At 43.2% G+C, this 280,021-nt stretch overlaps 8 protein-coding genes and 1 long non-coding RNA gene across 47 annotated transcripts; 2 read left to right on the top strand and 7 right to left on the bottom strand.

Moving 5' to 3' along the window:
• Window positions 1–5,116: 5,116 nt before the first annotated feature.
• On the bottom strand, window positions 5,117–33,776 carry pipox (pipecolic acid oxidase). Of its 4 annotated transcripts, XR_013467078.1 has the most exons (9): window positions 27,086–29,664; window positions 23,235–23,383; window positions 19,993–20,206; window positions 19,405–19,587; window positions 18,791–18,940; window positions 17,863–17,966; window positions 15,600–15,749; window positions 12,437–12,512; window positions 5,117–6,185 (listed from the first exon to the last, which is right to left on the bottom strand). XR_013467078.1 is itself a non-coding variant. In XM_078098821.1 (8 exons), exons 2-8 carry the CDS (start codon window positions 23,297–23,299, stop codon window positions 6,055–6,057), a joined length of 969 nt encoding a protein of 322 aa, XP_077954947.1. In that variant the 5' UTR covers window positions 23,300–23,383; window positions 33,479–33,776; the 3' UTR covers window positions 5,117–6,054. The 4 variants fall into 4 exon arrangements, 3 of the variants coding, with proteins under 3 accessions (XP_077954947.1, XP_040050311.1, XP_040050296.2); XM_078098821.1 differs by lacking the exons at window positions 17,863–17,966; window positions 27,086–29,664 and adding an exon at window positions 33,479–33,776; XM_040194377.2 differs by lacking the exons at window positions 17,863–17,966; window positions 27,086–29,664 and adding an exon at window positions 30,692–30,958.
• Window positions 33,777–48,832: 15,056 nt separating this feature from the next.
• Window positions 48,833–153,789, bottom strand: myo18ab (myosin XVIIIA b). Of its 24 annotated transcripts, none has more exons than XM_078098697.1 (50): window positions 134,490–134,621; window positions 133,404–133,481; window positions 131,881–131,987; window positions 131,453–131,487; window positions 129,801–131,009; window positions 127,868–127,930; window positions 125,824–125,895; window positions 124,684–124,749; window positions 124,032–124,119; window positions 123,133–123,239; window positions 121,690–121,866; window positions 119,499–119,709; window positions 110,802–110,944; window positions 110,599–110,699; window positions 110,262–110,325; window positions 109,629–109,773; window positions 107,734–107,745; window positions 106,286–106,456; window positions 105,825–105,915; window positions 103,960–104,152; window positions 103,134–103,220; window positions 101,557–101,698; window positions 101,309–101,468; window positions 100,211–100,397; window positions 98,935–99,142; window positions 98,013–98,122; window positions 95,822–95,887; window positions 92,665–92,793; window positions 88,948–89,091; window positions 87,935–88,024; window positions 87,546–87,665; window positions 85,432–85,543; window positions 83,250–83,377; window positions 82,358–82,512; window positions 81,805–81,928; window positions 79,218–79,325; window positions 78,932–79,024; window positions 77,175–77,285; window positions 74,976–75,080; window positions 73,896–74,042; window positions 73,481–73,594; window positions 68,922–69,038; window positions 67,449–67,532; window positions 64,519–64,656; window positions 62,108–62,293; window positions 61,831–61,970; window positions 60,386–60,430; window positions 55,136–55,258; window positions 52,480–53,970; window positions 48,833–51,272 (listed from the first exon to the last, which is right to left on the bottom strand). In XM_078098697.1, exons 3-49 carry the CDS (start codon window positions 131,915–131,917, stop codon window positions 52,488–52,490), a joined length of 7,941 nt encoding a protein of 2,646 aa, XP_077954823.1. In that variant the 5' UTR covers window positions 131,918–131,987; window positions 133,404–133,481; window positions 134,490–134,621; the 3' UTR covers window positions 48,833–51,272; window positions 52,480–52,487. The 24 variants fall into 24 exon arrangements, with proteins under 24 accessions (XP_077954823.1, XP_077954825.1, XP_077954801.1 ...); XM_078098699.1 differs by having other exon boundaries at window positions 131,881–131,940; XM_078098675.1 differs by lacking the exon at window positions 133,404–133,481 and having other exon boundaries at window positions 131,881–131,940; window positions 134,490–134,646.
• LOC144405468 (uncharacterized) lies at window positions 111,929–117,740 on the top strand. Of its 2 annotated transcripts, none has more exons than XR_013467073.1 (2): window positions 111,929–113,261; window positions 114,633–117,740. XR_013467073.1 is itself a non-coding variant. In XM_078098800.1 (2 exons), the coding sequence occupies exons 1-2, from the start codon at window positions 112,149–112,151 to the stop codon at window positions 114,653–114,655; spliced, it is 993 nt and encodes a 330-aa protein (XP_077954926.1). In that variant the 5' UTR covers window positions 112,004–112,148; the 3' UTR covers window positions 114,656–117,740. The 2 variants fall into 2 exon arrangements, 1 of the variants encoding a protein (XP_077954926.1); XM_078098800.1 differs by having other exon boundaries at window positions 112,004–113,118.
• Window positions 153,790–154,553: 764 nt separating the features above from the next.
• LOC120829868 (galectin-9) lies at window positions 154,554–162,384 on the bottom strand. Its single transcript, XM_040194436.2, has 8 exons — window positions 162,090–162,384; window positions 159,278–159,366; window positions 158,538–158,745; window positions 158,044–158,163; window positions 157,614–157,889; window positions 157,002–157,090; window positions 155,763–155,919; window positions 154,554–155,032 (listed from the first exon to the last, which is right to left on the bottom strand). The coding sequence occupies exons 1-8, from the start codon at window positions 162,123–162,125 to the stop codon at window positions 154,886–154,888; spliced, it is 1,122 nt and encodes a 373-aa protein (XP_040050370.2). The 5' UTR covers window positions 162,126–162,384; the 3' UTR covers window positions 154,554–154,885.
• Window positions 162,385–165,627: 3,243 nt separating this feature from the next.
• LOC120829765 (kinase suppressor of Ras 1) lies at window positions 165,628–194,225 on the bottom strand. Of its 9 annotated transcripts, XM_040194206.2 has the most exons (20): window positions 185,746–185,840; window positions 185,440–185,538; window positions 185,290–185,348; window positions 182,916–183,063; window positions 182,409–182,727; window positions 181,619–181,782; window positions 181,450–181,510; window positions 177,929–178,012; window positions 177,773–177,834; window positions 177,071–177,183; window positions 176,057–176,225; window positions 170,659–170,716; window positions 170,300–170,351; window positions 169,879–170,118; window positions 169,590–169,786; window positions 169,395–169,491; window positions 168,731–168,864; window positions 168,505–168,636; window positions 168,059–168,194; window positions 165,628–167,883 (listed from the first exon to the last, which is right to left on the bottom strand). In XM_040194206.2, exons 4-20 carry the CDS (start codon window positions 182,995–182,997, stop codon window positions 167,746–167,748), a joined length of 2,238 nt encoding a protein of 745 aa, XP_040050140.2. In that variant the 5' UTR covers window positions 182,998–183,063; window positions 185,290–185,348; window positions 185,440–185,538; window positions 185,746–185,840; the 3' UTR covers window positions 165,628–167,745. The 9 variants fall into 9 exon arrangements, 8 of the variants coding, with proteins under 8 accessions (XP_040050140.2, XP_040050132.2, XP_040050096.2 ...); XM_040194198.2 differs by lacking the exon at window positions 185,440–185,538 and having other exon boundaries at window positions 185,746–185,844; XR_013467048.1 differs by lacking the exons at window positions 185,290–185,348; window positions 185,440–185,538; window positions 185,746–185,840 and adding an exon at window positions 193,762–194,225 and having other exon boundaries at window positions 168,724–168,864.
• Window positions 185,890–189,323, top strand: LOC120829962 (uncharacterized). 2 transcript variants are annotated; one of them, XR_013467056.1, is made up of 2 exons: window positions 185,890–186,058; window positions 186,620–187,207. It is a non-coding gene; the product is annotated as an uncharacterized LOC120829962 (long non-coding RNA). The 2 variants fall into 2 exon arrangements; XR_005713742.2 differs by lacking the exon at window positions 186,620–187,207 and adding an exon at window positions 189,049–189,323 and having other exon boundaries at window positions 185,929–186,058.
• Window positions 194,226–198,782: 4,557 nt separating the features above from the next.
• On the bottom strand, window positions 198,783–211,389 carry wsb1 (WD repeat and SOCS box containing 1). The gene is made up of 9 exons (XM_040194349.2): window positions 210,904–211,389; window positions 209,675–209,843; window positions 207,516–207,799; window positions 206,758–206,889; window positions 205,810–205,910; window positions 203,279–203,451; window positions 202,881–202,994; window positions 201,370–201,477; window positions 198,783–201,208 (listed from the first exon to the last, which is right to left on the bottom strand). Exons 1-9 carry the CDS (start codon window positions 210,941–210,943, stop codon window positions 201,046–201,048), a joined length of 1,284 nt encoding a protein of 427 aa, XP_040050283.1. The 5' UTR covers window positions 210,944–211,389; the 3' UTR covers window positions 198,783–201,045.
• Window positions 211,390–215,297: 3,908 nt separating this feature from the next.
• On the bottom strand, window positions 215,298–235,700 carry cuedc1b (CUE domain containing 1b). Of its 2 annotated transcripts, none has more exons than XM_040194421.2 (11): window positions 235,528–235,700; window positions 231,112–231,792; window positions 230,291–230,418; window positions 228,339–228,465; window positions 225,581–225,830; window positions 223,445–223,510; window positions 223,174–223,254; window positions 222,980–223,073; window positions 222,521–222,579; window positions 219,868–219,934; window positions 215,298–219,345 (listed from the first exon to the last, which is right to left on the bottom strand). In XM_040194421.2, coding segments are annotated over exons 2-11 (1,200 nt in total). In that variant the 5' UTR covers window positions 231,439–231,792; window positions 235,528–235,700; the 3' UTR covers window positions 215,298–219,344. The 2 variants fall into 2 exon arrangements, with proteins under 2 accessions (XP_040050355.1, XP_077954751.1); XM_078098625.1 differs by having other exon boundaries at window positions 223,174–223,275; window positions 235,528–235,675.
• A 1,191-nt stretch (window positions 235,701–236,891) lies between these two features.
• On the bottom strand, window positions 236,892–256,417 carry akap1b (A kinase (PRKA) anchor protein 1b). Of its 2 annotated transcripts, XM_040194130.2 has the most exons (12): window positions 256,257–256,417; window positions 256,041–256,160; window positions 248,453–250,044; window positions 245,959–246,083; window positions 245,220–245,346; window positions 245,002–245,129; window positions 244,238–244,415; window positions 243,551–243,701; window positions 241,204–241,271; window positions 240,981–241,054; window positions 240,833–240,898; window positions 236,892–240,566 (listed from the first exon to the last, which is right to left on the bottom strand). In XM_040194130.2, the coding sequence occupies exons 3-12, from the start codon at window positions 250,017–250,019 to the stop codon at window positions 240,504–240,506; spliced, it is 2,547 nt and encodes an 848-aa protein (XP_040050064.2). In that variant the 5' UTR covers window positions 250,020–250,044; window positions 256,041–256,160; window positions 256,257–256,417; the 3' UTR covers window positions 236,892–240,503. The 2 variants fall into 2 exon arrangements, with proteins under 2 accessions (XP_040050064.2, XP_040050074.2); XM_040194140.2 differs by lacking the exon at window positions 256,257–256,417 and having other exon boundaries at window positions 256,041–256,174.
• Between the last annotated feature and the right edge of the window lie 23,604 nt (window positions 256,418–280,021).

The following is a 280,021-nucleotide window of genomic DNA, read 5'->3' as shown; positions in this document are numbered from 1 at the left end:
ACTGGTTAACTCTTAAATTCAACATATTTTTTCAGGCAGTGATAGGACAGGCAGTGATGCAGAGAGCACAGGGAGAGGAGAAACACCAGGTCCAATAGAGAGAGAAGCACAGAGGAGCCATGAACCTTGAGCCATGGCTCCTCTGTGCAAGGCAGGACCTGACGTGAAGGACAAGGAGGCCCTCTGGGCACTACTGTAAAAAGGAGACTCCATATGTAGATAGTTCTTAATCTGCAATTGTGTTGTTGTGTTGTGTTGACATACTTTTTACTGTTTTCTTAAATTTAATAAACTACAAACTACTAACACATGTATTCATTGTCATTGATTGTATATTACTTTTACTGATAACATAATGCAATATAGCCAGGACAGCGACGCTTTGTGTTGCGTTGCTTCGCATCGCGTCGAGGTCTGTGTGATCACAAAATTCACAGTTTACCCACCTCTAATTTTACCACTACAGCACTGGCGAGAACAGTACAAAGAGGAAGCCAGCAACATTGCAGAGTGCTGTTCATCAGCAAGTCAAAGCATCAAGTGCTGTTGTTAAATCCTGGCCAGCTCTCTGCAGATTGGTCAGGCCAGCGTGTATGAGCCAGAACTTAACCCTAGTTGTATGAGACCACTAAGGTGTTCTGAAAGCAGAAATAGAAGATGCCAAAATTGTTTTTTAAACAAAAAATGATGTATGAGTTTGTCTCTCATTTGCGTCTCTCTTCCCGCTTTGACTCACAAAGAATGAGTTTAATTTGACAGCGTTACTTAAGCCACACTCGATGAGTGCATACTAAAAATCATCTAGTTTTGCGTCATAATCCTGCTGAGCCTGACGACCAACCTTTGGGCAGCTGATTTGGAAGCCTTTGCAGCCGAGGTGACTGACAGCCCTCCGGAATGTCTCCGGCCTTGCAGCGGCTGATCACCTTGCTGAAAGATGACTCAATACGTCAATGTGGGACTCTGACACAGATACAGAGTCATATCTAATCAACACAGTTGCTGTGGTTTACACACCTGCCTCATGGCAGATAAGCTATTCATAGATTAAACAAACAAGGCAAGTCATGCACGGCCATTACTCATTACATTAAAAGCCCAGGTTTGCAGTCATTTTGACAATGAGATCTCTTCACCTTAAGTGAGTAGATAAAATGTAATGTATCACAATATGTACGTATACGTTCACATTGACTGTCACGGGAGCAGGGCGTGGAAGGCAGGACTCAAACGCAGACTTCGAGAAAACAAAAATACTTTCAATAGTCAAAAGCAAAAAAGGCCAAGGGGCAAAAAACGCACACAGGAACCGGGGACACACAGACATGGACCTCCGACTGTTAACAATGACGCGACAAGGGACACACATGACTTAAATACACTGGGAAGGTGCAGGTGATTGGACACAGGTGGAAACAATCAGACAATCACTGGGGATGACAGGACAAGGCAGGAAGTGAAGTTACCAAGGGAGACGAGTGGCAGAAAACTACAAAATGAAACAGGACGTGAACCCAGACCGTGACATTGACTCTCGGTCCTTACCCTGCTTTGACAAGACAATTGATCAAATCCGGCCACAATATAGAAAATCATTTTTTTTATTATAGGCTTGGTTATTGTGGAGGTTTTTTGATGGTTTTACTTTTCTCCGCTGTCCTTGGCTATGTCCTCCTGAGTGTAGTGGCTTAGGAGCAGTAGTTTTGCCCATGTGGTAGAGCAGGCCTGCCAGTTGCATCACAAATCTCAGGGGACTGGGATCGGCCGGTTTGTTGTCCTCCCACATCCTAGGGGTATGATTTCTTTGGCTTTGCACCGAGAGAGTTCCAGGGAGGACTCGAAGATTGATTAACTACCACATAGCCCCCCTGCTTCTTGCTTCTCAAAAAATGTTTTTTTAATAATGAAATAAAACACACTTCACATAATCTTTAAAGAGAACTTAATACAGCATTTGAGGAAGTGCCCAATTCATAGCAATTGAAAATTGTATGATGCAAAAATTGTTTGCCTTTCAGTTATAAAATGAAACAGGTCCGCCAGTGACACACATGGGGTCCATACAGTTAGGTGCACAGGTGTTTCCTGTAACCCCCCCTCCCTACCTGTGTTGAGGTTATGATAAGTCAATTTGCCTAAAAAAGAAAACAGACCCTTTCCCAATCAAGGGATCATTGACTTCAAAGCACATCACTGTTTCAGAAGCTTGATGCAGAACCCACCTGAAGTCCAGTTCAAATTCTTATTTTTCTCTGGACTCGCCTATTTCTGTTTTCATCTGGTGTCTGTCAGTTCATAAAACACATCCATAAACATACACATTAGGCGTATTTCCTTGCCGACTTCTTTCTATTGACTTGTGTGAAATCCTATCCTATCTTAATCCATCCTATCTTAAGGATAGGACTTATTAATGAGTGTTGATAAGGCTCAACTACTCATTGTAAAGAAAACCAGAATGTTTTTGATCAGCAGACTATATCATAATTATTACCTATGTAAATATGATCAAATTTAACAGATATGTGTTGCAGAATTATGAAAAATCCTGCTATGAGTTTAAATTTGTCTGGTGAATAAAGTGCTTCTACAGCTATTCTCAAGCTATCGTCCTTTTATTATGTTGTTCATTCTCTGCAATAAATTTAACACTAAGGGATATCAGTTCTTTGAGTTTTTAATTATTCTGCAATATATTCCATGATGTATGGAGGACAAAAATGGCTTGAGTATGAATAAATAAATTCGTTCATGAATAAATACAGGAATGAGTAAATAAATGCTTAAATACAGCAAAATTAAATGCTGAAATACTTAATAAAAGAGTGAATAAACAAATGAAATGAATAAATACATGTTGAAATAAATAAATACAAGTTGATAATCAAACAGGTGATAAACAAATACATATGACGTTTGATGGCTCCTGGTCTACTACTTATGGCTTGCACATGTGGTAGAAGTTGGCTCCTTGGCAGAAGTTGTTAGCATTTGGCAACATCGCATTGTTTTTACAAACCATTTCAAATCACTTGCGATCATTAGCAAACGATTTAGAGAACCGCGTGAAGAAGGCCACTCCAGTTTTGGCTGGATAAAGTGACAGAGCACTTCGCTCAGCTAAATATCGACATGAATGTGGAAGTTGAATTTTGAAAGGAGCTGCTCACCAACTTTACATCTTTCCGAAACCAGAGGAGTGACCCATAGATGACAATTGTATATTTTACCTCCAAATATTATTGAAGCACATCTCCTTTGGGGGCACACCGCTGGGGACATGGCACAGGTGTTCGATCCTAGATACACGCTCTACAACATCAGGAGAATACGTCCTCTTCTCACTCAGAAGGCTGCCCAGGTACTGATTCAGGCTCTTGTCATCTCCCGCCTGGACTACTGCAACTCCCTTCTGGCAGGTCTCCCTGCTACCGCCATTCGACCTCTGCAGCTCATCCAGAATGCAGCAGCTCGACTGGTCTTTAACCTTCCGAAATTCTCCCACACTACTCCACTCCTCCGCTCTCTTCACTGGCTACCGGTGGCTGCCCGCAATCCAGTTCAAAACATTGGTGCTCACGCACCATGCTGTGAATGGATCGGGTCCAGCTTACATCCAGGACATGGTCAAACCGTACATACCGACCCACAGTCTCCACGCTCCATCTGCAAAACTGCTTGTCCCTCCCTCACTGAGAGCAAAACACTCAACTAGACCACGACTCTTTGCTGTCCATGCTCCGAAATGGTGGAACAAGCTCTCTGATGACACCAGGACCGCAGAGAGCCTTCGCATCTTCCGCCGCAAACTAAAGACACACCTCTTCAGACTCTACCTTGACTAATGTTCTAATAATTGTTCTTCATATTTTAAATCCTTGATTCAAGTGTTACACAGACTTTAAATCTACTTTTTCTTTCTACAATTCTATTAGACTTTTTAAATTTACTTCAGTTCTTAGTAACTTATCGCTGACCTCTTGTAGTTAAATCAAAATTTTAGCTTGGGGAGTTTAGAAACTCTTTCACATATCAGTCACTCATGCTTTATTATAACAACTTTTGTTCACTCTGAATAAACAGGTTGACTAAGCAATTCTCTGATATCTCCAATTGTTCTCTTGCTTGTAAACCTGTTGTTGAATCTATGATAACCGCACAGACAGCTTTTCTGTGTGCGTGTCTTACCCTTATAGTGTTTGATAATTGTTTCATAAAGCCCATTTGTTAACATATGAATTTATTTCGATTTGTCAAAATAACTGATTTGTGTGAACCCCAAACCACGCAAAATCTTTCAAATCTATTTATATTTGATGTATTATTTATTTATATATTTCTCTTTTGCTACGTTCACTCTGTTAATTAATTTCTTGTTCTGGACTTTTCTAACTGTCCGTGTTTAACACTGTTGGGGATCAATAATAACTTTATAAGAATTTAGTTTTTCTTGCCACAAAATCTCCCTTTAGCTGCTAGCAGGCATGTGCATGTTCTTGGTCCTTGTCTCCTCATAATAAGCTGGCTCTGCAGCTGCAGGCTTGTTGGTTGAGAATCTGTCTCTCCTCCAGACTTTCCTCTTTCCTGCAACTGTGTGTGCGAAGCACATTTCCTTTGTACATCCCGATCAACGTAGAATTGAGCGCACATGTCGGAGTATCCGACTCCTCCCTGTCCACGCCCCTACTTAAATATGCAAATAATATTTAAATGAGCCCTGCACCTGCGATTCCCCTCTCTGCGAGATGGAAGTGCTACTTTCCGAAGTGGAGGCATGCTAAAATGTGCTCCAAACTGCCAGTCCACGATATATATACGTGGGACTCCAGTTACCAGAGGTATCAACGTACCACACGGATTTCTACGGACTAAGAGTCGACCTCCAGTTGGTTGTCTGCTTACCTATTTCTGCAGCGCACGCCTTTGTTGTCACTGCTGAACCACGCCGCCGGTCCTTCCGCCTGGTCCGGAAAAATGGACGTCACCCTCTTTCTTTGTCCAGGTCAACCAATCACGTTGGGGTCACCAAATTGAAAGAACACACGAAGCGAACGAACATGATCAAAAATCGGAAGCCCGGTTGGGGACATCTGGAAGGATTTAGCCAAACAACTTCTCTCGTTGTGGTAGATTTATTTGTCAGATCACAAGTCGAGCGTAAGCGCTGCGTTTGCAAGGGCAGGAGCAGTTCTGTCTTATATAGTAAAATGTATTTATTTTACTTTACACTTAAAAGCTTACAAAACAATGCAGATTTCAAATGTTTGAATAAATGTTTACTCCACTAAACACCACTGATTTTGATGTATTCACTGCCAGTCGTATTATGACTCACAAGATCAGTGATGAATCTCAACATATGAAGAAAAAAAAAATCAGTCATTGTATTGCCTATTGCCATAATGTATCTGTATTAAACGATGAATATCAATTGTATGTATTTGCCTTCAGGTGAAGGAGCAACAGGCACAACCCTGAATCTACACTACAGCCTAATTTATCTTTTAAATCTTATTTGTATTTATTTGGCAGGGACAGCGCAGAATGTATAAACAAGGCGCACATAAAGCCAGATAGCGAATTCATTTGTTGTTGGAGTTACTAAAAATGTAAATGTTCTGAGACCATTATATAGCCTGTAGTACATTTATCAGATATAAATGTACAGTAGAATACATACAGCATAGTGTACCTATAATGTATATCAAATGATTACATAGAATGAATGTGGTTCAAAGTGCCCCTAGGTGGTAGATGGGGGGGGTGCACATCTTAGTATCGTCTAGGGCAGCTAATGGGCTAGAGCCGGCCCTGCCTGTATGTGTAAAAACTGACTTTTAGGACCCACTGCAGCTAGACAGCCGATTACACCATGTGAAACTGACAATACACATTGATAGATCAAATAAAAGGGAGGACAAATGATAGGACTACGTGATGGTGTGATTGTGTTTAACAACAGGAATGAATTGACATGACAATATCAAATCATACATCCGCCACAATGAGATAAGACTTCTGGTTCTGTCGATGCCCTTGGTATCCAGCCCAGCTCTATAATGCTGATTTGGTCTTATCCTGGAAACGTCTGATTCGAAAAGGTGAAAGGTCATAGGAGGGCACTTCTCCCAGGACGAGCTCACAGAGGAGCTTTCCAATTATTGGTCCAAACTTGAAGCCATGGCCTAGAGAAGAGAACTCATTACAGTGAGGAAACATGCAGATCATCAAACCATGCCAGATGAATCAACACCTTAATGTAAGCAAATCCATGCCCTGCACTTTCGAGTTACCCTAAGAATAACCAGCATCTCTGTGCCTTTGTCTGAGTCAGGCGATGGGTTCGAGCCCCACATGAGTGCATACATAAAAGAAGAATAAAGCTGTTGCCTGTCACTGAGAATTTATTCACTTTAGTGAACCAGGACCAAGTGCTAAATTAAGGGCAATTTCTTTTTTCTTTGTGTCATGGCTTCATACGTAATGGCTTCAAGCCCAGGAGTGAGATGAGAGAGTGTGTATTTTCAAAATGCAGCAGTCTGATAGTCCTTGTTGCTAAGGTCTAGGAGGAAAATTGTGAATGTTAACAGGATTTGAGGAATGCAGTACGTTGCCATGTGACAAAGATCTCAGAGCTCCCGTGGATTCCGCCTGGCTTTGAAGTCCAAAGCTTGGCTTCGACAGTTTGGCCATGTGAATTTTCATCTCGCCAGAGAAAGAGAAACCTCAATAGATGGCTACTAAAGCCCATGGGGGGATTTAGTAGCTATGGCAACCCCCCAGTACTTGCGATCTTTGAAGACAAATGCATGTCGTGAAGAAGGAAGGAAGGCAATGTTTTTAGGATTTGGCAGAACCTCTCCACTATTCTTCACTAGGCTCTCAGCATTTTAACTGGAGGATGAGCAGTACATGAAGAGTACAGACCATAATTAACAGTGACTCATAAATAAATAACGCCTCCAGGGACATTACGATCAGAATATAATACATGTAGTTCTTCAGTAATTTATTAATTTGACCACTTTCTATTGTGGGTCTTTAGACAATAGTTTCTTTATCCAATGGAGCCAAATGCAAGTCAAAAGTTTTGGTCATTTGAAAAACAAATGTGAACTTGAAAGTTTTTGGTCTTGAACATTGAAAAATACATTTATTCAAAATAAAAATAAGTGGACGAAAAGTATTTTCAGGTTGCAAATAGTTTTGAAATTATTTTTCATTCTACACTTATATATATTTTTTGATATTCGCTGTACTATATTTGCAGGTTTTATATTTTCAAGTTTCAAATCTTTTTTTCTCTTTCAAGGCCTTGTGTACTAACACTTCAGGCGTATTTGTTTCTCAACGTGCATGCCATTGGTATGTACGAACATGCCCCACGGAGGTGCCCGTCTTGTAATATGAGTGACATGTCTCACTATGGGATGCACGCCCCACTGCAGACCTCAGAAGCATTAATCTAATTACGCCAATCCTGATTGACTGGTGAAACGTGTCCGTCCGCCTCAGGTAGTACCACCCACCTTAAATATCTCATAGGGACGACACCACGTCATTCAAGATAAGCACCTCTTCTCACTCGCCCAAGCAAGAAGGGTTGTCTGGTGAGACATCTCACTCATATTACTCAGAGAACGGGGGTTATGTAAATAACCTAAAGTTCTCTTTCATAATACTTCTGGTATTATCGATGTCTCACTATGGGATGTGGTTGCTCCCGTATTGCCAGACAAGCTTATCTAGCGTCCACCAACCCTCAGGGAAAAATACTCCGTTCCAATCAGGACAGCAAAACCGCGCGTGCCACGCACGGAGCGTGAGTGGTGAGGACCAACTCGCCGCAGCACAGATGTCCTGAACAGAAACTCCCCTGAATAAGGCCCAGGATGCGGCCAGGCCCCGAGTCGAGTGCGCTCGCAAGCCCACAGGTGGCTGCATGCCCCGACTCATATAAGCCAAAGCAATCGCCTCCACCACCCAGTGGGACAGGCGCTGCTTTGCAACAGGTTTCCCCGTGTGCAGATTAGCCAAGGAGACTAACAGCTGAAACCCCTCGTCCTATCCATGTAAGTGCGCACCGCACGGACTGGACATAACTCATGCGAACGCTGCTCACCCGGTGGGGCCACAAGGTCAATAGGAGAACATGAGCCCACCACCGGAGGCACAAAGGCCGGGTTGGGCTTCAAAATCACATCCCCACGGAAAGAGTTGAGCGCATGACGGGTGCACCGAAAGCGCGTGGATGTCATTAACCCGTTTAGCCGAAGCCAGCGCCAGCAACAACACTGTCTTGAGAGACACGTATTTCAAGTCTGCCCCCTCCAGTGGCTCAAAGGGGGGGCCCTTAAGCCTCTACAGAACCACAGCCAGATCCCACGGTGGTACCAGTGGGATTACCAGTAAACCTTAACCGCGGAGAAGGCTTTCAGTTTGTCAATCAGGTCCTGCAAGAATGACAATATCACTTCTACTGCACACTGAAAGGGAATGTGGCCATTTCTGTGACACCATCCCTCTAACACTCTCCAGTGGAGGAGGCTCGAGCACTTTGTATAGTGGAAATCCCCCGCTGTGAAAGGCTCACAGCTGAGAGATTTAGCCACTCAGGGGCCAAGCCCACAGCGCCAGACGCTCTGGGTGCGGGTGGAAGACCGTTCCTTCCCCCTGCGACAGCAGGTCCCTTCGCCAGGTCCGCGCCCGTGTTCAGGGCTCCCGGGACATGCGTCGCTCTCAGGGAGAGAAGACTACCGCAGCTCCACAGGATCAGTTTGTTTTCCAGCAACTGACGGGAACGTAAACCCCCCTGACGGTTGATGGACGCCACCGTCGTCATATTGTCCCGTCATGATGGAGACATGATGGCCCAAGACAGACAGAATGAAATGTTTCAGGGAGAGAAACACCGCTGAAAGTTCCAGAACATTTATGTGAATTTACGCTGGAGGTCTGCACCCCTCACAGATCGGCCCTCGTAAATTCCGCCCCAACCTGTCAGGCTGGCGTCCGTCGTGACCACTTTCCTGGACAGGACGGAACCCATGGCCACCCCTTGGGTCAGAAAGGCCGGGACTCGCCAGTGACGGAGCACCCTGGCGCATCCCGGCGTGACCACCGCTCTCCGTGTGCCGTGACGCACGGGATCCAGCGGCTGAAAGGCACGCTGAGAAAGCCACAGAGTCCAGGGATAATCCCATAATGCCCTGTGTCGGGGACAACACGCTCTTTTCCGCGTTTATCACGAAACCCAGGTCGGATAGGTGACGCACGAGAATACGTGTGTGCGTTATGGCCTTCTGTTCCGATTGTGCCAACAGCAACCAATCGTCCAGATATGTGGCCAGGCGCATGCCCTGCCGTCTCAGCGTGCACCGCACAAACACCCTCGGGCTTAAAGACATACTGAAAGGGAGCACGTGGTACTCGTAACCGATCCCCTGGAAAGCAAATCTTAGATACTTTCTGTGGGGAGGGTAAATTGGGATGCGGAAATATGAGTCTTTTAGATCGACAGAAGTGGACCAATCACGTCGTACGAGGCGCAGCAGAGATGCGTGTGTCAGCATCCGGAACTGAAATATTTTTCCTGAGATATTTGTTCAGAGCACGTAGATCCAGAATAGGGCGAATACCGCTCACCCCCCGTTTGGGGACCAGAAAATACCTGCAGTAAAAACCGCTCTGACACTGTGCGGGAGGTACGACACAAATTGCTCCTTTGTTCAACAGTGAGAGAATTTCCTCCTGCAAAACACGAGCCGACTCTCCCTGGGAGTGTATTATACCGGCGAACCACGGGGGAACAGCTGCGAACTGTAGTCTCCATCCCCTCGATCGTCCTTAACACCCAGGGTGAGGCTGGAAGCGCACCCCATCTCTCCCATCTGTGGGAGAGAGTGGACACACACTGCAGCCCCTCCACCATGAGAGGCGCCCGCCGCGGTGCGGAGGTGACCTCCCCCGGTGGAAGAGTGACCTGGTCCCCGGATGCCGCTGAGCATCTCCTCCCGGGAAGACAGCGCAGCGGCGGGGCCCACACAGCCCCCTCTCGGGGGGGGGGGGGGGTGACAGCGGGTGTCGCCACCGCGCTGTTTATTTTGACATATTTGGCTGTTTTCATTAACTGCACCCTCGGCACTCGGCCTGGATGCGGCAGCGGGACACACTATATTTTCTTTTCGGGAACATGTGTGAATGTGCGTGCTTGTGGACATGAGGGAGGGGCAACCGCAGAACCCTCCACCGTCAAATGTCCGTCTCTCCCTGCTTGCTCCGTGGCAACCAGGAGGTGGGGGCGTGGTGGCCCCCCGAGTGAACGCTCGAAAGCCAAACAGGTGGAGCTGGCGAATGGAGAACTTCCAGCTGCAACACTGGTGAAGAGAGGGGTGGTCAGGCCGCTCTCTTCTTTTTCCTGGCCTGGTTGTAGACAGTCTGCACGGGCTGTGCCGGCGGAGCTGCAACCGGGGCCAGGGATTTTTTGGGCCAGCCGGCCCGACCTGGCAGGGGGGCCGGTGCGGGCTGGGGTTTCGACTGTTTCGGAATTTTAAACAGCGAAGCCTGTGGGGCAGCCTGCGCGAAGGTTTTGTGGAAAACCTCCTTCTTTTTGGCGCTGTTGCATCAAGTCTAGCGCGGGGTGAAAAATCCCCTCCGGGACAATGGGCATGTCCAGGACGTCGTCCCTCTCTCTGTCTGACAGGCTGGCGAGGTTGAGCCAGCGGTTTTCCCATGGCCTGGACCGCACAGCGTTGGACATGGAGACACAGGTCGGTGATTCCCGGAATCTCCTCCCACGTAGCTGGGTCCTGAGTCTGCGCAAAATCCTCACACAACTCAGCTTGATACGCCGTGAGCAGGGAGAGGACAGCCCCAGAGCGCCTTCGAAGCCAGCTGTCACGTGATACAGTTTTTATGGATGGAATTGCTCTGGTACCCAGCAGCACCGTCAGGAATCTGGGAGTTCTCTTCGACCAGGATATGACCTTCAACCCGCATATAAAGAAGACTTCAAGGACTGCCTATTTTCATTTACGTAACAAACAAAAATCAGGAACTTCCTGTCTCAAAGTAATGCAGAAAAATTAGTTCATGCGTTTGTCACTTCCAGACTGGACTACTGTAATTCTTTATCAGGCTGCTCTTGTAAATCTCTTAAGCCTCTCCAGTTGATTCAGAATGCTGCAGCACGTGTATTAACAAGAACTAAGAAAAGGGATCATATCACTCCTGTATTAACATCTCTGCACTGGCTCCCTGTTAAATCAAGAATAGATTTTAAGGTACTTCTCCTCACCTACAAGGCACTTGCTGGTGAGGCACCGTTGTATCTTAAAGAGCTTGTAACACCTTATTGCCCTACAAGGCAGCTGCGCTCCATAGATGCTGGGTTACTTGTTGTTCCTATGGTTTTAAAAAGTAGGCTGGGGGCCAGAGCCTTCAGTTATCAAGCTCCTCTTTTGTGGAACCAGGTTCCACTTTCAGTCCGGGGGGCAGATTCGGTCAGTGTTTTTTGTGCTTTCTCCCTTAGCAGGTCTACGTAGATCGTGGTTCCTTCGGGACCCTGGTCCTGACACCTACCGTGGCCCTGCTGATGCCTGCTGCTGCCATCATCATCATCATTATTATTTTAGATATTAATCATATTACTGTACTCGTAAACCAACATTACCCTCTCCTTAAGTCTCTGTGCTCTCCCTCCCCACAGCCGGTGTGCAGGCAGGGAGTCGAGGCAGTTAGCTGGTGTGCTAACCGAAAGTTCGAGAGATTAGCTGGTGTGCTAACCCTCGGTACTCGAACAGCCGTGGTGAGGCGTCGAGGACAGTGCCAACCAAGTCATGGAGGGCGAGGAAAGCACAAAATTCGATCAGGTGTGACCGACGAAGCAGAAAAAAAAAAAAAACATCCAGGGCTAGCTAGCGCCCAGCTACAGAAGCTAAATAAGATCTGTCTGTGGACAGTTCAGCCAACTAGCCCAAGACGCGAGATATACTTCGAGTGAGAAGAGGTGTTTGAATGACGTGGTGTCGTCTGCATGACATATTTAAGGTGGGTGGTACAACCTGAGGCGGACGGACACGTTTCACCAGCCAATCAGGATTGGCGTAATGAGATTAATGCTTCTGAGGTCTGCAGCGGGGCGTGCATCCCATAGTGAGACATCGAACAAAGTATTATGAAAGAGAACTACTTAGGAAAATTGTGCTTTTCCATGTTATGCATATGCATTCACGGGAGGAAAGGTTGTATTTTCACCTCAGGAGATGGGAGGGGATGCGGAAAGTGCCCTAATTATGTGTTTTGGTTTGTACATAAACTGCCCATGTAAGCGCACCTCCGTTTAGCAGTGAAAATTCTCTGCCTCCTAAAAGCAGGTTTAAACAAGAATGCGCAAGAGTCTTTGGCTCACAATATTTTGTGTTGTATTGTGACGTACCTGAGAATCCAGCTCCGAATACAATGTTGCTGTGCGACGGGTGACAGTCCAGCACAAAATGATGGTCGGGTGTGAGCTGTTAAAAGGAAAAAAACATGAAGAGTCAGATACAAATAAAATAGGTGGGTTGCAGGAGATTAAACCCTCCAAATAAATCTGATTTCTTCTATAATCTTTAGTGACTAACCTATTTTTTGGCTTCTGTCCCAAAAATGGAAAACATGATAAAAAGTGTAATAACTCTGTAACTACTTTTTCTATTTGAACATTTAAAGGGGAACGCCTGTGATGTGTAAAAATTACTAGTGAAGAAATTAGGTTTTTTTTTTAATTTAAATTGTGTAAATCGCCTAAAAATATCACAAACAGCCCCATAAATCCTTTAAATCAGACGCTCGAGAGTGCTGACCCTCCTTTACCCGTAAAACCAGCGTGGAAAACGATGGATTTCGATTTCACTCGAATAATAATATAATAATTAATTTTATAATTTTGTTAAAAAAACATCAAAGGGGCATTTATGATTCATATGGTGGATGGATTTGTGGTTCGGTATTGGCAAGGTTTGTCCGAGAGAAATTATTATATTAGTGTTTTCAGCATCCTTTCGGCTAGCTACTTGCGTCCTTTTAGGTGTTAGCTACTTAAGAATATGTACTGCCGTGTGCAAATGTTTTTGACTAATTTTCAAACGGATTGGGGATATTGTAGCAAAGACTAACGTTTGAAGTGAGTTGAAGCATTATTATAAGTACACAATAGTTCTGTTGAAAGTTCTGCCTCGGTAGTGCTCCATATGGGTGGACGCTCGTCACCAAGATTAACATTTCCATCTGTAAACATTTGAGCAACAAGAGGGCACTTGAATATTTGTATTTGTCTGATAATTGTAGTCTATTTATACCAGTGGATCTAATATGAAAGGCTAACTACCTTTTGCAATTCAAACTGAGCTAGAATGTGAATCCATAGATGCTCGCCGATTGCTTAAAATGATTGAGATCAATGATTTCCCTAATCCTAAAATGTTTGCATTCATGCTAATGCTAATGATTGACAAATTGCAGTCAAATTGCATGTTTGTCCATATGTATTTGAAAATTGAATATGAAAAATGTTCAAGAATGAGAAACTCCAACTCAGTGCCTTTATTTAGCATCTGTTCAATAACAAATGCATAAAATTCAGTTGTGAACAATGAAACGTACATCTCTTCTGATTGTTTTAACTATTCAAGATAATATAAAGAAATTGCAGGAAAAATGGTAAGGATCATCACAAGAGTTTTATCTTCTCACGATTTATAGCTATGGTCTATCATGAATTTGATCATGATGGTTTATTATTTTAAGAAGTCTGTCTCTGGATATAGAGACAGACTTGAAACATAAAACCCCTTCCCTTGACATTAATTTAAACATAATCCTAAAACTAATTTTGCACCAGGGATTTCAAGGTCGGTCCCAATGTGACCTACGAAAATTGTCCTCATTTTAAAGGTCTAGCCCGGGAGTCCCCCTTAGGGGGAGTTAAACTGCCGAATATGAAAGCCCATAAAAGGACTTGTGAAAATTATATTGTACATTTACACATGTGTGTTGAGAAACAATTAAAATGCAGTAAATTACGCAATGATTTGAATAATAGGGGTCGATGGTGGCGTCGGGAACCGCCAGGTTGGCGGTTCAAACCTTGGCTGCTCCATGCCCTATGTCTAAGTGTCCCTGAGCAAGACACCTGTGGTGGCGGGCGTGGTTTGGCTCGGCTGCAGAGGGGACGGAGAAGGGAGTGGTTCAGGGAACGGTGCCAGGTGGAGGCAATTGGCCTCAGCTGGCCCGATTGCACTAACTGTTTGTATTGTGGTTTTAAAATGCAGTAGCGGAGTCGACGGGAAGAGAGGTCGACGGCGAGAGAGCGAGACGCCGGGAGAGGTCGATTCTGCATAAAGAAACCGAAATAAACATATTGCTTCTATACCTGCTGTGTCGTGCCGACTCTGTACGCCCCCCCAAGGATCCGCACCGTGACAACACCTAACCCCTAATTGCTCCTCGGGCAAAATGTAAAAACCATGGGTTAAAAAATGCAATGCAAGTCGCTTTGGATAAAAGCATCTTGTTTAATGTTTCACAGTATTCTTATATAATTACATACTAAAGCTGTTACTAATTTATCACTGGGAATGTATTACAATCTAGAACACTTGACAAAAAAGTTCTAAAATGTTAAGATCTAGTTAATATTAGTTTTGTTTGATTGTTTGCTAAATCTAAAACTATAGAAAGGCTTATGGTTATCATAGAATGTATTTGAAGAATAACGTCACACTAAAACATGTTTTAAAACTATTGAAACTATAGAATAAAACACGTGATGCTACTTTGATAGACCAGTGTTATTATTGACAACTTAATACCAGATATATAAAATTTCAAAAATTCTAAATCTATGAAGTAAAAAACCTACCCTGGTTCCTGTTGCAAAATACCAGCATAAGGTGTTGTAATCAACTGGAAGGGCTTGTAATACCAAATCTGGCTCGAAGAAACCCAATTAAGTTTTTCCATTTGTTCCACTGGAACACAATCGACTCGGGTGTCATTCCCAGCTCCTCATTCCTATTTCCCAGTTAAATGCAAATGGGGTAAAGTTAGTTGTTTTAATTAACAAAATAGAAGCTGTCACTGTGTGGGTTTCTTTTTTGTTTTATTTTGTAGTTTCCTGCTTCTCGTGTCCCTGGGTTAGTTTCCTGCCATGTCGTGTCACCCCTGTGATTGTCTGCAGTGTCCCTGATGTTTCCACCTGTGTCCAATCACCTGCACCTTCCCAGTGTATTTAAGCAATGTGTGTCTCTTGTAGAGTCATTAAGTTGAATGTGTTTTGTTTGCTCCTCTCCTGATCCGCGTTTTGCCCCCAGGCCTTTTGGTATTTAAAGTATTTTTCTGTGCGAAGTCTGTATTTGAGTCCTGGTTCCGATACCCCGTTGTGACAGAAGCATTTGAACTATTACCTCATGACTTTTGATGATTGTATGAATGAATAAATTGTTGGCAGTTTGAATCATCTGATGTTATCTGTTGCCTCTGGGTCATCAAAGCGCTGTACTGTCTAAGTCTAAATTCTCAGTATTAGGTGTACTGTGATGTGGAGTGTGTATACTGACAGTGTACAAGCAGCTCTCCACCACAGCAGGTTCCGGGACCAGGCCCGGAAAACAGCAGGCAACGCAGCGTTGGAGGATGTCAATATCCGACCTGTTTGTCGTCTTGTCTCTCTGGTCTGGGTTCGTCTCACTCCCCCCATGGTAGCATATCTGCACACAGAATGACGTCATCAGTATAATTTCTATATGAAAGGCTAAAAGCTTGGTAGCCCTTAGTTCTTTAGATGCACAGCAACAGCAATAGGCCAATATTGTTCACGATACGGCATAATCCAACGCCGACTGTGTTCTGTATGATATATTCCTTTTATAGCTGGTAATGTTTTATGTAAAGTTAACAATAGAGAATATATTTAGGCACTTATTCTCAGCTTGGAAGGTGAAATGACTGTCGTACACACAGACAACTACCAGAGCTGCTTTTATATCAGGTCTGACATTCATGCTCTCACCAGACCAGAGGCACAGCTAGTACGCTTTCTGACAGCTTGATGCAGTAAAAACACAACAAAAACTGAATATTATAGATACAATTTTTATCAAATTTTGGACATACAGCAGCTCTGGTGAAGTCAGGCTTCAAGGCAGGCCATTCCACAGAGACTGCTCTCCTTGATGTCTCAGAGCAACTCCACACTGCTAGAGCTGCCTCTCTCTCCTCTGTCCTCATCCTTCTGGATCTTTTTGCTGCATTTGACACAGTTAACCACCATATCCTTATTTCCTCCCTTCAGGAACTTGGTGTCACAGGCCCTGCTCTCTCCCATCTCTCGCCCTACCTTGACGGCCGCTCTGTGTCGGAACCTTGTCCTCTTACTACTGGAGTTCCTCAGGGTTCCGTCCTCCTCTCGCTCTACACTAACTCTCTTGGGGCTGTCATTCGCTCGCATGGCTTCTCCTACCACAGCTATGCCGATGACACCCAACTAATTCTCAGTTGCCAGTCTGACTGACTGACATCTCTCAGTGGATGTCCACTCACCATCTGAAAATCAACCCCGACAAGACTGAACTACTTCTCTTTCCGGGAAAAGATTCTCCTACCCAGGTCTTGACGGTTAACTTTGGCAACTCAGTGTTAACGCCCACTTTGACTGCTAGGAACCCCGGCGTGACACTCGACAGTCAACTCTCCCTGACTCCCAACATCACTGCAACAACACGATCCTGTAACATCAGGAAAATACGTCCCCTTCTCACTCAGAAGGCGGGGCAGGTACTGATTCAGGTTGTTGTATTCTCCCGCCTGGCAGGTCTCCCTGCCACCGCCATTTATCGTGCAAGGCAGCTCATCCAGAATGCAGCAGCTCGACTAGTCTTTAACCTTCCGAAATTCTCCTACACTACTCCACTGCTCCGCTCTCTTCACTCGCTAGCAGTGGTCCCGCATCCAGTTCAAAACATTGGTGTTCACGTACCATGCTGTGAATGGATTTGGGTCAAGTCTACATCCAGGACATAGTCAAACTCTACATCCCAACCCGCGCACTCCGCTCTGCATCTGCTAAAATTGTCCCTCACTTTCTTGAGTTTGTATCCATATGGTTGAATGCACTTATTGTAAGTCGCTTTGGATAAAAGCGTCAGCTAAATGATATGTAATGTAATGGTTGTCAAGAACAACATTCCTGCCAAAAGAGGCAAAAATGCTTCTCTGTAGTTCCCAATAGGGTTAAATAATATCACTCTTAGACATGTTTTTATGCTTAGATGTTTTAAGTGAAATGTTCGGTGATTGGTCTGGACAGATGTTTAAATCACACATACTGCTTATTCATGTGTTCTGAGCTCATTAACCGTATGTGCATCCATTGTTACACACGGAGTTTCATTCCCGTCTACAGAATTGGATGACCCCCACCAGCAGCCACAGACCAAGCTATAGGGTGTAGTTTCATTTACTGAGTGTAGGTTTGGTGTCAGCACAACATCTGAAACACACACACATATACAGGGAACATTCATTTTGATTTCATATCACATTAAGTTTAATGAGAAACTCTTTTATCCCAGTCACCAGCAAAATAAGGTAGAGCGGTATCAGACCTTGTTATTGATACTATTGTTTCATTTATTTTCTTAGCTATGTTATGTTATACAAACATTTGTCGTTAAGTGGTTTGTTAAAATGGTTATCTCAGTCAATAACGTCTGAGAGTATGTCCTTATCAAACACCATATTTGTCCCCGCCATGTATCAGCGAGGGAGGTCGGTGTTTGATACTCAGTTCTCTATTGTTAATTTCTCTGTTTAGTTCACAACCTCTATCCAGGGGATGGGCTGGCCGTAGGGGATACCCTATTCTCGGCTCCTGCCTTGTCCTGGCTTCCCCTGTGATTGTCTGCCGTGTCTCTGATTGTTTCCACCTGCATGCACACATGATATGTTCATTGTTACAAAATAGTTCATACTAATTCCACCTCCTTCTTAATGCCTGTTCTTTCTACATTCATTCCTCAAGGCTCCCTCTCTCCTTTTACAATAATCCACGTTTTATTAACATTAGTTATTTTTGTTTATTCTGTAAACATGACATCTATTGTAGTCTGTCCATCCCGGGAGAGGGATCCCTCCTCTGATGTTCTCCTTAAGGTCTCGTCCCTTTTTTCACCATGGGAGGGTTTTCATTTGGAGGGGAGTTTTTCCTGTGCCGATGTGAGGGTTTCGGGACAGAGGATGTTGCATGAGTACAGACTGTAAATCCCTCTGAGGCAAGTTTGTAATTTGCGATTTTGGGCTATACAAAATTTAAATTAAAAAAAAAGGCTCTGTATGTATAACCATCTGATACTAGCCCCAGTCCGCCCCTGACTCTGTTAACTGAATTGCTAACCTCTTTTTTCACAGCATTATTCAGCTTAAGAAGCTAGCTTAAGCTAAAGCTATACTCTGATCTAACTGCTCATATCCTACACGGAAGTCTGAAGCAAACAACCATGTTAATGAAGTGTAATGATCATGGGTACACAGTGTGTACCTCTATCTTAATTAGATCAAGAGCTGTGTTTAATTGAATGCACACACATCACTAGTTTAAATTGTAATATTGAATAATAAAGTCAAAATATTGACTGAAAAAGCAAACCCAAGAATGACATTGAAATATAAACAATGCAACTTTTAATATGATTACCAGGACTCTGTACAGAATGAAGAGTATTATTCTTGAAGGTTCAGTACTGTTACATACCTTCATTAAGCCCGGGTATTCGTTAGACGGGAGGCCGTAGATGTCTTTGGTCTCCTCGAACTCAGTCAGCAAGAAGCAGGGAAAGCGCTGCTTCACATTGTATGATCCAGGAACCTTCTCTTTCCAGTAGCACACGTTGATTTTCACCACCTAAAATAGTGAAACCGGGAAAACCATCAGTGCCAGCCAAGTCCCAGAAATCCGTTCATACTGTACACACACTGGGCTATTGCATAAATGTATTTTTAACCTGAAAGCCTTGTATAAAACCATTAGTGGTTTTATTTCAGGGGATTCACAAATGTCTGTAGTTTATTCTGTGTTATATTGATTTTATATCTTAAGCAATAAGTTAAACTAATTTTTACGCATCAGAATACTCACAGGGGTTCCCACTTTATCTTGACAAAAGTATTGTCCAAAAAGGTTAAGTAGTTACAGAGTCATTACACTTCTTATCATGGTATGCCATTTCTGTAGCATAGGCCAAAAAAACAGTGACAGAGTGCATCAAGTAGCTGCCTATGACACCAAACTGTTGGTATTGTAAACATCCATGTTAAATTACATTAACGCATCTCCACAAACACATGGGACACTATGGAACTGATTACCGTGAGTGGCAACTGTAAGCCAGTGTGGGCCAGCAGTCTGTTAGCCCAAGGTCCAGCGGTGACCACCACACTCTTGGCTCGATACACACCGGCAGAGGTGGTCACTGTCACAACCGGGCCAGGCTTGACGTCGGTTACCTGTTCATTGTCTCTAATGACTCCACCCAACTTCTCGAACTGCCTCTGTGAAGAGAGAACACCACAACATGTGTTACGGAAAATCCTTCACTGTTCATGGTTGGTTTTGATGAAAGATAATAAAGATAAAAATCAAGATAATCAAGATGATTATGTGTACAGACTGCAAAGCCCTTTGAGGCAAATTTGTAATTTGTCATTTTGAGCTATAAAAAATAAAATGAATTGAATAGATAATATTGGTTGCTGTGAAATTATTTTTACCAAAGCCATAGTACACTTGAGAAATATGGTGTACTTCAGAGAAAGTTTCATAGATATAACAAAATAGACTGTGGATCTGTGAACTGCGGTTGGCATTTGGAATAAACAGTTTGTGTAATAGTTAAACCAATTTAAATTACAGATGATAACATAGCTACAGCTTTATCAGCAGTATATGTGTGGTACCTGTACAGTCTTGAGTGCACGGTCAGCATACAGAACTCCAGCGGTTATGTCCACCATTGCGCCATCTCCTAGAGCCAGGTTGACATTGGGGATGTGCTGTGAGAAGTTGTCACGGTTCAGGATTTCTATAGGAACCTTGTTTTTTTGCAGGGTGTTCTTAATCATCTGATAACCCTGACTTTCCTCTGGTCCCATCACCAGGAGCCCTGTTTGTCTGAGAGGGGAGACATACAGATATCAGCCATCTCAAAATTACCTGGTAAATGGTAAATGAACTGAACTTGTATTTCTCTTTTATATTAAACAAGGCTTACACAAATCACCAATTTCCGACAAATTTCAAAGGTCATTTACATTCCGGGAACAAACGGACCCTAACCCTTAGAATAATCAAACCAACTACAAAATGCATTTCCTGCTGAAAATGCGTTGGAATGCATAAAGCTGAAATGAATTTTTAAAAATAGCTGAAATTACAGAAAGTTGAAGGGAATTTGAATACATTTGCTGAAATTACAGATATTAGAAAAGCTGAAATTAATTTTAAATTGCTGAAAATACAGAAATGGGAGAAGCTGAAAGGAATTTCAATAGATTTGCTGAAAAAGCAGAAATGGAAACAGCTGAAATGAATGTGAAATGTTGCAAAAAAATACAGAAATGAATATTAAAACATTGCTGTTAATACAGCCATAAGAAAAGCTGAAATTATTTTAAAGAACTGCTGAAAATACAGGAAGTGGGGAAGCTGAATTTCAATAGATTTTCTAAAAAAAATACAGAAGTTGCTTAAATGAATTTTAAAAAGTACAGAAATAACAAAAGCTGAGATGACTAAAAAGAGGTTTAAAATTGTTTGTAGTAATATTAGTAGTAGTATTAGTTATAATTGTAATTGTGGTATTAGTAGTACTAGCAGTAGAAGCAGTAATGGTAGGTTTAGTATCAATAGCAGTAGAAACAGCTGTAATACTAATACTATTAGCCATAGTAGTATTTGTAATAACATTAGTAGTAGTTGTAGTATTAATAGCAGTAGAACTACTAGTAGTAAGGTAGTAGAAGTATCAGTTGTAGTTCTACCTCTTATGCTTGAATTTATATAAATCAGTAATCATGAATATTTTAACATGGTTTTCCAATGGAGATCGTTTTCAAATCCTCTTAAACTTCAACTTTCAGATTTTTCAGCTTCGCCAATCTTTCAGCTACAGACACCATTTCAACGTTCAAATGTTGACACAAGTCTCAACTATTTTATTAAAAAAAACACTGCTTGTTTATATCTATTCTACTTTTTTCATAATCACTGATTATGTTTTACTAGTTCTTCGCTCCGTTTCTGAGTTTTACATGAGTGTGTATTGCGTTTCTTAGAGGGAGACCTCGAGTGCTAGAGTGTGGGGCAGCGTCAGAATCTGGTTTAAAAATTATGGAACTTTGTTCCTTCCAGCCAAAGTACACACCTTTGAGGCTTCATTTCTTTGGATTAATGATGGCATGGTTGTGCTGATTGGATTATGTGTTCATGGAATCCCAGAGTTCTTAAATGTTGGCTTCAGGCGTGTTACAGTGACACAACCTCTGCCAAAAGCCCCATAGGCTCCAATACAAATCTGCCGACATATTTCTCAAAAAATCCAGAAGGTACACATTTTGTAAACTGCGACAGGAGCCGTATTTATTACCGGATAGACATAAAGTTCGGTAGAGTCTTGGGTCTCGTACAAACTTCTTATTTTTTAGATAGCGGTTATAGTTTTGCGCTAGAGGACACTTGTTTCAGGTGTGGTTTCTATCCGTAAAATCCGTTTACTCTGTGCGGTCTGTGATCAGCGCGAAAACAGCAGCTGTGCCGTCTCCATGACGACCACACAGCCTCGTTGACAGCACTCACTCTCCCTCCTCTACGTAGTCTGACAGACACACAGACCTACGTGGGGAGAACAGGCGCTAGCTAACACGGTGCTAGCTAATACGGTGCTAGCTAGCATAGCGCTAACATGATGCTATGCTAGCTAACATGGCGCTAGCTAGCGTTTCACCAGCAATAACTGATCCAAACGTCTGACAAGTGGCTAAAACAGCGTGCCAGCACTCACTCTCCCTCCCCTACATAGTCTGACAGACACACAGACCTACGTGGGAGGGAACATGGCGCTAGCTAGCATAGCGCTAACATGGCACTAGCTAGCATTGCACAATCAATAACAGTACCAAACTGATGACAAGTGGCCAGAGAAAATCTCTCATGTCTTTAGAAAGCTAGCGAGGCTGTCTTTGATTGCCTTTGTGGCACTGACTGTGGCAGCTTCTCTCTTTTTTGTATTTCCAGTTCTTTAAAATAATTTCAGCTCTTTTGCCTGTATTAACAGCAATGTTTAAATATTAATTTCTGTATTTTTTTGCAACTTTTCAAATTAATTTCAGCTGTTTTCATTTCTGCTTTTTCAGCAATTTCAAATTAATTTCAGCTTTTCTAATATCTGTAATTTAAGTAAATGTATTAAAATTCCCTTCAACTTTCTGTAATTTCAGCAATTTTCTGAAGTTCATCTCAGCTTTCAGCTTTTTGCATTCCAACGCATTTTCAGCAGGAAATGCATTTTCTAGTTAATCATGTTCACTCTCTGTAAACACGATTATGTCCTGGGTTCGACTCCACCCCGTGGCCTTTCTGTGTGGAGTCTGCATGTTCTCCCTGTGTCTGGGGTTTAGGTTAATTGGTGATTCCAAATTGCCTGTAAGTGTGTGAATGTGAGTGTAAATCGTTGTGTGTCTCTGTGTCAGCCCTGCAATTGACTGGCAACCAATCCAGGGTGTACGTCGTCTCTCGCCCAATGTTGGCTGGGATTGACAACCCCCCGGCAACCCTGTATGAAGGATAAGTGGCTTTGGAGATGGATAGATGTTCACACCCTCAGCCTGATTCTTCTCACATCTACTTTGGGGACAACAGCTGTCCTCTGAGGAGGGGCAGACTTACATATAGCCAGAACTGTCTCCACAGCATTGAGCCAGTCAGCCCCTGTTCTAGATTCAAAGGTACTGTAGGGGAGCTGTCAAGAGGTGATTCAGTGATGCCAGAGGTAATGAGAAAGTCCTGCATTTATGGCTCCTGCATTGAGTTGCTGCTTGCGTACATAGCACCTGGAATGTAACAAATCCTTGTGATCTGGCACAGCTTTTGTTATGTTCTGTGTAATGTATTTTCTCTCTGTGTGTTTCTGCTGACTGCTTACCTGTACAGCTTTACACCCGCCTCTCTCTCCAGCTGGGCCCACAGCTCATAGCATTCTTCCATCATGTGGGTGTAGAAATCCTGCTGGTAGGCCTTGCGGATGATGCGGGTCTGGCCATGGGAGCTTCCTCGGGTGTGGGGCAGGACAAACTGAAAGGATGAACATATTATCACGGGTCAAAAGTCAAACTAAAAGACTATGATTTGGGAATAGAATCCACCAAATGGAGAAATTAATTGAGTATCCAAACAAAAGAGCATCTAAACATTTGACCTATATGAGAGTTCAACGTATGGTAATAAAACTGTTACATTACAGGTAATTTAGCTGATGCTTTTATCTTATTTCTCAAACTTCAAAATGAAGCTTAGGCGAAAATTCAGTCAGGAAGACTGGACAGGCTGTGCCTTCCCTGGTGGCCTCCTCTCTCCCTGGGGGCGCACGGCCAGCTGATTAGGGGCGGGGTCAGTAGTATCAGACGTGGGTGTCGTTACCGTAAACCAATCGCATTGGGGCAGGCAACGTTAAAAAACTGTTCTCCTCTCTTTTGCTGTCAGTTGTCATTTCAGCACGCTCCAAAGGTGACCCGCCACCACCCCTGACACCTCCAATCTACAGCAGAACCTGGCATAGCTGGAGAGTTATGCAACTTGGGCTCTACCACCACCACCACCAGTGTCTGGACTCCCAAGGGGGGGATATGCCTCGTCTCGGCTCGAGATCCCGGCCCCAGGTCTGTCCTGCGGCAGGATGGAGTCCAAGCCCCAAACAACTTGCAATATCATATTATACCTGTTCGCATTGCTCTATACCTAAAGCATTGCTCAAATTTCAACAAGTCTCTCCGGATTGAAATGTCAAGACAAATATGCACACCACATAACTGGTAGTGAAGGCTGGCGCATGCCTCTGCGTCGTTGAGTCGACGCACTCGTTTCAATTCATGGTTCTAAAGTCTTGCGTATGTTGCAGACCAATTCGCCTCCAGAACAACAGGTGGAGTAACGTGTTTTTGTTGAAGACGACCTAGAGAGTCACGTCTTTGTGTGTGGAAGTCGTTGGTTTGTTTATTTATTTATCATAGACTTTATTGCCCCGTGCATCGCCACTGTTGCTTTTCATCTCGGACACATTTGTCCCGTATTTTCCTCCACAACTTTGTGCACCTCTCGACCGGTAAACCGGCGTTTGCGGCGATCTCCCTCCATTAATCCAACCCGCTTCTACAACCCGCCAATGACGGCTTGTATAAGCGGTCATATTTACGCATTTCTTCCGACAAAAGTTCTTCTATCTGATCCGTTCTCTCTTAAACATTCTTCGTTTTAATAATGGTGGTATTGTGCTATGAAAACGGAAATATGAGACTCCATAAAGGATGTAGTTAGCAGACCAATCGCGGCCTTGTGCGCTGCGGGAGGCTTGCGTCACTTGCGTCGAAAGCGATGCAAGTCTAGAAAAATGGGTTGACGCACGCAAGGAGGTGTGAAAAGGGACACGCAAGGGGGTCTTGCGTCTGCGTCGCTCTGAAAACGCAGAAGCATAAACTAGGCTTAAGTGTCATTTTTCCACACCGAACAATACCGTCTACTCCAAGGGTCAAAGGCTGTATTTCTGGCGCTCCAGACCAAAACATCCTTTTTTGTGTGCTGCTCATTCATTGGTCAGTTGAACAATTTGAGATGTGCGACTGGAGTTTGAATTCAGAGATGTCTTGTACAACTAAGTTGTTTGACGAGTAGCTTGTTTTCAAGTTAATTTTAAACCAATAAAAAAAATGAAACATTGTCAGATGGTATTGATCTTGACCCGTTGTCTACAGATTCTACGTGAATCTAGTAATGATGTGTAGAGATTAGTCAGGACACAGTGTTTCTCTTTCTACAGCTTAGTTATCTGCCATCATTACTGTTGTTGCTAAATTATTCCTTGTTAAGCTTGATCAACAATACATTTCTCAATTATGGAAAGTGACTTTGTGTGACTCCTGTGGCTGTGGATTCATTGCACTCAAGGCAGACAGCCAAAGTAGTGGTTAAAAAAGTAGTTTTTTTTCTCTCTCGTCTTTTTTTCTCCTGTATATTGACTGGAAAGGCGCTATAAAAATGCAGTTCAAAACCAGTAAATTGCAAGATATGTCCAGAAACAACTCAGCAAACAAGTGATTTTGAATCTAATCATGACCTCAAGAAACAGAAATTGCATTGTGAAATACTGAAAGATTCACAGCCATAGCCTGCTCATCGGGTAATAATTAACATGCTCATTCACACACCAATGGCACAGAAGCATTTTGAGGTTCAGTATCTTTCCTAAGGACACTTCTACATGTAGACTGAAGACCTTTAAATTAATATCCTCTAATTAGTGGCGTTACGTTATTGATAACACACTCAAATTTATTTTAATGACAGGTGGTTGAAGCAGTGTTGCCAACTTAGCAACTATATTGCTAGATTTAGAACTTTTCCTCCTTTGATAACGCTTATAGTTAGGGCTGGCTCAGGTTAGCCTGGACAATCTCTTAGATAAGCAGCTATATGGGCCTAAACCTAGGCTCCTCCCTCTCCCTCTCTCTTCTTCTTTTATAATTCACACATCATTAAATCACATCTTCCACAGGGAATTTGTGCTTTCTCGCCTCACCCCGGATAGCCAAAATGACTTGGCCCAGATCCGGCTTGAGCCATAATCTTAAAAAAACTGGGCCTGCATCGGCCCGACCCCGGCACTACAAAAGAAAGGCGTTGGCCCGCATCTGGTTGCCAACTCGGCTGAGACTCGTAACGAATGACGCCCCAGAATCGGACCGAATACACTGTCCCAATTCCGGTATATAACCAGGGCCAGCATGCGCCACAAACGAAAAACGACTTGTTTCGGGTCCGGTTGCCATCTCGGCGGGGTCCGATTGGCGACTAGGCTGAGACTCTGTATGAATGGCGCTCCAGAATTAGGTTAAACATATTCTTCAAAACATACTTCTTTTACTTACAAAAATTCCAATTTCCCTGAAAATGGCCCTCCGCTCATCCTCCTGGGTGACTTCAACATCCAGACAGTCCTAACCAAATTCTTACCCTAGTAACCTCTGCCCGTCCGACCACTTGCCCTCTTGACCCCATTCCATCACATGTTCTACAGTGCATCGCTCCTGACCTTCTTCCTTTTCTCACCTGTCTCATCAACAATACTCAGTTATCTGGCTGTTTTCCCAATTCTCTGAAGGAGGCAAGAGTTAACCCACTCCTGAAGAAACCTACCCTCAACCCTTCTGAAGAAAACAACTACAGACCGGCTCTCTTCTTCCCTTTTTGTCCAAAACTCTTGAACGTGCGATCTTTAACCAACTCTCCACTGTAACAACCTCCTTGACCCCCACCAATCAGGTCTTCAAGGCAGGCCATTCCACAGGGACTGCTCTTCTTGCGGTCTCAGAACAACTCCACACTGCTAGAGTCGCCTCTCTTTCCTCTGTCCTCATCCGTCAAATCATATTTTTTGCAGAGTGTGGTATATTGGATCGAGCACTCTGTGCTCAATTGTGTTTGACTGTCACTACGACGGAGTTCTGTGATTGTTCATGCCTGACAGGGGCGTGATTCGAGCGCCAGTAAATTACAGTAAATGTACTGCATCCTCGTCTCCGTGCATTTGTATCGATTACGATAACCCACGTATGGTACATGACTATAACAGTGATTATACATGTAGCATAAAGCCACAACATGGTGTCAGAAGACGGAGTCACGGAATAATTCGAGGACGGTATTTTAAAAGTTAGCTAAAAAAAAAGTGCTAGCACGTGCGAACATGGAGCAGTTCAAGCCGCCACCACCGTTGATACTTACCGGGAATATAGCTGAAAACTGGAGAAGATGGGAACAACGTTTCCAGCTGTATATGACCGCTTCAGGTGCGTTGGATAAGGAAGAGACGGTTAAAATAGCCATTCTGTTCCATACTGTCGGCGAGGAGGCGCTAGAAGTGTATAACACGATCACCATCATCCCAGAAGGAGATGAAGAAACAATGGAGGATGTTCTCCAAGCCTTCACGGACTACTGCAGCCCTCGAAAGAACGTGGTTTTCGAACGCCATCAATTCTGGTCACACGTGATGTCAGCAGGAATATCGGTGGACAGATTCGTCACAGAGCTACGCCTGAAGAGCAAAGACTGAGTTTGGCAGAAATGAAGATGACATGATTAGGGATAAATTAGCGTTTAGCATAAACGATATTCGCCTGATGGAGAGGCTGTTGCGTGATAATGCGCTCACTTTGCGCGGAGCCATGGAAACGTGCAGATCAGCAGAGCTCGCTAAGTCCCAAATACAAGCAATGCAGACGTCACAGGTTGTCCAAGACACCTCAGTAGATGCTTTAAGGAAAGCAAAAGGGAAAACGTGCACGGGCAGCTGGAACAAGAGCAAAACCAGCAGCAAGAGGCACGTAACGACTGTCTTCCATAAATGTGGAAACAAGCATTAGCCCCATCAGTGCCCAGCTTATGGTGCAGTGGGCCATAAATGTGGTAAGAACCACCATTTTTCTAAGGTATGTTGAGCTAGCACTGAGAAAAGCAGCAGCTACTAGACAAAGACAAATACTTTGGAGAGTGAAGTTGACTCCTTATACATAGGCATGGTTGGAAAGTGCGAAAGGAAAACAGCTCACCAAGCTAACGGCACTGTATGGCATGAAACAGCCACAGTCAGAGGCGTAGCAATTAACTTCAAGCTGGACACAGGCGCCGATGCAAATGTGCTTACCATGCACATGTTCTGGAAGTTACCAGGTCCCATTCAGCTACGGCCCACAGAGACTGTACTAATTGCATTTGGTGGAGCCCGCCTGCCCACAGATGGTGTTGAATCTCTAGAATGCAGGACGACCAAACATAAAGCTATGCTGGACTTTCATGTGTCAAGCCGAGCCGACAAGCCGATTCTGGGTGGAGATGCATGTGAGGAGCTGCAGCTGGTGAGAAGAGTTGAGGCACTCACAGCAAGATCCCCGCAACCAGGAAAAGCTCCAGCTACCAAAGAGGAGATGCTACAGAGGTATGCAGAGGTCTTCACAGGATTGGGCGAGTCCCCGGTGTTCATCACATACACATTGACCCCAGCGTCACGCCTGTGATTCATGCATGCCGAAATGTGCCCCTCTCCATCATGGATTCACTGAGAGAGACACTCAAAGACTTACAGAACAGAAAAGTGATGTCACAAAGAAAAAGAACGGTGCGCTAAGAATGTGTTTGGATCCTTGCAACCTGAATTAGGCAGTTAAGCGTCAGCACTATTCCATTCCTACACCGCAAGACTGCTGGGAATGACAAAATTCCTCGCACAGTACATACCGAATTAAGCCTCACTCACAGCACCCCTCAGACAGCTGCTTAAGAAAGATGTAGCTTGGCAGTGGTGCCCACACCACGACTCAGCACTACAGACACTGAAGTCCACCCTCACATAAGCCCCAGGGCTGAGGTACTACGATCACAAACAGCCGCTGAATCCTCAAAAGACGGACTGGGAGCCTGTCTGCTGCAGGATGGCCGCCCAGTGTGCTATGCCTCACGAGCACTCACCGACACAGAAAAGAGGTACGCGCAGATAGAGAAAGAGTTGCTGGCCATAGTGTTTGCCGCTAAGAGATTCCACCAGTATGTCTATGGAAGACCAGTAACTGTGCAGTCCGATCACAAGCCTCTGGAGGTCATCATGCGCAAGCCGCCGAGCAAAGCACCTGCACGGCTGCAAGGAATGCTTCTACAACTGCAGAGGTATGATCTGCACATAACATACACACCAGGCAAGCACATGCACATCGCCGACACACTCTCACGTGCCACTGCAAGCAGAGAAGGTGAAAACATCAAAGAGAACCCCTGTGACGAGAGAGTTGTGTATGCCTTGGAGGCCACTGATTCCTTGAGCGAGGAAACACTCAACCAACTGAAAAAGGCAACGGCAGCAGATAGCGTGTTACAAGCTGTGTGTGAGAAACACAAGAATGCTGGCCCACGAAAAAGAAGAGTGTGGACAGGAAGCTACACGGCTACTGATCTGTCAAGGACAATATAAGCATTGAGAATGACATCGTCATGGTCGGAGACAAAATCATCATACCCCAGAGCTTCAGGAGTATGATTCTGGAGAAGCGGCATTTTGCTCACCAAGGAGTGCAGCGCACAAAAGCCAAAGCAAGAAAATCCCTCTACTGGCCTGGCATGGCACGAGACATCGAGGCAATGGTGGAGAAGTACATGGAGTGCCAGCAGCTACAGCCCAAACATCAGGCTGAGCCACTCATACCACATCAGATTCTAGAACTGCCATGGATGAAAGTCGGAGCCGACATCTTCGAGCTACATGGTCAGTCATATCTGTTGTTAGTCGATTACCTGACCAAATATCCTGAAGTGACCTGCCACCACAGAACCCTCCTCCTGTGACTACGAGCGGTACACCCACATGCTACACGAGGAGTGGCAGAGTGGTCAGACGCCCTGCCAGATTCAATGACTGATCTCTCATTCAAATGTGTTTAAAAAAACAAAACAAAAGGGAAGAGAATGAGGAGTGTTTAAGCTGAAATGTTTCAAGAGTGTTGGTTAATGAGGGCGACATCTGATTGGCTATAGACAGGTCCATGTTGAAAAATTTGTGGATCTGCGACGTCAGCCGGGTCTCAAAAAACCCACACACAAATGTGAAGCGATCCGCAAGTAAATGCAGTGTGATCCGAAAATATGATTCGTAATCCGCAAATAAATGCAGTGTGATCCGCAAATATAAATCGTAATTTATTAATTTGTGCATTGAAATGTATTTGCAAATCGTTTTGTGTGCATTTGTAAATTTAATACATTTGTGAATTGTTCCGTGTGCATTTGAGAGTCGCCTGTAAGCATTTGCAATTATTGAGACTGATCTGATCTGACATAAAAAAAGCTCCTATATCATTGGGTCCAAGAACCCTGTTATTCTCTAAAAAAGAAGTGACTGGTATGCAGGTTTAGATTCTGCACATGGTTTATTGTTTCAGACAGAATTGAGATAAATCACAACTTGTAATAAATTAACAAAATAAATCCAGGCAGTTTCAAAATAAATTCAATTACGATAACAAAAGAACGTTGTTTGGTGAAGGTGTAGATAGTGCCATGCAAGCAGACTGCAGCTCTGTGAACAACAGCTAAAATTATAAGTCACACATGTTCTGAATTTAGAATTCAGCAAAGAAAAAGCACTTCTGAGTAGGAAGGTTTCTACCCCCGAATGAATAGTTACATCACTCATGTGTAAACACAATTGTTCAAACACCTGTGTCTGAGTTTTAGGACGTAAAGCACCCCCTGAACTGAACTGAAAACTTCTCTCCCACAGCCTTTTGCAGCTGAGATTTTTTTAAACAATTGTTATGGAGCTATGTTCCCTGTGTGACACACCTGTTCCAGTAGCAGAGTCCTCTGGTTCTTTTTTGCCAGTTGATAGGCAGTGAAGGAGCCCTGGACTCCGGCCCCGATCACTATGCAGTCATAGTCCACGTTGGTCGACATCTTCCCTACATTTAGCTCTGAGTCACAGCATGCACATTCATAAGCTCACTCTCAATATGCGGGAACGCCCATTTCGTGTGAAGGGGAGTTGCAGAAACTCAGGGTTTGTGCACTGGGTAATTCCTGCTTGGTGCTAAGAATACATGCTACAGAAGGAGCTTGATCATTGTAAAGCCGCGAGATTATACGAGGTTTGGGACACTGCTAAGGTCAAGGTCTGTGCTAGTGTGAGAGGAAATGGAACTGGTAAAGGAGCATGACAAGAAAATAGTCCCTGACAATCTTTCAATAGGGAAAATAACACAGATGCAATTATCTGAAGTCCAACTCTAAAGAAAAAAAAAAAGAAGGGTCAGAAATCATTCCATGTGGGCTTTGGGCCTGTTCCTCTATGTTTTTACTTGTTTGACTTACGGAGTAAAGTTACTCAAATATTACCCCATGTAGAGTACACAAAGGGTTGGTAGGCAAGGAAATTCAATATATATATGTAGGGAGTGAGACCGATGAGTAGCTCTTACATTTTGCAAATACACAGTCATACTGTATGCAGGCCTGTAGGTCCGGTGCTGACACAGCAAATTGGGAGCCGGTTCATCCAGTTACAACTAGCCACTTCCAGCATTGCTGCAATTCTGTTTTTCAACAGATAAAAGTGCCCCTGTTACACTTATGTAACCATGAATAGTCAAGTCAGTCCAGAGGTCGCCTTTCTGCAACCTCAGTAACACACCTGCACAGGACAGGTACACGATCCTGTCCAACTGCTTTTGTAAATAATAAACATGCAATTACAACAATAGTATGCAAGCCACATGTGTGATCTTTCTTAACTTTCCATATCCTCCAACGGTACAGAAGAGAGGGCAAAGTCACTTTTGTTTTACAACATAGTTAATAATAAGCTTATGATGAGCTAAATGACTGAATCAGAGATCTCTACCCAGTACCAGTTCATGCTTCTGTCCCTCTTGGTTGAATACACTTGTTGTAAGTTGATTTAGATAAAAGCGTCAGCTTGTTCTAATGTTATGGTTTGTGAATTGCTCTTTTGTGTTGATTTCAGGAAAACGTTCAGGGGTGTGAGTTGGGTGAGGGTTCATACAAACCACTGTGTCCAATAGGATTATTTCAGTGTAAAACACTGTTCTTCTGACAGAACACACTGCTGAACAGGGTCGCTACAATATATGAATATAATTTAATATAATGCATTAAGGGTCTCAGGCATGTGTTGGTTTCAAATGGATTTATTTATCTTTAGTCAGCACCAGTGGAGGCTAGTGGATTTTTTTTTGGTAGGGCCAGCCAATCCGTTTCAGAAAACATCCCAGTAGGATTTAATGCAAAAAAAGGGTACCAAATACGGGTACCATTTCTTTGCAGTTAAATATTTAACATACATTTATTTAACATGTATACCAATAGTTTAACATTATAAGAACATCTTATTCAAACAATTCAGCATCTATGAATATATATATATATATATATATATATAATTCGAGCGCATTTTGTATTAAGCGCCTTTTTTCATGTTGTTGTTGAACTGCCTGAAATAGGTCCATGCACGTTAAACTGCAGGACAGAATACTCTTGTTGCAAATAAACTTTGTCATATTGCTTTGATTTAAGTCTCCAGTATAGTCCTTGTTTTGCTCACACGACACTACCCAGAACCTATTTTATCTCCCAATAAGTTGATTTATCTAGGATTCTGAAATACCGAAGATAATTTAGACTACGCTAAAAGCGGACCTCTATGTCAGACGTCCCTGTCCCGCCCTGTTTGTTTTGAGGTGTGGAGTGAGTGCGTGCCGTGTCCGAACTTTTACAGTTCGGTAAAGTTGGCAAGATATTAACAGATTCTGACTTCCCGGTTCGTTCAATAGCTCATCAGCGAGACGTTGTTAAAACACCAACCCCACCTCTCTGTGACCATAGTGACGTCAACAACCAGTTGCAAGGAGCCCGCGCATGCGCATGTCTTAATTCATAATTTCGACATTCTAACCCTTTTTTTCAGTAGCGGAAATGGGCTTCCATAGGAAAACACATATTTCTCTTACCTTATCGAAGGACGTTTTGTAGTCCTGCAGAAGGTGTTCAGCTTCACAAAGCAGCTTAGTAAATACAACGGGCAAAATAAAGGATGATTTGGTGACGTCATTTAGTCACGTGACATGAAAACCTCTGGTTTAAAATAAAAAATACCCTTTAAGTAGGGGTGTAACGATTCATTTGAACAACGATTCGATTCGAATCACGATTCATGGTTGCCGATTCGATTCATGGACGATCTGGGTTGATTTAGAACGATTCGATTCAGTGACTTGAAATCGATTCTGTAACTTTACTGGACAGTGCAGGCAAAGTTTCTGAGATCACTGTTGTTTCTTGTAAGGAAATCAGGTTTAAATTAATTATGGATATTATAAACAAGCAAACAACAATTTATGGCAAATGTATTAACCTTTTATTTGAATCAAGTGCCATTTTCAATGCAAACATTACACAATAATTACACAATGTTTGGCTCAATTCACAGAACCCCGGATTTTCAACCACATTGTAGGGTCGCATGTCTTTACAGATAAACTTTTGTTTTGGCAATTGTTACTGTGATGTTGAGTTTTGTGCTGGCGAGGCCTGAGGTGTCTGCAGAGCTGGAGTTACCTGCTGCTGCTGCTGCAGCGGTAACGCTGCTAGAGGTCCTGACTGTCGGCGTTGTTTAATCCCACGGCGCCTTAATAGATGGCCGGAAAGATTCGTCGTGTTTCCATGGTTTTTTATTTGGCTTCTACATATTCTACAAACAGCGAGCGACTTATTTAGAACACCTCCGTGTTTGCAAAAGCCAAAATGTTTCCACAAGCTGGATCGATAAGTTGGTTTGTAAATGTCTTGCTCGCAGTCGTCTCCTCCACGCTGTGTTTTGTTGTTGTTCTAGTGTAGTTTCGCGCGGCTGCCGCTGCGTACTGATGACGTCACAGACAGGCAGACTGAATCGATGCCTGCATGGACGCATCCATGCCGTTTTTGTACTAAAATCCAATCGATTATGTACCATTTCAATCGATTTGTAATCTGTATATGTCGTCCGGAATGCCGATTTGCGGAGCACAGATCGATTTAGTTGGATTGCAGGAATATGAATCGATTAATCGATTCAGTGAATGAATCGTTACACCCCTACCTTTAAGTAAAAGTATTTCTGTTCATTTACTCTGAGGGGCGTATGTTTTAGTTTCAGGCATACTGAAAAACCCTAGTGTAAACCAAAAATTACAATTGTCACTTGGACTTAAGTACAAATTCACTTAAAGTCAATGATACAAAGCTTTACTTTTTTCAGTGCAGATATAGTAGATGATCTGAGAAGATCAATTTCAAAGTATTTCATTCAGATTCATTTTCCAAACAGAGTTTTGAGTTGTGCAAAAATGATTGAGAAACAAGGCATTTACAACCCAAACCTAATGCTTTATGAGTTGCTCATAATGAATAGCATTTCTCATAGTTCAGCAAAAATGAATTTACTGATATGTAAATGGAAGTGATTATCACTTAAATTCTGTAATAGATTCTGTATATAGAGTCTTGACATGTTAATGCATTCTGGCCAGATTTCTCTACGATTATTTGGTCGGAAAATTCAAACCAGTGACATTAGCAAAACAGACAGCACTCAGAACTACCTGACATTTACTGCTGGCTATGTATTCTCAGTCATTGTCAAGTTGCCGGAGTCTTCCTACTTTGTTGCACTTTTCCTCAACTTGAAAGAGGGATTGAATGTTCTACTTGGAGATTTAAGTTACTGGATTCCACTCAAATTGCTGACCGATTGAATGCCAGAGTCCCAGGCAGTAGCTACGTTTCACTTCTTTTCTTTTTATTTCAGGTTAGCAGGATTTGGTCACTTCATGATTATCTCAGGTAATTAATTAGGCAATCAGCCAGGCAATCAGGTAAAAAACCTTTAAAACACAAACAGAAACATAGAACACACTCACTGTAAACTCAATAGAGAATCCTTCCCAAGACTCTGGAGTGGCTTCATCACGATGCGCACAGCAGCTTCTGCAGCACCATTTCTGTGTGGGGAATCAGCAGTATGGATCTTCCAAGCCCACACGGTTCCATTCCTTGCAGCAGTCTCCTCCAAGGCAGCTTTGTTCTGGCTGTCCACGAACCTGTACAGTTCTTCTAGGACTGGCTTTGCGCCTATGAAGTTGGTACCTGGGTCTGACCCAACTTTTCTAGGATGCCCTAGGATTGGTGTAAACCTTTGGTAGGCCATCAGGAACACTTCTGTGGAAGAGCTTGCCAGTTCGGTGTGGATGGCTCGACTTCACTTCCTGGCGCCAAGGACGGTCTGGCTGTCAACAAAATGGAACCACTTCTCAACTTTGATTTGGCTGTGCCTCTCGAAGTACCTCTTCAGCCGGGACGCAAACACTGCTCCACATACCTCAGCTTTCACAGCATCACCCTTCTGGTCCAAAGGAGTCAGTTTGGCTTTGGACTCCACCAGCCTGATGATCGGGCTTTGGTTAGAGCTCCACCTCAGGTACATCACCGCTCCATAGGCATGCTCGCTCCCATCTCAGATTGTAATTGCCCATGGCTCGCCGGTGTAGCATGAAGGAGTTAGAGCCCTGGTGAATTTGACGTTGCCGAGCTGGATATATTGTTCAAAAAGCTCAATTGCATCTTCCCTGAGCCCCTCGTGTCTTTAACTGGGCAACGCTTTTGGCTTCTTGGAAAGCTCGGCACACCAGGATGGCTCCTTTCTCCTTTGCAGGCGTCACCAGGCCGCTGGGATCATACAACCCAGCCACCTGACTGAGCAACTCCCTTCTTGTCAGGGGATTGGGAGTCTGAGGCCTAACCTGTTCCTGCAGGAGGTTCTGACCAAGTCGCATCTTCTTCTTTCTCTATGAGAAATTTATGGAAGTCATGACATGAAGCCTGTCTTCCTCAACAATGTAGCCAAGGCCAATTGCCTTGTTTTCCTCATCACCCATTTGATTTGGGAGGACCAAGGTTCCCTCTTTGACTCTTGCTCTGTCACCTGGCTCGTCATGAGACTCCTACCTCCCACTTTGCCCAGAGAACAGCCACGGCTTGAGCTGAAATCCTCCAGCCTTCAGGATGTCCTCCACATTTGCAGTGATGGCTCTCAGGCGGCCAAGGTCATTTTGCGATGTCAGAACATCATCGACATAGCTGTCCTGCTGGAGTACCCGGCGCTCCTCCTCAAGGTGCATGAACTGAGGGAGGTTGGAGGTCTCTCGCATTGCAAGTTGTGCGATGCATCCTGCTGGCTTGTCTCCGATGTTCACGCTGGTGATAGCATATTCTCCCAGTTCTTCATCCTCAGAGTCTCGCCACAGGAATCTGTGGAGGTGCACTCCATGGTCCTCAAGCTAGACAGAGTTATACATCTTTTTGATGTCACCCAAAGCAGCGTACACCCCACCTCGAAACTTCAGGAGGACTGCGCGAATCGGGTTGAGGACGTCTGGACCCTTCATCAGCATGTCATTTAGGCTCACACCTCTGAATTTCTGGCTGCTGTTCCAGACAAGCCTCACTGGTGTCGTGATTGAGTGTGGATTCGGAGCGATGAGGTGACTGACGTACTTAATTAATCACACCTTCGGAGAGCTTGATTGCATCCCCTCTAGTAACCATATCATGGACCTGGGCGGCATAGGCAGCTTTCCATTTAGGCTCCTTGGCAAGATGTTTTTCTGTTCTGAAGAATGTGGCCTCAACAGCTCCCCTGTTTTTCGGAAGTGAAGCTGGATCTTCCATCCAGGGGTACTTGGCATGCCTTGCTGTGGCAGTCACCTGTGAGTCCGTCTCTCACTACCTCGAGTTCCCGTTCCTCAGCAAGGCTCATCTCTTTGCCACCTGGCTGGCAGTTTCCACATCGACAGCCCCCACACCTAGGATCGCAGGCAGCGTCAATACTGTCCCATCTCCATCAGGAAGTGTCGGCCGGTTGTGTAGGTGATTGATTCCTGGATGTTGTGGCAGATACGACTGTCTGCTGGCTGCTGCTTTGGGATCCTGGAGAGGATTTCCTCATACTTAATGGCGCCGGTCCTCATTGACTTGGCAAAGTGAATGTTGGATGTGTGGGCTGACAAGGCCATGTTCTCAAACAGGTCCGGTTGAGTGCCTCCAACGGTCTTCCCCAGCGGTCCGCCCCACAGTACGAGGTCTCCAACAACTCAAATTCGCTGAGGTCATGTTTAAATATCCAGTAGCTCTTGTAAATATTTATGACGACTGCCAACAGTACAAAGGTATGCTGGGAAACCTCCAATGAATAACGGCCTCATTGATAATGAACAGCTCTTCTCTCACTGCCTCAGTTTCAGGAGTTTTTGCAAGAAGTGGGTTAATGCACAGTTCCAGTGGCTTGGGCATCTGAAGAATGGTCTCTCCACTGCCTCTGCTCTGGTAATGTCTCCTGTCCACGAATTGCTTGAGGATTAGCGGCTACATTCTTCCACTGTGGCACCCATTGGTGCCAACTTTAATTGCTGCTCTTTACTCGTCAGAGGAATTTGGGTTCACTGAGGGTCAGTAACTTTTTAATGGTCTCTGCCTTGTTGGAGAATGAACATCATGCAACCCGCATTGAAGCCAAGGACCGTTCAGAGGACACGTTAGTCCTCACAACAGAATTAACTCCTTACGGAAAGGGTAGGGCCTTATAGCATAGGATAATAATAATACATTTAATTTGTAATGCACTTTATATTTAAGCAAATCCCAAAGTGCTACATGATAAAACAGGTAAGTGCTAACTATAAAAACACACACTTTTGAAAAAAAAGAAAAAAAGAAAAAGGACACGAGTTCACTCAAAAGCTCTCCTAAAAAGGTGGATTTTTAGGCCACGTTTAAAAGATTCCACAGTCTGTTGTGCCCTCAGGTGGTCAGGGAGAGCATTCCACAGACTGGGAGCAGCTGAGCAGAAAGCCCGATCTCCCATTGTACGGAGCTTTGTCCTGGGAGGTTTCAAAAGATATGCTGAGGCAGATCGGAGGGTACGTGTTGAGGTCTGTGGGGTGAGGAGTTCCTTGAGGTAGGGGGGGGCTTCACCATGGATGCACTGGTGGGTAAGGAGGGAGACCTCGTACTCAACCCTGAGTGAGACAGGAAGCCAGTGAGTGATTTGAGGATCGGGGGGATGTGGTCATGTTTGCGCACCCTCAACAGGATCCTAGCAGCGCTTTTCTGGATATACTGCAATTTCTGAAGGCTTTTCTCAGGGATCCCGGTGAGGAGCGCATTGCAATAGTCCAGCCTGGAGGAGACAAAAGCGTGGACAAGCTTTTCCGCATCTGCAGGAGTGAGTATGGGACGGAGTTTGGCGATGTTCCTGAGGTGGAAGAAGGAGGTCTTGCAGAGATGTTTGATGTGAGCCTCAAAAGGTCAGATGGGAGTCCATTTTAAATGGTAAATGGCCTGTACTTGTATAGCGCTTTTCTAGTCTTCTGACCACTCAAAGCGCTTTAACACTACATGACATCATTCACCCATTCACACCCATTCATACACTGATGACAGGAGAACCATACACAGTGACACCTGCCATCAGTAACTACCATTCACACACTGTAGTCGCAGCTACAGGAGCAATGTTGGGTTAAGTGTCTTGCCCAAGGATACAACGATATGCAGGTTAGCCGGACCTGGGATCGAACCGACAATCCTCTGATTGGAGGACGTCCGTGCTCCCCACTCACCCACAGTCGCCCACACCTAGGTTGGTGGCTGATGTTGAAAGTGGAATATTTTGGCCGGCTGATGACATGGCCAAGGGGGAGCATGTAGATAATAAACAGGGTGGGGCCGAGCACTGAGCCTTGAGGGACACCACAGGTGACATTGTGTGTCAGGGATTTAGTCTCTCCCAAGGCGGCATGCTCAGTTCTCCCGGTGAGGTAGGATGAGAACCACTCATGGACGAAGTCAGAAAGACCGATAGTGGAATGTATACGGTGGTGGAGGATGTTGTGGTCCACAGTATTGAATGCTGCAGTCAAGTCCAGGAGGATGAGAAGAGATGGGGAGCCAGCGTCTGCAGTCATCAGTAGGTCATTTGTGACCCTGACCAGGGCTGTTTCAGTGCTGTGGCCAGGGCGGAAACCAGATTGAAATTTATCGAACAAGTTGTTTTGTTTTTAGATGGTCCTGAAGCTGTGCAGCAACTACTTTTTCCAGCACCTTGGAAAGGAATGGAAGGTTGGAGATGGGCCTGTAGTTGGCAAAGACTTCTGGGTCTTGGGTGGGTTTTTGGAGAAATGGCCTGATGACAGCGGTTTTCAGTGTTGATGGAACATGGCCAGCCCGGAGGGAGTGGTTAATGACCTTTGTGATGAGGGGACTTATGGCATGGAGGTTGGATTTTACCAGGGCTGTGGGGAAGGGGTCCAGGGCATAGGTGGATGGTTTCATCTTTTTGATGATGTCCTCAACTTCTCGCTGTGAGATGGCAAAAAATAGCTGAAAGGTCTCTTCTGTGGCTTCTGAATGAGAGTGAGTTTGCGGTTTAAGGATGTAATTTATGGTAGAGAAAAGTTGCTTGGAGTTGCCAGGGCTGTTATTGATAATGTTGGAATAGAACTGTGAACGTGAATCTCTCAAGGAGCTTGAATAGGACTTCTGATGTTCTCGGTAGGCCTGCCTATGAACAGTGAGTCCTGAGGCCTTGAGGCGCCGCTCAAGGACACGCCCAGCTGTTTTCATTTGCCGGAGTTCATAGGTGTTCCAGGGGGCTGAGCGTAAGAAACTGACAGTTCTAGTTTTGACAGGGGCGTGGAGATCTAGGAGACTGCTCAGTGACTGTTTGTGGAAGGCAACCGACTCAGTGCATGAGGAGAAATTAGCAGAAGAGAGATGTTGGAGGTCTATGGTCAAGGTGTCCAGGATCGACCCTTCTGATTGGACAGACTGACTGTCTGTCTTTTAACAGGAAATAATACAGGGGGGACTACAATACGCGGTAGTCCCCCCGTACCGTCCACGGCGTCCACCAGCCGTAGCGTCCGTGGTAGCCCCCCCTCCCCCACACCTTTTATTTACAACACCTAGATATAATTAAACAACAAAACACCGGTAAAACAATGGTGAAATACTAGTAGGACACTTCTAAGACACTCGTAAAACATCGGCATCTCTCCGTGACTTTCTGCTGCGGCTCTCCTGCTGCGCTCACTTCCACCCCTCATCACAGGCTCTCCCGCCACTGATTTATTGATTGCCATAATATCTAAAAAGCGGCATGTCGCAGCTTTCAGAATCCGATTGTGCAAATAGTTAAGGAGTCACTTGTTGCTTTCCGTCGCCGACGAAAGGCTTCGGATTAAGAGGGTTAAAAGACAGACAGTCCGTCTGTCCAATCAGAAGGGTCCGTCCTCTGCTATCTGCCATAAGGCCCTACCCTTTCCGTAAGAAGTTAATGTCATTTTGTTTTCCTATTTGCTGTTGTGTTTTGCACTTCAGGGCCACTGTAGCAACTGCTACTCACCCCAGAAACAAGATGGACTGTCTGCCAAGGAGGGAACCGGCTGCCATGTTTGGAAGGGAAATAAGCTATGTTGTAAGGCAGCCAGGAAAAAACATTAAAGGCATTGCATGTTTTTACAGCATCTTTTTGTCACTGTCGGTCTCCAGCCTGCCTTCCCACCATTGCTTTCCGCTTCCATCTTCTCCGTCTCACCCCTCTCCCTGAACAAGGATGTGCAATTGTGACTGAAAGTTTCCATCATCCAGCTCATGAATACTGACCGGCCTTGAGTAGTTTTGATTACTATCTGCAACCTTTGTAACTTTTTAATCTGCAATCTTTCACCAGTCAGATAGGGATTTCTAGGAAAACAGGACCATGGAAGAAAAGGAGGAAGATGGATTACAATAATTCATGTTTTATTCGTCATAATTCAAACAAAGATAGGTATTAAGCCCAGAGAGAACTGCCTGAAATTGCATTCTGTCGTAGAAGTGCTAAGGCTGAACCACTGAGTGTGTGAGAGGTGAAGCTGAGCAGCCGCCTGCCTGCTGTGGGAGGATAATTCCTTAAAGCAGCCACAGTGCGAGAGAATTCACTATCACTTACCAGCTCCACAGATGATCTGAGCTTGCCTCTGGTTGCTTCCTGCTGGATTTTTCCTTGTCAGTGGGACTGCAAAAGGCAGGGAGCTGCAGATGAAGAGCAAAACATATTTGACCCATGAAGAGAAAACTACATGAGCCCAACCTCCCAACCCCTATGCACTTTAACTATGTTAGAGAATATAATTTGCTATTGGCTGACAATAATGTTTAATTAATTTCAAAGTACACAAGTGGATTATTCCTCTATTAATCATTTAATATTTATTGGAATTTATGAGCCAGATGCTAGTACATTTAGATGAACTTGTCTCTATGGATGTCATGTTTTTTTCCTCATTAATTATGAACTTTCTTTATTCATTCTTACCACCTCTACGGCTACATTGCAACAATCCTAATTACTAGATGGTGTGTATAAACTGCTTGAAATTGGTCCAGCATAAATGCGATGTTTTGTAAATGTGACATCAAATATATAAACGTGTTAGAATTCCACAAACTGCCTTAATCAATCGGGAAGCTCCTATTCTCTGTATTGTTGGATATTTTTAAGGTGTAGAATTAATTAACACAAAATGACTAGCATGAGGTAAGTTTAAGCTTTGGACCTCAAGATTTCAAATATCCCCCCTAGAGCCAACTAAAGCTGACTAACTTACAGCTTTTAGAACTCTAGAATCCGCTTCTAATGTTTGTCGCTAGCTCTATTAGTTTAGCCATCAGAAAGGCGTAAGGTTCAACACATCTGTGACTGTTGCTTTGCTAATCTATAATGTTCTATGTTATAAATGTGAATGGCCAGTAGCATATCAGCAGTAGAAAAAATAAAACTTAGTCGGCATAGTTTGATCAACCGGGTTTCTTCCTGTTGGACAAAAATGGATTTTCAAACTAGCAGAAGGTGCTACCAAAAAGAGTTACTGTTAAGTCTCAGATGAGAATTTTGTTGAGGAATAATGCAGGCTTGAACTTCAACTGTTTTTTAACATGTTAAAATGGATTTGGAAATAAGTGAAATAGAAATTAATTAAAAATGAGGAGTTACAGCTTTCACAGATCCATTGTAACTACGGTCCTGGTGTGCAGACGTACATCGGGACGTACAATAGTCATTTTCAATATAGTAGACCTACAAACTCAATATGGGTTTTCATGAGGTGGCCAATTTTGAGATTGGTATATTCATCATCCCTAACCCAAAACATACAATACTAAAATAAATGGCTGATGTTAGTAACCAATTGGGGAAGTTCTACACTGATATCTATTGGTTCATGTTTTTCACCTGATTCACATGTAGTGACCACCCTAAACACGATTGATGCAGCTGCAGTGTAAAAATATCTTTCTCATGTTAATACAGTGCATCTGTAAAGTAGTCACAGCGCTACATTTTGTTGTGTTACAGCCCTATTCCAAAATGAATCACATTAATTTTTCCCTCAAAATTCTACGCACAAGTTAAAAAGTTTTTGGGGAAATTGTTGCAGATCTATTAAGAATAAAGAACTAGAATATAGCGTACATAATTATACATAGCTTTTGCCATGACACTCACAATTGAACTCAGGTGCATCCTGTTTACACTGATCATCCTTGATGTTTCCACAACTTGATTAGAGTCCACCCTTCTACATTCAGTTGATTGAACAGGATTTAGAAAGGCACACACCTGTCTATATCAGGTATATCATGAAGTTCAAGGAATTTTCTGTAGACCTCAGAGAAATTGTATAGAGGCACAGATCTGGCGATGGGTACAGAAATATTTCTGCAGCATTGAATGTCTCAATGGGCACAATGGCCTCCACCATCCGGAAATGGCAGAGGTTTGGAACTACCAGGACTCTTCCTAGAGTTGGCCACCCAGCCAAACTGAGTCATGGGAAGAGAAGGGCTTTAGTTAGGGAGGTGACCAAGAAACCGATGGTCATTCTGACAGAGCTCCAGCGTTGCTCTATGAAAAGAGGAGAACCTTCCAGAAGGACAACCATCAGACGTACATCGGGACGTACAATAGTCAAGCAGCACTCAACAAATCAGGCCTCTATGGTCGAGTGGCCAGACAGGAAAGACACTCCTTGGTAAAAAGCACATGACTGCTCGCCTGGAGTTTGGCAAAAGGTACATGAAGGACTGTCAGACCATCTGCAAACCGCTTATGCACACAGGGTCGCAGGGGGGCTGGAGTCAATCCGAGCTAACTTCGGGCGATAGACTGGGTACAGCCTGGATTGGTCGCCAGCCAATCACAGAGACATACAACCATTCACACTCACATTCACACAACTACAGGCGATTTAGAGTCCCCAATTAACCTGGACTGTGGGAGGAAGCCAGAGAAACCGGAATGAACTCACGCAGACCATGCAGACTCCACACAGAAAGGCCACTGGGCGGAGTCGAACGCAGGACCTTCTTGCTGTGAGGCGACAGTGTGCGCCACCGTGCTGCCTACTCTCAGACCATCCATCCATCGTCAAACCGCTTATCCTGCACACAGGGTCGCGGGGGGGCTGGAGTCCATCCCAGCCAACTTCGGGCGATAGACAGGGTACACCCTGGATTGGTCGCCAGCCAATCGCAGGGCAACACAGAGACATACAACCATTCATACTCACATTCACACATCTACGGGCAATTTAGAGTCACCAATTAACCTGATCCCCAGAGCATGTCTTTGGACTGTGGGAGGAAGCCGGAGAACCCGGAGAGAACCCACGCAGACACGGGGAGAACATGCAGACTCCACACAGAAAGGCCACTGGGTGGAATCGAACCCAGGACCTTCTTGCTGTGAGGCAACAGTGCTAACCACCACGCCACCGTGCTGCCTACTCTCAGACCATGAGAAACAAAATTCCTTGGTCTGATGAAAGAAAGATTCAACTCTTTGGCCTGATTAGCAAGCGTCATGTCTGGACGGAACCAGGCGCTTTACATCACCTGGTGGCAGCATCATGCTGTGGGGATGTTCAGAGGGAGGGACTGGGAGACTAGTCAGGATTGAGGGAAAGATGAATGCAGGGAAGTTACAGACACATCACCCCTCAATGAGAACCTGCTCCTGGACCTTAGACTGGGGCGACGGTTCATCTTTTAACAACCCGAAGCGAAGACCACAAAGAAGTGGCTTGAACCTGATTGTACATCTCTGGAGAGATCTGAAGAAGGTTCTCCACCAACCAACCTGATGGAATTTGACAGGTTCTGCAAAAAAGAATGGGAGAAAATGCCCAGAAATAGGTGTTTCAAGCGTTTAGCATCATACTCAGGAGGCTGTAATTGCTGCCAAAGGTGCTTCAACAAAGGATTGACCAAAAGCTGTGAATACAGGAAATTTGTGTAGAAGTGATGGAAAACTGAATTTAATCCATTTTGGTATAAGGCTGTAACATAACAATGTGGGAAAAGTGAAGCGCTGTAAATAATTCCCAGATGCACTATCTGAAGGACCTTCTCGCCTCTCTAAAGTCAAAATACAGAAAACATTCCTCCCGCAACTCAAAATATTAGATTGAATATTGATCAGAAAAGACAGATTACATCTTTGGTCTCACTCTGCTGTCCATCAAGGACACTTTGAGCTCCTAATGAAAGTCTACACACGCATGCAGGTTCACCAGCAGACACATACCCACCGTGCTTAGGTTATGAATGTACTGCTCTACACTGGATGTTTAAGGATTCATATTGAACAGATGACATTCATAGGCTCTCTGACATTTTGTTTGTTTGTAACACCCTCACAAGAAGATAGTTTTAAGGTTGACAGCGTGTCCAGTCATATGTATGTATTTTTATGGCTGGCAAACAAATACCATTTTTAATTGCATTGAATCTTGTGCAAACACTTTAAACATCATACTCCTTGGCCTTTCCAATTGTCTGGAAAATTGGCCTTTTCCAACTGTTACAAACTAGTATTCAAATAGACTTAAATATACATTTTTCCTATTTGATCAACACACATGCAGGTGCAAAAAATATACTCTGGGTCAATACTTGGCTGTCTTTTGGTATGGTTGGTATTTCTACCTGCTTTGCAGATCTAGAGATGGGAATGTTTGTCCATTCTTCTTGGCAAAAAGCTGAAGCTCAATCAGATTTGATTGAGTCTTGCTCTAGATTCTCAATTGGATTGGGATCTGGGCTTTGAGTGGGCCATTTGAAAACACAAACATCCTTTGATCTAAGGCATTCCACGGTAGATCCAGACGAATGTTTAGGATCATTGTCCATTGAAGAGGAGTTGCAGACTGCATCGGGTTTTCTTGAAGGATTGCCTTGTAGTTGGCTTCATCCATCTTTCCCTCAATCCTGCCTAGTTTCCTTGAACTTGCTGAAGAGAAGCATCCCCACAGTACAATGCTATCACCACCATATACCATTACTGTTGGACGGTGTACTCAGGGTTATGGGCAGTGCTGGGTTTCCATTCCCCATAGCGTTTCATTTTGGTATCGTACCAAGATAGCGCTGCAGATGGTCTCTCGGTGTGTCAGTGCTCTTTGTTTTATATTGTTGTCGTTTTTAATTCTGTTTTCTGTTTTCAGGGACTTTTCTTATTTCTTCTGTCGAATTACTGGACATTCTCGTCAAACCTTTTATAAAGTCTGAATCTGTGAATATCTTGCCAACTTTACCGAACTATGAAGGAGCTTGCTTAGATTATAATTTTGATTTTCAAAAAAATGATCCGTAATGGGCCATCTGATTCCTGCATACAGGCAGACTTGAGCTTTGCAAACCTATGGTGATGGAATTCAAGAAGTGAAGCAGTGAGGCGGTAGAGGATCTTTGGGCGTGCTTGGACTGCACAGACTCAGATGTTTTCAGGACACCTCAAAACTGGGTTTCTTATGGTTTACTTTCAACAGCTGCAAGAATGCCACGGCTCCATAAAGGCCAGATTTATGGAGTACACTGTCAGGGTTGTGTGGGGAGGCAGGACTCAAACGCAGACTTTAAACAAAAGCGACTTTAATAGTCAAAACTCCAACAAAGTAAGAGGCCAACGGGCAAAAACACACACACACACACAAACCGGGGGGAAAAAGGCAGGCAGGAACAAGGAACATCCAGGACAAAAGACAGGGACAAAGAACATCCAGGACGACAATCAACGACCAGTGACAGGAGACACACACAGCTTAAATACACTAGGAAGGTGCAGGTGATTGGACACAGGTGGAAACAATCAGACAATCACAGACGATGACAGGACAAGGCAGGAAGTGAAGTTACCCAGGGAGACAAGAAGCAGAAAACTATAAAATAAGACAGGAAATAAAACCACACATACACGGCTAATAGTAGATTCTCCCACCTCAGCTGTGGATCTCTGCAGCTCCTCCAGAGTTACCATGTGCCTCTTGGAGGCCTCTCCGATTCATGTTCTCCCTGTCCGGCTTGTCAGTTTGGCTGGATGGCCTTTTCTAGGTAGGTTTGTGGATGTTTCATACTCTTTCTATTTTTTGATGATGGATTTATGGTGCTCAGTAAAATTAGATTTTTTTATAACCTAACCCATACTTCGCTACAAAATCCCTGCGTTCCTTGGTCTTCATGATGCTCTTTGTTCAGTAATGTTCTCTAACAAATGAGGACTTCACAGAACAGGTGCATTTAGAGATTAAATTGCAGACACATGGACCCTATTTACTAATTATGTGAAGTTGACTGGTTGCACCAGCTCTTTGTTAGGGGTTTTACAGTAAAGGGGGTGAATACACACTGAACACATTATTTTGTTGATCATCTTAAAATCCACGTAAACTTACTATTTTGTGACAGTCAACACATAATATTGCAATAAAATAAATTTGAATGTGTGGTTGTACCATAACAAAATGTAGAAAAGTCCAAGGGAGGTGGATACTTATTAATTACTAAATAACATTTCAACTAGATCTTTTAGTACAAGTTAACCTTGATGATCTGGCATTATAATTTTTTTTTGTTTCTTAATCAGAATAGGTAACGACATGAACGTGTCTATTTATTAGGGTGCAGCATGAACATCTATCTATCAATACTCTATGTTCAGTAGCAAGTGTCCCTGTTAGTGCTAAAAAGGACCTGGACCACTTCACTCTAAGTACACAGCTGGGATTTACAGGGACTTTTTAGTGTGAGAAGTGTATCCTCAGGATTTCTGCTAGATAATCTTGTGTCTAAAAAAGATGAAAAACTTTCAGTATTGCAGGTCATTAATAAATGATTCTGTCAATTGCACTGTCCTGAAGAGATTTTAAATGACAACGTACTCGTGAGTTTGATCCCGATTCAAGTACGACCCTGCTAAAATGAAGCTTCAACAGTCTGTTGTCAAATCTGATGAAGTCCACACCTTAAGCAACAGGGTGTTACTGTGTTATTCCGGCTGTCTTATAGTGTCCTTGGCAAGACACTTTATGCCAAATGGTTCTCGTAGTTGTGTGTGAATGATGTGAATGTGGTGACTGAAGGACAGGTGGCCTGTGTATGGTACCTGCTGTCATCAGTTTATGAATGGTTGATGACATGTAGTGAAAAGAGATTATAGGTGTCGGAATACTTCAAATTGCCGTACAAGTATAGTCCATTTACTGTAAATCCTGGTGAAGTTTCCTGCCTCCATTCATGGAGGTTTTACGTACAGTTACAGGCCTGCTGTAGAGTTACTGCTGTTGGCTCACTGGAGTAAACAAGGGGTTACACTCAAGACAAGTTTCTCATTTCCCTCTACCTGTGTAAACAGTGGTTTCAGTGTCTCACTCTCCAACAAAAGTTTGTGCTGTTATTTTGCAGCACAGTGTGATGCCACTGCACTTTCGCCATCAGACATTCTTATTGACAATGCTACATTCGAAAGAGAGACATATCTGCAGCTTTAAATGCAAAAGCATGCTGCTGGTGTCAAAATGTCATTTTGAACTCAGTTACTCTGCCTGTAATGCTGCATGTTCGAGTTGCATACACAAACTATGCAGAGGAGCACTGAGCTCTCTTCCCTTTTTTCCCTCTTGGAAGGGTTTTTTCATTTTTTTGGGAGTTTTTCCTGTGCCGATGGTGGGTTTCAGGACAGAGGATGTTGTATGTCTACAGACTGTAAAGCCCTCTGAGGCTAATTTGCGATTTTGGGCTATACAAAATAAAATGAATTGAATTGAGCAGACTCTGTTCTTTCACTCCTTAGAGGTTGGTGTGACACATGCTGGCAACTCACATATATCTGTCTTAGTGGTATTACAGCCATGTTCATGTACCTTTTATTTTTTTCAAAAGACACATCATGAATACCAGGGTTCTGATATCAAAGTAGCTTACTAGCCAAAGGATTACAACCATATTTGATGATTTTGCAACGTGTGATTACGTCCGATGCCAATGTTTAATGGAGCGGGAAGTAGTGTGTCCAAATGTAGAGACAGAGACTTTGTGGAGGATGTTCATGCAGGATGGACGTTTTATCACAGACCTTCAAATAATAATACTTGAACAATTTTTTCAAACTATCTTTATATCTATAGAATTCATAGTATGATTTCATGGGCTGTTATCTCAGTCACCACCAACAATTTAATAAATGGATGTAACACCACAAAGGCCATACTAATCGTTAAATTTAAGTAAGCTTTTTGTGTATCATTTATCAGCATTTATTACTTAGACTGAATTATTTTCTAATTTTGTAAATTGGATCCCTCCAACAAATATCCTATTGCCTTCAGCTAAATGTGTTGGTTTCAGCAATTAGTTCTTATAGCCCAGCTTTGAGAGAATAATATTCACTGTTCCCCTGAATTGAAATCATAAATAAATGAAATGGACTTTGTTGCTTTAAGGCATTCACCGGGCCTGTCACAGCAGATGAAAATACCATTGAATCAGGAAACAACACGGTTTAACTTTTGGTTTTATCTGCATAACGTGTGGAAATCTCAGAAAAAAGCACATGTAAAGTTCATATGTAGGTGTAAATGGAGAGACATGACCTCAAGACACACAGCAGCCAAATATGTAAATTCAGACAAATGCAGTCTTCAATGCATTCTAAGACAATCGGCACCATTTATTTACAATATATTAAACTGTGATGCAAAACGTATAACAAGTGGTCAATTTGTTCAATAAAGAAAATAAACATGAACTATTTTCAAAGCTAGCATCAATCACAACCATATTTATATATAAATACGTTGTGCAGTCAGCATTATTATGCCCGCACTTTTGTTTTTATTCTGTTGAAGCAAGACACTTTTATCAAGGTCAATAAAGTCAAAAAAAACATTTCCACACTTGTGCTGACTGCAAAGAATAAAAACGAAGACACGAGTATACAAAAAGCATGTATAGTAGAATAACACCCAACTACTCCGACAATGACAGAAGAAATGTCTACAATTAGTTTTCAGCCCTAAAGGCCATGTATTTTAAATGGCTTTCAATAACACCGTAATGCTGCTCAGTACACCGACGGAGACCAGACGGTGTAACACTTAAGCAACCGTGAGAATGCAAGTTCTTATTTTCTTGCGGTTTCGAGGCATCATTGGGTTAAATAAAAATACACTTGACGAATAAACATGCCTGAAAGACACTGCACATGATTTCACAGTATTGGTTGAATAGGCTGTAGTGTGTCCAGTTAGCAAAGTTACGGTCAAAGACAATGAGGCTGGAGATGCTGGTGATATTCTACACTTTTCTTACAATATCATTACCACCCACGAAAAGAGATGAATCCAAGCATAGATCAGATCAAACAGTCACTGCACTCAGTGGATCTACCTGCATGTTTCACAATCAGCAAATGCTCTTGATAGTGCTATTGGCTGATAGATATGTCACTTTTATTGAAAATATGTGGGATAGATAAATTGTCAGTGTACTCTGGCCTTCTGCATGTCCTGCTCTGTTAGCGAGGCTAAAGTTGTAGCACTAATAATCCACACAAAGCCTCCAGAGAAGTTAAGTGTCAACGCTTTGGATTTGATACTGTGGATGGAAACAAGTGATATATTTCTAAACCATGTTTAAAGACTTAATAGTCTTCAGTAGAAACTGATTAGCTATAGAGCAATGACAACTCCATTCAATGAAGACCGAGATAATAAAGGTCCGGAAAGTGGACCTTTGAGTGATAATTTTGTTGCCAAAGGTAAAAAAAACACTACTGGTTGTGGTCCCTTTGTGTGGTTTGTTGACAAAAAGAGAAATATAGAACAGCACCAGTTATTCCTTTTTGCTGATGCAGAATACCGTATATATGAGTGATACCCAAATCAAATTCAATTGCTCTGGGAAAGGGAAAGCACATCAGACATCAAACAAACACAGGCAACATGTGAAAAACAAGCCCAAGGACAAAGCCAAAGTGTTTTCCTTACTAAAAGTAAAGAATGTAGTTAAACCAAGGGAAATTCAAAAATTGAACAAAGGCTTCTGCGTAGGTAATCTAAATGCAAAATCTTCAAATAGAGAACAATGCTTGGTTGTTAGGGATAAAAGCAGCAGAACATCTTTTCAGGTGTTCAAGTGAAGAGACAATAAGCCTCAGTGTAAGACGTGCAGCTCATGAAATGCCACAGCTGTAAAGGGGTTAACACTTGACACTCAAACGTCACTTGTCTCTAAATGGTCGAAGTGGCAGAAAAAAGGAGAAAAAAAAGGATGGGACTTTTGTCAGGACTCAGCATTAATTGGCAATACGTAAAGCAGTGTGCACACACACGCACTTTGACAAAGGCTTTTTGGCAATGGCAAAACATCTTTTTGTGGTGTACTACATGTAAAGAAGCGAGGAACAGACAGACAAATAAAGAGAGAAATAATCTATTATCACTGCAACCATAAGTTCTTTGGCTCAGTTACAGCTGTACAAAGGGGTTGCTCAAGCCAAGCACCTGCTGCGTGCATGCAACCCGCTGCAGTTGTTAATAACAGAGCTTCTATGTGTGTGTGTTTGTGTGTGTGACGTGACTGGTGAGTGACAGAACGCTGATGAAGTTTGACAAATTCTGTGTGGATCTGCATTAGGAAGCTCTGATGAAGTGCTGGAAGCATGTTTCCCTGCAGGGTTATGAGTCATTAATTGTGGGGTTGTGTCCAACTCTCTACAATTGTGGTCAACTTTGCATGCAAGAAAAACTGTCACGGTGTAATGAGGTGAGCGGGTGCTGCCAGCGAGAACTCCGATGTGGTCTCATAAGACCTGTCCCTGCTGTCGTCACACTTGTTTCAAGAGTACTGAGGGTCCAGGGTCGCACCGCCTTCTTCTCTTACTTCTTCTTCCTCCTCCTCATCTGATCTATCGAAGCGGTACGGTCTCTGGCCGGGGGGGCTGGACCAGAAGAGAACAAGTAAAAGCTGATTTTGTTATCAAGAACATGAGCAGAGAACAGTACAATGTTTAACAGAGCCCAATACACAATTGACATGTCAAAACACAAGCAAATGTAAAATTCCTCATCATCACAACACAAACGCTACATTTAAAAAGGGTAAGTACTCAGAATATAAACTTTTCCTAGGAAGGCCATCTTCTTAATGGCCCACAGTGGCAGGTGGAGAAGGAACGTAACAAAAGAAACTATGAATGAGACCAACGTGTGACTGCGTAGCATTGATACTTTGAAAGTGTTGAATTTCTTTCTTGCTCCGAGTAAGTCTATAGGTTTCTTTTGTGACATTGTTTCTATCCCACAGAGAAGATCGTTAAGAAGATTGCCTGCCATCCTTTGTTTTTCAACTTTCCTCACAGCCTTCTGAGCAGGAACCCTGGGAGATAGCCGCTTGAGAAGGTGACACGTAGTGGTCCTGAATCAGGGCCTCACAAAAATTGAACTACATAACAAAACAAGCCTCCAGGGGCCACGAGAAAAGCCCAAACACCCAATATGTTTGATTCCACCACTTGTCAGCTAAACTGAGAGCTCAGGAGAGTGCAATTGTGTTGTCATTGGCAATAGAAGCACACCTGGCATTCGCCCTTTACCATGTTGTGTGTTTTTAGGGAGTTTTGGATTGCGATGTACTTCACATCCATCTACTATCACTTGCACTGTGTCTGTTAATCTAATCGTGAAAGTTTCTCATTTTCTCATATATTTAAAGGGTAATTTGCTTTTGGTTTGTCCTTCTGTTTTGTGTTCTTGTGTTGCAGCTCCCTTAAGCTGGCTGTGCACATTGTGAGGTTAGCACTAGCACTCATATCTAGTGGGTAGAAACACGCTTGCAATGTGACACGACACTAACATCCAAAAAGGTTTTGTGTTATTATTGTTACTACAGGACTGAATCAATCCCAAAAAATACAAAATGCAAAGCACTGTGATAGATGTGATTTCATCCTCTCACATTGTTACTGTTAGCATGCCAAAGACACTTAGAATTAGAATACCAAAGTGTTAATGTCTGATAACAGTCAGACAGCATGGAGAACATTGAATGTGCTGAATGCCAAGAGTTAAAAAAATATTTTTTTGGTTAGGTCACATCATGCTTGAAAAACAATCTTCTGGGTAAGTCCAGTTCAGGCAACCACCTACTGCCTGCCTCAGTCACTGTCCGGCCGGTACAGGTACTTCATCATCAGGTTGTCCACCCTCTTCTTCCTCTTTTTGTCATCCTTTTTGTTAACGGGTTGGCTCTCACTTGGTGTCCTAGCTTTTCCTTCGCTTTCGGGGGTGGACACCTTTCGCTCCGGAGCCCTCTTCACACTACTGGAGCTTCGGTAGGAAATGGTTGACGCTCCGGAGCTTGACTTAGAGTCCGGCTCAGAGTCTGAAGAAGAAGAAGAGGAGGAAGACGAGGAGGAAGATGACGATTGGTCCCTCTTCTTGGACTTCTTCTTGGACTTCTTGAACCTCCTCTTGGAGCTGCTACTGTGTCGATGGTCGTTTCCTGAAGAGTCAGTCTCTGAGCTATGGCTTCTCTTCTTTTTCTTGCTCTTGCTCTTGCTGCTGCGGGACGATCTCATGCAATCCAATGCAGATACACTGCGTCTGATACTGCTGACAGGGCAAATAGCATCTCCATTTCGGATACTTTTGATGTCGTCTTTGTCATTTTTAGATGTTTCTCCGTTATCGGAGTCTTCAGAGCCCCTCCGCTTAAATTTGATGGGTTTGAAACTAAGCACCTCATTAATGGCTTTCTCCAGGTCAGGGTCAAGGTAGTTGCGATGACTGACTGGTTTGATATCAAATTGGGTATTCCCATCGGGGTCATTATCAGCAGTTGATGATCTGGCTTGTGGCGGTGGCATGGAGATGCTGCGGCCAGTGGAGTGAGGACTGTACGCTGACCTCTCGGTGAAGGCCACACTACGACTATCATCCATATCAACATCAAACTCGCTAAGGCGGCAACTGCGTGCCACCGACATATGGGAATCAGCTCGGCTAACACTTCCTGGACTGCGCCCCCCAGACCGTCTGCTAAAGCAAGGGCTACTGGGACTGCTGCCATACAGTGACCGCCCGCCTCTGCCCTCATCTAAGCGCGAGGAGCTTCTGTAGCGTCCCAGTGGGCTTGACAGACCTAAGCTGATGGTTGACTTGGTATCCTTCTCCGGGCTTAACCCAAGACGTGTAGAGGCCTGGATAGGTGCAGTGTATGAAATGACGGATTCTTTGTCAAAGTCGGCCCAGCGGCTGTCCATACCTTTCCTGGCCCGGCTGTTGGCCTCTGAGAAGGCCTGTGAGATGACAGATTCTCTGTCATTCATGTCAGTCCCTGCCTGGGACTTCCTCCTGGAGCTGATTGAGTAGGTTTCATGCTGAGGATCTGGGTTTTTGGGTTTAGCTTTATGGAGACACAGAGCCTCTTCTGCCTCTGCATTCTGCTTGAGGGTACTAAAGAGGGCATTTCCTTTGCCTCCCATGGAATCCAGGTTGGAGCGTTTTCTGTAGCTGAGAGAGCTCATCACTGAGATTGGTCTGCTCGGGTCTACCTCTTTGCAGTCTTTCTTTACCTCTTTCCATTCCTTACCCTCCTTCCACTCTTTCCCTTCCTTTGCGTCTAGATTTACAGCAAATCTAGAAAGAAGCAACAGTGTAGGACAAAGGAATAAAGACAGTGGGAAGTGAGATGAGAAAAGGAAGAGGATAAGAAACAAAAGAATGGCAAGTCGAAACAGAAATGTCATGATATTTAGCAGAATAATGTACATTAAAGCAATAGAAAGAATGACATGGGTTTTTTCCTACATTGAAATGTTAAGACATTTCATACCCTACCAAACCCAGATGAAGGCCACCGTAATGAAATAAACAAAAGAAATAATGAGTTAAATTCCTTACAAACCCACTTTAAATGCATCTGAATATTTTGGCTAATGTGGATAGTGGCTTAGCTCGGTGTGGGAAGTTAAATCTTCTGGTAAGGAGACAAATCTGGGGCAATTGAAGCTGTCAGCGGACAGACACATTCAATTATCAATCGGCTCCCCATTGGGCATGTAAATTTACCATAGAGGTGCTTTGTTTTAAGGAAAAAAAACCTCTCCAAAGACCAGGCAACAATAATGTCAGCGGCCTGAGAATACATTTAAGTAAAAGCAGCCCCCTCAAGACCCCCTTGCGTGTCCCTTGCGTGCCTTTTCACACCTCCCTGCATCCTTGCGTGCGTCGACCCATTTTTCGCGCCCGCAGCACACAAGGCTGTGATTGGTCTGCTAACTACATCCTTTACGGAGTCTTACATTTCCGTTTTCATAGCCCGATACCGCCATTATTAAAACGAAGAATGTTTACGAGAGAACGGATCAGATTGAAGAACTTTTTGTCGGAAGAAATGCGTAAATATGACCGCTTCTACAACCCGTCATTGGCGGACTATAAGGACGCGCGGATGGCCTCTGATTGAAGGAGGGAGATCTCCGCAAACGTTGGTTTGCCGGTCGAGGGGAACAAAGTTGTGGAGCAAAACACGGGACAAATGTGTCCGCGATGAAAAGCAGCAGTGGTGATGCACGGGGCAATAAAGTCTATGATAAATAAATAAACAAATAAATAAATAAATAGACGTGACTCTCTAGGTTGTATTCGACAAACACACGTTACTCCACCTGTTGTTCTGGAGGTGAATTGCTCTGCAACACACGCAAGACTTTAGAACCATGAATTGAAACGAGTGTGTCGACGCAACGACGCAGACGCAGAAGCATGCGCCAGCCTTTATGGTTGCTGCCTTTGTACTGACCTGGAGCTCTTGAGGCTGCCGTCGTCTGACAGGTTCTTGGTGGAACCTTTGCTTTTAGACAACCAGGACTTCACCCCATCCACACGATCCTCCACCTCAGAGTCTGTGTCTGAATCCCCCTGACTGGTAAGAATCAGAGACAGGAAAAACAGTCAGAGGAAGCAGAGGAGCGACAAGATGGCAAAGATGGGTTCGGATACAAAAATAAGAGAAAAGGTAAGATGGGGCCATTCACAGAGGAGAAAAGGGTAAAAGAAATGTTGGTGTGAAAGGAAAGTGGAGACTGGTACAAATGTTCCTGCAGTTCTCTGTAGCAGAGAATGCAGAACAAGCTGTTAGCGTGAGAGCAATAAAAGATTGTGACATTTCTACTGGATAAAAGACAGCACATGCTCTAAAGGCCTCAGTAAGAACACAAACATGCCCACGAGAGGTTGTAAGACGTGAACACCACACTGCAGGCTGTTACTATTGGTCCTGCGTCTCTAGCACTCAGGCATTCGACAAACATCCTACCTTTACTCTCCCAAAAGCCCTCAGAGCCGTAGTAGCACCATGACAGAGACCACAGCCCGCAGTAGAGCTTGCATTGTAGGAACAGGTTATAGATTTGCCCAACACTGCTGTGGTACAATAAAAGTACACCACTGAGATCTCCACTAGAGACACTTTTACATTACAAAACAATCAACATCCTGTGCTAGTTCAAAAGTCCAATTCACTAACCTACTGACTTTTGAAAAAACAATATGTGTAAGCCATTATTTAGCCGTGTTGAGGTTTTGTGCCTACATCGTTGCATTCAGAAATCTGTTGAGGATATTACTTTGGTGGTGATGTTTGATGCCTTTTATCGAACATGAGTTGGCAGGACTCAAATGAAAAACTGGTTGACACAGTATTGATATTTTTGTTATTGGGGAATGATTATCTCAGTCCCTATGTGAAGCTTTAGCAGAGCAACACATTCATTCAGAGGTCGAATTGGACACATCTAAAAGCAGTGCAGATCTCTGTGTGTCGAAAGGCAGCAGCACTTGAATGATACAAATCTTGCTTGGCTTATTGCTGGTTAACTTCTACACGCACATATACACTCATAACTTCCCTTCTTGACAGAATGATTTGGTACACAGCTGGGTACTGCATGGTTTCTCCTCTCAATTATCATTATACATTCACAAACCACTGTGAACCACTCAGTGTGTTTACATGATGGTATAATTGGAATCATTGCTTAGTCGGACTATGCTATCTTTCGGGGGAAGTGCTATTATCCCAATATACATGGCAGTGAATAAATCGAATCATTGGCCGAAAGCATGTCATATCTGATACGATAGGTGGCGCTGTTTTCATTACAACTAGTTGTGATTCAGCCATTTCCGCTTGACCGCTTCACCACTACCAACAACAACAACATCAACATTACGAGAAAGATGGCGAACGGAGAGCAAGGTGAAGCTACATCCCTCTACTATTTGTGCATGATGTTAATAGGAGTACAGCGAATGCGAATGGTGCTATTGGCTGATTTGATAACGGAGAGAAGACGCCGTTGGGATCTTAAGCATGCGCAAAGACGCAAAGTCCAGTTCCTCATCCGATTCACCGTTACATGCAGCAATAGTCGAACTATCAACTGGATCGGATCGAGTTATCCAGGGGTGTTAGTCGGATTGTAGTCGGACCGCACATAGTCGGACAAAGGTGTTTACATGAAACGGATAATTCGATTTCAGTCCGACTAAGCCAGTTATTGGAATCCATGTAACCACGCTGAATGAGTGAAATAGAGGGCGTGTCAAAAGATTTGACACAGATGAAAAGAGCCCAAGACTCATTAAGTGCCGTCAAAGCCCAGTGCTTGTGTGGTGCTGTGAAATTAAGTTGTTCCAGCTTATTAGCCCTACAAAGACTTCAGAGGGGTGGGTCCGCAGCGCTTGCAGAAAGCCTCCCATCTAGTTGAGGAAGAGGAGGAAAACATTCTTTTCCACAGCTCACTGAGCTCTGAAAGGCCGAGTGCCACATACAACTAAAGTCATTAGCAGCCAGAGACAATTGCTTCCTGGATTCCAAAAAGGAGATTTCAAATAATGGCTTGCGCAGTAAACTCAAAACGCATAGTCTGCTGGCTTTAATGGAATACAATACTCACGGATGGAAATACTGGGACAGAGAGATGGGAGGAAGGACGGACAACAGACTCTTAAGCTGTAGCTTTGCAAAACATGCCTCTACTATTAGACAATCTGGGGATTTGCTGCTGCCTACTGTTATGAAGACAGATCAGCCCAGTATATTTGTCTTTGGCACTATGGACTTCTCAGAAAGACCTCAGTCAATGAGGGGTGAAGAAACTTGTCTCATTATACAACCCTCTTTAATTAGGGGGTTGGAGCGTTGGAGGGGTGTGCGTGTAAGTCAGAGTTTGGTGAGTCAGCACTTCTTCAAAGAGTCTTTTAACCTTTGTCTTCACTGTTAACACTCATTTTAAAATAAGAACACCTACCTTGAGTAAATGGGAAAACGAAAATGGGGGAGTAAGTGCAGTAGTTTTTTCTTTCACTTTGTAATCGCAGTGATTCAAAACTTTCTCCCTGAAATGGTTGTGACTAGTATGTTTTGGAAGAATCCCAATTGCTGCCAGGATTGATTTTATGTTGTGGACTGGGATCGTCTTTTTTCCGTCCACAATATGGTCATGGAGGACGAAGGGCAAACGGAGCGCAGGACATTCTGTATGCATAGAGGAAGGATGCTGACACACGGGGTCTAAAAACAGTCGTCAAGCTTCAATTGTTACAAGGACGTTGTACAATACATTCTATCGATGATATCTTCAGTATAAACATTTTGAAATTTGCAGATAAGTTAATTAAAAACTGTTTAGGATTATGTGTCGTTATTGCTTTTATCTCAGTTAGCGAGTAACAACACACAGAGAGAGACCTCTCCAGTCTGCAGACACAACCACGATTGTAGGCAAAAGGTAATTGCGCACTTCACACATGGTGTCAACTACGATTTATGTCCTAGCTCACCATACCATTAGTTAAGCTCCGCTGAAAGCCTGGGGGAAGCAAACAAACAGTGTGAGTGCTGAGGAGACATTAATTGTCTGTGACATTCTGCTGCCATTGGTTGTACATCTCTGTTACACACTATTACATTCATCATTAGCTTCTATGGATCCCCTGCTCTGCTCCTTTGTGTCCCTGAGTCTTATGGACACCACAGTTTATGCCTCAAATATATGAAAGTATTGGCCCTGTGAAGTCCCTGTGGCTTTGGAGCACAGACGGGCATATACATGGTCTCCAAGGGCACCAGGGAAACCTAAGTTATGAGAACTCTCTACACAGTCCCACACAAAGCGGTAACACAGACATTTTTGTCATATGAACTGCAAATATTCAAATAGTCATTTTTTAGCTGTACTAAAAGCCAACTGAAGCCACAAAAGCCATCCATTGTGTAGTCGACTATCTGTGCTAACTGTATTTAGATTTTAAATTATTCCAACACCAGAAAGAAAGGTCTTTAGAGAGTAATGTCAGTAATGTCAGTAATGTCCTTCTATACACAAAGGAAACTAATTGACCCTGTTTTTACCAGACCAGGACGGTCTTTTAAGGATGAGTTTTGAAGGATGAGGATTACAACATTTAGCAACTAAACCGACCCACATTGACGTTGAAAGGCCACATTAAGGTATTGAGCTCCAGGCCCTTCTTTTCCATACGGATGCCGTAAAGTCACCATATTCAAATATTCATGAGAAGGGCGTTGGCTGTGGGGGTGGGATCCAATTCATCACAGTGTCACGGACGATATCAGTAAGAAAGTCAAAACTTAATCATGAACATGAAGAAACATTTATGACCTAACTATGTGACATTAGGAAAATGGAACACAGTAACTGTGTTGTATTTAACAGTGTGACAATTATTATACCAATTATATTATACATTATATGCTGGCCCAGCATTGGACACAGCAAAAAATAAATCCAGTCCCACAGCAGTTGGCCGTTTGTAGGACGCACCACAAAATGCTTTACAAAGATCAAATTGAATTGGGCTGTAAATACAATACAGTCACACATTTGTGAAAGCAGATACGGTGAACCTGGAAGTTTGATCATTCAGTCAGAGCCAGTAAAGTAGTATGACGATATCAAGCCACCGTTATTAAAAGTTACTTGGCATAATAACCTTTCCGGCACAATAACCTTTTCTAGGCTTGTTACATAATTCTAAGGAGAGCTGTTATGTATTTACGATAGGCATGGTGTTACTTTTTACGCTAACCTTGACCAACAGATTTTTTTAAGCAAAAGTTCCCACTGCTCCTCGCCTGGTTAGCAAGACAGCTTTTTGTAAGACATTTGAGGGTTCTGCATTATTAAACAAGGGTGAGTCAAAGATTGATGAGGAACACAGACATTCTTTCTCCTGTCAGGAGGGCGGTCTGACCGAGCTACAGTCACATCCTGCCCTGGAATGGGCTGATGAAATATTAAGATGGCCCAGGGGCCAAGAGGCGGACTTGACACCAGCTGCTGATTGAACACAACACAACAGTGTCTGACATGACACCCTGAGACCGGGGCGGTAGACCCCCACCCCTACCATGTAAAAGGAGAACTGTGAGTATGATCTGGACCTCCACAGGGATGAACCAGAGGGATCAGGACATTTGTGCCTTTCAATTCAAAGATTTGCAAAGTGGTTAACCACACAGAGAATCTGAGGAGGCAGGCTTGTTTCATGCTGGGTCTTAAGCAACACACTGTCAGTGGTAGCCATGCAACTCGGCATGTGAGGCCGTGCAATCAAGAGGTGGCGTAAACTGGGGGTCAGGGGAATCTCTGAGCACTGTTGATGATGCATTATCCCTCAGCCTTTACACATCAAAGGAAAATCTCTCCCTGGATGCCCTGTATCCTTGCGTAAGACTTCTGTTTGAATTGTTGGCTGTGTGCATCTGCAATCGGTCTTTGATTCTGATGGCCTGACACAGAAAACTGAAACCTGGAACCAGGGAAAATCAACATTACGTCACTTTTAAATTGCAATTCCAGGTGCGTTCCAAATGTCTATTTTCTATCAGGGGCAGATTTTCCCTTCAAATATATCATCTTCTCTACAGCGTGACAACAAAAAGTGATGGCTTGACTAAATGTTCAAAGACTGTAGAATACTGCATCATTTCCAGTGGTGCATAAAAACAGTTCAAGATCCTCACGCTCTGTTCTGTCTTTTCTGATACTTTGTCACCATGTCTTGCAAACTGGTCGTGATGATGAAGAGTGGAGGGACAAAAAAGAAAAGACCAGACAGAAAGAAAGAAAAAAAAAGACAATAAATAAGAAAATCAGAAATAATAATCAAGTCAAAATAAATACATGAAATGTGAATGATGCTTCTACATATCTCTGCAAATGTGTGTGTAATGGCAGATGCTCTGATGACTACCTATCTGTACGGTACACAGGTTTTTAGGGACATCAACCACCTACTCTTGATGTTGTTCCTTGCCCTCAGAGGAGAAGATGTCCTTCCAGAGCATGTTCTAATGAGTCACAGAGCTGTCTACGGCTGCTGTACCAAACAGTGGTACTTGCTACCTCAATGGAGTTGGACTACAGGTCAGCTGCAGGACTGCTGTATATATATAAGGCCAGTGTTGCTCTGAGGAGGGGAGGCCATTCAAGGTGCCAAAAGAGTAGTAAATTACCACAACATTCAGTATCTGGAGGGATTTGATTGGAAGGTAGAATTTGTCTTTGGTCCCATGGCAGTATGACACATGACGGGTGAAAACAAATCAACTCTAATGAAGTGAGCAGTTCAACATAACAGGCTTATCTACAGGGTGTGATCTGCCACTGTGGAACTATTTTTATCCTTTCCTCCTCAGCGACCAATGCTACTCTACCAGAAGGGATATAAAACAGCTCAAATAGAAATACATGTTTGAAATGAATCGAAGTAAAGTTAAAAATTGTGGGCACATTCTAAAGTGCAAACAATAATTAAACAAGGACTTGTGAGACATTTGAGCTGACAAAGCTGCCAAGTCTACTCTCCCTCAACAGAAGGTAAATGGACTGTGACTTTCTTTCTCTTTTCTAATCTTCTGACCACTCAAAGCGCTTCTTGTAATAATTCACCCCCATTCACACACTGATGACAGGAGCTAACATACACAGTGCCACCTGCCAATCAGTGCTTAACATTCACACAGCTAAGAGACCATAAATTAAGGAGTGGTTACGTGGGATGTTCCTTAGAGAGTAGAGCAGAGGCAGCTATACCTTGTAATCTTTGGATCAGTCAGATGCTGCAAAATTCTGAGAGCAAAGCCTTTCCAAAATGGGTGCTAAAATGGGTGGCATTGCAGAAAATATGGAAATTGCAGGAATGACATGAAAATGTAGTAAACTGTCCAACCAATTTTGGATTGTATCAGAGATTATGATGAATGAAAAGGAATAATCATTTTCTGGTAAATTGTCATTAACCTGCTGATGAAGCTGTTGAGAATGGCTGAAAACTCGACAAAATGGTAGTTAGGAAACTTGAATTTGTAGAACTGTGATATTTTTGTTTTCCAAATATGTTCAGTGACATCCAGCTGACCTTCACTCAGCTGACAGCAGAACCATCCTGATGTATCCACGTTTGTACCTGTTGATCAGGTCTTCATTGTCGTCACTCTCCATCTCGTCCTCGATGGCCGCCTGCAGGTCACCGATCCTTTTGAAGGCCAGCTTAAGGTCTGCCTGCAGGCTCTGATTAGCAGCCTCCAAGCTCTCAATGTCCATTTCCTGTTAATGAGACGAGAGTCAGTGCAGCAGGGACCAAGGAACATTTGTTGTCAATTGATCCTACCCATGCTCCCCTCATCGAGGTGTGCTGCCTGCTCTTTTATAATTGTTGGCAGGTTGTCGCATTGTTAACTCACCAGCTCGTGTTTTTTGCGACTGGCCTCGGCTTCCTTTTTGGCCAGTTCACCTGTCTCTTCTTTGATGTCGCGGATCTGTCTCTGCAGACGTTTGTTCTGTTCCTTCTCTCGATTCTCGCTGCTACTGCGTTGGTCTCGTTCCTCTGTCAGCTTCTCCAAGTTCTCTTTAAGACGAGCTACGAGGCTCTGAGGAGCAGTACGGAGAGATGGTTCAACAACAAGGTACTCTATGTGTAGATATGCGTCTGAAAAGGTTTCATTTGAATGAGTCACGGCGCCAACACTGGGGGGGCAGGCAAAAGAAGTTAATGGCGGCTAAACATTTGCTGGCCCACAGCATGACATCATCTTGCTAGGTGCTAGCACACATGCTAGCATATGGTTCTGGTACATTAGCTCAGCCTTGCTCTCTCCAAAAAAGTCAGCTAAAAATATCTGAGTTGTGAACGGTCAACTCCCTTTCACTGAGCGTGTTGCATAGCACTTTATAGGTACCGGCAGAGGGATCGGGTTCCTTTTGAGCGGCGGGCTGCTCTGACTGCTGAAGCCAAAGGTCCAAAGTGCAGCAGCACGTCTGGGCCTCAACAAGCCAAAGACGACTTGTGTCCCTCAACAAGCCAAAGACGACTTGTGTCCCTCTACTTATCCTACCTGTCCCCTGGCTCCCTAATGCTCCTCATATTAAAGCACACTCACAACTTCTTACCTACAGAGTTGCCTAAAGCACCCACCTGCCTTGATCCATTCATTCAGCTTTATTCAATTAAAATGACTAGCCTTATTGTCCCTGCAAGGCAACATATCTCAATCTCAACCAATCTACTGTGGCCTGGACTGTTATTGCACAGCCTGCGTGAAACCAGACTAATAATTCTTCTCATCACCCATAACCATTGATCTAATAATCAAACTAACATTCGTGGACCAGATGGCATGTCTCAATGGTACCTGAAAAAAAAAAATTGCATGGCTGACGGTGCTTAATTAGAAGTCAAGGGATCATCTAAGCTATTATAATTAGTCCTGAATGGACCATGAATGTTTGCAGCAAATGCCATGGGGACCTGACTAAAATCGTGGTCATAATGTCTTCTTATTTTTATTTTAACGTACTCTGTTTTCACCAAGCCAAATTCATTTTGTGTGCAATAAACTGGATGTGATTCTAGAAAACTGATGCTATGATGGCTAAATACTATTATATTTAATGACCAATGGCCAGTTCACACTTCAGTACTGCAGCATAACATCTTTTGCTGTTCTGATACCAAAGCTGCTGCAGGTGAGCATTAAAAGACAACAAATCCTCAAGACATTTTCCCATTTTGTACTGTGATTATGTCATTTTGTTCAGCCTTCTCTTGGCTGGATGTGCCATATTCTTTCCATTTTTTGATGGATTTTATGGTGCTCTGTGAAAAGTTCATAGCTTGTGATATTTTTTTATAACCTAACCCTGCTTCATACTTAGCTACAACTTTATCCCTGAGCTGTTTGGTCAGCTCCTTGGTCTTCATGATGCAGTTTGTGGAGTAATGCTCTCTAACAATCTCTGAGGCCTTCACAGAACAGGTGTATTCATACTGAGATTAAATTGCAGAAAGATGGACCCTGTTTACTAATTATCTGACTTGCAAATGTGACTTGTGAAGGCGACTGGTCACACCAGATCTTTCTTAGGGGTTAAACAGTAAAGGGGTGAATACATACACTTTTTAAATGTGTATGTGTAAATCATTTTGAAACCCATGTAAACTTTCCCCCAACTTACAGATGTACAATGACAAAATGTAGATGAGGAGATAGCTACTACTAGCCACCACCCCTTCGATAGTTCACATACTGAGTGTGTGTAGCACTTTCTTCACACCTCTGGATTGATTGAGTTCAGCTACCTCCAGCATTGATGAGTAATACTACTCAGGCAACCTGAAATATTCACCTACTGCAACCTTTAAGGCTGGTGAGAAGCCATGAAAGGCATCATCTCTGCATGTGTTTTTCCAACTCTGGACACTTCCCCACAGAAAAAAAAGAGGGAGCAGAGGGAGTGTGCCTAGAGGAGAGGACCTGCACAGCTAGTAATTATAAAACTGAACCAGCACAATTGAGCGGTGTGTTGTTTTATCAGTGGGCGAGAGAGGATTACAATTTCTCCCTGGCAGCGTGCAGATGGTAACCTTTAGCGTTCACTTGTGCTTTTTGTCTCAGAAAACCATTCGAACATGACACAACAACAAATGCTAAAGGACAAAGTCTGAAATATTGTGAAGATGCATTTCGCATTCCATTTATGTGCATGTTATGACCTTTCTCCGTCTTTGACCCCAGCAGCACATCTCACCCTCCCACCTCTTCACATGGTTGCCAGTACTAACACCAGCACTCGTCCGCCTGTCTCAAGCAATCACCTCCAAGCGTTTGACCTGAGTCTTTTCAAACTCCAGTTTGGTCTCCAGCTCACGGATCTTGGCCTCCTGACGGCTGACGAGAGATTTCTCCACCATGGACTGCTCCTGGAACTCCAGCTGGCTCTGCAGGGCTTGTATCTAAGGCACAGACATACACATATTTTAGTCACTATACTTGTGTGTGCCACCAATTGGCCAGAATAAAAACAAAACTCTCATTTCTTTCTCTATTTTTCTTTTACAAAACTTTTCATCACAAAGATTAGTCACTACTTGGGGAGGATCTTTCCTGTATGCACTACCCTTCAGTCTGTATATGTTACCTCTGCCATCATTTGGAGCACCTGACCACTTTCACAGTCATGCAGAACTCCAAATAGATAGTGATACAATTGACTTGAGCTTATGACCAACTGATCTTGGATGCAACATTAAGAGGCTCAGAGGTTGTCTTGGTTTGAAGCATTTTAAGTATTATGAATTTGAATCAGGAATCAGGAAACATTTATTGCAAAAATATGTCATACATACAAGGAATTTGACTTGGCGGTTGGTGCGTGACAGTAGACCGTGTAACTATAGATAACAAGACAGCAGTGTACAAGTAATGTAATGTAATAAAATAAAATGAAATGCTAATGCTATGGGCTAGTAGAATCAGGCTATGGGTTAGTATAAAATAAGAGAATAAAGTTAAAAATATTTAAAAGGTAAAAAAATATTAAAAAATAAAGTGCACTAGCGAACAAGGGACAAAGTGACGAGTGATGACAAAGTGACGACAAAGTGACGAGTGAAAAATGACAGTAAAGTGACATGTGCAGTATGAAAGAAAGTGACCGGTGGAATGTCAGAGTCAGTCAGTGGGGGACCGGGCTCTGTTGATGAGCCCGACTGCCGACAGGAAGAAACTGTTGAAGTGGCGGGAGGTCTTAGTCCTGATGGACCTCAGCCTCCTGCCAGATGGAAGGGGCACAAACAGGTTTTGTCTGGGGCAGATTGCAGCCGATCACCCTCTCTGCAGAGCGGATGACACGCTGCAGCCTGCCCTTGTCCTTGGCTGTGGCTGCAGCGTACCAGACGGTGATGGAGGAGCAGAGGATGGACTCGATGATGGCCGTGTAGAAGTGGACCACCATTGTCTTTGGCAGGTTGAATTTCTTCAGCTGCCTCAGGAAGAACAACCTCTGCTGAGCCGTCTTGGTGATGGAGCTGATGTTCAGCTCCCACTTGAGGTCCTGGGTGATGATGGAGCCCAGGAAACGGAAGGAATCCACAATAGTAACGGGGGAGTCACACAGGGTAATGGGGGAAAGTGGGGCTCTGTTCCTCCGGAAATCCACAACCATATTTGAAACTTTGTTTGTATTTGGCATATTATTGGTGATCAGTCCATAAGCCTCAAATAACTGCTATGGGGAAAAGCTGACAAAGAAGACAATGGGGGCGGGTCTAATCAAATCTTTGACTTGTCAGGGACAGCTGCGGTCGGATGGACAAAAAGATTCCTGCAGCTGTAGCTGTCCATTACGAGGATGACAGCAGTAGCACGATCAGCATTATTATACTGTGTGTGTACTGTTGGCCATTTGTGTATCAGTTCCTATCTGGCATGAATGACACATCAATTACATCAATGTGTCATTCATGCCAGAGACAAGTGCAATTGCAAAGGCAGGAGGCTCATGCAGCACTGCACATTCATGCTTTGAAGTTTGAACATGCAGTTCTTCTCTGGACACCATAGCAGAGAAAGCTACTCTGCATCAGGGGGGACCTCCACTATTAAACTCAAAGTAGCATAACTTAAGACCAGATATTTTGGAAAAATAAATAATACGTATCGGTCAATAGCTAGTCTATTATCATTGCAGAAAGGTAGCAGATCTGTACCTTTATGGATTAGGAATCAGCCAAAATGTGGCTTTCCAAGGTAATACAAGCTCAAACATGTCACGTAAAACAAAGCAGTCCTCTCCTCGAACCTCTTCAAATCTCTCTTGTGATCCTGGTTCAGCGAGGCAAGTCTTTGATTAAAAGTATCCAAAATTCTGGTAAATTAGTCAGGGACTGTGATCATCTGATCATGCAAGGAGGAGTTGACTGATAAATGACTGTACTGGATGATCCAGTCCTTGAACCATAGATATCATCATTCAGCTATTCCCACCGTGATGAGAGCTACCCTGGAAGCTGACACCTGCCATGCAGCACAGTTTGGAGCCATTTAAGACAGTGTCTTGCCCAAGGACCCATCGGCATGGAGTAGTGGAGCCGGGGATCGAACCACTTTTCGCTTGATTAAAGGACAACCCCGTTTGACCACTGAGCCAAAGTCGCCCCCGTTTTTCTGTATGAGATAGATCTCAGTGAGGTGTGGGAGGCTTGTGGAAACGATCTGGATCGGTCTCCATCACCTTCCTCCCACACAGGAGTTCCTCTTCTCAGGAGACCAAAGGGAACTACGGCCAGCTGACTTAGTCTTGATAAGTAACTGATTTGACGGCTTTCTGGCAGTCCTCATTACCGTTTCCACCCCATCACTAAAGAGCACAAATACCATAATTCCAAATTTCAAACAACACTTTCAGTCGAATATCCCCCCTTTTACAGCCGGTTGTTTTGGTGGTCCGTTTAGTTTGATAAGCGGCCGAGCTATACACCATATAGCTCGGTCGCATTTTAATAGAATAAAGTTATAAAAGGCTATTTGGTTACTGTGCCCAACATGTCTGTGTGAAATGACTTCAGGGCAGGATTACAGTTCACTCGGCTTGCTGGTCATCTACCCTGGTCTGGTTACTTTTTAAAGCTGACTGTGTTCTAACCATCACATCTCTCTCTGCCTTTGATTTGGTTTTGGGAGGAATATACATGCTAACTGGATGTCCTGGTCAGTGGCATGCTGAGAGCAGTGAACCAGCATCTACCTTTTCCTGAACCTCCTGCCTCTCCTTGAGGGTCTCCTCCAGCTGGGCTTGTAGGTCACTGATCTGAGCCAGGTTCTGTGCCGACTGGAACCACAAAAACACATGAGAGGAGCAGAGTCAGTGAGCAACATAATACATTAGGTGGTAATTAAACATGTCTATTATTCCTCAGAAGCATATTAATTATACAGTATGTTGACTATAGAGTGGGGAAAACAAGTATTTGATACACCGCCAATTTTGCAGGTTTTCACACTTAGCATGTGGGAGTCTGTAATCTAAAACAAATCCAGGAAATCACATTGTATGATTTAAAAATATATATTTTGAACCTTCTTCTAGTCTGGTGAAAGCCGATCAATGAATCTCCTTTCAAGGTGATCTGAGTGAAATATTTGAGGACTTCTCCACATTAGATGAAGCATTCTGCTACAGCCACTCCCACAGGGAATTCATCTGCTTCAGTTTAGACAGGAAGGATGAATTCATTTGGAGCCAGTGGGAGCAGATCACTCGTCATTCCATCAGCAATGAAAAGGAAGCACTTTTTACTACACTTGCTACATTAACACTAATGCAAACTAGCCGAACACCACCGCTTTTCAAAAATGTCTCAATTAGCGGAGATAAACGCCACTAATCCATTTGATGCAAGCTAGATACAGGGATTTGAGCTTTTTAAAAATAACGTGGGACGTTTTTGACATGCTTTGTGGAACCTGTGTGTGTTAGGGAAGTGTTAGGGAAATGGGCAAATCTTTGCTTTCAAAAACATTTAGACAACGTGCATGGAGCCCATTGACTGGCATCGATATGGTTTCTTTGTTACATGATGGATGATTCGACTTTATTGCTGACACAGTATCAGCTGTGTAACTGGTAAATACGGTACTGGTTGGTTTTGCGAATCACTTGAAAGTTCTGTTCAGTGACATATTGTATGGATGTGCCGAGATATATATTCTGCACATGTTTGAGGGAGCAAATGCATGAACACGTATGAGACATTGATAAGTGATTACTTCACTTGAATTGAAGGAACAATTTGACTCTAATCCAAAATGCTTGTTTTGAGTAAGTAAATGATTCACCAATTTAGTTTTTTCATACTACACCCGGTTTGACTCTGGCTCAGTTGTAGAGCAGGGTCCTTTTTCATTTAGGATGGGCGGATTGAACCCCAGCTGCGCAATTCCTCTTTGATGTGCCATTGGGCAAGGCACTTACACCTTAATTTCATGATGCTTTATAGCTTGTGCGTCTGGATCTTAATTAGCTAATCACGGTCTGTGGTTTGAGCCTTTTCCAAAAGGAGTTTTGTAATCAAAATTCCTTTTCATAATTTCCCTTTAAAATGTGGTTAATCAATTATTCAAAGATTAATGCTGCCTAAAGAAATGGATAAATTAATTGGCTAATTGGCTCCAAATTCCAGGTGACAATGTTGTACAATGTACAAGGAGAACAGCCCACCTGAGACACAGCAGCCTTATGCTTCTTCATCAGCTCGTTCAGGTCTTCCTGGTCCTCCTCCATCCTGGACTGGAGGTCATTCTTCTCTCTTTGCAGACGACTCAGCTGCTCCTCCAGCTGAACGCCATCGAGAAAATCAAATAGATCCATAAATACATCAACCCATCTGTGTGGGACAAAATTAGACCCTAAGAGGCCATAAACAAAGGGATAGGCATCTCACCGGTGAAGCTCTGTAATAAACTAATATAAGTTAAATCCCACAGACGATTGTGAAAAGGATCACAACGCCTGTTAAAAAAAGCTTTTAGTAGAGAACAATACCCTTTACCACAGCCTTCCAGCAAACAAGAGCGGCTCGTCAATAAATAAGTGAGTATTAGCAAACATCAAGGACAAAGAACACACACATTGCAGTGAGAAGGCCAAAAGCTCTCACAACATTTACTCAATGTAGTCACAGTCATCACTATGAACGAATCCCATTTCTCAGTTGAATAGCAGCAGAAAAGCAGCGTCCTATAATATCCACCAGGGGGCGACTTCTCTGGTCCTAAAGAAGTCTATGAAAATGACTCTTACGATTTATTACTTCAATAAACGTTGTAAACATTTCCATCATGGAAACATGTAAAACTCAAGGCATTGTGACTATGTCGGAACTAAGACATTTTTTTTTTTTTGTTAACAGTTTGGGCCATTCCTTTTAGATGGCATTACATTTAGTTATTTTCTATGTTTATATATAAATTATAAAGCATATAATGCATATACATTACATACATTACCCAAATTACAGCTTCTTGACACAGTTATATTTTATATGTTGATTGTAGGTCATCTATAAACGTGTAGGGATAATTTTTCAGGAACAATGGTGTATTCCTTTGATTATCTTTGTAAGTAGTTATAAATCATAGTTCTAGCCTGGAGTTGTGCTTTGACTTGCTATGTGGGCCAGTCTATGCACAGCAGAGCTTTTTCTGTGAGGACAGCTCCATTAGCTCCTAAAACACCCCTTTTATTACAAGGCCCCACAGGGCTTATCTTAAGCACGGGTCATAACCAAGATATCCAATTAGAGGCTAAAAGCTTATAGCAACTGCTTTGTACCCTCAGCTGAGGGGAGGGACTGTGCTGAAGTAATCCCACTTCTGTAGTGACTGAGATGATCTGCATCTCAGATAGCGAGTAGTCAAGGACAGGTTGAACTCACACAGCATCGATCTAATTAAGAAAAATTTACTCAATTTACAGAATCGAAAGGCTGATTCTAAATAAGTATTTGGATAATTAGGTATAGACAGATATAGACATTCCTCGTGTATTTTTATTCAAACTCCCACTGCTGAGACGTGGTGGACTTTGGTAACTAAAAATATCCACGGAATCTGGGGCAAGTTTATTTACATATGACACTTTCTCTTTTAAATTCCCAGTTGGAGTACTAATACAAACTTTGAAAGCAGCTCAGACTCTGCACTGTGTGGAACATTTTGGGACGGACACTACGGAAAAAATCTACAGTCAAAAGCAACCCTTACATACATTTAAAACATTTATCAATAGGCAGCGCAATCTCAACCCAATTACATTGCTCTACTCTTGGTAAAAACAGCAAACCATCTGAAAGAAATATTTGCATAATTTTGATCTTGGTTGAATAGCAATGCATGTGGCTGAGGCTGTACAAAAAATAATTACCTAATAATCATTTCTGTCATTCTAGCAGCCTTTTACTTCCCCAGAGGGCTGGATGTTTGCGGCAGAGGTCGTCCTCAAAGACACCATTTAAAAAAAAAAACGTGGGTTTTACGTTTATATTATCCATTTCACCTTCAACTACATGGGCCATGCATTTGGGAGGAAAACTTTTCTACAGAATTATATAAAACCAGAATGATGGCCAAGATGAAGCCATGCCAGGCTTAACCTATAAACAGCCTCAAACAAAGAACAAACGGCATCATTAACTGTTCAGGTCCTTATCTGCTTATGTGTTTTTTTCCCCCGTCTGTGCTTTTGTTTTGTTGTTTTTTGTCACCTAGAGTTTCCACACCTGTGTTCCGCCTTCGGTCCCGCCCCTCTCTCAATAGCTCAGCTGTGGCTCATTCCGGGGATCACCGTGACGGGCATAAAGGCTCCTGAGTTGCCAGGCTTGTCGTCAGTCCGTCCCAGTACCCAGGCTGGTCTCAGGTGCCGTTGAATGTCGTAGCTCACCAGTTTGCATGTTTTCGTTTTTTGTCCTGCAGTGTCAGACCCGCGGAGTACCACGGAGTGCACGTGACTCGTTTTAACCGGACTCTAGTTATGGTGTTGGGCCTCAAGTTTCCAAACCAGAACCCTGCCTTATCCTCCCCGGTTTTATTGGGATGGAAATGGGAAACTAGTGAGAAGCACAGCACAGGCCTTTTCTCCACGTCCTGTGGACTTCGGTTAGGTTAATTCCTCATTGCAACATGATTGAGACCAGAGTGTGTAGATGGAGCATTAAGTTGTTAATTTCACTCACTAAACGGCTGGCTTAACTAACTTACTAGCTAGCTAACTTGATAATTTCATTATGCTTTTATGATAGTTAGGTCTACGATAGTTCAACATTTAGCAACATCATTCTTTTTAAATGTTCCTTTCATGATTGCCGTTACCCTTTAACTTGCCTTTCCTCATTGCTAGCATGTTGACCTTTCTCATGACTATGATTGGTAAGAGTGCTGTAAAAGGACTAAACCATGAGCAATTCAAAGGTAATGCTCCTCTGTACCATCAGTCACAAATAGCAAACTGTATTACAATGTACAATGTTTCAATGCAGTCACAATACACACTAATGGAACAATTATTAGAATATAAATACTTTGAGTGGTCTGGCCACAGGAAAGGTTGTTGTTGCATTAAAATGTCAACAACAATGCTAAGTGGTTTTCAGCTTAAATCGGTTAAGGCAGCGGTTCCCAAACTCAAGAATGCCGCGGCCCACTTTGAAATCTGAAAATCTTTTGCGGCCCACCCAAACCTTTAATCACAACTCCGATCAAAACCTAAACTAGGGATGATTAAATGACCTTAAGAATTTAACCGATTAAAAATGTATTAACCGACAATGAATGTTTTGTATACCATTTTCTCCGGAGCTCATGTGCCGTGTTTTCCGCACAATAAAGGCGCATAAGATACTGCAGTCTATCAGCGCAAATCACTGTCAAAATTCGAGAGCGCAAATCAGGTTGATGCGCGCGTAAATCAAACATCCGCCAGCAAAAGTCCGTCTCGCGCGAGTTATTTGCTCGCTTGCGAAACGTGAACTTCTTTGCTCGCGAGGAGAATCTCTGCTCGCGCTGGAGACGGTGCTTTCAGGGTCCGATCGATGCTGTGAGGTGCGTCCGCTCCCTCCGCCCCCCTCGCCATCCACGCCTTAAATCTTTGGCTGCTTTTAGAATAACTTATTTCCCCGTTAGGATGGTTCAGCTACTGTAGAGAAAAGGGCACCGTCTCTCGCTCTTTAATCTCATGAAGTGCTCCGCGAGAACGACAGCTTTGTTTCTCCGACGCGCCCTGAAACAGGCTCCATATCTCACGCGCTTGAGCGCCGCTCAGCATCTCGCCGTCGTAGACCGAGCTTTGTCATGTTTGGCAGAGCGCCTTGAGCGCCGTGTACAACCAGTATGGATCAACCGATTAACCAATCTGTTCGTTTAAATTGTTTGTGCTTCATCAATTAATGTTTCACATAACTAATGTGCCGCATCATACATATATTTTATACACATTTTATATTAATTTCAAACTTTTCAAAATTGAAAATTAAAAACTTTTTATTTATTTATTTATTGTAAATGACCTCTCGCGGCCCACCTGCAGTACCTTCGCGGCCCACACTTTGGGAATCGCTGGGTTAAGGTATTGTTTTTCATATATTAAATACATGATCTGACTTTTTGGTTGTAGGTAAAAACTAAAAATGGTCTATAATTATCTTGTGGAAAATCCAGTCCAATTCCTCCCCAGTTGATTTGAAAACTCGAAGAGCTGACAGTAACATTTTCAGTATGCGCACCTACACATCCTATTGTGCTACATCTTTCCGTTAGCGGGTACAAGAAATAAATTACAAACAAATGAAACTGAGGGAACAGTCTCCTCCCTCCATTCCTGCTGACCTGCAGCTGTGTCAACTCAATTATTTTTACCCTTCACATCACTGTGGAAATGATATTCACCTTCCTAAAGCCAAACTTTTCAGTCACATTCAGTAAGTGCTGCTCGAGAGAGATTAAATACAGTAAGGCTGAGGCTAAATTAACGGTGGGACAAACGCAAGAAGAAGTAGGAAAGAAGGCCGTTTGACCAACACCTGAAACAAGAATGCTATGGGAACAAGACCTAAAGCGAGCAAAGTCATGGCAGACTGCAACATAACAAAAAAAATGAAGGTCAAAAAGAGGCTGAGATACAAAGAAGAAAACAATCTTAAGAGGTAATAACTGAAAAACTGAATTGTATGTTAATATAAAGGCAGAAAATTAAGTTGAGTTAAGAACTCAGAGATCTGTACTGACCGCCTGTTTTGTTTTGGAGATGTCCTCCATTTGAACGTGTAGATCCTCAATCTCCACCTCCATGGATTTACGAGCTTTAACTGCAGCAGCGCAGGTGAACTCAGACTCCTCCAGCTTAAACGGACATAAGTGAATGGAAATGTATTAGTTTAGTAACCAAACTCCAGAGAAACAGTCTCTTAAACACACTATGCATTGATTCTGGTCCATAGTGTTGCAGGAGGGATTGTAATACAACATAACTGTGTATATGCAGGTTGGCAAATCTACTCTGATGTACTCACCTTTGTAGCGTGTGTGAAAGCACATTTGACAAAAAATAACTTTTTGAAAAAAGTATTGACTTGCAAACGGCACAAAAGAAAAGGCCCCAGGTGCTACGGCCATTCTGCCTGTGTGTTTAATGTGACGGCACCTGGTTTTTGAGCTGAGCGATCTCCCTCTTGCTGGGCGCGTTGTTCTTTATGTGGTCCAACATGATCTGGGCATCAGCCAGCAGGGCCTTGGTTCTCTTTAAGTCCTTCCTCAAACGCTTTTCAGTCTCCATGTCACCACTTCTCACCTGGTAAACCGGTAAAGTTAGGTTTGGTGACTCAACTGATCATGGATTGGCCATGGATTCACTCCATGTGAACATTTCGACAAAAATCATTTAAAAGGGCCCAATGTGAATATTTTAAATGGCCCAATCCCTAATTTTTTATGCTAAGATTAGAGCTAAATTAACACAAAAGTATGGCTTATAGATGGAAAACCATATACTTTGCAATTATATCATCCATCATTATTAAAAATAGAGATCTTATTGCTGTTAAAATTACAGATATTTACGTTTAAGTAACATTCCCTCGGTTAAAGATCGTCTGGATAAGAGTAAGACTAAGAATTTATTTGGAAATGTTTGTTAATAGACATATTGAAATGATTGACATCATAGTTTGACAAAACATCTTAATACAAGGTAAAACGATGAATTTCAAGGACAGTTTGACAATTAAATATAAATTCTCTGTCTATTGACTAATTACTGAATTCTTGCCACTCAAGAAAAGTCAGGTGCCGAAAAAAACAACAACAACAACAACAACAATATTACCTGTTATAATCTTATGATAAACTTGTTTCTAGAAAAAAATTGCATTGCCCTGGCATTGGCATTTAGCTTTTTTTATATTTGATTACATTCCTTTTTACTATAATTTTTTCATTTTATTAAATTTGAGTTGAGATTTACAAGAAATATCGTAACTGCTACTGTGTAAAGGAAATACTGCTTTAAAAAAATACCATATTTGTTTAAAGGGTTTGAACAAATAAAATACCATACTTTTAAATTCATTATTTAATTTTGCGTATCACAATGCGGTTAATAGCAGATATTCATGCGATTAAAATTTGTATTTGTTACCCAGCACTATTTTTTTTACATGTTCCATCCAAGGTGCTGTCCAAGCTCCAACGGGACGCGATCTACTACATGCTACGGTGTAGTTACCTTGTCTTGTTCTGATAGAAGCTTGGACTCCAGCTCTCTCTTTTCCTTCAGCACCTTCTGCTTCTCGTCATACTCTTCCTCAAGCTGGACTTCCATTTGCTTCATCTGGACACACGCAAAAACACTCAGTGCATCCTACACTACAGCACTACAGTGCATCCGGAAAGTATTCACAGCGCTTCACTTTTTCCACATTTTGTTATGTTACAGCCTTATTCCAAAATGGATTAAATTAATTATTTTCCTCAACATTCTACATACAACAACCCATAATGACAAAGTGAAAACTGTTCTTTGCAAATGTTAAAAAAAAAAACATGTACATAAGTATTCACAGTCTTAGATCAGCGTTGATCAAAAAATGGATAATGGAAATCAATGGTGATACTTCAGTAGTTTTGCTGGACAGATAGTAGGGAGATAACTATAGTACATACCTATCCCACGTTCTTACACCAGCCAGTTTACATAGCATGTGTCTTTATAGACTTTTGCTGCATAATGAGCAAGGTTCTTTGATGAATAATATAATGTCCACTTTTTACAAAGACACTACTATAGGTCTGCTTCCTTAACGCGATTAATCAGTAAAAACCATGATCAAGCATTACATCACTATGGGAATATGTCACTGGAAGACGCAGCGGGAGCACAGTGCGGAAAAAGCTCATTCTGCGTGTGATAATTAGGACTTGGCTGGTGAAGGGCGGTCACAATGGAAAATCGAAGCAAATGCAAAACAGCATTAACAGCAGAAAAAGCAACAATGCTGAAGATACCCAGGTTTCAACTACAAACCTTCCACCCACTCACTCAGCCATCCTCATGTACACCAACACACTGCACCCCCCAGACTGATATCATATGGCACTGGAGGCACCAATGGATTGTCGATGTAACCCGTGAGCAAGAATTTGTTTTATAAACATGGTCACTAATGAAAGCTAAAGGTATTCTATGTAGTGCATTTTACTCAGGAATGCAAAAACAGTGCAAACAATAAGTGATACAAACCACTCTGCTGCTCACAGTTCTACAGTTTTACATTTGAAATTTGAATTCAATGACTGTTTCGATTCCTTCTTACTACTGAGCCTGCGGTCGGTTAAACTTTAAACGATGGTTCAAATCAAAAGCCCGGGTGAAAGAAGGAATTATCCCAGTGCTGCTGGAAGGCTTTAAATGTGACATATCTGTTCAGGAAGTGTTGTGTTTCATTGGCAGCAGCTTTATAGCAATCAAGTGAGGACAACGCTGGAAATGTACCTGAATAGAAATTGTATTTCTGTAAGAAATGAGAATGTGAAAGCAGCAGAAGGGTGAGGATGACGTCAGTCCTATATTATATTCACAGTAATGGTGTTGTGAAAATTGACATTTGGCTTATTCATTTACCAATCAACAGATCAACATAGAGGGGAGTTTGTGTTATCAGCAAACAGAATGAGCAGCAAATACTAATTCAAATCCAAACCCCTCAATAGTTAATTTGGCCCCAGTGAGTATGTTAACCATCGGGGTCCGAAAGTTGATACAAACTACACATGTCAACAAAGACATCAAGACTGGATAAAAGAGAAAATGGTTGGTCATTGCCCCACATGGCTAGGTGCAGCCAGGCGAGGGCCACCAAAAGGCATTGGCTGTGTCTCAAAGTCGCTAGGCTGCATCCTTATGGAAGCATTCGTCGACCGCATATGTCACTTCCGCTGCGACTTGCCAGTCCCAATCCGTCGGCTGCTCCGAACGCGGTCGAGGGATGCAGCCCTCCAGCACCCAATGTGGAGGACACATCTGATCTATCCTTTGCGGCCCAGCATATTCCAGCATGCAGTGCGGTCCGACGAGGATTTAATTTGTTCAGGACGGAGGCGGTTGATCCAACGGAAGAGTTCACTTTTAAATGTAACGTTAAGTAATAGAATTCACTCAAATATCGACGGATCGAAATGTTATCAGCAGAAGGCTGGAGGCTACAAGGATGCAGCCTAGCGGCTTTGAGACACAACTATGGTATTGGATGGGCGGTACTACCCTAGAGGATTCGCATCGGGACGCCCACGGCCATCCTCAGTTACAGTTTTTGTCCCCTCTCTTTATAACAAATAAACTTCTCTGTTACATTCACCGCAACTCTGGGTTTTGATTGCTCTTTTTCCAGTTTGGACACCCACTGTTTACCCTCGGACACGTCGTTACCTTCTTGCTGCACGACTGTCTGATCTCCTCCACCTCATCGTCTTTGCTCTCAATGTCCTTGGAATGAGTGTGACGCAGACGCTCCATCTCCATTTCCAGACGTAGCTTGGCCTGAAAGAGAAACACTGACGTTGTACACTTTGCTCTCCTCTGTCTTAAAGTAAGCCGTAGCTAGTTTCCCACCTTATTTCTATGTTTAATTCATAGATGTGTATATGCCAATAATGCGGTAAAGCAAGTGCAATACCGACCCCGCTGCTCTGATTCTCCGGCCAAACTCACGCTCCATCCTCGTGAACAAGACCCCGAGTTACTACGGACGCATTCCCTACCTGGAGTAGGCAATCCATCGGTTTCCTACTGAGAACCATGGCCTCAGATTTAGAAGTGCTAATCCTCATCCCGACCGCTTCACACTCGACTGCGAAACGCTCCAGTGAGAGTTGGAGGTCACAGACAGAAGATGCCATCAGGACCACATCATCTTCAAAAAGCAGCGATGAAATCCGCAGACCCCCGAACTGTAGATCCTCCTCCCCCGACTACGCCTCGATATCCTGTCCATGAAGACCACAAACCCTGGCAAAGGCCAACCCCCACCAGAAACGCCTCAGACTTCCACTGCTGAGCAGCCAAACACAGCTCTCGCTTTGGGTGTATAGGGATTGGACGGCTACACCCACAGCCGTTGCCAGGTCTACTTTGTGTTTGTGTTTTCTCAATTTAGATAAATAGTATATTAAAAAAGTGTAGTATGGATAATGTCTTTGTTCAGTGATAGGGTCAGGATGTGACACACACGCATGCACTCACACACATGGCTATGCGGCATGGGGCCACAGGGTTTTGTGGAGAGTGGATGTATCTTTTCATTCCTTACAACGTAACTGTAAATGAATGTTAGATTTTGGTGAATCAGCTCTTCATTCTTGCTTTTCTCTGTATTTGATGATATTTTTGATTGCAAAGCAATAGCACTAGCCGATAATATTACATAATATTTCTTAATGGAAGATAACAAAGCATTATGTTTTATTGGAAACATGATCAGATCCTATTTGTTTTACCAACAGGATCTTTTCCCTCTCTCATTTAGTTCTCTAAAAAGTAAATGAAAGTGAAATATTCATAACCTGCTCACACCACACCCAGCACCAGTAACAGGACATTGTGTAAGTGTTTGTGTGTTACTTAGAGAAAACCGTGTCACTGTGGGTGTCAGCTTGCTATCAAATAGAGGCCAAGTGGATCCTCGCGTTGCCATTTTGGGGTAAAATCTTCCTTCACAGCAGCAGTACTGGTAGTTTGCTTATAATACCGTTGCATGAAATTTATGCTGTTTAAAGTCGTTGGTGTTTGCGGACAAATCCATAGAGACTTATCACCAACATTGCAGGTATTGTCAGTTCTATGGAGCCTTACAGCCTCTTCTGGCTTTCACAGCACCATCCCACACAGCTCAGCCGCACTGCACTACTTTTGAACAAACCCCTTGTGTTAAAACCACTGTCCTCTACCTGCTAGACAACAGGCTACAGTCTAGCTGCTAAGCATTCTGAGCATTGAGCAGCTATGGAGACAGACATTTGCCTCAGGGGCTGGTGGAGAACCAGTGGGGTGAAAAGGACATTCATCGGATGGACACCAGCATCACTACATTAGAATGCTTGTGTATGTTACTTGTTAGTCTGCCTGAGGTTTCGTCAGGTTTTTTTTTTGCAATCCAAGCTGAACCTTTTCCTGCGCTTTGTCTGTACCTGCTCCAACATCTGGATGGTACCGGCCTGCTCGTCCAGTTCCTCCTCCTGGTCCTTCAGCTTGGCCTCAATGTCCCGAAGTTGCTTTCTCACCTGAATAATATAATACAGTACAATGGAAAAAGTATGAAAAAGGATAGTACCAATCAAAAGATTGGACACATTTTATCCTTGAATTCAATGAGAAACTGCTGTAGCAGTGAAAGTACAAAGAGCTTACTAGCACACACGCAGCAGTAAATACAATAACACAACAGGGGAATAATACTAAAGAGAGAAAGAAGACCTTCGTCTGCGATGCTTCATCCTTGGATTCTTGGGAGTTGAGGTCCTGCAGCTCAGCCTCCAGCTGGTCCAGCTTCAGGTTGACTGCACAGACCTCCAGGTCCTTGTCCTGAAGGACAGACAGTTACAGCCAGAACAGAAAGAGTGATAGTTGAGACAGGGACAAGGGACATGACGAGGGAACAATTACTAACTCAGCTCAGCAGTGAGCTTCAATATGCACACGAAACATATTTCCAGAACTTAAACATTACAAACTCGTGCTATGGGGCCGCCCCCAAACCTTGTTTCATGGAAGTAACCAAGATACATACGTGTCCAAAGGCCATTCACTTACAAGACAGTGTGTACAATTTTCCACAAGGTATGCAGGTGATCATAATTCAGCTCTCTGAAAAGTTCATTTAATATGACTTATGAAGCACTTGTGATGAAAGTTAACCATTATTGCAGTTTAGACCTACAACCAAACAGATCATGCCATGCTCCAGCTCTTATATGTTTTGGACAGATTATGTATTTCACATCATCTGTTTTTAAGCTCCATGTATAATATATAATTGTATAATACAATTTGCTCCCTCTGATAGATGGATGGATTACTCTTTAGTTCAACATCAAGAGGCTCATCTTTAGCACAGAAGAAGTGACTGATCTGTGAGAGCTCACTAACAGGAAGACTACTGTGAGCAATGCCATCTAAATATGGACCTTGTACCAAGGTAGTTCATATTTCAAAACTGAGAAGCTACCACAGTTACTTTACGTGTGGTATTTTCAGTGTTATTGGGTAGACCGGTGAAAGGTGGCCCATACACAGGCCCGTCGCGACAGGACAGGCAAACCAAGCAATTGCTTGGGGCCCCGAGCTGGCCAGGGGCCTCAAGACAACGACTGGTTAAGAGTCAAATCCAACGACAAACTGTGTGAGCGCCCCTTTGACCACACTGGTGGGATGCGTCACAACCACCGGGAGTTTTTTGCGCGTCATTGACTTAGGAGGCTGTGATTGGAAAACGGAACTGGAGCTGTCACGGTCGGGACAAATCAAAAATGCCCATAATTCGGGATGTCCCGCTTAATACGGGACAGTTAGCAACCCTAGCCCACTTACTTCAATTGAGCGCGATGTTCGCCAGTCTTTGGACATGGAGGACATTGTGATTGCCTTTGCACAAAACAAGGCTCGCAAACAGCAGTTTTAGATAATTTGCACATGTTTGTGAGAACTGAAAAATGTGAGTATAAATGTGTGTGTGTGTGTGTGTGTTTTTAAGTATGTTGGATTTAGTTATTGTGCCCTTTTTAATGTATATTTGATTTTATGGTAGTGTGCAAATGTTAAATTGTTAAATGTTCAAATTTCATGCACATTATGTTTATGCACTGTAAACCCTTTTTTATATATACAAAGTGTGGGTGAACTTAAACTTTATGGCTGTGCTGTGGTTCCTGTAGGTTTTGCGTGCGCGCGGCGGGGGCTTGGGGGGGCCTCCATGTCCATTTTGCTTGGGGCCCCCAAATTCCTTCAAACGGCCCTGCCCATACACACTGCTCGTCTGATTTAACTAGAATCCGATAAGCATTAAAAATAACTACACAGGAAGAAATCTTCCCACTGAACGTCGTGTCTACTGATGTAGGTCAGTGGGCATTGGGAATAACCTGAACAAGGTAAAAGTTCCTCACAGTAACTTTAACGTAAAGATAACAATTATTTCAAAACTTTTACCAGTTTTTAATCTGAATTAAGTTCTGAAATGTTGTTAATACATAGCAATATTAAGTTCACTTTATAATAAGAAATTATATTAGGATTGCTAAGATCAGTATGCAATTTGCTGCTTCATTGATCATTGATTTACTTTTTTACAAAAATCTTTTCCTTGTTATGCATTTTCTTTTGGTGCTAGCTTGTTGTAATCGATTCAGTCTTTATCAGCGGATGAAGTGTGTGTTGCTGTCATGGTGATGAATCTGTTGACAAAGGGGCTAATTGGAAAAAAAAGCTACTGAGCTTACATGTCAATACATCCACATTAAAGAAGTGAGCAGGACCTTTACGTTTACTGTCCTACAGCAAATAGAGTAGTGTCCATGTATACTGCTCAATGTTGGAAATCCCATAACGCAATGGGTCACAGTGACACTAAAGCTGTCAGTGAAGACGCAAATCGGGACTAGTAAGCGTCTAAATGTCCATTGAGTGGTGATGTAGTGAAAACTTGTTTGCATAGGGACTAACGAAGGGTAACAAAAAGCTTTTTAAAGGTGATGGTCTGTTTGAAAGGTCCAGGAAAAGGAAGGAGTATACCTTGGATTGGGACTATTTTCTTTAATGATAACAATTTCCTTTCTGTCCCTTGAGAACAGAACGACTGGAAAGTCAATTAATCTTTACCGCTTTTCGCCCTAGGCTGTTATATAATGCTTACATAAGGATTAGAATAATATCGGATTATCATTTTTTAATTTTTGCTTTCATGAGGTGAAATGGTGGCACTTTATTATCATTTGGCATGAAAATAATTAGGATAAAATGGAATTCAAAGACAATCCCATTATCCACACAAAGGTGGGACACCAACCTCCAGTTGCTGACGGAGGCTGAAAGCGTCTCCGGCCAACACGTCTTTCTCTCGGGCCAGTTTCTCCCTCAGGCTCCTCTCCCTCTGCACCTCCTCCTGGGCTCCACTCAGCTCACTGTCAAACCTGAATGCCAGAACACACTCCTGTGATCAACATCTGCTACTCCGGGCACATAAACTCACAGTGGAAAAGTTTGTGGACAAGGGAATCCCTTTTAATGTGCTGAGATGGTCACAAAGACGATCCTACATGTTTTAACTACATCATGCATATTCCTCAACAAAGACACCGCTAAAGGGCATGCCCCTTGAGGGTAGCCACACGCACACACAGACGAGCTAGCAGATGTATAAATGAGCTGGAGACTTGCGTGTTCTCTGTGCACAGCACAGTGCTATAAACAATCTGGAACACACTTCATTTTTTCAATACAGTTATTTTTGTCACGACAGCATCAAAGTGTGTGGTAAGACGGCAGGAGGAGCTAATGCAGCTGCAAGTCATGTGAACCTACACACATATATGTGACAGTATGTGTGTGTGTGCACTGACTTCCTCTGCTTCTTTTCCAGGTCATGGTTGCGGCTCTGCTGGCCCTCCAGGTGAAGTTTGGTGTCCTGCAGTTCAGCTGTTGCGCGCTGGGCTTTCTTCTTCAGCTGCTGGATGTTTCTCTGGTACTCCTCGTTATCGGCCTGCAGGTCGCTGATCTGCACAAACGCACATTTGCAACTGATCAGGCGTGTTGCAAGGCCTGTTGCTGAGAATTGCCAAGGCCATGAAATAAACAAGGCCATGCAATGTGTAACAACTTGAGCGCAAGAAACATAATTAGATTTTAACAGCTTGATAAGTTTAATTGTATTAATATTTCAATTTACAGGATCACATGTTTACCTGTGTGTGGACTGATCAAGGAAACATCCTCCCACCAGTCCACATTCAGATATCAGTAGGTCTATTGGCTGAGAGATACAACTTTCATACATTATGCCTAACTTTAAAGAAGAGCATGTAAGATCTTTTTATCACTAGAACCGTATTTTACCCTCCTTAATTGGCCCTCAACATTCTCCACGCAGTTTCCCTGTCTGCAGCAGCAAAGCAAGATTTAAATATTTACATTGAGTTTTTCTTCTTTGTCAATTGTAGAGTTGTGTGTCTTAAGAAATGACTGCGTGGTGCATTTATTATCACTTCATAATACACTTGATCTCAAAATTTGTATTAGCAGCCTTACCAGATGGTTTCTTGAACTGTCCTTCATAGACTGTGAAACTGATATGGGCGTTCGTTTGAACTTTTGAAAATCGGTTGGCGGGACATATAAAATTTGTGTTGCAATAAAACAGATTTTTTGGTACAGATGTATATGGTACCATAGACAACACTCCCATCATGTAATTGTACAGTACATGATGGGACCAAAGGCGGGAAGTGCACTCACCCTCCTTTCCAGTTGCCGTTTGTTCTGCTGCTCCACCTCCAGCTTGTCATCAGACTCCTGCTGCAGTCTCTTCTTGGTGAATTCAATCTCCCTGATGGCTCGTTCGTACTTCAGCCTCCACTCTCCTCCTGTCACATTAGAATGTTCAGTCCGCTTCACCTTATTGGATCTCAATATGCTTACAGATCTCCCATACCACATGTAACAAAAACAGTATTTGTTACAAATAGTTTGGGATTTAAGTAAAAAATAAATACATGTTGTAAACCAAACCCTGTTGTTGGTGTCAAACTATTTTTGCAAAGGATGATAATTGCATACTAAATATAGAAAATGTACTTGTAGTTTTGATGAAAAATCCATTTACAGGGACCCATATATAGACTTTTTAAACGGCCAAAGATTAAAAAGCTGTATTGTGGAAGCACCCACAAATTTGGATTTCACTGTTCGAGAATCAAGTGGGTAGTTTAGGAAGAATTAAAATGAATTGATTGAAATGAAAAAAGTAGCTTCCCCTCTTGTGTATGTTGTATAATGATATAATTGGATATAGATTATATTTTAAAAGAAGCCTCGTTGTTATCCGGTTGTGTTATTTATATATATATATATATATATATATATATATATATATTCAACCCTATAACATTGCTATCACACAAGATTACGAATGGGTATCGTTTGTTTTTTTCAATGCATTTTCTTCAAAATGAACAATATATTCTATTTTAAGTACACCAACTGCAAAACCCTTGACTTTGAACTACACCTTTAAACTGTTTTCAACTTTAAACTATGAACAATACATTAACAGTCAACAAGAGTTTACAGTACTGACAGTATTGCCCTAAATAGAAGGCTGATGGCTAGCTAGCTACTGTAGCAATACAAACGGTAGGCTATTGTTTGGCTCCGGTTTGCAGAAGCCAACCCTACACAACATGCACTCACAAATTCACACCTGTGTTGAGATCAAAAGGAGGCTGAGTGAGACCCCCACCAAGTAGAAAGTGGTTAGGGGCCAATAATGAGGATTTCAATATTCAGCATCGTGGTTCAGATGTTTCGCCTTTAAGTGATCAACTAACCATTTCAAATTAGTTTTGTATGATGTACGAGTACATCCACTGGTGAATTACTCTGCTGCCTCCATCCAAGTCTATAAAATACTAAAATAAAGCAGAACACCCTCACATATTGAAAGTCAACACCATTACAATTGTATCACAGTGCCATTTCACAGGAGACGCAACTCTACTCCGCCACAATGCAACGTGGACACACTTAATCAATCCAATCCTGTCTTTTTAAACTGTGCCTGACACAAAAACAGCTGGCAGCCTGGCTGCAGGGCGTCTGGAACTGGACCCACTTGTAGCTGATCGATTAATAATGTACTCCTTCACATCCCCTGCTTCTTGGCTTTTGTCAAAGCATCGATTGAACACCACCCCCTAAAGTTCCTGCAGCGCCATTGAACACTGCAGTACGACAAGGAATTACTTCTTCTGTAACGTGTGTGTATTTACTCTCAGTGGTGTGCGTTGTGGATGACGTCCTGTTGTCTCATTGTTTGCTAAATAAACATACTGTTTACAGGTGGGGGCGTGGGTGCTGATAGACGGATGGTCACCGCCATTTTCCCCCAACAATTTTGAGTGTCATGGCAAAGGCTGTGAATACTTATGTACATGTTATGTTTTCGTTCTTTATTTTTTAACTTTATTTTCGTACTTTTATTTTCGTTTCGTTCTTTATTTTTAACTGCAAAAAACTGTTTTCACTTTGTCATTATGGGTTGTTGTGTGTAGAATGTGAGGAAAATAATGAATTTAACATGTAATGTAACATAACAAAATGTGGAAAAAGTGAAGCGCTGTGAATACTTTCCGGATGCACTGTATATTTAGTTTGTTTAATAAGGGAACAAGGTAAGGTAACTTTAAATGACTTTTGTTGTGTGAGTGTGATCACTTTATCTTTCAGTCGTTTAATGCATTTGTTTACTGACAGAAAAATAATTAATCAGCATTAGTAGTAAAGTAGCCTGCTTACAGTTCTGCTTTTGTCTGTTTAATATAACTATGGTGACTATTTGTATTATTATGAGTAAGTAACTTTTATGAGTAAGAGACATTAATATCAGAATCACTGTTATGTAGATGACATGGTGTCTGACCTGTATTGTCATCTTCCATCTCTCCGTTGAGTTCAGACGCTCGGATGAGTCGAGCCTCCATCACCTCCATCTCCATGGACTCCATCTGTTTATTCATGCTGTCAAACTTGGCCTGATGGATGAGAGGGAGGAAACGGTTTCCATGACCACACAAACACACGTATGCCTCCAGAGATTAACTGCAAGTCCTGCAGGGTTTTGCAAGTCTGTTTCCTTGAATAGAGGGGCATTAAACAGCCTGAAGAGTCAGGGGCCAACAGATGGGGGAAATGTCTCCTGCTTACAATGGTACTATTCCATTCCGGTGCAACATCATTCCCAACATACATGAACCACTCACTCACTCTCACACACACACAAACAGGAGGGGAATAACACCCATCCCACATGTATGTATGAGCTGCCCCATCCACATGGCTATGTGAACAATCACTGGAAAAATAATCAAATCCCCCTCCCCATAAAAACCCACAATGTCAAACAGTGACAAAATGAATGGAGAGAGCTGGGAGAGAGCAGTTTTGGAGAAATGGCCTGAAAATATAATTTCACAATTACAGTCATCACTCATCACTGTGACTGTGTGTGTGTGAGTGTGTGTGAGAGAGACAGGCAGAGGGGGCAGGAGAAGAGAGAGCTGGTGGAGCAGTTTGTAGAAACGAACGCATGGGGAGCTTCATTGTTGCGGTTGTCAAGGAAACGCTGGCTGCCCTGCTGTTTGGGTAGAAAATGTATTTAGTGAATTTAAGAGCTAGGTCGTTTTAAGTCGTCTTAATACTGCCTGCCATGTATGCAGTCTGTCCAAAGGGTTGATGGCTGCTATAATCATTCCCTACACACATAATAGCTGTAAAGCGATCTCTTTAGCACGACTGCACTTTAAATTAGGGGGATCAAATCTACAGTACTCTGCAAGAACAGATTGTACCATTGAGCGGAAGCAATTTCGCACCTAGAGGTAGTCTGGAAATTTTGAAGCAAAGGGGCGATAATAGGCTTTGAACCACATACGGCGTTGTGCGCTTGAATGCCCCGACATTAAACTAACTAATTAAAGGGCATATATTTACAAAACAGGATGATGTTGTTTGAAGGTGACAGATGAATATGGACAGTAAGGTTTAACAGCACAGCCAGCTGTGTTTTCCTGCAGGCTCACTGCTGAGCAACACAAACCTGTAGGGGATCATTTGAACTTGCACATATAAAGAATACTAGGGTTTTTTTGTCAGGGGGGGGCTCCTGTGTCCCACCAGCTTGGAAAACCTGGACTGAAATCTTCAATTTGACCAAAGTGGAACACTGTATTCCTCTGAGACCTTGCTACAGTTCAGTGAACTATGTGTTAGGATCTCTAAGGTCTTTAATTATTACTGGGGTCGACGTGGCGCAGGGGTAGAGAGGGTGCGCTGGGAACTGCAAGGTTGGCGGTTCGAGCCGCGGCTGCTCCATGTCCCATGTCAAAGTGCCCCTGAGCGAAATATCTAACCCCTAATTGCTCCCCCAAGCATAAATATAAAAGCCATGGGTTAAAAATGTAAGTTGCTTTGGATAAAAGCATCAGCTAAAATTAAGTGTCTTTACAAAACGCAATGATGAAATCTTCCAACGTTAATACTCAAATAAACGATACATACTCTCAAAAGGACAGCAGGGTTGGCTAATAGTTCGGCTCTTGAATAATCCAAGTTGATGTGCTGACGTTAAGTTTATAGATACATGAGCAGATATTAAAACTACTTTTTCCAATGTGCATCAAAAGGAAACATCAGCATGAAGTGGCAGAATGTAGAAAACACTTTTAGTTTACGGCTAAAAGCTAATTGTAAGTATTATCCGTATCTATTTGCCATCACAATAAGGCAGTTCCATTTTCATTTGCCTTAATGGAACTGTGCTTGGGAGAAAGCGCTGAGTCAGATCGTTAATGGACACGGTGAGGCATTACTCCCATGGCGTGTGACAGATTTAATCCAAGCTCAGTTTAACAGTTTAACGGGGCAGCATGTGAACCAAACCCGACTCGATTGTAGTCACATGTGACTTGTGTGACGGCCGCTTGTGTGACTTCACAAGCGGCCGTCTTCTGTGGGTGTGTGTATGTGTATGTCTACCTGCAGGTCCTTCATGTCCTTCTCCAGGCGGAGTCTCTCTGAAGTTTCCGACTCCAGCAGCTGGGAGGCTGACTCCCCGGTGTTGCGCTCATCAGCCAGCTCTGATGACAGCTCTGAGATCTGATGCAGCGCGTCAACACAAACACACACACAGCACATATCAGGCACCTTTATGCTTTATGTTACATATGCATGTGTAGCTTGGAGGCTATATTATCTAGTAGAATAAAATGTACTGTTGTTCTAACTCTAGCAGACTGCTCTTCGTCAGAATCATATTTCTTGATGAAAGATTCATAAGTCTTTACATTTTGTTCTCAGCATTCTAAGGTGCTTCTTGACAATGAACCCTGCTAAGTTCATGCGTCCATCTGTTACTGTGCGTTTACCCGGCTCTCAAGGCGGTCGCTGTTGAGTCTCATCTCGTTCCTCTCTTTCTCCACCTTCTCCAGCTTCTGCTTCAGCAGCTGGATCTCTTCCTGAGAGGGAAGTTAATGACATAGAGACATGTTTGTGAGGATATAGCAGCTGGAGTGAATTAATCAACACATAAATTCATTATACTCATCAGCGTTATCTCATTTTTGCCTAATTGTAGGGGTGTGCTTATGAGTATTTTCCTCGTGCACATCCTCTGACATTTATTTTATGGATCCGACAGAGTTTAATGGATTAAATGTCATTATCAAACCACATTAATTGTAAATATTGCAATAAAATTAGTGATTATATTTGTCTGTAGTTGTTGAGGTGCCTGTATAGTCGTATTTAATCTGAATCTGGTCAATAAGAAAATCCAATCTGTTTGGAAGAAAAAGAGTGTTCTATTTCAATGTGAATTAGCGAATGGATAAAATACATCTTTCCTATTAATATGCACAATGCAAAATAGCCCCTCTAATGCAAGAGTACGTTGCCAGTTAAACACATTCTCACTCACAACTCATGATAGCAGCGCCTGGTCAGTGACCTAGACTTCAAAGTATGGCACTCTAGGTCGCTTTATTCGTTACATATAGTCCATCTTCAAAATAAACTTCTGTATACACAGGAAGATAGGTTTAGTCAACAGAACGCAGTTTGGCCCGTCCACCATCCCTCCCACCACAAATGTAGCCCTATTAGCTTAGCATAACATATTGTTGTCTGAGAGGGATCCCTCCTCTGACGTTTTCCCTGCGGTTTATTCCCTTTTTTCCACATCGAAGGGTTTTCATTTTTTGAGTTTTTCCTGTGCTGATGTGAGGGTTTCGGGACAGAGGATGTCACATCCGTGCAGACTGTACAGACTTAAATTTTAATTGAACTAAATTGTAGTATGGGAGAGAATTCTCGTTCACACATCCACTGTGCTAAACGCTCTTCTGCGCGTGCGTGCGTGTGTGTGTGTGTGTGTACTTACGTCTTTGCCTCGGATTTGTTCCTCAGTGAGCTGCACCTCTATCAGAGGTCTGACGTTGGTGAAGAGCTTCCACCATGGCCAGCCTTTGACGCCCCGATTCTTCTTTATGTTCTTCTGGATGCAGCGGATGGCCAGATCCTGGATCTGTCAACACATGCCACAACACAAGGACTAATCAGAACTGTAGAGAGGATTTGTAGTCTGCATTTACTACTCATTCGCCAATGTGTGTTTAGAAAAACAGGGAGGTAGTGTCCTCAGTGTGATATCATACACTTCTTTACTACTTGCCAGAATCACATGAAGCCACATAGCCCTGTTTTGAATGAAAGAAATCGATTCATTTGGAAAAGTCAATTCTGAAATGGATGCAGGACTTCATGAATCCCAAAGCGGTACATCCATCTTTCTATGTTCTGGACTTTATCTGGGTAACAGTCCCCTCCCCAGTTGAACAGAACCTCCACAGCAAAAAGCTTTTTGTTTTGAAGGAGCATTGGTTCTTCAGCAACCTCACTACCACTACGCGAAGCTCACGACTCCAGGGGCGTCGGAACGTCTATGTCCTGTGAAAGGGCTCCCACTGTTCTTTACAGGGCTGTTGGTGGTGCTGTAGCTGGTGTGACAAACAGGGATCTTGTCAAATCAAATATGAATATGAATACCCTACTCTGTGTGGAAGTCGGGTTTAAAAGACATGCCGTCTTCGGCTATAACACTGGCCCAAACATGCTAACCAGTTTAGCATTATTCTAGTTTAAAACTAGTCATTATGTAATGTCCTCCTCCCTGCATGTGCCACAATGTGATGTAACATGAAGTGCGCTCACAGAGTTTCCACGTCATAACTGAGAGTAGGCTGCTCAGAGTACTCTGCCCCACAGGCTACTCTTTGAGTGTTAGTATGATTTATCAGGACATTATCCATGTGATTTCCATGACTCAAAATTGGTCAACAGTTCCCAGGATGTGTGGGAACCTGAGGACATTGAAAACTTCTCTGTTCAGAACACAAAATAGTGAGACACTGAGCCAGTAAAGTAGTAAAGCCACAACAGTTTGCCTTGCAACAGAAAAAGGATAATCAAATGAAGAAGGTATCCCATTGGTAGGCCAGACGCCTACCAATGGGATACCTTCTTCATCTGAGAGTAACATCGGGACGTGTAAAAGCTATAGGGGCCAAACAGATTTTGAGAAGATTTGGTTTAAACTTATCTTTAAATTAAATATCGCCTCCTGGACTAAATTGTGAATAGAGCTTTTAGTTGATATATTGGAACATGGAGAGTGCTTACTGTATGTTAGAATGTTCACTCATAGATATGTGGGAGGTGAATCCGATTTGAATGTTTGAGCTAACCAAATCTAGCACTGTCTAATGTCTACCACAAATGAAAATCCTGATGGTTTTTTGAAGTAGACTCTACAAAACAGCCAGTCTTTTTCTTCAACAGAGGAGACAGAGGAAACAGTTAGCCGGCACTCCGCAGCCCTCTATGAACACATGTTTAAAAAGCATCAGCAGTTTTCTCCTTTAGCTAATGGCTCCATCTCAGACAGACTGAAAACGGTTCCTGCTCAAATAAAACCATCAATGTTCCACTGGCAGCTTGTTAAAGCGAACAGCAGCTAAGCTGGCGTGACTGGAGGTCCTGATCACACAAACGTTACTTTTTTAACATGATGACCCTGAGCATTATTTGAGAAATGTTCAAAGAACTGGAGAATTCCGTTTCCATTTTCAGATTAGGAAATGGGAATAACTTGCAGGAAGAAGCAGAAGGAAAAGCAGCCTGACGAATGCTGATCACCCCGCAAACCTCTAAAGTAATTGGTAAAGAAGGTGACTGACATGACAACAGAATAAAAAAAAGTCTTATCAATACGACTACGACTCCAAAGTAAATCCAGAACAAACATAGACTAAAAAGTCACAAAATCCGAGCCGTGTACTCAGTGCTGGACCACATCACTCTAACAGGGACACTTGCTACTTAACATAGATTATTGATAGCTGTATACATTATGGATTCATGACTATAATGTTAATAATGTTAACGTAATGGTGATCCCTGATACAATAAAAATGCAATAATACATGTTTCTAGATGTTAACTTGCATGTTATGATGTTAAGGTCATGATGGGTAACTTGATTTTATATAACAATTCAAATCAAATGTTCAACCAAACCGCTTTGGTTTCTAGTTAATTTGATTACATTCATAAAAAAAAAATATATTTTTTATATATATAAAAAAATATGAGGTGGGGGAAGGTGCTGGGGGGGGTCTGTGTTTAGGCAGCTATTTAATTAGGCTCATTGTTGATTGGCTGGAAGAGAAATCCCCCATGCTCCTTTAATCTCAACTGTTCCCCATGAATGTCAAGGAGATAGAGTAGAGGCAGGCTGCAGGCAGAGGATCTCTTCTATTTGTCTATCCCCCCCTCACTCACTCCCTGGAGTGCTTTAAACGCTGCTGTTGGAAGGAAACAGCGTTCCCCCGAGCAGGAATAATAGGAACTAGATGGAGGAACACACAAATCGATTTTGGGTTGTGGCAATATGAAGAGCAGGAGCTCATTGAAGTCTCCCTTTGTGAGTACATAGACGTTTGAGTGAGGACAAAACCAACGAAAGCTTTAATCCAAACCAGAGATTGAACGGGATAGAATGGGAGTGGAGAGATACCACTGATTTGGTACCCAGTGGGTTTGAGATCTGCTATGACTATCTGGGAAGAGTTCCTTATAAATGAGGCTTAAAAGTTCTAATTTGATTTGATATAGATTTAGCAGCCAGGATTCAGCAATGTTTTCAACTCGTCAGCCTCAACGCACACACACAAAAAGTTAATTTTGCTGCATAGTCAATGTCCCTCTTTGGGTTGAAACATGTTTCAACTCACTAAGAAATGTCTGAAGATGCCACGGTGCATACAGAGAACACCTGAACACAGCATAAAGCCCTCACCCACCTCCACAGTGGCCACAGCGGCAGTCATTGTAGGTGGGAAGCCAGCAGACACGTTGCCGCATTAGGGACCTGATGGGCTCTGCTTTAGGGCTTTGAACAACAGATTATATCATGTGACCCATGCCCTGTTCCAGGTCGGGTTGCCATAGGGAGGATATTGTCCCACCAGTTAATGAACATTTGACAAGAGCGGGTGTTATCAATTCCAGTTGGTACTGAAATCTTGAATGTGCAATGAGTGTCGGAAGGCCATGCAGAGCACCTGCACCAAACCAAAGGTTTGCCTCCTTAATGTAGTCAGATTACCTTTCTTGAGTGTGTTAAAGCAGCAGGCAGCAGATTGTACTGTTAATGAATGCCAGTGTTCATATAGCGCATTAGCAACACTGTATCTGAATACAGCTGTGCCAATACAGCAGGAATGATAAGTGGACCAATTACATGTAAAATACAAAACATTCTGTCACTTGACAGAAGATGACCTTCCACACCAGCCATCAGGACTGAAGTGGTTGGAGGAGCCTCTAGGACTGTTGTAGAAGTGTGTGATGGAGCATCAGTCCAATGAAAGCACATGAAGACAAGTGTATCCGTCCTCCTGACTATGAGTGTCCATACGCCCCTGAGTGCCCCTACGCCCCTGTCCCTGACTTGTGGTTAGATATAACGAAGCGCCCGTAAGGTGTGACCATAGGAGCCCCTCTGAGCCCACTGATCTTCCGTGATGAAGGCCCTTACCTTCCTCTTCTTGAAGGCCAGTCTGGACAGGTATCCCCTGCAGGCAGCCTGGAACAGGGAGATGTTCCTCCTGGTCTGAACGTCTCGCTGCTCCTCCAGACGGGACAGAGTTCCCGCTCTGAAGAACACCTGCAGGAGCAAAGGGAGAGTTCAGGCAAGGTAAGGACACAAGTTTTGAGTATTTTAGTATTCTAGTATTTTTCTTTATTAGGCCAAAATAGTTACTATACAAAATACTTGTAACTGAACTGAAGTGTCTCACATTGATAAGATGTCCTGGCTGAAGAGACACAACAAGTTGGTTCACATGTGTCACATAAGTTTTCTGTTGATGCCATCTGTAACTGAACTGAAGTATAAGAACGGCCTTGCCCTGTTGTGGGGGCGGAAAGATATTCTCGGCAGTCTACTGTGCACGTATCTGTTGTGACCTTTTTTTCCTTGCAAGAAAATAAACGGGGAAAGACATATTTGACCCAGAGCCATTCTTATTTTACAATTGTCAGTGCAAAATCTTCACAAAATATCACAATATATATATATATATATATATATTATATATATATAATATATATATATATATTATTTATATATTTGAAATCTTAGATTTTTCAGTTGGAGATTTGATATTTGTGCAAAGGATGATTGACACAACTATTTACTATTATTAATGGCAAGTGTGAAGTGTTTAATGCCGAAGCCACGGTTGGCTGTTGTTATAGAGGTGAAGTGACTCTAGTAGGAGACATGAGTAGATATGCAGTTCCATCTGTACATTTTAGGCTATTTCTAGTTAAGTCATATCATATTTGGCACTGTCGTCCACAATAAAAGATTTACCCTCGTAGTAGAAAGAAAAAGAATAATACTCCCGGAAATTATTATTTATCACATTGAAATGAACATGGTCAATTGTGGTATGGATGTTTTCTCAGAAAAGCTGCATATCCTTTCAAGCGCTGCCAAACAGCCTCAAGGACGCGATCCAGATGTTTTGGGTCCAAGTTTGGGGAGCTGTTATGGCACTGCAGGCCCGCCCTGGAGCAGCCTTTGAAATGCACTGTATTCAGATGAGATGGAGAGGAGGCAACACATCTGGCTGACATGAACGCTGTGCTCCTCAGAGACCGTTTTTTCTGATATTAGGCACAGACGGCCACAAACTCATTGGCACTGAGAGGCATCATCTAGCAGCCCAGGGGAGACACGGCCACACTTCGTGTGTCATCGTGGGTGACAATAATCAGTCCCAAAACAAAGCTAAACTATTTCAATCTGTCCTTTTTTCTGGCTGAATAAAAGGTTATGTGTGGGAGCGGGCACAAGTTGTTGACTAGTCTAAATACCAACATACAAGTTGAATGGATACAAACATTTATTTTAATAAATCGCCGTTCAATCTATTTGTCTCTGTCTTCTTATGGATGGTCATTTCAAATAATCATTTCTTAAAGCAAAATTGGCAGTTTGGTCATTTTCATTTTTCCAAAAGCAATTAAGATCAATGTATTTCATTTTAAATTTATTTTGTGGGGCTTGATGAGGGCTGACATAGAGGGGGATACAGGAGGGATTTCTCTGTGAGGATGGACAGCAGTGTGACAAAATTAACACTGTCACTAAATGTAAAATCAGTTCAAATAAGACCATGATTCATAGTAAGCAGGATAGTGATGGAAAAATGATGACTGCTACTAAAATCAGCAGCAGTTTCAAATAATAGTCAGTCAAATAATAATGATGATAAAAGCAGTAGACAGCACGTTTACTGAAGGCAAAAGTTCCAATTTGAAACTCTTTTCTGAACTTGGAAAAAGTATAGTATAGACTGACACACAGCAACACCAAGGCAAGGTTAAACTGCAGTATCTGCCAAGAAACTTCACTAATTGACAGCTCAAGGCACTCACTGTTCTTTATTCCAAAGACATTCACATATCTAATTAACAAAACCACCATCCTGTCTTTTTCCTTGTGATTAGCTTTATCTCAAAGAGCTGAAGTCTGGCAGTGTCTGACTGCTGCTTGGCAACTTTCATGAATACAGAGAGCCAGGACCATCACAGATCTTTGAGACTTTCTAGGGTTGAAGGTTGTGATTATAACATTAGTCAGTTAAAAGTGAAGGTAAAGTTGAAGCCAGGTAAGTGAAAAGAGTTCAAGGTCAAAGTCAAAATGCTCCATAAAAAGCGTAGCGTTCAGCAAAGACAAAATGGGCTGCTTTCTAATAAAGAGCATTGAGGAGCAGTTGTATAGCTACCATGTAACTACTCTGGTACTTCCTTTCCTTTGTAGTTTCTTTTGTTAAACAGAAATACTTTGCACCATTCAGAATCCTTTTGTATTCACTACTTGATTTCTGTTCACTCAACACGTTGTGCACATATTGAAAGCAGAGCATGAAGGTCAGGTGTTATCTCCTTTGAGTGACATAAAGACGTCAATGTGATGACCCCTGTTACAATTCATGGGTCATTTGCTGTATTTCTGTTTCTGTTATTTTGATTACTTCAAAAGGACTTCATGTTAAGCTCAATGAAACGGAACACTTCCTGCTTGTCTTGGACTGTGCATACTACCGTTAAGCACAACACCGGTTGGCCATGATAATGCTCATCATCAATCCATAATAAAATAATCATATTCAAATATGCAATACCTGTTTGAACTGTAAGCTACATTCAGCAAATGTGTTTCCATTTTTCTCTTTGTTTCTCTGTGTGTCCCTAAAAAGTAACAAAGTGCTGGCATACGTCTGGTTTTGTGTTTTTGTGGTTATATGGATGTAATTAATGGTGCTGTGTGGTTATGCCGGAATTCCTACCACCTATAGCAGTCAACCCTCAACTATAAGGGCTAGATAGAAACGTGACAGATTGTGTGAGTGAGCAGCCAATACCAATGGAGTAATCTGATGTTTTGATGTCCACATGTCCTATTAAAGATATTGATTTATAGACGTACCAAACACTAGATACAATTGCCAAAGAAAAACACAAATAGTGAGATGTCTTTTGACAATGTGATAAATATACGTTATGTAACGGTGCAATATCTGTATTGAAGGCCTTTATCTGCAGTGAATGAAGGCTTGGGCCTGGATTAGAAATATGACAGCATCATGCATGAAGTGTGCATGCTTTGGGATGCCACTCACCCTGCTCAGCCCCATCTGGTAGCTGCTCTTCTCCAGCTCCAAGGACTCCAACAGCTCCTCCACAGCCTGCAAAAAGCAGAACAGGTAGTGAGCAGACAGAGCAACTAAATCAGCCACGGCTGTCCCAGCCTTACCTCTGAGCCGGCGACTTCAAAACGCTGCTGTGTGTGGAAGGTGATCCATTACCGTGTTCTTAACGGACCCAGGAGCTCATTCAGTGAGCGCCCAAGTATGTGCCGGAGTTTTTAATACTCAGTTTTAAAGGATGTAGGCTTGTGACTGCCGATAAGCATGTCTCAAATGGATTTCTATGGGGCTATTCACTCGTTGTATACTGGGAATTCCAAATCAATTCCTCTCTTCTCAAAGTTGGCCATTTTGAGGTTGGATCTTTGAGGTAGCTATCATGTAGCATTGTCATACCACATACCATACAACCGATCAAAGTCGGGACATCTCCCCTCTGCTGCTCTGGGTTTTTGGCCTAGTATATTGTACTGTCACTGGTTGACGTATCTCACTGTGTTCAAGGTTTGGATACATGTCAGGTTCCGCAGAGGTTTGAGCTTGACATGAATGCGCTCATCTCCTCTCTGCTGTGTGCCAGGTTGGTCTGAAAAGCTCTTTGCGGGTACACCATCTGGCGGTGGAGGAACTGACAGAACTGGGCCGTTCTCTCAGACGGGCTCGGATCACCAAAAGGTTTTTTTCAATGAAAGCCCATTTGTTCGTATTATTCCTCCAATTATATGTCCTCCTCTGTCTCGCGCCACCTCCTTTCATCCATCCCCCCCTGCTGTCTCTCTCCTCCACTGTTTGTTCTCTGGCTACCATTAGTTCTCCCTGACTGAGCTCTCAAAGCGCATCTTTGTTCTTGTTTGCCACTTTATTTCAAGCGTGTTGAGAGGAGCGCTTGATTTCACTGATCTGTTTAATGAATCCGGTTAACATCATCTCCGTTCTCTGCAATTCATTTCAATGTACTTTGTTTACTCTATGTGAACTGGCACACACACAGACAAACAGGTAGAAATTGAAGGCACCTTCTGATAAGATATGTTTTGTAAAATAGGTGCAGAAGGAGGTTTTTCCTCTGCTCATAAAGACTAATCGCACCCTTGTGCAGAGCTGCTATACACTGCCTGAGCAGAATCTAGAGAAGGCATTAATCACGGACTCAGGGATGTTCCTAAACTGTTCTGCCTCCTATACAAAGGAATGGAAAGATAATGAGACAAGAAAAGAATTTGGAAAGAGACAAGGGAATGGAAAGCACTGCCGGTAATTAATCAGTACAATAGCCGTATGCTGCCAGCCTGTGCAATCATAATTAATTACACACAAGAGCGCTCTTGGAGCAGGAAGAGGACAGTGGAAAGAGGAGAGGAGGAATAAAGGGAGTCTGTTCACACACCACGATTAGAATGTAGAGGGCAAGCTGAGGAACAATCTGACACAATCGGGTTATGTTTTTTTATTGTAGAGCACAGCCACGTCTGACATGACAAGTTAGCTGACCTATTTGAATCGGACTGTTTTAATTTTCCAACCACTTAACCACAAACTTGTTTTGAAGAAAACTCAGGCAAAAAACGACTTTCAAAGTGACAGATTTTCTTTTTTCACTGCTGTTTCACTGGATTGGGTTCAGGAAGATTTATAAAAGTAACTGATAAATATTAGGTACAGTGCCTGATACGTATTTAAAGAAACATTAAAGCAACAGACTTGAGGTGTTTATTTTATTTTTTTTGTCAGGTTTAGTGGGATTCACCATAAACTAACATAAACAACAAAGCACTAAAAAGCTTATATATGGTAAAACTGCCTGATATACATTGCCTTCCCACATACCCGCCTGAGCACCAAATATCGATTAATCTACTGCTCTAAATAGTCCTAAATAAATACACAATTGCCTCCTGTTTGGGTAGCTGTGATATAAACTAGTGAACAGTTGTTTTAGGAAGGTATTTTCTCCATAAAGGTCAGGCTCAGAGCCACTGACGAGGTAAAGGGATTGACCAGCACATTATTGGTTTTAGTCTTTTCATTGGCTTTCATTTAAAAATAATCCATAAGAAAATCTTCTGTAGAATCCAAGACAACATTGATACAAATCATACCTTAGTGTAACGCCATCAAACATCTTAGTTTCCATCAAACAAAGTCCCTATCCAGCCACACTCACCCTCTTCTCATCTGTAACAATGTAGTGGCGGCCATGCTTCTTGGTCAGATGTGGTGCCAGGACATCAAAGCGCCTGCGGAACTCAGAGAACACCATGTGGTCTGGGTATCCTGGAGGCACACAAACATCACACCAAGGTCAGAGGAGTTGGAGATCCAACAATGTGCCAAAGGTCAACTTTGATTTTCAGGAGAAACACAAAACACGTGGTGGAGTACAAAGTAAGCTCAAGCTTTTATAGAGGGTGAGAAAAAATGTATATACACTTTGAAATGAAGACCTCATCTGTCCTCTCAACAGTAACAGCAATGGGTCGGGATATCAAAATCCTTTTATACACCCTCCAAAAGTTAAATTCTTCACTGGATTAAAATGATTAGATTGCCAGAACTGGAACCAAAGATGAATGATCTCTGTGATGATACAACAGGTGCGTATGTCACATCACTAATCCTGTGATGTTCCCCCCAGTGGTCTAGCATTGTACTTCTATAAAGGTGGGAGATGCATAATAGATGGGAGTGAAAACCAAACTAGCACAGTTAGTAATAGTCAGACTTCTATCATAGTCAGTAAGCTTTAGTTTTATATCACCTTTCATCACCAACACATAATGATTCACACTTCTATCTATCTACACATACAAGTACCTCTATTACAGCAAAGTGTAGGCAATAATAGACTGAATGAAGCCGGGCCAAATATGGAGCCTTGCGCTCCCCCATGATTCATAATAAGAGTCCGGAATAAATAAAGTAGCACGCACCCATTTCAGACAGCACACAGCCTTAGTGTTGGCTAAGCTATATGAGTCATCAGATCCTACATGTCACAACATGCAACATAGGATAGGAGAACGTATTTTCAGTCAACTCACAATGTTCATGTCCAACTAGTAAGGTTTTCATGAGTCCTGTCTTACCTTGCCTGTAGATGCGCAGTGCGTCCAGCAGTTTGGATCCTCGGAGCTGAGCCCTCAGGAGGCTCACGTCCAAAGTCATGAGGCCCGAGTCTAGGCTCTCTCCATGCGTCACGCGGGGCTCACCTCCTCCACCCACTGCCTCTGCTTTGGGCAGCAGGCAGTGGACAAAGTGAACCCTGGAACGACGCACCATATCAATCAGAGCATCCTGGGGACAGAAGGCCGGTTACTTAGATATCAGATGATTAAACATCTGTTCCCTCCTCTAGTTTCACAGCATTCTCTTTGCGCTGTGGCAGCTTGAAAAAAGAGGATGTATGCGATGAATGAAGACTTGCTCACACAAACCCACAGACAGGTATTATCTTAGCCCTGGCTGATTTAAGCTCCAATCAGGTTTAAGTTAGCTAGAGCTATGGTGGGAATTAAATGACGCTGCATTGGTGCCCCACAGCTGTTTGCCCCGGCAACCTGTCCAAAGTCCCATCTCTTCATTATTCGATACTATTAGACATCTGTGTGACATTGCCATAATTAGCATCAGCAATTAATTATGGTCCAGAAAAATCTAATCAGCTCATCCTTGACTCCAGGTGGGGCGATGAAGGAAAACCCCAAAAACGAGCCAAGGAAAGGGTCCTAACAGGTATTATATTCAACATCATACTTAATCGTTGCTTTTGTGAAGCATGACATATGAACTGTATGTTTAGAGATTCCTCCTGATAAAAGTAAGGGATGCAGCAGTAGAAGATTTTCTCTCCTGAAATTGATTGTGACATAAAAGCAGATGTCAGCTGATTTGAGTATGAATCCAAATTGCTGGTTAACATTTAATGAACCGCTTCCAGCGCCCACAACTAAAAACAAACACCTCAGGTATTTCAACAAAAGTGTGCACTGGATAGATTTTGGAGTTCAACAGTTAGCTAACCAATGTGTGGACAGGTGGAGCAGGATGATTTATTACAATAAGGGCCACTACTTTAAATCTTCGAAGGACAGGTGCACGGAGGAACCTAGGTCACTTTACAGGCTTTTTGAGGAAAATTAACCTGCTTAAATGCTGCTTGTGTTACCTACACTAATTATTCTTCCTTAAAAAATGAGTCAACGTGATTTAGAGAAAAGGTGTTGTGCCTAAAACCTCATAGTGTTAATATTAAGAACATCATCACATTACAGCGCTGTCCCCGTCCCTCCTTTTTATCACTTGACCACCAGGGCTTTTTTCATGCATGAGGTACACTTTTCAATCACCGCCTGCTTCACTCACCACTTGGAGTTTGACCTGGATACACAGGCTCTTCTTCTTGACGGCAGCCACGCCCGTGGTGAAGGTCTTCCTCATGCTGGTGGCTCGCCGCAGGGCGAGCTGGGAGCTGCCCTCCAGACCAGCGATGGAGCCGGACAGCACTGTGGCCCCGCTGGCCCGGCCCATGAACAGCCCACTGATGTTCTTCCTGTGGATGAAGAGCATCTGTAAGGTTTCATTCCTTACTATATAATATATGGTACAAGGTAATATAATATACAGAGAACTGAAAAAAATGATGAAAATGCTTGAGAGTTAAAATAGAGGAGTACATTAAGGGATAAGTAACCTTAAAAAAACAGCTGCTGGGGTGGTGAATTGGTTCTACGAGGACATGGATATTTACAGCATTATAACTTTTAATAAACGTGTGAAACAGATAATAATAATAAATCTCCATCTTACTTTTAGGCTACGTAAGTGCACGTGAATGTTCCTTTTAATCCATATTAGTGGACATAAAGGTTCCTTTTAATCCATATTAGTGGACATAAAGGTTACTTTTAATCCATATTAGTGGACATAAAGGTTCCTTTTAATCCATATTAGTGGACATAAAGGTTCCTTTTAATCCATATTAGTGCACATGAACGTTCCTTTTAATCCACGTCAGCACACTTAAAAGTTCCTTTTAATCCAAATTAGTGCATGTGAACATTACTTTTAGACCATGTTAGTGCACGTCAACGTTAACGTTCCTTTTAGTACATAGAAGTGCCATAGAAGTTCTCTGCTGGACAGCTCACGCCGCTTTTCTCTCAAATGGCGGATTGGCTGATTTAGATTTAGTTGTTTTAATGATACATACTGAACAACTAATTCTATGCAGGCTGAAAGCATAAATCTAGGGAGCAGATGTCTCAAAAACTTCCACAACCATCTGCATAGGTAGATAGCCCTAGTAGAAGAAAATAATGGTTAGCTCTTTGATGAACTCATTCTTAAATGACTTGTTGCTGTTTTAAATAACCAGTTTGTCAAAGGAGGACAACTACGACGGTGGCTTCACAGATCACCTCTCCCACACACTGAAAAGGGGGGCACTGTATGTGATCCTACTTTTGGGAGTCCTGCAGCAGAGTGGCAGCGTTCTGGGTGGCGGGGTTGTGCTTGGCATGGGTTAGCCAGCCCTGAGCGTTGTACTCCACCCAATCGGTCCCGTGGCTGTGGCCCAGCAGGAAGAGATGAGGCTTCTCTCCTCGCAGCAGCAGACCGGCTCCTGCAACACACAGAACACATTTCCCCCAGTATGTGAGCAGTGGGATCGGGCCGGTCGGTTTCTATGGGATCCCATCGCGAGGGCTCACCTTTGTTTTCTCCCTGTGCAGAGCCGTAGTAGCTGAAGAGTCTCTCGAGCATGGTTTCCTCTGATCCTCCGGGCTGCACAGCCTCCTCCTCCATCAGCCACAGGAGGCCTCGAGCCTCATCCGTCCTGGCCAGAGTCCGAACCTGTGATGGAGACTGACACTCAAAGATGTGGCCTGTTTTCTTCCTCACAAAAACACTTTCCTTTGGCATCGGTGAAAGACAATCTGAGGTCAAGGCCAGATGTGTTCACAAATACTCACATTTATTAAAAGAAATAGGTACACATGTGGTTCAACATGGAAGAATTCAATAGGCTATGTACGTAGCATGTATTCACGTGATAACGTTCGGTTAATTAAATATTCATGCTATTAACTAATGTAGGCATTTATTAATTATAATTGAATTACCAATAATAGTTACATTGATTTATATGTATTCATTATTATTTATTAAATCTGTTACCAGCAACAACCCAAGATTATTACAGTCATACCTCCCTTTATGGTACTCATATGTTTGGTTCAACAAATGATATTTACCACGGTCATATGACTTCCCTAAAGGCGGACTTTAGTTGTGAGGAGGACGTTTAGTTGTCACTATAGTTACATCATAATGGATTGGATTATTATTGATGCAGAATGCAATAAAAATGAATAACACGTTGATGGCATTAATTTTTCCTAAAGTTGGATCATTTATTGTATAACACTGGATTGTGTTTCATACATTGAATTAAGAGTACAATATCTAAGAAAGCAGCATCACAATTGTACCCAAGTACAGTACTTGACTGTCCAGGTAGCGCCCAATCCAACACAAAATAAAGCCCATTGATGCACAACTAAGCACATAACTGTAATTTGTATGTCAACTGATTAGTTCCTTGTACCTTTAACGAGATAAGACATTTTTCTTACAGCTGACTGTAACATAATCCAACTTTGGATTAGCCTCTTTACATAAGGACATGGAAACTGTGCAAATAGATGAAAGCAGAATGATAACTGACTCTCACAGCAATTCACAATCAAAGAAGAGCTGCTGCACCCTAATCAAGTTCAATGTGAAATTCCTCTGAGAGATACAGGGTTTGTTGCTGGTATGGTTTATTTTGAAGTGAGTAATAGTCTTTGGTTCCTCCGGATGATGCTTTTGTCTTACATCTTTTACAACAAGCCCCCCAAACTAAAGCTACATTGTTTCCTTCCTGTTGCCTTTGAAAAGGAGTTGTTAAAGCATTTTCTATACATAGCACTGATCAATAATTCCCACTTTTCACAAAGCACTGCTGAGGCTAATTGAACTACGTGCAATGTGAAGTTTGAAGCGGGACGGAACCTCTCAAGCCAAGAGGGAAACAAATCACTCACTTCTTTCCAATTAATTTTCAGATGTGGGACGAATTCCAAAAGGAAATGAAGCACGTTAGAAAAACACGAGCCACAATCACAAAGGGCCAAACTAATTGGAGGTAGCCGACAGTCCTGGTAAAGCATACAAATGATCACAGGCGTTTTTTTCACGATCTAAGGGTGAGCATTTCATTTGAACAGTGTGGAGATGGGCTTACCAGAGCTTGGGTGGAGGCTTGGTCAATAGCTGCTACAGACAGAGAGGTACTGGACTCTATGTCATCTAAAGCAAGCTCTATATTTTCCTAGAGGCAGGAGGGATAAAGGATTAGGTTAGTGAGCTACAGGAGAGGAGATCATCAATAAATCAACAGGTGGATTATGAAATGAGCCATGACCCAACTGGATTGGGTGTGAGTGTACATTTTTTTGAAAATGTTTATTGGATATTGAGCAGTGGTATAAGGAAGTGAATGTGCCTATGAATGTGTTTTCATCTATCAATGCAGAGTTTTATGATATCTGTTTCATCTAGGACAGAAAAACACCTAATAAAAAATAAAGATAGAATAAATATCCATATTGCACCGTTAAATAGGATAGCATAGGGGTGCACTGTTCGCTATGCTAAAGGAAGTATTGAATCACCTTTTCTAAGTATTGAGAGGATCAGACCAGCTGTGAGCGAGATCACCACTTAATCCTTCCAAAATCGTTTAATTCCGTTAGGGAACCTTCCTAAGCAGTTAGACTGATTGGCTGTTCGGTGGATTATCCACAGCTACTGAAACTCATTTTAAACACACACCAATCAATTTCCATTGGCCTTCACTGTATCAGGTCTATTAGCACCCCAAAAATAGACACTATCTGCACGCGTAGATGACACTAGAGGGATCAGAGTAGATAAACAAAACGTATATAGTTTTGTTTGATTTTGAACAAATGAACCATCTCTATAAATTGACTTTATGTATCATCTAATATTTTTCTTCAGATAGAAAAGATCTAATGAGCTAATATGTGTATATATATAAGCAGCACCTCCTTGTATCTGTCCAGCTCCTGGACGAAGGTGCGTTCATGGAACAGGGTCTGCAGCCTCTCCTGGGTATAGTTGTGGCAGAGCTCCTCGAACGTGGCTCCCCGCTGCTGCTGGGCCAGCCGAGGGTTCTGGAAACCCGGCGTGTCCACAATCAGCAGTGAGCACAGGGAGTGCTGACTGGACTTCAGAGCTCTGAGGGACACACGTACATCATGAAGCTTTGATCAACCCACTATGATTTATCATGGAGATAAAACGGTTCGGCTTTGGCCAAAGGCTGTGTCTAAGTGGGCGGATTCTTCATGACGTCACCCATCGATTGACTGACCACTTTAAAGCTTTGAGTTTGAGTTTACATCAGGAGAGAAGTGAAATGATTTTCACACTTCTATAGAAGCCCCCTGGTGGACATTAGAGAGAGCGCAGCTTTGAGGTTTCTGCCCGGCTAATTATATTCATAAACAACATAGATGGACATGAGGAAAGAAATCTATAGGGTTTGTTCACATGGTACGGGCTTATGATTTGACTGGCCTCTAAATACATAGCCCTAGCATCAAGAGTTACATTTATGTAACAACTCTGATGAAAATTCCTAAAATAAGAAGGCAACCTATTATATTCTTGCCTTTTTATTAGGGAGATTACGAGAGTGAAAAGCTCAGAGTAGAGTCCCGACGCCATGGCTTCCAAACACTCCAGTGCTGCATAAAAACACAATACATGTATTTTGTGTTGGGTAGTTTCATTATTAGGGAGTGGTCTACTTGTGGTCCGGTACTGAATGCTGTGACAGTATCAATGAACCAAGATCTCTGCTATATTCACATATGAACTGGAAAGATTAATATGAATAGTTAGTTATACTTAACCTGACATTACATTTCTGATCATATCAAAGAATAAAGTCTACGGTGAAATGTTGCACTCTGACTCTTTGCAGAGACGTGTCGGTTCGAGTCCGGTCCCTTTTGAAGATGGGAATGTTGCACATTAAGAAAAGTCCACAGTAAGAGCTGCCGTCTGTGAGTAACGCTGTGTGCAAGCTTTACAAAAGAACTCCAGCAGAGGATTCGGAGACAAAGGCACATGACAGATCTATACGGTATGAAAGGAAGGGCCGACAAAGAAAAAACGGATTGTAGTGTAGCACTCGCCGACTAATGGTTTACTGCAAAGAGGAGTATTCAGAGAATAGTGCAGAGCTGCACACTGAGTGTACACCATACACAGTAAAGGCAGTACATGCTGAACTTATTAAAGCTTTAACAAAGACTAAGATCCTACTCGTTCTTTGGGATTCTACCGAAAGCTGAGATTTTATAACGAACCTTGTTTATGCACATCATGAATTACATTTTCTTTTTTCCATTTCTTTTGTGAAATGAGAGATGTGCAGCCAATTGTTGTTGCTTTGGATTAGAAGAAAAGGGAGAAAGAAAATCACTATCTAAAAAGTATTTAAAGAAGTTGAAAATAGCAATAACAATTGAAATAGCATTTAAAGCTTTCAACAGAGGTGGGAGCTCTGAAAGTGAAGTGTGGAGTGTGACATTGTCCAGATGGGGTGTGTGCAGCAGATATTCCAAGCCTATCAAAAGGACTGCTGAGGTAACGGCAGAGCCACTCGGCTACACTGGGGACAAAGCTTTCCAACACAAAGGCATTTGTCCTCGAAACAATCAGGCTGCAGAAGATCTTCTGCTGCATTGCACCGTCTAGAAACACTGATTCAGAACCCAAACACCCATCAGTGTGTTTACCGCTTCTATTGTACCGTACAGAAAGAGGCGGTTTTCAACGAACATCATGAATGCTTTCTAAAAAGCAAGATAAGAAGGCAACATATTTGGAATATTCTTACCTGTTTATTAGGGAGATTACGAGAGTGAAAAGCTCAGAGTAGAGTCCCGACGCCATGGCTTCCAAACACTCCAGTGCTGTGACCTTAGAACCTGAAATACAGATCAGAGTCACAGCTTACAAGAACACATTCAGAGCGGACATCCTCTGCTCAGGGTCAACAACCATCGATCACTACCAAAACTAAATTAGTATTTGGAGTTACAGACCTTACAAACTTTGTGTTGAGTGCATAGAACTCGAAACAAAAGTTTGATTATATTCTTAGTTTGTTGTTTAACTTAAGGTTCATACTGACATCTTACCCCACACACACAAACGCATTCTGTATTCATCAGTGTACAGTACATATGATCCCAAATGATGTGCATCAGTCCAAACTGTTCATATCAGAAGTGGGTTTATGGAACATTGTCTCAAAATGAGGATGATGTTGGATGAGGATGTTGTAGTGGTTTTTACCTGAGCCGTCCCCTAGGCCGGCCTCGTCGGGTCCTCCTCTGAAGGATGTGGAGTGCTGCAGTCCTTTGGCCTTGTGCTTAAAGATAGAAGAGGACAGCTCCTCCAGGGTGCAGCCCAGCAGGTAGGCCGCCTTCTGGGCCCATTCGTGACGGGCAAACTGTCTCCGGCCCGCTGAGAAGGAAGTAAAAATGGGTTTGGAATACAAGGAGACACGCAGTAAGGACCTGTGGAGGAAAGTTGTTAACAACTGCAGGAAGGGGCAGAGGGCGGATGATGAAGACAGTACAAAGGATGGCTCGATGTGAGGTTTCTGTCAGCTGCTCAATGCTTACTCTTAACTAGAACTAACCCAAATGATAACCCTAAAAGAACAAATCAGCTTCATCGACCATAATCTTTTAAACCCAGGAAGCATGTGTACGGTATATATGTATGCTGACAGGAGTGGACTGTGGGACAGCCAAGTTTTTAAGAGCCACACATTCAATTGTTCTTCTAATTATACCCACCACGGGCCTGCTTCCTAGCCATCCTATAGCATTCATGTACAGCGGGGCCTACTACTAATACCACTAATACTACAAGGGTGTGATGTCACACTACATGGATCCAGACCTTTTTAAATGGGCCTACAATTGTTTTAACTATAGACACTTTAGCGATGCTGCCCATTAAAAGCTTCGGAAAAATATGAAAACATTTAAACGCCTTCCTTAATGTAACGACCGGGCAACTGTGCATTTTTTTGGTCATCTCTCAGGCTGCACTTCAACGCCAGAAGTCAACCAGATCCCAACACAGACATATTTGGCAACTGGATATATGCAACAATGCTGGCTTGTTTAGGCCGAAGCTTCTACTTCTATAGACTGGCCAGCCGTCACTGAAAGAGCTACCAAACAAATGATGGCAGTTATTAAAGGCCATTGTCTACTTCCTATTGAAGGCATTTGAGCAGAGTAAAACCTTTCGAAAGTTAAAACTGCTGTTTGCTATGGTGTACGGTGGAAAATACATTGAAATCTAACTCAATGACTCAGATTTGGATCTTTGCTAATCCTCAACTATCAGTCTACATCTCCATTTGGTCTGGAGGCACTACATTGCGCATGTATCAAGAGGGAACACGACGGCCTTCAGAGTCAACCAATCGAAGAGCTTCTTGACTCGTCAGAGATTCATCAGGAGCCCCAGCCAATCAGAAACCTCACAGGGTAAACTGGGCAATAAAAGTTCTGTGTATTTAGGTCAAAACACTAACTAGAGGATTTGAAATGAACAAGCTTTGCTTTGCTTTGGAGAATGTGTTGTAGTGTGACAGCGTCAGACAGAGAGCAGTTCAAACGACAGCTAAGTTCGTAAGTTCAGGAATGATGAAGTACAAACAAGAGACTCTCTAAACAAAGTTTATTTGAAGAAAACAGGTCGAGTGTTGTTTTTTCCATTACCTTCATCTGCGTCTGCGTTTGATAGGGCACAGCATGCAAACATGCAAGCAAAGAGAGGAGGTTAGAGAGAACACCGTTCATACAGCCGCTCATTTCACAGCCACACCAACAACATGCATGAGCATTAGACCACAGCAACACCAACGTGGAGCTTTTTGAAGAGTTAAGACAGGTGACTATTCTTTGCACTGATTATTCCATGCAAGAATGTATACGTGTGTTTCGTCTTGTTGTCAACATGAAACACACACACCCTTGTAAAACATATAACAAGAATATCAGAGGTGAAATAGCAGAAGCACTGTCTGCCACAGGCCTTGTATTCAGTGTGGATAGAGCTGACGGCATCATCTACAAATTAAAGGGGCTTTAAGAGGAGGAGCATCCAGATCTGGGTGGGTAAGAAAGACAAGTCTCCAACGAGCCACCATGCTACAGAGTCCAACATTTGACCTAAACAAACTGCCCTTGTCTTGATCTCACTCCATATCAGACGTGCTGCACACATACAGGTTAAACATACAACAGCTAACAATACCATCATAGCTGGGACAGTCACATATCCGGGGGAAAGCAGGAACTACACAACTAATGTGAATCTGTAGAGATATAACTATTTCTTTCTGTACAATCTCACAAAAGGTTGTGTAGACTGAAGGCAGTGAGCAGACCAACAGGTCAGATTTATAGAACCTGTACTGACCACATTACTTGCAAAATCACCCAAATTACAAAGGAACATTTTATCACTTTCCTCTAGTGGCCTCTAGCTGTGTAGATCTGCACGGTTACTAGAGTGAGAGCATATCCCTTTAAGTCAACCAACATCTTTCACCCTAAAAACGGATAAGTCTGTACACCTCGTCTAATGGAGAATCCTCTCGTCCAGCTTGTTGTTGTAGTCAGTTTGCTGCCTACAGCGAGACAAGCCTGACACCTGGTGGCAGCTGTTAGAAAGTCACGTCCAGTCACATCTCTTTTTGCTAATTCACTCTCTTCTGAGAATTAGAAAGTGGTGGTGTTTGACTGGACCTCGTTATGACACAACCTGGTTGAGCAGGTTTCCCTTAAACCAAAGGTCGGGCTCGTACTGTCCACTTGTCAAGATGTTCCTGAGTGAGTCACTGAACCCACAGCCCACTGCTCCTGATGGGTTAAATGCAGAGGTCACATTTACTGTAGGTAGACCTATTGGACCAAAAATAATAATCCAGTATTATACATACTGTACTCAAAAGCAGCTAATTCTCCCCCTGGAATGGAGTGTTGAGCTGAAGGTTGACTGCACCCTCACCTGTCTGTGACTGCAGTATTCATCATGTGTCATAATGAAACCACTTAGCCCTTCGTTTTCCTCACAGAGCTGAGAGGTGGAGGGACCATAATGACCAACATCTTCATTGAATTATCAGGTTTACATACGCACTGAAAGATGCGTCCGTGTCATCAGTCTTTCTCCACGACGAGATGAGAACAAAGCCATGTCATTTGTGGAGGAGGACCCGGCCCAGCTCTCTGAAGGATTACACTCTCCTACTAATACTTTTAGCCCCATCTCAATCGTCCTGGTTTGTTGTCTGATCAAACCAGGACGCGTTAACTAGTCTGAATTTTTTGGGATCCAATCAGACCATTCTGAGGCGGTCTGGCTCCCATTGAGTTGTGGACAGCAGGTACACACACTCCAGGTCATTCATAAAGTCTCCATCATGTTCCTCCAGACTGGAAAGAATTGATGAGCAATAACAAGCGTTCAGTATCTGCTCAGCCACTAAAGTGTGGACACAGATGCATTGAAAAGACAAGTGGAACAAGTGCTCGACACACAGTCAGAGATCAGTGTGAACAGTGGGACACTCCTCCAGTGATGTACTCAATTTGATGAGAGTGCTTACCTTTAGTGGCTCCTGCGGCCCCCAAATGGTAAACGGCCCCCAGGATAAGCCACAGGGCCTTCTGCTCCTCCCCAGAGATGCCCAGCACCTTCATGGCTGCCTGCAGCTTTGTGAACTGCTGCGAGGCTCGCTGCTTGTCTTCAGGCTGGAGACGACAAAAGCAGATCAAACTGACAGTGGAAACAGCTACTTCCATACATGAATTTCATTCATGAATACCAGACAGGACACAGGCCAGTATTAGCTTTCTGCAGATCCCTTCGTTATTTGTATTTTCACATGCTGTCTTTAAATAATTATCTGTTTTCTTCTATGTTTTGCTGTCGTAGATTAAATAATAATGATCTTACGTTGATATTGATTGATATTGTCAGCTAATTATTTGAATGAACTTGAACGGAAATGCTAACAAATTGTTTTGAAACCAGTTTAACAATGTTTGTTTCCAGGTTAATGTTCATTACATTCTTGGTTGCAAATGTGAAAAAAGGGAATATCACCAAAAACGTGCATGTTTCCATGGTTTGTGTAAACATTATGAATTCCAACCAATATTTGTTTACATTGATGGCCTTCAATAAAGGGCTCAGCAAAATACATGAAGTATGAAAAGGAACCATCTGGTGTAATTACCTTAGACTGTGGGAGGATCCCAAAAGCACTGTTCTCAGCCAGGTGGTTAAGGTGTAGCTCCGTCCTAGAAGGGAGAGGGGAGAAAGGAGAGTAAAGATGAGAGAGGAGAGAGGAGTGAGTAGTGAAGAGTGTCATGACCTTTTTTTTTTCAGGGACCAATATATAATCAGTTCAGACTTAAAACTAAGAGGACATTTCCCCTTAAGAGATGTCTCAAATATTGTGTTCATGAGAGTGGACCGAAGGAAAGCCTGTCGGCCTAAAAAATGTGACCTTTGTAACAATGACAGAAAAAGGTTATGCGCTTCATGATGTTGACATGGAAGAGAGGAGTCACCTCAGGCTGCTGTCGGCTGCGGCCATCATGTAGTAGAACACGTTGAAGGTGGACTCTGCATCGGGCCGGCGGCTCACCCTCAGTTTCTCCAGCAGCATTGTCTGATTGGAAGGAAACAGAAAGAGTCAGATGGTCCTGCTGTGAGCACAGCACATCCTGTGTGTGTGTGTGTGTGTGTGTGTGTGTGTGTGTGTGTGTGTCACCTGGATAGACGCAGAGGCCACTTGCCCGGCTTGGTCAAAGTCCAGGGACACCACGTGGGAGAAGCGGCTGGCGTTGGTGTTCATGGAGGTGGAGCTGTTGCCAAAGGCCTCCAGGATGGTGTAGACCGCCTGCCACTTCTCAACTGGTCCCAAAACAACGTAAAAAGGGATCTCATTATTTTTCCAATGAGCAGTGTAGTCTTTATTGAGATAGCATCTTTCTGCTCTGCCTTTGGTTTTTCATTAAACACTGGGGAACCATCACCTTATCGTGGTGGAGAGGTTTGTGTGTCCCTATGACCCTGAGGGCTGTGTTGTCGGGAGCCTTGTGCTCCTGGTAGGGTTACCCATGGCAAAGTGGTCTCAGGCGAGGGGCCAGACTAAGAATGATTCAAAAGACCCTGTGAAAAAACGAAAACGAAAGAGGGAAGGAGTTACCCGGCCCGGAGTGGCCCATGGTGTGAGGCGCCAGGCGGGTGTGGGGATACTCATAAGTCCCCGGCTGAGTGCTTCATTGGAGTTTACCCCGGTGGACAAAAGGGTCGCCTTCGGATGGTGAGGGGGAAAACTCTGACTGTTGTCTGTGCACATGCACCAAACAGCAGCTCGGAGTATTCAGCCTTTTTGGAGACCCTGAATGGAGTCCTGCATGGGGCTCCAGTAGGGGACTCCATAGTCCTACTGGGCGCAATGCGCACGTGGGCGACGATGGAAATAACTGGAGAGGCGTGATTGGGAGGAATGGCCTCCCTGATCTGAACCCGAGCGGGTGTTTGTTATTGGACTTCTGTGCCAGTCACGGATTGTCCATAACAAACACCATATTCGAACATAAGGATGTGTACGTGGTACCAGAGCACCCTAGGCCAAAGATCAATGATTGATTTTGTAAACGTATCATCTGATCGGAGGCCGCATGTTCTGGACACTCGGGTAAAGAGAGGGGCAGAGCTGTCAACTGATCACTGTTGTGACTTATTTGCAGTTCTGGACATTGGGCATTGATTGTTGGTTGTAACATGGGTGCAGTCGTGTTTCCAAATTGCAGGGTGCCATGTGGTTTTAATTTGAAGAAACGGAAGTGTTTTATTGTGAAGGGTGAAAACAGGATCTGTTCTAGTTTTCATGACGCCATCTTAACAAAAATGTAAATCAGAAAAAGTTGTATTTAGCCGCTGTGTTTTGTTCAATAAACCTGAACAACAAAGTTCAGTAAAACTACCGAGCCTCCGTCATGATTATAGAAGCTGTATCTACGTATCATTTGGTGCCGAAACCCGGGATGTAAGGACTTTAAGAACTTTTTCGAACGAAGTGAACAGCTAACGGCTCGGTTTAGCAGCCGTCATGACGGAGGGACTCGAGCGGCTGAAAAGGAAGCGGGCGACTATTCGCGCCGCTACGACGAGGCTGTTAACCCGCCTAGAGGACGAGGTGGGGAAGGAAAGACCAGATACTGACAAACTACGCGAGTTTCTGGCAGTTTTATCATCGAAGGAGGACAGTTTATTGGACTTGGACAAGGGCATAGAAGATGTGACGTCCACGGACGATCTGGACACGGAGATTTCAAGCACACTGGATTACATGGACCGCGTTCTCACTTGGAAGGTTCGCGCCACCACCGCCATCGGGCATCAGGAAACCATCAGAGACACCCCGAGAGTGCGCGTGAGCGATGGGAGCAGCGGTTCATTTACATCACAGTCCAGACAAACTGTTAAACTTCCTAAGCTAATGATAACAAAGTACGATGGTGAAATAAGCCAGTGGCAGGAATTCTGGTCACAATATGAAACAGCTATTCACAGAAATGAGGTACTATGCAAGACAGACAAGTTTACTTACCTCAGATCCTACCTGACTGGAGCAGCTGCTAGAACTATTGCAGGGCTTACAATGACAGATGCCAACTACGATGCTGCAATAGAGTTACTCCAGAGCCGCTTTGGGAGAAAGGACATTGTGATAAGTGCCCATATGTCCAAATTACTGAACTTAAACCCTGTTAAAAGATCTTCCGATGTTACAGCTTTGAGGCACTTGTATGATGAATGTGAGATCCAGATACGCAGTTTGGAGTCACTTGGAGTCCAGAGTGACACGTACGGCTGCCTGCTTTGTCCAGTGCTACTGCAGCTCATTCCGGAGGACATCGCACTCGCCTACACCCGCCAACCAAACGCGACCAACGAATGGAAGGTGCCAGAGTTGATTCAGTTTCTACAAAATGAGGTGCAAAGCAGAGAACGAGCGCTTCAGCTTACAAGACCAGGCCATGCATCGAAGGATCCGAGCCCACAACACAAGAATGTGGGTAAGCCATCCTACGCCTGCGATAAACCCAGAAAGTGGAGTGTCCCGTCAGCGACCGCCTTGCACACCGCCAGTGCCGTGCCCCGGACCTGTGTGTATTGTGACAGTAGCGACCACAAACCAGAGAACTGTTCCGACCATACAGTAAGTGCACGCAAGGATAAACTGAGAAAACTTGGACGGTGTTATGTCTGCTTAGGCCCAAAACACATTGCAAAATACTGCAGAGTAAAGGTTTTGTGCAGCCTATGCAACCGGAAACACCACTTGTCAGTTTGTGAGCAGTCTGAAGCCAAGCTAGATATTAACACTACCAATAGTAGTGAAAATACAGAAGCTGTGTTGTCGTCATTGACAAGCCCTGTAAAGGTGAAGACCAATACTCAGAACACAGTACTACTTCAGACAGTTAAGACATGGACTGTAGGACCAAAGGAGAGGAAGATAACACGCTGTCTATTGGATGGAGGCAGCCAGCGAAGTTTCATTCACAGAAACGTCGTCAGAGCCTTAGGACTCCCAGTTGTAAGGCAAGAGACACTAAATCTCCATGTTTTTGGTTCCACCTCTCCTGTAACAGAGAAACGCAATGTTGTGAGAGTTGAGCTCCAGAATATGTGGAACACTGAACAGAGACTTGAGATTGAAGCTGTAGAGACTCCTCAGGTGTGCAGTGCTGTGATAAAGGTCCCAAGCGAGCCCATTCAAGCAGAGATAAAGAAAAGAGGGCTTCAACTTGCAGACTTTCCACTAGAAGGTGCTAACGATCAAGAGTTGCAGGTGTTAATAGGAGCAGACTACTACTGGCAAGCAGTCACTGGAAAGGTCCAAAAGGTCACAAATTCACTAGTGGCAGTTGAGAGTATTTTTGGATGGGCTTTGCAGGGGCCAGTGACTACCTCCAGCGTTACAGAAACCACTTGCATGCACATAAGTTTGACTGAAGAGACCCAGATTTCCAAACAGTTACATGCATTCTGGGAGGTCGAGTCCCTGGGCATTGTAAACAAACAGGCGGAGAGCCGAGAGGACTCAGACATTTTACAAAGCTTTGAACAGACTACTACATTCGAAAATGGACGCTACCAAGTGGAGTTACCATGGCGATCTGACAAAGACCAGCTTCCAGACAACTTTAAGGTAGCAAAGAGACGTTTTGAGAGCCTTATGAGAAAACTAAAAACCGATGCAGCCTTGTATGCCAGGTACAACAACGTAATACAGGACTACCTGCAGCAAGGGATCTGTGAGGAGGTTTTAGAGGACAAAACAGTGACAGGGAACCAAGAGACTGTAAGATATTACATGCCACATCACGCTGTTGTAAGAGAGGACAAGGCCACAACTAAACTGAGAGTGGTATTTGATGCGTCCTCACATGATGCAGACAGCCCATCCCTCAATGACTGTTTGCACACAGGGCCTAATCTAAACCCAAACCTGCTAGAGGTACTCATCACATTCAGGTTGCATGAGATTGCCTTCACTGCTGATATAACCAAGGCTTTTCTTCAGATTTCCCTCGCAGAAAAGGATAAAGATGCTGTTAGGTTCCTGTGGATGCATGGACCCCCAACCAAAGACTGCAAGAATGAGGTATGTGTCCTGAGAATGAACAGAGTGGTTTTCGGAGTGTCTCCCAGCCCATTCCTGCTTGCTGCCACCATCAGAAAACACCTCAAACTATTTGACACAGAACAACCAAAGGCAGCACAGATCCTCAGTGACTCTCTGTATGTAGATGACTTTATTTCAAGCTCACCTACTGTGCAGGAAGCTCTACATGTGACAACAACAGCAAAAGACATTCTCGCTCAGGCAGGTATGGACCTCTGCAAATGGGTTACCAACTCACCTGACTTGAGAGCCATGTGGAAGGAGACTGGAGTAGAGTTGACTGGAGATACAGAGTCCTGTGGAAACGTGCTCAAAGTGCTAGGACTCGTTTGGAGACCAGAGAGAGATGATTTTGTGTTTGATCAAAAGGGACTCATTGACATTTTACGGGACAAAGAAAACACAAAGAGAAGTGTTCTACAAACATCGGCTCGCATATTTGACCCCATTGGGTTTCTCACTCCCTTTACTATCAGAGTGAAGTGCCTATTCCAAGAAATGTGGGAGAGAGGGCTCAGTTGGGATGAACCATTACCCATTGATTTGACTGAAAAATGGGAACAGTGGTGTATGGAGCTACCACTGCTCCACCTGATGGCTATTCCCAGATGGTACCACATTGAGATCCAGCAAGAGTCACACACGGTGAAGTTGCATGTCTACTGTGACGCAAGTGAAAAGGCTTACAGTGCTGTGGCATATCTACAAGGAAAAAACAAACAAGGAGAGACTGTTACAAGCTTTGTGGCCTCTAAGTCGCGAGTCGCACCCCTAAAGAAAATGACATTACCTCGCCTGGAGCTTATGGGTGCACTTATTGGAGCAAGATTAGGACACAGTTTTCTCAAACCACTGAACATGGAGAAGAGCCAACTTCAAATGTGGACGGACTCGATGATCACTCTTCACTGGATCCGCAGCTCTGCCCAGCGGTGGAAGCCCTTTGTGGCCAACAGAGTGACTGAAATACAAGGGCTCACAAACCCGGAGACGTGGTCCCACTGTGCTGGTAAAATGAATCCTGCTGACTTACCTACACGAGGTCAGCATGCACAGAGTCTTATTGAGAGCCAGTTGTGGTGGAGCGGACCAGCTTCACTGTCCACAGCTGAAAGGGAGCTGGACATTGATGATGACAATGTGGTGAATGAGGTAAACACTGAACTGAAATCTAAGTATCAGACTGTTGTACAATTCACTAGCGCTGAACAAACGGTACCTCTGTTGAACTTAGAAAGGTACAGCAGGCTTAAGACTGTGTTAAGAATCACTGCATGGGTAAAACGCTTTGTAACTAACACAAGGTCTTGTCAAAGGGTTCAGGGAGAGTTAACCTCAGAAGAGCTGATTGCAGCTGAAATGTACTGGGTAAAGGCTACGCAAGAGCGCTGTTTTAGCTCTGAAATGTCCCAGCTAAAGTCAAAACTAAATGTGAAAAGAGACTCTAAAATCAAAGACTTGAAACCATTCTTAGATGAAAATGGTCTGCTAAGTGTTGGGGGAAGACTACACCACTCTGATTTTAGTTTCAGAGAACAGCACCCCTGGGTACTACCAACAAATCACAAGTACTCTGAGCTATTGGTTCATTCATGTCATGAAAAGGTGATGCATTCTGGTGTACGAGATACACTGATTCAACTCAGAGAACATTACTGGATTTTGAGAGGGAGACAGCTTGTAAAACGCATTGTTTCAAGTTGTTACATTTGCAGAAAACTTAAGGTTAAAGCAGCAAAGCAGATTACCGCTCCTTTACCTCGAGATAGAGTAACTGAGTCACCTCCTTTTGAAGTTACAGGTGTAGATTTTGCAGGACCCTTGTATGTTAGATCTAAGGGGCAACCAGTAAAGGCATACATCACGCTGTTTACATGTGCAGTAACGAGAGCAGTACATTTGGAGTTGGTTTCAGATCAGACTACAGAGAACTTTCTACTAGCCTTAAAGCGATTCATTGCAAGACGAGGGCTATGTAAGATCATCTACTCTGATAATGCGAAGACATTCAAAAGAGCAGACAAAGATCTAAAGGAGTTATGGCAAAACATTAAAGGTTCAAAGCTCACAGAGTTTTTTACTGAGAAAGGGATCACCTGGAAGTTCATTGCTGAGCGGGCTGCCTGGTGGGGGGGCTTCTGGGAAAGGCTTGTGAGATCTGTTAAAACATGCTTAAAGAAGGTACTGGGAAAAGCCTCTTTGAGCTTTGAGGAACTCACAACTGTACTTACTGAGGTTGAGGCAGTGTTGAATTCTAGGCCTCTGTCGTATGTACATAGTGATGTATTAGAGCCCCAGCCACTTACCCCTTCACACTTCCTGGTTGGTAAACGCTTGACTTCCTTGCCACCAAAGACTTTTCTTTCTCCAGCTCAGGTGCTCACAGCAAACCGTGAGGAGCTTGGTAAAAGGTGGAAATACCAGCAGAGACTTTTGACCAGCTTTTGGAACAGCTGGCGCAGAGACTATCTATTGGACTTGAAATCCGCTCACAAAGTGGACACTCCTACTCCAACAGCACTTAAAGTAGGAGATGTTGTTCTCATTGGGGAGGACAACACACCCAGACAGACATGGAAGATGGGTAGACTCGTAGAGGTCTTTCCAGGCAGAGATGGCCTCATACGTTCATGTAATGTTTGCACTTCTACAGGCAGCGTGTTAAGAAGGCCTGTTCAGTTACTATACCCATTAGAAATAGGTTAAAGGTCAATTTGATACGTATGAACAGTTGTTCATTGGGCGGGAGGATGTTGTGACTTATTTGCAGTTCTGGACATTGGGCATTGATTGTTGGTTGTAACATGGGTGCAGTCGTGTTTCCAAATTGCAGGGTGCCATGTGGTTTTAATTTGAAGAAACGGAAGTGTTTTATTGTGAAGGGTGAAAACAGGATCTGTTCTAGTTTTCATGACGCCATCTTAACAAAAATGTAAATCAGAAAAAGTTGTATTTAGCCGCTGTGTTTTGTTCAATAAACCTGAACAACAAAGTTCAGTAAAACTACCGAGCCTCCGTCATGATTATAGAAGCTGTATCTACGTATCAATCACCATCTGGTTATGAGCTGGGTCAGAGGATGGGGGAAGACTCGGGACAGACCCGGTAAACCCAAGCGTGTAGTGAGGGTGAACTGGGAACATCTGGAGGAGGCCCTGGTCCAAATAATTTTTCAATTCACACCTCCGGCGGAGCTTCTGTCACATTCGAGTGGAGGTAGGGGACTTTGAACCAGAGTGGTGTATGTTCAAAACCTCCATTGCTGAAGCTGTGGCAGTGAGTTGTGTCCTCAAGGTCTTAGGTGCATCAAGGGGCGGTAACCCTCGAACCCTGTGGTGGTCAGGGAAGCCGTCTGACTGAAGAAGGAGGCCTTCCGGGTTATGATATCCGGTGGGACTCCGGAAGCAGTTGCAATGTACCGACAGGCTCGAAGGGCAGGTTATCGGGCGGTGGAAGGAACACTTGAGGAACTCCGGAGGAGGGATCATCGTCAATTTGCCTGGTGGAGAACAACTCTGCAGTGGCAAAGCCCCGGGGATTGATGAGATCCGTCCAGAGATGCTAAAAGCAATGGGTGTTGGGGGGCTGTCTTGGACGACACGCCTCTTCAACATTGCGTGGAAGTCTGGGACAGTGCCAAAAGAGTGGCAGACTGGCTACTCAGCCTTCCGGGTAAAGTCTACTCCAAGGTGCTGGAAAGGAAGGTTCGGCCGATAGTCGAACCAAGGATTGAAGAGGAACAATGCGGTTCTCGCCAGGGCTGCGCCTTGTCACCAATCTTGTTTGTGGTCTTCATGGACAGGATATCGAGGCGTAGTCGGGGGGAGGAGGGTCTACAGTACGGGGGGCTGCAGATCTCATCGCTGCTTTTTACAGATGATGTGGTCCTGATGGCATCTTCTGTCTGTAACCTCCAACTCTCACTGGAGCGTTTCGCAGTCGAGTGTGAAGCGGTCGGGATGAGGATTAGCACCTCTAAATCTGAGGCCATGGTTCTCAGTAGGAAACCAATGGATTGCCTACTCCAGCTAGGGAATGTGTCCTTACCCCATGTGAAGGAGTTCAAGTACCTCGAGGTCTTGTTCACGAGTGAGGGGAAGATGGAGTGTGAGTTTGGCCGGATAAATGGAGCATCGAGTAGAGCCGCTTCTCCTTTGCGTCAAAAGGAGCCAGTTGAGGTGGTTTGGGCATCTGGTGAGGATGACCCCTGGGCGCCTCCCTAGAGAGGTGTTCCAGGCCCGTCCAGCTGGGAAGAGGCCCAGGGGAAGACCCAGGACTAGGTGGAGAGATTATATCTCTGCACTGGCCTGGGAACGCCTTGGGATCCCCCAGTCAGAGCTGGTAGTTGTGGGCCAAGAAAGGAAAGTTTGGGGTCCCCTGCTGGAGCTGTTGCCCCCGCGACCCGACCCCGGATAAGCGGTTGAAGATGGTGGCAGAAGATGGATGGACTTAAGCAGTTTGTCTCCCTCCAGACATCTAGAATTATTTTATCAAGTAGAATACGGCTTGAGCATTCCTCTAACATGTACATTCCTCTGGTGGTTCAACCAGAGTCATTGTCTTAACCTCAAACACCATCATTCATAATATCTCAACACAAGACAGATGTAGAAAAGAAAACGCGCCTGCTTTTTACAAACATACTGCAGCGAGACAACACTTAATATATCCTGTATGACTACCACTACTCCTCCATCTATTTATCTATTTTATCTATCCAAGAAGTCATGTGATCTGCGACCCTCTTTCTGTCTGCATGCTCACCAGAGAAGATCTTTCCCGTGCTGCCAGCGATAGAGACCAGGTACTGGACCAGATGCTGGCAGTTGGTGGTCTTGCCGCTGCCGGACTTGCCCAGCAGCACAATGGACTGGTCCTGCCGGGTGGTGAGCAGGTTGCGGTAGGCCGACTGGGCCACAGAGTAGATGTGAGGAGCAGAGTCGTCTCGGCGACAGCCTTTGAACATGTGCATCACCTGATGGGAAAAACAACACGGCAGAGAGGTGTTTGAGTAACAGCAACAAACCACGTTGCAGCCAATCAGCCAGCCCGGTGGGCGGTTCACGAGCTTCACCGTGATCATATGATGATGAAGACTATTTTGATAGGCTTCTGAAGTAGACTAGGGCTGAGAATGTGCCCTAAGATTACTTTGGTAGTGGCTAGTCCCAGCCCCGGTGAATCTGCGGGAGACTGCTGTCAAAATGTTGTAAAATGTCTATGAAAGGTAGTTAGAGTTCTGATGGGCAGGTGGCATCGTGTATGGATGGTTGTTAGGGTTCTGATGGGCAGCTGGCATTGTGTATGATGGTAGTTAGGATCTGATGGGCAGGTGGTATTGTGTATGGATGGTAGTTAGGGTTCTGATGGGCAGCTGGCATTGTGTATGATGGTTGTTAGGGTTCTGATGGGCAGCTGGCATTGTGTATGATGGTAGTTAGGATCTGATGGGCAGGTGGTATTGTGTATGGATGGTAGTTAGGGTTCTCATGGGCAGGTGGTATTGTGTATGGATGGTAGTTAGGGTTCTGGTGGGCAGCTGGCATTGTGTATGATGGTAGTTAGGGTTCTCATGGGCAGGTGGTATTGTGTATGGATGGTAGTTAGGGTTCTGATGGGCAGCTGGCATTGTGTATGATGGTAGTTAGGGTTCTGATGGGCAGCTGGCATTGTGTATGATGGTAGTTAGGATCTGATGGGCAGGTGGTATTGTGTATGGATGGTAGTTAGGGTCTGATGGGCAGCTGGCATTGTGTATGATGGTAGTTAGGATCTGATGGGCAGGTGGTATTGTGTATGGATGGTAGTTAGGGTTCTCATGGGCAGGTGGTATTGTGTATGGATGGTTGTTAGGGTTCTCATGGGCAGGTGGTATTGTGTATGGATGGTTGTTAGGGTTCTCATGGGCAGGTGGTATTGTGTATGGATGGTTGTTAGGGTTCTCATGGGCAGGTGGTATTGTGTATGGATGGTTGTTAGGGTTCTCATGGGCAGGTGGTATTGTGTATGGATGGTAGTTAGGGTTCTCATGGGCAGGTGGTATTGTGTATGATGGTAGTTAGGGTTCTCATGGGCAGGTGGTATTGTGTATGATGGTAGTTAGGATCTGATGGGCAGGTGGTATTGTGTATGGATGGTAGTTAGGGTTCTCATGGGCAGGTGGTATTGTGTATGGATGGTTGTTAGGGTTCTCATGGGCAGGTGGTATTGTGTATGGATGGTTGTTAGGGTTCTCATGGGCAGGTGGTATTGTGTATGGATGGTTGTTAGGGTTCTCATGGGCAGGTGGTATTGTGTATGGATGGTTGTTAGGGTTCTCATGGGCAGGTGGTATTGTGTATGATGGTAGTTAGGGTTCTCATGGGCAGGTGGTATTGTGTATGGATGGTTGTTAGGGTTCTCATGGGCAGGTGGTATTGTGTATGGATGGTAGTTAGGGTTCTCATGGGCAGGTGGTATTGTGTATGATGGTAGTTAGGGTTCTCATGGGCAGGTGGTATTGTGTATGATGGTAGTTAGGATCTGATGGGCAGGTGGTATTGTGTATGGATGGTAGTTAGGGTTCTGATGGGCAGCTGGCATTGTGTATGATGGTAGTTAGGGTTCTGATGGGCAGCTGGCATTGTGTATGATGGTAGTTAGGATCTGATGGGCAGGTGGTATTGTGTATGGATGGTTGTTAGGGTTCTCATGGGCAGGTGGTATTGTGTATGGATGGTTGTTAGGGTTCTCATGGGCAGGTGGTATTGTGTATGGATGGTAGTTAGGGTTCTGATGGGCAGCTGGCATTGCGTACGGTGTCCTGCCATCAGATTACGAATGGGTGTGAATGATGACGTATAGTGTTGAAGCACACAGGGTCCATCATTCAATGTGTTTGTGAGAGCAAGAGAGTATATTTCTGTCATTTGGGCAATAAACCAGTATGCTGCTGCATCTTCAGTCCCACACTCACCTTTTCAGAGTACATGGAGGGTGTGCTCAGGGGGTTGATGACCACCATGTTGGTTCCAGCGTAGGTGTGGATTAGGTTGCCTCCGTAGCGCTGCCTCAGGCAGTGCATCACACTGGATTCGTTGAGATAGAGCAGTGAAGCCAGGTCCTCTGAGCGGTTGGACGATGGAGGGTTGGCCTGCACACAGAGAGACACCCCATCATAGCATTCAACTGGGGACAGTAACCAGTAACCAGACACGCCTTTGGACTATCACTGTTTAGCTTGGGCTTGGAAACAACTTCTCTGAGGTCCAGCGGTAGCTTAGACATGTCCTATCCAGTGGTACTGTAGAGTCAGCCAGGGACAATGTAAGGGGCATCAGAGGTGGAGTGACAGCCACTGGTGGGAGGGAAACCTCAGAGGTACTGATGCCTCACATACCTGGAGGTGCACCATTAGGACCGATGTCTCCTATTGGAGCCCGCAACAATAGCAGAGTGCTGTATCTTCTAAGATGACGCTGGGAAATTTCAAATGATAATCCTTTTGCCATCATATGTGTATGTATCATAAAGAAATATTGGGAAAACATACAACTGATGAGTACCTACACCCCCCTGTTAAGGTTTTAGTTATTTAACATTTTCTTTTAGCAAATCCCATGAGTCAGTCCAGAGGCAGGAAAGCTGCAGCTCTATAACCTCTGGACTTGGATCATAATATAATGATATAGGTTATGGAGAGGTCAGTCAAAAGGAGGAATATGTATGCTTATGTCGTTATGTATAACTGTTAGTGCATGCTAATAACATTTATTGAAAGCAGCCCTGTAGATTCTGAAAGAGGCCAGGTCATTAACTAAATGAGAGTCTTGATACTGAGAGCTGTACCGTTGAAACTGTGGCAACAACTTAAAAGAAAGAGTTGTTCCACTAAACACATCTTTAAAGAACAGCATCGTGACCACGTCAGCAAAATGTTAACTACTACCAAACCTCCCAACTGTGCTGTCTGACTCCTCCACCTATTACATAATTCCCTGCTGGCTGACAGGCTCCTGTGTGGCCTGCTGAGGCTCTAAGTCACAGGTGGAGATAGACTGCATCACTCTGCTTCTGGCTGTATGTGTGGACCTTGCTGGATAAAAAGTGAACTGAAAGTTCAATCAGTTTCATTCAAAATGTACAAAAAAACATCAGCAAAAAAAAGTATAAGACTCATGTTCTATATTTTTTCAGTCTTTAACACAACTTTTTATTGGTAATGTACAAATAGCTATTATAAACAATTAAATATATAATAATTTGCATCACTAATACTGTCAAAAACATTGGGGCAGAATCTCTATCTTCATCAGCCTTGGATGTAGTATGATAACTGAATAGGTTTGGATGAACAGTTTGTCACAGCAGCTCCTTAATCAGATTCCTACTGGTGCACTACCATTAAACTCCCACTCACCTTCTCAACGTCGTCTTCGTCCACTTCCAATAATGTCCCATCATGCTCCAGCTTGATCTTCACCTTGCCCTCTGGCAGGGAGCCAGCCTCTGTCTTCACTACTGTGGCTGTGAGGAGACAAAAAGGACAGGTAGTGATACAGTAGCTGCTAGACTGTGTTAACAGGCAAATAGTTTATGATTACAAATTTGGAGCCTGCAGACTAGCACCAGACAAGACATTGCCTACTGGGAAAGATTATACCATATTTAGGTTAAAAGTTCTTATAACTGTCTTTTCTGTTTGCATGGATGTTTAAAAATGCTGTGAACAAGAGCAGAAACAAACTTAGTGTGAGGCGCTACAAAGCATTAAAAGAAGCTCAGCTTTTGGGTTAAAAGCTTATTTTATAAAAAATAAACAAGTCCCTACAAGACTGATGTCTGTGTGATAAGTGCAAAAGTTGGAGTAAAACCATGGTTAGCATTAAATCTCTGTTCAAAGGTTGAATAAAATAAACCCCTCTAAAGCACACTGATAAACACATTATATCCCTTTGTTTAATTTGTACATACAGAGAACAGATATATGGTTCTAGCGGGACATTCATGAACTAAACATTGTCTTTATGCCCCATCGGAATATAAAATAAAATAATTTGGATCCTTCCTATTTTATATATCTTATTTACTCCTAACTTTACAAGTGATGTCCTTGAGCAACATCAACAATCACACTCACTTACCTGATAAAACTAAATGAAATCCAAATCCATCTAAATATCTACTCAAATCCTGTCATTTTTGTCATTATACTTGACCGGTATACAAGATAAAAATGTAAGAGAGCAGAATAGCCCTCAACAGCTTAGAAATGTCTTACATGAGAATGTTTAAGGAAGCAGAGTAACCCCATCTCACCCAGGGAGAAGCCATTTTTGTGGACAAGCCAGACCTTCTCTGATCCGTACCACACTTGCTCCGCTGTGATCTGCTCTTCTGTCTTCACCTGGTGGACGGAAAGGAAAAGGAGAACATTATATTATTATTGACCATTATTGTCGCATCACTGGCCCATTATTTCCAGTTTGATAAACAGCACATGCCCAAAGGTTAAGGTTACCAAGATAATGACCATGCAGTGGATGGCAGTGGACTCGAAGGCCTCACTCCACTGAGCACTGCTGCTGCTCGAGGCAGCCGTGTGACAATGTGTGTGAGAGAAACCTCAAAACAAGCCTGTGAGGGAGTGGGGACGGGAGGTGAGGGTGGCGGGTGAATTAGGCTTTAACAACCAGTGTAACAGAAACACCAAAGATTTCCTGCGTTCAGTGAACATAAGCAGGACAAGAGTGAGGAAGGAGCATCACAACAACACAACTAAAATAATATAAACATATTGACAGTAAATAAACATACACAGCGATCATTTTGGATGTAAAACAAAATGACAGCTTAAGTAAAAAGTGAGACACACTGCACTGGGCAAGCAAAGGGTGAGAACACAACACAGCAGGACATTCTACGGAGCAGGATGATCACGGGTGGAGCTGGTGCTGGATTACACTCAGACCTGGGACTGCAGAGCTGCAGAATGAGATGCCTGTAGGAGGGCCACAGGGTCCTCTTCCATTGATCCCTGGAGATTCGGCCAGCATGAGGAGTTCAAAGGTCACAGTTATACGTGAGTAACACATAGCACATGTAAGCACACAGAGGAATGGAAGTATTGTCACGCAGACTCGTATGACACTTATCCAGAACAGCTGGGACAGAAATCCCGTTCAAGTGTGATCTCTTCAGGATAAATCCTCTTTAATGTATCACTTTCACCGGCTAGTTGTTTAGAACGTCCATGGAGTAAAATGGTTGCATCACAACAAAAATATTAAGGTAGCAACTGAATGTAATAATTAGCCAAACACATACCTCTCCATTAAGCCAACCACATACATGCATGGCTAAAAAAACAAAGCCCATGCAGGTTGTCTCCATCAGCCTCATGGGAAGACTCTTTAGCAAGTCAAATTCAGGAGTTTGGGTGTATTACCGCACCCATAACCAGTGAGGAATTGTCCCTTCCATCTGTGCTTCTAGTACAAAGATACATTATGGACATGCTCAACCTGACAGCCCGTCAGGCTCTGCTAAAAGGAAAGAAATGGATCTTCTAACGACTCTCGAGGCACCTTCAATAGAGGATTCTAGCAGTAGTTTGTCACCCAACAAAGGGATCACCATGCGTTGACTCTACTTGTGGTTTTGTTTTGTAGTTATCCCGCCTAGCAGACATCGGTCAACAAATAGCTCCAGCGTGTAGATTTAGCAGTTCTTTATCACCACAGAGTTACTTAGTTAGACCTGTGCTGGACTAACAGAGGTTAGATCACATAATTATTCTCAAACGGTTGCGCTAACACAATTCTTTTAAATGCGGTTCCCTTCATGCCAAATGCAGAAATGTCAACTTTCTCCTTATTTGTAGCTTGACATGAAGTCGTTAAAAATATTTAGACTAAAAGACTAAACATTCTCTTATATAAACTAGGCTCCACAAAGGTGGACAGTGACTGGATTAAATCCTTGTGTTTGGTCACATCTTAAAATAGATGTTGACATAAGAAACCAGGAAAAGGGGAGACGAAGAGAGGGTTCGGGGCCTCACACTGACAAGTCACATGAGCACAAACTCCAGCCAGCAGCGCTGCAGTACCTGGGGGAGGCCCTGGGACTGCAGGGCGGGGGGGGCTTGGACAGAAGACGGAACGCTGACTGCCAGCTCCAGCTGAGCCAGAAAGAAGTATAGCGAAGGAGCGACAAGCAACAAGAGCAATGTGGAGAAAAGACAGAGGACAACAGCATGAAGGAGAAGACAACGTCAACATAGATCTTTGGAGGAAGAAAATAAAGTGCATAAAAGAAGAAAGAGAAGAGCATGGACAAATTAAAGCGCAATGGAAAAGTGAAAATGCTTAGCAGTAAGTAACCATGGGGCGGAGATCAGTTAAAACATATACAGTCATTGCACATTAGTAGTTTGCAAGTCACAGGTATCACCTAGTGACATACCTTTAGATAGTAACTTACTGGTAACCTAGATACAAACTCAAGATGTTATCAGATTTGTAAAGTCCATACTGGGCGAAAGATCATTCGAGAGAGCACCACTTTGGACACCGTCGAACAAACACAATGCTTCTGCAGAACACGGCTGACTTAGATTTATCAGTCTACCGCTTTTATCTTCACATATACAGTCTATTTATTAGACATTTAGCCAAAAGACTGGAAAGACTTCCAAGATGTCCGTGGATACCCAATATTACAGGACTAACACAGGATACCTCTCTGTTTGGGAACATTTCCAATAAGTCCACCGAAGAAGCAGAGTCAAAATCTTCAACTAGAAAACTCAGATAAAATTTTAACAGCCGCAATGGAAGTAAGAGTTATCACGTTGAAGTATTACAATCCATCATGACTCACATTTGTTCTGTTAAAGTCAGCTGACTTTTTCCTCAACCGTGTGTCAGTAAATATACACACTGAACCAGTGATTCTCAACTGGTGGGTCGCGAGCTGTTAACCTTGGGGGGAAGTGTTAATCCTTAATCTAAATGTTTTTTTAGGAGCACAGAAGTTGAGAGTTGGCATGGGCCGACAATAGGGGTGTAATGATTCATCCACTGAATCAATTAATCAATTTATATTCCTGCGATCCAACTGAATCGATCTGTGCTCCGCAAATCGGCATTCCGGACGACATATATCGATTACAAATCGATTGAAATGGTACATAATCGATTTGTATCGATACTTGGAAACTGCACATTGGATTTAAGCACAAAAACTGTATGGATGTGTGTTTGTTTGTTTGTTTTTTAGCACTTTAGACACGTTAAACGTTACTCGACTCAGTCTACCTGTCTGTGATGTCATCAGTACGCAGCGGCAGCCGAGCGAAACTCTGAACAACAACAAAACACAGCGTGGAGGAGACGACTGCGAGCAAGACATTTACAAACCAACGTATCGATCCAGCGTGTGGAAACAGTTTGGCTTTTGCAAACACGTAGGTGTTCTACATAAGTCGGTCGCTGTTTGTAGAATATGTAGAAGCCAAATAAAAAACCACAGAAACACGAGGAATCTTTCCGGCCATCTACTAAGGCGCCGTGGGATTAAACAACGCCGACAGTCAGGACCTCTAGCAGCGTTACCGCTGCAGCAGCAGCAGGTAACTCCAGCTCTGCAGACACCTCAGGCCTCGCCAGCACCAAACTCAACATCACAGTAACAATTGCCAAGTTTAGCTGTAAAGACATGCGACCCTATAATGTGGTTGAAAATCCGGGGTTCTGTAAATTGATCCGAACATTATGTAATTATTGTGTAATGTTTACATTGAAAATGGCACTTGATTCAAATAAAAGGTTTATACATAAGCCATCAATTGCTGTTTGCTTGTTTATAATATCCATAATTAATTTAAACCTGATTTCCTTACAAGAAACAACAGGGATCTCAGAAACTTTGCCTGCACCGTCCAGTAAAGTTACTGAATCGATTTCAAGTCACTGAATCGAATCGAATCGTTCTAAATCAACCCAGATCGTCCATGAATTGAATCGGCAACCATGAATCGCGATTCGAATCGAATCGTTGTTAAAATGAATCGTTACATCCATAGCCGACAAAGATATAAAGAGCCAAACCATGACATGAACAATATGCAAACAGAGAGCGGGGTGATTTACAGGGGCACTGAAGATCCTCATCAGGCGCCTCTGAGCCTCCTCGGTGGGACTGAGTAGTTCCTCCTACAGGTCAAAGGAGCAACACATCAGCACAAAGCCCACAAACAAAGCCGTCTACTACACACCGGCACAACGTGAGGACTAATCAAAATGTCCCAACTCATGATCCCTACAGGACACACTCACACTCCTGTCACCACCATCACTGTGGGATGGGACTGTAAAAGAGGATGTTAGTAACACAACTAAGGTAAAAGGTTCAAAGGTGCTTCAGTCAGCATGCACACTGGCAAATGAATGCTTCACACACACACACACACACACACACACACACACACACACACACACACACACACACACACACACACACACACACACACACACACAACACGACAAGTGTTTGGTTAAAAATGTAGCAAAGCAGACCAATCTACCTAGTCCTTCAGCCTTTGGGGCAAAATCTAGATCCTAATGCCACTCACATTCCGTTTTTCATTCATCAAGATTCGTCATCAGGAAGTTCATATCTAAATCTTCATCCATCCATCCCAAAATATGAGATACACATTGATAATGTAGCAGTACAATTCCTTCCCAGGGTGACAAAGAGTATGTGAATGATATGTCACAAGAAGTACTACAAATACTTCCTGCAAAAAATTATGATCAGGAAGTCAACAATCCAAGCATCGGGCAATGGAAGGACTGTAAAATAAAATGACCAGAGCCCAGAAGATCCAAGATGGTGCCGATGATGGCTGCCACGGTGCTTCGGTGCGCTTCGTTTTTTGTTGTTTTTGTTGTTAATTATGTTTCCTGTTACTAACTCATTGCATTAGCATTTCATTTTATTGTATTACTTGTGCACTGCTGTCTTGTTGTCTATTGTTTGTTTTGTGTCTACTGTCACGCACCAACCGCCAAGACAAATTCCTTGTATGTTTGACAGATTTTGGCAATAAATGTTTCCTGATTCCCGATTCCTAAAACACAAGACAGACATAATGACTAGAGACAAAAAGCCTAGTAACAGAATGCCAGGCACACCTTACGCCTCAAGCCTATATTTTGGATGTTTAAACCCAAGCTAGTCTCTAGCCTACGTATCATCCTTTGTACCGTATTTTCCGCACTATAAGGCGCACTTAAAGCCTTTAATTTTCTCAAAAAAACGACAGTGCGTCTCATAATCCGGAGCGCCTTATATATGGATCAATTGGTTAATTGATCCATACTGGTTGTACACGGCGCTCAAGGTGCTCTGCTAAACATGACAAAGCTCGGTCTACGACGGCGGGATGCTGAGCGGCGCTCAAGCGCGTGAGATACGGAGCTTGTTTCAGGGCGCGTCAGAGAAACAAAGCTGTCGTTCTTGCCGAGCACTTCATGAGATTAAAGAGCGAGAGACGGTGCCCTTTTCTCTACAGTAGCTGAACCATCTTAACGGGGAAAATAAGTTCTTCTAAAAGGGGCCCTTGGCAGGCGGCGTGGCTAGAGAGCAGCCGAAGATTTAAGGCGTGGATGGCGAGGGGGGCGGCGGGAGCGGACGCACCTCATAGCATCGATCGGACCCTGAAAGCACAGTCTCCACCTCCCATCCACCCGCCCCGACGTCAAACGTTTGACTGCAGTATCTTATGCGCCTTATAATCCGGTGCGCCCTATGTATGAAAAATAGGTCATTCATTGAAGGTGCGCCTTATAATTCGGTGCGCCTTATAGTGCGGAAAATACGGTAACTCTGAGGAAAGGTAAGCAATATGTTCCGCTTTTCAATATATTGGGTGGCATGCTTCCAAATGCTTCTAAAAAACCTGCCGCATAAAGGTTAGACACACAGGGAAGCTTGTCAAACATGCATCTCAAATGTTCATGCACTTTGCACACCAATGTCCCAAATGTTGAGCAGACATGCAAGGTGTGGACTGCATACCTCTTGCTGACTGATGGATGTTTGTTGAGTGGGAATGACTCCTGGAGGGGGAGTCGGTGCACTGGGATTGGGACAGGGAGGAGCAGGGCTCACAGGAGCTGCGGCTGGAGAGGGTGTAGGAGCCGGGAGGTGATGTGACAGAGGAGCGAGAGAGGAATTTTTGGGGGCCACTGGGGTGGCAAAAGGAGGACTTTTAGTGGTGTTTCTTTTGACATCACTTGGTTTGGGTCCAGGTATGAAGCCCGGAGGTGGAGACAAAAGCGAGGGCTTGGGAGCTGGGATGAAGCCAACGACTGGTGGGAGAGACGTGGGTCTGGAATGAGCCGGTTTAGAGGACCTTGGAGCAGAGTGCTCAGCAGCTGAGCTGCCCAGGTGCACAGCCGCCACAGGAGGTTTGGCGTCCTGAACACCTCCACCAGGGCTTGTGGGTTTGTGACTGACCTTGTGTGGCTGCAGGTTGGTATGATCTTCTTTCTTCTCCTCTGGCTCAGCCACTTTTCCTGCTGTGTGCCTGTTCTTCTTCTCCACCTCTACCGTCTCTGGCCGGTCATCCCTCAAAACTCTGGGCCGAGGCTCCCTGGTCCTGCCTCTTACCATGAGGTTCGTCAATCCTCGCGAAATGTCATCTTTGTCCTCCGTTTTGATGACGTCATGTTTAAAGGAGAACGCTACCATCGGGGAGGCCTTGGACAACGAGGCAGGGGCTGGCACTGCTTTACCTGCCTCGGCAGCGGGCTTGGCCACTTGGGGAGCTTTGTGTGGTGGTGGGTTTGGGCCGATGGGCTCGTCCTCTTCCGTGGGCAGGACCTTCCTGACGACTCGGCGGACCACCTTCACTATTTTTTTCCGTGTCTGACCCGTGTCCTCTGTTGAGTCCGTCTGGTTGGTGTTGGCGTCACCATTGACCAGACTTTTGCTCATCATACCATTTTGCTCTCGCTCAGTGTTCAGAGCTGGCTCTGGGCTCAAAGGGGCCGGGGGTACTTCAGGGCTCCTAAATCGCTCAGGCACCTTTGATGGTGGTTCAGGGCTTTTGAAGCGCTCAGGCACTTTAACAGGGGTCCTGACTTTTGGTGGAGAGGGACTTCGGACCCGGGCGACCGACTCCGTTGGGGAAACGGATGGGGGGCTAGTTGCTCGAAACAATCCCCTGCCAGGTTCTAGAGCTGGCACTGACTTGGACCGGCTGGGCAGCCCTTCACTGTCTGACTACCCGCAGAGGAAAGAGAGGAGGTGTAAGGATATGAATGAAGAAGGAAGATCCAAGCACCACATCCTTATCTCTAAGTAACAACTAAGTTCATGTGATATGCTATAGATGGAGAACCCTCCACCAATTGCTGAGGATCTCAATCTCATCGATACACAATGTATGTAAATAATACCACATGAAACATTGTGAATAATAGGTTCTGAATAGGACTATGACAAAGTTGTGCGTGCGGCCCAAAGTTTTATCAGCAATGTATGTGAATCATCTTCTACCAACAATATATACACACACACACACACACACACACACACACACACACACACACACACACACACATACACACTCAATAAAGCCTGAAAGCCTTTTTTGTCTCCACATAAGTAGTACTCTGGCTAGGACAAACACATGTACCCGGGCAGAGAAGACAGCATTTACTTACACTTTGGCATCCTGGCTTGTTATCTTCTTTGATCTAAATGTGTCGGTATCAAAAGACAACTAGATCAAAACCTGAACACTCCGTGAATTGGCTGTCTGTCGCACGCCGTGCAAGCCTCAAAACATGCACATGTCCTGCTCTTTTGCACAAAAATGATTTTTGCACAGCAGCATATTTCTCCAGATACAAACCCTCGTCATCCTACTTCATCAAGTAAAACTTCTGCATTGGAAGTGTAGCGTGAAGACAAAAGTGGTACACAGCCACAGCTACTGCTTGTGCTACTACAACAATACAAAGGAGTGAAAGCCATCACATTCTTAGTGTGATACAAGCAAAGGCCACACACATGTTAATACGCCTCGTAAAGCATCGTAACACCATGCAGTTGAAGAGTGGTTTGTCAAATGTCCCAATGAGACTTCCCTTTTGTTCCCAGAAGGAGAAGCGAGATGAGAACGCCATGTTGGCTGATCTGCTGTCATGGGCTGCAATGGATGAGATGAGAGCAGAAGGAAAGGGAGGTGGAGGTGAACTAGGAGAGAAGGAACAGTGAGAACACAGAGACAGATGAATAGGAGTCAGGATCTAGGATGTAGGCAGAGCCACATTGAGTAGAAAGCAGACACATAGATTTGAGCAGGCTTTGAGGAATTAAAAAACAAAAAGTCAAAGTACACTCTGTGCTGACGCATCCTTATTACCTTAAGCCAAGGGGCTTCTATCGGAAAATTATTATTATTATTATTTTTTTACAATGCTTTGAGACATGTTCCTGATCAGAACTAGGGCGGGCTAGGTGGAGAAAGACTCCATAGCACAATATTTATGAGCCAAAATGTCTTACTGTCTACACTTAATGGAAGTGTTTTCTTTAAACAAGCCAAACGCTTGTTGATGAGACGTGTTCTGGAGGTGATATGTCTATGTGGGAGTGGTGCTGATCAAACCCCTTTGCCCATCCCATGGGTGAGTACTGATGGATTTGATGTAATGTGATCAGGCCTCAGCTTCCTTTGTTTAACTCACCATCAGAAGATAAATAAATACATTTAGCACAAGCGACCAACAGGCAGTCTTCTGCTTGGTCTAACTCATCTAATACTGGAAAGTGAACAAAGCTGTTCTCCACCTGCCTTGGACTGGCGGCGCTGAGCATTTCACTGTCCAGGTCTGGCGCTTATCACAGGTCTCCAAATTAGAACGCTGACTAACAGGTTTATTTCTGGATCAGACAGTGGTGCCTCTCCCTCAGAGAGGGGCCAGCGAGCAAAAAAGCTCCACACATTAGAAACACCTTAGGTGTGTCACCAATTGGCACAAACTATCAAAACACCTTAATGTTTCCCTGGAAAATTATTAATGGAAGCACAATTCAAAATGAAATATTTTCTAAATGAAGTTCCTGCTTGTGTGGTATGGTAGCAACTTTCTTGAACTATCAAATAAAGTTGTTTCGATCTGAGGATAATAACACATTACAAGCCAGGCTATAAAGTCATTCATTCAGTACATTCAAAACAGCATTGTACCACACATTTACCCACACAGCAGGGACACTGTAGAGACACTGGCTCAGATTCACTTATTCGATTCGAACTGCCTGATTAGCACCCTGTAGGTTCCAGCTCTGTTCCCTCGCTTGGAGTCCGGAAGAGGGTCATCACAGGGATTTGATGAGAGACAAACTGCTGGGCTCCTGTTTTACCAGTAACCCGTGTTAGTTCTTCACAAGGCGTTTAAGAGGTATACAGAGCCAACGCGGCAAGCTGGCATGTGTTCCACAGCAGGAAGCAGCAGCTGTGGATAGGTTCTGTATGAGTTAGAGGTCTGACATGAAGCAGACCCACGAAAAACCCAACCGGGCCAAACGAGCATGCAGTTATTCACAAAGAGGCTCAGGTTCATTTGGCCATTGACAAACAGACTTGATGTCTGGAGTAACACATACCCTAACTTGTCCTTGTGCTGCGTCTCAGATACTAAGGACAGACCGGGAGATCTCGAATCTGCTTCTGGTGTCACTGACCTGCCAATCAACATCCCATATTTCACAAACATAAAGATCATCTGATAATATTCAAGCCGAGTAGGAACATTTATCACAAAGGGGTTTGTTTCAGATTCACAGAAACCCAAGTGAAAAGCTTTAATGATAACTCTGATGGTATTTGGGCTGAAAATTCAGGAGCCCCGCCCCCCCCTGCTCCTCTGTCCAGCTGGCGGAGCTACGTTGCCATGGCGTCACTCTGTCACTAACTGAAGAAATATTGGAGCTAACCAAAAACTTACTGAGTAAAGCTCAGTAGATCTCTATTCACTGTTTAAATCGGTAGTCATCACATTTGCCTCCCCAACAGGCCATACCTCAGTGAATTATGAAGGGCTGAGTTCATCCTTACAATAAGACTATTCTATATATATATATATATATATATATATATATATATATATATATATATTACTATATACACTAAGACATTCATTTCACATGTGTCAGATTTATGCAAAGTAACAGAATCTAATCCATTCAAAGAACTTTACTCCACATAATGAAATGACACCGAACTTCTGGGATTATATATTTGTAATATGAGTTAAGTTATATAACACAAGACCAGACAGATGAGCCAGCCCTGCTAGTATACTTGGTACTGTGAATGCCATTGGTTTAAACACCTTACCTTTCAAAGTCACAGAAACACATGCCTACCACAATACAGACCTGATCATGGAGCCACAACTAAAGGCTCAGTGGGCTACATTAAATAACACCTGGCACTGAGGATGTTCCTACCTCTTCAAACCAGCCAGACTGCGTTCCACACACTTCTACCGCTCTTACTGCCTAAATCTGAGTACGAAAAGGGCAACTATCACTGCAATTGTAAAATGTAAAGATCCGTTGGAGAGCCCCCGAACAGCTAACTGCCGTCTAAAAATAGTGCCATGAACTGTGGGACCTGAAGGGCCCATGTTTCAATGGATCGAAGACCCCCGCTTCTAGTTCAAAGATACCATGCATTGTTCCTTCTACCTGTCAGTGGAGACCACAGCTCACGTATACGGCTGATTCCCACAGCCCGATCAAATGGGACAAAGGGAGTCGAGGAGGGAAAAGCAAACGGCTGGGGACTCGAAGAAAGTGAAGGAGAGGAGGAGCGCTCCGATAGGCCGGCTATTCCTGACAGACGACAGACAAGAGATGTGGGGACAGCTGTTGTGATACGGGGGTGTTGAGCAGGGGTAAAAATAGGACCCCCTCTCCCACACCCCCCTTCAGCCACTCCACAGTCCAAAAAACAGCCACACATACTGCTGCAGTTGCTGTTATCTCAGCTGCTCCTGTGTGTGTGTGTGTGTGCACATGTGCGTTTCATGTGTGTAAGGAAACGTAACTCAGGGTGCGTCAATGGGATGGAGAACCTACTAGCTACAAATGCTCCTATTTTAGATGGGTTGTCATCTTCCAGGATGGACATAAAAGATGACATAATTGTGCATCCAGGGGCCAATCTGACTCCGCAGTGGGATACTGGGGTTTGTTTTTACATATGGAACCAGTGGTCTAAATTAACTCCATGGCCAACTGGACTGACAGATGAAAGGAAAATACACCAGCCAAGCATATTTTTTACTCCAAATAATGTATAATAATATCATAAATCTTTTTGTGTCCCGTATTCCTTTTTTTATACATTTGATGGAGATAAGAAGGTAAAATGTTATACCAAGACCATTTCATCAATACATATAATCTCAGATGGATATAAAACAGAAAAAACTGAGAAGCTGCATCCATTCAAACATTTGATAAATAATTCATGGGTGAACTCATTGTTTAGATACGGGCAAAAGATGATGCGAGAAGGAACAACATTAGACGGTGGAATATTCTTAAATAATGATACCAACAAGAAGTCATTTCATAAAAGTAGTTTAACTTTTAATGTAATATACATATTAATATAAATGTAATACTTAAACTTCACCCTGTCACGAGAGGTCAGCCTGAATTACATTTTATTTTGTTTCAACACAACTTTAAAATGTGGTCTGGAATCGACTTTGAACTTTTAAAATGGCTGCTGTTTTTAGAGATAGACACACGATCAACAAGGAAGCTGCGATGAGTTTGAACCGTAGTGGGGGCTGCTCTGCAGAGCCTCAATCAGACTTTGGGTTTACTGACAGGGCTCCTGAGTGTCTCACTTAAATCTACTTTCATAGAGCTTGATGAGGATGAATGTGTGTTGGGTCAATCTTCCCCTGGAACACAAAGACACGTGGTGCATCATGGTTGCCACAGCGAGGGGGAAATGGACCAGCAGCTCAACAGTCTGCGGGCTAGGCGGACAGCTAATGCTAATGCCAAAAGACGCGTTGGTGTGGTTGTTTCTGAATGTCTGCAGGAACCAGTTACTATGCTCCGTACTGCTAACATACCTGCAAACGTAGTCCAAACATCATTCGGTGGTTCGTTCCCCAGGTACCTCAGCTGTCCGCTCATCCAACCTGACTAAAACCTTCTCTCCTTTGGTCCATGCCACGGACTCTGACACTCTGCATGTCTACGTGTGTGCGTTGGAGGTTGCATCGTCTTCCTGTGTGAAACTGTTCTGTGCCTCAGAGCAAAGGAAAGCAGAAGCAGAGGTAATACGCAGGCTTCCCTCAGCGCTGCGTCTGGATAATAATAAAAACAGCTCGACTGAACGTTGATTCTTAAAACTATGGGAGCTCAATAAAAACAACCTCGTACTAAAGTAGATTCTCATATTAGTCAACACAGATGTAGGAACAGGCTCAACACTACCTTTTGAAGCGGTTTGGACCTTTCGATAAGAACTGTTAGTGAGAGCAGGAGTGTCACTGTCACTGGTTTTCCCTCACGGGGTCTGAAGCATTGGTACACATAGCTGGGTGATGTTAAGTCAACACAACACCTTTAGTGAAGTGAGGTTTTGGTTAAATACTGAAAAAGCCAACGTTGGCTCAAAAGTCGCAGTTTTGCTCTTTGTAAAACACAAGAGGGAACACTATGGAGCCAAATCCAGCTCAAAGGTTTTGTTCATTTGAATAACAAATGTGAACCTGAAAGTTTTGTTGTTGAACATTGAAAAATGCAACAATGTATTCAAAATAAAAAAAGTGGACGAAAAAATATTTTTGGGATGAATCTAATAATTTTGACTACATTCGTTTTGAAAAATATATATTTTTTCAATCTTCACAGCCCTACTCCCCAGGCAGCAGACACCAGCCCCTGTGTTCGTTCCCCCACACCTCTGATTTAGGAGCACAAGGGGGAGCCAGAACACCGGCCAACACTGCGCAGGCTTTCAGGAGTCCACCTCCCACACAAAGCCTCCATTATTTCCGTTCCACTGGCATGATATTCTAGGGTGGAACTGTAAAGTGATTAAGATAAAGTACAAGCAAACCGAGTAGCTTTAGTCCAGCTGACAGGGGGGAGGTGGGTGAGGAGGGGAAGGACAGGCAGGGCTGTCTAAAAAGTGTGACGAAGCAGCGGGTGGAGCAAAAAGGGGCGAGGTGAGAATTGCGGTGATGTAACTCTGTCTTTTAAAGTGACTACAACTATTATGTATGGTATGGTATGGTAGAGAATCATGTGCACCAGATCAACCGTATATTAAATAACACCTATTGCTGCTTCTTTTTAAAGGCCCGAGGTTAAGGTTTTAATAAATTAGGCTTAAGCATATTTCTAATACATGTACATTGCACACTCTGTCGTGACCTCTTGACTAGCAAACCAGCATTTTACCATTTAGCCCAGTCTGTTCCTTATATATGAGTATTTGATTCATACCCTACATTTGCAACATAATGCGTTAAAAATGGGCCCCTAGGCCATAAACAGAAAGCCATAGGTGGCCATATTAGGGTACCCTAGCTTGACTTTATAAAAACATATTTACCCATCAAATCCTTTTATTTAAGTACGTACAGTAAACTAATGTCCAGCGTCCAAAAAACTATGTTCCAGGACTCTATTGTTCAGGTTAAAAAGACAAAGATCAGCTAAAGCTACACACAGACATGGTCATGGACGTCGCGTCAGAAAACAAAGGCACAAAGGAACACAGAAGTTCCTCTAAAGCTGGGACGTCTTTATTCACAGCTACAATCATAAAAAAACCTCACACATCATGAGTAGACATCCACTATACAAAGCGCCACAGGTTTTACATAGAAACCTATATATCTCCTCCAAACCTCCGCTGGCAATCACTATTACACAACGCATAGTCAGGACACGCTCCAAAACCACTGCCCCCCCTCCTGCTCCGACCTTTGGAGACAGATACCCAGGTCAGGCTGTGTTTGAGGGGCGGGACTTAACAAAGGGTCACTTCCAACGAACATTTCCATTATAGCATGTGACCTTCCACTGATGCACCCAGGAGAATGTACTGGAATGTTCTCTTCTGTCAGGAGCTCAGCAGATGCTAATGCAACATACACACACACACACACACACACACACACACACACAGATACACAATTCAATCATTTATCCTACATGGGGGAGGATTTCAATCCATTTCCTGAGTTGACAGGATTGAACGTGTGACGGAGGCGCTGACTCAGCTGCTGGACTGACTGATTTAGCCTCCGTTTAGTATGACACACCATCATCATCATCATCATCATCATCATCATCAGCACCAGCTGGTAACACAAGGAAAGACAAATAGTGGATGTTCGGAAGGACATGTGAGACTGAGGTACAGCAGGGGCCTTGCACCACCATGACCGCTGACGGGTATTTAATGGAAGGAGAATGCCAACGATACATTTATTCTTTTACATGGGATAAACAAACAAGATTCACTTAGCACATTGAAGAGATTTAGACGGAGCAAGGCCTCAGGGAACAAACTCAAACTCCCGTTTCCAGCTCTGCATCTTTCCACTTTTTTTTAAATGTTGAAAGTCAAACTAGTCAAACCAAAAACAACAACAACAACAACAACAAAAAACACATTGCAGTCAGCTCTTTAGAAATGTTTCTTTTGAACGGGTTACAAGTGAACTGATAAAGCAACTGAAAAGGTTGACTGGAGCAGACATCATCTGGCAAAGAGTATGTTTGGCACCTGCACTGGAACCGTTTATGTTTAATGATGTATTAGCAACCCACTAACAACCAAGTGAGTATTCGGGAGCATCTTCTGCATAAAAGGAACCAGCACACACCCATGTCTGTGTGAACTAGACAGCCAGCATGGTGGAGCCAAACACATGCACACACCTAGTAGTAGTAGCATAGTTACACTCATTTACATGTGGAAGCTGCCCAGTGCAATATGTTATTAGTCCCTAAGAAAGCCTTCAGTTATTCAATTCAATTCATTTTATTTTGTATAGCCCAAAATCGCTAATTTCAAATTTGCCTCAGAGGGCTTTACAGTCTGTACACATCCGACACAAAAACTCAAAACCCTTCCATGGGGAAAAAACCTTATGAGGTTGAGGCCAGCAGCACACAGCATTGACGGGACAGAGTGAGGGAACAATGAGCCAGGTCCACAGTCCTCCGTCTCCGGCTGGCAGAAGCCCCGGGGCTTAGGTCAGCTGAGCAGTGGCAGATAACACAGAGAGCCAATCAGTGCCCTGACTGTGACAGACGCAAAGGGAACAGCGGATGAGGCCTTTGAGTGGAGTGTGTCCATGTGGAGGGAGGGGGCTCGTTGACTTCATGTTTCGGGTTTGGATGAATTTCAGCAAGTCGACGTGAACAACAGAGTCTTTGTTATGAAAACAAAGCAATTGGTTGAGCTTTGAGGTCCAGCAGTGTGGTGCTGGACCTATATTCTTCGCCCACCAGCAGCCTTCAATCAGTCTGTAACTGGTCAAAAATACCACGTGATTTGCTATGTGGCCTTATGGGAAAGTCTTTGTTTTCTGATCTTATGATTCTGATGACATATCTGAAATCGAATACTTTGAGGTGTAAAAACATGATCTCCTTTTTTGACAAAGTAAGTAAAAATGTTGTCTGAACACTACTGGCACTTTGTTGTGATGAAAAGTTTTCAAAGGAAGCTACAGTGTGTTGTGTTGGGGACTTCACAGTCTGTTGTTTGGGCGTTTATTGCAATCTGGAAATGCAAAGCATTTAGAATAAATCAAATTGAGATAAACAACACTTGGTGCAGCAGCGGGGGCAGAGCTTCAGTGTCTTCAATAAGTCTGTTAAGCTGGACCCGGCTGCCTGGTGGTCCCTGTGGGGGCCTGTGGGGGACTATACTGCAGCACACTGCAGTATGCTTCAGCAACACTTTCAAGGCTCATCTTCAAAATTATTGCAACAAGAGACAGAAACAGTCAGAGAGTGATACAATAGTTTGCTGCAGGAATGGGTCCTAAAACTAGAGAAGAGTGCATTCTTTCACTTTCTGTTTCCTCTCCTGAAAGTCAACATATTGAATGTGTTTTTAGTTAGGCTAAAATTAGGTCTGTAGTTAACACCAGTATAACATTTGCAAACTATTTGATTTAAATATTATAGAATATATAATATGTGAGCCTTGAAAACGGCACGTCATGTTTCTAATGTGGCTTCTATTGTTTTTTTCTTCTATTATAGCATTTTTTTGGGCTTTGTCTGGTGAACAAGTAACTTAATTCAACTTAATGGCGTACTTCAGCTGCATACAGCTGCTACTGTAAAGAGGATTACGCCAGAAACGCGTGCCAAATTATTAATTTAATTTAATTAATTCAATGCCCCTGCGGGCAGTAATGGGCAGTGATACCAAACACAATCTACCAGAATACTTAATCTCATAACCAATATAAATTATCCTTTGGGCTCTTACAGTTTCTGGAAGTCATAACTAAGTGAATGTGGTTTGTTGCCCCACTTGATCTAATCCTACAAATAGTTTATTAATAATAATAACATTTACAAATAATAGTATAGAGACCATGGGATTAACAAACTTTTGTCTCCATTGACTACCTATGGCGGATACCAGGAGGGGAAGGTCTCTGTCATAAGTGGTGGGGGAAAAAATAAATGTTTTCGATTTCTCTGGATTCTCTCTAGAACGATTCGGTCTCGATTCAGAAAAGTTAATAATCGGAATTAAAAAAAAAAAAGAAAAGTCCATCTCGCGCGAGCAAAAGTCTGTCTCGCGCGAGATATTTGCTCGTTCGCGGAGCGTGAACTTTGCATCTCTGCATGCTGCGTTGGTTCTTGCATTGTTGATAGAAAATCATATTTGTGACAAAGATTTTTTTTTCTCTTATAAAAAATTAGAGAAGGTAATTCATCTGTTGATTTTCTTTAATTATCAAATAAAGTAGGAAGTGATTAGCAACCTCTGAGTAGCAAACTCAGATTTGAGAAAATTTAGAAAATCGAGATGCATCGATAATCGTTTTATCAGTTTAGAATCGATAATCGGTTTAGAATCGAATCGTTGACCTCTGAATTGGAATCGAATCGAATCGTGAGGTGCCAAGAGATTCCCACCCCTATCTGTCATGTTAATCATCTCAGAGGTGGACTGACTGCAAGACATGGATGTTTACATGACGTTTAGCCACTGCAGTGGCTGTCACCATGTAAATGGCCAGGTGCTTTCGAGTGCGCTTTGCACTGCTGTGTCGCTCAGTGTGGAGAGAACGACGACTGCTGACGGTGCGGTTTTCGGTCAACGGCGGTCAGCACTGACAGAGGCCAAACGAGCCTCCCCAACTCCCCCACACCTCGCTTATCTCCGCCTGAAAGGAAGCCACTGGCTTTATGGGAAAACCGAGTATAGCACAAATATTAGCATAGTTCTAGGATAAGAAAGACGCAATCAATCAGTCCAATGGGTATGATAGGTACCTAATCCATACATACAAGATACATATAAAATATGGCATCCTCATTTATTACATAAATAAATGTGAAGTAAAAGCCGGAGTTTGGAACTATTTTACCGCTGCTATCCTCAAAAACACCCAAGACACAAACCTCTCTCAGTATTTTCTGAATTCTGTACCAAAGCTCTGGTAACTAATGGAGGTAATAATCTATGACAAATCAAACATTTACTTTATGGGTTCAGCCATTTCCTTTAGCGAGCAAATACTGGAGTGGTTAGCTAATTATATTATGGACTATTTCCAGGTGCAGATTAACATGTATTCAATGCTTTTTTACTTTATTTATACAATTACACTGAAACTGCTCTGATATTAGCAGGGTTTAGGTAAACAGGGCTCTGCTTAGTCGTGTCCCAACCAGTAGGTAGTGGGACAGTAAGTAGACGTGATGGCTCCTTCTTACACTGAAACCAAACACCTTGTGGTCATCCGTCAGGCAACACCTCTCCCTTCTTTACTCAAGTCTTTCCTGTAGTAGTCGGCTGTATTATTCGTCGGTGCTGCAGCAGCTCTGTGAATAATTCAGTTGGGATGAAGCCCGTGGACAGATGTACTGTAATGAGGAAACGCTGTGGGTAGAGTGCCCACATACTGGCACCAAAACTATCTGAGGAACACTGAGGACATATAGTGTGTCCTCTGTGCCCTCACCGCCATGTATGTAGAAGGAATACATTTGTCCTTTTGTAGACAGAGAGCGGCTACTTAACCATACATAACCCAGCCTGGATGGACATGTTGTGTATTTGCTAAAAACAAACAGAAGAACACACACACCATCACTTGACTAGTCTTATTCTGCTCATCAGCGGTAGTGAAGGCTCTGTTTCGCCCAGTGGCTCGTTGCCCTCCATTAACCCCCCCTCTCATGGCAGCCCTGGTTAATCCGTGTATCGGGAAGGCTAGAGGATTAGCTCCCAGCAGGATAGCCGGCTCAACCACAGTGTTAAATCTGGTATGGAGACCCTGATCTGGCTACTTGGCCCCAAGAGGCTCTGAGAGAGAAAGTGAAAAGCGGATAATTAGGAAAGAGGATTAAGAGCCCAACAGTGTCATATTAACTTTCTCATTCGGTGAATCCGATGCATCAGGCACACGTAGTCCTTTGACTGGCAACAGCGAGTGATGGCCGACTAATCAACAGTGTGACCAATCACAGACCAGCCAATGATCTACACCACCGATAAGGATGCCGCCACAACTAACACCACGCGCTGGTTAGAAGCTGTCCAGCTATTAAAACTCCGTCACCCAGGCAGCTAGTGATGGCTTTCAAGCTACTCCTGTAAAATCTTCTGTACGGCCTACTATGTGTGGGGCTGTACCAACACCACAGACAGTCACCTTACTGAGACAATCATTCATACTTTTAATCTGTTAATTACATAGTTATATCTCAATCATTTGCTAAATTTGGCAAGTGTACAAGTTTGGCACGGATGGCAGTATTCTCTGCTCCGGAGTGCTGGGGACGTGTCCACTGAAGGCTCTATAATAGCCAATCAGGTGAGGTTACACATGCACATGTACAGTATATATATATGTACTGTGCACTACTATGGCGGAATGGTAACGCTGAGAATGTTACGTTGTTCATGCTATCACAACAAGAAGAAACTCTGTCGCTACATGAAAACACGGAAAAGAGCGAGGAAGCACAGGAGACCAGAAATGCACCAACACAATGTGCGCCCAAGAGAGGAGCTGCGTGCTGTTTGGAGGGTTTTAGGTTACAAAAATCCCACAAAAATTAGATCAAAAAACTATTTATCGCAAAGTTTATCGAGCCACTGGTGTTGCCTCTGGTGGCAACACCAGCAGCCACAACAGCCTCGTGGAATTAGATATTTGTTTATCGACTCAATCACACAATGAAACCGCACCATATGCCTGTTCTTTTCTTTTACATTTAGTCTCAGCAGATACATCTTCAGATTGCTATTTTAGGCCTGGTGTGTGTATGGGTCAGGGTGTGTTTTATGTTTTTATGAGTACAGAGATCCTCGGTGTGATATTTTTAGCCAACCACTCAGCCATTGTTCTTTGTCGAAGATCAGCTAAATCTTCCCTTGTCACTTTGTTTCCGCATTGATTTAATTTAATCAGTGTGAGAGAGAGAGAGGGAGAGGGAGAGGGAGAGAGAGAGAGCAGTAATGCGGCGAGTGTCACTCATCACGTTGCTTCAAACTTGTCCAATAACATTCCTGTCTCCGGTCCATGAACTCTAACACACATGGAGGCTTTCATGAAACTCGTCGATGGGAACATCTAAACCAGAGCTGCCATGCTGCGTCTATGCTGCGTCCCTGCCGTATGCAGGTGGGGACCCCAACTGCCACCTGACAAGCGGACTTTAAAGACCTTTCACAGACATGATTAAAACATGTCGTCCTCCTCAGACGAGCACTTCCAATGTCAGAGAGGGTGTGTGATTAGTGCTAATAGCTCTCTCACACACAAGCAGGCGTGCATGGTGTGACTCACCGGTCGGCTGGTTACACATAGTCTAAATTCCTGTTTGTTGTCATTCACACAAGCCGTAGGTTTGTGAACTAGACATCACTGGAGGAATAATGGGGCCCTTGCTTTTGTGTTTTGGAATTGGCACACTTCATTCATCTTCATAAAACCAGAACAGGGACTGGGACGTGGGGATGATTGTGAGTAATTCAAAATGCTCCAGAGACCACAATCTCAGACGCATGTGGGACGACTGTATTCAAATTGTAGATAGTGACCAAAAATTCTGGAATGAGTCTTGAACACAACACAAGGGTCCTACACACATATTCTCTGCCGTTCCCTTCTTCATTTCCCGTCTCACACTGGATTTAGAAAAAAAACGCATAGGGTTGATGCAAGAGACAACTAAAGGGACACAGGAAATGTGTTAGACAGCGAGGCTCACAGACCCTGGAAGAAAGTAACCGTGCGCTGCACCCAAGGAATTACTAGTGCAAGTACGGAACCAACCGGAAACAAGGCCGTCCCAGGCTTCTGAAATATAGGTGCCGACAAGAAAGGAGTCCTGGTTTGTGTGTGACACCCTTACACGGTTCATGTGTAGAAGTTTTAAAAACAATGTTGTTTTACCAAATACATTCACAGACATCCACTTCCTGCTTCTAGCTTCACAACCTCATTCCGCTTCCTCCCGAAGCAAATCCTGGGGGAAAGGGTCAGGAAGTGGCCTATTTGTTCCAAAGCAGATTCCACAAATGCCAGAGTGAGACCTAGAGGGAGAGGCCGGCTTCCAGGCAGCCTGTTAAGACAAGTCTCTCTCTCCCTCTAAAAAGGCTTACAACGAACTATTTCCACACTGATTACTATCTCACTTTGTTGTAGGTGTGGTTGAGAGCTAAGCCAGCTTCCTGAACACTAAGTCATATGGAAATATGCCACAACATATGTGCATACAAGTCATCCCTTCAATATGTGTTTGCATCATGGGTACCTTCAGTGCACCTTTTGTAGATATTATTTCTAACTTTTTCTAACCGCGCTTTTCTATACTTAGTTACAACCTTATCCCTGAGCTGTTTGGTGAGCTCCTTGGGCTTCATGCGCTTTGTTCAGTAATGCGCTCTGAAATGAGGCCTTCACTGAACATGTGTGTTTATACTGAGATTAAATTGCAGAAAGATGGGCTCTATTTACAATTATGGGACAGGTTGCACCAGATCTTTGTCAAGATTTTTGTTTGTAAATCATTTTGAAAGCCATGTAAACTTTCCACCGACTTCGTGTTGGTCCACTACATAAAATCCCAATAAAATACATTTGAATCTGTGGTTGTGACAAAATGTAGAAAAGTCCAAGGGGGCGAATACTTATGCAAGGCACCGTACTCAAGTAACAAGCACAATGCAAACACGTGGGAGTGAAAACAGAGTCATTTGTTTGAGCACAGCAAGCAGAGAAGTTTGAGAAGGTCTGAATAAAAGTGGAAGCATGTTAAGTCACAATAGCTTCCTGAATGGGTTGAAATAACAACAACTGAGCCAAAGTTAACAGGAGCCGTTGAAGTGGGGGATAGCAGAGAGGCTGAATGAGACAAAAAACAGGGCTGTGCTTTGAAGTGCCTCCTACTAATACTAAATGTTACTGCAAATACCCCAAGAGTATTCCATTTAAAACAGAAGGTATAGACCTACATAGACCAATTATTTAGCTTCAACTACTACATGATATTATTTAAAGAACCTACAGTATTTCGCACAAATTACCAAGATAACGTAGTTGCTTTTCTTGTATCAATCAAGTATTAAATCAAATGTTGAATTCAAACAAAACCTTTCATTGAATCGAATAGCATTTAGACAGGGCCAGTGTGAAGGCAACCAGAACCTTTCACAACACAGGGTAACGTCACAAATAGGACCTTTTTCACTAAGTCAGCATTTTTATCCTTTTCTGCTAAATCTAGGCAATAGATTCCTTCCCCAGATTCATTTCCCGGGTGCGTTGCATTCAAATACCCCTGAAACTGAAAAAAGGATTACTACGCAGAGGGATGGTTTTATTTCAAACTCTCAAAGCAGAGGTGGTCAGCGTTAAAACAATGGAAAAGTTACCAAGACGATTTTAATGAGTTTCATTTTGTCAAACTACTGTTGTCTGAACGGAGCCATGTGGTTTGAGGAAAGCATATTAATTAAAGGTTTTGTACATCAAATGCAGTTATCAAAATCCCGGTAGAGATTATTTCATTGTTCCCATGTTTCCATCAATGCTGTTTGGAACTGGCGGAAATGAATAGCCATGGCACTATAACTATGCTCTTTATTTTTTATCAATGATGCATTTCATTAAAAATGATTTAGAAAAACTGTTCCTGCTCCATCTAGTGTGCACCTGGCTAATAAGAGCCAGTAATGGTCTCTTTGTTGGTTTAGTGCCAGGCTCGACGTCCCTGTGATTTATTTAGAATATCCCGTCCATGCTGGTCACTATGGTTGGGGGAAAAATCGATTTTTCTCGATTCTCTCTAGAACGATTCGGTCTCGATTCAGAAAAGTTAATAATCGGAATTAAAAAAAAAAAAAAAGTCCGTCTCGCGCGAGATATTTGCTCGCTCGCGGAGCGTGACCTTCCACGCTCGCGAGGTTAGTCTCTGCTCGCGCTCGAAGGTGTTTTCTTCACGCTTGCTGTTTTAAGACAGTAAGGGGGCGGAGCCAGTCACCATGGTCTCTACACCTGATTGGTTACAAACCCCGTCTTTGGATTGGCTGGAGTGATTCATTCACACAACTATAGAAGCCCATTTCCACACTAATGTAAGGGGATACAAATTATGAGATAAAACGTTGTCAAAAAACAAACGCCCCCCTTCGGTAATCGTACTGTACTGTGGATGACAACCAGCTATAACCATCATTTACCATCATTACCGGCACATTAAGAGCAATGCGTCGAGCTCGCAGACCGGTCTGTCAGTCTGAATCTGAATATCTAATAACTTTACCGAACTATGGAGGAGCCTGCGCACATCTTACCTCATTATTTCGATTTTCCAAAAAGTCGATCCATATTGAAAGTTGGCAAGATATTCACAGATTTGGACTTTTTTCCGGTATTTTACAAATACGGACCGGTCTGAGACTAAGTGCAGCTTTTTCTTTATTTAAAAGAAAAATGAATCTCTTTAATATTTTTTTTTTACATAGGCTACTTCCATATTGTGTTGAAATGCAAGCTGCATTGGTTCTTGCATTGTTGATAGAAAATCATATTTGTGACAAAGATTTTTTTTTCTCTCTAAGGTAATTTATCTGTTAATTTAATTTAATTACAGATTAATTATCAAATAAAGTAGGAAGTGATTAGCAACCTCTGAGTAGCAAACTTTAGAAAATTTAGAAAATCGAGATACATCGATCGTTTTATCAGTTTAGAATCGATAATCGGTTTAGAATCGAATCGTTGACCTCTGAATCGGAATCGAATCGAATCGTGAGGTGCCAAGAGATTCCCACCCCTACTGGTCACAGCGAGAAGAATAGCTGCATCCTCTCTTGATTAGTCATAAAGGGTTCATGTTGGGGACCGACCCCCTGCTCAGTGATTTGAGCTATTAAGGAGAGTTAGAAAGCTGCTGAGTATAACCACATCCTCCTTGTTTTAAAGGAGTATTCACATCATAAATATGATAATATGTAGAAGAGATGGCAGCTGCTTTTAGCAGACAAACCTTTTGTCTGGACTGAATGATGGCCCTTCTGTCGGCTCTCCTTCATTCAAACCTGTCGTGGAGCTGGTGATTTAGACCATTATAGTGGACAAAGGGACACATACATGCCTGCTGATCAACACACACTCACAAATCAGCTGCAGATAAGTAAAGTCTGTGTGTGTCTGTTTGACCTAACACTACTTATACACTTAAACAAAGCGGCCCCCGCTGTTCACTTCCTGTTTGTTCCATGGCCACATTAGAGCAGCTCCCCACACAACACAAAGTCCAAGTCTCTTATCAGAACAGCCAGTGAAGAGACGCAGTCACTGCTTCTGTCTCCTGGACGAACATACATACAGAGTCAGTCCCCGCCTCACAGAGCAGATGAATTAAATTGCAGAGTCCCTTATAGTCTGACACATTCTCAAGGACCCAAAGAAAGCCAATGGAGGCAAACAAACAAAGCCCTGCAATGGTGCCAAATGAGTGGAGAACAGGAGGGCTTCCTAAAGACAAACTAACAGGTCTGTGAGAGCCGGAATTCTTACTGGTTGGTACGTGATCAAATACTTATGTCATGCAATAAACTGCAAAATACTTTTTTACTTCTTAAATCATACGATGTGATTTTCTGGATTTGTTTTAGATTCCATCACTCACAGTTGAAGAGTAATGATAAAAATGACATGACAGGCAAAATCGGCAGTGTATCAAATACTTGTTCTCCCCATTGTATGTGCTGATAACTCAATTCCCCAGTTATCAGATGAGTGCTGTGATGTTAATGCTACACAGACACTGTGGGCTGTGACTGAACAGCTCTTTATTTCATGACATCGACCTCTCCCTAACGGTCAAATCGATCTCAGAATTGATTTGCTTGATTTGGGCTGATTTCAAACTCAAGGTGTTTTGCAGTAAGTGGCACTTGGGTACCTGTAAGAGCTTGACACAGGGGGCGGGGCTAAATAGAGGGTCAATTAGCCCTATCAACTCCTAATATTTCCATAATGATAATTAATAATGATCAATTTTCTAGAATTTTTTCAGTGGAAATGCTCTTCAGTTTCAATCTTAGAAGCCTTTAGAAGTGCATAGTGCAAGAGCTGAGGATTAGGGTTTATCTAAAGAGAGGAACATGCATACACAAGATGAGATATAAATATAGAATATAGTGTGGGCGATTTAGAGCATTTTGATGACCCTGTATGATGGACGGGGATCACCCTGTAGTTCATCTATTTTTTTCTCATGAGTTACAAAACCTATTGGAGCCTGAACCCCAATTACAAGATTAGTAACCTACACTTTTCTAACTTAAATGTACAAATCAAAGCCAGAGTCGACTTGTGTATCGCACCGTTAGCTCCTGTAATATTAAGATGAGTCTTTCACCTAGTGAGTTACAACCACTGTGAGCAACTGCAACAACAGGTCAACCTTTTGTGTCATCCATCCATCGTCAAACCGCTTATCCTGCACACAGGGTCGCGGGGGGGCTGGAGTCCATCCCAGCCAACTTCGGGCGATAGACGGGGTACACCCTGGATTGGTCGCCAGCCAATCGCAGGGCAACACAGAGACACACAACCACTCACACCCACATTCACACCACTATGGGCAATTTAAAGTCCCCAATTAACCTGATCCCCAGAGCATGTCTTTGGACTGTGGGAGGAAGCCGGAGAACCCGGAGAGAACCCACGCAGACACAGGGAGAACATGCAGACTCCACACAGAAAGGCCACTGGGCGGAATCGAACCCAGGACCTTCTTGCTGTGAGGCGACAGTGCTAACCACCACGCCACCGTGCCGCCCCCCTTTTGTGTCACATACTTCATAAATAAAATGTAATGGCAGCTAGTATTTAAATGGCAACCAGTGCTTTGACCCTTTATTATTATTATTATTATGCAACTCTCACGATCACCAACCATAAAAATACACAGCTCCTAACCAGAGTTGAATCCCAAACCTCACAACAAGCTAGCAAAAAAGTCAATTTAAGCCATTGATTTACACATGCTAACCAGTTTAGCATTATTCTAGTTATTTAAAACGAGTTATTATGTAACATCCTCCTCCCTGCATGTGCCACGATGTGATGTAATATGAAGTTTGCTTACAGTTTCTACATCATAACTGAGATTACGCTGCTCAGAGTACTCTGCCCCATAGGCTACTCTTTTGGTTGATATTATTTTCTGATAGTGTGAGGTGAGCTAAAGGATTATTTTCAGTGATATGTATTTTCACTAACAACTCGTCAAATGTTTTCCAGGACGCGTGGAAACTCTGTGCTGGAAAACCTGCGGGGCAGTGGGGGGCTTTGACTCTTACCCATCCCGATCAGATGCTTAGATACAATGTCTGAGAAAAAGCATTCCAAATCAGAACCCAAATGCCCCTGAGAGGCATCGCAGTGCTCAGCTAAGTAAAGCTGCATGTCTGATACCGGGAAAAGAGAAAATGAACCGGTAATCAGATCTGCGAAGGAGACTAGACTGAGGTGAGGTGCAGTTCAATTTGTGTTAACCCCAAGTCCAGCAGAAAACACACACAGGCACAAAGGATCTGTGTGTTTGATTGACATCTGTCGGGCTGCCACAGTGTCTGCACTACAGCAAAGGGCCCGAGAGGCAAGTAAAGAAACCCGCTGTAGTCCTCATATCAAAAGGAAGAGGGCACATTGACAGTCGTGGTGCTCGACCTATAAATCTGTTTAAACACTAACTAGCTATGTAGCCTTCAGTTTGTCTCCTTCAACAAGCTGCGGGATAAGACTTTAAAAGTTCCATTGCAATCAGCAACAATTGTGAGCACTCTCCCACCAGCGACATAAATCATGATCAGACCTTGAGATATGACGTTTTAGAAAGTGGACAAACACGCTTTTTACAGAACCAGGGAAAAGGTTTCTGAAACTACACCTTGGAAAAAACGGGAGAAAACATTTGAGATGGTAAGACATGGAAAAAGGCCCCGTGCCAAAGAGAGTCTGTTAGTGCGTAAAAAAGGTCCGAGTTGCTTACATGTCGGGCCTCCCGGCGCAGCCCCTCGGTGTTCCTCAGCCAGCAGCGGCTCAGCTCGCTCAGCTCCAGGATGGGCTGCACCTTCAGCCTCACCGCGTCCCCCGACTGGCGGATCATCTCCACGATCTCGTCACGGCTTTTGTTCTCCACGTTCCGTCCGTTGATCTCCACCAGCCGGTCTCCCGGCACCAGCCCCAGTGCCAGGTCCTTGGTGCCGGCGCCTGGCTCGGCGAAGTGGACCACGCGCCTGTAGACTCCTCCGTCGGGACTGCGGTCCAGCATTGTGGTGCGACGTAGAGAGAAGCCAAAGTCACCCGTGTTGCGGCGTTGGAGCTCCAGCTCACGGATCTCCGGTACGCTCGGGGCGACCACAACGGGCAGCTGCAGCTGTCCAGGAAAGGCCTTTGCGACCACTTCAGGGATGCAAACTTTTCGGACGGCTGCCACTTCCGTTGGCTGCTGCTTTAGGCTGTGGGTGCGGAGCATGCTGAACACTTTGCTCTCCACCTGCGGGGAAGGGGCAGCAGAGTTCTGGCCCGAGGGGGTGGAGCCCTCCGATGGGCTCTCCTCTTTGCTCCTCTGAGAGAAGGAGAAACGCTTCATCATCTGACCCACCTGCGAAGAGTTGGTCTTGGCAATAGAACCGAACTGAGCCACGCGGTCCCGTACTGAGCTGCGATGGCCGTCGTGTCCCCCTCCACCCTCGCCCTTCAGGTCGTCAGTGGAGCTGGCGGCGCTGAGCTGGTCATCCAGGACCATGCTGCTGCGGTTACTCAACCCCTCTGACTCAATATCAGTGAGGGTGTGCTCGTTGCTGCTGGCCACCTTGATGGGAATTGGATTAGAAATCTCCAGCTTGGTCTTGGACTCCCGCTTGGCTTCCCTCTTTAGGTTGAAGAAGCCGCGCCGCATGCTCATCTCCTCCAGGCTGCGCAGCTCTGCTGCAGACATCCTCTCCTTTTTATCTTTCTTCTCCTTCCTACTGCCATCCCTCTCCTTATCCTTTTTCATCAGGTTAAACATGGTGACAAGCGGAACGCTGAGTTTCTGTCCACTGAGGCTCTATTTTGTCATACAGAGACGGAGGTCCACTTCACAGGTGCTTTTGTTGTGACCAACAGGGACGAGTCCCCTAAGGAAAGAGACAAGGAAGGCAGTGTGTTAAAAGGGAAATCTGAAGCTGGACAAACTCATACACCCATACATTATTGAATATAAAATATTTGCAGACAATTATATAATCGCACGGTTACACCGTTTTTAAATTTTTCTTTTTGTGAAAAGTGAATCCAGAACAAACATGGACTTCCAAGAATAAAAAGTCCCTGCGCAGTAGATCCCAGCTGAGTACTTGACCAGGGACACATGCTACTGACCATCATTTATTGGTGGATGGATAGATTATTGATAGATGTTTATGCTTTTCCCTGATAAAAGAAACATTTATGCTGGGATCTGCTAAGAAAAAATAAAACAGACAGCTATGACATGACAAGTCATGTTAACTTGCCTGTTATAATGTCATGGCTGTTGAGGGTAACTTTATTGCCTTGGCAGTCTTAAAAGGTTCTATATTTGATTAAATTATTTCTTATTTAATTAACTTTTGAGAGATTTACAACACATATTTCAAATTCTACTGTGTACATACTTCTTTTAAAAAGCATGTTATTTATTTAAAGTGTTGCATGAATAAAGTTTGCAATACACAACTTTTGAATTCATTATTGAATTTTGCGCATCGCAATGCGATTAATCCCGACTAACCACAGAGATTCATGCGATTAACAATTCTTATCGTTGCCCAGCACTAGAAATAATATATGTAATCTCACCGACACTAAATATATCACCAATCATTTTGATAATGAATCCCAATTCCCGATTCCCATATCTAACGTAAAGAATTAACAATGGGTAATTACTTCTGACAGAAGTGACAAGAATATTAACTGCTCTACTGTTGCATCCCACTAGCATCTGGCTTTTGAATATTTCGTACACATTTACTTTGCAAGACAGTGTCGCACAGCCTGTCTACATGTGTAGCCGGCTCTGTAAAGTATAGACCTCCAACATTCCTATATGACAGAGGCCCATTGGAGGAGCTTAGTTGGGAAACACATTCCTGGCCTCATCTTGAACTCTCCCAACCATCAAAAATTAGGAACTATCTGCCACAAAGGGGCACAAGCACATCCACTGCTGCCCTGGTTCTCATGAGCAGCTGTGACACACGGAGAGGTCAACAAGGGCTGCGTGCAGAACAAACGCCTCTTCCTCTCACTGGGACGGAGGCTGTTACGCTGTACTCACGGCCAGAAGGGGTCACAGGTCAACATCAGCCCTGACAACTCAACACAGGTCACAACACACTAAGAGCCCAGAGCTCCGGGAACAGGACAAAACCTCCCAGAATGCAGCGGTGATCATCAACAACCAGTCTGACCGACCACCACCAGGTTTCCGAAAGGTCTCGGGGACTTTCTGGTGTTTAACCGATGGCGGGTCCGCCGTGAAGGGACAGCTCTTACGTTGGATGGACATTGGCGTCACGTCCTGCCAATAAGAAGCTGGGGGTCCCCACAGTGCCCGCTGTTTATTTCTGTTTTCATCTACACAACTGGCCCACTAACGGACACAAAGCAGCATTTCACAGCTCAGCCTCGCATTCAATGGGCAGCAAGGGGACGAAAACAATGACAGGGCTAATGTAGGTGTAGCTTTTCGGCTACATTAGCTAGCCGGGCTACCGATTTCGCTTGTGCGGATATCGTTACCTAATTACACATTTTTGCGTTTTTATTCCTCCTCAAACTAAAAAAAACACAAACCGAAAGTAATGCATTAAGTTGTTGTTACACTTCCCAGTGAGTCGTCTTGCTAGCTAACTTGAATAGCCTCATTTGCTGTAGTCACAGCCTTAACGTTAGTTCTTTGCCCTCATTTTTGGTGAAGCAAACCCTGGAACAACGCACTGGGATCCTGTGAGAATGTTCCAGCCCCACTGACCGCTTGACTCAACACTGCTGTCTTCAAACAAAAAGTGTCCCGTCACTTCAATCACACATATTTATTTCCAAAAAGGAATACTCACTGTTCTCCAGCACAGAAAACACTGGGTGCAGCTCAGCTGGATCAGAAGGGACAGAAGCCGCAGACTGGCTTTTAGCTAACGTTATCATAGCCGGCTGCTCCCAGCCCTGCTCTGAAGGTTCAGTGCAGCAACAAAAGCTGGTCAACCAGCGACCCCTGCCGGACAAGCGCTGCAATCGCAGCCTGACGGGCGGACCATCACTAACCCATACACACAGGCACACACACACACACACACCGGTCAAAAAATATAAAACAAAATGATAACAATAACAATTTTAAACAACTTGTAAGGATAACACAAAAAAATAAAAAATAAATCTAGCGGAACCGACACTGTGTTCTAACCACGCCCCAACAGAGATATAGATGGGCAGATGTGGTACTGGTGTAAAGCTCAAGTCAGGGGCAAGTCTGTTGCAGCTGGAACAGGCGACGGAACCACCAAGACATCAGCCCAAAAAAGGTAAGGAGGTCCTGTGGTTTACAAACACTATGGTTGGCCTTGAAGAGAGACCCCAGTCTGTGGAGTGTCCTAAGATACTAGCGGCCGTATGAAGCCCACTAAACTGACAAGATACTTAGAACGCCCACCCTGATCATGTGAAAATAATCAGATAAAAAAACTATGATTATAAAAATGACGATGCTGCTGTTAAATGTGGGGAAATATGTTGTTTGCACATAAATTAAGTTAATTCTATTGCTATTTTATTTATATATAGATAAACTTACAATGCCATAGTGGGCCAGCGAGCCTGTCCCAGAGGTGGGTTCTTTCCAGGGAGGACTGGGGAGGACATTGCTGGAGTCCCAGGTGTTTAATTGTTCATTTTATTCCTTTTTTATCTTATCAAGTTCAACCAGGGAAGAAGACATCACACCGAAACACATGTTGCAATATTCTACTTTAATTTCAACGTTTAACAAACATTGTAGTTTCAACACTTTTTTAGATGGCGACTAATCTTCTGTTGGACCTCTTCTGGTTGCCGTCTGAATTAAGTGTGTGTACTACTGACTAATTCACTTTTCAGCTTCACCTGATAAATGTTAGTGGGTTTCCCCAGTTGCAAGAGTACAGGATATAATCATACAGACATTTTTACTTATATATAAAGTATATGTCAAGTAGAAATGATTCATTAATAAACGCAATAGTTTTTGTAATAGGCGGCATTCTGGGTATATGATAATGAAGAGCATCCACAGGTCCTGGATCTCTACAACTGTACGGAGGTCAGGCTGACGTCTCCGTTGATCTCCAGGGTGTCGATGCGTTGGAGGTGAGTGAAACGATGCTTGAAGTCGTGTGCCAGCATCCCGTTGTTCAAAATCCTGAAGGACTGTTTCTCACAGCCGATAGTCAGCTGGAAAGAAAACCAGGGCATTTTGGGATCACATACTTTGAAGAGCCTCCATGACATCTGGAAAACTAACAAACTTGCCACAGTGTCTTTTTTACTGCCACATAGTGTCTTTTAGGCATATCTGACTCCAGTCTGGAAGGAGGTGGACCACAAAATAAAGTGAGCCACCTTCTGAAACTTGGAATATGGATAGGTGTGACCCTAAATGATGTAGTCTTCTTGCAAGATTTTAGAGTTCGGAAAATCTGTCACATAATGCCATTAGCCAAAAAAAGAAAGATATTTCTACAGTGTGAATCCTTCCTACGTTAGTATATCTGTGTCCTCAGTACTTTTTTAAAGTTTGTTATTGCTTCACCACAAATGAAAACATCCAAGTACAATAATGCCACTTTTTTAGTTCAGCATCAGTTAGTCTTTGATCAACCTTCTCCTCTGTTAAAAAAAAGCCATGAACGCGTACATCCGAATGGCCTCCGCCTGGTAACACACTCCTTCCCCCTCCACTTGGCTTGACGGATGTGAAACATATGAAGCTAGCATGCAAGGTTTGGCTCTATACATCATGATGTATGTATGATGTATAGACCCAATTTACATCATGGAATGATGTACAGAGCCAAGAGAGTGAATGCTCTCTGAATCCACGGATGTAGACAACAGCGCCTAGCTCAGTGACGGAGTACCACCTGGTGAGTGTGAACAATAAGTGGCGTGTTTGCAGCCATACCAGGAAAGGCTTCCCACGGTGGAAGGGCATCCCTCCGCCACGCTCCTCTGGGCCCCACTGCTCGCCCTGTTTGGTGTTTCGAACCACGACATTCTCGTCTAGACGTGGATTGTAATGCAGAGCGATGCCAGAGGGGTAGCTCAGATTCACACTGAATCTGAGAGGAAACAGACAGGAAAGAGTGAGTGACATCACACTACACTGGGCCTCCTGCATGGATGCCTTTTCAGTCTTTACAACGCAAACAGTATTGGTAGTAATTTTACTATTAAATCTCAGTTTATGGTTACGGGTAAGACTACCTGCACAATGAAAACACTCATGTGATCTGATGTGTCTGATGGTTACGGTGTATCTCGAAGCTCTGGAATCTGGTTCTATTCTAGTATATTGTTATATTGGACAACTCACACCAGAAGTGCGTAATAAATTGCATCATGCGCGATAACGAACTGATCACAGACAGGGTTGTGAGTTGTACTTTTCTCTTGTTGTTCATTCAAATAGTATCTGAGCATATATTCTTACTTTGTATCTTCAGGTGCTACCCTTGATGGCTGTAAGGGAAAAATGACTTAAATACAATTGTTTACTCTTTTCAAGATATTAGGCTGCAGCTGATGTTATATTAACTCCAGTTATTTTATTTAAAAGACATATTTCTGTGATTAATTGACCTAATTGAAGGCACTTGCCAGTGCATTATTTTATCCTCCTCATAAGAATTTGATATTGTAAAATTGCAATAGAAAGTCAATAAGTGTCTCTATTCTTGTTCTACAACTGTTTAAGTACAAAAACAATTATTTTATGCATAAGTACCTAAAAAACCTAATAAGATATTATCAAATACACGTGGGCAAGACACTTAATCCCAACAACATTGCTCCTGTAACTATTATGTTTATTAATGTTTTTGTTTGTTACTGATGGGAACTGTGCATGTGTATACACTGTACACTGTTACCAGTGTATGAATGGGTGAGAATGGGTGAATGATGATATGTAGTGTAAAAACTCTTTGGAGTTCGGGGAAACAGAAAAGAGATATACATGTACAGTCCATTTAAATGTCCAGGTAGAGTATAGGGTATGTCTTAGCACAGTGTCTAGACTACGTCTAGGCACAGACATTAAGTTTAGACACAGACGTCTATCCTTCTTTTTCTTAAGCACTCAACGTACGCAGTCCTCCGTCTCTAGGGGACGTTTTATCTTTTTATATAAACAGTGTCAGACCTTGTGGCATTGGGGAGAACCTTCCCCTTGATAGTGATGGTCCTTCCAGATGTAAGTCCACCCCCAATGGGGCTCTTATATGGAACAGCCTGCACAAACACGGAACGGGAGAATGAATTACACAGATATACGTTCTTGTTTTAAAATTATTCAATTACTGAAGAGTATAGTTTGTTGATAGATTAAAGATAAAACTGCTGCAAGGTCTATGTACCTTTTGATAGTTAATTTGACCATTTAAACCATAAAACGAAAGCATCAGGAAGCACCACACTTGAAAAGTGTGTGTCTGTGGAGAGCAGTGCAGCAGCAGTTGTTTTTTTGTTTTTCAGGAAGTGTTAAACCACTTTTAGAGGCCTGTTTTCCTGATTCTCATTTTGTATGGGCCCATGATTATTCTCTCTCTCTTCTAGCTCAATACTCAGCCCAGTATATGGTATTTCTGAAAATCACGTTCACCTCAAACCATTTCTCTATTTTTTAATCGATCATGTCATGGCGAACTTCTTTACTTTCGTTATTTATTTCATTTATGTCCCGTTTTATGTAAATTACTGAATACAACCCTAAAATGGCTTTAGGAGTGCTAACGCAACCCTGCCTGATACTCACAGGCATGGCAGATGGGTATCCGGGCTGGGAGGGGAATCCGGGCTGGGAGGGGAATCCGGGCTGGGAGGGGAATCCGGGCTGGGAGGGGAATCCGGGCTGGGAGGGGAATCCGGGCTGGGAGGGGAATCCGGGCTGGGAAGGGAATCCAGGCTGGTAGGGGACACCTGGCTGCGAGGGGAATCCAAACTGCGGTGGAGCCGCCGGATAAGAAGGGAAGGCAGCATTGGTGGGAAAGGCTACATGTGCGCCAAACACAGGCTGGGCGACAAACGCCGGCTGTCCAGGGAATGAAACACAGAAGAAAGACACTGTCATCATCCTTCATCCTTTGATCAAGCTGGTCACTGACTAAGTGGAATTGTGCATTAGGTTTGTTATTTTTTGCAAAAACACAACGAGTGCCATACTTATTTCTGGTAAACATGCTCACCATAGGAATCTGGAAGGCAATAGAGGAAATTTCCACTTTCCCAGCTACTACGATGGTGTCCACCCGGTGAAATGGGATACGGTGTCTATACTCCATGAAGTGGGAGCCATTGATGTTCAGCTGGAGAAAAAATATTGGATACAAAATTGGAGTTGTGAAAATACAAATTACAAAAATACAAAAATTCATAAAAACCTAACAACTGTGTTTTAAACGTGTTAAAAGCTAGCTCAATCAATGCCATTCTTTGCCTTCCTTCCCCCTTCCCTAATACTATGAGCGATCCAAAATAATTAATTAAATTTGCTGATCTCTCAAACTTGAGAACAAACTGTGTTTTAATTATTCTTTGCATAATCATCTCTGTACTATAACTTGCAGAATTCAAAATGACCTGTTTGCATTCACTAAGGAGAGAAGAGTATTTGTAAATGCCCTGCCCGCATTCAGTTTCTGGAGTTGTGCACAAAGTTGCTTATTTTCAGAAGTCCGACCTGGTAGGAATCACGGGACAGAGTGATGCTGAGGCTGAAGGTACAGCCAGCAGGGAATGGGGAGTTGGGCTTCCTCTCTTCACTCCCCCAGCTGCCAGCCTGGAAAGAGTTTGTCACCACATAACCAGGAGTGGTATCATACCGAGGATTCAAGTGGAGAGCAATGTCTGCTTTGGGCCCGGAACCACACTGCAGGTTCACATGGAACCTGGAGACAAATCCAAGACAGTGCTTAGTGATCTACAACAAACAATTGTTATTAAATAGATTGAATATATTTACGTTTCGTGCTACCCAAAAAATAAACAGGAGCAAACTTTTTTTAGGAACCACTAGTGGCACTATGAAGCAATGTGTTGATAGTAATAAAAGCACATGTAGATACCTGCAAATAATACATGCAACTGAGCAAAAACTATAAGCTGATGAAGACAATGTGAAACAGTCAAAATCCCCAGAGCAAGTGAGTAAATGAGATTAGGTTGTCTTGTACACAGCTTTGCAAATGTTGCACTTGTTCATAATGCCTCAAGGACTGTTTGACCTGCACGGAGCGTTTTTTTTTTTTTACAAAAAAAGCCTAAATTGGGGCTATGCACAGATTAATGCAATTAATTCAGCATAATATGTGCTTGTGACAAATAACCATGTTCTACTTCTAAAGATATTACTAACAATACACCCAGCACGTTTTATAAAACATTAACTGCACAGAGAATTGATAAAAAGTGCAGTCTGACCTATCGGCTCTTGGCATGACTCGTCCACTGATGCTGATGGACTTCCCCTCCTGCAGACCCCCATGGATGGATCCAGTGAAGGGGATTATCTACGAGGGACAAGGCTGAACAGGTAAACAGCAGCACTCACTATGCTTCTTATTTCTGCTATAGACCCTCCTCAGGCACATTTATGATGTAGGATATTTGGCAATTTAGATTACATTGACTGTTGGGAGGAAATAGCATGATTAAGTCCATCAGTGGACGTGTTAAGTAGGGTGCTTCCTACGGCCTGAGCCTACATTCAATCGTCATGCTATTCTTAAGGTGCACATGTGCAGACACACCTGCATTGTGTGTGACGACCACTGACGACTCATTATGAACCTCCCATATGGTTTGACCGGCGGTTTGAACTGGTTCACTCTCTCGACTTACACATTAAACCATTCTCGCTGCACATACCTGCAGCGTCTCAGTTCTGTCTAACAGTTAGACACAATGGTTCTTAATACACGGTTCAGTTAGGATCGAGTCTAACTGAACCGTGTATTTTGGACCATTTTAAGCTTCCATGACCTAACCAGTTAAAGGTTCCACAGGGACTAAACATTTTATTATTATGTGTTTGAATTACATTTATACTTAATGCAGTATGTCTCCCTTCCTGTGGCATCTACTTAGACCCAGTTTTTAGTTAATTTAGGACAAGACATTTTAGACGTGTTTTTAAGTATTTTATGGATTAAACAATTATAAAGAATGATTTTACATCGCTGTTTTGTGATTTTCCATTGTGCATCAAACTTTATTATTTTCTGTACCCTTTTGGGGTTATACGAGGCGTAGCCGCTAAAACGGAAGTACGTAGATTTTCACAGTAAGAGTCAACGCAATGGAATGTTTGTATGCTAGAAAGCGATGCATGCGGTTACCAGAGTAACATTAGAAGAAAAGTTCATTAATCAATGCAAATAAATAATCCTGGTCCGATGGGATGTGTGTTAGCAACAGTAGCACACTGGTTGCTCATGGTTCAGTACAAGGAGACGCAGAGTAACGTGTTCACATCTTCACCAGTAGGTGGCAGAATACGTGTATTACCATAGATTTGATTATATTTAACTGGTTAAGTTATTTATCTTTTATTACAGATGTTATTAATTATGTTCATTTCATGTTGTTTGGGGGGTTCATGGACTGGACTGGTCTGGACTTTACTAATCACGACTGCTACGGAATAAATACCACACGGGACGTATTTTATCTCTCTATAGGTTGGATTTATCTCGGAAATACCGAAGATAATTTAGACCATAGTGATGTCAACATCCAGCTGCAAAGATCCTGCGCATGCGCATATCTTGAGGTCATAATTTCGACTTTCTAACCCAGGGGTCTCAAACTCGCGGCCCGCGGACCAATTGCGGCCCTCGGGACGATATTTTGTGGCCCCATCCTTAATATGAAAGTGTAATGTTAGTGCGGCCCGCAAGTTTTATACTGTAACCCCACTGTCAGCTGCTGTGTGGGACATGTTATGATGTTCTGGTTTCCTACTGTGTGCTTGTCCAGTGAACGTGGCATGCATGTGACTGACATGGGGGGCGGGTCGTGTGTGTCGGCCGAGGTGCAGAGAGCAGGAGGGTGAAATTCAGTTTCCTGCCCTCTTTCGCGCAGGTGATCATGTGACTAACCGTTAGCATCGCTCGTTTAATAAAGTTTTCCTTTACGACTCACACTAACAACACATGAAGCATCTGACGTCACCGACGAGCGTCTCCGTCCATTACTACGCAGCTTCGATTCACGTAACTTCACGTTTGGCTATAAAGGAATTCCACGGTCACGTGACCTTAGGTCTCCCCCGCTGAGTTAAAGGAGGACTAGTGTTGTAGTCTCATTCGGACCGATCCCCCAGGGTGGGGTTCAATGACTGCTTTTGAAAGTGAGTGTTAAGTTGTGTTATTGTCGACCATGCCGTTCGGACGCTAGTCTGGCCCGCGTTCGGTTGAAGTGGGCTGCATCTGTCCCGCAGCTGATTTGAGTTTGAGACCCCTGTTCTAACCCTTTTTGTGTGGCGGAAATGGGTCCGGGTCACAAACTTTTCCAGTGGCCCGTTTTTCGACTTGGTTTTTCACTTGAATAACGGAAAAAGGAATCGTGTTGGTTTTTGGTTTATCAATTGAAAAACGAAAGAACGAATGATACACGGATTGCTGCCCACTACCGTTTTACCACTTTTGGTTTCAAAAGGGGAAAACGGTGTTTTCGATTAATGTTTTTTACGGTAAAAGGGACTATCAAAAGGTACACCCTCAACTAATTATGGGTTGTGTGTCCTGTCTGCTTCGATGAAGCTTTTGTTTTTTTTTTATTCCTCGGGCTAAATATTTCCTTGGCCAATTTAAATTGTACAAATTCCGCAGTACGCATTCATGTCTGCGCGTGCATGTTAACGGTTGTCCTCATATTCACTTTGTCAGAGATACGATCTGCATTTGTTAACAGTCCCCCCTCAACTGCCACTTCTCTTTGTGCCACTTCTCTTTGTATATTAATTCCGAATATATCGACATTTTTCAACCTATTCAATTTACAACAGTACATGTACAACAGTACATTTACAACAGTACATTTACAACAGTAAATTGAATAGGTTGAAGAATGTCGATATATTCGGAATTATTTATAGAATGTAAGAACCGATCTGGATGGTACGTGAGGACTCGTGCAGCTCGTCCGGTAGACCGGTACCAGGCCGGACCCATGTAACCCCGTGCGGGACCATCGCAGCGTTTCTCAGGAAGATAAAGTCGGAATAACTTACTGGGTTATAGAAAGGTTGCTGCTGATTTAAAGCCATCGTCCCGGGTAGAACTGCGTCTGCTGAGCTGAGGTGTAGAAACGTGGCGCAATTCTGACGCAAATGGTTGACTATTCCTACCTACGCTTCTTTTGCATAGTTCAGTTTCGATTTCTTCCAGTGGGCCCTCCTACCAACTGTATCAGGGCAGTCGTGCAGCTTTTGTTAAGCACTTTTTTTCATACATGTTGTTTAAACTGAAACCGCTACAGTCCCAACAAACCACAGCTAAATCCTCGTTCAATTGAATAACCACTGCACTGTCGTAATTAAATATCTTAATTTATACCTATTCCACCCCACTGTAGCCTACATACTTTTATTTCACTTTAATTACATGTATTATGTTCTGCTGTGCTATTTTATTATACTCCGTATATATTGTGCATTTTTCAAAGAAAACGTCTTGCTTAGTATATCGAAGACCGGTAAAGACCAAACATGATGACACCATTAGATTCACATATCTTCATGGATCCCTTTGAGACCTTTATTGACACTGCTCTAACAGCACAGAGCATGTGAAACACCCAGCGTGGTTACATGGATTCCAATAACTGGCTTAGTGGGACTGAAATCCGTTTCATGTAAACACCTTTGTCCGACTATGTGCGGTCCGACTACGATCCGACTAACACCCCTGGATAACTCGATCCGATCCAGTTGATAGTTCGACTATTGCGGCATGTAACGGTGAATCGGATGAGGAACTGGACTTTGCGTCTTTGCGCATGCTTGAGATCCCAACGGCGTCTTCTCTCCGTTATCAAATCAGCCAATAGCACCATTCGCATTCGCTGTACTCCTATTAACATCATGCAAAGATAGTAGAGGGATGTAGCTTCACCTTGCTCTCCGTTCGCCAGCTTTCTCGTAATGTTGATGTTGTTGTTGTTGGTTGTTGTTGGTAGTGGTCAAGCGGAAATGGCTGAATCACAACTAGTTGTAATGAAAACAGCGCCACCTATCGTATCAGATATGACATGCTTTCGGCCAATGATTCGATTTATTCACTGCCATGTATATTGGGATAATAGCACTTGCCCCGAAAGAGAGCATAGTCCGACTAAGCAAATATTGGAATTATACCATCATGTAAACACACTGACAGTGACAATGAACATCACGTCTACTTTAATAAAGGGGTTACTTGAGATGATGCAATGGTGCAGACAGATATAAGAAGCCGGCAGTGAAAGTAACTGAAAAGAATCACAGGTTCAGTGGAAAGATTGCCCAACCAATACTGGAAGAGATGTGTTGTCAGAGTGGGTTACGCAATGTCCATTTGAGAAGCCCTCCTTCGTCCTGTCTGTTTTTTCGCTAAACATCCTGGAATGACTCATGTGATACAATAGAGAGCCTGGCTGTAAAGATTCAGGGCACAGGAGGTCTCATCATGTGAACAAATAGAGCAGAGTTGTATTTGTGTGAATAACCCACAATGCCACAGAGCTACCATATACACACTGACTATACTGTAGGCCTGATATTGAACTGAAGTCCAAAGTACCAAATAAGGAAACCCCAGCACGGCAGAAACAGGAAGTGTTAGTCTCAGTAAGCTATTGTTAACTGGTAACGAAATGGCTGATAAGAAGAATCGTTTCAACTTTTAAGGAATTTATTATAAAGTGAAAACAAAGAAAACTGCATCAAACAAAAATAACAACCTCTAACAAGTCTTTAGAGAAGCTATATTTAACATTCCGAACATTAATATCTTATCAAACAGGTATCATATACAGTTATAGAGGGGAACGGTCTACCTGAGCAGAGAAAGAAGTCTCTCTACTTGTGTCTCTGTTCTCAGGATCTAAAATGTCATGCATAAGGGGACATATTTCACTGATAATCCTAAACATGTGGGATTTTGAGGGTTCAAATGACGAAACTCCAGACGGACAGAAGACAAAAGTATTTAATGAAGGAAACTGTCTCTTGCTTCCCCCAACACATCTTGTACAATGGGTTTCTACAGGCATTTGTACAGGTCATTAAAGGTGTCAAAGGCCGTGTCCACGCCACTGGACATGTAGACGTCTCCTGGTGAGTTCAAGTTAACTAGTTATTTGGAGTTTTTACAGAATACGGTGGTGCAATGAGGTATATAGTCGAATATTTTGTTGTAGCGACATTTTTTTGTAGGAATTAAGTTGAGCTTTTTGATAACGTAAGATTAATATAAGACTTTAAGTTTTGGAATCATCGTCTTTATTTTCTGCACCCACGCTTCACCTCATGATGAGAACCTCTCGAGACATCACAGTGTACAGAGAGAAGAGAAGAGGGGAAGTGGAGGGCCATATTGACAGCAGACCTGTTGGCTTTGTAGGCGAACTGCAGGGGTGGTAAGGGGTGGCATCAAATATAACATACATGCATTTTGGTTGATTACATTACATCGAATACAATCATGGCTGTGTATTGTGATTGTTCTATTGATTACAGTTTCAAAATTACAGTGGTATTACACTGTTCTCATTTCTTTATTGATTACGTTGTTTCAGAATCATAGCTGTATACTGGTGTACAATAAATGCATTGTATTTATTGTTACAAATCAACATTTATTAATTTATAAACCGGGTCTTCAGTTTGTTTATAATTTTCCACAATTTCAATTCAGAATACAGTACTTTAACTACTTTTGAGAGCAAGCTTTTGAGTGGGAAATACCGAAAGTTCAGTTCCCCATCAAATGACCCAAATCAGACAGGTCTAGGAATGCGTTCCAAACTTCTCAGGAGAGAAGTAGCCTGGGCTGCCAGGAAGTCACAGATAACAGTCACATGACATGCAAATAAGAAAGTGCTATGTTGTGGTGATGGTGCTCTTTATTCACCAGTAAAAGACAAGGATTCTTTTTACAGTCTTTTTTATACAATAGCAGGTATTAAGAGAGATAGCAAGAGAGAGGTGAAGAGCGACCACAAGTACGCTGCAACACACCTTATTGTTGGTTTAGTTTCATTTGTGAACACAGCCTTCCTGGCCCCTTTCACTTCCTTGTTGGTAACGGGGGAAATCACTTTTTTTACAGTAGGGAAAAAAAGTTGGGCCAGTTCTTCTGTTCACGCTCACATGCACTAAAAGGCCATGTGGCTGTGTGAACAAATAGAGGAGCTCTGATAACACACACACACAAAGGGAGATAATCTCTCTCTTTGTGTGTGTTATCAGAGCTCCTCTATTTGTCAGAGCTCCTCTATTTGTTCACACAGCCACATGGCCTTTGTGTTGCTGCACTAGATCTTTACATAAACCTTAGGTTTTTGATGAGAAATTAATGTCAGAACGGACGCTTCATTTTCCATTTGTTTGTAAATTGTCCTAAATGTAATTTGAGTCACCTTCTTGTCAGAATTTCGTAAACACTTTGTGCTTTACTACCTGCATGTATACTAGGTATGTTATACTGCATAACAGTGCATCGACATGGACTGCACATTAAGGTTGTATGATCTGCACCTTGGTTCTGTAAGAAAAAGAGCACGCAGAGTCAATGGAGATCAGCTTTAATATCTTCAATTGTTCAAAATATCACTGCATTATGTACAAAATAACCGGAAACAACAGAGTTTACACTTTTTATTCATCAATGGGAGTAAAGTACCAATGGAAATCTAAATCGAAACCCTTGTGCAAACACTGTGTATCGAAAACCTGACCCTAACCCTCTATATACATATATGTATAGATCAATTCCATGCTGGTGAAGCCCAACACATTCACTGGGCAAATACCATACACGGTCTCTCTCTCTCTCTCTCTCACACACACACACACACACACACACACACACACACACACACACACACACACACACACACACACACGCACAACCTGCTCAAAAACATGATGCTGTACTGGAGTGTACATAGGAAAGACAAGTGTCGATACCAAACATTTTTGGCTATTATTTCCAGTAGTCATCATCTCATCATTATTCAAAAGTAAGTCTGAACAAACCGCACTGATTAAATCTCAGTGAGCGAGTTACAGTACATCTCCTTGGTTTGCTCTTTGATCCACTAATGACGTATGACCGGATAAAACAGGATGTCATGTGACAGCGACAGCAATCCAATGGGGCCCAACATACCAACCAAGCCGGCAGAAGGAATGTTACATCGTAGGTTTCATTGTAGCCTCAGATCGTCATGATTGTTTCACCCGTGTCCAATCACCTGCACTGTCCCAGTGTATTTAAGCCATGTGTCTCTTTTATCCCTGGTTGCGTCATTGAATGTTGTTCTTAAAAGGACGGCACTGCGTTCGTGAGTTTGTGAGTTTCTGGTCCCTATCCTGTCTGTGTTTTGCCCCCAGGCATTCTGATTTTGATTAACAAAGCAGTTTTTGCATTTGAGTCCTTCTTCCACTACCTGTTGCGACACATAGCTTCTACTCCTTTGTCACGTGACCCTCTGCTTGTTCGCCCTTAACAAAATCCTACATCCTGTCAGTTGGGCTGACATGCCTCACCTGTCAGTCCAAAAGCTCTGCATACAGAGCTTGTACTGCATATAATTAATCAGATTGGACTCTGTGTGCAAAATCAAGATAACAAAACTGAATAGAGATGAGGATCACTAGCAGAGGTGTCAAACATATTCACATTCATTACTCAAGGAGAAGTATAGGCACTAGGGTTTAAAAAGACTTTGTTGAAGTTGAAGTCAAACTCAAGCTTTTTTCTTAAGTAAAAGTATAAAAGTACTGGTTTCAAAACTACTTAAAGTATACGAGTAATGTAAGGGGAAAAAATCCATTAACTCTTAAACTCTTAATGTGTGTGTAACCTCGTCAGTGTTCATGTCAGTCCGTTACAATATGATCGGAGGGTGCCTTCAGATAAAGTGACCCGCCGTTTAGATGATGGAAACATGGCGATATTCAGAGAGGCAATGCTAAAGCAACAGACATATGTATAGACCCGCTATATAACTTAAACAAATAACACAAGAGCCAAGCGATGTGAAGATTATGTCAATTTTTCCTCAAGCCAATATTAGATTTAATTATGAATACGCACTTGTGGCTCTCAGCTGCTGTATGGACAGTGTGCAGCAGTAATTATGATTAAGATGATAATACTACAGCCTTTGCTGGGAGAAGAACTGGGTGAGGAGACAGAAGCAAGGAGCGGAATCTGAGGCAGGGACAGAGGGTATGTGGTGGGATGGAAGGGACACCGTAGAGATCAGACACCGTGGAAACAGGCAAAGCTGGATCAGTCGGCATGGAGAGGTGAAGAGAGGAAAATACTGCTGACTGTGAAAAACACTATTTTTATTAAAAAAACACTAAGAAAGCTTAAAGGGAGCAATAACTCCACCCATGCACAGGAGCATGTGAGCCCCACAAGATCCTTCCTCAAAATACAACGTTTATATTACTCACTACTCAGCAGGACAGCTTCAAAATGATCACATTTCTTAACATAATGTTTTTTACAACTAGTTCCATTATGTGACGTTAAAATATAGACGTCTACATCTGATGGATGCAGCCTCCCTTCTGATCTGATGGATGGAGACCTTCTTTAATGCTGGTGTAACTGGTGCTGCAGGATGCTCCACCTTGGATCAGGAATGTGCCCTCTCTTTCCTACTTGTACCTACTCGGCTGTCTTCCAGAAGTGTCCGGGGTGAGACAGCCTGCGGTTGAGCTTAGGGAGCCTCTCCAGCATGGCGGCCAGCAGGATGAAGGGGGGCCTGTTATCGGCTTTATGGGACCAGCAGGTAGACAGGATCTCCTGTTGACATGGAATGAGGAATGCTGTTGTTATGATGGGGAAAAGGGATCCAGTCCTCTGGGTGCTGTGGTATCACTGTGTTATGAAGCAGACATTAAGCGCAGTGTGTCACGCCCTAAGCTCCACACAGACCCAAACTAGGACAGTCCTTCTATGTTCTATGTGACGGCCTTACCGTCACCTCCTTGCCCAGGTTGCCGTCTGCCAGCACCTTCTTAACGCCCACATTGCTGCCCACTAGCCAGATTTTAGTCTCTGCGGGCAGGTTGGTCATTGGCCAGTCTCCAACCTGCAGCTCGTACCAGATTGTGCTGAAAATCAAAACATCTGCTCAGGAAAACCGTGGTGACAGTGAACCCACCTAGCAATGTTGGAATTGAAATGTTGGAATTCAGAAGGTGACAAGATGAAAAAACTGGAAGCATTTAAACATTAGCAGATTCACTTAAGTCAAGATGAAGAAAATGCATGGGCAGCTTTAATTCTTCGTCAATAAAGGACATATGTTTTAATGTTACCTTTACTCTAGAATCTAGCAGTCAATGAGTGCCTGCTAGTTAACCAAAAAAAAGTTGTTTAGGCCTGACTAATCAATTATTAAATTAATCAATCAATCAATACCCAAATGCATAAACATCAGCGGCTTTGGAGAAAGGCAGTTTGTCCTCTTCCACCTCTGGACTCATGTTTTGAACAATCTCTGGAGCCAGGTAGTCAATCCAGCCACGAGGTATCCGCAACATGTTCTTTCTTCTACCAAGACACACACAAACACAGCCTGAGTGAAGACAGTGACCGTGGCTAAGAATAGGCACAGGTCATTGGGATAGAAAGATGTACCTCCTACCTGCCTTCCTGTACCACTCCAGCCATCCCAAACAGGCCAAAGTCAGTGATGACCACTTTGTTGGTGTCATAGAACACGTTGTTGGACTTCAGATCCTTGTGGACGATGCTTTTGGCGTGCAGATAACCCATTCCCTGTGTGGGAGCGGAAGAGGAGTGAATTCATAGCACTATCTATCTCTGACTTCCTTCTGCTAACAATAGTCCTCATTGTCATATTTTCCTCTATTCGACCAGTGATAGAAATAAGTTATTATTCATATGTTTTTAAGTAATTAGGCATTCATTTCTCATCTATGTAAACTATGTAGCTTTCAGATCGGTGCTGAATGCAAACATTAAACCGATACCCGGTTTAATTAAACCGATACCCGGTTTAATGTTTGACCCCCATTCTTTTCAAATATGATTTTAACATTTATGGGTCTTTTGTTATTCAGTTTTAAAAAAGTTGGATCCCTCGACAAGCCACTGTAACTCATCTGTTTGGCATCAGTTTCTGGGATTATCAGAAATAATTATAGATTGGTATTGAAATAATTGACTTTCTTTTTCCCTCACACGGATCAAGGGTTTCTTACCTTGACGATGTCCTGTGCATCGTAAAGGTAAGAAATTATTGACATTCTTATCTTTTTCTCTCACACGGATCAAGGGTTTCTTACCTTGACGATGTCCTGTGCAATCTGTCTGATCTTATTGATCTCGAGCATGTGACCTCGTTCTCTTACAACAGAGTAAAGAGTCACACCTTTACAGAAACTGCAGAAAAAAAAGAATTCAACATGACATGACATGTGTGCTGGAAATGAGAAGGAACGAGAGCAGGAGTGAAATCTTCTGAGTCGTGCGGCTATTACCTGGTGACGATGGCGAGGTGTGGGGGGGCCATGCAGGCGCCCATGAACAGAATAACGTTCTCGTGCCTGGTCTGCCGGTAGTTCATAACCTCCTTCTTGAAGAGCTTAAGATGATCGTGGTTGTTGCCATCGATCTCCAGGAGGCGAATGGCCACCTCACCGTGCCAGCGCCCCCGATGCACCTTCCCCCAACGCCCCTGGACCAGAGCACAGTGCAGTGTCTCAAAAAAGGCTATTGTAACATTTTATTCTAACACTGAGTGTGTCTATAGTTTAGGTCTGTCTTCACCTTGCCAATCATCTCTCCTAGCTGCAGTTGCTCAAATGGGATGTCCCACTCCTGCAGGTAGACGCTGGTCTGGCTGGCCTTACGGCGGATGGGGCTCCTCCAGCGGCCGACGGCCCCTTGGCGGTGTGTGGTGGCAGGCAGGTCCTCCAGCCCGTCCTCGTCACACGCATCCGTGGAAAGGCTCTGCTCTCTGCTTTGAGGGTCCGCTGCCTCGTCCTTCTCTGCTGGGTAGTCCTCCTCCTGAACCCCGAGGCAAAACCGGGAAGCACGATACGGATTCAACTACCAGAATGATTTGCTTCTATAGTCAATTTAACAACACTTTTTAATAGAACGTAATATTCATCCATCCATCACTCCATCTTCAAACCACTTCTTCTGGAGACCAAAGAGACTAACTGAAGCTACTGTCAGTACTCACCTCTTGCTTTGCTGACATTTGCTGGGTTTCAGTGGCAGCCAGCTGGGATACTCTGAGTGAAGAACCACAAGAATTATGAACCGATTAAGTCTGTGGTAAGGTTATTAAGCTCTGTACATACTGCTACTTAAACAATATCTTATGAATGTACTGACCAACAACAATAAAGATCCTTCACATATGAGGATAAGATAAAGAGCAGAAGATAGATTACAGTGTACCTATAAAGCAGCCTGTCCTCTCTGGGACAGTGTGTCGTGGAAACATTGTGTCTGTTTAAACTCATTCATTCCACACATGTCTGCGCTGACACATTGTTACATGTGATTAGCTACGATCAGCCGATCTATTTCTCTTACCCAGACTCATTGCTGCTGTCACACTGTTGAGCAGCAGTACATCTGGAAGCAGGAACATCTGTTGGTAGAGACAACTTCACAATGCTGCACTAGGCTACAAGAGTCACTCTCATCATTCAAAAAAGACTGCACAAATATGTTACACAGTACAAATACATATGCTACTGTATGAATTTGATGATGTTATCGGTTATTGAAGTTATCAGAAGTATGAACCACTGGCACAATGTGTCCCACTTTTGTCTGCATGTCTAAACAGATACAATCTCTGCTTGGCGTCTTCTGTTGGTGTGTGGACTTTTTTACTCCATTCTTTTTGTTGTATTTGCGTGTGTATGTGTGAAGTTGAGCACTCGATGTTTGACGTTTCAGCATTCTTTGTCAGATCTCAAAAGCAATTTTATCTTTAAAAAATGCCCATTGTGTCTCAGAGCTTCCTTAAGCCTCCATGCTGCTGGAATTTACCTTGAGTTGTCAATACAACTGTGGCAAGTGCAGTAATAACTTCATAAAGTGTAGTAATGTAAGAAGGACTAATGTATGACTAGTAGTTTATGAGTTATGAGTCAATCTCAATCTGACACTAGTCTGGGAACAGAAATAGAGCCATATGAAAACATGAACTAAAATAAAATAACATCCAAGAAACACTGGATCCTAAATTTCCCGTAATGCAACCACTAGCAGTGCTTGCTAAATGTCTACATCCTTTAAACTCTGCTTCTAGTTTGCAAGGCAGCCAGAGCTGAGAAAATTGCATCAACACATGACCACAATTATTTCCTGTTTTCAGATTGGCACATCTTTCAGATCCTCTGAGGGCTTTTCAAACTAGTTCATTGATCTGGGAACTTAAGCCTCTAACCTCTTATTGTTTCCCTATTGCTTGAAGTAGGAATAAGTATAGCTCTTAGGGAGCGTTTTATCTCATACTATAGTATGTGTTCTCTTGAAGTAATAATGGATCCCCCACATTGATATCAATGAGAGCAGGGGTGCTCAAAACACGTTTGCTATCGACCAGTCGATCTCAGGCAGTACCAGTTGATCACATGCCATCGATAAAAAAATTACGCCACGTCACGCATGCGTGGTCTACTGCGGGAGATGACCGAAACTAATGCTAATGCTAGTTATCCATTCTTGCTTACTAACGGACGCATTTAATTTCAATCCAAAGCAACCCAGGCTGACTCCAGCTTCCCCGTCAGCACGGAGGAATCAGGAAACATTTATTGCCAAAATATGTCAAACATACAAGGAATTTGTCTTGGCGGTTGGTGCGTGACAGTAGACAGTAGAACAATAGACAACAAGACAGCAGTGCACAAGTAATAAAATAAAGTAAAATGAAATGCTAATGCAATGGGTTAGTAGAATAAGGCTATGGGTTAGTATAAAACAAGAGAATAAAGTTAGAGTTAAAAATTTAAAATATTAAAAAAAGTTAAAAAATATTAAGCATAAAGTGCACAAGTGAACAAGTAACAAAGTGACGAGTGACGACAAAGTGACAAATTACAGTTAAAGTGACATGTGCAGTGTGAAGGGGAGTGACCGGTGGAATCGTATAGTCAGTCAGTGGGGGACCGGGCTCTGTTGATGAGCCCGACTGCCGACGGGAAGAAACTGTTGGTGTGGCGGGAGGTCTTAGTCCTGATGGACCTCAGCCTCCTGCCAGATGGAAGGGGCACAAACATCTTTTTAGCTCACTTCAGAGACCTGGAAGCGAACCGTCCAAGGACGGTAGATTGCAGCCGATCACCCTCTCTGCAGAGCGGATGACACGCTGCAGCCTGCCCTTGTCCTTGGCTGTGGCTGCAGCGTACCAGACGCTGATTGAGGAGCAGAGGATGGACTCGATGATGGCCGTGTAGAAGTGGACCATCATCGTCTTTGGCAGGTTGAATTTCTTCAGCTGCCTCAGGAAGAACAACCTCTGCTGAGCCTTCTTGGTGATGGAGCTGATGTTCAGCTCCCACTTGAGGTCCTGGGTGATGATGGAGCCCAGGAAACGGAAGGAATCCACAATAGTGACGAGGGAGTCACACAGGGTAATGGGGGAAAGTGGGGTTCTGTTCCTCCGGAAATCCACAACAATCTCCACTGTCTTTAGAGCGTTGAGCTCCAGGTTGTTCTGGCTGCACCACGACACCAGATGGTCAGACTCCCACCTGTAGGCGGACTCATCCCCACCAGAGATCAGTCCAATGAGGGTGGTGTCATCCGCAAACTTCAGGAGCTTGTCGGACTGGTGACTGGAGGTGCAGCTGTTGGTGTACAGGGAGAAGAGCAGAGGGGAAAAGAACGCAGCCTTGGTCCGAGAGGCTGAGACATGTTTCACCAGCTTCACGTGCTGCTTCCTGTCAGACAGGAAGTCTGTGATCCACTTGCCGGTGGAGTCGGGCGGTGCAGCTGGGAGAGTTTGTCCTGCAGCAGAGACGGTGTTACATGCCAGACGGGGACGGTCTGCATGTGTTCTTGTCGTTCTCCCTCCTGCTCATTGGTTTCTCTCCCCCAGTGATTATGCTGATTGGCCAACTCCAAACACAGGTGGAAAGCAATCAGCAGTCCCGGTGGCAGTCCATAAAGGAAGACTCCTGAGAAGTGAAAGGGGGGTGTGTTCTGCGCTGCGGGTGGTGGCCAGTCTTCCTGTACATGAGCTTTAGCTGGCTGCTAGCAAAACTGGAGTTTGGTAAGGTGGAGGTTGAGGACCTTAGTAAGTTGGGGTACCCTGTACATTCTTGCACGTAGGTATACCTTTGTATAGACACACTAGGTGTAGTGGTTGTTGCCTCCTGTGTAACGTTTTCCTTTAGTCCTTTTTTAGAGAAGCAGGTAAGGTATTTTGTTTGACTTGTTTTGGATGAAGAGCCAGTGGTGAGCTAGGCCTCGTTTTGTTATATTCATTTCATTTGTTTGGCACAACCTGTAGGTCCCATCTTCCACCACCTCCCTCCCTCCTGTTGGGAGCCATCTTTTTGTGTAAGAATAAAAACTAGAAAGACACCTTTTACCCTGACTCTGTCGCCTGTCTTTGATTGTTGTTTTACTGTCCTGGAATCTACAAAAGGGCCGTAACAGTCGGGATGATGGTGTTGAAGGCAGAGCCGAAGTCCGCAAACAGGATCCTGGCGTAGGTTCCTGGGGAGTCCAGATGCTGGAGGATGTAGTGGAGGGCCATGTTGACAGCATCGTCCACAGACCTGTTGGCTCTGTAGGCCAGTGTTTTTCAACCTTTTTTGCGTCAAGGCACACTTAAGACACAGAAAAAATTTCACGGCACACCAACAATCGGAAATGATATGAAAATCAATCCCAAACATAGTTTCAGCATGAGCATAATATACTCTAAGAAATCAGGGAAACGCGTGTTCTATTTGTTGTGTTTTATTAAACTTAACATCATCCTAATGCCAAGATGGCACAGGCTTTATGCCCAGGTATCTCTTAAGCCTAGTTTATGCTTCTGCGTTGTCCCTTGCGTCGCTTTTCACACCTCCTTGCATGTGTCGAGCCATTTTTCTGCGACGCAAGCCTCCCGCAGCGCACCAGGCTGCGATTGGTCCGCTAACTACGTCCTTTACGGAGTCTCACATTTCCGCTTTCATAGCCCGATAGCACCATTATTAAAACGAAGAATGTTTACGAGAGAAACGGATCAGATTTAAGAACTTTTGTCGGAAGAAATGCGTAAATATGACCGCTTATACAAGCCGTTGGCGGGTTGTAGAAGCGGGTTGGATTCACGGAGGGAGATCGCCGCAAATGCCGGTTTGCCGGTCGAGAGGTGCACAAAGTTGTGGAGGAAAATACGGGACAAATGTGTCCGCGATGAAAAGCAGCAGTGTGATGCGCGGGGCAATAAAGTCTATGACAAATAAATAAACAAATAAATAAATAGACGTGACTCTAGGGGGTCTTCAACAAAAACACGTTACTCCGCCTGTTGTTCTGGAGGTGAACTGCTCTGCAACACACGCAGAACCATGAATTGAAACGAGTGCGTCGACGCAACGACGCAGACACAAACGCAGAAGCATGCGCCGGCCTTAAATCTCAATTTTAATCTTTTTTAAATTGTCGCCTCAGCAAATCTGCCTATTAATTACGCTGCGTACCGCCACCCACAGACAGAGGGGAGTATTGAGCCTTCATACCACCAACAGCGTGACGACACACACACACAAACACAAGTTGGCTCTTTTTTTTCACCAATGAAGTGACAGTATGTAAAAAATGATTTTTTTCACGGCACACCTGACAGCCTCTCGCGGCACACCAGTGTGTTGAAAAACACTGCTGTAGGCGAACTGCAGGTGGCCCAGGAGGGGGTCGGTGAGGGACTTCAGGTGGGTCAGGACTAGCCGTTCAAAAGACTTCATGACTACAGAGGTCAGGGCGACGGGCCTGTAGTCATTGAGTCCTGTGATCCTGGGCTTCTTGGGAACAGGGATGATGGTGGAGGCCTTGAAGCAGGCTGGTACGTGGCATGTCTCCAGGAAGGTGTTGAAGATGTCAGTGAACACCGGAGACAGCTGGTCAGCACAATGCTTCAGGGTGTGAGGGGAGACGGAGTCCGGGCCGGCTGCCTTACGGGGATTTTGTCTTAACGTCTCTCTCCAGAATAGAGAGGGTCGTTGCTGGTGGGAGAGGGGAAGGTGATATAGATGTAGAGGCGTGAGCCCCTGATGGGCCGGGGGAGGGAGGGGTAGGGGACTGGGGCAGGTTGGTGGAGCTGTGGGGGATGGGATCCGGACATAGTCTTTCAAATCTGCAGTAGAACTCATTCTGCTCGTCTGCCAGGCGGAGGTCATTCATGGAGCGGGGGGGGGGGGGGGTTTGGCTTGTAGTTAGTGAGGTGTTTGAGGCCTCTCCAGACCGAAGCAGAGTCACTTGCTGAGAACTGTTGTTCTCAGCAAGTACACTCGTTTCTCAGAGTTTCTCAGAGTACACTCGTTTAGCATCTCTCAGCGCCTTGCTAAACTTGTATTTTGCCTCTGTGTACAAGTCTTTGTCCCCACTCCTAAATGTCTGATCCTTCTGCAGGCGTAGTGTTCTGAGTTCCGCTGTGGACCAGGGTTTGTCGTTGTTGTAACTCAGCCTGGTGCATGATGGTACACAGCTGTCCTCACAGAAGCCGATGTAGGAAGTTACAGCCTCTGTGAACTCATCCAGACTGTCAGTAGCAGTCCTGAAAACATCCCAGAGGGGTGTTGATCGCCATGACCTGGTTAGTTGAAAGTAGCTTGAAAGGAGCCCGGAAAAATGTACAAATGCACTTTAGAGGATACTAAATATTTAAATTAAATAAAAATAACATTGATAACCAGAAACGCTACTTACTTGACCCACGTTTGGTGTGTGTGTGTGTTTGTGTGTATGTGTGTGTCAGCACCTGGGAAGTGGAAACGGCTGTCCAGGGAGCCCTGCGGCAACGGGTTGGCCATGGGTGCAGCGCCTGTGGGTTTATTCTGCTGTGTGTGTGCTGGGGATGAAGATGTAGAGGAGGCAGCTGATGATGGGTTACTGCTGGAGTCCAGTTGGTTCAAACTGGGGCGAGGCTCCTGGAACACACATACACAATAGTAAGGAGCCTCCGACTTTTACACAAGTGTGATGGCGGGGTGTGGTTAGCTCAGATGCAGAGGGGAGAGCGGGGAGTAGTTCAGGGAACAGTGCCGGCAGGTGAGTAATAATCACAGCTGAAAGTCATCCTGACTGATTGTCTCCTTGATATAAACAGTAAGCAGGACTTGGAGCGAGAGACTGGTGTATGGGGTGGACCGCCCGGCCCTCTACATCAGCCGAAAGCTGTCGGAGAGAGAGGCCAGGTACAGTACGGTGGCGAAGGAGTGCCTGGCCATCCGGTGGGTGATCGACTCCCTGCGCTACTACCTCCTGGGATGCCATTTCACCCTCTGTTCGGACCATGCTCCGCTGCAGTGCCTACCAACGCCCGGATCACTCGGTGCTATCTAGCTCTACAGCCTTTTAACTTCAAATTGGTCCATAGGCCGGGGGTGCAGTTAGCTCAGATGCAGAGGGGAGAGCGGCCGAGTGGTTAAGGGAACTGTGCCGGCAGGTGAGTAATAATCACAGCTGAAAGTCATCCTGACTGATTGTCTCCTTGATAACAGTAAGCAGGACTTTGAGCGAGAGACTGGAGCAGACGCTCAGGGGCGAGGCCGAGGAGCGGAGCAACGAAGCCACAAACCTGCTCCCTGCAAAAGTATATTATAAAGGAGACCCGTGTGTCCGTGCGTCCTTCAGCGAACCTGACGGTAGTACCTCCAGCACGGCTACAACAAGATTTCTAATCTAACATATTTGCCTCAGGGATAAAATCAGATACACTAGTCCAGAACACAAATTCCAAGAATTTTGTAATAAAAAGGAAGCCTGTACTTACCTTTTTGGCAAGTGCCTTTGGTAAAGTGCCAAATTGCAGTGGGATCTTCGCTGTATGATTGATCCGATTATTGATATCTGATGGCACTGATTCGGCCCTCCGCATCCTTGGCACTACAAATCACATTCAAACATTTGCTCATTTTACACCAAAACTAATACAGACATTTGAAAGGTCCTTGGGGAATCAACACTCAAAAAAAAATATAGAACCACAAGAAGATGTCGGCTATACAAAAGATCCAGAAGTAACTAATGTCCTTGGTCAGCTAGATGAAAGTTAAACCTCCATCACCACCAACTGTGCAGAGGTGGACAGAGTCCAGTAAAGAGACGTATAAGAAGGATCAGAGTTGAAATCACTTATTCCAGTCGTGGGGGCCCCTTTGTAACATGTTAATACCCATTTCTCCTCATACCAGCTGTGCACTGTCCACTCTGTAATCATTATGATGACATGTCCACTTTCATCATTTTGTTGTCACAGTCACTCCTATGCTGATTGATTCAGGGATGCCTTTTCTCAGTGGAAATGTTCAGGTGAACTGTGACCATAGTACACATACACCCACACACACGTCACATCGGCCTATAGACACAGCTGACATCCCGTATGCACTTGTTATGAGATTTTATGAGCTGACATATCCCTGCAGTACTTATATACACTAGTATTTCCATTGTTAATAAAGAAAGTGCTTACACGTAAGAAACGATATCCGACATGAGGGAACCTCTTTGGTGCATTTGTTGTGGCACTTTAACCTGTGAACAGAAGAATGCCATGAACCATAATAAGACAATAGCAGACATTAGTGCAATCAAACAGAGGGTAGAGGTTACATTTACACTCTCTTACTTGCAGTGTTTGCACTTGACACCAAACATCATGCTCTTGCGACACACTTGGCACATCTGGGAGAGCCAGGACTTGGTGGAAAACCTACAAAAGGAAGAAAAAAAGTTTCTTTATCACATGAATTCACCCTAATACCAGTCAATGTTAACTGGGGGTTCTCTGGTTTGGGATTGTGGACTCCTCATTATCAACAGGGAGCAGCAGGAAGCTGTTTTGGATCCAGTGTTTAATGAGCTTGGCCAATATTAAGCACTGAAAGGCTTTTCTAAAACTGGACACTTTTTGCTTTTCCATAATTCTCGTCCTGGCTTGGTATCAGCCATAGCAGCCCCGACGTCTAGGGGGGCTCCAGACTAACTCTTTGCCAGGTTGCACTGGTGCGCCTTACTGTTTTTTCCTTGCGTCGCCTTTAACACCACAATTTCAAGGTCATTTTTTTTATCACGCTCGACATACATTTATATATATATTATGTAAATGATTTAAAACAAGAATAAGGTAAATTGGGAAAAAAAACTATCTATGGGTAGGGCGATTATTGCACCAATATTTATTGTGATATGCTATATCATTGCAATTTTCAGACCATTTTATGCCACTGATAACATAATGACCATATAATAACATAGTAATAAAAGTACGCTATTTCAAAGAACAAGGGTTCAATGTTTTATTGGTCAGAACATTTAGACATTAGAATCTGAATGTGAAAAAACATATTCTAGATAAATAAAACAAAAAAATAATAAGTGCAAGGGACACGGAGCGGGCGAAGCATCGGGCTTGGTGCGATTCAGTTGGGTTCAAGAAATGTGTCCAGCGCGCCGCAGCCGGGGAGGTTTAAAGCCTAGTTTATGCTTCTGCGTTTTCAGAGCGACGCAAGGACACGTAGACGCAAGAGCCCCTTGGGTGTCCCTTGCGTGCCTTTTCACGCCTCCTTGCGTGCGTCGACCCATTTTTCTAGGCTTGGGTCAAAAGCCACGCAAGCCTCTCGCAGCCCACAAGGCTGCGATTGGTCTGCTAACTACATCCTTTTCAAGTCTCACATTTCCGTTTTCATAGACTGTAAAAAAAGTACATCGACTTTACGGTAATAAAGTGTTAAATCACAACGGTAAAAGACCGTTGATTAAAAATAGGTCATCTTCTGTTGGTCACTGTTAATTGCACTAAAAATTGTACTGATGACGGTAATACACCGTAATATAAACAACACTCAATACTGTAGTTTTTCCATGTATTACTATTTAAAAATACATTTTGTTACTGTTAAATGTACAGACTATTTTGATGAAAACGGAAATATAACCTATTATAGCGTTCACAGCAAGTCCTGTATTTTTTGCATTTATTATTTGTACAAAATACAGTTTAGAACTGTTAATTGCAATGAAGATTGTACTGATAAAGGAAATACATCGTAATATGAACAACAATCCATACCATAGTTTTTAGATGTATTACTCCTTAAAAATAAATTGCGTTACTGTAAATAATACTTAATATTTAGCTGCAAATGGAAATATAACGTATTGTGAATTTAACAGCCAGTCCTGTATTCTTTGCGTTTATTATTTGTGCGAAATACAGTTTATAACTGTTAATAGCACAACAGATTGTACTGAATATATATAACAGGCAGTACTGCAATTTTTGCAAAGATTATCTGTAAAAAAACACATTTAGTAAAGGTTACATTTACCACTGTGCTGATTACAGAAATACTTTAATATAAATACAACAGTCACCACTGTAAGTGTACTAATCATTGTGCTAATAACAGAAATATACCGTGGGGAAGTTAACATGGGTAACATGGGTATATTAACCATTCAGATTTTTTGTGGAAAGGCTGGGACAAAATGTATAATTGATGGGATTAATTAGATGTGCAGTTATCCTGGTTGTTAAAAAATTAACCACATGAAACATGAAACAGGCCATCAGGGGACTCTCCTACATCAACCCGGGTCTTCCTGCCATTCAGCGCCAGATCGTTCTGTTGTCAGAGTGGTAACTACGTATTCATGCCATCTGGCTATTAGACTATCTTCATCGTGTCCTGTTTTATGCTAAGTTGATGCCTTTGTGCTAAAATGGGTCCTCTTTTAACATTCAATCTGACTCTTATTCATTTTGATTAACTATAAAGTGGAATTGTATTCAGAGTGTTGGTTTCTTCTAGGTCATTGAAGCTCAGTTAAACACAAGAAGGCGTTGGTTTGCCGGTCGAGGAGAACAAAGTTGTGACTTCCACACACAAAGACGTGACTCTCTAGGTCGTCTTCGACAAAAACACGTTACTCCACCTATTGTTCTGGCGGTGAATTGCTCTGCAACACACGCAAGCCTTTTAGAACCATGATTTGAAACGAGTGCGTCGACACAACGGTGCGTAAATACGCAGAAGCATGCGCCAGCCTTAACGTGGGGCTTCGACCGCCGGCAGGGCGACGCTCTCCGCGGCTGCATGGAGAGACGGAGCGGCTCGGTCCTCGTCTCAGCTCTGATGTAACTGGTTCGCTGTTGTTCAGGTCGCAATTTCAATTACACAGCACGGAGCAGTGTAGGCCTACAGGAATATCTGGACAACAGCCAATCAGAGGCAAAGACCCACCGCATCTCTGTCTCCGATTGGTTTAGACCACGATATGACCCAACCATGCGTGAGTTCCGTCAAAGCAGAACAAACTCTTCGTTCGTTCATAGAGGCAGCGAATGCAAGGACAGGTGCACCGGTGCGGCCTAGGAAACATTTTAGTCGCACCCGTACAAATTTTGGTCGCACTCTAGAGCCCTGAGTCTAGCTAGATTTAGGAGGATGCGCAGCTACAATGTAGTCCTGAACCCACTTGCATGTGCGTGGGCTCCATAGATGTGCACTAACCTCTTTAAAAAGTTTGCAAAATTCTGGGAATGTAAAAGTTTCTCGAAGGAAATAATGTGAATAAAATGGAAGTAATAGGGTAACCTTGTTATAGGCAGAAATCCACATTTACAGTCATAAACAAATGATCTGCACATGTGATGGAGAAGATAGGTAATGATTCAGTAAAAAGGACAGATATTTAACCCGAACATCCCATTCCAGTTTTACTGAATCATAGGTAATGAATCATAGGTAATGATTCAGTAAAAAGGACAGATATTTAACCCGAACATCCCATATCACGTTTTGGACCTAAACCCCAAATAAGTTATAGAAATAAGAAATGCAGGGATCCGACCATTCCATAAGAAGCCTTTAGAATCAAGTACCGATCTGATAGCAGTGTCTCTTTAATAAGCTGTATGCCTCACTGTATAGAGACTTACATCATTCACTTATAATTCAACAGGGATTTACTAACTTTGCAAAAGAAAATAGAAAAAATAAATGCGTGGGTTTAAATGAAAACTGAAATGTTAATTAAACTTAAAAGAAATGAACATAGATTACAATTCTTTTTTAATGCATCTCCAACACTAATAGTTTTTCCTCTGAACAAGAAAGGAGGTGTAAAGGGTTGACAGTAACTGACCTGTGTGTTACAGCCAGGCCGACATCTCTCCTCATCGTCTGAGGGGAACCCCTGGTCACATCTGTGAAATCATCAGAAATACGGACGTCAAAAACACAGAGACGGTGGAGAAAACAACCCAAAGGACAAGGGTGAGTGACCCAGGACAGTATCTATGAAGAGGACTCACTCTCCAGCAGGGTGGGTGTGGCAGGCATCATGTACGGGGCCGAGGCCGGGACGGGGCCAGGGGTTCGGGCAGACAGCAGTGGGGAGCGCAGCGCTGAGTCTCCAGGACCGTTACCACAGTTATTAATCGGAAGAGCACTCAGCACTTTGTTCTTCTTACCGGCTCTGCAAGCACAGAGAGCAACTAACACCACAGTACAGTATACAGTAGGCCTTGTCATGCCTTCACGCAGGGACAGTGTGGGGGGGACAATACAGATGCCTGGCCTCAGCAGCAGGCAGTAGTGTGTCTGGGTTTTTACAGATTTACCAGGTGAGGTACTAGTTTATCCTGTCAGGGTGGTTTAAAAAATACCATAAACTCATTAAAAAATTGAATTCACAGAAAAGTGCTCATTGAGTAACATGGTAATCTGCATGATTAATATGAGATATCTCAAATGAAGATGGCACTCAAAGACACTGGGTCTGTATTATTCTTAAGTTATATTTATATTTATCCCTTCTTAATTGTGTATTGTTCAGTACTATCTGTGTGAAGTGTTGTTTTCCAGCAGCAGTTCAGTATCTCAGACTTCTCTTTTGGAGATCACAAAAATCCACAGCAAGCTATGTAAGCAATGAGGTTTTGGTGCGGCCATTAAAGCAGTAATACCATATACAATGGCCTAGGTTATGGCTGATTGCAATAATTTACGACTTTGTTTGTTATTTAGCAGATGAAACGTAAGCCAGATGTAGAGACGGGCTACTGATCCACTGACATCATTACACTCAGTTGTAGGACCTACCTGAGTGCTGCCGGCTCCTCGATGCGGTTTGCTAGCTGGGACTCTTGACTCTTGCTTCTTGTCATTATGTTGGGAAAGAGCTGTAGCCGCTTGTGTGTGGGTGGGGGGGGCGTGGGGGAGGGCGAGCTGGTGCAAGCTCTCCGGTCCTCTGGACAAGGGAAGACCGATATGGAGATGGAGCGGCCGTGGGTGGTGGTAATGGTGTGCTGCAGCGGGAGGGACGGGCTAACCCCGCTGGAAGGGGAGCTGATGGGAGAGAAGACATCAGTGTCCTGTCGAGCCTCTGAGCTGCAAAAGCCTGAGTCAGGACCCGGATCACCTCAAGTCAAAGAATAAAGATCCAAGTAAGTAGAGTACGTGTTGTCACACATTCCTGGGTTTATTTTGCACTTCTCTAAACAGGCTACAAAGTGCACCGACACAACCAAAGCTAACCAGAACCAAGCACCGGCAACCAAGTATAAAATATAACCTGCAACAACCTCCGCTGCCATTGCCATGGCTAACCTGCGTTGTTAGCGCTCTTCAGACAGGAGAGAGCAGCAGTGAGGCGAGAACAGTCCTCTGAGCCGGGGCCCAGGCGTCTCATGGCGTCCGGCAACTCAGAGCCGGAGGTCGGCAGCGAGCTGTCCACCGAGAGCTTCCCTGCAGCAGCCTGCAGGAGAAAAGCAGGACATGTTAGTCACTGACTACCACTGGGTTTTGTCTGGGCTCTTGCTTGGTTTTCTTAATAGACATTAATACAAGTACACATACACATGGTTGTGCCCGCTCTGCATCTATTCATTCAGCAGTCACAGCCCGGGAGACTTTCGTATTAGGCAAATGGCCTCAGCTAAAATAAGCCCTGGGAGACTTTCACCAGGCCTGATAAGGCCTAGAGATGTACGTCTGCTTTACAACTACAACCTCCACAATCAAGAAGAACTGGTTCTGACAATGCAAATGGGCTGCAGTGCAGCAGGACAAGCTTGAACAGAGTTTATACAAGTGGAGGAAGGGAAGGTATTCTGTGAAAAGGTGGCTCACCTAACAGCCGCATGTCTACCTACTTTATTTAGATGGAATTAAAAGAAAGGCCTCATAATGGCATGAATGGTACATTAACAAAGTCAGTGTGAAAAAGACCTGTGGGTCTGAACTGTGATGTTTAACACAGTCTACGTACCGAACACCAAATGGAATGGAATCTGCTGACAAACTGTCAAAACAAGGTTTACTCTACACTGCTTTTATTTGACTAGAACGTGTTTTTTCAGTCCTTGTTGTGTGTATTTGTATGTGTGGCTTCATGTCCTGGCAACTGGCTGTTCCCTGCATGGTGTCCATGGTAAGACAAATGGACAGATTGCTCAGTAATCGCATGAAGAGAGACAATGCTCAGACTCAATTTGAGACATCTATGTTCTGTGCGAAAAACACTATTTTTCAAGTTTGGCTGATCCAATGAGTTCAAACGAATTTGGTGGGCATCCTCTCATGTAACATGGTTATCCATGTCTGGTTTCCACAGTATCACCTCGCAGAGAGACAGTGTCCTGGACGTTTGTTCCCAGAACAATACAACTGCCGGGGGGACAAACGCAAGACTTGATTGGACGAGTTCAAACCACTGACAACCTCAAAGTACTTGTTAGGCCTGCCAGCGTACAAATGCATCTGTGTGTAGAGTACGTGTGGCAACAGCTGTGGTCTGTGTTAACTTCCTGTCGCCTGACACACAGTGCAACAGCAGCCACACAATTATATGTAGCTTTTAGCATGCTGAGGGCTTTTATTCAGCTGGAGATAACAGACGGTTTTCGGTCTTCTTTTCTTAAGTGTCTTGCTCATCCTTTGATTGAGGGACGGCTGTGCTCATCACTCACCCAAAGCTGGGCTCAGTTCTCCTTCTCTTTTCCCGTGAAGGAAACTTATCTTTCCAAACTTATCTGAGATCTGATCTCTCAGATCGTATTTCAAGCGAATCTGATTTCAGTGTGTTCATACAGTCTATGCTTCCAGATATGATCGGATGAAAAGTCAAGTATAAAAATGGCCATCATTTCTATGGACCATGATATTTAGTGATAACTACGCTGACCAGATTTCACTAACCATGTGAATAACAGTAAAGTTGTGTCCTTCATTGATGTGTGATCGCTTAGCGACGCCACAACAGGAAAGTGCAACAGAAACGTGGCCAGCGAGTACTGATTTTCTGATCACTGCTTTTAATCTGCACATACCTGCACAACCCTCAGATAAGCTTCATACAGCATCCTGCACTCGTAGGCGTAAACACAACATATAAGCATAGTCTTATGGTTGGGTAACATACGAGAGAACAGCAATGCACCATAAGACTGACTGAATGATGAATATCAGATTGCTACAGTATCTGCCGTCCATCACGGATTCTTCTTCAGCCCTGTGAAGGCAGCAGGACACAGACATCAAGCGAGCAGTGAATCATTAAATCATGTGCAACTGAATTGCTGGATGGAGGAGCTGGATGTCCACACACATAACCGGTTCAGTAGTCAGTATTCTGCGTTCTGTATACTGCATTCTGTATTCAGTGTTCTTTATTTTTTAATCCGCATTCTATATTCTGTATTGTATTCAGTATTCTATATCCAGTATTCTGTGTACAGTATTATCTGTTATGTATTCCAGTTTCAGTATTCAGTATTCTGCTCTTATTCAGAGCAGAGTTCAAGAAAAAAGCCCCTGCTGTTAGGTGACAATGAACAAGGTGATCCTCCAAAGCCACATGGTATCTATTTGACAGCCTTGACACTTCTAGAGAAGTGAGGATGGTTTCCTGTCCACTCCACTTTCGTAAAAAATTAAAAAACGGTAGAAAATCCAAAGGTTGGAGGAAGAAGTTGACACATACCGATACCAGGGCAGGGCTTGGGCATGCCTCAGCTGCCTGTGTTTACAGGTAACGGAAGCCTGAGAGGAAAGGAAAGACAACTGAAAGAAAGTCACTGAGGAGGAAACAAAGTCTTTCTTTTATCCTATGGGGGTAAATCGCACAAAATACCTTCCTCTGACACTAGTCATTGGTTTCTCCCACACAAACGTGTTGTTAGGGATCAGAGTCCACCACAACAGGCACGTGGGTTCAGATAAATGCCTCCACCTAGCAGACAAAACACAGATCTGTCCTAGAGCTCACCACGGAGATACAAACCGCTGAAAAAACAGAACACACACACGCCTAGTGTGCCAAAACACACACTGGAGCTACCTGAGACAGCAGCAATGTCTCACTAATGTGCTGGGTCTCTTTCTCCAAAACCCTTTCCCGCCCCTTGGGTCACAGGTTCCATCTGCTACTGTACATTACCATGCGGTCGGGAGTCTCTACTGGACATCAGAGTCCCTGCTCTCATAATCCAGGCCCTGTTACAGAGTAATCCGTGAGCACAGCAGGCGGCTGGGAAACATACTGACAGAGAACCAGCAAGTCTTCCCACTCCCTGTTTTCCTCCTCCCTCCGTCTCACACTTCCCTCCCCCTCTCTGTGTCTCCCTCTCAGCCAGTCAGCCGCTCTGTCTTCACGACATGCCAACATTGTGCATCAGTGACTGGCGGCGACCTACTGCGGAACTCTGTTATCGGGAATCTGGGCAATTTGGTGTCATGTCTCCGTCCAACAGGTGGGTGTTCTGAGAAGGTTTCTTTCATGAGCTGACCTTTCAGTCTGTAAGGTTGCTGACAGCCCTTTTCCCTTTCTGTTAATTTAAAAGTAAAGAAGATCTATACCACTTTGTTGTTTCTCGCTATCGATGCGTTAAGCTTTCAAGGAGCTGCTGTACCCTCTTTACATATCTGGAGGGTTTTCTTCCGTGCACAAGTCTAATCAGTGCTGCACCCCACCCTACCTCACAAGAAATCTGCATGCCTTTTTTCCCTTCCCCGTGTCATTGCCCTGCACAGCCCAAGCCAAGCCATATAAGTCTGATGGTAATGAGAGGGCAACGGAGGGAGAGGACAGAGGGGGAGGATAGTTGACAGGAAACAGAGAGTTGGAGCCAAAACTTGGGGATTGCTTCTGCAGAGATAACACACTGGATTATGAATCCTGGGCGTACAGATTGACTTTACAGAATATTTGAGTAACAAGACTGGGAATATCGAGGTGTTTTACTGTTCAGGAAAGTTAATTTACTCCTAAAATGACTAATTCAGTGTTCATCTCTGCCTGTTATACACGGCAGTGTACCATTGAACAAGGAGACCGCTCCCGCACCCCCATCTCCACCTCCACCCACCACAAGAAAGTCATGAATTTTTTTTTTTTCTTCAATCGTCCAATCTTCCCTGCGCAACGCAGTTCCGCCCTGACACGTGGGTGCACACAAGACACATGCGCAAGCTCGCACTAGCAGACGGAGAGCACGCCCACAACGCAATTAACTGCAGCCAAATGTAGTGAAAGACGTCCTGCTGTCCTTTCAGGAAGATCATTACTGGAAAGGACCTTTTCTTCAACCCTAGATAGATATGGAGCTGGGTTCTCTCGCCCTGCTGGGGTCACTGCTTGAACTGTGCTCTTGCTTGTGGCTAAGATAAATAAAGATTTAAAAAACAAACTTCCGCACTGGGCCGCAGCGATCCCTCGACCCTGCTGGGCCGCAGCGAATCACGTTCCACGCTGGGCCGCAGCGACCTCCTGATCCGGCCCCACGACTCCAGGACCTGAACCCTGGTACCGGCCCCACGACTCCAGGCCCCGACTCGGCCAGTCCAGTGAGAGTTCAGTGCTTTCGATGAAGGATGGATTTAAAAGTTGACATTTGTTGCTTCATGCCTTACATAAAATCAGGTTTAATGGAAGTTATGATGGAAGAGATGCATCATGTAAACCACAGAAGTCGTCCACTTGGTTGAGCCGTCACGTTTGGAAAGATTTTTAGAGTGATGCCCTGGTCATTTGTGTTTAGCCTCCGTCAATACAAACAACCTGTTACTGTGAAGAAGCAGGCGAACAACGAACAGAACTGGCACAATGCCATAAACCAACTGTAAACTCATATTTGTGGTATACTGCATTCATAGAAGCCCTGCGTATTTCATGCCTCAAAGAAACAAAAGGCTGCATATATACTATTTGATTTGGCTAAAAAATATAAACTCAAACATCCCGCATCACGCATAACGATGTGTGTTGACGTTCAGCTACTGTAGCTTGGACATATTCTGTAAAAGCTTACGGTTATTGTAAAATAGCTTTTAACCTATACAAGAAATACATACAAAGTCTTGTATGCAAGAAGTAGGATACAAGTTAATAAATGTGTATGCTGTTGTGGTTTTTATTGACTATTAATTTATTTCTTCTGCCTTAAGTTTGCAATATTACTTTTAGCTGACCGTAGTTTAACCAATTTAATTAGAATTTTAAATAACCGGAAAATGCTTTTCTCTCCTGCCTGAAATATATCATGCTCCGGAGGTGAAGCATATCTTCCTAAATTAAATGAAATAAGATTACCTTCCCTATCTATAGTTAAGTTTTTTTAGCATCATTTTTTGTGGCATGTGAGAGGCTCAAGGCTGGCGCATGGTTCTGCGTCGTTGCGTCGACGCACTCGTCTCAATTCATGGTTCTAAAAGTCTTGCGTGTGTTGCAGAGCAATTCACCGCCAGAACGAGTAACGTGTTTTTGTCAAAGACGACCAAGAGAGTCACGTCTTTGTGTGTGGAAGTGGTTGGTTGGTTTATTTATTTATCATAGACTTTATTGCCCCGTGCATCGCCACTGCTGCTTTTCATCGCGGACACATTTGTCCTGTATTTTCCTCCACAACTTTGTGCACCTCTCGACCGGCATTTGCGGAGATCTCCCTCCGTGAATCCAACCCGCTTCTACAACCCGCCCATGACGGCTTGTATAAGCGCTCATATTTACGCATTTCTTCCGACAAAAGTTCTTCAATCTGATCCGTTCTCTCGTAAACATTCTTAGTTTTAATAATGGCGATATCGGGCTATGAAAGCGGAAATGTGAGACTCCGTAAAGAATATAGTTAGCGGACCAATCGCAGCCTTGTGCGCTGCGGGAGGCTTGCGGCGCTTGCGTTGCTTTCGACACAAGCCTAGAAAAATGGCTCGACACACGCAAGGAGGTGTGAAAAGGCACGCAAGGGACACGCAAGGGGGTCTTGCGTCTGCGTCGCTCTGAAAACGCAGAAGCATAAACTAGGCTTCACTCACACAGTTTGACCCCCGTGGCCTATTTGGGATAGCGGTGGGCCTTGAGTTTGACATATGTGCTTAGAGGCTACATGCTCCAGAGAAGAGGTAGCCAATGCTGTGGCCGCGGGGACCACCTGAGTTGCCCGTGAGGCATGTTCTACAAATATGACTAGTCTCCATGGAGCTCCCTCTAAAATGTTTAGTTGTGGTTGTCTTTAATTTAAAAAAAACAGTTGCATTCATGTGTGTAAATTTCAAAATGACAATATTTAATGTAAATGTTAAAAACTAAAATGCTTTATAAAACTTGTAAATGACTTTTAAATGTTGAAACAGATACATAGTTAAATGTTGCATGTTTAACTATATATGTGTTTACTATCTGTCACGACAGCCACGCCGTGATCAAGTTGTTGGTGTGCGCGGCCGTCTGTTGATGTTTTTCCAGGAGTCATGACAACGGGCCGTGGACCTTGAGGACGCTCCGCTGCTGCCAATTACGCACCTGGCTCCAGTTCCCGATCAGGGGGGTATTTAAGAGCCGTCCGGAGAGCCAGTCCCTACCGGATCGTTACGTGCCAGGACTTCGCCTGAGACTACCGTCGTCCACCCTGCTGGACTCTTCCCCACCGAGCCCCAGAAACCAGAACGTCTCGGACTACTGGTGTTTTTTGTTATTTTTGGATCTTTTGTGAATAAACTATTCTTTATTCTCCCCACCAATCCAGTCTGCGTTTGGGTCCTGTTCGAGCTTGACATGACACTATCATTGTTACTACCATAATGAAATCATTGTTAGGAATAATTAACATTGACATTTGACAAATATTATTATTATTATTATTATTAAAGGCAACTTTGTTATTAAGGAAGTTTGTGTCAAACAAGTAGCCCATCGTACTACTCTGTGTCTCCCAGTTTCAGGAAGGTTGGTGACTCCTGGTCCAAAGGCTGCATTAGTCGACAGGTTGCGTCACTTGACTGTTACACAGATGGCCCATCCCCGTTGACTCCTTCAACTGCGGTCGACAAATGCAGCCCTCCATTCGGCAATTTGGAGGACACATCTGATGCATCTTGTAGCTTAAGTGACGTGACGTTGTTATTAAATATACATAAGGTGAGAATAAACTACTTTTAACTCTGTCATGCCGCTCTGCCCCCATACAGCCCCATCCCCAGGCTGTCCATCGCATCTGAATCCCCCCTGGGTCCTTAGTCCCTCCACGTACTGCTTCTTGTGTACCAACAAATATTTAGAACACATACCTCAACTGACCAGCTCACGTTACCGGCAGCCGCTGCGCTGTTTACGGCAGCTAGTCTGCCCGCATCCAACCGTAGTTAGGAGTTGAAGGTCCCTTTAATGCGTTAACTTTCATACTATAGAGGTTGACGAACACACAAATAAACTGAACTTGGTTGCTGTGCTCCTTTTCTTTCGAGGTGTGATTATAAACAAACAATACATTTTGTTTTGTTTGAGGGAGCAGGAGGAAGCAGCTTGGTTCGTAAAGGGGTAAACGTGAGGGGGTAAACTATTTTTCTAATATCCTATAGTTACAGTTAAATTAGCTTGTATCCTATGCAAAACAAAAAAATGTATTAATAAATGTCATTTATTTAGCTGTTTTATTGACTGATTCCATCAGCCTTAAGATTGCAATATTACTTTAGCTAAAAGCACATGGTTTAACCATTTAATTTTAATTTAATTTAAAATGACCAGCATGTTCTTCTCTCACCAACAACAACTGACTTTTAAATTAAATTAAGAAACTCCAATTGAGGAATATTTCAGAGAGCTGAAGGCTGGGTCATGACCAAAAGAACCAAGGTTTCCTCAGGAGGGTGAACATTTCATCTTTCTATTGTCATGAGTCTTTCATATGGGCATTGGCTGCTATTGCATGCTTTTTAAGCAGCTTTAATATTTAAAGAACAATTGAAACCCAAGCAGAAAACAATGGTAATGGTAAGTATTTGAGAAGTTAAGTCATACTAACTTGTAAAGAAAGAATAAAGATACTATGAAACGGTATTCCTCTCACGTCCTGAGCCATCCCAGTTGAGGGTTCAATACATGATTATGTCAGGTCAAACTCCCTTTCTACACAATGTATGCATTAATAAATGGAACCTATGTGTTGCTCAGTTGGTGTTTCAAATATGATGAACTGAAGAATACTGACTGAACAGACTATTGATTAATGCTACCAAAATTCAAAGTGTGTGATGCCACAGTGTTGCATGGCACACTGTATGCAGTAAACTCACAATAGAGACGTCCAAGGACTACACCCTATATTTTCCCAGAGGATGCTACATTGTGAACAAATCAGGGGTTGCTAGCAGTAGCAGGAGAGCTAAGTGAGCTGTTAGCCCCCGTGCTAAGCAATGGAACCAATGGTTTGAATTGGATTGAATGCTAACAGAGGCTGAAACGACTGGTATGCGTTCTACCGCAATGGAATACTTCTTCCACCACTGGTTGTGCAAAACATTTCAACACAGTGTGCACTGTACACACTGCACATTTCATACACTTAAATTATTACATATCTGGGGGCAGAAAGTTATAAATGTTTTTTTGTTTTATTAATGTACTTGACTTGGTCATCTTTTGTCAATGAGCAGATGTTGCACTAGCTCAGCTCCTTTAACAATCTGCATGTCCCTCAGAAGCCTGTAATACATGAAGCATGAAATGTTCTGTTCATCCCAGACAACACATTCGTACACCGACAGAGGGAGGTTTGCAAGGCGACAATGGAACAACGCTTCTCTTTAAATGGGAGCTACATAACCACCATATGGTGTATTTCGCAAAGTACCACACAATCAAAGAGACAATACACTGCCCTCTGTGAGCAGTACTCTCAGGGCCAAAACATGAATTTAAAACCACATTAAGTTTAATTGAAGGCTGACTTACCTTAACGTCCTACATGCTGTCCTATAAGGTCGGTAAAAGCCCAGTTGCTCCCATACAGGACAGTCCGTTTGTCTGCCTGCTGCTCTGAGCCCACCTGTCGCTTACTTCTCAAGTGTCTGAAAGAAAGCGGAGTCCCCCTGAGGCAGAGCTCTAACCGACCCTAGTGTTTGTTTTCACTAATGTTTGCAGGACGCTTCCAACTCTGCCTTCAACTGTGTTCAATTGTCAAAGACATGCGTATGCTCTTGCGTGTGTTGGTGGGTGCAGAGGCTGGTTTCGGTATGTATAAATAGCACACTGGGGAGGGACAGAGGCTTGCAGAGCAGCTGACTCAACACATTCTAGTTTGGGTGAGTGCTCATCACAAAGCGCGGTGTGGCCGGTGCTATTCACAACACTGCAAGACTTGATCAACCGACACCGCAGCACAGAACTATCTGACTTCCCTTGTAGGGACCAATACTCACTAGCAGTAGTACCTTCAAGATGTATGGGAAATCAGCTTTGTAGATTAAAATACCATGTATAAAAGTGCTGCTTTTAGATAAGATGTCAATAACTGAGAAAGTTAGAAGTAACCAACCTTTTGTTTAAGATACTTACAGACCTGTCATATTACCACCTTGTGAATGCATTGTGGTACACAAGGGGATTGAAAAATGAGAATGGCTTGATTTTCAATACTGTCCTTAATACACACCCTCTGGTTGGTATGTTTCGGTACTGATGTGATGTATTGAAGTGCACAGCACGGAAGCAGTCACTGACTCCTGTTGACAAAGCAGCACATTCTGCTTTTGTCTGGTCCCCGTAATTCACCGCTTCCCCTACAGATGCAGAACACTGGCACTTAAACAATACAGCTCTTCAAACACGTTTCTGTGCGAAAGACTCTGCCAGACTTTGCTGTGTAGGAAAGGGAAAAAGGTAACTGTCAAAGTTACAAAGCACAGTTAGTCCATCATCAGTTGTAAACACCTGCTCTGCTAATCTGGATGTAGCGTAGCACATAGCGCAGCCCAGTACAGCAACCAGCTACTCTGCCCTTGCTTTTCACCTCATTTGGATTTCTTGACAAACAGGATCTGCTCAGAATGCGTGGGAGAAAACCACAGCTAAATAAAGCCTCCTGCCACACGCATGTACACAACTCAGGGCCGAGCCTGAGTGCAAGACAACAGCCACTCCTCGGCTACTTTTATTTTTTTGATATTCCCAAAAGGATGGATCTAATGGAGTACAAAACCCAACTCCTAAAGAGGACGTTGGTATTCTACTCAATTGTTCCTCAATCCCGTAGAAGAAGAAGCTTAATTATTAACCCTGTTTTGCAGTTAAGGGGCCGTGTCCGTGTTATAATAGTGGCCTCTTTTGAAAATGCATTTGGGCAAAAATACGTACTGTACAAAAGCGGCAAAGTTGAACAACGGTTTACAAGTCTCTTATTTATACTTTTAAAGTAAATTAATTCAGTCTTCTACCTTCACGTAAAAGACTTGGCAGTAATAATACTTGAACACAGCACTTATCCTGAAGCGTTCAAATCTTAAACGCTTCCACGGCTGTCGGTCACATGCACTTCGTCATTTTAAAAGGCATGAGCCATCTGGCTGAACTATTGCATTTCTCAATATGGTTACTGTATTAGACTTCTCTGATGTGTGTCAATCAGCTAGAGAGTTGAATCCTGAATCCCGGTGCTTAGTAGAGGTTTGGACTTGTTGGATGAGTAATTGCGTAAAGCAAAAAATATATCTTTTGACCAGAAACACAGAAAACGTTTGACCAAGTAGCTGTGGGAACCGCCTGGATTAGGCCTACCAATGACAATAATAATGTGCTCTATCCAAGTGTCCCACTGAGCCCTGACGGTTTGTCGGTGAGCACACCGGCCATTGCTCATCTTCAATTCTACTGTGACAGTGTGTGAAAAAAAGCCACGTGTGGTAACAGTACAGGTTCAAACGTGTGACGATTTAACGTTGCGAATTGTTACCGCTAGTGGCAACGAATGGAAAGTAGCACTAATTCGTATTTTTATCAGCATATCGATGGTGAGTGTGACCGCGGGAGCAGACCGTGAACGTGTGATGAGATCACGGAGTGTAATGGGGAACAGAATAACGTGTAACACCTGCTTCTATATAACAGGCCTGCACTGAAGTTGCGGGAGGCTCGCGCGCCACGGTAAGCGGCGCGCACGAGCAGCTCATTTTCTCAAGTTACCTCTGAACGACGGATCTCGCGCCGCGCGACGTCTCTGGATGCGGTCCGGTGAGGCTGCAGGCAGGGGATGGAGGTGACCAGCAGGTTCGGGACCGGAGCCTCCTCCGGGTCTCCCGTCCTGTCTTTTGAGTCCATTCCTCACACAAGCGGCGCCCTGAAGACGTGTCGCGGTGCATCTCCTCAAACACGTTTCCGCGTTTGGAACTGAACAGAGCAGCAGACCCCCCGCCGACCCGACCCCGGGGAGCGTCCGCAGAGAACGGCACCACGTTGCGGGTAGAACGTACCGGGGGCGACTCCACGTCCACGGATAAAACTGATGAGTTATTGCGATGTTGAAGGGAAGTTTCGTTAACGTTTGAGAGCACCAGCTGCTCTCTACCTAAGTCAAACACCAGAGAAGAAGTCTCCAACTAGTGATGTCATCTGGTGGAAAGGGTGGATGTGCTCCATGGACGGGAGCTTTATTTGAGTCTAGCCTTACCAGCTCGGATTCCCCGGGGCTGTGAGGGTCACCGCGAGCCTCTTACCCCGCTGATCTGCAGCCCTCACATACTAGTTGATGATATCCCATGTGAGAGTTTAGCATCCACATTTTGAGTTTCCTAGACAGTTGTTTATGTTGAACAAGATGTTATGTAGACCATAATACATTGACAATATGGGCATAGTATTTCCACCCTGAAGTCAAAGTGTTTTACTGACAGATAAAAAAAAGGCAGTAAGCCAGAGTAACTCATTTGTTTGGTGAAAATGGAAAACGTTAATATCCTTGAGAACCCGTTGGTCCAATTGGCCTCTTATCATCTTCATCACAAAGTCTGGTATGTACTGCTTGAACAATACAGCGTTCTCATTCATGATTTAGTTTTAGTTTCACTCTACGTTGTCCTGTATTGTTTTTGTATTGCAGTCCTAGAAGTATTTTTAGCGTACACTTAGTTGAAAATAATCCTTTCATTAAGCAACATAAGTGTTTCTCATAAAGTGCCTAAAGGCCTTCAAAGAAACGAGAACACACTGCCATCTGCTGCCAGAGAGGGTCCCTGAAGAGGTGAAATGCTTCCATTAAATGGTTTCAATGTCAATATTATATGTAGACAAATTGTAGGCTCAAATAAATAGATATACAGTGTAGTTACATTACAGGTCATTTATCTAAAGCAACTTATATTGCATTTTCTATTTCAACCCACAGCTTTTTACATTCCTGCCTAGGAAGCAATTAGGGGTTAAGTGTCAGGGACACTTCGACATGGGGCAGCCAGGACTCAAACCACCAACCTTGCGGTTCCCAGCGCACCCTCTCTACCTCTGCGCCACAACAATCCCGATACAATATGTACAACTTTGTTAACAAAATATTGTCTGAGAGTCATTTAGATTTACACAGACTTGGAATTTATGCACAAGATTCCCCCTTTTTTCACATGTTGATGGTGTGCTTACTTAGCACACACATCGTGGGTACATTTGGAAGCAAGGCCCATGGTTAGTGATGTAATAGCGAGGGAAGGTGTTGGGAGGTGGCTGGAAAAATGTCTTTAGTGTAAGAGACCTACAGAGAATTTGTGACTAGTTGTCTACAAGTAGTATGTATCATTATTATCACTATAAATATTAATTCAATAATGCATGTATTTCCAATACAGTCACCTTTTTGGATGTAAATTAGTTTTTGAGCCTGTTGACCCACTATTCTTCTACATGTTAGACTCAAACCAAATACATTCACTTGAAAAGGATTACATTTATTTTTTACAAGTAGTATTGTACATAGAGGCTTTGCAACAACATTTATCTTAATGCAGAGATACAATTTACAGAGAATCGTATTGGACAGTTTTATGGTTTAATAAATACCGTATTTTCACATTGTCATTGTTAAAGGAGACATTTCATGCTCATTTTAAGACTCATCGGGGTTCCATCTAAACACTTTCACATGCTTTGATGTTAAAAAAGCACATGATTTTTGTCGTATTGTCTGTGTGAAAATCCCTGTATTCACCTTCTGTCAGAAACCTTCCATTAAGCAGCTGTCTCTTTTAAGTGGATTTCAATCCTGTTCTATGTAGGGTAGCAAAGGATTGTGGGGAAAGGCAATATAAAGAAACAAGGCACAGCAAAGATGGAAGTTCATTAAGTACTAATGAACTTCAATGAACTTCCATCTTTGCTGTGCCTTGTTTCTTTGTGGAACTGTCCGTGGGTACTTGTCTGTAAGGCAGAAAAGCGCCCTCTACTGGGCCCAGCGCAGGTCAAAATAATTCTAATCCTTTCTCCTACTCCCAGAATTACTTCCACTGATGGACAATGCCGCCTGTCGGAGGTCAGTGCCAAACTGGGTCTCGGGTGTTGTCTTGTAACCCTGACAACTGAGTCACGGAGCCTTGTGGAGAGTGAGGTAAATGGCGATACAAACCCATCCCGCAGGCATTATGGTGGGTAATCGGGTCGGCCCATTAAACTCGTCTAAATTTAGCGTGTCCTACTGTCTCAGCCTGCTGCTAATCTGGAATATTCCAACACGTTTTTGAAGGAGGACTCTAACCCCAGTAAAGCTCGGAATCTTCTAGCCGCATGCAGGCTGTGTACACTGAGGATTCCAGAAGCTTCTGTTGAGACAAGTCAGACACCGGCTGTCAGGAGGAAGGAATGCCAGGGGTGTGGAGCATTTATTCTCACACACACACATCTTCAGTTGAGGATTGACCAAAATGTCTTTACTTTGGAACACACTTTCTATGGCTTGTAATGCTTTTTAAGCAAAAAAAAAATCAAAAATATACAGTGCTAGTCCAAAGTTTGGAAACTTATTGAATTGAATGATGAAACGTGCCCAAACTTTGGACTTGTACTGTATGTGTATTGCTTAATTATCTTTTAGAAAAAAAATGTAATAAAATGAATTAAGGGGACAAGATTGGACTTAACAATTGTAAATTAAAGTAAATGAAGAACAAAGGTTGCAGTTTGTTTGCTTTTCTCCCGGCCCGCTCCACCCTCCTGTCCTTGAGGGCCAACAACCCAACAATGACTCACTTCCCTTGTTTGTCAAAGTTGCTCAAATCCTGATGAAGTCACGTGTTGATGATGATACTGAGATCGAAAAGATGTGTTCTATTTTGAACACAGTGGACAAACACTACACATCTGGTGTGATGCTGGTTCTGTAGCACATTCATAGAAGTTCTTTACTAACCATAATGTAGGCTCATATGCAGCTGTATATTAAGAAATAAAAGCAACACAAATACACATTTAACTGTAGTCGTAACTGAAATGAAATAAAGCACCTTTATCTGCCTCAGCATACAAATCCTGTCCGTAAACCACATCTGGTGTTCTTCTTCAAAAAAAATAGATTGTAACTCTTCAGTACTCGTCCTCCCCTCTTATCTCCAGGTCAATAATAAACACAATCACAGCTTCTGCACACACCGAGCAGAGGGCGCTGTGTGTATGTGCGCCTGTGTGTGTGTGTGTGTGTTAGATGCTGGTAGATTTCCATTGCAGTGATTAGAGGATCCGTCAACGCGGAATACTTTTCCAATTCCTGCTGTCAGTTGTATAATGCTTGTTGTGTCACATGGTCCATCTACCAGCCATGAGGGAACACGAGACATGAATTATGGTCCAATCTCTGGACACGCCCCTGCAGTGATCACAGCGACGCCTCGACATTATGAAAAGGGGTGGACAGTGAAGTGTTTACTCTAAGTGGACAGTGACCGTAAGCGCCTCCCTGAGGGAAAGAAGCTGAGGAGAAGGCGAAGAGCAATTCTGAGAAAACACCGAGTTCTATGAGGGGAGTGGCTTCTTATAATTTTAAGAGAACAAGGAAGTTCTTAGTTCAGGAAAGCTTTAAGCTGCAACAGTCGTTGATGAGCGGTTCACGGTATCTCTATGAAAAGTCAGCAACAGAGATGGGTTTTTCATCATCTTTGGAGAACGTGCCTACAATAGCTGTATCATCTGCATCATTTTTTGTGCACTATAAAGAAAATCCCATAAAAAACGGGCAAATGAATGTCGAACAAAAAACATAAAATTAAAGTAAAATATTGTAATGCAAATAAGACTTTATTTGCATTACAATAATGCAAAAAACATAATACACAGAAAATTTTCCTGTATTATTCTGATCAAGTTTTTGCTGTACTGCTCTCTTAGGGTTGATCTTTCAAGCATTACATGACATGTACTACTAGCCAATGGAATTTACAATGAGTAGACACAGGCCATGTATCAGATCGAAGTGGTTACAATTCCACTTGCTGCCACTCTAAGGCAAAAATCAGCCACCACTGAGCGGCAACCCATTATTTTGTATTTTGTAGAGGCAGAAAGGTTTGAGCAGTGAATTGTCTAAATATGAAAAGTTCTTCACTGCTGAATGTGACCAGAAAGGATGAGCTGGAGACAAAAACAGAAAAAAACATCTGTGGAGCCATATTGCTAAGGGGGGATAAAACCAGTTGTGTCGTTCACTTACTTTTGTTTGATTATTTCTCAAACCAACTGTTAGATAATTACTACACATATTCGCTGTTAGAAGAAAAAACTGAAGGGTAGAAACCAGTATTTGGGGCTTTAAATGTTGGGCGAGGCGGCACGGTGGCGTGGTGGTTCGCACTGTCACCTCACAGCAAGAAGGTCCTGGGTTCAACTCCGCCCGGTGGCCTTTCTGTGTGGAGTCTGCATGTTCTACCCGTGTCTGCGTGGGTTCTCTCCGGGTTCTCTGGCTTCCTCCCACAGTCCAAAGACATGCTCTGAGGATCAGGTTAATTGGGGACTTTAAATTGCCCGTAGATGTGTGAATGTGAGTGTGAATGGTTGTGTGTCTCTGTGTAGCCCAGCGATTGGCTGGCAACCAATCCAGGATGTACCCTGTCTATCGCCCGAAGTTGGCTGGGATGGACTACAGCCCCCCCGCGACCCTGTGTGCAGCATAAGTGGTATTTAATAGAGGGGCCATTATGAATATAAAAGTGGGCCAATATAAATGTAAAAAGTAGGCCTGTACCAAAACTTTTTTTAATAGGCTCAATGCACACATTCTCTGAAATGAATAACAATCTACATTTTGTTTAAAAAAAAAGGTTTTACTGAAAATTCAAACACAAAAATAAACTAAATACAAGAAAAGGAACTTTGTACATTCATACACTTTCCGTTTTATACTGCATCTCACAGAGGCAGGACTGTGGGCTTTTCCAATCACCATGGTAATAGGCGTAATGATGCCATGTAATGTGGTCCAGTACACTGCAGCCCAGCCACAAAGGAAAACCTTTAGCATTGACCATAGAAGCAGGATATTCAACTGCTGCCTCTTCAGAAAATACTAACTTTTGCAGACCACAACCAGAACATCCCATTCAAAAACAGTCTGCTCAATGTGAAGGGTCACTGTGGATCATCAGGAGCATACATTTCTATTGAGAGTGAACAAGAAGGCCTGGAACACCGGATGGGCTGAGGACAGCTTTCAGGGTCGCTGGATTTGTTTATTGTCATTTTTACTGCAAATGGTGCGATTACACTTACACAGCCTAGATTGGACTGTGGAAGTGTATTAGACCCATGAGAAATGCAACTTTGTGGTTTCGACATTTTCACATTTACAAGGAGAACAAAAAAACACAATAACAAAAACACTAATGTTTTACAGAGAACCTGGATACATATGCAGAAAGAACACCCTTATAATTTGTTTATAAACATGACAATTTTATATATACACACAGATATGGCGCTGAACTCAAGGCTCTGTACTGGAATGGCAAACACACACACCAAGACACAAGATGGAGAAGTAAACTCAAACACACAGGGGATTGGGGATTGGGGACTGACTACTGTTACTATACTATTCACTGAAACTGTCATGACAGCAAGTTGGCATGTTTTGGCCGCACGAACAAGGGCTTCATAGAGACCCTGGTGGGTTTTTCTTGGAAGTTCAGATTACTTTTAAATGTTTCTACAATCCTTTCCCTCCTTATCAATCCTTTTTGCACCACCTCAACAAATTGTCAGAGGAGCTACATCGTACATGTTAAAAGGGAACAAAATGGTGGTCAGCTCAGCCACCGTTACTCCATAGTGCCCTTAGAGGTCATGGAGTCCACGGGGTAGCTTTAACGCAAAGACAATGCGAGTATTTACAACAGCTAAACTTTACACCAAAAATAAGTTCATTTCAAGTAATGTTGTGATCAGCAGACCGAACTGAGTTGAAGCCGTGCTGATCTACGTGCAAATGTGAAATATGTCAAACATCAACCGATTACAACGTATTAGTCATATAATAATCCAAATGAATTAAGATATACGTAGCGCTCTATGATGCTCCTCTGTTAAACTAACCAAATAGTGGGATGAGTCTCCGGGACAATACTGAAGTATAATGGCAGATGTTAATAACATAGATATTGATATTTGAGCTTTAAAAAAACAAACAATGATGCAACAGCTCCCTTAAACGAGTTTTATAACAACTACAAGCAAGAAATGTAGTAAGAGGACATTATGCAATTGAAAAACAAACTTCCCCACCCCTCGGTAGACAAAACCATCGAATGGTTACACAGTTTGAAAAAAATATCTTTGGCATCACTGTAATTCAACTTCTGTCATATATGCTGATACCAATACCTGTGCAATGACCCAATATCTGCCTGCTCGATGCACCACTGGCTCCCTCGATTGCACCAGAGCTAGCTTGATAGCTGCTAAGATACGACACATCCTGTGTTAGTAGTTCACAGGGCCGAGTATTGGCCTTCAGACCCCTCCATCCATCAGACCCCTCTATGACATTCCTCCCTATGACTTGCCCACTGGCCAACAACAAACCTGACATAAAGAGCTAGCCAGATGGAGGGTTTACTGAACTCGGTGGAGAGCTGGATGCAGGAAGACGAGGAGCTGAACAGTTGCAGGAGCCCCTGCAAAAGGCCTGGTGTGATAGTTCTCTGTCCAAGACACATTTACTTAAAGTACGTACAAAAATAAATATTTACCAAACACAATATCCTGCTGTGGAGGGGATCTGGGGGGTATTTCAGTACAACTTTTCCTCCTGGTCAGATTGCTGTTTGTTCAGCAGAGATTAATGAAAAGTAAACGGGATTGATTTTCTGAAGACAATTCATTGTTTCCCAGCATGCAGCTGCAGCAAGTGCGGTTGGGTCAGCAGGTGCTGTATGTATGTGTGTGTGTGTGTGTGTGTGTGTGTGTGTGTATGTATGTATTTGCATGTGTGAATGCGGGGGGTTAGATGACTTTGTAGGTCAGGAAGTCACGGAGCGGCATAGGAATAGCCAGGGTCTCCACCTGCTGGGTGGTCATAACACGGCGCAGCGACATCCTACAAATGTGCTGCAGACTGGCCACACTGCGAGGACACTCCCAGAAGTGCACACTACCACCACGAGTCCTAAAACAGAACCACAAGGGAACGTCAGAGGCAGTTTCCACACCAAAACTAAAAATAGCTGATTATGCATTGGGCTTGCACATGGTGCAAGAGACTTGCAAAGCTGCCTGCCTTGGCTCCTCATAAAAGCACAAGTCAATAACGTGTGACTGGCTACTTACCCAGCAGCAAGGACACTTCCATCAGCAGAGAAGGCACAGCAGAGGCCGCTGGGGAGAGAGCCGACAGCCTGAGGAGCCCTCTCCTCGATGCTCCAGAAACGAACCAGCCTGAACAGAGACACAACACTGCTGTCACAAGCCAAGCTTCCAGCTGGATACTGGCCCACCTGTGCCTTAGTGAAAAGGACCGGAAGGATTAAAACTACCCCGATCCTACTCTAAAAATGGCATGCATTTTTTTCACCTGCACCAAAAATAAGTTTTGCTGCATCATTCGGTGGATTTTTCTCTTTCTCTGCATTTTATGTCACATCCAGATCTGAATATCAGCCACAAAGTTCTCCAAGTAGCAATAAGAGAGAGCATCTAATTGATGACATCACATTTGTGTGGCGAGGTTCCACACCCTGTAACATTGTATTCTGAGTCACAGATGTCTGACGAGTGTAAAAGGTGAAAACAAGGTTGATCATTTCAGCACTTTTATGATGATTTACCCGATAGGTCATTGTTCTTCCCTACTATTATATAAGGGGGGTAAACCGATCTATCACACATTATATATATATATATATATATCTAGCCGACCTTCCCCGTTTCCCTGAATATTAAGATGTCATCCATCAGAGTTTTGTTGCTTGGGTTTACATTCTTCTGGACGCAGAGTCTAATAAATGCACGACTTTAGTGGTATTTCATTTTTAATAATTGAATTCTTCTTTATGGACTCTTCACGGCAATCTGGCACGCAGTTGCCAATAAATCTTCTTATGAATGAGAAACGCCTTATTCCTGGCAATCCAGAAATACTTGGCTGCAAGGCGTTGCTTTGTTTTTATGACCTCCATTTTGTAGAGCTTCTTTTCTACATATTTTCTGCCAGCAGTACAGCTCTGGGCCAGCCAGTGGTGATTGATAGCACTCTTGTGACAGTCATGTGGCCCAGAACCATACAATGGCTCTGTGCTCTCTAGTCCCCTTAAGAGTCATAACTGTCAGCTAGGTTTAAAAACAGGCAATCTTTTCTGCCGCCTTCGATGTCCACGAACCAGTTGAACATGCGGGTGTGTCTTACTGGAATGTTTCACTTCACATTCTGAATTCAACGTGCGCTTTGTAATACTGGGTAACACTCATCCTAATACAGCTAAGCTCTTTTAACGGGGACTACAAAAGAAAGGAGATTGGAGAGGTGGTACATTCCAGTTGAAATGAAATTCAAACAACACCAAAGGAACGTCGCTACACCCTCAGTTAAAAACGTTGGGGGGGTCGTGGCAGAGCGGGCTCACACCTATGTATGCCTGTGTCATCCGGGCCGGAACTGCCGTGCACAGACCTTGTCTTTGGCTGGATGTCATCTCTATTGAGAGTTCTGCATTCCCAGAACTATGGAGCCCATTTCTGGGGCACTCCATACTACAAAGCCGTATCAACCTAGCACTAAAACGCTGCGTTGCAGGGTATTAAAACAGCTCAAGTTAAGAATGACAAATGATACAGTGCCGTACCGATCATCCGTAATGCTGGCGATGTGGCGGCCATCAGGGGAGAAGCTCACAGAACGGACCCAGCGGTCATTTGCCCCTCCAGCAAAAATGGGTGATGGAGGAGGGAAGAGATGGCTGAAGAAATAGGAAAGCATGAGGATACACCGCAGAGATCCCCAGTTAGAAATTCCATCTTCACTGACTTTAAGCAATTGAGTTACACAAACACCATCCGCTGAGGATAGCCTGAGGGATGAACGCTCCAGACAAGCTAAGGTTAAAAACACTATTTTCCTGAAATATAACACTTACCATAATCAATAGCAACTAGAAACATTTGCGTCGACTGACAGGCCAAACTCTTGAGTATTATGTACAATTCAGCAGAAGCTACTGTGTATTGTGTGCTATTGTCTTACCCGAGTTCCAGCAGGACAGTGGCCTTGTGGGGGTCCCATACGATGACCCTGGTGTCATACGAGGCGGTGGCCAACAGAGCCCCATCTGGTGAGAACTCACAAGACACCACGTCATTGTGGTGCCCTTCCAGCTTCCGCATCAAGGTCAACTTATCCATGTTCCATAGGAACACCTGCAACGTGAAGAGAGGCCGGTTATAGCCAATGGAATGACTTGGACAGAGAATAGATGTGCTGTGTTACACTTATCACTACTATATGCACAGAAAGCATCTAGAAAGTCAATTAAGCAACAGCCATTTAAAGACAAATAGGTTATGCTCAGTGTCATTGTTATGATCTGTAGCCTTTAACCAGACCCATCAAATGCTACGTCTACATTGGTTAGCATCTTTATATCACATGAGTAAACTATGATAGCATCAAATGTATACATCATTTAACAAAGTATTTCATATTTGAATTGAATAATTCGTATTATTTCAACTGTTCTAGACAAAAAGAGAGAAAATAAACAAGTAGTAACTTAAGGTAACATAAAGTTACTCCACTGGTTTCCCCTTTCAGAGTTTTAGTTCATTGTGTTTACAATAGGCTCGCAGCTCCGGCAGAAGCCTACGAAGAGAGACAGATACTGCAAGAGAAAAGAATATTTTATGGCCAAAGGATTGATACCTCTGGCAAAATAGACATATGGGAGCACACGCACACGCGCACGCACACACACACACACACACACACACACACACGCACGCACGCACACGCACACACTTTTAGAAAAGCAATCATGTTTATAAAATGTTTGCTGCTAACAGTCAGCCACTGTACCAATCTGAAGTATAAACGTCTTTTCTCCAGTTACACAACTTGCCAAACTTTGATGGTTCTGAACTGAAAATCTTCAAAAGTGATGGAAACAGAGCCCCATGTTAATGGTTCAATGTCGTGAGCTAGTTTTATAGTTACATTTTATAGTTTTCAAAATGAAGTGAAGAAGTATAATTCACTATTGTTCCAGACAGTAGAAACACTTAAGTGCTTTTTAGAGAACGAGAAAGATCCAGAGTAGAACTATAGATGGAAATGTGGCACATAAGTGGCCAATTTGTGGACACTTTTAAGGCTACAGCTGACATTTTTAGAATACTAGAGCTCTGCGAAGACATAAAAAAGTATTGTATTTAATAGCGAAAGTATTCTACATCAACAAGGGAGTTAAACTCTTGTGGCTAGTAATTGTTTTCTCCAACTTTCCAATAGCACAATTACAATGCTACACTGTATGCTACTGGAAAAACATTTATACTAACAGCAACAGAATTCCTGGTCACAAAAGAGAAGCTAAACTGTGCAGGCAGTGGACGGAGCTATATAAAGAGGGGTGTGTTTGGGATATAGGGGGGGGGGGGTTAAAGGGGGATTGCAGAACCACTTTCAAAAGGTGCAATGTGTAACATCTAGTCACACGCTCAGGGGTTATACTACTGGGTTTGTACAATCTCAATTTGAAACTCAGAGCTGGCCAATATAACTAGAGTTTATGCTAGCCATGTGTGTGTGTTTACAGTGTCACTAGACGGGGCTGGAACGTTTCTTTGACACCGTTTGTCTTCATAACACCACTCCAGTTCACAGACTGACCCAGAACCAGCCCCTGGACCCGATTCGCCGTTGGATAGCTAGAGACCTCACACATTGCACCCTTGGTCACAGTTTAAATGTGGAATCAAAATGAGTAGAGGAACTGCGACAGCAGAGGTAGACAGACACAAAGCAGCACCTACGTACAGGCTGGTGCCAGGCTGCCCCTGGCCAGGCCTTTGGGCATTGCACACTTTGCGTCCCCGATTTGCACCGGCTGCTCAAAATGTCAGCGCGGCGCTCCCTTCAAAACCAATCACACACTGAGCTCTGCCACCACCTGTGACAGGGAGAGCAAGACACACACTGTAGGGACACACACAGCCTAACAAAGCTTCCTCCATGTCTACATTACAACTGTGTTCAGATGGAACATCGGGGATAAGCTGAACTAAGGGCCGCAGATACATGGCTGGTCAGTTCAACATTTTCAAAATGCGTGTAAGGAGGACACGTTTTTTTCTTATCGGACTTGTCAATATACAAGGTTTACAGATTTTTTTTTAAAGGTGCATCAGTGTTAGTGGTGTGATTCAGTTTTAGTTTGTCTCCTTTTCCATCATACATCAAGATCTGAATGAAATAATCAAACTAGCTTATTTGAGCTTTACAAAAAAAGTGAAACCTGTTGTCTGCTCTGCATGCACACTTCAGAACACTAAAGCCTGATTTGTCCACTGCAAACTAAACCAAACTGAATGTGGATGCTGGTGGAACAGCGCATCATGACACCAAGCACGGTTTGACCTAAGGTGGAAATGGAAGGGCCGGGCAGACGGAAAGTGTTTTACATTTCTTAAGGTGATTGAGCTATCGTGATCTCTATCTCAACGAATTAAGCAAAGACGATGTATCATTTCGACAAAGAAAAAAGGATCTTGTATACGTACTGCTTTGCCAGCGCCCACCGAGCACAGGATGGAAGAGTCGGGAGAGAAGGCGCTGCAGTACACCCAGTTCTGATGGCCCCTCAGAACCTTCACCATGTTACCTACAGGACACACAACATGATCTCAGCTGACGTACTGCATGCGCTACACTCTCACTGCAAACTCATTTTAACATTTTCTTCAGACCGTTAGAGCCAGACAGGAAACACAGGAAGAAAGGAGGGAGGAAGGATACACCACAAAAGGTTCCCGCCGGAATCAAACCGGTGAAGCAGTGGCCAAGAGGTTTTTGTACTGAAATCATTTAGTTATTGGTTACTTGGAATTATTACAATTCAGTCTAAAACTATTTGAGCCCGATACATTTTTGTGGAGTCTACTACAAAAGGATGAGGCCGGGCAGGATCTGTATTCATCTTTAGTCTATAAACATTTTGTATAGCATCATGTTTTAAAAAGCCGACAGAACCAAAGCGCTGTTCAGTTTGATAAAACATTAATTAAAGAGAAGTAGTAGGTTTAATATCCATTTCCCATAACTTAGTAAAATGGAACTAACTGTTGGTTTTGGTTTGACTGAATTTGTTGACGATGAGAACCTCGAGTTGAGATAATAATGTCCATCAACATAAAACCAAGAATTTACAGCACGTTCAACTGATTGGAACGGAGGGTTATGTTTCCACCACGAATGTTATGCATGGGGCCATTGCCCTACGCACATGATCTGAGAGTGTGTGACTGCGTTTTGTAGAGCAGATCAAGGACTCTTGGTGCCTGTTGGTCACTGTATGATCCTACGCATATATACCAAAACAAATAAAGGCAGCTCTGAGTCGGAGAAACAAAAGCTTACGATGGTCTGTTTGGCTTCTGAATCGAAAGTAGGAAAGAAAAAGGAAAGTGGGTACAATGAAACTTTTGATTATAAAGGGCTCATTGACATACCATCATCTTTGAGGTCCCACACGCGGAGGGTCTTATCTCTGGATGCAGAGACCAGCATCAGACTGCCATCAGGAGCAAACGTCAAGTCTCTCACTATATCGGTGTGGTCCATCAGATTCAGCAGAAGTTTTCCTGCCGCAAGTCACCAAATCACACAGACAATCAATAAAAGTACAGCTTCCTCTGGAGAGTTTTATGGCTTGTAACGGACACTGTAAAAGCTCCTAGTCTGAGGTCTGCGCACAGACACAGCAAGAACTCCTGGCAGCCTCCTACCTGTTCTTGACTACTTCACATCTTTGAAGAGGTCAATTTACTATTTAAAACCCTACTTATGGTTATTCAGTGTTAACCCTAGGTTTACGACATATGCATGCACGTGTCGGGCGGAAATGCTGTTCGCAAAAATGTATATATGATATAATGGTAGTGGAAACTGTTATTTATCAACATTTTGCCAATGATTGTACTGGGTATTGTACTGTGCTACAAGCAGTGCAGTATATATTTTAGAGTGTTTCTTTTCAACTTCAGACCAATACAAAGTTTACTACTTTCACACTGGCAAAACAACACTGCATTTGGAACATCAGCTTTTAGCCATGTGGAGTTCAGACAGCGCCAATTGAACTTTAAGCCTCCAAAATACGCTTGTTTCTGTGGTTTATTCGAGGTGCCTCTCTTTTCCCTAATCAAAATGGAATTACGTAGTGTGAAAATCAAATAATGAATAGAGGGAAACTGAAAAGTGTCCATACCAGTGTAAACATCCCAGATCTTGATGCGACCGTTGTTCAGGCCCGTTGCCAGAAGCAGCTGGTCCTGACCGAACTTGAAGCGGTGCCACTCGATGTTAACGCAGCGGCTCTGCTTCTCTGGCACCGAGGAGCCGAAGGCCAAGCCCCAGACGACGTCACCGCAGTCGATGGTGTGTTCGCGGGGCTCGTCGGCTTCGGGGATCAGCTGGCCTTCGCCGCTGTTCTGACGTGACAAGCGGCGAGGGCTCAGAGCATTGGTGGCCTCTCCATCGTGGCCTATCGAGCTACAGCAGCGGAGAGTGGAGGAGATACAAAGAAGAGGTCAACCAGAGGCAGCTGAGCCACGCTCACAAAGCAAGATACAATTATCGCTATGCCATGTTGGGTGTGCGTTCGTCCCAAACCCCCCCACTGTGGCTGGCTCTGTTTGTACTACTAAACCTGAAAACTTAAAACGGATCCACATATCCACAAAGGATATGCCTATATTTGGTTGATCAAACCTGCTTCTATTGAAGTATTTCACGGAGAATGAAGCGCAGCTACATCGTTTACCAATTATACTTCTTCATGTTCCGGCTGTTGAATAATACTTTAGAATTTGATACAATCTCCTCCATCAACAAATTGACTTTACACATAGACCATTTCTAGTCATTTTTTATCCACCCTCCAACACCAGTGCAGGGTATGTGGTCATGGCAGCACATCAATGGTCAACTCAAAATGCTGTGAGGATTCAGGAGCGTTACGATACATTCGTTAATATGGTGTGTGGCTCTGAGAGTCACAAGGCGCTGATAAAAAGGAGCCTGTTTAGCAGAAATGGAGCTGATAATACAAGCCACATGTCCTTGGCAGTGAGGAACACCTCATAGTGTGGGCTATTTTTTGTCTGAAACTGAGGGACAGTACAGATTGTTCTATTAGCACTTGATCACACCAAAATTATACACGGAGACACATGAAATTAAATCAGCATGTTTATGCTTTGTCTTCATGTAGTGTAATTGAAGATTTGACTGTATAATCTGCCATCAGTGGCTTCCTTTATTTTATCAAATCATTGATACGGCAGCTCAGTGAACACAAGCACTCTCTAGATGATTATGTTTTCTGATTCTCCAAAAGTTTTACACCACAACTATAAAATTTCCCCACCTGAAAGTATATGCTTTATCAATGTGTGGTCAATGTCAAAGGTAAAAACTACTTATTTCATTCATCAGGGAGAATGTGTTGGTTTCCAAAGTTCCAGTGATAAGCTTATTGAGCAGGATGACCGATGTCTTCTCACTCTGCTGCATTGAGGGTTGTAAATGACCTGGAGTTGTGATAATACTGTGCCAGTCATTTTAGCTGCTATCTTTACACTACTTTTTATTAGATCAGTAAAAGTCCACAACACAAACACAATCAGTTGATCTGTTCAATTGAATTCCTTTTGTCTGGCTGACATGAAGAGAGCGAGACTAGTTGGGCTTCAGAGCTCGACACTGTACTATGAGGTCATCCCCATTCAAAGCAGTTTTCTAAATGAGGATTTTTTGGTAGAAGAGGGTTGGGCAACCAGTCAACTTGCGGCTCCCTGAGACTTTGACAAAAACTAACATGGAAATAAATAACTGTTATTTTTATTCTTTGTCTGTTTGCACAGTGGGCAATCTTTCAAGGGGAACCCCTCTTGGAGTTTTAGGTAATACTGTGTCCCTGAAGAAGAAAAAAAATCAATAATGATTTAATGATCACATGATCACACGCCGCCTCCCTCTTTCTTCCAATCACAGGCCCCCTTACGTGGTCCACCCACACAGAAGGTAGCTAGGATGATTAACAGGATTAACCTCTTCAAAACCAGATACCTTTACTGACCTCCTAAATTCAGTAAAAAACAATTTGCCTGTTCATACGGGTATGTTATGTAGCAACGGGATAAATAGCAATAAAATGGCTAGAATAGTCTTCATTCTTGTTCTATAATTTCATAAATACAACAAAATATAGTTTGTATATTTATATAGCTTTTGCAACTCCAGACACATGTTATTTGGTGGAAAATAAGGCAAACTGTCTCTTGGAATAGCAACGGTTGCAGGCCCCTCTGTTAAACCATGGCTGCTACATTAAAGTACTGGTACAAACTTTCAAATGATACTTACAAGTTCTTCAGACATTTTGCCCAGGGAATGAGCCTCACGATGCGATGTCCTTGAGACCAAGCAAAGTAGGAACCGTTGGGTGCAAACGCTACTGTCCACGCCTCACGCCCAGACTTCTGGTCAAAGGGAGCAACGGGCACCAGGAGTTCCCCGATGAACTTTGCTTGACCTGAAAAACAACAGCAACAGTTACAGTTACAAGAGGGCTTGTCACTGAGGTGACAATACCATTGGCTAAAAGAGCTTAACCAACCAGTGGATCTGTTCTTTGTTATTAAACGAATTAAAGCAGAAACTCAAATGCATGTGGGTTTTATGAACAAACTGCGTCTAACCTTTTTTCCCTTATACTTGCCTAGATGTTTGTGTTTAGGACAGTCAGATCTCAAATGTAACCTTTGTTTAACATTTCTCTGTAAATGTTCCAGGCATCACAACAAAGGCAATTTCTCAATTGTCATCAGGGAGTGTGTTCGCCTCAAACAGAGGAATCCGGGGCATGTACATAGAGATATTCAACACCGATTTATGACTAAACATAAATAAAGCAAACGCCATTCTTAAAAAATCCAGAATGGTGTCAGATGAAAGAGTTATAGATGATGACGAAAACTAAACGCTCAGGTGCTGAATTGAAAACCCTGTACATTCCCGGTAGTTTAGTTGATCACAAATGCTTTACTAAGATTCTAGAGACACGATATGTATATTATACATTAACGTAGTTATAGCCGGACAGCCTGCGCGTGCACACGTCACCTTCTCTCCTCCCTCAGTCCCCGGCGCATGGGGGAGGGAAGGACTACACAATAACGACCGATGGGTAAAAACACAAAGGGCTGTTGTAACGTTGTCACAAACATACAAACAATGCACTATTTGTAGACTGTAACTTAAATCCAATCGCCTCGGACATGAAGTGGGCTAAACAGCGTGAACGCTAAGCACCGAAACTCGGTGGAGCTAACGCTAATGTTACACACCACGCAAAGTACTCGACTATTGTAAAAACTGGTTTAGCGTTAACGTTAAATAGCATGTTAGATACTGTGGGGTTACAATAATGAAACAGTGTCGCTCACCATAATGTAACTTAACGTTAGCTAGTCCAAGACCGTTCAAGCTAGCTCTTTGTTAAACTAACGTTAACTGTAGTTTGATGTGGTATTTTTTCAGGTTACAACGGAACGTTGAGAATGTATAAATCAATCGTTGAGATGTACACTTACCTATATCATTTTCGTTTACAGAATCTGGGAAGCTTGCCATCTAAATTAGAGCACAGACCTGAGAGAACGCTAAGCACGAACTGTAAAATGAAGGTTTCAAGAGGAACTCGGCGACTACGCGCGGCTTGTCCGCCCGATGTCTGCTAACGTCTGTAGTATCCCTCCGCCAAGTGTAGCGACCCGGGTGGAGAATATAGTCGTCGTTTGCCCTGAGTGGATCTGTGTGGTTTTCTTTTCCTTCGCTCCGTTTCCAGTACACGTTTTTACTGTTCAATCTATAATGACACCCCTTTTAAAACGTTATTACAGAATTTGTTGGGTAGACAATCGCAGGTAGTACAATGACTTGTAACTTGGTACGACGTAACGGAAGCTGCTTTTATGAAGTGGAGGAGGGACCGACAACACCAGGGGAGGGTTCCACTACACGTCAGCAGAGGACTGGGCCATTAACGCTCCCCATGTGCGCACGCACACACACACCCCTCTCTCTATCATAAATAGCCAATGTAAAAGGATAAAGGTGCATACCGCCACCTACTGTACAGGAGTGTGTAACCAGAAGAACGGAGAACGGCCATTTCCACAATTTTACTATCAAGCTATTTCTTTCGTTTTCATTTAAAATAAAAAATGGTTAATATAATAGAGTACCAAAGTAAACCCGTATATAGTGTAGCCGAGCGTTTATATTTATCGTTTTTTCATTTTATAAATATATATATTAGACAAAAATTAGTCAAAATATCTCAATGGATCAGAATTGCTGTCCAGTCGAATTTCCCTCTAAAAAAGATGACGAGGAGCAACTGTAGTTTGTGATGGTGCTGAACTTACTGACTTACAATACTGCATTAGCTTTAAAAAGTACAGAGACGGTTTGATATAGCAACAATAATTAATCAGTTAGTATTTTAATGGATAGGGCTACATTCCACATACACACCTACAGTTTGTCTTCGTGTTACTCAAACATATGTAATGAACACAAGTCCAAACAAGAACGCGTGGTGAGAAAGTCTATCTGCTTCAAATAGAAACTATTTTCCTTGTCCCTGCTTTTTTTGTCGTAGTGCCTTTAAACCTGTGCGATCCGATCAATCTTGCTTTGACGAGATCCTCCCGCCTCTTTTTTATACCCCTTTGCTGTGGAGAGATGCAACAATTGAGTTCATTATAATATAATGTTTCTACTTGGTTTTGTGAAAAATTTGCTAAATAGGTCCCTGGTCATAGACGCAGAATGAGCACAGTGTAGACATTGAGTGAAGTGGAGGATAACAAGGCCCAAGTAGAGAAATCTGGGTGGGGCAGGCCCCACAACAGGTGGGAAACACACAGGCGACTCCTGTGAAAACCTCAGTCCGTCTCAGATCGATAATTTTGTCGATACTGCTACAGGCTCTTTGAGAGTGGCGCTGGACGCTATTGCTCCTCTGGAAAGAAGAATAGCAACAAGAAGGAAGTCTGCTCCGTGGTATAACCCTCAAACACGGAACCTAAAGCAAACTGTGCGGAAGCTTGAACGATTATGGCGTTCCACCAAATCAGAAGGATCTAGGCTAGTTTGGCAAGACAGCCTTAAAACGTATAAGAAGGCTCTCCGTAACGCAAGAGCATCTTATTACTCATCATTAATAGAAAAAAATAAAAACAACTCCAGGTTTCTCTTCAGCACTGTAGCCCGACTGACAGAGAGTCACAGCTCTGTCGAGCCGTGTATTCCTTTGGACCTCACTAGTAACGACTTCATGAACTTCTTCAATGATAAGATTCTGACTATCAAAGAGAAAATTGATGGTCTCCTGCCTTCAACCAGTGCCGACCTGTCCTCCTTGGATGCAGCAGTGGGCCCTGATGCCTGTTTGGATGCCTTCTCTTCCATCAACCTTGATCAACTGACTTCTTTATTTTCAAAGTCTAAATCTTCTACTTGTCTCTTGGATCCGATTCCGACCAAACTGCTTAAGGAAGTTTTTCCTTTAGTTAGCACATCCTTATTAGATATTATGAATCTGTCTTTGTTAACAGGACATGTACCACAGTCCTTCAAGGTAGCTGTAATTAAACCTCTTCTTAAGAAACCTACTCTTGCTCCAGAGGTGTTGGCTAACTACAGACCTATCTCTAATCTTCCCTTCCTCTCTAAGATCCTTGAGAAATCCGTCGCAAATCAATTATGTGACTTTCTACAAAACAATGCTTTGTTCGAGGATTTCCAGTCAGGATTCCGAGTGCATCACAGTACAGAAACCGCACTGGTGAAAATTACGAATGATCTTCTACTTGCATCGGACCAAGGACTCATCTCTTTTCTTGTCTTGCTGGACCTCAGTGCCGCATTTGATACCATAGACCATTGTATCCTGTTGCAGAGACTAGAACATTTAATTGGTATCAAAGGAACTGCACTCAGCTGGTTTAAATCCTACCTATCGGACCGATCCCAGTTTGTGCTTGTAAACGGTGAATCCTCAAAGACCACCAATGTTGGTCACGGAGTCCCACAAGGTTCTGTACTTGGACCGATTTTATTTACCCTCTATATGCTTCCTTTGGGCGATCTTATCAGGAAACACCGCATAAACTTCCATTGTTATGCAGACGATACTCAACTGTATCTGTCGATCAAGCCAGAAGAGACGGACCAGTTAGTTAGACTCCAAGAATGTCTTGGAGACATCAAAACTTGGATGACTGGCAACTTCCTGATGCTAAACTCAGAAAAAACGGAAGTTATCCTGATAGGCCCAGAGCGCCTTCGAAGCCAGCTGTCGCGTGATACAGTTTTTATGGATGGAATTGCTCTGGTACCCAGCAGCACCGTCAGGAATCTGGGAGTTCTCTTCGACCAGGATATGACCTTCAACTCGCATATAAAGAAGACTTCAAGGACTGCCTATTTCCATCTACGTAACATATCAAAAATCAGGAACTTCCTGTCTCAAAGTGATGCAGAAAAATTAGTTCATGCGTTTGTCACTTCCAGACTGGACTACTGTAATTCTTTGTTATCAGGCTGCTCTTATAAATCTCTTAAGCCTCTCCAGCTGATTCAGAATGCTGCAGCACGTGTATTAACAAGAACTAAGAAAAGGGATCATATCACTCCTGTATTAACTTCTCTGCACTGGCTCCCTGTTAAATCAAGAATAGATTTTAAGGTACTTCTCCTCACCTACAAGGCACTTGCTGGTGAGGCACCGTTGTATCTTCAAGAGCTTGTAACACCGTATTGCCCTACAAGGCAACTGCGCTCCATAGATGCTGGGTTACTTGTTGTTCCTATGGTTTTAAAAAGTAGGCTGGGGGCCAGAGCCTTCAGTTATCAAGCTCCTCTTTTGTGGAACCAGGTTCCACTTTCAGTCCGGGGGGCAGATTCGGTCAGCTCTTTTAAAGTAAAACTTAAAACGTTCCTCTTTGATTCTGCCTATAGTTAGGGCTGGCTCAGGTTAGTCCGGACCAGCCCTTAGTTAAGCTGCTATAGGCTTAGAATGCCGGGGGAATTCTTAGGACACACCGAGCTCCTCTCTCACGCTCTCGTTCTACCATAATTCAAGTTTTATTAATGCACATGACTAATTCAGCTTCTTTCCGGGAGTTTTTTTTGTGCTTTCGCCCCTATCAGGTCCATAGATCGTGGTTCCTTCGGGACCCTGGTCCTGACACCTACCGTGGCCATGCTGACGCCTGCTGCTGCCATCATCATCATCATCATCATCATTATTTTAGATATTAATAATATTACTTTACTCATAAACCGACATTACCCTCTCCTAAAATCTCTGTGCTCTCCCTCCCCACAGGATTCTGTGGATGGTGGTTCTATCTGATGGTGGTTGCCTCTGCAGTGGTCCTGCTGTGCGCCTGGCTTACTACTCACAATTACTTGAATCATTTCTGTCATAGGAATTGCATGTATTATACATTGTTCATTCTGTACACATGGCATCCATTGTAGTCTGTCCATCCCGGGAGTGGGATCCCTCCTCTGACGTTCTCCCTAAGGTTTCTTCCCTTTTTTTCCCTCTTGTAAGGGTTTTTTCATTTTTTGGGGAGTTTTTCCTGTGCCGATGGTGGGTTTCGGGGCAGAGGATGTCGTATGTGTACAGACTGTAAAGCCCTCTGAGGCAAATTTGTAATTTGCGATTCTGGGCTATACAAAATAAAATGACTTGACTTGACTTGACAGGCGTTGTTATGGAGGACTCCATAGGATCTCTTTGTGTCACTAAAGTCAGATAATACTAGAGCCATCAAAGACCAAAACATTTTCACCATGTTTTTAGGAATATATTAAATATATTATATATATTTGTATCTGGCATACAAATAATACCCCTCTGTAAAAAGAATTTTGGGCACGACATATCAGAATCATTAAGTCCGATGCGTTTTACTTTATAGAAAAAATGTTTAATGATATCGTATTTACAAACATAACTCACAAACAAATTACAAGGTATGACAAAATGACATCAAGGCTAAGAAATTTCCTCAATTACAAGAAAATGTACAAATGAAGAAAAAAAACACAGTAACTACAAATAGTTGGATAGTTGAAAATCTGTTTTAAAATTCCCTTCAGAAACACATCTAATGTTGGATCATGTTTTCCTCCAACAACACATGAAGAGGCGAGCACCGTAGAAAAGGTTCGGAAAGTGCGTAGCCCTGGATGTGCCTCTGCGTGGATATGGTGTAACATTCTGATGAGCATGTGACTAAATAGCTTCACTGCAGTTCATGTACATTCATGACCTGCAGCACACGCTCACGATCCAGCGGCTCAGTTCTCCTCTACAGAGCTTTGTTAGGCTGACCAGTTTAAATGATCACTTGAGAAAGTCGCTGAGCACACTGTAAAGAAAAAGTCCCCCATTACATCACTTTGTACTTTTCCTCCACCGACTCAATTATATGTTGAGTGTTGAGTGTGTCAATAGAAAGACAACACGTTTGACGGTCTTTAATTATAATCAACTAATACACTGACTTTTTATAATGCATTTAAAATGTGCACTATAAAACATTCTAAATTGAAACATGACATTACCTAATAGCACAGACTAGCTCCAGCTGTTAATAACTTAATGGTTTCTGACATTTCCAAAAGCTTGAGCAAAGTGGTGGAAATGATGGTATTAGCTCAAACTACAGATTGTGCAGCTGTAGTGTATGGGGCACCATGTGATCTACAGTATACTGCATGTAATGACTTCTACAGAAGAGCAGCTTCTGCATTCCTTACGGTTCCTTTACATGGAGCTCTTTGACACGACGAGTTTGGACCACACACACTGTATGTCCATGTGTGTGTGTGCGTGCGTGTTAAGCACTTTGAGTCGCCTTGTTGTTGAAATTTGCTATACAAATAAAATTGCTTTGCAAGTGTGTGTTTCGAAGACTCATCAGAATTATGCAAGTGCAGGGATCACAGAAAGGAAGCACGCTATATACCAGAGACAGATGGAACCATCAATGTTGCTCTAAAATATTGTCTTAGACATGATTGACAGCTGTGAATGGCACTAAAGAGTCCTGGTGTTGATACTACTCCTGTTTGGACTATTTGTCCTTGTATGTGGCATCAAAATCCAAATGAGTGTGGGATGGGGCAAGGGGTGGGGAGTAGGGGGTCCCTGAGAGGAGAAGAGAAATTTAAGTACATCAACCCGCTAATGAATCACAGTAACCAACGCTGTCTCACATAACTCCAGAGCCAGCTTATGAACATACAGTTCAATGAACAACAATCTCGGTATATTGCTCATTGGACTCATGTGGATCCAGATTGTTTATGTGGCTGCGTGGAAGGTCATGGACTAAAAACAAAGGCCTGACATGAGCTCATGCTTCCTGCGATTTGCCTGTGTTTAACATAGCATAATGCATAATACACAAGTGGAGTTGGTTTTCAAGGCCCATTATGCAAAAAAAAAGAATCCCCAAAAGCCAATAAAAGGTCAACCATTTATAGATAGGTTTAATATTAATTAATTTCACTCCAACACGGAAGTCTCTTTTTAAGTTTAAACCAGCTGTTCATGTTAGACTTTAGAGTAACCAGCAGTAAATAATCTGAATGAGTAATAAGAAGCACACAATTATAAACATCCGGGAACATCGGGTTCACCCAAACTCTCTGGATATCTGTAGGCTTACCCTTAAAGCGATATCCATACAAACAGAACATCCTTTGACGGGGCCATTAGGTCACATCTCACCAGTGTTTGTGTTGGGGAGGGACGAGGGGAGCTTCCCTTAGTAGTTAGTATAGAACAGCTGAACCCGGTGACCCTTTAGCAGAGTAGCTGTGATGCCGAGCTGATAGCAGCAGGCCTGGGAGCAGCGAGAGAGCTGCTACCTGCTACTCTGTGTTCTCCTGCCAGCCTCTGGGTCTGAGTACTAGAGTACAGTGGCTTCATTAAAGCCCTTTCAATACACAGCTCAATGACAATTCTCAGTGGATTTGTCACTAAACGTTTCCACTAGTTACTTGATCAGCTGCTCATATAATGCTGCTGTAAACGTAATGGCACGTATGACTTGTACGAAATGTCTAAAACATGCATTAATTCCTAATGGAAAAGTCGCAGTCAGTCATTCAAACATTTGTCCATCACTAAAAAAGTAAAAAATCACATTTTTATGTAGTTTAATTAAAGGGGATTGATAAGTGATAAAAACATTCACACCGAATTGAAGAAAAACAGATTGAAATGAAATGTTAGAAATGTGAGGTTCATTTGTAGAGACTTTCTGAAGTAACAAAAAATATGTGATGCTCAAAGGGAGAAAGGAATGATCTGACTCCTCACACAGGCTACATCAGACTTTCACTACTTATTTAACCCATGCTAGGTCAACATCTACAAATACAAATGGAAGGAGCAGAAGAAATGGGGCATTTGCGCGAATCTTCTATCCGCAGCACCTTTCAGATGCGTCATCCTCCCAAAAGGACATATCCATCATTTATGTGGGAATCACAATGGATTGTCTCATGTCTAAACATGTCTACAGTATTAACACCAGCATCTACAACATGTTTTCTCCTTCACTCCAGCAGAAGTGATCAACAAAGACATAATCTGCTACAAGGACAATCTGAGATATGGCAAAACAGGTGGTATTTCCCATTTCCACAACATCTTCCAGGTTTAATGTAGGAGTTCTGGGAACCTGGGAGAATATTAGCAATGTTTCAGTGAGGCACTGAATGTCGCTTTATTGACATGTACAGAGCAGTGGATTCAGTCTACTAGTATGGTTCCAGTACTATGTTGGCAAGTGTCTTAACCAACAACATTAGCTTGCTAACCTTCCATTATTGTTAATGTTCACCTGCCCCCCTACAAGGCATCGGGACCCAATATCATCGTGTGACATCATGAAAGGAGCAAAATATTCAAAGTATGATGCTCTGACTCTGCTCTAGATGTGGTAGGACTGAGAATATAATCCAAACAAAGAAAATACCCTGAATACATTCAAGGTTTTATGGGTAGGTGGAGGTAGATAGCAACGTTTTTAATTGGAGCGGCCAATTCTCTATAAACCGTTACACTGTTTTTCCTTCCTTCAGTTGCTTTCATTACTAAATTGCACAATATTGAAAGTGGAGTATAATGCTCAGATTCATTCTCAGTCATGTTATTGTTGCATGGGAAAGCTAAAACTAAAAAGGAATGGATGGATTAATTTAATCCAGGTCTCAAGGTATGACAACAATATCACGTCTGCAGCATTACTTTTGATAAATCACATTGTCATTTACACTATGTGACACAAATGTTCCATTAACGTGGTTTGATATTTTGACACAAGGTGCGGTGAGTGTTGCTACAATATGCTGAATGACACCAGTTTCCCTTCCAGAACAAAGCAGACTACTGAACTGCTCCAAACATGGATAGTGGATAGTGTTGTTCATCCACTGGTCATCTGTGAGCAGTCGAAATATTTTCATACAACAATTTCAGTTCCATAACCCATGACTTCCAAGGAGAGCTAAATACAACAATCCGATAAGAAAACATGGTAAAAAAAGCTCTACGTGGTTTATTGTATAGAAAGGATCTGACAAGCAAAGCTGGGGCACCATCAGAATAAAGTATTAAAAGGTTCATATGGCTCAAGATCATCACTACCTTTGTGTTTCTCTCAGTGGATTAAGGAGAGCAGTTAACAAATACTGATCAGGATGTACAAATGATATATTATCAATACAGAGATGATGCATTAATAGACAGTTGGGCCAGTGCTGGAAAAAGTCCAGATCCTCTTCCTAGGAGGAGGTGGTCATTACTGAGCCTTACATTGGCTGGTTTGGATTAGGGTGATGTGAGCAGGGGGAGACAGGAAGAGCTGGTAGGCCACCAGCCATGAGTCGCACTGCCTTTGCCATGGTAACCCTGACATGGTGCAGCATAAGAGGATCTGAAATGCAGAACACAGAATGTATGATGACGGATTTTTATCTCAAAATAAAACCCTATGTCTCCATCTTTTTTTAAGGCCGTTGAAATTGAAAGTGCCGGGAGGGGGGCTGGCAATCGACACACTCACAACTGTCTTACAGGGTGTGCTATGGAGATAAGCACAGATCTCACCTATACTGGGGGAAAATTATCTTCAGGGAAAATGAGCCATTTACTCAAATAAGATCTGGCATTCACCATCAACCACAGAGCTTTAGAAGTTAAGGTGGTCATATTTCTTTGATAAAGATAATTATGCTGGTAAGAAATTTGCATTCATCTTAGTCGCTAAACCCCAAAACTGTTTAATTCCATTCTTTTCAATACAGGAAATATCAAAAAAAAAAATTGTGAAAAAAATGTAATTTGACTTTTAGAAAAATATTTTATTTTGAAAAAACAACCAGATTCTCTTCTAACTACGTGCACTTTTCCCACTTCCCAAACATCAACAAAGCGTTTTTCTTAAGGACAACCTTACCATAACATTGGCTCATGGCGCTCATTTTCTTCCTGAGGGTTTGCTCTTCTGGACTGACCATTTTCCTCTGGACACAGACACAAAAACACATAAGTATATGTGCACTTCATTTTTAAAAAATTAAAAGTTATTCTGTGGCCATTGTCATTTGACGCTGTTGGAAGGCTCTTCTTTAGATAAAATATGACTGTATCTCCTATATTATGCACAACTTTGATCAGTGCCTTTACCTGACCTTTAAAAGAGCTCAGATAAAAGCTACACATCACAACTATAAAAAAAAAAAAAACTGCTATTTATGTGCGCTCAGCAACTCATCTGAAGTAGATTGACCACTATTAATGCTTTAGGACAGAGGTCACTAACTGGCGGGCCGTGGTCCGGATCCGGACCAAAAGCTGAAAAGACGGTTGTGATTTAAACGTGAGAGCGCACTTTTCGACCGGTGCAGCTTTGGTCGTCTTTACGCTAGTAGCTTAAAGCAGAGACCGATTGCATTTGAGTTAAACGTGATGAATTATTTGATGAATTATTTAAAAAAAATGTTTTAGAGTGGGTAATGAAGCCCCAACCCCATTGTCGCCCCACCGCTTCCCCAAGTTTGAGAACCAGTCATCGATGCATGTGTGGGGGTCTCATCTGTCAATAACAAAGGGCATCTAGAAGGGATCCCGGAGATCCAATGTGTGTTGGAGCAGTAGCTTGTTACTAGAATGGAAATCGCTGGTCTGCCTCGCAGGTGGCAACAACGCACAGGACCAGGGGCCTCATTTATAAAACATTGCGTAGGATTTGGGCCAGAAGTGGCGTACGGATGAAACGTAGGACGTGCGTACGCACAGAAATATTCAGACTTATAAAACTGTGATTTATTAAGGGAAAACTGCGTAGGACGTGCGTGCGCACAATCAATTCTGATGCGCTGCAGCGCAGCTTTTGCGGCTTCATGTCACGCCCATAGTTGCCCATATATAGTCTGTGGAACGCCCACAAATTAATATTCATCGATTGCGAAATCATAAAACACTGAGAGGAAAACGAAGAAACGTAAATTCACTCAGTGTGAAGTCGAAATAATCATTGGCGAGGTGGAAAGGAGAAGTAAAATGCTTTTTGGAGGGCACAGTATGAACATTACTAATGCCAAAAAGGCACTTGAGTGGCAAAATGTTGCAGAGCAACGCTGCAGCCTCACAACCTCGGACCGTGGCGTTTAGCGCACCATCGCCAAAGGTGTGTCTTCTACGGGGGGGGGGGAAAGGGGACACCGGAGCTGTCCCCTCTTGATGAGAGACTGGCGGCAATGATCGGATACACATTATGTAGCACAGCACATGCCAGCACGACTTTGCACACCTTTTCAGGAGTAAACAATAACCTCCCTCCAGTGCAGTCGAGGCAGCGCCATCTCCCCTTAAACAGGCCGATGGTGCGCTGCACTACAGCACGAATCCTTCCATGTGCCACATCTTCTAAGAGCACAAGATCAGCCATCAGCGTCATTACGCATTGTGACGGCATCATGGCATTTTATTACCGTCCATTTGATTGCATCTGACAAGCAACAGCTGTGATTTGAGGACGAATTGCATAACATGCCAATATTATTGCAGAACATATTTCACTTTGGGCGGCACGGTGGCGTGGTGGATAGCACTGTCGCCTCACAGCAAGAAGGTCCTGGGTTCGATTCCGCCCAGTGGCCTTTCTGTGTGGAGTCTGCATGTTCTCCCCGTGTCTGCGTGGGTTCTCTCCGGGTTCTCCGGCTTCCTCCCACAGTCCAAAGACATGCTCTGGGGATCAGGTTAATTGGGGACTTTAAAATTGCCCGTAGATGTGTGAATGTGAGTGTGAGTGGTTGTATGTCTCTGTGTTAGCCCTGCGATTGGCTGGCGACCAATCCAGGGTGTACCCTGTCTATCGCCCGAAGTTGGCTGGGATGGACTCCAGCCCCCCCCGCAACCCTGTGTGCAGGATAAGCGGTTTGAGAATGGATGGATGGATATTTCACTTTTCTTTTTGAAAATGTGTTATTTTGTATTTCTGTTTGTTTTACGCTGCAGATCGATCAAACGGGTGTTCGTGTTATTTATGAGAGGCAGTATTGGCATTTCTTTAAACAGCCTAGTTTTACACACTTTCACACACGTTTGCGTGTTTCTTGCATTTGCCGTCGGTTCTCATTTCACCTGTTTTTGTGCGTACGCGTGGGTCCGAGCTTGCGTGAAGGACCGCACATTTTTCCGTCAAGTTAGCTTTTTATAAATACCAATTATTGCGTAGAGAGGGGCGTACGCCTTCTTTTGTGCGTACGCAACGTTTATAAATGAGGCCCCAGGACTTCTGTGTTGAGGCGTTTCAGCAGTTCTTCACAGATGAATATATACGTTGACTGTATCAACGTTACGGCTGACTCCACATGTGCGTCCAACAACAATGCTGGAAGTACAACAAAGTTTGCAGGAGCAAGCAAACACATTACGCACAACTGACTTAATTGAACACTAATGCCAATTAGACACCCAGAACACCCTTTGTGTCCAGCTTCCCTCAGACGTCGGGTCTGAGGGAAGCTGGACCAACCAACAAGCGCTGTGCCATGGGAGACAATAGTAAAGGCGGTTATATTGTGTGGGTGAGATGCATTTTTTACCGCAGGGGTTTGCCTCTACGTCGTCGAGGAGATTGGATGTAGAGTTGGTTGTGCCCAATCTGGAAAGGATATAGTTAAGAGAAAAAAAACCTGGCTTTTCAAGCCACATCAGTCCCACAATTCATGGACTCATGGGTTATGGCAGGTGATTGTTGGCTGGTGATGTATGCAAGTATGGAGGTGCTTCATGTAGATGAAGTAACACTATAAACGAATAAATGGCAATGATTTTGCTTTCTTCCATGTGAAAGCAAACAGCACTAAGCCAGAAAAATCTGCAGGTTATGTCTTTGGTAGTTGCACTAATAGAGATCAAGAATGTGTTGAGCTAATTTGCTGAATTACAGTATGCCCACTCTGATTGTGCGCATGATCCTGGTAAATATACATTGGGCTACTTAAACATCTTAAAATATAATAATATAAAATAGCCAGATAATGTGATCAAGCAAAGGATACGAATGGTGCTTCAGGAGCATCTTCCTTTTTGACTTTCTCCGCTTCGTCTTTTCTGAAAACGTTCTGGCAATTTCAAACAGCTTCTTTCTTGTTGCTGAAAGAGAAAAAATTCCAGGTCATGGACAATAACCCTTAATACGTAATCCGATGATTTTTGAAATATCAATAGTCTTGTAACTCTGGTGGAGACTTACATTTACCCATGTGTTTAAGCTTGTCTCTGAACATGGCGTCATCCGAGACCGCCTCCAGTGATGCTGCAGAGTACTGTTCTCCTGCACACAGACCCAACCCAACTGTATAATGGTGCAGTGGCATACAAAGCATTTATGGTATGGTGTACATAACCTTGACAAAAGTAACAAATATCAGTGAATGCACACAGACCAGTATTTTGTCCAAGTCGGTGTGCAAAGACACCGTTGCAAATAGCTTGGCAGAGAAAGCTCAATGAGTGATATCTACCTGTGGAATTCTCCATACTAGATGAATGAGTGGACTTTGATTTCTTTGATTCATACTTCAAGCGATCTAAAAACAGAGAGCAAATGTTATGAGTACTGATGTGAGGCATCAAAATGTGATGAGCTTCGGTATAAGGGCCAGACTTCTAAACCACCATGTCAATTCATCTCTACCAGCATCAATCTTTCTTTTCATCTAGCAAAGTCAGATTTTTAGATACAAAAGGTAGAAGTAATATTTCACCGTCTCTCTAGTGGACTTAATTAACTCAAGAATTTTTTGTGTGAGAATGTAGAAAAATACTGAAAAACCATGGCTGTGGTTCAGGCACAACTGGACCTCTATACCTACTAAAACAATGGAAGCGAGGGTCTTGATCATAAGCTGAGGGATGTGAGACACTGACAAATGGAGACATATAGAATTCATTTTGTCCAAGTAAAGAGAAGCAATGACAAAAAACAGAAATCCCAATTAAGACAAGTGCTAAAACGGGAAAGGCAAAGTAAAATCTGTGCTAAATGCTAATGCTAAATATGCTATAAAAAAATAATCAGTCTCATGTTCGTATAGTAGGCTCGGCTAACTGTACTTGGCTGGACCACAGCGAAGTTATTTAGCAAGAAGAAGACTTAACATGTCCTGTGATTTGCTACTTTAAAAACATTTGAAGAGCCAAGACCACTGGTGAAAAACAAACATTATTTCCAGGAATTGCCATTATGGACTCCACTGCTGACTTCCCTGAAGCAATTTGGCTACAATTTAGCCTACTGACCATACACGGCCCAGCTATATACTAGTTTAGACTTCATGTTAAGCGAACTACGTCTACCAAGTTCACACCAGAAAGCCACAATAATGGGTGGTGCTTGAAGCTTAGTGAGCATGACTACTGGATCATCATCAGCGTAATACCCTTCCCTAGAGCAAGAGGTGTCTATCTCAATGCCTTTTTCCCCTCATGAGTCAATACAACTCAATTGGTTCACAGGTTATAAATGCTGGCTTGGCCACACCTTACAAATGGCAGCATATTTGACCAATAGAAAAGCCAACCTGCACTCTGCTTATTCGTCAATTGACCATTTAAAAGTCACAAGACAAAAGTTTCTTCTTACAAGAAATCCTTTGCACCCAACGGTTTCAATGGAAAACAGATTTAGATATGATATCCTTCAGCTTGAGAGTAACGGTACACGTCACAGTTCATATACCCGTAACGAGTCATGGTTCACTGAGCCATACAGAATAAATAAAATCATACAACATCCAACTTGTCCCCATTATAATTGTTTCAAGTAGCACAGCACTATATATTTAAACTTCATCCATTGAAATCCATCAGACCCATAGTGACTGATCTGCAGCCAAGCAGCTCCTTGCGCTTACCACAGCACGTTTCTAATGGCATACAGATAAATAATGCGCTTTTCAATCTGCTTTACACGCATCATTCAACATAATGTGCTTTCTACGTGCGTCCGCAGCTTTGGTTGCTGATATTTTGGTCTGATTTGTAATCACACATTTAACTTTCAATACGTGGACCAAATAATTCCAAAGAGAAAGACATATAGGGCTTGAGCACCAAAGCAAATGATGGTCTTTGAAAAGGTTTCCTGTGGAGTTCTACAAGGTAACATTCAGTGTTAGTCACTAAAACCCTTTGGGTGCAATGAGCTCTAACAAATGGGTGTAAGGCATTTCCCCTTTCATAAAACATTTGCTAAGCCAATAAAAATCATAGCATGGCTAAATGTTTTAAGCTTGCACATTTGCTTCCTGCTTTTGCTGGTATATTGCTTCATATCTTTTACCAACACGTCTGAATCAGCAAAGTCGTGTGAAAGGATTGGTTGGAGTTCTACTGTGTCACCAAAGTTTGCTCGTGCACATGCATGTGACAAACCAAACAGCTCCACAGAACAACTACAGGTCAAAAACTCCACAGGGAACCTTTGATGATAAAAGCCTTAAAAAAGGATTAGGTATCTCAATGACATGTGTTCAGGATACATTATTTCCTGTGATTTATATCCCTGTACATATCATACCACCAAATCACTAGACATATTGACACTAACCTCATAGCAGAATGTCTGTGTACAGTGGGACGGGCGGACACAGTCATACCTCTCTCCAAGGCCACGAGGAACTCGCGGTTGCGCTGCAGCTCTCTCATGAACTCCTCGTTCTGCAGGAACAGGGCGATGCGCTCGTCTTCCAGGTACTGCTTCAGTTTCTTGTCTTGCTCGGTTGCTCCCATTGTCAAACCTGGACTTCCAGAGGTTCCAGCCCCGGACTGGGCTATCCATTGGCTTATTGAGGAAACTGAGGAAGACGATGACGATGAAGGGTGGGATAGACTGCTCTGAGAGTCTTGCTGGAGGTGAAGACAGGAGAGGTGATTGGGTGGTATCCGACTGCTTCTGCTATTAGTAGTTTACAGGCAGTGGTAAACATTCCTTTCTTTATGAGTGTTAGATGAGAAGAGTAATATCAATCTCATAAACACATGTGTGCATGGATTAAATAAACAAGATTACTCATTTATTTCATTCAGTTTTAAGCATATTTAAACTTAGGACAGACTAGACTACGACTCTTTGCTGTCGTTGCTCCGAAATGGTGGAACGAGCTCTCTGATGACACCAGGATCGCAGAGAGCCTTCGCATCTTCCACCGCAAACTAAAGACACACGTCTTCAGACTCTACCTCGAATAAAACACTAACAAATTGTAGCACTTAAATTGTACTAATAACGTCACTTATCTATAGCAAATTGTAAATTGGCTTATTTGAGGAAATTGCACTCGTTTCTTGCTCTTCTGAGTTTGTATTCCTATGGTTGAATGCATATATTGGAAGTTGCTTTGGATAAAAGCGTCCGCTAAATGACATGTAATGTAATAGAGACAGGCTCAAGTTGTCCTTCAATCTGCGGTCTTTGTGCTACAGTAAGCTAATAAACTGCCGGCGCAGATCTATACTTTTAAGACACGTTGCTGTGTTTTATGCGTTAGAACAGGAGGGGTCAAGCATCTGCTAATCCAATCAGTCAACTGGTTGCACTGTATGAGTAAGCGCACGAGGGACACCAAGATTGGTACATAACAGCTGCCACTTTTCCGATAACGGCATCACTCTAGGCAGCAGCGCTCGCTTGAAAAATGATGGCTTGATTGTTGTCACTTCTATGGCGTTATATTTGTGCTACAATCCCGAGCGCGTAATTTTAACACACACACAGAGAACTATATTTTAGCAAAGAAAAACATTCCGTGCGCGCAGTTTACTCAGGTGCCGTCTCCACAAACTGGTTTTCTGCGCGCAGGCAGCCGTTGCTGCGCTCGCTCCACCTCTTCACTCTGCGCTCGCTCCACCTCTTCACGCTGCGCTCGCTCCACCTCTTCACGCTGCGCTCGCTCCACCTCTTCACGCTGCGCTCGCTCCACCTCTTCACTCTGCGCTCGCTCCACCTCTTCACTCTGCGCTCGCTCCACCTCTTCACTCTGCGCTCGCTCCACCTCTTCACTCTGCGCTCGCTCCACCTCTTCACTCTGCGCTCGCTCCACCTCTTCACTCTGCACTCGCTCGACTTGCAGCAGCATTACATTTGTGCCACAAAACCAACCAATCAGAGAATTAAAGAAGGTCAATTGTGATTGGCTGTTGGTCTCCAATCACAACGCTAGTAGAACTACCTACAGCATCGCGGAAGCTCAGCGAGTTGTTGAAGTTTGCAGCATTTGTGCTAAATGCTAATGGCCTGGATTAAAACACGTGCTGTTCTCATCATTTGCTTCGGTCATGTCTGATGGTGGCTAGCCGGACTTCTAATATCACTTGTTTTCGTCTTCTTTAGGAAGCGTTGTATGAATTTAACATATTGTACATCTTTTACGTTGTTCATTCTGTACACAGGACATCCATCAGTCTGTACATCCTGGGAGGAATCCTCCTCTGCAGTTCCCTATGGTTTCTTTCTCGCCATTGAGTTTTTCATTTTTTTTTTTGGAGTTTTTCCTGTGCCGGTGGGAGGGTTTTGGGAACATGAGACGTTGCATGTGCACCGACTTGTACCAATTTTGAGGGCCAAGTATCGCAGACAAGTTAAATGTGTAAGTGTTGGGAAAATGTAAAACTTCATCAACACAATTAATCAGATTATACTTCTTTGAATGTGCTTGCTGGCAGTGGGCTTCATGGAATGCATCTTCAAATGAGATCTTGCTGGCAAAAATAATTAAAAAGGTATCTCAACATTTTGATTTGATCTGTGGAGGCAGCGCAAAAAAAAAAAAAGCACGGCACGGCATGCAGCGGCTTCCCTGATGTTCTCCACTTTGTTAACACTGTGTCAAAATGTGCATTCTGTGAGACAGTGAATGCTCAGCTGCGGCATGTGGTGTTCGCAATGTACGGCTCGATCAATCAACATGAATAAATGATTCCTTGTTGGCAGAATCGATAGTGTTTGTACAGGAAGTCATCGTGATTTGATAACAGATCTTGGTGATCTCAAAAGAACTCTCTCCCTATTCAATGTTAATCAAACGATTATCGCTTCACCAATAAGGAAGAGAACTGCCCTTTTTTTCCTGAGGGAGTGGCGGGCTAATCCAGTTGATTAAGCCTGCGCCGCAGCAGGTTCAAGTTTTTGTATGTGTTGCTATGGTGCTTTCGCCAAACTTGCTCCGTGGAACCTAAAACCCTGATCTATGTAATCTTATCCTGAAAATGATCCTGTTAACTCAAATAGCCACATAGGAGGAACAGGGCCCTGTCGTTTTTGGCAGTAAATATGTGTCAACACAAACTAAAAGTCAGCACTATTTTGAAGAAGAACCAAATTTTCCAACTTAACATCGAAAAGCTGACATTTTTTACCTTTATGCTTTCCAACTGCTGTGGGAGGATCCGCAGAAAGTCATCGGGGAGATTTCCAAGTAAAGGAGGGTTCCAGTTCCGGTAACTTCTGACCTGCTGATGACCTGGTGGTGGCTGGGCTTCAAATCTGTGAAAGCCCATTGAGTAACAAGACATGCAAGTAATTAAACCAACTGCTTTAGTTAACAACAACTTACCCCTAGCTATGGTAAAGTATTACCATATTTTCCTCACTATACGGATTATAAGGCGCACCTCCAATGAATTACCTATTTTAGAACATTTTTTATACATAGGGCGCACCGGATTATAAGGCGCATAAGATCCTGCAGTCAAACGTTTGACGTCGGGGGGGATGTGGGGAGGTGGAGACTGTGCTTTCAGGGTTCGATCGATGCTCCCGCCGCCCCCCTCGCCATCCACGTGTAGCCGAGTGGTTCGGGTGCGCCTATACTTCGTGTCGATAACAAAAGAAACAACCCGGAGCTCCAGTCCTGACTGGCCCACCACTTACAAAGTTCAATCCAACACAGTATGTGAAGTTGTGGCGGGTGGAGCGCAGGGTACTACTGTAAAAAGAGACTCCATATCTAAATAGTTCTTAATCTAGCAATTGTCTGGTTTTGTTCTGTTGACGTTGGAGGTTTATCCAATTGTTAAAGAACAGGAGAAATGGTTAATTGCTGCATGGGTTATTTTTATATCATACTGTTCATCTGTAACACCATGGGACTGTTGCTAGAGCCCTTCATTTGTTTTTTTACGAAGGTTTATGACTTAACTAATCACATAATGGAATATAGCCTTGCAGAGTCGCAGCGCTTTGCGTCGCATCGAGGTCTGTCTGATCACAAAATTCATAGTTTACCCACCTATAATATTACCACTGCAGCCCTGTTGATAATGAATTAGTATATAATGCATTCCTTAGCCACACAAGCTGCATGCTGTACAGATGTCAATGTCAGCCAGCCAGCTAAGATTTAAGCAGCAACGGGATGGAGTACCACAAAGTATCATGTGATCTCTACAGGATTAATCCGAACACTGAAGTAGGTTTCCAAAACAACAGAACTTTGTCACTGGTGTAAATTGCCTCACAATGACCATGTGCCATGAGTGTCAGGCCTACCAGGAATAACAACTAGCTGTTCAAGTAAAAAGGTTTCAGACCAAATATTTGCAAAATGTGTGTTAGCTACTACTTTGTGTAAGCGAAGCAACACCGTGCTAACATGACAAACTAAGACTGAAAATGGTAAACATTACACGGCCAAAACAGGCGAGATGTAGCTGCTTGGCTCATAAAAATGCCGTTGTCAAGGTTTGACCGATGGTCACGGCATTTGATGTGAATCCTCGGTCTTTAAAACTAGGTGATCACTGGTCACCCCCTAACAGGACATAGCTGACAGTGACATTATTGTGTCATTATGTGTCTGAGGCTTTTACAAAGTTAGCCTGGTGGTCCCAAAAGTACATATTGCAGCCAAATCAAAGTTTCAGCCTATATTTCATTATAATGCATTAAATACTTAATCTTTCTTTACTGTTGGTTCCTAGCTTTTTACACTATTGTCTGGCGTCTGACAGCACTGTACTGAATAAATGCCTTTGATTTACATGAACACCACGAATATCATGTAATAGATTAAAAACAACAGTAAACTATCTGGTTATGTAGGTTGAACAAACAAAAGTGAGTTTTAATTCTGATTTATCGGTTGTTCTTTTGATGGACAAAGTAATGGTTTAATGTAAAACGTCACATACATTTGTCAGGAGGTACAGTCCTAAACTAAGTGAAACAAACCATGAACAACCAGTAAACACAAAACCTACCATGCAGTTATTAAAATGAGAGGTACACTTCATTTATTGTAGAAAAGCCCAGAGGACAAAAAAAAGGTCCCAGCTTCCCAGCATGTGAACGTTTGGTCCCTCTTCCTTACCTTGGCGGGGGTGATGGTGGGGCTTCTGGGTATTTTCTGTCATAAATGTGCATGTCATATGATGGTGGGGAGTAGACTGGTGGCGGTTCCTCGTCTGAACTGTCAGGTTCCAGAGTTCGCTCAAGAATCTAGAAAGGAACAGACAGCGCGACACAAGCCTCATCCACCAGTCTTACTCTCATGCACTTGAAATTTAGTAAGAATTCCACTTTGACTCGTTATGCTGGAGAAAAATATAAAATACTGAAATCAGACCCTCCTAAAATATTTTATTCTCATCCATCTAAAGCATGATGGCAGTTATGCAGCTCTCCGTGCAGGAGTAGCATTATTGAATTTAGCTAATTACCATGACGCTGACATGACTAACGCGCTTTCTACTGCATCAGAAAATACATTATGTTTTGAGACACGTTAAAAAAACATTGAACATATGTCACCAGAGTGACATATGTTCAATGTTCATATGTTTTAAATGTGTCCAAAATGGCAATCCGTCATGGAGCAAACTGGTAATCCACATGTGTCAAACTCGCCGCCCGCAGGCCAAATCCGGCCCACCGGGAGGTCCAGTGCAGGCCGCCGGATGACTTTGCTATTGTAAGAATTACAGAAAGGTTGCTTCTCACAGACGAGAAGCTTGTTGTGTTTTATTATATTGATTCGTTCTGACCCCCTGCCACCTCTCCTAGGATTTTATTGGTCTGGCCAACTTTTGGTCAATGTGGGCAGTATCTGGCCCAAATCTGAAATGAGTTTGACTCCCTCGTGGTAATCATTGAAATAACTAGTGCGGATGCTCTGGGACCCCTTACACTGACCTCGGGTGGGATGCTGTCATCAGAGTCTGAGCTGTCATCCGAACCCTGTCCGTCAATGCTCATCTGGAGCAGCTGGTCGATTGTGGCGTCCACAGCTCCGTTGTTGGAGCGCAGCACGCACTCAATCACCTCATAGTCCATAGAGGGAAACATGGTCTTGAAGTCCTCCATGGCCTGGTTAAATTCCAGGCGTCGGACCTGCCGGTTGGTTCTGCTGTTATTGAGCTGCCCCTGTCCACCGCCGCCCCCCCTGCCGCCACCACCACCACCACTTCCGCTGCTTTCGGAGCCTCCATTGCTGCTGCTGCGCTTGAACAGGCTTGTCATCCTCGGGACCTAGTTGCCTCAGGTAGGTACCGGGAGGATGGCACTTCTTTTCTGTCACCAACACTCACTGTCTGGCCCCGTCAGCCTCTCTTGCTGTCCACTGTTCCCCCAGCTCAGTTTCTCATACGAACACAAAACATGGCAGTCATCTAAAGGGACTTAAAGATAAAATGTAACACCCCCCCCCAACGCTTCCGGTTATTCAGCGGTATCCAGCATGTCTGACTTTTTCATAGGGTGTGCAGGAATAGTGAGGTGGTGACAGAAAGTGAAAAGTAGGGTTTTGTCACCAGGTAGAAATTTGAGTTAAACTCAGCCAGGTGGCCCAGATAGCTACATCACAGTCATTTCCACCTATAGAGAAAAAAGGTAGTGTGTTAGTAACTGACTTGGTATAGATCTATTATCAATCTCATAACAAAACCATAACTGCTTCATGACTGCAACCCAGACCACTGAGAAATAGCATCAACATTTTTAGAGGAAGAAGCTCGCTGTAGCTTTCGTAATTTGCAATTCCTGCCTGTGCCTTCAGTCCTGCTTCAATGGAGGGGGGGGGGGGGGGGGGGGTCATTGGAGCTGGCGGCTGCCCAATGCCACAGGGCAGTGCCAGGCCCCATCAACAGCCCACAAACAGAGGCCCACTCAGCCTCCTATTTAACAAGGGTCAGGCCCAGATGTTAGCCTTGCCTAGCTGCCACAGCGAAGCAGTGTGTGTGTACAAAACACAAGAAAAACTGAATGAGTTCAATGCAGGGATTGCAAATGCTACAAAAACACAAGTGTGAGCAAATACATGACAATAGAATAAGGCCCATTTATACAGGGGTGTGATTACATCCAGACCTACAGTGGCCCTGAAGTGCAAAACACAACGGCAAATAGGAAAACACAACGAAATTAACTCCTTACGGAAAGGGTGGGTCCTTATAGCAGAGGACGGACCCTTCTGATTGGACAGGCGGACTGTCTGTCTTTTAACAGGAAATGATGCAGGGCTCAAGTGTCACGCATTGAGCAAGATAGTCATGCACTCCCGCCACACATCCAATTCCTCACCCCAAGGAATCGGACTCCGGTCCCCGAGCCGTGTCGGCCCTAGCGTCCGCGGTGTCCACCGGCCCTAGCGTCCGCGCCCCCTCCCCTGCCCTTTTATTTAGAATACCTAAATATAATTGAACAACAAAACACCGGTAAAACAATGGTGAAACACTAGTAGGACACTTTTAAGACACTCGTAAAACATCGTCAGCTCTCCGTGACTTTCTGCTGCGGCTCTCCTGCTGCGTCACTTCCACTCCTCATCACTGATTTATTGATTGACAGAATATCTAGGAAGCGGCATTTGTCAGCTAGTTAAGGAGTCACGGTCATTTGAATCCTCCATGTCACTTTCCGTCGCCGGCGAAAGGCTTCGGATTAAGAGGATTAAAAGACAGACAGTCCGTCTGTCCAATCAGAAGGGTCCGTCCTCTGCTATAAGGCTCTACCCTTTCCGTAAGAAGTTAATTTCGTTGTGTTTTCCTATCTGCCGTTGTGTTTTCCTATTTGCCGTTGTGTTTTGCACTTCAGGGCCACCGTACAGACCATATAGAAAATGCCTTGAAATATACTCTGAAGGCACTGGTTTGTAGGCTGGAGCCAGAAATATTTTGCAGTTGACATGCTTCCACTGCAAAAACTTGGTCCAGAAACTTGAAAACATGTATTAATAAATATATATTTCCACGCAGAATGAGAAATAATCATTTAATTTGAAACATGTATTCAAATGCACATTAAAACCAATTACTTCATCAGAATCCAGCAATAAACTTCAGCAGAGCGCATAGTAAGACCTCAACAACCGAAATCCTTAATATTGGATGCATTTTCTACCTATTAAATCGGTGCCTAGCGATCAAAGGCAAAATTTACCAAGACAGATATCATTATACCCAACTATATATTTTGTAGTAAGTCATGTGTCAGATTGCACTAATTATTATCAATCACCTGTATGACTTATGTTACCCTAAATGGAACTTCATTTACTAAATAGAAATAATGATGCCCTGAAGAAGACTTGGAACTCAAGCTTGAGACCATAAAATAATGTTTACCGAGGAATAAGTCTAGTGAGAAGAAGACACATAGACCTCTAATTAACCAGAGGATTGCCCCCCTGAATACCAGTAGAGATAATGCAGCTTTAAGACCCTTCCTCATTGGATTCCCCAATCAGATCTAGAAGTCGCTGTCCATTCATGTGACCTCAACTGCATTTGTGAGAGGAACTTGTACAACTCCACTAAGAAGTCCTTTGACTCACAAATGCATTTTTGTCAACGGGTATTATATCTGTAGCCCTTCAGACGCCATTTACAACCAATAACATCCGGCGCCCCCTACGCAGGTACTGTTAGTCACACTCTCAGGTAGGGAATGATCTGACCCAGTTTCTTAGTGGACCTAATCTATGACGACCCAGAGGTCAGACCAGGAGGCAGTTAAAGTCTACGTACACAAATGAAAATGTTGGTGTCGCCTACATAAATGCTGGGTTCTTGGAGGTTCCTGGAGTCTTAAAAAGGTAGGATGGAAGCCAGAGCCTTCAGTTATCATGCTCCTTTTTTGTGGAACCAGCTTCAACTTTTAGTCCGGTGGGCAGACACAGTCACCTAAAATAAAAGCTTAAGACTTGATAACGCTTATCATTTGGGCTGGCTCAGTGTTGCTGTTCAAAAACGGCAACACTGTATGAACAGAGTGATTTAATATGAGATTTGGGGGGCATAAGTATGGAAATCTCAAAGTCTCATGAGAAAGCTATACTGTGGAAAATTTACAAAAATAAAATACAACGTTAATTGGCACCTTCCACTACTTGTACATAGTTTGGCCACCAGAGAGCACTTCACAAAAGTTGGGCATCATCATCAGACAAGTTCTTCTACACGTGAAATAAGGACAAAAATAATAGGAATAGCCATTATGAATTACTTAACGCTCAATACCAATATTAGTCTCAGCCGTATAGATGAGTATTTCTCCAGCTTTAAACCAAATAGGCCGTGGCCCTGTGAGCCGATTACATGCCATGCACACAAGAACAGGTTTATCTTCATGTGTACAATACATATATTACCGCTGTGACAACTTAATAGGAGTTGTATTGCATATATGTTATTGTAACTTAAAGTGCGTGTTACAGTTACCATAAGGTGACCCCGTGGAGTCTCAATGAGGTCACGGATTTTAGGAGGTGTAAACCAGCAGCGCTGCTTTAACGTTACTACAGTAATGGAGTCCACTAAGGGGGGGGGGGGGGGGGGGTTGCACAAGATACACCTAATCTCTGCTGGACTGCCCAGCGCGGTTTATTTTAGGTGGAGGGTATTTTGAGAACAGCCGACGAAATAAGTATTTAACGTTACGTAAAATCTCGTGCATCGGATGGATTCCGAGTTACAAGCGGAGCCCAATGGGGTTGGAAAATCTCAAGGTATAATAGACCTGTATGTGTCCATACGAAGGGCCACATTTCATGATTTGTGGGTTTTCGTTGGAACTGTACTACATGTGTCTTGACCAGTGAATGTGCGCGTACCGTGAACAGGTCGCTGCTAAATGGTTAACGGCACTCTTCAGCCATTAGCCAACTGGGGGCTGTCAAACGGCTGTGGACCCCGCGCTTCCAGCGGAATTCCCCAAAAGACCACATCGCCGGCGCACTAGCTGCTGCAACGGCTAATAGTAGCAGCGACTTTTAGTCAGTCGACGTTTGGCGGTGAAGTGATAGCTGTTACGGCTAAGTAACGTTAGTTCACCGCAAGCAGGCTTTAGTGGTCCTGCGGACGGTGGATTGTCGTCTAACGGTACCAGGCCCCGGTCAGTGACTCTTGAGTGCAACGCTCCACCCGAAAGGAGCTCCGTGAATACGTCGCCGAAAAATACGAATGCTCCGCTCAGAATAGAACAAATGCATCCTGCTGAAAACAACGCTCGTCCATCGCGGTGCCGCTGCTTATGGAGAGTCGCGGTAAACCAGACACAATGTCCACCGATAAGCCAGTTACGTTAAATGTGTCCAACGTTAGCGTTACTCACCGAGGCGCGCAGGGTCCAGCGGAACCAAGCATATCCGCACAAAGCGCGACGGGCCGGTGGCTCATAGCATTCTAATGGGAACCAGAAGGATTGCGTTCCTCAACAACACACCAGCAAATATGCCATTAAATTCAGCTGGCTACCGGATGTTTGAGGTCATCCAAAACACGCTCAAAGCTTCAAAGCAAAATACATGTTTTTGCTTTTTATTTGGATTACATATTTGTAATAGTTAAACTTGTATTGAACTATTCAATTAAGATGTAAAAAGCAATCATTGCATATGAAAGATAGAAATGTTGTTATGCTCACCAAATTGCCACTGTTTTTAGACACATTGGAAGTTTATTTTGAAGGCAACATTCTTTTGTATCCTGTCTTATTTTTATACAACCTATGGGCCTCTCGGCCTTTAAACAGCACAGCAGATGAATGCACACTGGTCAGACAACACAGGCTACAAATAAATGGCCACTTGGAAAAACTGACATGGATTTTAGTGTGAAAATGCTCCCACTATGAGGTTAGACTTACCCCACCATGTTTTTCAGGAGTCCCTAACAATACGCTTTCTTAGATGGTTAAAAACATAATCAAACGTCCTTACATCATATTAGTAGGGATTGCGAGTCCATTATACATTTATGTTTAGATGCTGATGGAAGTATTACTACTGTTTTCAACATGGTAGCGTGGTCACAAAACTTCTCATGTTACAGCCACAGAGGCAATGATAAAAAAGTTTCTGAAAACTTTTCAGACAGGAATTAGGCAATATTGTAACACAATCTAATATTTGACCAGCTCAGCCTAGTTTCAAAGTTTGATCAGAGCTTGTCAAGCAGTGATTGACAGCTGTATTTCGTCTTGTTTCTACAGAAGTTAATTTTATCAATACCAATGTAGCAGAAACTAATCAAACCCCCTCTGCTACTTATCTGACATGATCATTATCGGAGAAGTGCAATTGAATTCATGCCATACCCTGATAAAAGATATGTTCTTTTATGTTTTTGAGCAGTGTAGAAATATCGCCTCTTGGTCATACGCCTCAGCCAACACGAGTTGGTGTTAAATAAATTGATACTATGCAACATTTGTGTGATATTGTTGTAAGCAGCACATGAATACTTTAGTTATGGCCAAAAAATGTTTTTTTTGTGAGGTCACAGTTGCCTTAACATTCGACCACTACATCTAATCAGTTCAAGAGGAGTTTGAAGGGATCTCCTCAAGGTGTCCCTGATATGTCATGTTTAGAATGAAGGGAAACCTGTAAACGTAACTCCTCAAATGTCCACCAACACTTACACAACACATAAACTCTTTCATTTTAACAAAGACATGGGAAAAAAACTACCATAGACACTTTCAATAACTTTATTTTATTCCTTTAATAGATCTGTACAATCAACAAATCAAACTTCAGATGAGCCTAGCAAAACTGGTCTGTACATGTTAAATGCTTTAGGGCAGACAACCTTTACACCCAATTAAATAATCAAATGATGACTTGTCTAGCTATGCAAACACGTATCTCACAGCTTGAGAACATTGATTGAAAAAGGGGAGGCAGGATGAACCAGAACAAACCAAACAAAAAAAAAATACCAATAATGATCCCTTTATACCTTTTTCTCTCCAGTGCCATAGAAAAGTACAGTCAAATATCTTATTTACAGAGAAATGAACAAAACTCTAGTTGGATTAAAACAATGTTTTAAGGTTTGGTGAGGTTCTTTATCTGGTTTAAAAAAGGGGGACAGACAGGATCAAACCGATTTGAAACAGAGAGGAAGTACGCTCACAACCCAACAAGAGACAATATGGCTACTGCTCCGATTCCAGCACCGACTTCTAGACTCCTTCAAGAACTCAAAAATATAGATGTTATTCTTTGTCAAAATGCCTAATTTCCCATAGAATTTAATTCTCTTGGTTTAATCCCACTCATCCTTTACTCCATCAGCTGCCCTTGGGTATTTTGGGTCCTTAACCCACCATCTAATCAACCATTCCTGAGATAAATTATTGACACAATGCATTATTGATGAGTTTTTAAAGTGTTGTTTACTTGTGTTATGTTGTGCAGAAAACATTCTCTCTTTGTAGTAGTGTTACATGGAGCACTTAAAGCCCACCCTACTGCACACTCTGTCCTTCAATATCTAAATAAAGCTGCCTTATTGCTCGGGTAACAGTGTTTTTCTTTTTCATTGAAAAGAGACTTAATAAAAATAAAAAAACAAGAATGGAGTTTATGCCATTTAGAATTACAGTGGTGTTGGAAATGAATTCCTCACAAGGTTGTTCAGCCTCTTTGGGCTCCATTGAACACTGACGTGTAAAGACAGGAAAGGTCTGACTTTGTGACACTGGATGAACATTATGATTCTACTCCAGGAGCAAAAGGGATATTCAGATACAGACAGAATAGAAAAGGAGCATGTTATAGAACTGGGAGTCTCCCTGCTCACCGGGACCTTGTTCTTCAAATTTAGTTTAGCTAATCCAGAGGGCCGTTACATAAAGCAACATTACAGAACTGCTAGATCAATCTAATTTATACTCTAACACAGTGATTAGCAAGGCTATCCAACGTTCCTATACCGCAGTTCTCTTCACTGTAGATTGGGAGGGTTTCAATTAATCTGACCAGATTTATGTTCATCGGGTTGAAGAAAATGCAGTAAGGCTTTCATAATAAACAGCACTCCGACATGAGGAAAGCCAGCTATAATGGTCTCCCCTACACTTGTCAAACACAGCAAAACAATTGATTTGTTCATCTTGGATTACACTATTGAGTGAGACCGTGCTCTTATTCTAAAATGAAGACCGCTTGCCTTTGATGAAATGTATGATTTCAACCATATCAAGATTATTCTGAAGAACAAGAAAGGTTTCCAGGTCCTTTGTCACAAAGTGGGATTAGTGGCCAATGACAGGAAAAGGAGTGATCCCTCCGACAGGATCCTGGCTTTGATTAACAAAGGCTTCAGTAAGTAATACGCGCTCAGATTTCTATCGACTAATATTCACATTGTTGTAGCCACTATGGGTCAAAAGTGGGCTTCTAACAAACGGTAGTGTATTTCACAATAAACAGTCCACTTTACTGAAGTAATTGCCATAGTGTTGATGCATTTACACTCTTAATACAGCACTTTGGCTCACATTAACATGACGGTGTCTTTATTAGAAACCAGCACCTATAATCAGATGGAGCGGACAAGCAGCCATTACTTTGAACTTGTGTGCATCAGTTTTAATTTAAAGAATTCCAACACTAACTTATATGCTTATATTTCAAATTGTATTATCTTCAGGATATACAGCTCTACTCAAAACATTTATTTTGCTGCCTCGATGCTTCAATGAGGTTAACGATACCCTACAATAGGCTCAGTGAAGGCGATTATCTCAGATTGCATCAACGAGTTATGCCTGGCCCCTCAATATCTGAATTAAATCAACCGATTTCAGGTTTGGGTCAGAGGACTTGTCGCTACGACAATGACCCACCTCATCTTTAGGCCAAAGTAGTGGTAAATCCTCTCATCCAGGTGAAGAACAAGGCTCTGCTGTCTGTGGTGAGGCGCAGAGAGCAGCAGCGCTCCTGGGCTGATAGACTGTATATTGGGTCAATGGTGACAAGCTGCACTGCAAACTTACTGTGTACTGTTCCTTTTCCATGTCTGAGTTTAGCCCATGTATAGAGCAGACTGAAAACTCACTAACATTGTTTGAACGCGGCACCCCAGCTAAAAGAAATCCACTTCGTTAGCGTTATTAGACCAGATGACACATCCATGAAACATTCAGGAAGATGAGGCTACCCAAACAAAGCTGCTTCGCTTTCCTTTAGCCTTAAAAGTTGTTTGTTTTAGAATTTAAATAACACCGAATAAGTAAGTGTGCCGTTAATATTTTAAGTAGTTTCTGTAGTGGACATTTTTTTTTAATATTCTATACTGTGGGGATAGGATTTGGAGGTGGTCACACGAAGCGAGTGGAGTCTAACAAACAGCCCCTCCGTAACGATCTGCATCATCAGCCTCCTGTCGGCTCGGTGACATGCCGTCAGGAATTATTGAGTTAATGAAATCTTGCTTTGAGCTTCAATATGAAATATTGTTCAACTGCATTTCTGGTGGGTTAAAATTCCTGCCTTTTCAAAACGACAGTGCAAGCTGGTGGAGAAAGGTGGTGTAAAGGCAACCAGTTCTGTTCTGGTTGGAGGAGGAGCAGCAGCAGCTCTGGATGGACACCCCAGAGAAGTCCATGTCTCTTGATGCAACACTGCTGGGTGCTCCACCAGGGACCAGCCTCGGGCCTCGCCTCCTCTTTGCCCTGCTGTCACTCAGCCTTTTTGGCCCATCCTCCTCATTCTATCCAGAGAAGAAGCCCAAATATCAAAAGGAGTTTCCTTTGAAATGTAGTAACCTACAGACAACGCTGACTGACGTGCCAATAAAACCTAATTGTGTCAACAGAGGCATTCGTGCCTCCATACAGCACGATGATCACGTCTGAGCAAATGCCCAGGGCAAAACATTAAGTGGGATGTGGGTGGACAAAAATATTGGCTGAACCTTTATTTAGTTACAATATAGATTTAAAAAAATGTTATTATTATTATTATTTTTTTTACAAGTACCTGTTCTTTTCCTTCTTTAAGTTCATTGAGTACAAGAACAAGGAGAGGTCATCTTATTTTGAAGCAGTGCTGTCGCAGATTATGCCTGAAAATAACTTTTAATTTCTTTTCCAAAGAAATAAGGTGTCTGAAAAAAAAAAATTAAAAAAAAGGAAAAGAAAAAAGAAAAAAAAAAAGCAATGAAAGGAAAAAAAAACGAACAATCTTAGATCCACCGCTGTGTCTGGTGGCGCTGGGACCTCAAGAAGACACGGGTCCAAGACAGCTGTTCACAAGAAAACTGGCTGGGTGGGGTGTGTTCAGAGCATGTTGATGTTCAGAATCCATCCAGCCAAACCCCCAGGCCCCTCTCTGCTAGCGTACGGTTCACCGAAACCACCTGAAATGTAAAGAGAAAGCGTGGAATTATTACAGGAGCACTAGCGACATCAGATCATCAGCAGTATCCTATCCATGTTACATGACATGCTTGTCTTTTTCCTCGACTCAAGAGAAACATGCTCCGTGCTCTCCACTCAGGGAGCCAGTGAGGTGGGTGGAGAGCACGGTCTTCCTCCAATCAGAGCATTGGCGGTTCGGTCACAGGGGCTGCGTGTGTCGCTGTGCCTTTAGGCAAGACACTTATCGCCACATGACACATCGTACCTCTTCTCCGACCATGTTCCACAGATGGACCAGAGGGAGGCCTGTGTTGTTATCGTAGTTCGAGACCTTCACAGAGAGGGACAGACAAATGGTGAGGTACAGCTGACTGACACCTTTGAGTTTAATGCAGTGAGGAAGGAGGTCTGACCTGTGCAAGCAAGGCCACTCCTCTGGTCATCTCCTCCAATGCTGCTGTGGCCTCCGGTGAAAAACGATCCTCTCCTGATGACAGGCATTTAAAAGTAATGGGAGAACAACCACAGAGCAACTCAAAGGCCTATATACTAGCACTACAACCACTGCGGTTGTCAAACTACTGTGGTAGCTGCGAGTTTGAAAAAAAATGTAGGTAATAATAAACAATGTAGTACCTGGAAGAGGGGCGATGTTGTCAAGCAATACTTCAGCCCCTTGAAATGGTAATGTTACAAAATCAGACCTGGAAAATAAAACTGCAGAATTAGTAAAAGAAAATCTTCAAAAATACATTTTACATGTACAATTCCATAATTACAGATTGAGAATGCATGTCAAAAAGTCACCTTCACTTCCTTTAATCAGCACCAGAACCGCTTTGTGAAACTCCATAATGAAAGTTGCATTTTAAGATTCAGTAAGTACGCACTGCAGGAAAACACTGTTCTTTAGTGACTTTCTAGAAAACAAACCAAATTTGATGTACTAGTTGAGTCTGACAAAGCACAATAAAGCCTTGTTTATGCTTCTGCGTTTTCAGAGACACAAGGCGACGCAGACGCAAGAGCCCCTTGCGTGTCCCTTTAGGCTGGCGCATGCTTGCACTCGTTTCAATTCATGGTTCTAAAGTCTTGCGTGTGTTGCAGAGTAATTCACCACCAGAACAACAGGTGGAGTAACGTGTTTTTGTCAAAGACGACCTAGAGAGTCACGTCTTTGTGTGTGGAAGCCGTTGGTTTGTTTATTTATCAGACTTTATTGCCCCCGTGCATCGACACATATTTACGCATTTATTCAGACAAAAGTTCAATTTTTGTCGGAATAACTTCAATCTAACTCAATAACTTCAATCTGATCCGTTCTCTCTTAAACATTCCTCGTTTTAATAATGGCGGTATCGGGCTATGAAAGCGGACATGTGAGACTCCGTAAAGGACGTAGTTAGCAGACCAATCGCAGCCTGGTGCGCTGCGGGAGGCTGCGCTGCGGGAGGCTGCGTTGCTTGCGTCGCTTTCGACGCAAGCCTAGAAAAATGTTTCGACACAAGCAAGGACGCAAGGTATGAAAAGGCACGCAAGGGACACGCAAGGGGGTCTTGCGTCTGAGTCGCTCTGAAAACACAGAAGCATAAACTAGGCTTTACGTGCCTTTTCACGCCTCCTTGCGTGCGTTGACCCATTTTTCTACGCTTGCGTCGAAAGCTATGCAAGCCTCTCGCAGGTCCGCTAACTACATCCTTTACGGAGTCTCACATTTCCGTTTTCATAGCACAAAACCGCCATTATTAAAACAAAGAATGTTTACGAGAGAACGGATCAGATTGAAGAGCTTTTGTCATAAAAATCCATAAATATGCCCTTATACAAGCAGTCATTGGCGGACTATAAGGACGCGCGGATGGCCTCTGATTCATGAAGATCCCTGCAAACGTCGGTTTGCCGGTGGAGGGGAACAAAGTTGTGGAGGAAAATACGGAACAAACGTGTCCGCGATGAAAAGCAGCAGTGGCGATGCACGGGGCAATAAAGTCTAATAAATAAACAAACCAACAACTTCCACACACAAAGACGTGACTCTCCATGTAGTCTTGAACAAAAACACGTTTCTCCACCTGTTGTTCTGGCGGTCAATTGAAAGACCTGTTGCAATATGCGATAAAATGACATATCGCACCCGCGTGCAATAATTTTTGGTGCTGCGATATTCATGTTACATATAAATGAACGTCACCAACATTTAAGTTGATCGCGCTGCCTCTGTCCCTTTTCCTTGTGGAAAGCGGGGGCGGGGCTTAGGCAGCGCTCACACAGACACAGAGCGGACACAGACAGGTGAAGAGAAGCAGTGAAACCAACAAAGCTAAAATCTCACCCAAAACAACAAACATCCGCCCGGTCTTTCAACCTGAACTACTTTCGGTTGCTCGGACTGCTCGTTTGCCTCTTTGGGCGGGAGGAACGCCGTCCCCGGGCCGCCGTCCTGCGTTCCTCCCGGGCCGGCCGATTGTTAGCGGCACTGAGCCGCTCAGTCTCTCCCTGCAGCTGCGGAGCGCGGCGCCCTGCCGGTGGTCGAAGCCCCGTGTTAAACCTCCCCGGCTGCCGCGGGGCGCAAAAATTTGATATCGTGACAGCCCTATCTGTAGCTCTCAGTTTCCATAAGATTGCTAGAACGATGGTGAGTGGGCGACAAAACTCAGAAGAAATCTAACTTTGGGTCTCAAAAGGTCTCTTTAAAACGTTTTAAGTGAATGATATTGTATAATTTGACGAAGGCGATTTCCGCATTCATAGAATATAAAAAACGAGGCATGCATTTAAGGGAACAAAACCACGGACTCCTTTACTGAAACTTAATTCTACTGATATTTATTCCAAACATATCTATTCTAGAACTAGTCTGAATTCCAGAGAACACCCCTAGGTAAATGCATTTGGAATGCAGTTACAAAGCCGAAGGAAACTATCTTCCCAAAAGCACTTCGTAGCAGTTTGTTTGTTCTAAATGACAAGACGTCCCACTCACCGTATTTGCCGTAGCGAGTCGATCTTGACTCGGTCGTAGCCTCCATAGTCAACGTATCGGATCTCCACTTCATTGGTTTCCTTATAGAAAGTGATGACCTGAGCTCTCCACCAGGCTTCCTCCGCCGCCGGAGCTGCACAGATCACACCGACTGGAAGACAGACACTATTCAAACTGTGCAAAGTCTCTCTGTTCAGCCTCTGCAAGGATAAATATGGTTTAAACAGTAGTTTACCATTTCAGAATGGGATTAGGATTCCGAGTGGATTTCTTTTCCATTTCATCCCTTACTATTATTTAGGGTTGTTAAAAAATTCGTCAAACTGAAGGGGACGTTTCCTCTGTTTTAGTATTGCGTCCAAAATAGAATTATACGCTATTGACTACACATTGTACACACAGTACAATACACATCTCATGGTCACGTCACATAGCTTTTGTACATGAAGCCAACATCAACCATAATGACTAAATGTACCATGGATAAAATTGATATGGCTGGTGTTGGCTCAGACTCAAACACCACCTACTTAAATAGATTAATTGCATTATATTTTTTTTCTAATTTTCATAATTGCAGCGGGGGGGGGGGCATCTTTATGGTTGCTGGAGATTTTGTTCTAGCTGCATATGAAGTTGAAGGCTTTTGAACTGCACATATATTTATTAGTGGGTTGACACGGTTACCTTCAGCCGGTGAGGGGAGGGCAGGGGTGCCCGGCTGCGAGTAGCAGAGGAACATCTGCTGGTCGAGGCTCCGCAGAGCGTGGTAAGTGGGATGGGTGTGCTGCTGGACAAAGACGTGACCGGCTGACACGATGTTCACCACTATCACTTCCACGGTCACTCCACTGGGGAGCAGGAGCTGAGGACACAGATGACATGAGAGGAAGTCTTATTCTTCCAATGCATTCTCTTTGGCTAAAACCTACACTTTCAAATATAGTACGGCATCCTCTATTATTGTTAATGAGAGCAATTACCAAAGCGCAGCGAACAAGCAACATTTTTGCCACGTGAAAATCAACTTTACAACTCAAAGTAAAGCTAACATGGCAGGTAGAACACCCTTCAGGATGTGGCTTTTGATGGTCATTTTATAGTGACCCTGTTAAAAATCAACCCATGTGCAGTGCGTTTCAATAAGCCTTTGAATGGTTTGTACCAACACAGTAGCCGACTCTAGTGGGGTTTGCCATGTGGGTAGTGGGAGTAGAATCAGCATACCGTCAAATCCCATAATACATTATTTTATACTACTTTGTATTCCTCCTTTGCGCTCTTCCAAGACTGTGTGTAGTTTACACTGCATTTCTTTTTCTTTTTTACACACACTTATAACCTATTATAAAAATAGGGCTCAATGAGTCTCACTTTTCTGCAAATATATTGGAGCGGCTATCTTCCACGTCTATTAGTGGCACAATGTAGCTAGCGACCACCCCCCTTACCCAGGACGTCATAGGAAGTGATGGCAGTGTTAGTGCGGGTGGCGGCGGTGCATATAGATTGGTCAAGTCCAGATCCTTAAACTTCTTTCCAATCAGGGACAGGGCTTTGTCAACCTGCTGCTGCGTACCTGGAGAGAGACCAAAAAGTATTTAAGAAAAGCCCTGAAACAAAACATGTCGTCCAATAGATCTTTGTATGGCTCTCCCCCCGAACTCACCCTCTATGTGGCAGATCTGGAACTCCTGTGTATAAGGCAGGGTGGAGATGTAGATCTTTGCACCAGAGTTCTGCTTCAGGAAACTCACGTATCTTCCCTGCTTCCCTATTAACCGCCCTACAAGATGCTGGTATGGGTAACCAGGCAGGAATGACCGTAGCGTTAACATTTTAAACGAATGTCAATCAAGTCCCAAGAGAATATATATAAAATATCTAAAATCTAACACAAGAAGGCCAGTTTACAGGATACGCTCAGACTCCGGAGTTAACAAGGTATGTCTGCGCTAATATACCCGCCAACCCCTCACAAACAGCACAACCTGTAACCCAGTAAACTCAAATTAAAAAAAATAAATAAAGATATACTTCAGAGTGATTTTATTTATCAACAGACAGCATGTGCATGGAACACTTGGGCATTACTCTAAATTATACATTTTAGCAAACCAATACTGTGATCCCATCTCATTGAGTCGATCTCCCAATGGAAAAAGAGCTCCGTTCTAGAAAAACAGGCTAAAGTCCTAAATCAGCTGGTCAATGAACGATTTAGTATCAGTCAAAAAAGAGAAACTGCATTTAAAGCTAGTTGTGGCTCAGCTGGAGTCTGAACTCAGTCCAAATGGCATGCATTCACCCTTGGACCTGGGCATGCTTGCCTCCCCAAAACTGGAAATCAGTAACTGGTTTAATGTTACTACACCAAAAGGGGAAAAGTGCCCTTTGTGCAGACTCACCTTCGGCACCTCAATCTCCCAGACGACGAGCTCGGCGCTGGAAGAGGCAGCGTGGTTGGTCTGGCCCTCCCCAGCACCCATAGTGCAGCCGCTGTCCACAGAGTCCATGCTGTTCACGTCAGATCCTGGACACAGAATCATCAACACCTTTAATGTTCATGTTTGCTAAAGAGAGGATGCTGGAAAGAACTAGCTCTACACAATCAAGTCACAAGAAATCACTTTATGCCTCCCGACTGTCACAATTCAAGCATTTTAAATTATAAAAAATGTAAATAGTTGTGTTTTTGAAATGTTTGTTCCCAATAATATTTGTAAAAATGATATTATTTTCCTTCACGTCCCTGCCGGTCATACACACGTCCTGTCAAAGAAGCACTTTACCAAATTGCTGATTAAAGAAAATGATGTGTGTCATACAATTTAGCCAGCGTCCTTAAATAGACTCAAGCAGGGGCGACATTGGTTTTGCCCCACGCTTGCGCGTTCTCATCATGGACATTCCTAACTTCAATGAGTGAAGACATCAGTCTCCTGTCCCCCGTTCTACTCGCGGCTTTGTCTCTTAGTCATACCACACAGTGCTTTAACACTTAGTGTCTCATAAACTGATGGCTGCCACCTGTCCATCAGGACTACTTAAACATTCATACCCAAACAGAATCAGGCCCCGGGAGCCATGTCGCGGTCAAGTGCCCACAGACTACAGACCGCAACGACTATTTTACTCTATGGCGAGTTTGAATGTGGACTTCCTTAGTTTATCTCAGGGCTGTTCGGCAGACCGACAGCAGAGATCCATGCCGACCTGGCTGCTCAGTTTTCTGGCGATGGTAGCCAGCGTTTCCTCGGCTGGATGAGACACCCCATTACAGTACATTGACCGTGAGACACACGCATTTCAACTAGTTCACACGAGAAGTGTTTCGGCAGCCTCGGGCCACCGTACGTTAGTTACTAAGCAACATGTGGCAGCACTGCTTAGTGCAAGTGAAGGATGTAGCGGCCGGCACAGAGCAGGTGAAGGAAAACCCAGAGGACAGACACAAGAGAAAAACCAAAAATTATTCACGCGAGTAGATTCCATGTAAAGTCAATGCACAGACGCGACTGGTCGCGGAGGAAGCAAATTTAACGGGCGGCGCGGAGGACGCGAAGCCTTTTCGCCCAAAGTTGAAATATTTCAACAAAGCCAATCAGCGTTGAGATGCTCCGCTCGTCATCACCGCCGTTCTGCTGCCAAAGCACTTTATGAAACTGCCACTAACCGGAGACACACACACACACACACACACAGCGGAGACTGAACGCCTGTAAGTTAGTTGTGTCTGACCGAGAGACGCTGGCACCGAGCAGACACAACGGGTCATCAAACTGGCTGCTGGTCAGCCTGAAGTACGCCACAGCCACAGCACTCATGAAATTCCAGCTGCGTGCGGCGACGGATGACGTCATGAACCCAAACACACCACAGTTTGCGGTTCCAACGTTTGTGTAATTCACAAATAAAGAGCAGAAATAGTGGTTATTTCAATGGTGGATAGCGGAAATTATTATAACTGTCTTTACGGAGACAAGTAACTGAGACAAGCCACGCCCCCTTTCAAGCAAAACTAAATGGGACGCGAATAAAAAACGAAATAACTACAACTAGTGAGGAGAGTACAGCGTGGCAAAAATTTGCTTCGCTTTTGGTGTGAATGTAGCATAAGAGCTGACGATTTGGTGACTGTACATACATTTTATGCGGTCTTGATTTGGATGTTTACAATGGTCATTTACATTTTAAAGGCTTGATAGTTATCGTAGCAAATGTCAACCGTAATCAAATAATTGTAGAAGTTCAAGTAAGGTAACTGGTTTGGGCGCAGGCCTCAGATGTTTGATCAGTCATGTTAAGACATATTTTTGTATTGTTCATGAAATTTGTTAAACTGTCTTGCAGAAAAATGCTTTGCTACAAAGCAAATCCTTTCATGCAAATATTTTTACATGTCATTTATATTAGCTCACACAAACCCTCCATCCATCTGTTCCTGATCTGGCCCCTGTCAAATTTCAGAACCAATCGTGGCCCGCGAGTCAAAAAGTTTGCCCACCCCTGATGTAGGAGCTCCGAGGTGCACAGCAGCGCTACAATGACACTAAACGATAATAAAAACATGAGTAGGCTTATTAAATTACGATCATTAATGATTTAGCATCATTGATGATTGGCATATGGTATCTGCGGCAAATAAATTTGATTGGCATATCGCTAAAAATTCTATTCCTTCTGGTTTTTCTTTCTATGGTGCAACCATAATGTTAAAAATCCTAAATTTCAGGGCCCATTGCACACTACCTGAAAAGCCCTGAAAAAAAAAAGTTCACAACGGTCCAATTTTGAAACGCTCAAATATCTGTATTGAAATTGAAAAAGTATATCTTGTATCAGTGCGTATGTATACTGGAGCCCAACATCAATACATGAAAAAACTGAATGATCCCTCACCTCCAGACTGGTCCGTCTCCCCCTCACATGTCCCGTGAGCTCCATTTCTCAGGCCCATTCCATTGAGCCGCTTAATCTCGCACACAGCTTCCAGTGAGATTCCTTCAGCTTCTTCCGAGGCAGTGTCCAGGGATTGAGGCGGTGTTGCTTCTTTTGCCAACAAGTCTGTAACCTGGATTGCATCAATTTGGTTTTCAGGCATGCTGTACGGAGGGTCCTCGTTGCTCATGCCATCCTCTGAGTGGCATGTACTACAAGCCGAATCCTCGGCCAGCGCTGCTTCATCGCCTTTCAGTTTCATGTTTGGCAAAAGGGTACTTTGTGCTGCTTGATGCGAGGGTGTTAGCCAGTGGCCTTTCTGTGCATGGTTAGTCTGATGAGCCCTGTGACTGACCTCAACAGGCTCCCATACTGGAGTGGCGGAGCATCCGTTAGGTATCCCTTGCTCGTTGGCCTCTCCAGACTCAATGTCACTCTGAGAGGGAGCAGTCAGTAGATGGTGGTGCTGCTGCTGCGCTGCCGTTTGCTCCTGTTGGGAGCACTGGCTGCTGCTAGCCAGTGGTGTGCTGCTACTGCAACTGGGCTGTGTGACTTGGCAGCTGGTGACACCCAGGATCTCCAGCGTAGCTGCCGAGATGACCTCAGTTATTAGTCCAGCTGCTAGTAGTTCCAGATCCTGCTCCTCTCCATGGCCACCAGGTGCCTGGGTGTCCTCTTCAGCCTGTGATATGGTGATGCAGTCTTCGACCGTTTTCAGGGCTGTGGAGGTTGCGGCCAGGGAGGTAGGTGTGCTGGTTAGAATGTGTTGGTGGAAATCCCGTGCTGAAGGGGGTGTCTCTAGAGAGTCTGCCTCCGAAGGGATACCTCTCTGCACTTTGGGCGTGGTGGCTGCACAAACAGCCATCTCATCTTTATTAACAGTGCTGTAGTGCTTTGCGACTTCCCCTTCAGGCTCTGGCCTCTCTGCATCTGAAAGGTGTGTTGTTGTGGGGGGGGGGCTGGTGACTTTGGTAGACTGGCAGGGCAAGATGACCCTTTCCACTGGGACTTCTGGAGCAGAAGATGGATCTATAACTAAGTGGTCCTCATGCTCTTTTACCACAAAGGGTGTTGATCTTCTCTCCAGGTCTTTGTTGTCTTTCAATAACCTCTGCGGACGATCTTCTTTGCAAGGTGATAGAAGAGTCAAGGCCGAGAGTGTATGGACTTCCTTTTGTTTTATTCTGCCAAGCGGAGGGGCAGCTTCCTCAGAATTTAGTTTGATTGAGGGTACTGCTTCAGTGCCATGGACTTGGGAAAAATTATCATGTTCTGTTCTCAAGTTACTGACCTTCGGAGCTCTGTGCGTGGGGCTTTCTGTGTCATTTATGGGCGATATAGGCCCTTTCTCAACCAAACCGTTGCTAACCTCGGCTGGAGGTGTAAGACCCGGTGTTGCTGGAGCCCCGTTTGGGCTGTCGAGGCTGACAAGCCGCTCTTTCTTCCGCGAGATGTACCACCACCAGCCAATCAGTGCAAGGACTCCGGGCAGTGTGTAGGGCACGACCGAACGAAACCTCAGCGGCATTTCCTCAGGACATTAACAGCGACACCTGAAAGACACACACACACACTCTTTTTAGTCAGGGACATTTCACATTGAATAAAAGGTCCGGGACAAATTATCTGCATATACCCAGCTTCACTATGACTGGACTGGAAAATCTTATTTAAATACTGCTTTGGGTTGAGATGCCATGACAGGGTTAGGGCACCATGAACCAGGGCCCTGCTTTTGGTCCAACCAGGAATCTTTGTTGCATGTCCCTCTCCACTCGTTTCCTGGGATATCACTACGGTAGCCTCTAAAATTACTAATAAAAAAAAGGTGCAACTTGGTCCCGCCTTGACGACGGCAAAAATAGAATAAAGAAATCAGTGATCGGTTAATCTAACTCAGGCAGTACTTCATACCATCGGTCTATGGCTGCGTGGAGCTGCAGAGGGCTTAAGCAAAAGCTAACTTAAAAAAAAAAAAAAAAAAAAAAAACAGGATCGCGTAGATAAAAAGTTGAACCAGTCGATTCGTTTACCAGTAAATGATAACATTAAGATGTGTTCAGATTGCTGAAATAATGACAAACTTAAATAAATCCACTTGTTGAAGAAGGTGTTTATACAACATAAATAGATCTTAGGGATAACCTACACCAGGAATAGTGACTCTGGCTTTAGGCAAAACATTAAGATTTATTTAAAACAAAAATGTATTTCTTCCTAATTATTTAATTAACCCTAACTGTTTAAGAAAAAGAACATTATAGATGACTAACCGTAAAAGGATATTAGAATTCTTGATATTATTTTGGGACTTTTGATGGTTTACTAACTTTAGAGCCGGCGAAAAACATTTTTGGGACGGATGGCGTTAAAACAAAAACAGGATCTGTATCCAAGAATATGGATAATTCATTTCATCTGTAGCAAATAAAAGAAAAATCAGGGATGTAAAAGTTAGTGCTTTACATAAGTATTCACCACCTTTGACTTTTGACATCTTGTCATGGCATAACCACGGATTCAAATGGATTTTATGCAATAGGCTAACACAAAATAGTCCATCATCTGGAAGTTGGGGGAGACTTTACATGGATTCAAAATAGTTAAATAAAAATCTAAGATGTTTAGTGTATTCATCCGCTACTGTAAAACACTAAAGATCTGGTGCGACCAAATTCAAATTTGCAAGTCACTTAAATTAGTAAACAGGGTCCAGCTGCCTGCAATGGGCACAAACACACCTGTTCAAAGAGCATCATGAAGACCAAGGAGCTTACCAAACAGCTCAGGGATAACGTTGTAGCTAAGTAGCTAAGTATAAAGCAGGGTTAAAGAAATATCGCAAGCTTTGAACTTTTCACAGAGCACCATAAAATCACAACCACAAACCTACCAAGAGAAGGCCGTCCAGCCAAACTGACAAGGAGAAAAATAATCAGAAGCCAGGAGGCCAATGGTAACTCTGGAGGAGCTGCAGAGACCCACAGCTGAGGTGGGAGAATCTGTCCACAGGACAACTATAGCTGTGTACTTCATAAATCTGACAATAAAATTGTATTTGCACCTTCGAAGTTACACATGTTGTGCTGATCAAATGGGAAAAGAATTCCAGTACAAAACACTATATACTTCACCTTTTTCTTTAGCCCTGGATCTGTGACTAATTAAGGATACAATCTAGAGCTCAAGTGTTCTGCTGCATTCACACCAAAAGCAAAGCAAATTCTGCGTGCCAGCAGATGCCATGTAAAGCCAATGGACAGATGCAAATGATTGTGGAGGAACCCGCAGTCCACAGAAACCGTTGTTGTTCCCAGGTTGAAAAACTGGGTGGGTTGGTTGTGTTTCAGGTGAAATTTTAAGTTAGTTGTGTTGCCCCTTTCAGTTGCCACTGTTGTTAAACAAAGTCAACATCTCTCATTCAGCTAAAAACCAAAATGTTTCCACACCAGGGATAAAGATTGCGGTTTCTGAACCAAGTCTATTTGGACTTGTTTACGCTTACTGGCTCGACTGTAGATGTCACGAAAAAAAAACCCACTTCATACCACAGCAGGTTCACGTCTTTTCACCCGTTAAGTGTCCGCGTGTGTGTGTGTGTGTGTGTGTGTGTTATGGCTGTCAAAATTGCTAAAAAATGACGTTGGAATATTCGCTTTAAAAAAAACACACATTTATTTGAATATCTGGTTGTGCATTAGACACGTCAATAGCTTGACACATGAATACAACGGGACATAACTACTTGTATGGGTAATTTATTTAAGTTTAAACATATTTAACAACATATTACCTACACAAAAATAAGTAAATTAACTCACTGTCACTCTCTCGCACCGTTGCGGCGTCTGCGCGTTAAATGGACAATAAAACAAATGGCGAGTGCTGATCAAGAGTTTTGTCCAAGCAATTTAAGGTTGTGATTCTTGTCCCACATATGTCAGGCTTCATTCAGTGATTGAAACTGAAAGTTTTACAGTACCGACATTGAACGCTCAGAGCGAGCTGTAAACATGGAACTTTTCCTTGGCATGAAACGGCAAATAATCAAAGCAGTGCATGAAGCTGTTGTAGCCTATTTTATTCATGCAATATACAGTCAGTAGTCAGGTGCGCGCCCACCCGTAGAGCACAGTCGTGCAGCACTTTTTTTTCTTTTTTCACATTCGAATAGTTGTTTTTAACTGCTATAATATGTATTCGAATATAGAATATTCGTTGACAGCCCTAGTGTGTGTGTGTGTGTGTGTGTGTGTGTATATAGACGCTGCCTAAGCCACTGTCGACAAAGAAAGCAGAAAAGATGAAAGGCAGCATGAGTAACTAAAATGTTGGTGACACTCATTTCTATTTAAAAATGAATATATCGCAGCACCAAAAATGATCAAGCTAATTTTCTACATATTGTGCAATAAGTCAATATATTGATTATCACAACAGGCCTAATTTCCACAACAAGTACCAAAATAGTGGTTATTTCCCTGGTGGATAGCGGAAATGAGAATAGTCTTTATGGAGACAGGCCATGGAGATATGCCACGCCCCCATTCCGGCTCAAATAAAGGGGGCCCGAATGTAAGCAAATTAACTACCACTAGTCAGGCAAGTAAAGGGTTGCGAACATTTGCTTTGCATTTGGTGTGAACATAGCATTATGGTCCCACAACCTCATATTACGGATCGATTCCTATGTAACAAACGTCACATTTCTATGATCATATTTGAATCAACATTGAGTATAAGCTTAATTTATATTAAATTACTTAATTGTAGTAGTTGGTCCTAAATGCTAATTGAACCACACTCAGTAAGAGTAACATACTAGGAACCAGCTCCAACAGAAGACCCAGGAACAGTACTCTGCATACACAGGTCTTGGTGCTCCGCCTCACAGGAGGAGACTCTCCGTCCATGTTAAAAAAAGGACATGTGCACATGCCTTTCCTTAACAAACCTGGAGGAATGCATCACATGATCTGGATGTGGCGCGCACGGCACTCCCAGCTGCTCTTTATAGTCAACTGTTGACCCTGTGCATAATCCAGGAATATACTTTTAAGAGGCAATAGCAAAGACTTTTAATTTAAATAAATGTCTGTTGAATCAATATCACATAAGAAACACATTGGCGTTGAGCGCATTTCCCCCTGATGAAAGTATAGCAACGCTTTTTTATATTTGCATTATTAAACAAATTCAATACATTCACTAATCAATACTTTAGTAATGATCAAAAAGACTTATTTTCTTAAAGAAAGCTCTATTTTAGGTTAGGTATTACACCAAAGACAAAACATTTTGTATTAAAAAAAGATCAAAACAACTGCACAGAGCTCAGACAAATCACATCCATGTAAACACGGGTAAGCTGTATGTGCATTATGTTCACTGTCATGGCATGCTTACAAGTCAGCCTTTGAGCATAGCAAAGACTAATATGTTTGATGTGAAATGTACAATACAATATAAAAATCAGCAACTCCATATGGACACCTAATGATGGGCCTGCATGCTGTATCTGTGCCTTTGAAATGGTGGCACACACTCCCTTCACCTTGAACAAGGTTACTTGGCCAGTCCAGCAGTCAAACTAATCTGCTCTCTGTGCAGGTCACACTGGTGTTCATTGGTGCCTTCTGTCATGATTCACACTGACCTTGGCTTCACCCAGGGGAGGGCAAGGCTGTATTTACATGTCAAACCCTTCAACGTGCTCAGCAATGGCAGCCTAAGCAGCGCTCACACTAGCAATACACTAGCACCAATTTACTAGTTCAATGTTACATCTCAATGGTCCAGCAGACTACTGCGTACACTTGACTATTAGCATTCGTAGACGTGCGGGATGAAGCGAAAACTCTGTTCTACACGTTCATTGTATTGCCATTAACGCCGATGTGGGATTACCGCACAATTAACGTCATGTTTCAAGAGGAATACAGGAGTCTGTGCACATGGCGTACTGATCGATCAGCAGACCGTCTCATTCGGCACGCAGTGTGGAGACGACAGGACAGAACGTGCAGGTGCTCCACTGCTCGTCGAGTTTGAATCAACTAGCTGTTAGCCACAACGACAGGCTAATCCTTCAATATAGCCGACCGAACAACTGCCCGGCATGAATCATTATTGCATTTTACAATCCCATGACACGAAGAGAATGCGCACCTCGACTTGAGTCGTCTTATGTTCACGAGGATCATAACGCCAACTTTCAAGACTTCGTGGAAAAGAATAACATTTCGGCAAGCGTTTAACGTTAGCTAACGTGCCATGCTAATTACCTACTGTGAGACGAACGATATGCGCGACGCACAACGTGCCGTGCTTAGATTATTATGCTAGAAAACCCCAACATAGCGTTACACTTTAATTGTTACTTACAGTGGGGTGGCGGGGGTTACGCTATTCATATCAAGACTTCACACTAATCAATTTACATATGCATACCCAAAATACTGTTGCTAGCATTGTACACAAATACTGTCTGAGAAAAACCTTTTAAAAAATTGCTTTCCGCATTAGTTAGCCAGTAAACAGAAAACAATTCATGAATGAAAGCTGACGCCGGGTGCATCAATTGAATGGCGAACTTGGCAGAAAACACTTGACACTCACAGAAAAACTTATGTCCAGTACCAAAAAAACCCAAACACGTAGAATAATAAGTATAGACCGAAAAACGTATGCTGGCCGTTTAGCTCATGACTGGAAGTGAATCCTCATTAGAGGTGGTTGTGACCCAACGCTAACGTTACAGTGCTGGGGGGGAACGCGTGGCTGGTTGGGAGGCCGCAGTTCAGGACACAAAGTATGAAGTTAGCAGGTTAGCCCCACACAGTGGTGGCAATGCTAAACCCTCGGTGAACATAAACACGCTTTAAATGCAACGTTCCACTATGATGAGTCGGTTATAGGGCGCTGTAGGCTTTTATTTCGCCGACTCACTGTCGCATTAGGCCACCACGTAGAAGCAACGCTTCACACAGCTTCAAACGCAGGCAAATACACCAGTGAGGGCTTGTCCCAGACTGACGCAGGGTTTAAGGACGCTTCTGGAGTGCTTCTGTCCTGCATGGGCCTCAGACCTACGTGTTAGCTTACTAGCCGGCCCAGCAAAAAGGACAGCTAACTCATTTATATTCGGAATACTGCCAACATATGAGCATTTGTTCAATGCACATGACCCTTTTGTTAGTGCATGGATACCGCACGAGAAAAGGAATTATGGTAATCAAAATTAAACAACCGGGTAAGGTGAGAAGCTAGCTTCAGTGTGCTTACTGTTAAATTACAGGAAGATGTGCCGGCGAGGTGTTCAATGACATGGGATTACTGGGCTCAGTCGATGTAACGGTAAACCCCAGACAGCTTGCAAAGATGAGTGGAAATGTCGCCGATCACGATTCTGTACACATTGCGTGCGTTGCACCCCTGGAGTTGATTTGCACTAACGTTAAGTCACGCTGTTTGACCATGATGCAGATGGCTATGGCTTGCATGGTGTTTCTCCTTCATTGCTACTCACGTTTCCGGAGCTTTTACTTACAATATTGTAGGGTCCTCGGTGCCGCCACGATGAGAGCGATATTGATCAAGTGAGTTTGTCAAACGTGTCCCTGAAGAAAGTCACTCTCTCTTCCCCACGTGTAGACTGACGAGCACTAGTCTAAAAAAACAGACGAAACAGCTGGTCAGGTCTCGCGATAGTCAGACGTTAAAATCGTTTGTATTCTCGCGTTACGTGAGAATGCAGTAAAGTCACCTATTTCAGACATGCCCTCCTTTACGTTGATCTGATGGCTATGTAACATGATGTCCCATGTCAATCCGCGCCCTGGTCACTACGTCAGAGTGCAGGCGGCCTCCTAGGTCCGAATCACATCCGCCACGGGGACTAAACTGAAGGCTGTGAAATGACAAGGTTAGAGAGAGAGAGAGAGAGAGAGAGAGAGAGAGCGATGCAGCTTTCTAAGATCACTATCATATCTATCTATCTATATAGAAAGAGAGAGAGAGAGAGGCAGCTTTCTAAGAGGCAGCTTTCTAAGATCACTATAATATCTATCTATCTATCTATATATATATCTATATATATAGATATAGATATATATATACTATATATATACTCACGCTGAGTAGCCTATAAGGTCATTTCTCTACTGTAAAGTTTGTTGCTTATCGCTGATCAAATATCATCCATGGCGCTTGGGCGGTTGCTCTATACCAGCGATTCCCAAAGTGTGGGCCGCGGCCCCCTGGTGGTCCGCGAAGGTACTGCAGGTGGGCCGCGAGTCATTTACAATAAATAAAGTTTTTTAATTTTCAATTTTTAAAAGTTTGAAATTAATATAAAAATATTTATGATGCGACACATTAGTTATGTGAAACATTAGTTGATGAAGCACAAACAATTTAAACGGACAGATTAATAAAACAATAAGGCTCGCTCGAAACGGCTGCTCTTGTCCGCCTGTCGTTGTTCAACAAATGCTGAGCGGCGCTCAAGCGCGTGAGATATGGAGCTTGTTTCAGGGCGCGTCGGAGAAACAAAGCTGTCGTTCTTGCCGAGCACTTAAAGAGCGAGAGACGGTGCCCTTTTCTCTACAGTAGCTGAACCATCTTAACCGGGAAAATAAGTTATTCTAAAAGCAGCCGAAGATTTAAGGCGTGGATGGCGAGGGGGGCGGCGGGAGCCGACGCACCTCGCAGCATCGATCGGACCCTGAAAGCACCGTCTCCACCTTACTGTCAAAAAGAACAACAGCGAGCGCGTAGAAAACTCCTTCGAGCGCGAGCAGAGATTCTCCTCGCGAGCAACGAAGTTCACGTTTTGCAAGCGAGCAAATACCTCGCGGAGACGAACTTTTGCTCGCGCGAGACGACTTTTGCTCGCGGATGTTTGATTTTGGTTAAATTCTTCAGGTCATTTAATCATTATGTTTTGATCAGAGTTGTGATTAAAGGTTTGGGTGGGCCGCGAAAGATTTTCAGATTTCAAATTGGGCCGCGGCATTCTTGAGTTTGGGAACCGCTGCTCTATACTGTAAAATCTAACACGTTGTTTCAACTTAATAATATGAGGCAACGGGGCTGCCTTAAAATTCTACATTAAATCAACTAATATAATTCGTTCTTTGAACTTAACGCCATGATTAAATATCTCTTATTGTGTAAACCTGTGCCTGAGCTCAGTTCATTTGGATTTGTTAACTCCATTTCATTTGAATTAAATGTATATTTATTGAATTTAACAAAAAGAGAAATAACCAATTTACATTCAAACTGTTTATTGATGCAATTTTTTTTAACAGTCAACATTTCTTGATCTCATACATAAAATGTAGTATTCAAGAGACAATATTGCTGTTTGAAAAGAATGTGAGGCTTTACATGGCCAGGATTTTCTTTAACTGCACATGCCCTTTATCATGCCACTGTTGAAATAAAACAGAACAATTTAAAGTTGCAAAAAATGAATTGACATGTCGCTGTTCGACATCATGGTCCCACACCACTCCGTATTTGAGTATAACAGAAAAATACACTTTAACTTACATGTCTCCAATTACTGATCTATGATCACTGAGGGCCTCATGTACCAAGCGTAAAAGCATGGCGAGGTACTGTATGTACAAACATGCCGCACTGAGGTGAAAGCACACCGAAAAAGCGGAAAATGGCAAATTGTGCATTTCTGTCATGCATATGCATTCACACAGGAGGGTCAAGGGGAAAGTGGGAGTTTCCCATAACACTGTGTCTTAAACCATACACAAATGAGAAACATTTGTTTCACCTTTTGATAAGTATATGTTATGAGAACTTCGAGAAACGAGAACTTCGAATGTGCCAAAAACCCACTTAAATAAGAACTAGTCAACAACAATTTTAACACTCTTGCAAGCGTGACAAGTCATCAGAGCACAACTGTACAAGGGGTTTTGCATTTTTTTTAAACAAATTATATAATGAGTGGTTATCAACCTTAACATGAGTGCAAACATATTTGGTGCTTGTCATTTAACCTCACTTATATATAAACACTTAACGTTAAGATTTCACTCACCTCGAAAAAAGTCAGAGCCCCCGATGCTAGCCAAGCCTGGTCCAACCTAACCAGGTGCAAGAGGGGGGGAAAGTCAATGTCGCCTGCCAATTCCCCATAAAGCACTTTGATAACGGTTGCAAAAACGCGATGATGACCTCCTTAGTCAAGTTGATTTACATTACTAATTCAGTTTAATGTGAATTTTCAGGTTAACATTTGTTTTGTCAAGTTAATAACTAGTCATTTTGTGTTATCATAACATAGAATAATGCTTTGAAGTAACTAATACGTAAATCATATTTTACGGTGTAATGTTGCGCCAGACGTTATTTTGCAACCAAAATCTGCATACCGCAATCGCGATGATTATTAAGGTAATTTAGAAGTGATCACTAAAATAATTAGTTCTTATATTCGCTGTAGACTGAAATGTACTGAAAACTGTATTTGTCAGGTGTAATTGTTTTTTGCAGGTCACAAAAAAATGTAACAATTTTTATCTCTGGATGCAGCTGTTGCGCCTTTAACAATTGGCGCCCGAAACATTTTCACTCTGTTACAGTGTAGTTCTTGAGTTTGAGTGACCTTCCACGCGTGTATATTGACATCAACGGATTTCATGACACAAAAACATCCCATATGAACCCCCCCTTTCACAGACTAATCTCACATTCAGAAATATTACACGGTATATTCATCAGGTTGTCAATTATACAATTATAAAAACATCAAACCCAGCACCACGGGCGGGGAGGCGGGACTTAAATGGTTTCTCTTTCTCTCCATTGTTGTCTTCCTTATCTAATAACAATTGAGAGAGGTGTTTGTGAAGCAAACAGGTCCCAGCACCTTTCCACATTGTGTTAAATTCTTAGCCCGACCACCTTTTGCTGGTCTAATCAAAATGCAAGGTCTTATTTCATTCTCTTTAGATCTCACTGTAAAATACATTGAAGTTGAACATGTTAACATATATGAGTATATGCCCTCCATTGTCACAATCTGTTGTATTTACTTTCCTATACATTATATACAGTATTGTGTGTTAAGCGGTAGCCAATAGGATGCCCCTGAATGGACATGTGACCTAGGAGAGGTCAAGTGAACCTGCGTTCAATAAAGACGACTCAGTTCAAGTCAAACAGCCATGATGCTCCACTTGTGTTATTTGTACTTCCATAATATTCGGCCTAGCATTGGGTATGGACGCCGGGACCGTTGAGCGAACCATCTCTGCTAACAGTACAGAAGTTAAAGAAGCTTTAACGTTGTGTCATAAACATCTGTGGATATGTGAAAATGTCTGGCACAAACAAAACGGAGCAGTGACCGGGTCACCCAACCAAGTGACATTCAGGCGGGGGATCTTTAAATCGTTTGAAAGCTTGTTTCTTGATCAGTTCAGTTTTATGCTTTTGTGTACGCGTCTTGTTCAAGGAGAGGCCTCGTTGGGAAAGCAACAGGTCCAACTCTTCCAAGCATTCTTTCTCTGTGGTCATGGGGCCATAGCACCAAGAAGATCACCACCACTCTGTAGAACAGCAAAACTGCCTTTAAATTCTGTCTGTCTGCCTGTATCTCTCTCCCGCTCTACATTAAACATGACAAATGTCAGTAAACAGCTAGACAGAGCTTTGAAATCACGGATTTCGCAAGTTTTTTAGGAAACGTCGGACCAGTTGCGACGTAATGTTTACAGCGCCGCTAAAGTTGTGGTTAATTTATCACCAAACGACGTCAGAGGATTGCACGAACACCGTCATTACCTGCGTGTCTGATGCTGCAGCCGTTTGGCGCTCAGCCCTGCACGAGCACTAAAGCCTAGTTCAGCGGTTCCCAAACTCAAGAATGCCGCGGCCCAATTTGAAATCTGAAAATCTTTCGCGGCCCACCCAAACCTTTAATCACAACTCTGATCAAAACATAATGATTAAATGACCTGAAGAATTTAACCAAAATCAAACACCCGCGAGCAAAAGCCCGTCTCGCGTGAGCAAAAGTTCGTCTCGAGGTATTTGCTCGCTTGCGAAACGTGAACTTCGTTGCTCGCGAGGAGAATCTCTGCTCGCGCTCAGAGGAGTTTTCTACGCGCTCGCTGTTGTTCTTTTTGACAGTAAGGTGGAGACGGTGCTTTCAGGGTCCGATCGATGCTGCGAGGTGCGTCGGCTCCCGCCGCCCCCCTCGCCATCCACGCCTTAAATCTTCGGCTGCTTTTAGAATAACTTATTTTCCCGGTTAAGATGGTTCAGCTACTGTAGAGAAAAGGGCACCGTCTCTCGCTCTTTAATCTCATGAAGTGCTCCGCGAGAACGACAGCTTTGTTTCTCCGACGCGCCCTGAAACAAGCTCCATATCTCACGCGCTTGAGCGCCGCTCAGCATTTGTTGAACAACGACTGGCGGACAAGAGCAGCCGTTTCGAGCGAGAGCCTTATTGTTTTATTAATCTGTCCGTTTAAATTGTTTGTGCTTCATCAACTAATGTTCCACATAACTAATGTGCCGCATCATAAATATTTTTATATTAATTTCAAACTTTTAAAAATTGAAAATTAAAAAACTTTATTTATTTATTGTTAATTAACGTCGTGGCCCACCTGCAGTACCTTCGCGGCCCACACTTTGGGAATTGCTGGCCTAGTTTATGCTTCTGCGTTTTCAGAGCGACGCAGACGCAAGAGCCCCTTGCGTGTCCCTTAAAGGCTGGCGCATGCTTCTGCGTCTGCGTCGACGCACTCGTTTCAATTCATGGTTCCAAACCTCTTGCGTGTGTTGCAGAGCAATTCACCTCCAGAACAATATGTGGCAGTATGCAGTGATAGGTCTTAATAACTTTCAGCTGGGTCGGGATCACAGCCAATCGCTGCATGACAATACGGTATAAAGGCGGCTTCAGAGCATCTATCAGCATTTCATTTGCCAGAGGCTGGGGTTACGACACACCCTGGCGTCTTTCACGCTGCTCCGTGTGGTGACAGGTAGGCTGTCGGAAGCAACTGTATTCCCTCCCACGTTGTCCGTCCAGTGGTTATTTAAGTGCCTTTTGTGTCCCAGAAGCTCACTGAAATGGCTGCGTACTAATGTGATGCACTCAATGTCTGCCATTGAGCATCAGCTCTACACCCGCTAAGCTGCCAGAGACCACTGCTGCTTTGCCTTTTGGATAAATTGCTTTGCTTTACCCTGGTTAAACTAACCCTGTTCAGGTTTGCTTTGCTTTTCCTTGTCTTGGTTAAATTAACCCTGCTTTGGCCTGCCTTGCCTTTTGGCTGTGTTTACCCTATTTGGGTTTGCTTTGTTTTGGCTGCAGAGGTGTCAAAAGTATTCACATTCATTACTCTAGTAGAAGTACAGATACTAGGGTTTAAACTTTTTACGTAAGTAAAAGTGCTGGTTTCAAAACCACTTAAAGTGTAAAAGAAATGTAAGAAATTTGACTAAGGACAAACTCTTAATGCGTAACCTCGCTCACACAACACGTCAGTCCGTTGCAATGTGATCAGAAGGTGCCTGCAGATCATGTGAGCTGCCGTTGAGATGATGGAAACAACAAATGTATCTGACTTAAACAGATAAAACCACAACCCATTTTCCAGTGACACGAGTCACACACACGTTGTTCCCATTGATGAGGTAGACTGCAGTGTCTCCCCCAGGTTTACTACGTCATGGGGGGGGGGGGTCCTGACTTTTTACAGGGTGGCGGTCGCACCCCTGTTTATAATGATGGGAAACACTGGCAACTGGCAGCGGTCGGTTATCAAAACATTGGCCAAGTTTTTTTAGGCTTCATGAGCAAATACGGAATCCCTTTGTGTTCATTTCTCAAGCCGCATTAAGACGCATCACTTTATTTAATACGCTACTTGCAAGTCGCTGAGTTGTGCCAGACTCTAAATGTTAGAAAACATTTAGGACAAACCCACGGTCATGTAGATCCTCGACTAACGTTACATGAACTCTGCGTGACGAAGAGGAGGAGGGTCTGTGTCGCTAAATACCAACTTTCCACCGCCCACTTTTCCCACCCGGTGTCGCTCCGATCTGCCGGCACATCGCGGAAAACCAATCTGGTGTCTGGATGCTATGTTTATACTTCTCATCCAAACACAATCCCATTCACTGTCCGCATAGCGCCATTTATCTAGATGGGGGGTTTGTGTTTTTGAACTGCGACAAGCCGTAAGTAAGGAGGCCGTTTTTAGAATGTAAGGAGTAGAAACTACAGATATTTGCGTGAAAATGTAAGGAGTAGAAGTAAAAAGTTGTCTGAAAAATAAATACTCCAGTATAAGTATAGATACTGTTGTGTTCAAAAATGAAGAAACGCCGGACGGACAGAGGTCATCGCTGATCAAAAGGTTAAATCAAATGTATTTAATAAAAGACATGGCGTTGTGTTAAAAAGAACATCTCAGCTGGCCCCAGGTCAGTCCTTTTGACCATCCCTAGTGCCCGTCTGTAGCCTCCACCAGCGAACTCGAGAACAATGGTTCCTACAGGTATTTATAACAATGCTTAAAGGTGTGAAAGTTGGTGTCCACACCTCTGGGAGTAGTCTTCTGGTGAGTTCAATGTAACTCGGATTTCAAATGATCCTTAGTCAATATCAGTTGTTGCATGCATTCAAGTTGATTACATTGCATCAAATACAATCATAACTGCATTGATATTATTCTATTACAGTTGCAGAATTACAGTGGTTTTACAATATTGTCATTACTTTATTGATTAGTTTCAGAATCATGGCTGTATTCTGGTGTACACTATATGCATTTTATTAATTTTATGAACCGGATCGTCAATTTGTTTCTAATATTCTACAATACCCAAAAATTCTGCTTTCTTTCTGTTTTGGTTCAGTTTGTTTTATTTTAGACCTGTTCTAATCTCCCCCCCACCCACCCCCTCTCCCCATTCAGGTGCTGAGTCTGCGGTGGTGGTGGTGCCCCGCTTATGTTCTGTTTTTGCATTGTTTGAGTTTGCTTCACTTTTAGTTGTTTCACGTGTGGTGCTCCTTGGGCCCCCTTTTCTTTGGACAGTCCATCGTAAGTCTCAGCCCTGATTGGTTCCCTCGTTGCTTGTCCCAGAGAAGAGGTTTTTACCGTTGTTTTTACACCGTAAATTTGAGTTTAATAAAATTACATTGTGTCTTAAACTATGTCTCTGCATTGTTTGCAACGAACCTGAGTGCCTCCCCTTAGTTTTGTTTGGGTGAAGATTTAAAACAATTCCCAGGGTGGCGTTGTCTGGCAAGATTATAATATTTAAACTGTCCTCACCTTTACATCACGCCTCGTGTCACGTTTTTGTTGACTACAAAGAGTCGCGTCTTTGTGTGTGGAAGTCTTTTCCCACTGCGTCCTTGCGTGCGTCGAAAGCGACTCAAGCCTCCCGCAGCGCACCAGGCTGCGATTGGTCTGCTAACTACATCCTTTACGGAGTCTCACGTTTCCATTTTCATAGCCCAATACCGCCATTATTAAAATGAATGTTTACGAGAGAACGGCTCAGATTGAACTTTTGTCGGAAGAAATGCGTAAATATGACCGCTTATACAACCTGTAAGGGGGTTGGATTGAGGGAGGGAGAACGCCGTGAATTGCTCTGCAACACACAAGCCTTTTAGAACCATGAATTGAAACGAGCGCGTCGACGCAGACTCATGCACCAGCCTTTAACAGACAAGCTAAATTAGTTCTACAGATTTGAGACTATGTCCCTGACTCATTTTGTTGTCTTACTGTCTGTCATGCACCAACAGTCAAGTCAAATTCCTTGTATGTCTAACATTTCCAACATATGGTAATAAATAAAAGACCTAGGTTTGAAACGTCCTGACTAAATGTTGGGAAGTTGTTCGAGTTCAAACACGTCAAATGTTGTGCACAAGGACGGCAGGAAGATTCACTAGTTCAACATCTTCCGCCTGGTGGAATTCTGCCCCCCAGGATGATCAAACAGTGTTTGAATTACTTTCCAAAGTGATTACTCGTTACTTTTAAGATTTAGTCTTTAATCGTGATTAAGTTCAAAATGTGCGATTAATGAGTTCATTTTTTAAATCTATTGTCAGCCATATATATATGTGTGTGTGTGTGTAGGGTTTTCAGCAATTGAATCAACGAGCAACGTTAAGTTGGCCAACGTGAGCTTAGTCATATTCATTTAGCTAACGTTGATTCTACGTTAGCTTCGGCTACAGCATTTGCTAACGTTCTGTTCATTTAATTTTGTTCAATGGTCCCATGTAAGATATGATCCTTTATTCATGTGAAATCTAATTAGGCTTATGTGAAAGTGCTAAATTCTGGTCCACTCCCTCCCGCCCCTTGTCTGGCCTCTGCCGGTTCCGCCCGCCCACTAGTCACAATGGTAACTGAGCCTGCGAACCTAACCTGGTTGGGAGCAAGTTTTCTTCCATAAACCTTGAGTTTCTTTCAGTCTCCTCCCGCAGCCCAGCCAATCACACAGCCCGCTTTCATTTCCTCATTCATTCAAGTACTCTGTATCAGGCATATTTTAGCGCAGTTTCCACATATGAACAAAATAAGATCTGTTACATTAAAGACTTAAGTGTTTTCTCGAACATGGCATGTCCTTTTCTGGACGATCCTGTTGATGAAGAAGCAGTATTACTTCGCAGGGTGTTAACCACGTCGGATAAGAATATTGAGGCCCCTATCAGATATATTGTCATTTCCAGATAACTACTTGTTTGAACGGTATCGTTTTTCTTCACAGTCCATCAAATATGTACATAACCTCATCCGTCCTCATATGTATCGTCCTCCATCGTGGACACGCTGTCATGTCCGAGCAGATCCTTTGTGCATTACGTTTTTCTGCAAACGGCAGTTTCCTTTACAACATTAGAATATTAGTAAAGCTGCTATATGCAGAGCCGTGAGAAACGTGTGCCTCACTCTGAAACATCTTTTAAACGATTTTGTTCCCTGGACACAAGCCAGTGAAGCCATTAAAGAGAAGTTCCACAGGATGCACCTAAATAAAATACATTATAGGTTCAATACCATTGTACCAGTTTTTACCAGGGATATTGTTCTTGTGATTAAATGAGCATGGGTGTGTATTTCAAGCCTGTGTGTAGTGCATTCTAACAGTGTAAAAAATCAAATGTTCCCACTGGGAATTAGTAAAACGTAATGATTATGATTAGTGTGTACATTAAATATTAACTGTCAACACTATATTGGAACTTATGCCGTTTCTGTCTTTTGCTGCAGTAGCGGTTTTGCTTTTCTTTCTAATTACGGGTTCCGACTCGCTGTATGCTTGTATTAATATTTCCAGCTCAATAGGGGTGAAGTACGGACCCCTGGTTTCCCTGGGTTAACTTCACTTCCTGCCTTGTCCTGTCACCCCCTGTGATTGTCTGCCGTGTCCAATCACCTGCACCTTTCCCGTGTATTTAAAATAACTAATGCTGTTTCTATACAGCACTGTACTGCACTTTGTATTATGCTGTTGTAGTAATTTGCAGTAGGTGTGCTGTAGAATTACAGTAGAATACAGGAAATGTGGCTGCCAGTATATTACGGTAAATGAATCGGGAAATTCTCCGGCGTCCCACTGGCATTGTGAGGCGCTGGTCTACTTTTCTGAAACCTACCATAGACTCAAACGTGAGTTGAGAGAGGGCCTCCAAAACCACCAATAGATCCCACAGAGGAACCAGGGGCCTGTAAACAGGGAGAACCTTTCATTAAACGGCCTACTAACAGATGCTGACCCACCAGCTTCTCTCCAATGCCCAAATGAGAGGCCAAGATAGCCGCTAAATATACTTTAATAGTAGAAAAAGCAATGCCCTTGCCATTGGTACCATGCCTCAAAAACCAGCCATATACCACTGTAAGGAGAGCGAGTGGAGGCGATTCTTGCACTCTGAATGGTGTCAATGAACCGTTCAGGCAGGCCTGTTGCGTTCAGGTTCCACCTCTCACAGGCCAAGCCCAGAGCGCTATTGGGCGAGATCTCCCTGCCAGCCTGGGACAGAAGATCCCTCCGTATGGGGAGAGGCCACGGCTCGTCCGTCAAGAGCTGTATTATTTCTGCCACCCAATGCTTGGACGGCCACCGCGGCGCTATCAGGATTAGCATCAAGCCCTGTTCTCGTACCCTGTCTAGAGTCAGGAGATCAGGCTGTGAGGGGGGAATGCTAAGAGCAGCACGTTTGGCCACGAGTGGGCATGCGCATTCATCCTCAATGTCTGCCAGCGAGAAAGACTGGACATTGAGTGTTTTCTCGCGAAGCGACGAGATCTACGTCTGCTTGGCCGTATTTCTGCCAGACTTCACTACTTGAGGGTGAAGAACCCACTCTATACAGAGGCTATCCACAGGACAGAAGATCTGCACCCCTGTTCAGCAGGCCTGGAACGTTTATTTTCACCAGGACGTGGCGTCCCTGGAGAAATGTCAGAAAATACTTTAGTGCAAAAAGCACTGCCCAAGTTCCAAGATGTTTATGTAAGCCAGCCTTGGGTCCCAGGTGCCGTTCACTGTTCTGCCCAACATGGTTGCTCCCCACCCTGATAGGCATCCGTTGTTTTCACGGTTACCCTGGATGACACCGCCCCCAGTGGGACATCTGACGCGAGAGCTGTCACGTCCTCTCACGGGCGGAGCGCAGCCACGCACGACGGTGAAGCCTAGTTTATGCTTCTGTGTTTTCAGAGAGACTCAATGACACGCAGACTTAAGAGCCCCTTGCGTGGCTTTTCACCCCTCCTTGGGGGGGTGTAGAAGTGGTCATATTTACAGATTTCTTCCGTCAAAAGCTCTTCAATCTGATCCATTCTCTCGTAAAAATTCTTCGTTTTAATAATGGCTGTTATTGTGCTGTGAAACCGGAAATGTGAGGCTCTGTAAAGGATTTAGTTAGCAGACCAATCGCAGCCTTGCGGGCTGGAGGAGGGTTGCGTAGCTTTTGACGGAAGTCCAGAAAAATGGGTCGACGCACGCAAGGAGGGGTGAAAAGCCACGCAAGGGCCACGCAAGGGGCTCTTGCGTCTGCATGTCCTTTCGTCTCTCTGAAAACGCAGAAGCATAAACTAGGCTTACCACTTTCCCTCTGTGGTGAGGTGACGGGGCGGGCACAGGCTCAATGCCGCGAAAGCGACGCAAGCCTCTTGCAGCCCGCAAGGCCATGATTGGTCTGCTAACTACATGTTTTACGTCTTACATTACCGCACAATACCACCATTATTAAAACGAAGAATGTTTACGAGAGAATGGATCAGATTGAAAAACCTTTGTCGAAAAAAAAACGTAAATATGACAACTTGTACAACCAGTCATTGGCTGACTATAAGGACGCACGGATTCATGGAGGGAGATCAAAGTTGTGGAGAAAATACGGGACAAATATGTCCGCGATGAAAAGCAACAGTGGTGATGCACGCAATTAGGTCTCTGATAAATAAATGAACAAACCAACGACTTCCTCACACAAAGACGTGACTCTCTAGGTCGTCTTCGACAAAAAACGTTACTCCACCTGTTGTTCTGGCGGGGAACTGCACTGCAACACACGCAAGCCTTCTAGAACAGAGGTCTTCAACGTTTTTCAAGCCAAGGTCCCCCAAACTGATTGCGAGGTGGAGCAGGGACCCCCTACGGAGTTTGGTCCGCCATCTTTTATTTTTGAGCTTCACGCTCTTTAGACATGAGCTTAAACGCGATCTGATTGTCTAATCAACCAAAAATTTCGCAACCCCCCCTGCAGTACCTTCGCGGACCCCCTGTTGAAGACCTCTGTTTTAGAACCATGAATTGAAACGAGTGCGTCGACACAACAGTGCGTAAAGACGCAGACGCTTGCGCCAGCCTGAACGACACCGCTGTCTGAACTAGTGATGTGCGTATCGATACTGAAATATCGATACTTTTGATACTTCAGTAATTTGTGGTAATGTATATCATTAACAGGAATTTGGTGGAAAGTAACAACTATTCAGATCTTGTCTAAATGACACGCCGCTGGTAGAGACTACTTTTTCTTCCGCCTGGGTAAGTGCCTAATACGTAAACGCAGTGGCACGCTGACGCTGCTGCTCGCTCTCTCAGACAGAGAATGGCGGAACGGAAGAGAAGTCATGTGTGGAGCTACCAGGGATGTGCTCATTGAAGTACGTCGGTACTCAGAAGAAAAGGTGATTCCCAGACACAGGGATGCACTGATTTGGTGGAAAGAACGTGCTCAAACCTTCCCAGCCCTGAGCAAACTAGCAGTGAGATACCTGGGAATTACTGCCACTTCTGTACCAGGAGAGATAGTCTTTTCAAAGGCAGGAGAGGTTCTAAGCAAAAAACGGAACAGACTTAAGGGGAAGACAGTAAACATGCTGTTGTTCATTAACAAAAACTTGTGAATGATGGAAAGTGTCAATGTTGGGTGCTTTTGTGGAAGTGTTTTCCTGTTAGCATGTTCATGTAATGTGAATTAAGATGCAAACTTTCATTTTTATAGTGGTTCTCATTTTTGTTTATTATTCTGATAATTATTCTAATGGTTTTATTATTTTACTCATCTTTTTTTAGTGATGGAAACACCTTTTTCAAACACTTGTTTTTCCGTTGTTGTAATAGCTCGGCTATATTGTGAATGAGGCCGCTACCTTTTTAGTTCAAAGTTTAAAATAAATAACTAAATAAGTGACTATGTCTTGTATTCTTAAGCTATGTATTTAAAATACACTACTTTTTAGATCTACCATGCACATGGTATATACAAGTATCGGTATTGGATCGGTATCACCGATACCAGCCTGAATTTTACTCGGGATCGGAAAGGAAATCTGTGGTACAGTACGAGAAAATCCTAATGCCGCTGTTCCGTAACGGAGACAGAGCGGCTTCCACACACCTGCTTAACACCCTCGGGGCTAACGAGAGCCCGAATGGAATGCCTTGGTACGCGGCTCGTAAGTTTTGCCCTGCTAAGGAAACCTTCCGATGTGCTGGATAAAAGGCGATATGAAACTAGAAAAGGCATTTCCTGCTGAAAATGCGTTGGAATGCAAAAAGCTGAAAGCTGCACTGAATATTTGAAAATAGCTGAAAATACAGAAAGTTGAAGGGAATTTGAATACATTTGTTGAAATGACAGATATTTGAAAAGCTGAAATGAATTTGAAATTGCTGAAAATACAGAAATGGGAGAAGCTGAAAGGAATTTCAATAGATTTGCTGAAAAAGCAGAAATGAAAACAGCTGAAATAAATTTGAAATATTGCAAAAAAATACAGAAATGAATATTAAAAAATTGCTGTTGATAGAGGCATAAGAATAGCTGAAATTATTTTAAAGAACTGCTGAAAATACAGGAAGTGGGGAAGCTGAATTTCAATAGATTTTCTAAAAACAGAAGTTGCAGGAGCTTAAATTTGTTTAAAATTGTTTGTAGTAATATTAGTAGTAGTATTAGTTATAATTGTGGTATTAGTAGTACTAGCAGTATAAGCAGTAATAGTAGGTTTAGTATCAATAGCAGTAGAAACAGCTGGAATACTATTAGCCATAGTAGTATTTGTAATAACATTAGTAGTAGTTGTAGTATTAATAGCAGTAGAAATACTAGTAGTATGGTAGTAGAAGTATCAGTTGTAGTACTAGAAGTACGAGTAATATTCGTAGTGGGAGACAGAATGTTTGTTATTCACACTTAAGAGTTTTTAATTAATAGGCCTCATCACAGACATTACAGTAAAAATTCCCTCCATGGGGCTTTTATTTTGAAATTATTGGATTGGGTGGGGTGGGGGGTGTAGATAGAGGGAGGGAGGGTGAGAGGGTGAGGAATGGAGGGGTGGTGAGGAAGAGATAGAGAGGGAGAGGGGAGGAGAATTAGACAGACTGACTGACTGAGAGTGATTAACAGTGAGAAGAGGTCAGGGTGGAGGGGGGAGGGGGGCGAGTGTCTTTATCATATTGGTCTGTTGACAGAAAGCATAGCTGCGTCATGTGACTCCACTAATCAGGTCACAAGGAGCAGCTGTGAGCCACAGACAGATCCTGCAGCATGTGAGTGCTCGTAACCACGACAACGCCGCACCTGTGATCATTAACGATCTGCTGCAAAAGGCAGAGACATGGCAGCAAGTTACACAGAATCCACACCTCAAACAAATGAGAACCAGCGCAAAACTATAACAGCTATCTAAAAAATACGGCGTTTGTATGAGACCCAAGACTCTACCGAACGCGTGGATGTGTTTTTATGTCTGTCCGGTAATAAATACGGCTCCTATGGCCGTTGACAAAACGTGTACCTTGTGGATTTTTCTGAGAAATATGTCGGCAGATTTGTATTGGAGCCTATGGGGCTTTTGGCAGAGGTTGTGTCACTCAAACACTCCTTGCGCCAAAACTAAAAAACTCTGGGATTCCATGAACACATTAATCCAATCAGCACAACCATGCCCTCATTAATCTGAAGAAATGAAGCCTCTAGAGTGTATACTTTGGCTGCAAGGACAAAAGTTCCATATTTTTTTAACCAGATTCCTGCGATGCCCCACACTCTAGCCATCGAGCTCTCCACTCTAGCAGACGCAATACACACTCATGTAAAAGTCAGAAACGGAGCGAAGAACTAGTGAAACATAATCAGTGAGTATGAAAAAAGTACAATAGATATCAAGAAGCAGTTTTTTTCATAAAATAGTTGAGACTTGTGTGAACATTTGAAAGTTTAAATGGTGTCTGTAGCTGAAAGATTGGCGAAGCTGAAAAATCTGAAAGTTGAAGAGGTTTAGGAGGATTTGAAAGCAAACTCCATTTGAAAACCATGTTAAAATATTAATGATTATTGATTTATATAAATTCAAGCATAAGAGGTAGAAAGCTGAAAAGTCATAGCCCTCAAGCCAGAAAGGAGCTGAACATTTTAATATTTGAACGGTTTTAATAGCTGAAAGTGTGAAGGAGTTGAAAGGTGGCGCGGAAGAAATAGAAGAAGAAGATGAAGATGAAGAACTAGAAAAGGCATTTCCTGCTGAAAATGCGTTGGAATGCAAAAAGCTGAAAGCTGCACTGAATATTTGAAAATAGCTGAAAATACAGAAAGTTGAAGGGAAATTGAATACATTTGCTGAAAAGCTGAAATGAATTTGAAATTGCTGAAAATACAGAAATGGGAGAAGCTGAAAGGAATTTCAATAGATTTGCTGAAAAAGCAGAAATGAAAACAGCTGAAATAAATTTGAAATATTGCAAAAAAATACAGAAATGAATATTAAAAAATTGCTGTTGATAGAGGCATAAGAATAGCTGAAATTATTTTAAAGAACTGCTGAAAATACAGGAAGTGGGGAAGCTGAATTTCAATAGATTTTCTAAAAACAGAAGTTGCAGGAGCTTAAATTTGTTTAAAATTGTTTGTAGTAATATTAGTAGTAGTATTAGTTATAATTGTGGTATTAGTAGTACTAGCAGTATAAGCAGTAATAGTAGGTTTAGTATCAATAGCAGTAGAAACAGCTGGAATACTATTAGCCATAGTAGTATTTGTAATAACATTAGTAGTAGTTGTAGTATTAATAGCAGTAGAAATACTAGTAGTATGGTAGTAGAAGTATCAGTTGTAGTACTAGAAGTACGAGTAATATTCGTAGTGGGAGACAGAATGTTTGTTATTCACACTTAAAAGTTTTTAATTAATAGGCCTCATCACAGACATTACAGTAAAAATTCCCTCCATGGGGCTTTTATTTTGAAATTATTGGATTGGGTGGGGTGGGGGGGAGTAGATAGAGGGAGGGAGGGTGAGAGGGTGAGGAAGGGAGGGGTGGTGAGGAAGAGATAGAGGGAGAGAGAGAGAGAGGAGAAATAGACAGACATACTGACTGAGAGTGATTAACAGTGAGCAGAGGTCAGGGTGGAGGGGGGAGGGGGGGCCAGTGTCTTTATCATATTGGTCTGTTGACAGAAAGCATAGCTGCGTCATGTGACTCCACTAATCAGGTCACAAGGAGCAGCTGTGAGTCACAGACAGATCCTGCAGCGTGTGAGTGCTCGTAACCACGACAACGCCGCACCTGTGCTCATTAACGATCTACTGCAAAAGACAGAGACATGGCAGCAAGTTACACAGAATCCACACCTCAAACAAATGGGAACCAGCGCAAAACTATAACAGCTATCTAAAAAATACGGCGTTTGTATGAGACCCAAGACTCTACCGAACGCGTGGATGTGTTTTTATGTCTGTCCGGTAATAAATACGGCTCCTATGGCCGTTTACAGAACGTGTACCTTGTGGATTTTTGTGAGAAATATGTCGGCAGATTTGTATTGGAGCCTATGGGGCTTTTGCCAGAGGTTGTGTCACTCAAACACTCCTTGCGCCAAAACTAAAAAACTCTGGGATTCCATGAACACATTAATCCAATCAGCACAACCATACCCTCATTAATCTGAAGAAATGAAGCCTCTAGAGTGTATACTTTGGCTGCAAGGACAGAAGTTCCATATTTTTTTAACCAGATTCCTGCGATGCCCCACACTCTAGCCTCGAGCTCTCCACTCTAGCAGACGCAATACACACTCATGTAAAAGTCAGAAACGGAGCGAAGAACTAGTGAAACATAATCAGTGATTATGAAAAAAGTACAATAGATATCAAGAAGCAGTTTTTTTCATAAAATAGTTAAGACTTGTGTCAACATTTAAAAGTTTAAATGGTGTCTGTAGCTGAAATATTTGCAAAGCTAAAAAATCTGAAAGTTGAAGAAGTTTAGGAGGATTTGAAAGCAAACTCCATTTGAAAACCATGTTAAAATATTAATGATTATTGATTTATATAAATTCAAGCATAAGAGGTAGAAAGCTGAAAAGTCATAGCCCTCAAGCCAGAAAGGAGCTGAACATTTTAATATTTGAAGGATTTTAATAGCTGAAAATGTGAAGGAGTTGAAAGGGGGCGCGGAAGAAATAGAATAATAAGTCGGAACTAGAAAAGGCATTTCCTGCTGAAAATGCGTTGGAATGCAAAAAGCTGAAAGCTGCACTGAATATTTGAAAATAGCTGAAAATACAGAAAGTTGAAGGGAATTTGAATACATTTGCTGAAATGACAGATATTTGAAAAGCTGAAATGAATTTGAAATTGCTGAAAATACAGAAATGGGAGAAGCTGAAAGGAATTTCAATAGATTTGCTGAAAAAGCAGAAATGAAAACAGCTGAAATAAATTTGAAATATTGCAAAAAAATACAGAAATGAATATTAAAAAATTGCTGTTGATAGAGGCATAAGAATAGCTGAAATTATTTTAAAGAACTGCTGAAAATACAGGAAGTGGGGAAGCTGAATTTCAATAGATTTTCTAAAAACAGAAGTTGCAGGAGCTTAAATTTGTTTAAAATTGTTTGTAGTAATATTAGTAGTAGTATTAGTTATAATTGTGGTATTAGTAGTACTAGCAGTATAAGCAGTAATAGTAGGTTTAGTATCAATAGCAGTAGAAACAGCTGGAATACTATTAGCCATAGTAGTATTTGTAATAACATTAGTAGTAGTTGTAGCATTAATAGCAGTAGAAATACTAGTAGTATGGTAGTAGAAGTATCAGTTTTAGTGTAGAAGTACTAGTAATATTCGTAGTGGTTGTAGTAGTATTTGAAAGAGCAATACGTATTTCAACGAAACCGCTTCATGGTTAAGGTACAGATAATCATTGAGGCTTTTAGTTTGTAATGATGGAATTGGGTGAGGGGGGGTTGGGAGACAGAATGTTTGTTATTCAAACTAAGAAGTTTTTAATTAATAGGCCTCATCACAAACATTACAGTAAAAATTCCCTCCATGGGGCTTTTATTTTGAAATTATTGGATTGGGTGGGGTGGGGGGGTGTAGATAGAGGGAGGGAGGGTGAGAGGGTGAGGAAGGGAGGGGTGGTGAGGAAGAGATAGAGGGAGAGAGAAAGGAGGAGAAATAGACAGACATACTGACTGACTGAGTGATTAACAGTGAGCAGAGGTCAGGGTGGAGGGGGGAGGGGGGGCTAGTGTCTTTATCATATTGGTCTGTTGACAGAAAGCATAGCTGCGTCATGTGACTCCACTAATCAGGTCACAAGGAGCAGCTGTGAGCCACAGACAGATCCTGCAGCATGTGAGTGCTCGTAACCACGACAACGGCGCACCTGTGATCATTAACGAGCGGCTGCAAAAGACAGAGACATGGCAGCGAGTTACACAGAATCCACACCTCAAACAAATGAGAACCAGCGCAAAACTATAACAGCTATCTAAAAAAGACTACGTTTGTATGAGACCCAAGACTCTACCGAACGCGTGGATGAGCTTTTTATGTCTGTCCGGTAATAAATACGGCTCCTATGGCCGTTTACAAAACGTGTACCTTGTGGATTTTTGTGAGAAATATGTCGGCAGATTTGTATTGGAGCCTATGGGGCTTTTGGCAGAGGTTGTGTCACTCAAACACTCCTTGCGCCAAAACTAAAAAACTCTGGGATTCCATGAACACATTAATCCAATCAGCACAACCATACCCTCATTAATCTGAAGAAATGAAGCCTCTAGAGTGTATACTTTGGCTGCAAGGACAGAAGTTCCATATTTTTTTAACCAGATTCCTGCGATGCCCCACACTCTAGCCTGCGAGGTCCCCCTCTAGCAGACGCAATACACACTCATGTAAAAGTCAGAAACGGAGCGAAGAACTAGTGAAACATAATCAGTGATTATGAAAAAAGTACAATAGATATCAAGAAGCAGTTTTTTTCATAAAATAGTTGAGACTTGTGTGAACATTTGAGAGTTGAAATGGTGTCTGTAGCTGAAAGATTCGCGAAGCTGAAAAATCTGAAAGTTGAAGAAGTTGAAGAGGATTTGAAAAGCAAACTCCATTTGAAAACCATGTTAAAATATTAACGATTATTGATTTATATAAATTCAAGCTTAAGAGGTAGAAAGCTGAAAAGTCATAGCAGGGAAGCCGGAAAGAAGCTGAACATTTTAATATTTGAAGGATTTTAATAGCTGAAAGTGTGAAGGAGTTGAAAGGTGGCACGGAAGAAATAGAAGAATAATAATAACTAGAAAAGGCATTTCCTGCTGAAAATGCGTTGGAATGCAAAAAGCTGAAAGCTGCACTGAATATTTGAAAATAGCTGAAAATACAGAAAGTTGAAGGGAATTTGAATACATTTGCTGAAAAGCTGAAATGAATTTGAAATTGCTGAAAATACAGAAATGGGAGAAGCTGAAAGGAATCAATAGATTTGCTGAAAAAGCAGAAATGAAAACAGCTGAAATAAATTTGAAATATTGCAAAAAAATACAGAAATGAATATTAAAAAATTGCTGTTGATAGAGGCATAAGAATAGCTGAAATTATTTTAAAGAACTGCTGAAAATACAGGAAGTGGGGAAGCTGAATTTCAATAGATTTTCTAAAAACAGAAGTTGCAGGAGCTTAAATTTGTTTAAAATTGTTTGTAGTAATATTAGTAGTAGTATTAGTTATAATTGTGGTATTAGTAGTACTAGCAGTATAAGCAGCAATAGTAGGTTTAGTATCAATAGCAGTAGAAACAGCTGTAATACTATTAGCCATAGTAGTATTTGTAATAACATTAGTAGTAGTTGTAGTATTAATAGCAGTAGAAATACTAGTAGTACGGTAGTAGAAGTATCAGTTGTAGTACTAGAAGTACGAGTAATATTCGTAGTGGGAGACAGAATGTTTGTTATTCAAACTAAGAAGTTTTTAATTAATAGGCCTCATCACAAACATTACAGTAAAAATTCCCTCCATGGGGCTTTTATTTTGTAATTATTGGATTGGGTGGGGTGGGGGGGTGTAGATAGAGGGAGGGAGGGTGAGAGGGTGAGGAAGAGATAGAGGGAGAGAGAGAGGAGGAGAAATAGACAGACTGACTGACTGACTGAGTGATTAACAGTGAGAATAGGTCAGGGTGGAGGGGGGAGGGGGGCGAGTGTCTTTATCATATTGGTCTGTTGACAGAAAGCATAGCTGCGTCATGTGACTCCACTAATCAGGTCATAGGAGCAGCTGTGAGTCACAGACAGATCCTGCAGCGTGTGAGTGCTCGTAACCACGACAACGCCGCACCTGTGCGGCTGCAAAAGTGCAGACACAGGACAGCGAGTTACACAGAATCCACACCTCAAACAAATGAGAACCAGCGCAAAACTATAACAGCTATCTAAAAAATACGGCGTTTGTATGAGACCCAAGACTCTACCGAACGCGTGGATGTGTTTTTATGTCTGTCCGGTAATAAATACGGCTCCTATGGCCGTTGACAGAACGTGTACCTTGTGGATTTTTGTGAGAAATATGTCGGCAGATTTGTATTGGAGCCTATGGGGCTTTTGGCAGAGGTTGTGTCACTCAAACACACCTTGCGCCAAAACTAAAGAACTCTGGGATTCCATGAACACATTAATCCAATCAGCACAACCATACCCTCATTAATCTGAAGAAATGAAGCCTCTAGAGTGTATACTTTGGCTGCAAGGACAGAAGTTCCATATTTTTTTAACCAGATTCCTGCGATGCCCCACACTCTAGCCTCGAGCTCTCCACTCTAGCAGACGCAATACACACTCATGTAAAAGTCAGAAACGGAGCGAAGAACTAGTGAAACATAATCAGTGATTATGAAAAAAGTACAATAGATATCAAGAAGCAGTTTTTTTCATAAAATAGTTGAGACTTGTGTGAACATTTGAGAGTTGAAATGGTGTCTGTAGCTGAAAGATTGGCGAAGCTGAAAAATCTGAAAGTTGAAGAAGTTGAAGAGGATTTGAAAAGCAAACTCCATTTGAAAACCATGTTAAAATATTAACGATTATTGATTTATATAAATTCAAGCTTAAGAGGTAGAAAGCTGAAAAGTCATAGCAGGGAAGCCAGAAAGAAGCTGAACATTTTAATATTTGAAGGATTTTAATAGCTGAAAGTGTGAAGGAGTTGAAAGGTGGCACGGAAGAAATAGAAGAATAATAAGTTGAATAAAGATTCGAAGAACAATACTTGGAATGCATCTCAATGCATTCCAACAATAAGTTGAATAAAGATTCGAAGAACAATACTTGGAATGCATCTTAATGCATTCCAACAACTAGAAAAGGCATTTCCTGCTGAAAATGCGTTGGAATGCAAAAAGCTGAAAGCTGCACTGAATATTTAAAAATAGCTGAAAATACAGAAAGTTGAAGGGAAGTTGAATACATTTGCTGAATATTTAAAAATAGCTGAAAATACAGAAAGTTGAAGGGAATTTGAGTACATTTGCTGAATATTTAAAAATAGCTGAAAATACAGAAACTCGAAGGGAATTTGAATACATTTGCTGAAATAAAAGATATTAGAAAAGCTGAAATTAATTTTAAATAGCTGAAAATACAGAAATGGGAGAAGCTGAAAGGAATTTCAATAGATTTGCTGAAAAAGCAGAAATGAAAACAGCTGAAATAAATGTGAAATATTGCAAAACAGAAGTTGCAGGAGCTTAAATGAACTTTAAAAAGTACAGAAATAACAAAAGCTGAGATGAATAAAAAGAGGTTTAAAATTGTTTGTAGTAATGTTAGTCGTAATTTGGGTATTAGTACTAGCAGTAGAAGTCGGTTTAGTATCAATAGCAGTAGAAACAGCTGGAATACTGATACTATTAGCCATAGTAGTATTTGTAATAACATTAGTAGTAGTTGTAGTATTAATAGCAGTAGAAATACTAGCAGTATGGTAGTAGAAGTATCAGTTGTAGTACTAGAAGTACGAGTAATATTCGTAGTGGGAGACAGAATGTTTGTTATTCACACTTAAAAGTTTTTAATTAATAGGCCTCATCACAGACATTACAGTAAAAATTCCCTCCATGGGGCTTTTATTTTGAAATTATTGGATTGGGTGGGGTGGGGGGGTGTAGATAGAGGGAGGGAGGGTGAGAGGGTGAGGAAGGGAATGGTGGTGACGAAGAGATAGAGAGGGAGAGGGGAGGAAAATTAGACATACTGACTGACTGAGTGATTAACAGTGAGAAGAGGTCAGGGTGGAGGGGGGAGGGGGGGCGAGTGTCTTTATCATATTGGTCTGTTGACAGAAAGCATAGCTGCGTCATGTGACTCCACTAATCAGGTCACAAGGAGCAGCTTTGAGCCACAGACAGAGATCCTGCAGCGTGTGAGCGAGTAACCACGACAACGGCGCACCTATTGGATTGGGTGGGGTGGGGGGTGTAGATAGAGGGAGGGAGGGTGAGGGGGTGAGGAAGGGAATGGTGGTGAGGAAGAGAGAGAGGGAGAGGGGAGGAGAATTAGACAGACTGACTGACTGAGAGTGATTAACAGTGAGAAGACGTCAGGGTGGAGGGGGGAGGGGGGGCGAGTGTCTTTATCATATTGGTCTGTTGACAGAAAGCATAGCTGCGTCATGTGACTCCACTAATCAGGTCACAAGGAGCAGCTGTGAGCCACAGACAGATCCTGCAGCATGTGAGTGCTCGTAACCACGACAACGCCGCACCTGTGCGGCTGCAAAATGCAGAGACATGGCTGCAAGTTACACAGAATCCACACCTCAAACAAATGGGAACCAGCGCAAAACTATAACAGCTATCTAAAAAATACGGCGTTTGTATGAGACCCAAGACTCTACCGAACGCGTGGATGTGTTTTTATGTCTGTCCGGTAATAAATACGGCTCCTATGGCCGTTGACAAAACGTGTACCTTGTGGATTTTTGTAAGAAATATGTCGGCAGATTTGTATTGGAGCCTATGGGGCTTTTGCCAGAGGTTGTGTCACTCAAACACTCCTTGCGCCAAAACTAAAAAACTCTGGGATTCCATGAACACATTAATCCAATCAGCACAACCATACCCTCATTAATCTGAAGAAATGAAGCCTCTAGAGTGTATACTTTGGCTGTAAGGACAGAAGTTCCATATTTTTTTAACCAGATTTTCGCGCTGCCCCACACTCTAGCCTCGAGCTCTCCACTCTGGCAGACGCAATACACACTCATGTAAAAGTCAGAAACGGAGCGAAGAACTAGTGAAACATAATCAGTGATTATGAAAAAAGTACAATAGATATCAAGAAGCAGTTTTTTTCATAAAATAGTTGAGACTTGTGTGAATATTTGAGAGTTGAAATGGTGTCTGTAGCTGAAAGATTGGCGAAGCTGAAAAATCTGAAAGTTGAAGAAGTTGAAGAGGATTTGAATACAAACTCCATTTGAAAACCATGTTAAAATATTAATGATTATTGATTTATATAAATTCAAGCTTAAGAGGTAGAAAGCTGAAAAGTCATAGCCCCCAAGCCAGAAAGAAGCTGAACATTTTAATATTTGAATGGTTTTAATAGCTGAAAGTATGAAGGAGTTGAAAGGTGCGGCGGAAGAAATAGAGGAATAAGTCGGAATAAAGATTAGAAGAACAATACTTGGAATGCT

The sequence above is a fragment of the Gasterosteus aculeatus genome, chromosome 1, assembly GCF_964276395.1.
Source record: "Gasterosteus aculeatus chromosome 1, fGasAcu3.hap1.1, whole genome shotgun sequence".
NCBI classification, from domain to species: Eukaryota; Metazoa; Chordata; class Actinopteri; order Perciformes; family Gasterosteidae; genus Gasterosteus; species Gasterosteus aculeatus.
This window is presented reverse-complemented; position numbering and strand designations above follow the sequence as displayed.

Coding starts and splice junctions, on each gene's coding strand:
- pipox (XM_040194362.2), bottom strand. CDS start 27,244: ATGATGGTGATCGTGTTATACACTTCTAGCGCCTCCTCGCCGACAGTA. Junction 23,384..27,085: donor AGTTTTCAGCTATATTCCCG/GTAAGTATCAAC, acceptor TCATCCTTTCAG/TTTGTCCTGCCCCACACCCG. Junction 18,941..19,404: donor GCTTACAGTTGCCACTCACG/GTAATCAGTTCC, acceptor TCACTATTTTAG/GTGGTGAAAATCAACGTGTG.
- LOC144405468 (XM_078098800.1), top strand. CDS start 112,149: ATGACGGAGGGACTCGAGCGGCTGAAAAGGAAGCGGGCGACTATTCGC. Junction 113,119..114,632: donor CCCACAACACAAGAATGTGG/GTAAGCCATCCT, acceptor GCTTTTCTTCAG/ATTTCCCTCGCAGAAAAGGA.
- myo18ab (XM_078098675.1), bottom strand. CDS start 131,917: ATGGCGTTCTCATCTCGCTTCTCCTTCTGGGAACAAA. Junction 119,710..121,689: donor CCTCCATGTACTCTGAAAAG/GTGAGTGTGGGA, acceptor TTTTCCCATCAG/GTGATGCACATGTTCAAAGG. Junction 62,294..64,518: donor CTCAGGTCAAACGCTTGGAG/GTGATTGCTTGA, acceptor ACTGCTCCTCAG/AGCCTCGTAGCTCGTCTTAA.
- LOC120829868 (XM_040194436.2), bottom strand. CDS start 162,125: ATGGCTTTAAATCAGCAGCAACCTTTCTATAACCCA. Junction 158,746..159,277: donor GTCATGCCAAGAGCCGATAG/GTCAGACTGCAC, acceptor ATTTGTCTCCAG/GTTCCATGTGAACCTGCAGT. Junction 155,920..157,001: donor GTTCTCCCCAATGCCACAAG/GTCTGACACTGT, acceptor GTTTCCTCTCAG/ATTCAGTGTGAATCTGAGCT.
- LOC120829765 (XM_040194162.2), bottom strand. CDS start 193,896: ATGGACTCAAAAGACAGGACGGGAGACCCGGAGGAGGCTCCGGTCCCG. Junction 181,511..181,618: donor CACACCCACCCTGCTGGAGA/GTGAGTCCTCTT, acceptor ATGATTTCACAG/ATGTGACCAGGGGTTCCCCT. Junction 168,865..169,394: donor TTGCACAGGACATCGTCAAG/GTAAGAAACCCT, acceptor GCTCCCACACAG/GGAATGGGTTATCTGCACGC.
- wsb1 (XM_040194349.2), bottom strand. CDS start 210,943: ATGGCAAGCTTCCCAGATTCTGTAAACGAAAATGATATAG. Junction 205,911..206,757: donor GTGGGACCTCAAAGATGATG/GTATGTCAATGA, acceptor TGTGTCCTGTAG/GTAACATGGTGAAGGTTCTG. Junction 202,995..203,278: donor ACTGTCCTGCTGGAACTCGG/GTAAGACAATAG, acceptor CTATTTCTTCAG/CCATCTCTTCCCTCCTCCAT.
- cuedc1b (XM_078098625.1), bottom strand. CDS start 231,438: ATGACAAGCCTGTTCAAGCGCAGCAGCAGCAATGGAGGCTCCGAAAGC. Junction 228,466..230,290: donor CCACCATCACCCCCGCCAAG/GTAAGGAAGAGG, acceptor GGGCTTTCACAG/ATTTGAAGCCCAGCCACCAC. Junction 219,935..222,520: donor CGTAGAGGCAAACCCCTGCG/GTAAAAAATGCA, acceptor GTCTGTGTCCAG/AGGAAAATGGTCAGTCCAGA.
- akap1b (XM_040194130.2), bottom strand. CDS start 250,019: ATGCCGCTGAGGTTTCGTTCGGTCGTGCCCTACACACTGCCCGGAGTC. Junction 246,084..248,452: donor GGAGACGGACCAGTCTGGAG/GTGAGGGATCAT, acceptor TTCTGTGTCCAG/GATCTGACGTGAACAGCATG. Junction 241,272..243,550: donor GACTCGCTACGGCAAATACG/GTGAGTGGGACG, acceptor TTTATTTTCCAG/GTCTGATTTTGTAACATTAC.